This window comes from Radiomyces spectabilis, assembly GCF_025331425.1.
Source record: "Radiomyces spectabilis strain NRRL 2753 chromosome Unknown BYT42scaffold_2, whole genome shotgun sequence".
In the NCBI taxonomy this organism is placed as follows: Eukaryota; Fungi; Mucoromycota; class Mucoromycetes; order Mucorales; family Radiomycetaceae; genus Radiomyces; species Radiomyces spectabilis.
In genome coordinates, this window is record NW_026251927.1 from 1 (window position 1) to 253,065 (window position 253,065).

At 43.4% G+C, this 253,065-nt stretch overlaps 100 protein-coding genes across 100 annotated transcripts; 53 read left to right on the forward strand and 47 right to left on the reverse strand.

The window, feature by feature from the left end:
• Window positions 1–5,992: 5,992 nt before the first annotated feature.
• BYT42DRAFT_610082 (uncharacterized protein) lies at window positions 5,993–6,497 on the forward strand (the record flags this gene model as incomplete). Its single annotated transcript, XM_051571358.1, has 3 exons — window positions 5,993–6,172; window positions 6,234–6,323; window positions 6,396–6,497. The coding sequence occupies 3 exons, from the start codon at window positions 5,993–5,995 to the stop codon at window positions 6,495–6,497; spliced, it is 372 nt and encodes a 123-aa protein (XP_051426743.1).
• A 154-nt stretch (window positions 6,498–6,651) lies between these two features.
• Window positions 6,652–7,644, reverse strand: BYT42DRAFT_610083 (uncharacterized protein; the record flags this gene model as incomplete). The annotated part of the gene is made up of 2 exons (XM_051571359.1): window positions 6,652–7,340; window positions 7,407–7,644. The coding sequence occupies 2 exons, from the start codon at window positions 7,642–7,644 to the stop codon at window positions 6,652–6,654; spliced, it is 927 nt and encodes a 308-aa protein (XP_051426744.1).
• Window positions 7,645–8,805: 1,161 nt separating this feature from the next.
• Window positions 8,806–12,485, reverse strand: BYT42DRAFT_170601 (dipeptidyl peptidase IV N-terminal region-domain-containing protein). Its single transcript, XM_051562362.1, has 12 exons — window positions 12,007–12,485; window positions 11,838–11,943; window positions 11,668–11,772; window positions 11,508–11,614; window positions 11,363–11,449; window positions 11,171–11,311; window positions 10,992–11,103; window positions 10,775–10,935; window positions 10,177–10,676; window positions 9,760–10,088; window positions 8,984–9,695; window positions 8,806–8,926 (listed from the first exon to the last, which is right to left on the reverse strand). Exons 1-12 carry the CDS (start codon window positions 12,379–12,381, stop codon window positions 8,842–8,844), a joined length of 2,820 nt encoding a protein of 939 aa, XP_051426745.1. The 5' UTR covers window positions 12,382–12,485; the 3' UTR covers window positions 8,806–8,841.
• A 161-nt stretch (window positions 12,486–12,646) lies between these two features.
• BYT42DRAFT_554406 (uncharacterized protein) lies at window positions 12,647–13,489 on the reverse strand (the record flags this gene model as incomplete). Its single annotated transcript, XM_051566574.1, has 1 exon — window positions 12,647–13,489. A coding segment is annotated over exon 1 (523 nt), but the record flags the coding sequence as incomplete, so codon positions are not given.
• A 221-nt stretch (window positions 13,490–13,710) lies between these two features.
• Window positions 13,711–15,660, reverse strand: BYT42DRAFT_554408 (ergosterol biosynthesis ERG4/ERG24). The gene is made up of 6 exons (XM_051566575.1): window positions 15,474–15,660; window positions 15,099–15,409; window positions 14,803–15,020; window positions 14,523–14,729; window positions 14,416–14,449; window positions 13,711–14,351 (listed from the first exon to the last, which is right to left on the reverse strand). Exons 1-6 carry the CDS (start codon window positions 15,638–15,640, stop codon window positions 13,852–13,854), a joined length of 1,437 nt encoding a protein of 478 aa, XP_051426747.1. The 5' UTR covers window positions 15,641–15,660; the 3' UTR covers window positions 13,711–13,851.
• A 110-nt stretch (window positions 15,661–15,770) lies between these two features.
• BYT42DRAFT_554409 (beta subunit of phenylalanyl-tRNA synthetase) lies at window positions 15,771–18,361 on the reverse strand. The gene is made up of 9 exons (XM_051566576.1): window positions 18,256–18,361; window positions 18,120–18,175; window positions 17,965–18,059; window positions 17,758–17,887; window positions 17,580–17,695; window positions 17,362–17,512; window positions 17,040–17,281; window positions 16,193–16,974; window positions 15,771–16,119 (listed from the first exon to the last, which is right to left on the reverse strand). The coding sequence occupies exons 1-9, from the start codon at window positions 18,311–18,313 to the stop codon at window positions 15,938–15,940; spliced, it is 1,812 nt and encodes a 603-aa protein (XP_051426748.1). The 5' UTR covers window positions 18,314–18,361; the 3' UTR covers window positions 15,771–15,937.
• Window positions 18,362–18,516: 155 nt separating this feature from the next.
• Window positions 18,517–21,407, forward strand: BYT42DRAFT_641388 (SH3-binding, glutamic acid-rich protein-domain-containing protein). Its single transcript, XM_051572552.1, has 6 exons — window positions 18,517–19,048; window positions 19,147–19,569; window positions 19,759–19,902; window positions 19,977–20,600; window positions 20,667–20,840; window positions 20,933–21,407. Exons 1-6 carry the CDS (start codon window positions 18,605–18,607, stop codon window positions 21,236–21,238), a joined length of 2,115 nt encoding a protein of 704 aa, XP_051426749.1. The 5' UTR covers window positions 18,517–18,604; the 3' UTR covers window positions 21,239–21,407.
• A 142-nt stretch (window positions 21,408–21,549) lies between these two features.
• Window positions 21,550–22,420, reverse strand: BYT42DRAFT_610088 (uncharacterized protein; the record flags this gene model as incomplete). The annotated part of the gene is made up of 4 exons (XM_051571360.1): window positions 21,550–21,726; window positions 21,788–21,833; window positions 21,911–21,981; window positions 22,100–22,420. The coding sequence occupies 4 exons, from the start codon at window positions 22,418–22,420 to the stop codon at window positions 21,550–21,552; spliced, it is 615 nt and encodes a 204-aa protein (XP_051426750.1).
• Window positions 22,421–22,658: 238 nt separating this feature from the next.
• BYT42DRAFT_170798 (uncharacterized protein) lies at window positions 22,659–25,748 on the reverse strand. The gene is made up of 2 exons (XM_051562364.1): window positions 22,772–25,748; window positions 22,659–22,696 (listed from the first exon to the last, which is right to left on the reverse strand). Exon 1 carries the CDS (start codon window positions 25,713–25,715, stop codon window positions 22,992–22,994), a length of 2,724 nt encoding a protein of 907 aa, XP_051426751.1. The 5' UTR covers window positions 25,716–25,748; the 3' UTR covers window positions 22,659–22,696; window positions 22,772–22,991.
• A 10-nt stretch (window positions 25,749–25,758) lies between these two features.
• On the reverse strand, window positions 25,759–27,423 carry BYT42DRAFT_554419 (uncharacterized protein). Its single transcript, XM_051566577.1, has 6 exons — window positions 27,204–27,423; window positions 26,933–27,144; window positions 26,747–26,858; window positions 26,494–26,687; window positions 26,065–26,401; window positions 25,759–25,992 (listed from the first exon to the last, which is right to left on the reverse strand). Exons 1-6 carry the CDS (start codon window positions 27,341–27,343, stop codon window positions 25,920–25,922), a joined length of 1,068 nt encoding a protein of 355 aa, XP_051426752.1. The 5' UTR covers window positions 27,344–27,423; the 3' UTR covers window positions 25,759–25,919.
• A 6,032-nt stretch (window positions 27,424–33,455) lies between these two features.
• Window positions 33,456–34,141, forward strand: BYT42DRAFT_610090 (uncharacterized protein; the record flags this gene model as incomplete). Its single annotated transcript, XM_051571361.1, has 4 exons — window positions 33,456–33,643; window positions 33,716–33,844; window positions 33,918–33,946; window positions 34,011–34,141. 4 exons carry the CDS (start codon window positions 33,456–33,458, stop codon window positions 34,139–34,141), a joined length of 477 nt encoding a protein of 158 aa, XP_051426753.1.
• Window positions 34,142–35,262: 1,121 nt separating this feature from the next.
• BYT42DRAFT_554434 (uncharacterized protein) lies at window positions 35,263–37,426 on the forward strand. Its single transcript, XM_051566578.1, has one exon. It carries the CDS (start codon window positions 35,525–35,527, stop codon window positions 37,265–37,267), a length of 1,743 nt encoding a protein of 580 aa, XP_051426754.1. The 5' UTR covers window positions 35,263–35,524; the 3' UTR covers window positions 37,268–37,426.
• Window positions 37,427–37,971: 545 nt separating this feature from the next.
• BYT42DRAFT_610092 (FAD binding domain-containing protein) lies at window positions 37,972–39,990 on the forward strand (the record flags this gene model as incomplete). Its single annotated transcript, XM_051571362.1, has 5 exons — window positions 37,972–38,086; window positions 38,152–38,347; window positions 38,418–38,744; window positions 38,828–39,179; window positions 39,247–39,990. The coding sequence occupies 5 exons, from the start codon at window positions 37,972–37,974 to the stop codon at window positions 39,988–39,990; spliced, it is 1,734 nt and encodes a 577-aa protein (XP_051426755.1).
• Window positions 39,991–42,052: 2,062 nt separating this feature from the next.
• Window positions 42,053–43,408, forward strand: BYT42DRAFT_641394 (uncharacterized protein). The gene is made up of 2 exons (XM_051572553.1): window positions 42,053–42,893; window positions 42,979–43,408. Exons 1-2 carry the CDS (start codon window positions 42,177–42,179, stop codon window positions 43,267–43,269), a joined length of 1,008 nt encoding a protein of 335 aa, XP_051426756.1. The 5' UTR covers window positions 42,053–42,176; the 3' UTR covers window positions 43,270–43,408.
• A 162-nt stretch (window positions 43,409–43,570) lies between these two features.
• On the forward strand, window positions 43,571–44,256 carry BYT42DRAFT_171090 (uncharacterized protein). The gene has a single exon (XM_051562365.1). The coding sequence runs from the start codon at window positions 43,592–43,594 to the stop codon at window positions 43,865–43,867; it is 276 nt and encodes a 91-aa protein (XP_051426757.1). The 5' UTR covers window positions 43,571–43,591; the 3' UTR covers window positions 43,868–44,256.
• Window positions 44,257–45,057: 801 nt separating this feature from the next.
• Window positions 45,058–47,560, forward strand: BYT42DRAFT_554442 (uncharacterized protein). The gene is made up of 3 exons (XM_051566579.1): window positions 45,058–45,747; window positions 45,859–46,169; window positions 46,220–47,560. Exons 1-3 carry the CDS (start codon window positions 45,186–45,188, stop codon window positions 47,264–47,266), a joined length of 1,920 nt encoding a protein of 639 aa, XP_051426758.1. The 5' UTR covers window positions 45,058–45,185; the 3' UTR covers window positions 47,267–47,560.
• Window positions 47,561–47,739: 179 nt separating this feature from the next.
• Window positions 47,740–49,905, reverse strand: BYT42DRAFT_554444 (PXA domain-containing protein). The gene is made up of 6 exons (XM_051566580.1): window positions 49,863–49,905; window positions 49,459–49,789; window positions 49,040–49,393; window positions 48,322–48,947; window positions 48,080–48,261; window positions 47,740–48,022 (listed from the first exon to the last, which is right to left on the reverse strand). Exons 2-6 carry the CDS (start codon window positions 49,744–49,746, stop codon window positions 47,844–47,846), a joined length of 1,629 nt encoding a protein of 542 aa, XP_051426759.1. The 5' UTR covers window positions 49,747–49,789; window positions 49,863–49,905; the 3' UTR covers window positions 47,740–47,843.
• Window positions 49,906–50,268: 363 nt separating this feature from the next.
• On the forward strand, window positions 50,269–51,987 carry BYT42DRAFT_171215 (uncharacterized protein). The gene is made up of 4 exons (XM_051562367.1): window positions 50,269–50,378; window positions 50,470–50,539; window positions 50,693–51,603; window positions 51,695–51,987. The coding sequence occupies exons 2-4, from the start codon at window positions 50,526–50,528 to the stop codon at window positions 51,862–51,864; spliced, it is 1,095 nt and encodes a 364-aa protein (XP_051426760.1). The 5' UTR covers window positions 50,269–50,378; window positions 50,470–50,525; the 3' UTR covers window positions 51,865–51,987.
• On the forward strand, window positions 51,849–52,940 carry BYT42DRAFT_171251 (uncharacterized protein). The gene is made up of 2 exons (XM_051562368.1): window positions 51,849–52,107; window positions 52,169–52,940. Exon 2 carries the CDS (start codon window positions 52,171–52,173, stop codon window positions 52,801–52,803), a length of 633 nt encoding a protein of 210 aa, XP_051426761.1. The 5' UTR covers window positions 51,849–52,107; window positions 52,169–52,170; the 3' UTR covers window positions 52,804–52,940.
• BYT42DRAFT_171125 (uncharacterized protein) lies at window positions 52,815–53,841 on the reverse strand. The gene is made up of 5 exons (XM_051562366.1): window positions 53,753–53,841; window positions 53,377–53,686; window positions 53,228–53,308; window positions 53,118–53,160; window positions 52,815–53,048 (listed from the first exon to the last, which is right to left on the reverse strand). The coding sequence occupies exons 1-5, from the start codon at window positions 53,753–53,755 to the stop codon at window positions 52,958–52,960; spliced, it is 528 nt and encodes a 175-aa protein (XP_051426762.1). The 5' UTR covers window positions 53,756–53,841; the 3' UTR covers window positions 52,815–52,957.
• Window positions 53,842–53,917: 76 nt separating this feature from the next.
• BYT42DRAFT_610099 (RNA12 protein-domain-containing protein) lies at window positions 53,918–57,109 on the reverse strand (the record flags this gene model as incomplete). Its single annotated transcript, XM_051571363.1, has 11 exons — window positions 53,918–54,240; window positions 54,318–54,420; window positions 54,488–54,630; window positions 54,697–54,807; window positions 54,865–54,948; window positions 55,023–55,579; window positions 55,643–55,718; window positions 55,785–56,082; window positions 56,148–56,595; window positions 56,659–56,855; window positions 56,924–57,109. The coding sequence occupies 11 exons, from the start codon at window positions 57,107–57,109 to the stop codon at window positions 53,918–53,920; spliced, it is 2,526 nt and encodes an 841-aa protein (XP_051426763.1).
• Window positions 57,110–61,205: 4,096 nt separating this feature from the next.
• Window positions 61,206–63,098, forward strand: BYT42DRAFT_554461 (mitochondrial carrier domain-containing protein). The gene is made up of 6 exons (XM_051566581.1): window positions 61,206–61,443; window positions 61,518–61,713; window positions 61,779–61,852; window positions 61,930–62,065; window positions 62,144–62,269; window positions 62,339–63,098. Exons 1-6 carry the CDS (start codon window positions 61,285–61,287, stop codon window positions 62,620–62,622), a joined length of 975 nt encoding a protein of 324 aa, XP_051426764.1. The 5' UTR covers window positions 61,206–61,284; the 3' UTR covers window positions 62,623–63,098.
• A 693-nt stretch (window positions 63,099–63,791) lies between these two features.
• BYT42DRAFT_554464 (uncharacterized protein) lies at window positions 63,792–65,426 on the forward strand. Its single transcript, XM_051566582.1, has 3 exons — window positions 63,792–63,965; window positions 64,046–64,691; window positions 64,755–65,426. Exons 1-3 carry the CDS (start codon window positions 63,876–63,878, stop codon window positions 65,225–65,227), a joined length of 1,209 nt encoding a protein of 402 aa, XP_051426765.1. The 5' UTR covers window positions 63,792–63,875; the 3' UTR covers window positions 65,228–65,426.
• Window positions 65,427–65,547: 121 nt separating this feature from the next.
• Window positions 65,548–66,451, reverse strand: BYT42DRAFT_627936 (uncharacterized protein; the record flags this gene model as incomplete). The annotated part of the gene is made up of 2 exons (XM_051572418.1): window positions 66,267–66,451; window positions 65,548–66,203 (listed from the first exon to the last, which is right to left on the reverse strand). Exons 1-2 carry the CDS (start codon window positions 66,415–66,417, stop codon window positions 65,548–65,550), a joined length of 807 nt encoding a protein of 268 aa, XP_051426766.1. The 5' UTR covers window positions 66,418–66,451.
• Window positions 66,452–67,177: 726 nt separating this feature from the next.
• On the reverse strand, window positions 67,178–68,601 carry BYT42DRAFT_489311 (DNA glycosylase; the record flags this gene model as incomplete). The annotated part of the gene is made up of 6 exons (XM_051563930.1): window positions 67,178–67,525; window positions 67,581–67,677; window positions 67,745–67,776; window positions 67,859–67,869; window positions 67,939–68,221; window positions 68,323–68,601. 6 exons carry the CDS (start codon window positions 68,599–68,601, stop codon window positions 67,178–67,180), a joined length of 1,050 nt encoding a protein of 349 aa, XP_051426767.1.
• Window positions 68,602–69,053: 452 nt separating this feature from the next.
• BYT42DRAFT_591666 (phosphatase phospho-type) lies at window positions 69,054–70,221 on the forward strand (the record flags this gene model as incomplete). The annotated part of the gene is made up of 7 exons (XM_051570558.1): window positions 69,054–69,091; window positions 69,153–69,257; window positions 69,322–69,400; window positions 69,468–69,569; window positions 69,671–69,818; window positions 69,885–69,955; window positions 70,042–70,221. The coding sequence occupies 7 exons, from the start codon at window positions 69,054–69,056 to the stop codon at window positions 70,219–70,221; spliced, it is 723 nt and encodes a 240-aa protein (XP_051426768.1).
• Window positions 70,222–70,316: 95 nt separating this feature from the next.
• On the reverse strand, window positions 70,317–71,668 carry BYT42DRAFT_554479 (diacylglycerol acyltransferase type 2B). The gene is made up of 4 exons (XM_051566583.1): window positions 71,298–71,668; window positions 70,717–71,239; window positions 70,606–70,650; window positions 70,317–70,533 (listed from the first exon to the last, which is right to left on the reverse strand). The coding sequence occupies exons 1-4, from the start codon at window positions 71,625–71,627 to the stop codon at window positions 70,370–70,372; spliced, it is 1,062 nt and encodes a 353-aa protein (XP_051426769.1). The 5' UTR covers window positions 71,628–71,668; the 3' UTR covers window positions 70,317–70,369.
• A 370-nt stretch (window positions 71,669–72,038) lies between these two features.
• BYT42DRAFT_489150 (uncharacterized protein) lies at window positions 72,039–73,196 on the forward strand (the record flags this gene model as incomplete). Its single annotated transcript, XM_051563915.1, has 1 exon — window positions 72,039–73,196. The coding sequence occupies one exon, from the start codon at window positions 72,039–72,041 to the stop codon at window positions 73,194–73,196; it is 1,158 nt and encodes a 385-aa protein (XP_051426770.1).
• A 97-nt stretch (window positions 73,197–73,293) lies between these two features.
• On the reverse strand, window positions 73,294–74,149 carry BYT42DRAFT_171482 (DnaJ domain-containing protein). Its single transcript, XM_051562369.1, has one exon. It carries the CDS (start codon window positions 74,063–74,065, stop codon window positions 73,391–73,393), a length of 675 nt encoding a protein of 224 aa, XP_051426771.1. The 5' UTR covers window positions 74,066–74,149; the 3' UTR covers window positions 73,294–73,390.
• Window positions 74,150–74,163: 14 nt separating this feature from the next.
• On the reverse strand, window positions 74,164–75,182 carry BYT42DRAFT_554484 (glycolipid transfer protein domain-containing protein). The gene is made up of 5 exons (XM_051566584.1): window positions 75,003–75,182; window positions 74,879–74,937; window positions 74,695–74,813; window positions 74,484–74,619; window positions 74,164–74,422 (listed from the first exon to the last, which is right to left on the reverse strand). Exons 1-5 carry the CDS (start codon window positions 75,109–75,111, stop codon window positions 74,255–74,257), a joined length of 591 nt encoding a protein of 196 aa, XP_051426772.1. The 5' UTR covers window positions 75,112–75,182; the 3' UTR covers window positions 74,164–74,254.
• Window positions 75,183–75,931: 749 nt separating this feature from the next.
• Window positions 75,932–77,308, forward strand: BYT42DRAFT_591670 (uncharacterized protein; the record flags this gene model as incomplete). Its single annotated transcript, XM_051570559.1, has 5 exons — window positions 75,932–76,187; window positions 76,264–76,537; window positions 76,623–76,782; window positions 76,856–77,092; window positions 77,288–77,308. 5 exons carry the CDS (start codon window positions 75,932–75,934, stop codon window positions 77,306–77,308), a joined length of 948 nt encoding a protein of 315 aa, XP_051426773.1.
• A 1,417-nt stretch (window positions 77,309–78,725) lies between these two features.
• Window positions 78,726–80,746, forward strand: BYT42DRAFT_171536 (uncharacterized protein). Its single transcript, XM_051562370.1, has 4 exons — window positions 78,726–78,811; window positions 78,906–79,150; window positions 79,255–79,912; window positions 79,990–80,746. The coding sequence occupies exons 2-4, from the start codon at window positions 78,931–78,933 to the stop codon at window positions 80,600–80,602; spliced, it is 1,491 nt and encodes a 496-aa protein (XP_051426774.1). The 5' UTR covers window positions 78,726–78,811; window positions 78,906–78,930; the 3' UTR covers window positions 80,603–80,746.
• BYT42DRAFT_554493 (uncharacterized protein) lies at window positions 80,411–81,850 on the forward strand. The gene is made up of 2 exons (XM_051566585.1): window positions 80,411–80,877; window positions 80,950–81,850. The coding sequence occupies exons 1-2, from the start codon at window positions 80,584–80,586 to the stop codon at window positions 81,679–81,681; spliced, it is 1,026 nt and encodes a 341-aa protein (XP_051426775.1). The 5' UTR covers window positions 80,411–80,583; the 3' UTR covers window positions 81,682–81,850.
• Window positions 81,851–84,361: 2,511 nt separating this feature from the next.
• BYT42DRAFT_525964 (uncharacterized protein) lies at window positions 84,362–87,801 on the forward strand. Its single transcript, XM_051565341.1, has 3 exons — window positions 84,362–85,080; window positions 85,178–87,467; window positions 87,540–87,801. Exons 1-3 carry the CDS (start codon window positions 84,498–84,500, stop codon window positions 87,655–87,657), a joined length of 2,991 nt encoding a protein of 996 aa, XP_051426776.1. The 5' UTR covers window positions 84,362–84,497; the 3' UTR covers window positions 87,658–87,801.
• A 1-nt stretch (window position 87,802) lies between these two features.
• Window positions 87,803–88,654, reverse strand: BYT42DRAFT_554500 (cytochrome c oxidase subunit VIb). Its single transcript, XM_051566586.1, has 5 exons — window positions 88,554–88,654; window positions 88,475–88,490; window positions 88,347–88,373; window positions 88,138–88,249; window positions 87,803–88,027 (listed from the first exon to the last, which is right to left on the reverse strand). The coding sequence occupies exons 1-5, from the start codon at window positions 88,591–88,593 to the stop codon at window positions 87,968–87,970; spliced, it is 255 nt and encodes an 84-aa protein (XP_051426777.1). The 5' UTR covers window positions 88,594–88,654; the 3' UTR covers window positions 87,803–87,967.
• Window positions 88,655–89,018: 364 nt separating this feature from the next.
• Window positions 89,019–90,067, reverse strand: BYT42DRAFT_554504 (COPI associated protein-domain-containing protein). The gene is made up of 5 exons (XM_051566587.1): window positions 89,924–90,067; window positions 89,728–89,859; window positions 89,658–89,667; window positions 89,527–89,581; window positions 89,019–89,416 (listed from the first exon to the last, which is right to left on the reverse strand). Exons 1-5 carry the CDS (start codon window positions 90,015–90,017, stop codon window positions 89,180–89,182), a joined length of 528 nt encoding a protein of 175 aa, XP_051426778.1. The 5' UTR covers window positions 90,018–90,067; the 3' UTR covers window positions 89,019–89,179.
• Window positions 90,068–92,155, reverse strand: BYT42DRAFT_554507 (uncharacterized protein). Its single transcript, XM_051566588.1, has 5 exons — window positions 91,675–92,155; window positions 91,339–91,602; window positions 90,709–91,239; window positions 90,232–90,638; window positions 90,068–90,155 (listed from the first exon to the last, which is right to left on the reverse strand). The coding sequence occupies exons 1-5, from the start codon at window positions 91,853–91,855 to the stop codon at window positions 90,141–90,143; spliced, it is 1,398 nt and encodes a 465-aa protein (XP_051426779.1). The 5' UTR covers window positions 91,856–92,155; the 3' UTR covers window positions 90,068–90,140.
• Window positions 92,156–92,886: 731 nt separating this feature from the next.
• Window positions 92,887–93,912, forward strand: BYT42DRAFT_489088 (uncharacterized protein; the record flags this gene model as incomplete). The annotated part of the gene is made up of 2 exons (XM_051563913.1): window positions 92,887–93,114; window positions 93,211–93,912. 2 exons carry the CDS (start codon window positions 92,887–92,889, stop codon window positions 93,910–93,912), a joined length of 930 nt encoding a protein of 309 aa, XP_051426780.1.
• Window positions 93,913–94,181: 269 nt separating this feature from the next.
• BYT42DRAFT_489848 (Alpha/Beta hydrolase protein) lies at window positions 94,182–95,549 on the reverse strand (the record flags this gene model as incomplete). The annotated part of the gene is made up of 5 exons (XM_051563962.1): window positions 94,182–94,261; window positions 94,356–94,708; window positions 94,809–95,002; window positions 95,187–95,400; window positions 95,482–95,549. Coding segments are annotated over 5 exons (909 nt in total), but the record flags the coding sequence as incomplete, so codon positions are not given.
• A 696-nt stretch (window positions 95,550–96,245) lies between these two features.
• Window positions 96,246–98,953, forward strand: BYT42DRAFT_554517 (uncharacterized protein). Its single transcript, XM_051566589.1, has 9 exons — window positions 96,246–96,563; window positions 96,628–96,711; window positions 96,806–96,899; window positions 96,956–97,278; window positions 97,338–97,617; window positions 97,690–97,974; window positions 98,030–98,125; window positions 98,215–98,426; window positions 98,485–98,953. The coding sequence occupies exons 1-9, from the start codon at window positions 96,305–96,307 to the stop codon at window positions 98,646–98,648; spliced, it is 1,797 nt and encodes a 598-aa protein (XP_051426782.1). The 5' UTR covers window positions 96,246–96,304; the 3' UTR covers window positions 98,649–98,953.
• Window positions 98,954–101,063: 2,110 nt separating this feature from the next.
• On the reverse strand, window positions 101,064–102,413 carry BYT42DRAFT_610119 (uncharacterized protein; the record flags this gene model as incomplete). Its single annotated transcript, XM_051571364.1, has 4 exons — window positions 101,064–101,492; window positions 101,555–101,602; window positions 101,782–101,905; window positions 102,088–102,413. 4 exons carry the CDS (start codon window positions 102,411–102,413, stop codon window positions 101,064–101,066), a joined length of 927 nt encoding a protein of 308 aa, XP_051426783.1.
• Window positions 102,414–103,173: 760 nt separating this feature from the next.
• BYT42DRAFT_610120 (uncharacterized protein) lies at window positions 103,174–106,451 on the reverse strand (the record flags this gene model as incomplete). The annotated part of the gene is made up of 8 exons (XM_051571365.1): window positions 103,174–103,839; window positions 103,901–104,122; window positions 104,202–104,368; window positions 104,429–104,608; window positions 104,667–105,137; window positions 105,206–105,554; window positions 105,620–106,301; window positions 106,369–106,451. 8 exons carry the CDS (start codon window positions 106,449–106,451, stop codon window positions 103,174–103,176), a joined length of 2,820 nt encoding a protein of 939 aa, XP_051426784.1.
• Window positions 106,452–107,465: 1,014 nt separating this feature from the next.
• Window positions 107,466–108,559, reverse strand: BYT42DRAFT_554524 (uncharacterized protein). The gene is made up of 2 exons (XM_051566590.1): window positions 108,104–108,559; window positions 107,466–108,023 (listed from the first exon to the last, which is right to left on the reverse strand). Exons 1-2 carry the CDS (start codon window positions 108,553–108,555, stop codon window positions 107,639–107,641), a joined length of 837 nt encoding a protein of 278 aa, XP_051426785.1. The 5' UTR covers window positions 108,556–108,559; the 3' UTR covers window positions 107,466–107,638.
• A 1,371-nt stretch (window positions 108,560–109,930) lies between these two features.
• BYT42DRAFT_554527 (sulfate adenylyltransferase) lies at window positions 109,931–111,972 on the forward strand. Its single transcript, XM_051566591.1, has 3 exons — window positions 109,931–110,183; window positions 110,241–110,572; window positions 110,641–111,972. The coding sequence occupies exons 1-3, from the start codon at window positions 109,987–109,989 to the stop codon at window positions 111,834–111,836; spliced, it is 1,725 nt and encodes a 574-aa protein (XP_051426786.1). The 5' UTR covers window positions 109,931–109,986; the 3' UTR covers window positions 111,837–111,972.
• BYT42DRAFT_554533 (uncharacterized protein) lies at window positions 111,973–113,893 on the reverse strand. The gene is made up of 5 exons (XM_051566592.1): window positions 113,636–113,893; window positions 113,478–113,567; window positions 113,210–113,401; window positions 112,333–113,118; window positions 111,973–112,273 (listed from the first exon to the last, which is right to left on the reverse strand). The coding sequence occupies exons 1-5, from the start codon at window positions 113,642–113,644 to the stop codon at window positions 112,088–112,090; spliced, it is 1,263 nt and encodes a 420-aa protein (XP_051426787.1). The 5' UTR covers window positions 113,645–113,893; the 3' UTR covers window positions 111,973–112,087.
• Window positions 113,894–114,766: 873 nt separating this feature from the next.
• BYT42DRAFT_525991 (acyl-CoA dehydrogenase/oxidase) lies at window positions 114,767–116,749 on the reverse strand. Its single transcript, XM_051565342.1, has 5 exons — window positions 116,667–116,749; window positions 116,533–116,591; window positions 116,224–116,461; window positions 115,855–116,134; window positions 114,767–115,771 (listed from the first exon to the last, which is right to left on the reverse strand). Exons 1-5 carry the CDS (start codon window positions 116,720–116,722, stop codon window positions 114,830–114,832), a joined length of 1,575 nt encoding a protein of 524 aa, XP_051426788.1. The 5' UTR covers window positions 116,723–116,749; the 3' UTR covers window positions 114,767–114,829.
• A 1,596-nt stretch (window positions 116,750–118,345) lies between these two features.
• Window positions 118,346–119,845, forward strand: BYT42DRAFT_554539 (ClpP/crotonase-like domain-containing protein). The gene is made up of 8 exons (XM_051566593.1): window positions 118,346–118,686; window positions 118,754–118,820; window positions 118,882–118,956; window positions 119,015–119,105; window positions 119,163–119,214; window positions 119,271–119,374; window positions 119,452–119,584; window positions 119,655–119,845. The coding sequence occupies exons 1-8, from the start codon at window positions 118,439–118,441 to the stop codon at window positions 119,770–119,772; spliced, it is 888 nt and encodes a 295-aa protein (XP_051426789.1). The 5' UTR covers window positions 118,346–118,438; the 3' UTR covers window positions 119,773–119,845.
• Window positions 119,846–124,605: 4,760 nt separating this feature from the next.
• BYT42DRAFT_601838 (uncharacterized protein) lies at window positions 124,606–126,779 on the reverse strand. Its single transcript, XM_051571035.1, has 3 exons — window positions 126,098–126,779; window positions 125,583–126,026; window positions 124,606–125,504 (listed from the first exon to the last, which is right to left on the reverse strand). The coding sequence occupies exons 1-3, from the start codon at window positions 126,714–126,716 to the stop codon at window positions 124,732–124,734; spliced, it is 1,836 nt and encodes a 611-aa protein (XP_051426790.1). The 5' UTR covers window positions 126,717–126,779; the 3' UTR covers window positions 124,606–124,731.
• Window positions 126,780–126,782: 3 nt separating this feature from the next.
• BYT42DRAFT_554546 (uncharacterized protein) lies at window positions 126,783–128,851 on the reverse strand. The gene is made up of 4 exons (XM_051566594.1): window positions 128,416–128,851; window positions 128,069–128,313; window positions 127,588–127,992; window positions 126,783–127,514 (listed from the first exon to the last, which is right to left on the reverse strand). Exons 1-4 carry the CDS (start codon window positions 128,795–128,797, stop codon window positions 126,882–126,884), a joined length of 1,665 nt encoding a protein of 554 aa, XP_051426791.1. The 5' UTR covers window positions 128,798–128,851; the 3' UTR covers window positions 126,783–126,881.
• On the reverse strand, window positions 128,852–129,797 carry BYT42DRAFT_554548 (uncharacterized protein). Its single transcript, XM_051566595.1, has one exon. It carries the CDS (start codon window positions 129,671–129,673, stop codon window positions 129,185–129,187), a length of 489 nt encoding a protein of 162 aa, XP_051426792.1. The 5' UTR covers window positions 129,674–129,797; the 3' UTR covers window positions 128,852–129,184.
• Window positions 129,798–131,105, reverse strand: BYT42DRAFT_641428 (uncharacterized protein). The gene is made up of 4 exons (XM_051572554.1): window positions 130,808–131,105; window positions 130,598–130,722; window positions 130,255–130,533; window positions 129,798–130,171 (listed from the first exon to the last, which is right to left on the reverse strand). The coding sequence occupies exons 1-4, from the start codon at window positions 131,072–131,074 to the stop codon at window positions 129,931–129,933; spliced, it is 912 nt and encodes a 303-aa protein (XP_051426793.1). The 5' UTR covers window positions 131,075–131,105; the 3' UTR covers window positions 129,798–129,930.
• A 38-nt stretch (window positions 131,106–131,143) lies between these two features.
• On the reverse strand, window positions 131,144–134,427 carry BYT42DRAFT_172308 (Metallo-dependent phosphatase-like protein). Its single transcript, XM_051562372.1, has 7 exons — window positions 133,950–134,427; window positions 133,793–133,881; window positions 133,395–133,700; window positions 133,194–133,305; window positions 133,016–133,136; window positions 132,338–132,954; window positions 131,144–132,250 (listed from the first exon to the last, which is right to left on the reverse strand). The coding sequence occupies exons 1-7, from the start codon at window positions 134,175–134,177 to the stop codon at window positions 131,279–131,281; spliced, it is 2,445 nt and encodes an 814-aa protein (XP_051426794.1). The 5' UTR covers window positions 134,178–134,427; the 3' UTR covers window positions 131,144–131,278.
• A 121-nt stretch (window positions 134,428–134,548) lies between these two features.
• On the reverse strand, window positions 134,549–135,047 carry BYT42DRAFT_489224 (uncharacterized protein; the record flags this gene model as incomplete). Its single annotated transcript, XM_051563920.1, has 3 exons — window positions 134,549–134,664; window positions 134,750–134,813; window positions 134,874–135,047. 3 exons carry the CDS (start codon window positions 135,045–135,047, stop codon window positions 134,549–134,551), a joined length of 354 nt encoding a protein of 117 aa, XP_051426795.1.
• A 651-nt stretch (window positions 135,048–135,698) lies between these two features.
• Window positions 135,699–137,486, reverse strand: BYT42DRAFT_610130 (cytochrome P450; the record flags this gene model as incomplete). Its single annotated transcript, XM_051571366.1, has 3 exons — window positions 135,699–136,637; window positions 136,715–136,963; window positions 137,031–137,486. The coding sequence occupies 3 exons, from the start codon at window positions 137,484–137,486 to the stop codon at window positions 135,699–135,701; spliced, it is 1,644 nt and encodes a 547-aa protein (XP_051426796.1).
• A 2,012-nt stretch (window positions 137,487–139,498) lies between these two features.
• BYT42DRAFT_542509 (uncharacterized protein) lies at window positions 139,499–140,378 on the reverse strand (the record flags this gene model as incomplete). The annotated part of the gene is made up of 5 exons (XM_051565618.1): window positions 139,499–139,570; window positions 139,712–139,785; window positions 139,902–139,962; window positions 140,037–140,120; window positions 140,283–140,378. 5 exons carry the CDS (start codon window positions 140,376–140,378, stop codon window positions 139,499–139,501), a joined length of 387 nt encoding a protein of 128 aa, XP_051426797.1.
• A 658-nt stretch (window positions 140,379–141,036) lies between these two features.
• BYT42DRAFT_172645 (uncharacterized protein) lies at window positions 141,037–142,215 on the reverse strand. The gene is made up of 3 exons (XM_051562373.1): window positions 142,043–142,215; window positions 141,302–141,959; window positions 141,037–141,232 (listed from the first exon to the last, which is right to left on the reverse strand). Coding segments are annotated over exons 2-3 (462 nt in total). The 5' UTR covers window positions 141,762–141,959; window positions 142,043–142,215; the 3' UTR covers window positions 141,037–141,230.
• Window positions 142,216–144,058: 1,843 nt separating this feature from the next.
• Window positions 144,059–145,226, forward strand: BYT42DRAFT_610131 (uncharacterized protein; the record flags this gene model as incomplete). Its single annotated transcript, XM_051571367.1, has 2 exons — window positions 144,059–144,599; window positions 144,682–145,226. 2 exons carry the CDS (start codon window positions 144,059–144,061, stop codon window positions 145,224–145,226), a joined length of 1,086 nt encoding a protein of 361 aa, XP_051426799.1.
• A 4,133-nt stretch (window positions 145,227–149,359) lies between these two features.
• On the forward strand, window positions 149,360–150,494 carry BYT42DRAFT_172730 (uncharacterized protein). Its single transcript, XM_051562374.1, has 2 exons — window positions 149,360–150,310; window positions 150,424–150,494. The coding sequence occupies exon 1, from the start codon at window positions 149,558–149,560 to the stop codon at window positions 150,212–150,214; it is 657 nt and encodes a 218-aa protein (XP_051426800.1). The 5' UTR covers window positions 149,360–149,557; the 3' UTR covers window positions 150,215–150,310; window positions 150,424–150,494.
• Window positions 150,495–151,495: 1,001 nt separating this feature from the next.
• On the forward strand, window positions 151,496–151,666 carry BYT42DRAFT_477507 (uncharacterized protein; the record flags this gene model as incomplete). The annotated part of the gene is made up of 1 exon (XM_051563641.1): window positions 151,496–151,666. A coding segment is annotated over one exon (171 nt), but the record flags the coding sequence as incomplete, so codon positions are not given.
• An 830-nt stretch (window positions 151,667–152,496) lies between these two features.
• On the forward strand, window positions 152,497–154,135 carry BYT42DRAFT_172754 (HAD-like domain-containing protein). Its single transcript, XM_051562375.1, has 9 exons — window positions 152,497–152,625; window positions 152,698–152,766; window positions 152,836–152,927; window positions 153,003–153,149; window positions 153,216–153,263; window positions 153,337–153,484; window positions 153,550–153,652; window positions 153,714–153,803; window positions 153,886–154,135. The coding sequence occupies exons 1-9, from the start codon at window positions 152,547–152,549 to the stop codon at window positions 153,947–153,949; spliced, it is 840 nt and encodes a 279-aa protein (XP_051426802.1). The 5' UTR covers window positions 152,497–152,546; the 3' UTR covers window positions 153,950–154,135.
• Window positions 154,136–154,309: 174 nt separating this feature from the next.
• BYT42DRAFT_610135 (uncharacterized protein) lies at window positions 154,310–155,679 on the forward strand (the record flags this gene model as incomplete). The annotated part of the gene is made up of 5 exons (XM_051571368.1): window positions 154,310–154,367; window positions 154,493–154,564; window positions 154,641–154,834; window positions 154,903–155,415; window positions 155,503–155,679. 5 exons carry the CDS (start codon window positions 154,310–154,312, stop codon window positions 155,677–155,679), a joined length of 1,014 nt encoding a protein of 337 aa, XP_051426803.1.
• Window positions 155,680–156,293: 614 nt separating this feature from the next.
• Window positions 156,294–157,725, forward strand: BYT42DRAFT_554625 (uncharacterized protein). Its single transcript, XM_051566596.1, has 6 exons — window positions 156,294–156,339; window positions 156,444–156,471; window positions 156,541–156,693; window positions 156,762–156,911; window positions 157,028–157,123; window positions 157,200–157,725. Exons 1-6 carry the CDS (start codon window positions 156,328–156,330, stop codon window positions 157,226–157,228), a joined length of 468 nt encoding a protein of 155 aa, XP_051426804.1. The 5' UTR covers window positions 156,294–156,327; the 3' UTR covers window positions 157,229–157,725.
• Window positions 157,726–157,772: 47 nt separating this feature from the next.
• Window positions 157,773–158,276, reverse strand: BYT42DRAFT_610137 (50S ribosomal protein L30e-like protein; the record flags this gene model as incomplete). The annotated part of the gene is made up of 2 exons (XM_051571369.1): window positions 157,773–157,789; window positions 157,862–158,276. 2 exons carry the CDS (start codon window positions 158,274–158,276, stop codon window positions 157,773–157,775), a joined length of 432 nt encoding a protein of 143 aa, XP_051426805.1.
• Window positions 158,277–159,414: 1,138 nt separating this feature from the next.
• Window positions 159,415–160,552, forward strand: BYT42DRAFT_554631 (anticodon-binding domain-containing protein). Its single transcript, XM_051566597.1, has 4 exons — window positions 159,415–159,699; window positions 159,811–160,108; window positions 160,178–160,307; window positions 160,366–160,552. Exons 1-4 carry the CDS (start codon window positions 159,516–159,518, stop codon window positions 160,405–160,407), a joined length of 654 nt encoding a protein of 217 aa, XP_051426806.1. The 5' UTR covers window positions 159,415–159,515; the 3' UTR covers window positions 160,408–160,552.
• Window positions 160,553–160,783: 231 nt separating this feature from the next.
• BYT42DRAFT_554632 (Centromere/kinetochore Zw10-domain-containing protein) lies at window positions 160,784–163,835 on the forward strand (the record flags this gene model as incomplete). The annotated part of the gene is made up of 1 exon (XM_051566598.1): window positions 160,784–163,835. A coding segment is annotated over one exon (2,948 nt), but the record flags the coding sequence as incomplete, so codon positions are not given.
• A 721-nt stretch (window positions 163,836–164,556) lies between these two features.
• On the reverse strand, window positions 164,557–166,222 carry BYT42DRAFT_554633 (uncharacterized protein). The gene is made up of 2 exons (XM_051566599.1): window positions 165,247–166,222; window positions 164,557–164,846 (listed from the first exon to the last, which is right to left on the reverse strand). Exons 1-2 carry the CDS (start codon window positions 166,011–166,013, stop codon window positions 164,705–164,707), a joined length of 909 nt encoding a protein of 302 aa, XP_051426808.1. The 5' UTR covers window positions 166,014–166,222; the 3' UTR covers window positions 164,557–164,704.
• Window positions 166,223–166,272: 50 nt separating this feature from the next.
• BYT42DRAFT_554635 (uncharacterized protein) lies at window positions 166,273–166,768 on the forward strand. Its single transcript, XM_051566600.1, has one exon. The coding sequence runs from the start codon at window positions 166,292–166,294 to the stop codon at window positions 166,622–166,624; it is 333 nt and encodes a 110-aa protein (XP_051426809.1). The 5' UTR covers window positions 166,273–166,291; the 3' UTR covers window positions 166,625–166,768.
• Window positions 166,769–167,131: 363 nt separating this feature from the next.
• On the forward strand, window positions 167,132–167,434 carry BYT42DRAFT_479870 (uncharacterized protein; the record flags this gene model as incomplete). Its single annotated transcript, XM_051563674.1, has 1 exon — window positions 167,132–167,434. A coding segment is annotated over one exon (303 nt), but the record flags the coding sequence as incomplete, so codon positions are not given.
• A 304-nt stretch (window positions 167,435–167,738) lies between these two features.
• On the forward strand, window positions 167,739–168,339 carry BYT42DRAFT_542518 (uncharacterized protein; the record flags this gene model as incomplete). Its single annotated transcript, XM_051565619.1, has 2 exons — window positions 167,739–167,897; window positions 168,001–168,339. 2 exons carry the CDS (start codon window positions 167,739–167,741, stop codon window positions 168,337–168,339), a joined length of 498 nt encoding a protein of 165 aa, XP_051426811.1.
• Window positions 168,340–168,951: 612 nt separating this feature from the next.
• BYT42DRAFT_554641 (Up-regulated during septation-domain-containing protein) lies at window positions 168,952–172,076 on the forward strand. The gene is made up of 5 exons (XM_051566601.1): window positions 168,952–169,057; window positions 169,124–169,442; window positions 169,523–169,839; window positions 169,940–170,748; window positions 170,838–172,076. Exons 1-5 carry the CDS (start codon window positions 169,049–169,051, stop codon window positions 171,874–171,876), a joined length of 2,493 nt encoding a protein of 830 aa, XP_051426812.1. The 5' UTR covers window positions 168,952–169,048; the 3' UTR covers window positions 171,877–172,076.
• A 184-nt stretch (window positions 172,077–172,260) lies between these two features.
• On the forward strand, window positions 172,261–173,192 carry BYT42DRAFT_554643 (mitochondrial ribosomal protein S25). The gene is made up of 2 exons (XM_051566602.1): window positions 172,261–172,729; window positions 172,815–173,192. Exons 1-2 carry the CDS (start codon window positions 172,302–172,304, stop codon window positions 173,044–173,046), a joined length of 660 nt encoding a protein of 219 aa, XP_051426813.1. The 5' UTR covers window positions 172,261–172,301; the 3' UTR covers window positions 173,047–173,192.
• On the reverse strand, window positions 173,179–174,717 carry BYT42DRAFT_554645 (uncharacterized protein). The gene is made up of 5 exons (XM_051566603.1): window positions 174,418–174,717; window positions 174,290–174,344; window positions 174,096–174,223; window positions 173,954–174,032; window positions 173,179–173,875 (listed from the first exon to the last, which is right to left on the reverse strand). Exons 1-5 carry the CDS (start codon window positions 174,616–174,618, stop codon window positions 173,463–173,465), a joined length of 876 nt encoding a protein of 291 aa, XP_051426814.1. The 5' UTR covers window positions 174,619–174,717; the 3' UTR covers window positions 173,179–173,462.
• A 648-nt stretch (window positions 174,718–175,365) lies between these two features.
• BYT42DRAFT_489237 (Poly(A) polymerase central domain-containing protein) lies at window positions 175,366–177,448 on the forward strand (the record flags this gene model as incomplete). Its single annotated transcript, XM_051563922.1, has 8 exons — window positions 175,366–175,511; window positions 175,603–175,751; window positions 175,832–175,941; window positions 176,012–176,065; window positions 176,128–176,550; window positions 176,619–176,866; window positions 176,936–177,171; window positions 177,303–177,448. The coding sequence occupies 8 exons, from the start codon at window positions 175,366–175,368 to the stop codon at window positions 177,446–177,448; spliced, it is 1,512 nt and encodes a 503-aa protein (XP_051426815.1).
• Window positions 177,449–178,427: 979 nt separating this feature from the next.
• BYT42DRAFT_542523 (Fms-interacting protein-domain-containing protein) lies at window positions 178,428–179,411 on the forward strand (the record flags this gene model as incomplete). Its single annotated transcript, XM_051565620.1, has 5 exons — window positions 178,428–178,523; window positions 178,582–178,808; window positions 178,879–179,016; window positions 179,080–179,194; window positions 179,268–179,411. 5 exons carry the CDS (start codon window positions 178,428–178,430, stop codon window positions 179,409–179,411), a joined length of 720 nt encoding a protein of 239 aa, XP_051426816.1.
• A 257-nt stretch (window positions 179,412–179,668) lies between these two features.
• Window positions 179,669–181,324, reverse strand: BYT42DRAFT_490706 (P-loop containing nucleoside triphosphate hydrolase protein; the record flags this gene model as incomplete). The annotated part of the gene is made up of 6 exons (XM_051564022.1): window positions 179,669–179,799; window positions 179,864–180,036; window positions 180,109–180,709; window positions 180,778–180,863; window positions 180,937–181,060; window positions 181,126–181,324. The coding sequence occupies 6 exons, from the start codon at window positions 181,322–181,324 to the stop codon at window positions 179,669–179,671; spliced, it is 1,314 nt and encodes a 437-aa protein (XP_051426817.1).
• A 199-nt stretch (window positions 181,325–181,523) lies between these two features.
• On the forward strand, window positions 181,524–183,145 carry BYT42DRAFT_554656 (peptidase M24, structural domain-containing protein). Its single transcript, XM_051566604.1, has 4 exons — window positions 181,524–181,661; window positions 181,743–181,868; window positions 182,000–182,111; window positions 182,193–183,145. The coding sequence occupies exons 1-4, from the start codon at window positions 181,571–181,573 to the stop codon at window positions 183,016–183,018; spliced, it is 1,155 nt and encodes a 384-aa protein (XP_051426818.1). The 5' UTR covers window positions 181,524–181,570; the 3' UTR covers window positions 183,019–183,145.
• Window positions 183,146–183,663: 518 nt separating this feature from the next.
• Window positions 183,664–185,915, reverse strand: BYT42DRAFT_554658 (uncharacterized protein). Its single transcript, XM_051566605.1, has 7 exons — window positions 185,755–185,915; window positions 185,624–185,687; window positions 185,350–185,541; window positions 185,082–185,267; window positions 184,118–184,999; window positions 183,972–184,038; window positions 183,664–183,871 (listed from the first exon to the last, which is right to left on the reverse strand). Exons 1-7 carry the CDS (start codon window positions 185,833–185,835, stop codon window positions 183,838–183,840), a joined length of 1,506 nt encoding a protein of 501 aa, XP_051426819.1. The 5' UTR covers window positions 185,836–185,915; the 3' UTR covers window positions 183,664–183,837.
• Window positions 185,916–186,039: 124 nt separating this feature from the next.
• Window positions 186,040–188,356, reverse strand: BYT42DRAFT_554661 (citrate synthase). The gene is made up of 4 exons (XM_051566606.1): window positions 188,270–188,356; window positions 188,069–188,146; window positions 187,231–187,958; window positions 186,040–186,984 (listed from the first exon to the last, which is right to left on the reverse strand). Exons 1-4 carry the CDS (start codon window positions 188,303–188,305, stop codon window positions 186,411–186,413), a joined length of 1,416 nt encoding a protein of 471 aa, XP_051426820.1. The 5' UTR covers window positions 188,306–188,356; the 3' UTR covers window positions 186,040–186,410.
• A 1,264-nt stretch (window positions 188,357–189,620) lies between these two features.
• Window positions 189,621–190,238, forward strand: BYT42DRAFT_542528 (Oxo-4-hydroxy-4-carboxy-5-ureidoimidazoline decarboxylase; the record flags this gene model as incomplete). The annotated part of the gene is made up of 2 exons (XM_051565621.1): window positions 189,621–189,968; window positions 190,047–190,238. 2 exons carry the CDS (start codon window positions 189,621–189,623, stop codon window positions 190,236–190,238), a joined length of 540 nt encoding a protein of 179 aa, XP_051426821.1.
• Window positions 190,239–190,733: 495 nt separating this feature from the next.
• Window positions 190,734–191,821, reverse strand: BYT42DRAFT_610151 (uncharacterized protein; the record flags this gene model as incomplete). Its single annotated transcript, XM_051571370.1, has 5 exons — window positions 190,734–190,876; window positions 190,933–191,299; window positions 191,371–191,493; window positions 191,550–191,699; window positions 191,768–191,821. 5 exons carry the CDS (start codon window positions 191,819–191,821, stop codon window positions 190,734–190,736), a joined length of 837 nt encoding a protein of 278 aa, XP_051426822.1.
• A 1,105-nt stretch (window positions 191,822–192,926) lies between these two features.
• On the reverse strand, window positions 192,927–196,541 carry BYT42DRAFT_508535 (WD40 repeat-like protein). Its single transcript, XM_051565121.1, has 8 exons — window positions 196,123–196,541; window positions 195,953–196,065; window positions 195,792–195,886; window positions 195,440–195,683; window positions 195,240–195,375; window positions 194,862–195,148; window positions 193,182–194,792; window positions 192,927–193,119 (listed from the first exon to the last, which is right to left on the reverse strand). Exons 1-8 carry the CDS (start codon window positions 196,138–196,140, stop codon window positions 193,035–193,037), a joined length of 2,589 nt encoding a protein of 862 aa, XP_051426823.1. The 5' UTR covers window positions 196,141–196,541; the 3' UTR covers window positions 192,927–193,034.
• Window positions 196,526–198,354, forward strand: BYT42DRAFT_554671 (S-adenosyl-L-methionine-dependent methyltransferase). The gene is made up of 9 exons (XM_051566607.1): window positions 196,526–196,660; window positions 196,771–196,926; window positions 196,993–197,007; window positions 197,077–197,136; window positions 197,191–197,215; window positions 197,269–197,333; window positions 197,433–197,614; window positions 197,676–197,735; window positions 197,832–198,354. Exons 1-9 carry the CDS (start codon window positions 196,596–196,598, stop codon window positions 198,197–198,199), a joined length of 996 nt encoding a protein of 331 aa, XP_051426824.1. The 5' UTR covers window positions 196,526–196,595; the 3' UTR covers window positions 198,200–198,354.
• Window positions 198,355–198,805: 451 nt separating this feature from the next.
• BYT42DRAFT_610154 (uncharacterized protein) lies at window positions 198,806–199,726 on the forward strand (the record flags this gene model as incomplete). The annotated part of the gene is made up of 6 exons (XM_051571371.1): window positions 198,806–198,851; window positions 198,933–199,018; window positions 199,077–199,187; window positions 199,253–199,399; window positions 199,461–199,571; window positions 199,637–199,726. The coding sequence occupies 6 exons, from the start codon at window positions 198,806–198,808 to the stop codon at window positions 199,724–199,726; spliced, it is 591 nt and encodes a 196-aa protein (XP_051426825.1).
• Window positions 199,693–201,941, reverse strand: BYT42DRAFT_554678 (ATPase V1 complex subunit H). Its single transcript, XM_051566608.1, has 10 exons — window positions 201,747–201,941; window positions 201,438–201,639; window positions 201,279–201,354; window positions 201,143–201,208; window positions 200,901–201,074; window positions 200,730–200,837; window positions 200,569–200,656; window positions 200,211–200,500; window positions 200,039–200,143; window positions 199,693–199,958 (listed from the first exon to the last, which is right to left on the reverse strand). Exons 1-10 carry the CDS (start codon window positions 201,843–201,845, stop codon window positions 199,841–199,843), a joined length of 1,326 nt encoding a protein of 441 aa, XP_051426826.1. The 5' UTR covers window positions 201,846–201,941; the 3' UTR covers window positions 199,693–199,840.
• A 357-nt stretch (window positions 201,942–202,298) lies between these two features.
• BYT42DRAFT_554679 (cytosol aminopeptidase family, catalytic domain-containing protein) lies at window positions 202,299–204,311 on the forward strand. Its single transcript, XM_051566609.1, has 4 exons — window positions 202,299–202,686; window positions 202,870–203,622; window positions 203,699–204,146; window positions 204,215–204,311. Exons 1-4 carry the CDS (start codon window positions 202,333–202,335, stop codon window positions 204,262–204,264), a joined length of 1,605 nt encoding a protein of 534 aa, XP_051426827.1. The 5' UTR covers window positions 202,299–202,332; the 3' UTR covers window positions 204,265–204,311.
• A 667-nt stretch (window positions 204,312–204,978) lies between these two features.
• On the forward strand, window positions 204,979–207,152 carry BYT42DRAFT_173414 (cyclin-domain-containing protein). The gene is made up of 2 exons (XM_051562376.1): window positions 204,979–205,587; window positions 205,766–207,152. Exons 1-2 carry the CDS (start codon window positions 205,123–205,125, stop codon window positions 206,891–206,893), a joined length of 1,593 nt encoding a protein of 530 aa, XP_051426828.1. The 5' UTR covers window positions 204,979–205,122; the 3' UTR covers window positions 206,894–207,152.
• A 363-nt stretch (window positions 207,153–207,515) lies between these two features.
• On the forward strand, window positions 207,516–208,814 carry BYT42DRAFT_488971 (Septin-domain-containing protein; the record flags this gene model as incomplete). The annotated part of the gene is made up of 3 exons (XM_051563905.1): window positions 207,516–207,872; window positions 208,026–208,370; window positions 208,431–208,814. The coding sequence occupies 3 exons, from the start codon at window positions 207,516–207,518 to the stop codon at window positions 208,812–208,814; spliced, it is 1,086 nt and encodes a 361-aa protein (XP_051426829.1).
• A 2,462-nt stretch (window positions 208,815–211,276) lies between these two features.
• BYT42DRAFT_554685 (20S proteasome subunit alpha 6) lies at window positions 211,277–212,802 on the forward strand. The gene is made up of 7 exons (XM_051566610.1): window positions 211,277–211,377; window positions 211,494–211,640; window positions 211,722–211,825; window positions 211,913–212,001; window positions 212,063–212,133; window positions 212,197–212,326; window positions 212,402–212,802. Exons 1-7 carry the CDS (start codon window positions 211,375–211,377, stop codon window positions 212,704–212,706), a joined length of 849 nt encoding a protein of 282 aa, XP_051426830.1. The 5' UTR covers window positions 211,277–211,374; the 3' UTR covers window positions 212,707–212,802.
• Window positions 212,803–213,055: 253 nt separating this feature from the next.
• BYT42DRAFT_554687 (uncharacterized protein) lies at window positions 213,056–213,726 on the forward strand. The gene is made up of 3 exons (XM_051566611.1): window positions 213,056–213,076; window positions 213,162–213,340; window positions 213,407–213,726. The coding sequence occupies exons 1-3, from the start codon at window positions 213,074–213,076 to the stop codon at window positions 213,549–213,551; spliced, it is 327 nt and encodes a 108-aa protein (XP_051426831.1). The 5' UTR covers window positions 213,056–213,073; the 3' UTR covers window positions 213,552–213,726.
• On the forward strand, window positions 213,717–216,269 carry BYT42DRAFT_173473 (uncharacterized protein). The gene is made up of 4 exons (XM_051562377.1): window positions 213,717–214,171; window positions 214,234–214,490; window positions 214,569–215,894; window positions 215,972–216,269. Exons 1-4 carry the CDS (start codon window positions 214,027–214,029, stop codon window positions 216,125–216,127), a joined length of 1,884 nt encoding a protein of 627 aa, XP_051426832.1. The 5' UTR covers window positions 213,717–214,026; the 3' UTR covers window positions 216,128–216,269.
• Window positions 216,270–216,393: 124 nt separating this feature from the next.
• On the reverse strand, window positions 216,394–217,470 carry BYT42DRAFT_610162 (Translin; the record flags this gene model as incomplete). The annotated part of the gene is made up of 7 exons (XM_051571372.1): window positions 216,394–216,496; window positions 216,559–216,686; window positions 216,751–216,839; window positions 216,917–217,032; window positions 217,102–217,180; window positions 217,246–217,336; window positions 217,399–217,470. 7 exons carry the CDS (start codon window positions 217,468–217,470, stop codon window positions 216,394–216,396), a joined length of 678 nt encoding a protein of 225 aa, XP_051426833.1.
• A 217-nt stretch (window positions 217,471–217,687) lies between these two features.
• On the forward strand, window positions 217,688–218,773 carry BYT42DRAFT_489919 (prohibitin-2; the record flags this gene model as incomplete). Its single annotated transcript, XM_051563970.1, has 3 exons — window positions 217,688–217,829; window positions 217,918–218,079; window positions 218,187–218,773. 3 exons carry the CDS (start codon window positions 217,688–217,690, stop codon window positions 218,771–218,773), a joined length of 891 nt encoding a protein of 296 aa, XP_051426834.1.
• A 1,231-nt stretch (window positions 218,774–220,004) lies between these two features.
• On the forward strand, window positions 220,005–220,582 carry BYT42DRAFT_488967 (fork head domain-containing protein; the record flags this gene model as incomplete). Its single annotated transcript, XM_051563904.1, has 2 exons — window positions 220,005–220,388; window positions 220,466–220,582. Coding segments are annotated over 2 exons (501 nt in total), but the record flags the coding sequence as incomplete, so codon positions are not given.
• A 1,691-nt stretch (window positions 220,583–222,273) lies between these two features.
• On the reverse strand, window positions 222,274–223,921 carry BYT42DRAFT_173676 (uncharacterized protein). The gene is made up of 4 exons (XM_051562378.1): window positions 223,754–223,921; window positions 223,302–223,643; window positions 223,076–223,236; window positions 222,274–222,998 (listed from the first exon to the last, which is right to left on the reverse strand). Exons 1-4 carry the CDS (start codon window positions 223,821–223,823, stop codon window positions 222,537–222,539), a joined length of 1,035 nt encoding a protein of 344 aa, XP_051426836.1. The 5' UTR covers window positions 223,824–223,921; the 3' UTR covers window positions 222,274–222,536.
• Window positions 223,922–224,862: 941 nt separating this feature from the next.
• On the reverse strand, window positions 224,863–226,056 carry BYT42DRAFT_526075 (uncharacterized protein). The gene is made up of 3 exons (XM_051565343.1): window positions 225,737–226,056; window positions 225,370–225,672; window positions 224,863–225,291 (listed from the first exon to the last, which is right to left on the reverse strand). The coding sequence occupies exons 1-3, from the start codon at window positions 225,879–225,881 to the stop codon at window positions 224,957–224,959; spliced, it is 783 nt and encodes a 260-aa protein (XP_051426837.1). The 5' UTR covers window positions 225,882–226,056; the 3' UTR covers window positions 224,863–224,956.
• On the forward strand, window positions 225,847–230,019 carry BYT42DRAFT_591699 (Per1-like-domain-containing protein; the record flags this gene model as incomplete). Its single annotated transcript, XM_051570560.1, has 6 exons — window positions 225,847–225,849; window positions 226,687–226,905; window positions 227,102–227,564; window positions 227,643–228,508; window positions 229,075–229,159; window positions 229,184–230,019. The coding sequence occupies 6 exons, from the start codon at window positions 225,847–225,849 to the stop codon at window positions 230,017–230,019; spliced, it is 2,472 nt and encodes an 823-aa protein (XP_051426838.1).
• A 717-nt stretch (window positions 230,020–230,736) lies between these two features.
• Window positions 230,737–234,502, forward strand: BYT42DRAFT_554714 (uncharacterized protein). Its single transcript, XM_051566612.1, has 8 exons — window positions 230,737–231,725; window positions 231,826–232,066; window positions 232,140–232,155; window positions 232,258–233,272; window positions 233,328–233,468; window positions 233,569–233,654; window positions 233,716–233,813; window positions 233,900–234,502. The coding sequence occupies exons 1-8, from the start codon at window positions 230,991–230,993 to the stop codon at window positions 234,406–234,408; spliced, it is 2,841 nt and encodes a 946-aa protein (XP_051426839.1). The 5' UTR covers window positions 230,737–230,990; the 3' UTR covers window positions 234,409–234,502.
• On the forward strand, window positions 234,503–236,190 carry BYT42DRAFT_554719 (uncharacterized protein). Its single transcript, XM_051566613.1, has 3 exons — window positions 234,503–235,420; window positions 235,499–235,551; window positions 235,637–236,190. The coding sequence occupies exons 1-3, from the start codon at window positions 234,825–234,827 to the stop codon at window positions 235,894–235,896; spliced, it is 909 nt and encodes a 302-aa protein (XP_051426840.1). The 5' UTR covers window positions 234,503–234,824; the 3' UTR covers window positions 235,897–236,190.
• A 558-nt stretch (window positions 236,191–236,748) lies between these two features.
• BYT42DRAFT_554722 (uncharacterized protein) lies at window positions 236,749–237,079 on the forward strand. Its single transcript, XM_051566614.1, has one exon. It carries the CDS (start codon window positions 236,796–236,798, stop codon window positions 236,988–236,990), a length of 195 nt encoding a protein of 64 aa, XP_051426841.1. The 5' UTR covers window positions 236,749–236,795; the 3' UTR covers window positions 236,991–237,079.
• Window positions 237,080–237,286: 207 nt separating this feature from the next.
• On the reverse strand, window positions 237,287–239,142 carry BYT42DRAFT_554723 (senescence-associated protein-domain-containing protein). The gene is made up of 4 exons (XM_051566615.1): window positions 238,784–239,142; window positions 238,298–238,705; window positions 238,070–238,185; window positions 237,287–237,992 (listed from the first exon to the last, which is right to left on the reverse strand). The coding sequence occupies exons 1-4, from the start codon at window positions 239,101–239,103 to the stop codon at window positions 237,445–237,447; spliced, it is 1,392 nt and encodes a 463-aa protein (XP_051426842.1). The 5' UTR covers window positions 239,104–239,142; the 3' UTR covers window positions 237,287–237,444.
• Window positions 239,143–253,065: the final 13,923 nt, after the last annotated feature.

The following is a 253,065-nucleotide window of genomic DNA, read 5'->3' on the forward strand; positions in this document are numbered from 1 at the left end:
CAGACAAAAGCCTAACGCAATACGGCATAACCTGGGTGAGACTCTTGATGGAACTTTGGTATATTAATGTCAATACTCTGGCATACTGTACAGTCATGATTTCCAAACATGTGTGCAGCAACACTTATTGACTCCCTCAGTCCTGTCCCGCCCAAGGTTATTGGGTATTTTTTTTAAAAAAAGAGTTAATAAGCTCTTTGATTGATTCAAATGCCATCAAGATATTTTACCTTTGTTATGTGAGGCAGCAGATATCCAGAGCTTCCCGACCGAAATACAATAGGTGCATCTGTAAAAACCCTCTAAAAACCCTGTGGGAAAAAAAAGGAGGAAAAGACTGCAACAAGGCCTATCGAATAAAATACAAAGTACATACTACAAACTACAAAAATAAAATGGTCGGGAAGAAGATCAAAGACAATACCACGGGAAGTAACGCAGGTGAAGCCAAGCTGAGGAGGACGCGTAAGCACTTCCCGATGAAAAAAAGAGTCACACCGCTGACGATGCCCTTTGACGACAAAAACCGGATTGGCTATATTTGATGCGCGAACAAAGTTGAAAGACTTGGAGGGATGGATGGCTTGCCAGAACGAAAAGAAAACCTGAGAGAAATCCAAAAGCTAAAGAAAGGATAGAGAAAAAAGAACAGGTAAGTTTTTTCTTGTCGAAAACGGATGAGTCACATCACACAAAACGTATCCTTTTTGATATTTAATCGACTTGACCGGTTACAGATACTGTACATGCGAAATACACCATAGTCTGGATGATGGATGATGGATGCGAGGGGATGCAATGATAGTGAGGGTTATTCAATAAACAGAAGATAGAGGAGAAAACCAAAGAAAAAAGAAAAAAAAAAACGAAGACAAAACATATGTGGATTTCCCATGAATGAAACAATAGTCACCCAGCGATGCATGAATTCATAGATCGAAGCGTATCTGCTCCATGTATCACTCGATCATTGAAAACTGAAGAGAATGAAAGGGCATAAAAAGTATAATTAACAGAAAAACCAAACTAAATGATGCTACAGAACACCCAGATCGACATTGACAACAGCCTTTCTTCAAAAAGGAGCTCTACCCACATTTTATTTGGACAACGAAGGATGCTCTGTTTGACCACAACTGGCGCAAACCGCATCTTGCTGCTGATTGTTTCGCCTATTACCGTGGAAGGTGGGTAGCGAGGCATGGTTGAAAGATAAAAAAAAAAAGGTTTAACAGGTCCTGATAACTTGGTGTAGATCATGTGATTATTGTAGTGCGCTCAGTTTTACTTCTCTTGGTGTAAATTTAGACGAAAGTGTAATGAATGACAGACGGGGCGCTTACTGCTTCCGTATTCATGGAAGTGATTACCACTTGATGGGATCGCTACTTCCTGCTAAGGGCCAACGACCTGCATTTGCACAAATATACGTCCATGATACTGACAACGAAATATCAAATCGACATGCAACTGCAAGCCATCTCGCGCGGGACACCTTGGAAGTACTTCAGCAATTACTGCATGAAACCAATCCTTTCGTCCATCTTTTCAAGACAATGGCCCAATACATAGAGGATAATGGTGGTGCTTCCAACATCAGAATGATTATTCGAGCTGACGATGTCCCAGATCCACGACGCTATAACGCATCAACAAAGATGAACAAAAAAAAGGCACCAACCAAAAGAATTTAAATTCTGATGACTTGGTGTATTGCAAAACGATATTAGGAAGTTCTGATAGCTTAGTGTAGTTGAAGAAGAAAAGAAGGCACAAAAAAAAGAAAGAATAATAAGAGGTTCTGAAGAGAGAAGGCACAAAAAAGGTTCCGATAGCTTAGTGTGGAAGTCATGTGATTTACAAATTGCTAATTTTCCAAAGATTTTAGTTATATAGACTAGTTGCGCGTGTGATCTTGAAGATCGCAAAGTTTGGTTCTTTGGATGTGTAGTAGGGATGTTGCTCTGAGGGAAGTGGGAATAGTAGCTGATTAAAGATGTGTTTGGGAATGGGATATTCCATTTGCAATATTCAAAACTCCGCACTCGAATTTGTGTATCCAAAGGTCCCGCTTTGATGTGTGTTCTCTTAACTCTATCTTTTGTCAATAAGCCTCCATTCGGTTGATTTTTCGGTGAGATTTAGTTGATGTGCTCATAAATCTTTCACATTCAATGAAGCTCAGTCTCTTTTCCTTTTTTCCGGGGAGCTTGCCCTCCCTGACCCACCGCCACATAACGATCATTTTCTTCATCCACGACAGACGAGGAACAACAATATCTATTGACCGTAAGGACCACTGTACGCTCAATTTACTGTGACGTTAGTTTTCTTTTCTGGTAATGAACATGGATTTTAGAAGAATCTGCAGTCTTAGAGGCCGAATTGATATTTGATTGTTATGAATTATCCATAACCCGGTAACATTCAAAAATGAAAACATTGACTGGAAACCAGAGCCTTCACACCGAACACCCAAATATTAAACCACCGACACCCAACCATAGCCTTCGCGTTAACAATTTTACTTGTTATCGATAACACTACTTCCTTTGTTGCCGATAACATTCAAACACAAACCAGGAGTCTCGCTCTCGCTCCTCTGTTTGTGCGTCCCGCACATTCCAGTGATTCAATGCTAGCACTTTTAATTTATTTTACAATGTCTCTTTACTCCACCTTCCCTCATTCCATTATTTTTTGTTTTTATATGTTAACCTATCTTCCTCAAATATCAATCATGGGTATACTGTAAATATTCAGTAAGCCCGATTGTTTATAATCCCGTTATTGTTCCCAGTTCCGCTGATCTACGCTCTTCCTGCGTTTAATATGTCCAGAAACACGTACTACGTTCTGGGGCAGAAGATTCCAGTCTGTATCTTACTGGTCATGAAGATGAAGTCAATACTGGACTCGTTTTTGCTCTTGAACTGGAGCTCGATGAGCAGCTTGAATAATCTGATAATGAAGCTGCTCAATTGGCTCAGAAAAACTTGATTCATTGAAAGTGGAGATGAAGTTGCTGAGAATCGGTTACCCATGGTTTTAATTCTTTCAGACGTTATCGCTGCAACGAGTCAATGTATAATATGCATGATTTGTAAAATGGGTTGTAGAACTGATCACACAGAGCAAGGCAACGAGACGGCAAGCTTCGAAGAAGAAACCGATCCTAATAATATGGGCATCTTGGTGACCGGAGATCGCGTTTACAAAAATCACAGAACAGCTTGCCATGAAGACGGAGAAGCTTGCTAAGGAATTAGTCTGTTGAAATGGACAAAAAAAATCAGAAAAGTACAGAGTCAGAAATATTGTGAAACTGTTGATTGGGTTCCTTTATTCATTCATCCGATTCATATTCATATTATATCGTCAAAATGGGTATTAATTAAACAGAGAGCCCTGTCAAATTTAGTGGAGACAATGAGATGTTGACAGTGATTCTGTGCTGGATATAAAGAATCGACATGTCACAACCCGTCAGAGACCACGGCATAATCTCCCCAGCTGAAACTACTAGTACTGCTAGTGATGCTGGTGATATGCTTTGTACAAAAATTGAAGTGGTAGCAGCGGCGTGAGTGGTGGTAATCCATTGCGTAAGCATCGGCGCTTGTCCGTTCGGGGGTACAGTCAACAATTGCTGCAAGTAATCACTAGTCCGCTTTTGACTGCTGTCATCGCCATTATCGTTATCGAGCAACTCGATGACCGTATGGAGCTAATGGTTCTACGTCCTCATACGTAACAGGTGGTTTCCTGTCAACTCCTCCGTCGTCTCCGGGGCTTGGATAAACTTGGTTGTAATAGCATATAGTCGTTGGATAGTTAGGTCGTGTTGGTGAGGATGATCGACCAATGATTGCTTTTGTTCGATAGAAAGCACCAAGACCAACAATCGGATGCGTTGGGTGTTTATCCAGATATGAAGCGATGGATTCTTTCCTGATGATATAACAGTCGTCTGCCCATGGATATGATGGTAATTGGAAAAGGCTTGGACCTTTTGGAAGAATTTATTCGAGATTCGCCGCGTGCATCCACATATGCCGAAGACTAATACAACAGGTGGTACGCGATACTCGGCGCTAACTTCCTCTCAATATCGCACGATCCGGTGTAAAAACTCGTCACTCACGTAATACTGCACTTCAACCAGGATAGGTGGCATCGTAGTCGAATGAGCAGAAGCGTAGACGGTGCCTGATTTCAACCCGCTTGCCCATTCGGTTGGCCTTGGCCAATAATGATGAACTGCATGTTGTCCAATCCAGATCATAAGAATAAAGAAGCATACAATTATCGCTATTCTAACTGATAAGGACATCCCGATTAGGGCTCTATAATGTTTTTTACTTTGTCCTTGTTTGCGCATGGCGTCGGTTCTTGGGCGGTTATTGTAAGGGAGGGAGGTAAGCAGCACATTAGCTTCGCCGCCCGCCGACATGCTGGTTAAAAGTGTGTTACCGAAATAACCAAACAGCAATACTGACGACAACAAACCAACATGGACAAAGCGCGCTTCTGGATTGATTTGCCCTTAATAAAACGCTGGCCAGAAGCTTCTTTGCCCTCGACGGCTTTATCGCCGGCAACACCCCGTATTCTGCATCCTTCGTAATGTTTGCATGCGAACCAGGTGACACGGTCGCTGAATCGTTTGTCACTGAGTACGATATTGAACTTCCGTTGGTATTCGGCGACAGCGTCGGGAACGTCGCAGTTGAATGATATTCGCGTAGGGCAAATACACCGTTTTTCATTGCACAAGACTGTTGAAAACTTCGACAGCAGCAGTGATGATTCAGTCGATGGTAATCAAAAAGAAAAGAAAGATCTCTCTCAATTGACGCGTCAGCACTTCCAAGTTGTTTTAGCGTAACGTCACGGTAATTGATCTTGGAGTGCACCTGGAGTGCGCTGAGTGCTGGCCCTTTTCATTGGTTGGCGAGGCCATTGATGCGCGTTATGGAAATTCAACCAGTTCAGAACGACATTGATCTCCGGCTTTTAACGAAAGCCGTAGGTCTAACGCCTATCCTCATTACTCGAGAGAATGGATCAACTGGTTGTCACACCCATCCTCTTCCCTCACTACAGCGCCCTGACAAAATTATGCATACTAATTTTTTTCATCTTTCGATTCATTTTACTGGGGAATTGAAGAGATGATAATAAAATAAATTGCAGGGAAACAAAAATATTTTATTTGGTGCTTCATTGGCAGGAGTGCGTTAGTCTTCCTCATATTGTCTGGCCTTATATAATACCTGCGTAATCTGATAGGGAAATCCGCTGAAACTGATGACTTTGTTCATCAAAGAGAAGTGAAAAACCGCCATCTTCTTGAGGATGACTTTAATATGAGAATACGAGTTGAAAAGCCAGTTTAATGTGCCATTCATCATTTCTGTACCAAAGTCAATGTGCATTTGTGTACCCCACCAGCCAATATAAGAACATTTGAATAAAGACATCTCAATCGATGGATCTCTGACCTATCTGAGACCTACTTCAAGCAGCTGCTTCATGCGATAATGCCACGTTTCGCCTATGATATCAATGAATAACATGCATATGAGATAAGAAAAAGACACACGGCATCTTTTCCTGCTTCCTTATTGGATAATAAAAGTTTTAAGCTACAGTATGAGGAATAGTTCAGGTATTACTGTAATATCGCCTCTTTTCCATAGACGATGTAACGCATCCTCAACAATAAATTATTGGAACTTATCAAAAAATAATAATAAGTTTCCAGTGATCTCGATATCTAGAACCGACAAAGGACGGGAGTTGACTCTGGGCCTTTAAGCAGATTGTTCTTGTCGCCTTTTTCGGTTTATTGGAGAACACTGCCTACAAGGGACCGAAATCTGCGAATGACGGTGAAAGGGTGGCTTAGCCGATTTTTCACTCTGGGAAATTCCTGTTCATCATTTTCTGAACGCTTTTCATTTCTTGCTCAGTATACGCCTTTTTCACCATGAGACTTATTACCCATAACATGCTGCAATGCCACGTTAAGAATTGCAATACAAACAATTTTCCCCTTCGTTTTGAAGACGCACAAGTAGAACTCATCGAAGCTGACTATAATCCTGAATTTCTGGCAAACATGCTCGACAAGATCGAATGGGATGCTTTGCTTCAAACTGCTGTGCAGGTATGCTTGAAAACGTTCGTTATTCGCTGATTACATATTCATCTGAAATTTACCGTATTAGCTTGGTATCGCAACATTGCCTGCTCAGATTCCCGAAAACGCTTTAGAAAACGAAGAATTCCTCAAGGCATTGCATAGTGTACTTTTAGAGGTAGGATGACATGCTTTGGCAATGGGTCAAGAGAGTACAATCAATTCCTAATATTTATTTTACGTGTACTAGACCCACGTGCAACAAGGACGCATGGTATGCCCCAACTGCCAACATGTATACAATATCAAAGACGGTATCCCCAACATGCTTTTAGCCGAACACGAAATTTAAAAAAGAGCACATCCTCATATACGCCAAAACCAAATGTACATCATAAAAAAACAATGCATCCGATACAGTGGAGAAAAGAGATGTATTTATTTTTATTTATATCCTTTTTGGGGGGTTGCTTTTTGGTGTAATTGGTCAGTGGGGTGGAAGGCGATTATGATGTGTCTCGTGGGGGACGCCAGTTTTCGAAATCACTATCAAAGCGTGCTTGTTTTCCGTCCACGTCTTCGGGAACATCGTTCTCAGATTGACCATGGTGCTTCTTATGATCTACGACATGGTACTTCTTACGCATAATGGCTTCTTCCTCCGATGGATTTGATGGTGGCAGATTTGTGTCAGTCGAGAAGCGGTTGCTGTTGTCAGAGTTACTGGTATAATTTGCTTTTGGCATGTCGTGAGTGGCATCGGAAATCGGTGGTTCCGCTTGCACCTTGAATGCTTGATATTCTTCCTTGGTGGGAACTCGGCTTTGCACAGCATCGTAACCGGCATCCGAACCAAACGGGCTGACTTCCATCACCGCATCGGATGCCTTTGCAGATTTAGGCGGTAAGCTGCGAGAACCAACAGGACTCATCATGGCCTTGTCTTGTTTCGTCATTTCTTCTTGTACTTGGTCATAGCGTCCTTCAGAAGGTTCATATTCGGGACACTTTTGTACATCGACGCTTTGAGCCTCAGCTGCCTTTTTCTCTTCTTCTTGATGGCGCTCGGCAGCTTCACGGTCTCGTTTTTGCTTTGTTTCTTCATCCTCCGGTTGCATCATCGTATTGAGCTTGGTGGCGAGCTTATCAAGTGCTTTATCCGCATCGCTTACGATAGCCGATCCTTGACGAACCGCTGGAGAAAGCGTTACCAACCATCATTTAGATGCGTAAAAACCATCACATCAACAGTAACACATACCAGTTTTAGCCATACTGGAGATGGTTTCGGACCAAGTGGCAGGCTCCTTATTTGAATGCTCGTCTCTGAATGGGTTACCGCCCAATACATCGCCAGCAACGTTGGCGTCGCTGCCTTGTTCTTGGTTATCCGAGATAGACCGAACTGGCATCTGGCGAAACTCATCTGTGGGGCTGGAGTTGGACTGCGTGCGATCAGCCACAATGTCATATGTATCGTTGGTGCTAGAATAATTCATGACTGTATTATGGATAAAATAACAGAATAGAAAGACGTGTAAAACAAGGTTGGAAAAAGCTGGTATCATTTTTAATGCATAAAGATTATGTCATGACAACGAAATAAAATTTTTAGTGGCCAACAAGTGAAACCGACCCAAACAAAAACGATCGACGATGCATTTTTCCCATTTTGGGTTTTCTCTACCACCATATTTCTCGTGGCAGCACTCACCTTGCTTTCTCTCTGCTTGACGCTGCTCATGCTCTACATTGCGCTCCTCTATGCAGATTGCTCTGGCAGATATTATTGAAAAATATTTTCCGTGCCATTCTTAGGGTCAACTCAGAAAAGGGGGCTGACGACGCTCCCTTGATCAGCGACGACACCCGCTTTTTTCAAGGAGATCAGTTTGCGCGGTATTGAAGCTTGCAAAGCACAGCACCCCAAATGTGGAATAGTCTACTGTGGATGACATTGCCTCTTGAAATAATTTTTTTGACTATGTGAATGTGATAAATCAGAGCTAGCCCAGTACGACACTTGTTCAAGCATTCGTCAGAATCAACAGCCCTTCGAATCACTCAGCCTCGAGCTATTAGAAGCCTCACCGATTCTTGTCATCAGTATCACAGTTTGCAGTACAGTAGCTCGCTTCGTTTGAATTGACTCCTAACGACTGACAAAAACTGCTCAGTTGGATTAAGCTCAGAAGAATAAGACGACAAATAGACACAGCGGCAATCACCTCTTTTTCCAATTACATCGCCCCTACTTTTTCTCACTTTTCCAGAGGCATTCGAGCTAATACTCTGTGCGAGAGTTCAATGTTTTGTATCTCCTAAATCAGTGATTTGAAGCAATTGCGAATAAGAAGTAAAGCAAAGGCGAGCATTTAGTGGGTTCTGTTTTTTTATTCGAACCTGCCAGGCCTTGTTCTGCGAGACGTCCTTGACGTCTGATCTGTCAGCGAAAACGAAACTCGTTTTATATAACACCAAGCTAGTCCTTGTCATTAGGTGAGCTGATTTTTCCACCGGGGGTTGAACGTTTTATTTTCATACAACATGACCTGTATTGTCACCAGTGGACGTTTACTTTCCGAAAAAGTGTATTTTTTCTTCGCACACATGGTAAATGACTGAAAACTATTTTTAATCGAAGAGCAAATTAAAGACGGCCTTTATTTCTGGAGCCTTGAAAGACAATATGTTTCTCAGTGATGACCATCACCAGCGATCGGACCGGAAAATCGTCCATGAGATTCTAAACGGATGTGCATATACTCTTTTCCACCGAAACTACATCAGATTCGTCAGTTTTCACATAAAACAAGGGGAAAAGAAAAGGGATGTTACCTTTCCCAGAGATACTCGGTCAATAGATGATATAGATTAGCATTAGCGTTGTGGTATTTGATAGCGTGATTGTTATCGGGGTAAAATTGTACTCGATAGTTGTATACGGAGGCCATGGTCAACTTATCGACAAGCATGATAGAATGTTGAAAATGAACATTATCGTCGCCTGTACCGTGCACAAGCAGATAATGGCTGTTTTGGAAGCCAGTCATATTGTTCACGGCGCTCATTTCATAGCCTTGAGGGTTGAGTTCGGGTGTCAGCATATAACGTTCGGTATACACAGAATCATACAGTCGCCAATCCGTCACCGGTGCAACCGCTAATCCGGCAGCGAATACACCCGAGTTGGCTTCGATCACTTTACTCGTCAAATAACCACCGTAGGACCAGCCCCAAATGGCAATGCGCGACGGGTCTACATAATCCAGGTTGGCCCAATGTCTGGCGGCGTTGATCTGATCGATGGTTTCCAATTCGCCTAACCGTTTTCGGACTGCTACACGATACCCGCGACCTCTAAAACCTGTGCCGCGACCGTCGACAGTGACAATAATATATTGTAGCTTGCTGGCAAGGAAAGTATGCCAACTCAAGTCGAACTGATAAGTTGCTGTTTGCGATCCAGGGCCACCATAAACAAAAAATAACACAGGGTATTTCTGCGTAATATCAAAATAAGGAGGGATTGTCTCGCACGCCGTCATTTCTAGGTAATGGTTCAGTTGTGAATATAAAATGGAGATCATTTTCTTCAAAGAAGCAGCACTTACCAACCCCACCACTTTTGACAGTGGAGAAACGCTTTTTCGGAAGTTCGTAGTGACTCAACAACTTCTTCAGTTCAGCATTATCTTCTAGGACGCTTTCGAACGTGGCGTTGTCCACCTTTCGAATAACAGTGAAGGGAACTTCCGGACCTTCGTATCGAAGCACAAAGTACCCTGAAGAAGGCGAAAATGAAACATCATAATAGGCATGCTGTTCTGGATCGTCTGGGCATGTTCTACATGCTTTTGTGTCGCTTGGGGCTTGATCGGATCTCAATGAGACGGTGTATAAGTGACGTTCCAAAGGAGAGCGTTCCGTCGACAAATAATGGCTAGAAATATGAATAGTATGTTACTGTCAATCATTGGACAATGGATGCCAAAAAAGTAAAAGAAATAGGATAAATAATATATACTTACACGAGCTGCCTTTGCTTGTCAACGACTACTGAGCCTGCAATAACTTCCCAGGCACCATTGGTCAACCAAGTCGGCTTCGAATCGCGACCAACGTCAATAATCGCCAGATGCGTATACCCTTTTGGATCGTCCATAAGATCAAGATATTGAATAATGTTGTTGCCTTTTTCATTATTGCCACGAATATACACCATGGTTTGAGCAATATCCAACCATCCTTCGTCGGCCGGTTTCTCATCGCGAATAACTTTGACTGTTGTCTCATTCAGTTTGGTGGAAATGGATACTAAGCTTGTTATCTGATGATCTTGGACGCGATTGATTTGCTTGAAAATCAGATGGGAATGGTCTTCCGTCGCCCATATCACGTCCGCAATCAATCGATCCTTGTCTTCAAAGAGCCCATTCTTTGCGGCTGTGTTATTTGTTGTTAGGGAGACCGATGCATTGCTTAATAGGGAATGCACATGAAGTGATACAACAGGGTTTGGCGCACCAGCCTAAACAATGGTATTAGGAATCAACGCCTTCCTCCAATCAACCCTTATCTTTGTTTATTTTTTTTTGTGACCCCTTATTGCATTTTTATAGCACTGACCTTGGGATATCTGAGAGTACTGTCGCTGGGATAAGTACTGTTTTCGAGTGTGTAGAACGACAGTCGCATTTCCGGCACTTCGGTTTCATTGAATTTCAGATAGGCTATGTGAGTTGCATCGGGCGACCACCACAATGTCGGATGCTGACCGAATACTTCCTCTGAATCCTCAAAAATTAATACGTGTTTGGGGACTGTGATGATGTATTGAACTTACCTTCGTATACCCAATCAGGGACACCATTGAAAACAGTAGCTGATCCATCGTAGGTGAGACGTCGTTGCTCCTTAAGATCACTGACATACAAGTCGTTGTCCATTACATACGCCTGGAGACATAGCAATGAGCGGATCCGTTTGTGGTTTTTACCTTTACTTTGGCTACTGGCTACTTACTACTTGATGACCTTTTGGGCTCCAGGCGGCATAGGATATCCGAGGATTACCGTTGATGGTGGAATTATTATCTAAAGGCACGATGGTCTTGTCTTTCAAATTATAGATATAAACGTTTGTTTTGGATGAATAGCGCCATTGCTATGCAAGGTGAGCGAGGAGTAGGTAAATTACGTTGATGGCCATATTTACATTTGTGTGATTGGTAAAAAGCATCAGAAAACCGGCATCTGACGAAATTTGGAAGGAATCAAACTCGAGCAAACCATTTCCAACGTGCTACAGCATTAAATATAAGCCAGAGAGTCACAAGGACATACACCATTGATCAACTAACCATGTCCTTTGCTTGTACATAGACTTGTGGCTTTCCGTCATCGACAGATTGTAACATGATATCATTCGTCTCCGTATGTCGATAGGTAAACATACCGTCCCTTGGACCTACAGATCATTTAATAGCTCATCTTAAGCAGGAACGATAATGTTACACGGACCGTTTTCAACCCAAACCACGGATGGCCGTTTTGGTATGAAGGAATCATTGTATAAATCAGGGAAATCAATGTGTTTTGGCAAATTGTCATCCGAGGATTCAGATACTAGAGATTGAAGAGAAGCCTTTTACGTCAGTAAAGTTTACGATTAAGTGATGAACCAACCCTACCGGGACTCAAAGTACTCGCGATAACAGTCCAAATGAACCATAAAAGCAAAATCAATGCGAAAAAACCAATACATAGAAACTTTCGTTTTGACGATGATTGTTCTGGCTAATCATGGTTTAAATAAAGCATTATTAATCAGAGTATACAATCATTCCAACTCGTATTTACCTTTGATAAATTCTCTTCAAAATCCATATGACCCACATCAGATACCAAACGCTCATGAGCTTCATCTTCCTGAAACGGTTGACTGTGCATCATGTCATAATCATCGCTGCCTTCACGATATACCCCGTCGTCTATGTTGTTCATATGGTGATCTCGATCGAATAAAACACGTTGTGGTTGTTGTGAATGAAGGGCGTAATCAACGCTGTCGTCGGATATACTGCTTTCGTCGCCGCTAGTTTCTGATGAAGAGATGGTATGCACGCTATTACGACTATCAAGCGAAGCGATGTATGCGTCGATATCCACTACTTGTGTCATTTCCGTGTCACCATGGTGGTTAGCTGCATTGCTTGACCTGAAAGTGAATGTCATTGAAAAGAAAAAGCAGAAAGAGAAAGTTTACCACCAATAATAAAACGGGAAAAAGTGGAGTTGCTTTGCGCCGCACCAATTTTTATTCAGGTTGATTTATAGTGCGGATTTCCTTCTATTTTTTTGGGTTTGTTATTAAAGGATGGAAAGAAAAAGCAGAATATTTGAGATGAGAAATGAACCAATGATGAAAGATAAAAGAGAAGGTTTATATGGACCTGTGAACTTTAACTTGAACACAGCTGATTAAACCTCGACCCTGATCGGTGGTGAATGTTTCCACCTCTTTTGAGGAGGCAAGGACAACCAGGAGAAAGGGATAATGATGCGACCGTATCGGAATGGTTAGTCAGTCAAATTTTTTACGCATGTTTATCGCGTTTCCCGTTTTCCGTGCCTTTTCGTGTCACTCACCTTCAAGATCGCCTATGCCGCGGTGTTGCAAAATAGTAATTAAGGATACCACATCGACCACGGCTTGATCCATCCCCACCACAGTCATCACCTCAAAGGCCGCCAATGAACGTTGTATCTGTATATAATTTCTTGGCATGAGTTTCTTTTTTCCATATCGTTTCCATAGCGAGGGAATTTCCTACTTACACAGTCGATATATCGCTCATATCCGTGAACTACCTCGGTTTCTTCTCCATCGACAATCATAACAGGATCGATGGGTTCCTCAATCGCCAAGAATTTGACTGGTTCCATAAGATCTGGCTGCGATGAGGATGCTTGCACCTCTTTGGACGGTGCTTTTGCTGATTTACGTTTGCGATTGGAATGCGCATCACGTGGCTTCTGCTTACTGCTGGAAGCATCGCTCGCAACTGTGTCCTGCGCCGATTTACCTTTTCCTTTTTTCCCTGATTTCACCGGTTTCGGGATACCGGTGGCATCTTTTCGTTGTGATTTCTTATTCTGGTGCTTCTTGTCTTTGAGAGAGTTGGGTGCGGGGTTTGCTGGCCTTGACGATGATGCTGATGAAGGTGCTGGCGGTTTGAACTCGGACGCGTGTGGATTGAGCATGATTGTTCGCTTTCGTTGGACGATCGATGATCTTGATGTTACTGGACTTGTCGCAAAATGGATTAGACGTTCATGATCCTGCCAAAAAAGAAGAAACAAAAAAAAGCGATTCCGCTGATGGTTTAGATTGCAGGAAATGAAGGCGGAATTCGGGGTTTTGATCAACTCTGTAATCGCTCCACTCACCGGAACACATTGGACTAACTGTAAATGATGGGCAGAAAAAGCCATTCGGCATTTGATGAAGCTGCGTATCATGGGTACGCCAAGACAATCAGTATGATATCGTAAATGTATGAACTGTAAAGCCTAAAATTTTATTGGTGACCTGCTTCATTAAGCATCAAAATGTTATGGCAAGATTGGTAAAAATACAAGTTATAAGGACAGATAAAAATAGAACAAGTAACCATCATTCATTTCCATTAGGAGTGAGAAAGATTAATAAACACCAGGGATAATCCTGTATTTCACTTTGTTACAGTAAGTCTCCCAATCCTCGCCATACTTCTTTCGACATTTCTCGTCATCGCGACGTTCGCGATGAATCAAAAGGATGGCAAAATAGATACAGTAAAAGTACGGAATAATGGACTTGAACCCACAAGGAAGACACCAAGCCACGGACATGAGCCAATCGCCCAAATAATTGATGTGCCTTGCTTTGCCCCACCATCCCGAAGTGAGCAAGCGTGTGCCAGCTTGTGTTTCGATGTAAGACAAATGACGCACTCGTTCATCCTCTGGATTCTTGCGGAAAACGTCTTTCTGCTTGTTGGCTGAGCGGAAAATGTAGTACCCACCCAGTTGCAAAGCGATGATGACTGCCATTTGGATATAGGTCAGATCGACAGGGAAATCCGACAAATAACGTGTTTGAAGACTGTACATCATGGGAACCCAGCACAAGTTACCGAAAGCCAGCATAAAGCCGAAACCATCTATCGTTTCCATGCAAATGAATTTCACCATCATCAAAGTCACCGATAATGCACTGTTGCTTACCAGTCGTAATGTCCATGGTAGTCAAAATAGAAGACTATTGGCAAGGAGGATCAGTAACGGATATGCTCCCGGCTTTTTCTGTCACCGTTTGGTAGCTACGACTTTACCTCGTTCCATAAAGCATCTAAAACGTACCACGCCTGGAATACCAAGACCAAAACCATACTGTTGGTGATCCGTCCCAGAGACACCCACTGTTTCACTGCCATACATCCATCCAGGAAAAGCCATCCAATCAAACCCGGGCGTAATTCCGTGAAAAATTTCAAATCAAAATCGCCAATGCGTGGATTCAGTTCGCGACCAATCATGAACTATTCACATTTGCAGTATTTGTTAAGATCCCATATGTGGGATGCTCTTCACAGAAAATGAGCGTTGACTTACATCGTAGATCATATTGCCTGTATTGCCACCCAGTGCAAGCAATCGTGGAGCGCCGAGGAAACTGCAAATATACATTGTGATCGAAATGAAAAATGAAAAGATCACGGAAGCCACGGCCAACTGAGCAAAATTAGCTTGGACCCACAGAGGCATACTCCAACCGTGTCCACGATTCGACATGATCAACATGGTCGTCGTCGTTTGTAAGGTTTGAAGTGCTGTTGAAAAATTACAAAAGATGAGCAGATGTGTCAATTATATTTTGTTTCATGAAAAAAAAAAAAATCAAAACCTACCATTGATACGATAGGAAAGACGCGTGCCGTCACGCAATTGGGTGCCCTCAACGTTGGTACCGGGCATGGCGATAGTAAAGGTCACAAGCTGCGCGATGAAGCAAAAATACCACAGCAGTGACATAGGTTTCCAAGCTTTGACATATTCCACCAAGTTACCAAAGCTCAGTTGGCCAGATGCCACAGCACCTAAACCAGCATAAAAACGTTCGAAAGGCATATAACCGGTTTGGTCACAACCAAAAGCGAATAACAGCACTAATGCAGGCAGAAAGATGACCATGGCTGCTGCACCAATGGGACCTCCAAATCTATAAATTGGTTTGCAAGTTAGAGATGAGAAAGCATTGTGGCCCTTGAATTTCAGTACTGTACTCGTAATGTGAAGTTTTTGGGTTCATGGCAGCCCAATCGATAATGCGAGGTGGAGGCGGGGCATTCTTTTTTTCCTTTTTTTCTTTGTGGAAATTGGCAAGCGAAGTATCACCTTCAGCTACTGCTTTACGCTCTCTTCGCGAGAGATGCTTCTTGGGTTGCGGCATCGCGATAAACGAAGATTTTAATCGCGCTTGCAAAAAGCTAATTAAGTTTTTGTCGTCGCTTTAAATTCCCTCTAATGCGGAGATTCGCAAACCTTATCATACAATGGATGCACGATCCATTTAACTTGTGCTTCTCTGCAAGGATGTAACTTTTTTCTGCTTTTATTACATTTATCCTTGTCAATTTTTTACCGAAATAATATCATATATTTGGGATATTATCCGTAGGATTCTTTTCTTTTCTAGTAGATTTGAGATACTAAATGGATGAGTGATAAAAATGCATATTTTTTTACATTACACAAAAGGTTCCAAGTTGAATTCCAATGCTGTAGTGGGATACGGTAATTCAAAATTGGCCAACACAGTAGGATGAAGAACGCCAAACGATCCGATCATTGCTTGCTTACGTTCGTTAGTCTCGGGGTCAATGTATCTCAGATGAATATTAGCAGAGCGACCGGGGAAATATGTAGCATCTAATTGAATAGGTTAGGTTCGGACACGCTCCTAAAGACTGCTAGTAATCGAAAATCACGCTCATCAACTTACTGTCTGATTCTTGAATCCAGTAACCAAGATCATTGCTATCCTTGCGTACCAAGGATGTGCTGAACATGGTCATTAAACGATCGAGCAAACCGTGAATCACCTCGAAACCTGAAGTCTTGGAGGTATAGGTGGCGCAAACATGTCGTTCGTTTCTTGCTCTACGTTCACGAGATTCATCCTTGAAACCAACATCGGAAACTTCGAACACCTTGATGGGCAAAGCCAGCTTCTTATTCCAGCTCACTGTTTTCAACACACCAGGAAGAAGCGACGTACGCACCACTTGGTACTCAACCGTCTTGGGGTTGGCCAACTTGATCGCGGTCTTGTTATCGTCGACACGGTTCAAGAATTTGAAGTTTTCGTCATGCGAACAAAGAATGAGGGGTGCAACTTCGGTAAATCCAGCCAAAGCAATTTCCCGGCGAGCATGATCGCTCAGTTTGCTGACAGGCAACGCCGAAGCAACCGTGTTGACACCGGGCATCTTACGCGGCAAATTATCGTAACCATAAGCGATAGCGACATCCTCCATGATATCACAAGCGTGCAAAATATCCCAGCGAGTAGGTGGTACCTTGACCAATACTTCGTTGTTGTCATCGGGATTGACCTTGGCGTCCAGTGTCATCTTTTTCAATAAATCGCACACCTCATCACCCGACAATTCCAAAGCAGTACATGCGTTAATATAATCCACCTTGGCGCTGGCGTCACGGGGTTGAATAGGAGGCGTAATTCTAGAAGTGCCGTCAGGATAGACGATCTCCATGGGTTCAACACTACAGAAACGAATATAAGTAACGAAAAAGACAAATCCACTATACTGCCTCAAAAATCGACATACGTGAAAGGTTCAGCACAGTATTCGGAGAACATGGCAACTAAAGTATTCAAAGCAATGTTGGCCTTATGCTCATCGGTGGCAGTGATTTCGATCATCACATTCTTGGTGTTCAATGAGATCTTGGAGTGATCAGAGTTGATAATAGGAGGCAAAGAGCAAACGACGCGGTTCGCATCAAAGACCACAGGATAGACAGGCGAGTCGCGAATAATATGCAAAAATTTACCCAAGTTCTTGTCAGGCTAATATTTTACCAAGCAAGAAAAACGAAATAGACGTGCATGAGCATCAGACAATATATATCGTAGTCCTTTCGACATACCGTATAATGCTCCATCAATTGGTTGCCATCCATCATCTCGGTCTTATTCAAAGGAATGAATTTGATATCCTGAGGAGGCAGAGCTTCATAGGTGAAAGGACCTTGAATGGTGTCGAGATCGTGAGTACCCATGGAAGCAAGGGTTCTCTTACTACATGTGTCTCATATCAGCCAGTCCATCCCTTTTTTTTTTCTCGGAGAAGCGAGCCATGTCATACCGGCAAATATTGTTGTGAAGTTTGTCTTGGAGATCGATGAAGCTGTCGTAACGCTCTTGGGTGAAGGTAATGTTGCGAAGAATGGCACCGACAATGTAGGGACGGATATTCGCGGTCTATAGTATGACAAGTTAAGGATACTTGGATTTGAACAGTCATCTCATATTGATTTCCATACCTCTGGAGTAAGCACAATGCGCTGTAACTTGCCATCTGCAGGCTTCACAACCTTGTACACGGGAGGCTGGTCCTTGCCTTCAAACACGCGCAAGGCACGCTTCAAACCTTCCTCGCAAAGCAAATCGTATCTAGTACAACGAACACCCCATTTGAGTCCAACAGTCCTAAAAAAAAAGTTCACCTTAACAGACAATGATGACCTTACCTGTTGGCAGGAATATCGATTTTAAGCAAAGGTCTTTCGGGCAAAGTTTCGGTGGACTTGGCATTTCCACGTTCCGCCATTTCGCGTTCAGAAGTCTATACAAATACTGTGAGTTGCCTCATATGTTTGTTTAATATTCACAGTCTGCATCTTACGTCCTCTTCAAGTTCAATACCGAAACGGAAACAGAGTTCATTGAATTCCTCAGAGGCTAACGGCACAATTACTTAATTCAGTCTGCGCAGAAAAATGACGGAAAAGCAAAAGACAAAAAGCAAAGGGACACTTTACTATATTCTCTCTCGAGCGCTTCGAAAAGTCGTTGCTTATCAATGTTAATGGTCGGCATGGCGAATGGATATGTTCAAGTTGGAAGCGGGAAAAAAAAAAAAAAAAAGATACCGGGCCAGTCAAAAGTTCAGAGATGTTGTTTTCGGCTGTGTGGCTTGGAGATGTGCGGAGTATCAATATATTCCATAAATGGTGTTCCCTCCTTTTGTCACCATGCTGTGTCAATCCCCAAAAGGAAGCCAGTTTATGTTTGTTACATTGGTTAATTGGTTTCTTATTTTAATTTTCAGGTTATTTCTCACTTTCCTCATTTTATTATTCTTTTACTTTCTTTTCCTCCTTGTTATTCATGAACATGGTTTGCCTTGGACCACGGAAAAAAGAGAAGAAGGCAGCATTTCTTAGTCCGGAGGAAACACCTGTCTCCAGAACATTAACCGATCCTTTGCGGAACTCCAAACGAGGTTCAAAACTGAAATCGGCCAAAACATCGCCTACGCCTACTGCTGGAACGATAGCATCGAGAAGAACGACTCCTTCGCCACGTTCCTCCTTCGAAACCGCCAGTTTATCTAAACAAGGGAAAACAACCCCTCGGAATTCCTTCGCTAATCGGGCTAATAGCCCTGTCAGCCGACCCACTTCCCCTCACCCTTCTAGACCAACCAGTATTGCTGCGTCAGTTCGCAGCACCACCAAGCTCACTACCCATTCTCGGAATGCCAGCGCAGCATCGACCAGAAAGTCCCCCATTGCGCAGATGAGGGAGGAATTTGATGAACTTAAAATCAAGGTAAGTTTAAAAAGTTTGCAATTTCGTCTTTTCAACTTAGAGGTTGGGATGGCAACCTTTTTAATAACGAAACAAAAAAAAACCAATTCTATTTTCAGAACGACGAAAACCTACAGTTAATAGCTCAACAGAAGGCGGAGCTAGAACAGTTGAAACTGCAACTTGCCCAGCAACCGACGGTGGTTGAAGCAGGACCTACGCCACCGATTTCCCAATCAACGACCTATACAGACTTCAGCGATCTTCAGGAAGAGAAAGAACACCTGCTTCAAGAAAAAGAAGAGAAATTAAGAGAGCAGGAAAAGGAGTTGGAAAATCTAAGGAAACGATTAGAAAATGTACCGAGTATCACAGTTCAAACGGACGAAGAAGGTAGACGTCAATCTCTTGAAGAAAAAGAACGCATGTTGTTAGAAAAAGAGCGCGAATTGGAAGAACAAAGAAAAGAACTTGAAACAGTCAAAGGAAAAGGACCTGCATTGGAAGAAGTGGCGGCTCAGCTGGAGCAACTCAAATCTCAGGTAAAAATTCCGCCAATGATTCCTCCACCCCTCCTTTGGTCCCCCTGATTTCCCATATTTATATTGGCCCATATCTTTTCGCTCATTCAACGGCCCTCATTGTTACATTTCGCTTCAAGCGTGTCTTTTTTTTTCTCATGAATGACTACCACCAACGGGAGATATGAACTGACATGACTTGTTTTCCAGAATGAAGAAGCGATGAATCAATTGGCTTCGAAAGAGAACGAACTGGAGGTGTTACGCTCCAAGATACAGAGCGGCGCTGAAGGGCCCGACATTGATGGTAGCTTATCTCTACAGAAAATCAATGATCTGAATCAGCAACTGGAGGTAAAATTTGCGAAATTTTAGAAGCTGAAAAAAAAAGACAACTCGTTTTTAAGCAAACTTGGCATTATTATTAGGCACAGAAAAAGGCTACCGAGGAGATGCTACGTCGGCATGAAGAAGCTTTGGCAGAGAAGGATCGACTACTGAAAGAACAGCAAGATGCGCTAGAACAGCTGCAGGATACGCATACAGAGGAGATGCGCAAACTTAAAACGTCTCAGACAAGCAGTATATTGACGTTGAAGCAGAGGCACAAACGGGACATGGATGAGCTTCAGCAACGCTTGAGCGAGACTGAGAAAAAGATGCAGAACGAACCTGGCGTACGATTGGATGATGAAATTGAACGTATTTTGCATGAATTCGAGCAAGCCGAGCATGATCACACTGTACAAATTGAAAACCTTCAGCAGTCGCATGAGAACGAACTGTCTGATCTGCAAGAAAACCACGTGGCGCAAATTTCCCAACTGAAAAAAGCCCAGGACCAAAAACGCCAAGGATGGACATCGCGCTATTTGCCTACAGAAGCTGTGTCATGGCCTGCCCCTCAGCCGTTATCCCGTCTTCGCAAAACACAAACTGCAACCCAGCCAAAGAAAGCTTTGAAAATGACGGACGAATATGCACCGATTCTTATTCCTCTTGATAACAAGAAAGTGCAAGTTTACTTTTCCAGCGTCAGTGGCAACCCTGTTGTAAGTTCATCGACGTTAAGCCATCCCGATTTTATGCTATTGATAATTTTAATGTGCATCCTTTAGACCAAAAAGAATCAGGAACATATCAAGCAACTGCTGAACTCGCGTCAGATCAATTACGACATGATTGATGTGGCTGCCAGTGAAGCGGCGTTGCAATACATGAGAAAATGCAATGGCTCGGAGGACGGAATCAAAGAAGTACCGCAGATCTTCGTCGGCGGTGAATACAGAGGCGTAAGTAGTTTATTTTTACAGTCAACGTGACACACTGCAAGAGTACTGATGGGTTTCACCTTCGGGTCTCTATATATTTGGTTGCGCCACAGCAATATGAGGACTTTGTTCGCCACGTGGATGATGAAAAGTTGATTGACTTTCTTCGGCCCGCCGCTGAGCGAGTGTTAACAGAGGAAGAGAAGGCAGCCATCGAAAAGAGTAAAGCTGCCATGTCCGATGAAATGGCACCTGTGCGAGTATTGCCAGCTGGACCGGTTGTCTTGCCAACATTACGAAAAACGAGCCCAGGCCCTGTTAAACCACTTCGAGACGATGATGATGAAGCTTTGCTTCAGGCCCTTGAAGAAGAATTGAGTCAAGGCAAGGTGAACGATACTGATTTAGCGTCTCTCTAAATGCGATCATCATTTTGAAAATTCTGTTATTTCTTTTAAATAACTGTCCTCCTCTTTTACGAGATATCCCTCCATTTCCACCCATACCATTATAAACTGTACCATTCATGCTAAACCATATACTTCAATAAATAACTCTACAAATGTCACAAAATATATAAATATCAAGAGCAGCAACCATATCGGCTTTTTATTTTTGATGACAAGCTGAATTTTGATTTAGTTTTTCTTTACGACTGTTTGAAGTCGATGCACAGAGAGAGGGCGATCAGATAGCAGGAATAAGGGACTTGGATCAGAAGATTACGTTATCAATGTTGCTGTTCATCCGTAATGGGTGGCACAGTTTCAGGAGCAGATACATCGACTGGTTTGGATGACCTCATATTCATCGACACCGTCTGGTTATTGAACATATGTAGGATTAACGTCAATCGATCAATGACATCATTGGCTGATGTTTGCTTATTTTGAAGAAGAGGATCGGTCTGTGAATTAAACATGATTAAAAGACTCAGCAACCAGCGACTAAGCGATCCATCAACGTACCGCTAATATCCGATCCAAAGCTAGCAAGCCGTAATTACGGGCGGTTCTGAGTACCCAAGAAAAAGAGAACGGCGTCAGTTATTCATAATTATTGATGACGACTACGAAAGAATGAATGCATACGTGGATAATTCATCGACCAAACGATTGACAGGTGGTTCATTTTCAACGGCGGTTGTAAGATGGGTCCCCAGCTTGATGCATACGATCACATACAAAAATGAACAAAGAAAAAAGGGCCAATGAGCGGAGTGAACTGATACACCAAAATAGAAAACAAGAGACGGTTTGAATATCAACAACGTCGTTTACCTGTGACACGGGACAGCGTTCCTTTTCCTCGTCATTCTGCATTTTCATCGGTAGGTTTAATCCTTGTAAAGGTGTATCCTTTACCCACTGATTGCTTAATATGTATGCCAACGTATCCGGTGTCAGAATAGGTGGTGAGCCCCAGTGATCTTGAATGTTGTTGAAAATCTCGATCAGACGAGTTTCGCTAATGCTACCATTTGTGCCTAAATCTTCTGAGGGTAACTGAATTGTCAGCGGGGTTTGCTTGTCCAGATGGTTCTCGATGGATAATGGTTTGGTATGACGACGTTCTTGACATGACGGTAGCGAAAAGTACATGGTCCAACAAATAACAATAAATAAAAGTAGACTGGATTATATATTATGTTAACAGGCTGGATTATAAATAAACCAGCAAGAAACTCAATCCAGAAGGAAGTAAGAAAAAGAAAAAGAAATTCAGTCAAGTCCAAGTACAAATAAATGGAACAGATAGAAAAAAAAGGAAAATAAAAACGAGAAAACAATGAGTGAAAGAGGCGCAAGCACATTCGCATTCACATTCAATATTTCATCAAAGAGGTCCAGAACTTCGATGGCAGCATGCCATCGAATCTAACCAGAAATGAACATCGCGGATTTTAAGCTAATTTTTTTTTTCTTTTTTATATATATTTCATTTTGACTTACTTGAAAAATCGAGACTTGCCGTGACTAGACGGTTCACATTTTGTCTTTTCAATAGATCGCGATATATTCATAAACTTTCATCCTCTTTCTGCGGATATTTAATTTTGAAAAAAAGGTAGTTACAAATGGGAAAGGGCAGAGTCTATGATATTTATCTCATAACAATACTATAACAGGTAAGTTCCAAAAACGCATTGGTGTTTTAGAGTTCGGCTCAACCTTATTTATTAGCAAGCGGTATTGCTTGGCCTGACCGTGGTGGTAAAGGTGGTTTTTCTGTGGATGCTGGGATAGCAGAAGGAACAGGGAGCGGAGTCGTAGATTCTGGTTGTAGTACACCAGGATATTCAGATGAAAGAATCGGTCGAGCCGTGCTAGGCACCGGTGGTGGTCGTGGTGGTGGCGATCTTTCCCGTCGCGGAGGAATTGCCGGTGGTTCCGTGACTATGGTTTGCTGTGCGCCTTCTTGTTTTTTATCCACCAGCAACGGATTTTCCATGGAATCTCTAGGCGGTAGAGGGGGTAACGGGGAATGGGTATCATGGCCGGGTTCAATTTCTTCCATCGATCGTACAGGTTCCTTGCGTGGCGGTTTCGCAGGTGCTATCGGAGGGGGTAAAGAAGAAAGAGAGAACGGTGTCGGAGACGAATGCGTGGAATCCAATTGATCTTCCAAAGGATCCAGATCAAGCATGGATCCGCCTCTCTTCAGCTCCGATGCTCGTTGAATGATATCGCGATACTCGGTTGCTGGGGTTTTCGGTTCGTCTTGTTGCTGACTCCGTCGTTTCATTTCCGCAATACGATAGGCAAACTGATCGGACCGTTGTTCCTGGGATGCTCGTATCGCCCGATCCTCTTCATCTTCGTCCCTGTTTTTATGCAACAAGTTTTCAGCCATCTTCGTGAGATTCCTCTTGAAAGGCATAGATTTGCTGCCAAATAAAGCTGGTTCACTTTGAGTTCCGTCGCGTATGTCGCCTTTGTTACTATTGACACTGATCTTTGATAGGAAACTTCGTTTGCCGGAAGTCGTCGATTTGGCATCGTCACCATCATCTTGACTCGATCGTCGTTCCAACGTCTCGTCCGACAAGTTATCCGAATCGCCGCTGCTCCATCTCGCCTTCTTACGTAAAATGGACATGCCCAGTTTTAATGGATTGCTTTGACCTGAAGTCGTAGTATGCATCGAGGCTGTCTCTCCTGATCGTTGACTGTCATTTGACCGAATGGAAGCTGTTTCCATATGTCCTCCTTCAAGATGTGCAGGCGCTGTCGATGTGGAAGTCGGTCCTCGCAGATTAGGGGTCGATTTTGATTTATCCGCATCCAATACATAGGCTGAATTAGGTGTCTGCTTGAGATCCTCTAATCCGCTGTCGGAGCCGGAGTGACGATGATTCACGCCATTCTCCTCTGAATCGTCTTCTTCCGAGGATGGCACCGCCGGATTCTGTTTGATGTCAATGGATGAGACTGGCGAAAATTTCTTGTCTACTTCGGCGGCTGGACTATCCTCTTTGCCCATCGACGGCGGCACAACCACGCTGTCACCGAAAATGCCTCCCAACCCTTCCGATGGCCAAAAAGGAAAATCATCCATGTTCGGCAGCACGATGTTCTCCGAAATGACTTCACGGATTTTGGATTCGATAGCGTTAGTGACCATATTCAGTTTGATCTCCTTGTCAGAGACAATTGGCGTGATTTCCCATTCCATGTATGGCATTTCGTAGAATCCGATCCAGCAACGATTGGTAGGTGGCGGTTTAATCTTGATCATAAACTTGCCTCGTAATTTCTTCAGCATTACCGAGAGTACAAGATTGACCCGAATAGGTTTGAGTCGCGATGAGTAACTCCAATGGAAGCCGGTCTCAATCACCACGGCTAGACCTCCTGCATATTCAATGTTCGCTTCCAGAATCAGATCGCCTTGAAGGGACAAAGATAACAGCTTCGGCTGGGTGATGTAAGGAATCGCCTGACCGACATCGACAGTCTGAATATGGATTTCATCCAGAACATTGGGTCGCTTCACCTTTTGCACTTTGCGAATAATCTTATTCTCCCAATATTTTTGCATCCAGGCCGTTTTATATGTCCCCAAAAACAACCGGCCCACCAGCGCATTCAGCCATTGCATTTCCCGTTGAGCTGGATCGCGTTGTATTGTCGTAATAAGTTCATGCATCGCCACCATATCGAATTGCGTGGAATCCGGCACATCTTTCGCGTCACCAGGAGAATCCATCATCGTCGACGCGAGTCGCAAGCTTAGGTACCAATCTTCCTTATCAATCGCACGTGCGCAATAAAGATAGATCATTTTATCCAAAGAAAATTCCTTTTCCTTCACCTCTATAGCTGGTTCTGTTTTGCTTTTGTACAGATCAGGCATGGATTCTGATTTTTTCTCCGGACTGGCCATGTGTAAGGACTGGGCTCGTTGGTTTTTTGGACGTAGGACAATGGCTGAGCTCCGACTGAATAAATCACCTTCCTGACATCCTTCGGGATACAAGGAGACGGTGTAGTTGTGAACAGGGATAACCAACTGACAATCCTGCTGTTCCGACGAATCGTAACAAAATAGTGTACCGTGCTTCAATGCACCATACAACAGTGTTTTCTGTTTCTTGGGTCCTCCTGTTCTGTTATTCATGTACAGTTGAATCCCTGAAATAAGGCCATTCTCTTTGTCTTTCTCCATGGAACATTTCGCTTGATAGTGATTGGTGATTCGGATCCATCCTCTTTTGCCGTCGTCATCGTCAATAGCATCGTAAGGTTCCTTGGAGTAATTTTTGAGTGAGCGAACGATTGGTTGTTTCCTGGTGACGAGTGTGCCAGATAAATATAAATAACCCAGCAACAAAGCGGGAATCAGCGTCAGTCCACCGGTGAGATATATGTACAGAAATTCCTTGAACGTAACCATATAAACAATAAAAACAAAAACAAATTGAAGACAACCAAAAAAAGGGGGGAAACTGCTTTTTTGCACATTTTTATTGGTAAATCCCAACAAAACCGATTATGGTCTTTTTGATTGTGGATACGTCATTCTTGCGCTCATTCGATTTTTTTATGTTTGACTTTTTTCCCTGTCGGACTTTTTTTTGGCATGAGGAGTGAGGTGGTCTTACAACTTGTGAAGCTGAGGGCTGGCGCTGCCATTGATTTCAATCACCACTTTGCCGAATTGTTGATGGTTTCTATAACAAAAAGTGATGAATAGTTATGTTCATACCAATTAATCACCCTCATCACGAAAAATAGTGACTTACTTCATCATTTCAATGGCTTCAGCCACGTTCTCATTGGTAAGTCCTTGCCATACACGGGACACAACAGGCTTGATTTTGTGCTTATCCACAAAAGCCACCATTTCCTGGAATTCACGGCGAGACCCCATCGTGGAACCACACAAATCGATATTTTTAATCACATGGCCCATAGTGAAGGAAACACCTTCAACACCGGCTGTTTGACCATAATTCACAATGATACCACCGGTCCGCATCACCTTGGGATATTGCGTGTATAATGGTCCACCCGCACCATCGATGATAGCAGAAATCTGATTACCGTTCAACATCTTCTTCAATTCCGCAATACATTTGGCTACCAAATAAGTAAGAATTCTGTAACGTCATGATTTTTTTTCTGGAAAATTCGTGCTTTCCCACATGGACGATTTTTTTTTCTTTACTCACGATCTTTGTAATTAATGCCACCTTCAGCACCCAACGCTTTGGCTTGCTCGATTTTTTCTTGGCTTCCAGAGCTCACATAAACGTGAGCACCGACAGCCACAGCAAATTGCATCGCAAATAAGGCCACACCGCCGCCAATTCCAGTAATAAGAACATAGTCTCCCTTCTTCACTTTACCCTTGGTAAATAAAGCTCTATAAAATGCAACGTAAGCCATGCGTATTATCACTTGAACCCTTTCCTGTCTACGAACCTGTAAGCAGTTAAACCAGCCAATGGCAGAGCAGCAGCTTCAGCAGTAGAAAGATGCTCAGGACATGGCACCAACTCCCTGGATTCTGTGACCAAACTTTCCGAAAATGTGCCTTTTGCGACCCATAAAAAAAGCGAACTCTATGTGAGCTATTGTAAAAATAAAACGTATCTGTATGGAACCTACCGATGGCAGGCAAGAGACCGAGGATCTTGAAGTCGCCTTCCGGGCCTCTTTCGTCGGATTCCCAATTGACGCCTGGATTAATCAGCACGCGCTGACCGACTTCAAAGGACGATGACTGACTACCGTTCTTCACCACAATGCCAACGCCATCGGAACCCAAAGTCGATCCCATGACAATTCCGGGATACATGTTACGAAGGATCCATAAATCACTGTTCAATATTTATCTTAGTTGCCAATAAGTTTGGGTGAATAACTATTCGCATATTACCGATGATTGAAAGCAGCTGCTTGAACTTTAACCAACGTTTGAGAGGCGGTTGGTTCAGCAATCGGAAGCTCCTTGGCTTCAAAACCGAACTTGAAGTCCGAATGATGCTTGGGCTGATCAATAAGAGTAAGGGAAACCATATTTGTTATAATTGAAGAAGAGAAGGATTGGTATTCAGCTCCCACACGCCGCTTTGTAAAACCCTCAATTAGTAATCACTTGCGGGGATTTCACTGACATAACGGATCTATCCAGTTAGACAATCGTGCTGTTACGTCAACTGGTATTGCATGAACATAATTTTCTTCTTTTCTTTGAGAATCTTTATAGATATTATATGGCATAATTTTAAGAGTGACAAAAATATATCGTGAAAAGATCCAAAAAAACTATGTGTGATAACTTGAAAGGGCAATAATCGTGTATTTTCTGCACCCTAAAAAGGGCAGGCCAGTCTTTTTCATGCATGTCTCAGTTTCATCTGTGCTGGTGTCGAAAACTGGACACCGATGATAATGAAGCAGGAATAACATATCTCCCACCTTGTTAAAATGTTTGGGAGTTACGAGCAGTGGATCGTTGAGACGGATGTCATTCGCGCACTGTGCTATGTTATATTTGTTTTCTCATTTGTATATTTTATGTATTTACCCTTATGCTGTTGGTTTTATTATTCCTTTATATCTAACTGTTTGTATTTTGTCTTATGCTCCTTTGCTTTCATCCTTTGCTATGATTTTTCAAGCTATTCTTCACCTTTATGTTTTACTGTATGCTTTTTGTCCTTCTGTTCCTTTTGATTTTATCCTTATGCTATGTTTTCCCAAGTATGATCTTTTCTGCTATCTATTTTTGTCTCTCCATTTAATATTATACGATGTCTGACTATTTCTGTTCCTAACTTTGTGTACATATTGTTGTTCCGCTGTCGTGGATGAAGAAAATGATCGCTATGTGGCGGTAGGTCAGGGGGCAAGACCCCCGGGAAAAAAAGAAAAAGAGACTGTGCTACTCTGTTGTCCATTGAATACGCAAAGATTTATGCGCACATCAACTAAATCTTAGCGAAAAATCAACCGCTTATGGACAAAAGATTAGAGTTAAGAGAACACCATGACCTTTGGATACACAAATTCGAGTGCGAGTTCTGAATATTGGAAATGGAGCATCCCATTTCAAACACATCTTTAATCAGCTACTATTCCCACTAGCCTCAGAGTAGCAACAAACTACAGACCGAAAGAGCATAACTTTATGATCTTTAAAAGATCAACACGTGCTACTATTAAAATTCTTGCCAAACTAAAAACCAGTCGCCGCACGCCTAAATTTGCGAGCTAAAAAACAGCTACATGGTGTTCCTTTTCATCATATGGATTTGGCAGCTACTTCGCTTGGTGTTATTTATTCATTCAAAGATGTTGGAAAAGTTCAATGGAAGGGGAGAGCTTTCTGTAAAGGGCTATTGTCAATGTCGATGTCGCGTCTTTGTAGACTTATTTAATAAGTTGTCTTTGTCAGTAAATGTGTGTCCTTTTGATTTTTTTCTTCAGTTTTCGGTGATTTAAAGGTGCATGAGCAGAAATGCTTTACCAATGTAGCTGATCTGGCGACATTGCTCATTGTTCATTCATTGGTGTGTGTCAAGGTGATCATTCATATTTTAGAGCTCTATTTTTATGCAGTTTCTTTTTGCTTTTATCAGATTTTATTTTTGGAGCTTTTTTTCATTTAGAAGGTGTTCATTCATACTTCTTTTGGAGCTTTAATTTTTATACAGCTTCTTTCTGCTTTTTATCTTTACAGTCTTTACCTTCAGTTTTTATTTTGGACTTTTTCCTGAAAAGGGTGAAGCTTTTTCTTTTTCGCTTTTATATTTGAAGCTTTTATTTTTGGAGCTCTTTTCTTCTTTTTGCCTTCGTTTTCTCTCACTTCGGTTCACCTAAGAAGCCTGGTACTATTTTATTTCATCAAGTTCCTAGCTGCGTCCATCGCCCCGACTATGGCTTTCCCGTGTAGCTGACTCGGTTAAATCGACCATCACAATCAGAAGGGACCATCAAATGGTTTTTTATCAGTTCTTCAACAAGGAAAAACTTACCTGTTCTTTTTTCTATTCTTCCTTAGCTTTTGTTTTTCTCTCCGGTTTTCTTTTTTGCCTGGCAAGTCATCCATCCCTCCAAATCTTTCGACTTTGTTTCGCGCACCAAATGTTGCCAATCCGGTTTTTGTCGTCAAAAGGGCATCGTCGGTGGTGTGACTCTCTTTTTCATCGGCAACGCTTACGCTTGGCTTCACCTGGATTACTTCCCGTGGTATCGCCTTCGATATTTCTTTCCGACCATTTTATTTCGTAGTTTGTAGTATGTACTTTGTAGTTTATTCGATAGACCTTGTTCCAGTATTTTCCTCCTTTTTTTTCCCACAGGGTTTTTAGGGGGTCTTTACAGACGCACCTATTGATTTACTTTTTTTTATATTTGTATCGTTTCTTTTTTTCCGGCCGGGAAGCTCTCGATATCTGCTGCATCGAATAACAGAGGTAAAATATCTTGACGACATTTGAATCAATCGAAGAGCGTACTAACTCATTTTTTTAATACCCAACATTCCTAACATCATTCTAGATCTATCATAACCTTGGGCGGGACGGGACTGAGGTGGCCAATAAGTGCTGCTGCACACATATTTGGAAATCATGACTGTACGGTATGCCAGAGTATTGACATTAATATACCAAAGTTCCATCAAGAGTCTCGCCCAGGTTATGCCGTATTGTGTTAGGCTTTTGTCTGACGAATGTCGCTCAATGTAAAGGGGCGACGTCCAGTAGCAGGTGGCATCCATTGCACAGCGGGTGTACGGCTTGTTAGATCCTGTGAATACTGGCTATTTTTGTCCAAACTTCATGAATAGCTTTAATCGAATCTACAGCTAATATTATTTAAATACGTACAGTTCAAACTATTTTTACCCTTGGTATTTTTTCATTCAGTGGAAGTGTACTGCAACGGTATGAATGAATATTGCATATGATGTATTGGTCATTTTTGTTTCCTCGCCTCTTCAGTGTCTAGAACAGTCCTATTATATTGCTGCACTATTTTAAAACGTATTCAGCTTGAAATCCTCCTTCGATAATGTCTCTCGATAGAAACTTGGCTTGACCTTGACTCTTGGTATCACTATTCGCCGCTGTTGTGTTGCAGTTCTTTGTTGCCGATATAAAGAAAAGCCGCATGCATGACGATTATCCAGCGGTTTGTGGATATCCTCATCGCTGGAATCAGCGGGCTCACAAATGGTCCCGCCGACCATTTCCTGAAGCGCCCGAATTATCGAGGCGCTTGATGGTCGATCTGCTGGTTATCGTAAGCGAACGCATGTGGTAAAATGGGAACAGCCGGGTTTGACGTTATTTGATGTAGGACCTCTCAAATTTACAATATGGCTCCCATCGATGCTTGCATGTCCTTCGCCAAAGTCAAGGACATGCAAGGAATTAGACAAATATGATTTTTCTGTCCAATCCATAGAATGTAAGCAAAAAAACTGGTCAAAAAATACGAAAGGATGTCAATAATATTTGCTGCTTTCATAGATTTCTCATATTGCCGGTCGAACACACCATGGAGCCGTCAAACGAATCGGAATTATGCACCCGGTATCTGCTGCAATATCTGCATTCCAGTGTTTGTTTGACGATGATCAATGATCCGTAAAGATGAGATGGTAAACATATCTCGTTTTCTGTGTATCATATTTAAATACAAACACTTTCCCACTAGGACAAACACGGCCACGGTCGACGTAGACAGCTCCTGACTGCTTGGCCAGCGTCATATCCAATAATTACGTGGCATACGACATTGGCTTTGGGAGACACAAGCAAAAAAATCATTGCATAATCAATCTCGACCCGATATGCCTCGGCCTTTTCACAAAAAATGCCATCGACAACGATTCTTTGGCGAGTTCCCTTGCGATTCATGTTGTTGGTAAAATCATTAATTACAAGTCAAAGCGCACTATGCAAAATACTGATTCGCCCTTTCAAGGCATGTGTGCATGCTTTTATTTAGTCCAGTTGAAGGCGGACGGATTGTATACAATGATCGAACTTGGAGGCCTAAAAATACCGCTTTCTATCGCTGAAATGCGTGGCTACTTATCATACATGTCAGACCTGAAAGCCATTTTTACTGCGTTCGAAAACCAGTTCCTCATCAAAAATAAACTGCTTCTAGCATTACTTTATTAGATATGCAAGTATCACATTGGATTTGGGCTGTTTGCCTTTCTTGACTGGATAAAGTTAAAAGAGTTGCATTCTTATATGGGTAGAAGTGAACTTTTGATCCTCTGAATTATAGCATATGCGCATAAAAGATATGTGTACTGTATGGCAATGAACAACAGGGCGGCGGAAGAAAAATAAATCTTCAGAGATCGGGATCAACTTGCCCTCCATACTCTACAATAATGCACATCTATTATACCGGTCAGCAATCTGTCGTTGATATCAGAGGCCTTGTTAGGTGGGAGTTACCGAAGCAAATGCTTTTCTTCTGCCTACAAGTACTTTGCAGCCGAAACCAAGACATTTTGCATGGTACAGTTCGCTGGAAATTGAAACCGCCAAAAACGTACCAGCCACTGGTAAAGCTAGGAATATGATACCGATGATGAGCAGCATGAAATGAAGTCCAGTAAGACGACGGCTTAATCACGCAATAAGAAAAATAAGACAAAAGAATAATCCGTTCAGCTGGATCGAGACTTAAGAACGACCCTTCAACAACCTGAAAGCCGCTGTGACTACCAGTATTATACTGGCCGTTCCTCAGCCGACCAAACCTTACATTATACACGGAGGCTTCGGACCTAGTCATAGGAACGGTACTTGATTAAAACAAAATAATGAAAACGAAGAACGACCCATTTGGTTTTTTTTCTATAGAGAGAAAACTACAACCGGCAGAAGTAAATCATCTGGCCATGGACGATTTCAAAGAATTATTTTGATTCATCATCACCAATCATGTTTGAAGCTTCAAAATGTGTTAGACCACACACGACACACATACTTTGAGGCTCAACGGACCGAAGTTTGATCATTCTTTTAGTTGCAGTGCTCCCTTTTCGCAGCAGTGTTGTAGTCCTGAACGAGTTTACTAGATATAACAAACGCTTGCTTCACAAAGAAGATAATTTCATTGTTGGGGTAGGCAACAAGTTCTCGTTCCGACAGTACAGCACACCTGCGATCAGTACAATAGTCTCGGGCCTCCTCTTGTGATGTCGCTGTGCATGCTTTGCGTTCATCGTCCCTACAATCTTCAGGGGACAAACGGGTGGAATTATGGTTGTCCATCGAGCACTCGATAGGGTGGAGGTAGCAAGTAAAGTCAAGCAAAGAAGGAGTAGATACTTCGCCATGATTTTGACGCTGTCCTGATTTTCCTCTTGGGGTTTCAATAAGTCATCAAGAATTGTGCATTATTCTTAATGCCGAATAACGAACCACTACGTATTAAAGTCGGCACTGATGACAAAGGTTCCCGTGCCAGGATACCGCACCTGTGGTATTTCAATATGCAGATTCATTGACGTGGATGCATTTGCAATGATGCGTATGCTAGCACCATGGAAATATTCTTGTGTCGAACTTTTATTTCCCGTTGATAGTTGTAGCCCTTTTTGGTTTCTCGGTCAATAATTTTTTTGTTCAAATAGGTGAGCAGCGTCGCGAAAATAAAAATGGGAGCCATTGTACACTTGTGTGCAAAAGTGCTACCGAGGCTGACTTCGTTAAAGTTGGCGGAACCTTTTTTTTTTTTTTCAATCCATTCATTTTCGCCTTTTGCCATAATAAACTTTGACGTGATTTTTCTTTTTAGACGGATATACAAACACAAACAACCACAGCATCTCGGTGACTGGATACACGAGCGAATGAAAGTGTTCGCTGGAAATCCATTGGAGATGCGACGAGGTACGCCATGAGCTTGATCAACAACGTACTTGCGAGCCTGCTTTGCAGATGGCAAGTAATTGCAATGATCAAAAAAAAAAGGGGGGGGGGTTCCCCTTTCTTTCGTCGGTCATTAACCTTTATGTTGCGAGATTGTTCAAGGGCCCATCCACGTTTCCAAAAATCAACATTCCTTTCTTCATTGTTGTTATTACTGCAAAATACGCGACCAGAGTTTTCTTCTTCTTTATCGAAAAAATGGTAAATGAAGACAACAAATGAGTTTACGCTGTCAAACTGCTCACTCACGATTTATACCTCCTAGAGACCGACTGCGCCAGACACCTTTTGTGCCGGAACCATCAGGCGATTATTACAATATTAAAGGTGCTATCAATGAGCTGCAACGAGATAGTACCATGAACATGCTAATCCAGCGTGAATACGAGACACGATATCGATTTTCGTAACTAAGCAATTGAGCCTGCTCATTCCGCTGGACAATTTAGTCACTCGCAGTTATGAACTGGATCTATAGACAACAGCTACGCCAACAAGACGTTCTTGAGAATGTACTGCGGCTACTTCGTATCGGTGTGCGAAACCAGAACCGATCACATTTGAACAAAGGCAAGCCGTATGATAATTATCTGTTAATTGGAAGCAGGTAATAGGAACAACAGTGAAGGGTTGATTGTACGCAGATCTTCGCAATAGTCATTCAGCGTACCTGATGGTAGTGATACTCTTTGTCGGAATCGCAATGTCAGTAAATACAGATATAGTAGATGTGAATACGGCTTGCTGTTATTGATCTTGCATTCATTGCGCAGCTCATATGGTTGGGTCGCCGGTTCCTCCTGTTGGCAAGAACAATCATCTGAGATTGAGTCGTAGCGACATTGATATGCTGAACGTGTTCGGGGATCGCGGGATCGTTGAGGCCAGATCTAAAACAGAATAGGCGAAAGAGGGGAGAAATGGACCTTGAGAAATTTGGATCTTGAAAATAAAAAAGTTACCGCATCAATTTATTCAGCGAAACGGGGAGCAAAATAACGAGACAATTGTTTCGAATGATGTGTTGCACGGTTAACTTGCATGCAAAGATACGCACAGAGGGTGCATTTCTTTCGGCAGATCTGCACGAAAACAAATTGGAAGCAAAACTGATGCAATGCGTGTTGGCTTCCACTTTCCGGCAACACGCGTTTCCAGGTGATCATCATTTCTATTGCGTTCGGAGGCGCCTCCAAAGGTCCTTAAACTTTGATTTTTTTCAATGAAGACTGCGGACAATCCGGCCCTCACAGATTGTCAATTTACCCCCAAATTTCTTTTGACGAAAACTGAGGAATACCTGCCTTGAAATTAGCTGACACTCGCCTCTTGCATGCTCCTATTATTGGATAAAAATTCATATTGCTACAGTTAACAAAGTGGCAAAGGGATTTCTTTTTGATACAGCGGCTGGATCGTTGTTGAGCTATGAGCGAGCTCTTACGAGTTCACATTCATGAATGAAATTTTTCAAAAGGATGATTGGATTGGTCAGTACACTGACACTTGTTTGCGGCGGCATCGTCTGACTTGAAAACTTTTAGTTATTAAAAAATTGACATTCAACGGTTGATACACCAAGCAGCTTTCATGTAACGAGTTGTGTTTTTCCCAGAGTTGTCTGAAAAAGCTGAAATATCTTGGTTAAGAATCCAAAGAGCCCCCGTTGCTCCATGTCACCAAAGGTGTGCGGACCGGTAAATAGAGCGGCAGCTTTTTGTCCTACAGGGTCCGCGTTTTCGGAAACTCACGCGAGAGCTTGTACAGAAATGTGCAGACATACAATGGATTGGAGGATCGACGGGATTTTCCCTTACCACTCCTGAATATCCTTTTTTAATGTAGTCATGTTGAATTGCATAAAGTATCATATAATCAAGGGATAGAGTTACTTTGGGTCGTCATGAGAACACCTTTTTTTTTTTTTTGCCAAGTTTCACAAACATAAGCGAAAAGAAAATAATGGTCGGTACTTTTTCGGCAGGCCAAGGAGATTCTCACCTCCACTAATATTACGTTATCACTTTAAATCGTTCTGAGTACATCAGCTTACCATACATGTATACAAAATAAATATACAGGCATATGTGGAAAATAAAGGCTTGAAGTTCTTACACTTTTTTACTTTATAATTTTTTTTTTTGTGTTCATTTCTTGTTGATTGCGAAATAATTGATTGCCAGAGCGGAAGAGCCGTACTTTTTTTCCCCTCTTTTCTTTTTTATTTTATTTTTTTATTCCCTGTTTTCCTTGAATTTATAAAACCCATTGGTTGTCATCGGTGGTCATGAGCATCGAGCCAATGCTGCATGCACCTGTCATAGTGGATCAACCTGTACCAGAATTATCATTGAGTGAGCATGACGAATTAAGAGCATATATCCAGCCACCGTCCTCACCGTCACCGGTATCTCCTTCTAAACAAATTGAGAACCAGCAGCAAGGTGAAAACACGGGCGAATTCGACCACCACCAACTATTTATTACACACAATAACACACCGTCCCTGGAACAAATTCAAGAAGAGGACGATTTCTTTTTCCTTCATCCTAGTGCAGGCGCGACTCATGAGGGCGATCCTCACAACACTGTTTCAGCATTGTATGGCGACACCAGAAATCAGCCGGCTGTCTTTATGTTTACCTCTTCAGAGGAATCTCCGCTCCACGACGAAGTAGCGGAACTGGAAGAAGACGATGACTATGACCATACCCTCGTGGATGCTACCTTTGATTTAGCCAGTCGAACGTTTTACGCCACTTGTCACAAATTTGCTCGTCAAAACTACCCAGAGTATCGCCGACGATCGGCTTACTCCTTTTTGGAAAACTGGCTTTTGCACAGTATGTACAGCAAATCACAGCAGATCTTACTCGGTATTCCTCAGGTGAAACCTACCGTATTACTAACTGGCGACGACTTTATGTTCACTCCACCGTTGATGCATCATCGACAGTTGGAGGGGGATGCTATTCAGCTGGATTGGGACGATCAAGAGGACGACGGACACTACGATGTCGATACCGAGCATGCCCATTTAATGGCTTTGGAGAACAACGATGTGAAGGTGATGGCAACGCCATCGCCCGAGGACGATGAAGCAATGGATATGTCATATACCCTTAATCCGGTGATGATGGATGAGAATACGTGGATGGGAATCAATCGCAATCAACAAAAGCTCGTATTGCATGTGGTGAACGCTGATATACCCGAAGATGAATATACCCAGCCTATTCAGGCGAAAGAGTTACCATCCGTTCCTGATGGTTCATCATGTCCTGTGGCAACAGAACACAGTAGTTCTCGCGATGGTTCAATCGTAGAAAAATGTATGGAAGAGAACCCAGAGAACGACGATTCAGGCCACACTGCTAGCTTGAATGTTGGCATCACCATGTCACCCGAACTTGTCGACTGGTATCGATCGGCGAATCCACGGAAACCTCTACATGTATCGGAATCGGCGACATGCGACGAAGCGATATCCAGATCACCACCTGCTGTATTGTCTCCACCGGTGGGGAGCGATAAGGGTAAATGCATGCCGACTCCGAACGTTACTTTGCCATCGAGTGCCGAAGTGGCATCGAATTCGGCCGTCGATATGGTGGAAAAGTCGCTTTCTACACAATGTAACGGTACGTATCAATCGTTGAGCGAAATGGTGACGGATGAATCGCCGTCGGCAACCCTTCGTGGCTGTGGAGCGATGGACGGTGACTCCAGTACGTGTACAATGGAATCTACACGATTTGTTCGAATGTCATGGCAAGACCATTGGCAAGGCCGACTCGCATCATTTTCCGGGACATTGGTGGATACAGCCAAATACGCTTTGGAACTGGCAGAGGCGTATGCGGATAGCCAGGATGCGGAGCTTCACGATAACCATGAAACCGAGGATCTTCATTTCAGAAAATCCAAACCAAAGCCTCGTCTCGTCACTTGTATCTTTCGTGTTTGGACTACCTTGTTCGTAGGGGCCGAAACCATGCTGGTTTGGATGACCATACCACAGCGACACTGAAAAAGTGGCTGGCGATGCATTCTATTACCTGCATGGATTGTCGATGATCCATTGATTTGGGGATATTCCTGATACCCTTGCTTCCGTTACAAACCGTTCTTTGATGACCGTTGACAACCGGGTCGACATATTTATACACACGCACACACACACACACACACACAGAGAGAGAAAGAGAGAGAGAGAAGTTTTACATATACCAGTAGCGTATTTCGTTCAGCCATTATCATATTTTGCTTCTCGACTTGTTTTTTTTTTTATTTCTTTCTCTTACTCTATCGCCGTCGCTATTTTTTTTTCTATCTATCTCTCACTCTCAGTGACTGTGTACCACGGTCATGCTTTAGTTTAATTATTTTCATAACCTCATGTTTTTTATTTCATAGTATGAGCATGTTTTTATTTATTGATTTATGAGTTATGTTTTATGATTTCCCCCCTCCCCCATCGGAATACACCAAAAAAGAAAAAAAGTTTTGTAAAGCGCTTCATCGTTTGTTCAACACTGCGTGTTATTATTCATTTTGATACTCCGGCGGCAAGTTAAAAAAAAGATCATGCCATTTTTTCAATTCATAACGATCACTCATGAACGACAGTCATGGAATTACCCAATCCGATACAGAAACTAATACTTATTTAAAGCGAGAACAGGAAGCACCCATTCATCTTTTATTTCTCCGTTATTTATAATTTCTTCTTCAATGCCATCCTCCGTTGAGTCAAGCCAGGTCGATTTCCTTATTGTTGGCGCCGGTCCCGTCGGGTTGCTAGCTGCCAATCTCATTGTTCAAGCCGGATTTACCGTGCGTATCCTTGGTAATTAAGAAACTATCTGTCGATACGGTGTTGATTTTTTGTAGTTTGCTGATTTACAAGGTTAGACATCGAATATGAACCCAACCACTGGGGTCGTGGTGACTGGATCCATGGACGTACCTTGGAATTGCTCGAAAAGGCAGATCTTGCCTCCGAATTATTAAATACCGGTGTGAAAGTGGAAAAGATGTCGTCCTATATGAATGGACAGTTGAAATCCTCGTTACCGTTTGTACCGGATGAAGTAGAGTCCAAGCACCAGTAAGTAAAGCATGTGAGTGGATCACGATTTCTGACAAAAAGGTGAGTAACATGGCATGATTTTCAACAGATACCTCCTGTGTGTCGGACAACACATCACCGAATCTAGTCTTCAAAGTCAACTATCACGCACCGATGTGCAGGTGGAACGGCCAGCCACAGTGGTTCAGATGAAACAGAGCAGTAATACCGACTATCCGGTACGAGCAACAGTGATGCATATGCAAGATGCTGTGACGGAGGAAGTGGAATGTCGATATATTCTGGGATGCGATGGAGCGCACAGTGATATCAGGAGTCAGTTGGGAATTGTGAACGAAGGCGAGACCACCGAAACCCATGCCGGGGTGGTAGATGCGTTAGTGCGAACGAATTTCGGTGGACGCAGGGATGTATGGTAAGACAAGGAATTCTCGCTGACGTTACACAACGGTAACTAACCCGATGCTTTTCAACCCTTGCCCCATGTGCACCCAAAAGTATTCTGCAGAGTGAAATGGCCAAAACAATTAGCCTGTTTCCAAGAGAAAATGGCTTGACCCGTATTTTTGTCCATTTCAACGAAAACGAGCACGATCTGCGCAAGGAACAACACAACCGAAACAAGATTCAGCTGGAGGATATACAGCGTGAAGCGAAGCGGGCATTGTTACCCCACCGACTTGAGTTCCTAGGTATCTTGTATTGGTCTGTGTACGTCGTCGGTCAGCGTGCGGCAGCTGAAATGGATGCTTTTGACGGCCGTGTATTCCTCTGCGGTGATGCTGCTCATTGTCAAAGCCCTACACTTGGTCAAGGCATCAACACAGGTTTTGGTGATATTTTCAACTTGGTAAGTACCGGAAGAAGTGGAACGATCGGTACAAACATGAATGTGTATCTAATATGATATGACACAGATATGGAAGCTTTGCATGATTGAACGTGGCGTTTTGAAACGCGAGGTGACGGCCACCTATGCTTCGGAACGACGACCCGTAGCTTTACAGGTATTGTCGATTGACAAAACCGCCGCCAAGGCCGCAGCAGGCAATCAATCGGAAGATTACTGCAATACAGTGGAAGCCAATCGTGCATTTACAACGGGGTTCGGTATTCAGTACAAGGACGAGACCGGCAAGAACCCGTTACTATGGTCGCCGCCTTCAACAGAAAAAGAACTCAAACTCCAAGCTGGTATGCGAGCTCCCGATTACAAGGTGATCCATTATGCCACAGGGCAGAAAGTACGACTGTCACAGTACCAATCACAAACGGATGTGCCCAGCTGGTTATCGTTCTCATTTATCATCTTGGCCGGTCAACTAACAGCCACTGCAAGTGAAGTGGAAAAGGTGTTGACGTGGATCAACACAGCGTCGATGCCCCCATGGAATGTGTATGTAGTAACAACCACACCATCCGACGCCATCGCCAGTTGCAAAGGAGCGATATCCGAAGAAAGCATCATGTTGGATAAACTCAATCGGTCGCAATGTCATCAAGGATACAGTCATGGTCAAGCTTCGGAAAAGAATTTAACCTTTGTTATTATTCGGCCAGATGGCTATATCGGCAGTATTCATCGTCAGGGCACAGGTGACAGCGGTATCCAGCATATCCAGGAGTACTTTGACAGAATAATGCCTGTAACTATTCGCTAAAGCGGTTCAGAACTGCTCCTTCTTCCAGTTGCATTACATTGTTTCCCCTTTTTTTTGCTGGATTTGTATACGATTTCCTTCAAATAGATTCCCTTCATTACCACCATGCTCCAAAAAAATATCATATGATACCTTTGTTTACAAATGGCGTTTATTTTTTGTTGATGGTCTTTGACCGCTGTTACAGTATGGATCAAGATTTTATGCCGGATGGATTTATTTTATTTCATAGCTTGAGGAAGGTGGAGCAATAAATCTGGATTCTGGGGGTTGACCATGGATTTTGCTCGAGCTCGGATGAAGAAGGTAATGGAATGATCTGGGTGATTTTGGTCGGGTTACAGCGACATGCAACTGTCCATGTGAGAATACGGGAGAAGGAAGATAAACGCCGACCGAATCCAGTGTCTGCCCTTGAGATTTATTGATGGTCATGGCAAATGCTGAGCGAATCGGGAACTGGTACCGATGAAAAGGTATTGGGGATTGGTACCCCATTTCAACCGTGAGCTTGGTCCGTGGTATGAGAATTGGTTTTGCCACTATCCGGTCCTGCGGCTATTTCTGCCAGAATGACACCCCTTCGGAAGCCTTTACAGATTAGTTTTGTGCCATTTGCATAAGCCACGCTTATGGTTTAAATTTCGCAACAGCATAATGGGACAACCAACTTTGAGTGTCAACTTGTGCGGTGGCAGAGATCCAGGCTTGATTGAATTCACGAATTCGGGCGGGTATAGAAATCGACTTTGTTCGTCATCATCATCATACACGTCTCGGCTCAGGAGGTCTACCGACTCACCAGGAAAAGATCTGATAAAGTGGTCATTTACTCCAGCGACGCCGACATTTTTGGGGGTAAGAATAGCCCTGGATGTCAAGAAGTCGGACGGACTGGCACGGAAACTTTCGCTGTTGAAATCATGGTAAATGACCGATTTCAGTGTGTCAATATTATACCCAGGAAGAACCATTGATGACGGCAATTGCAGGAGACTGGTGTCTGTTAGCGTAGGCTTGCGCCATCGCCAATTCGTAATAAGAACTCTGAGAATTCTCCAAGTCCAGCGGCAAGATGCGGGTTGTTGTTTGTCAAGGCCTGTTGTACTTTTGTATTTGTTGACAGGCGACGTATTTGAACATGCTGCCACAGAAAAGAACGATTGATGCACTGATCAACAATATATGCCCGAGATTTTCCTGGAATGACAGGCAAGGTTTGTCTGAAATTACCACCAAAGGCAACACAGAGTCCTCCAAAAGGTGTGGATTCTAACGCAGGGATCAACGGTCTTCATTACGTCTTTAAACGTCCTGTCGACTGCTTCAAAAACATCTCTGCTAACCATGGAGCCTTCACCCCACACGATCAGCTTTGTCTGCTGTAGCAGCTTGGCAAATTCGGATCTTGGAGTTATACCGCACATTGAATGCTGGTGAACTTTTAAAGTTATCTTGAACCTTGAGTGGGCTGTAACTCCACCTTTCAATAGCTGGGCACCAGTACCACGCGATACAACAGCTAGTGCGACGCCGCCATGCACACTATTTCCTCGTACTGCATCAAGAATTGCGTTGAATAGATAAGTCTTCCTAGATCCGCCTGGTCCATCAACAAAAACAACTCTTCCTCTAGTTGATAGGGGCTGGAAGGCTAAATCGGTGACATGATCAAATATCTGTTGCTGATCGTCGTTGAATATTGGCGCCTGTAATGCAGACGACTGAACCCGTGGCACTCAACATGAGCTGATCTCAAAGAACGGTTAGACTGTATTCATCTTCTGATGTTCCATATCTCGTATCGTTTAACGGTATGTATCGTTTAACGGTATTTCAAAATCTTGCAAGGCAAAAAGTGAAAGCCCAGAATCGACCAAAAGATAATTGATATCTTAAAGAAAGAGATGCCATACATCTCTTCGTTTGCTTCAACACGCGGTTCGTATATATTATATGTATAAAAGGTTGCAAATAACGGCTTGGGGAACGTATGCTTTGTTTTTATGAACAAATATGGGTAGAAGAAGGGCGTCGCGCGACCTCTCACCTGTTTGTTTGTGCCTTTTGAGAACGTATGAATTACAACTCCGCGAAACAGATTTTTCTGGGCCCGGGTCAGGCACACAGTTGCGACTGACGACGACGTTATTCAATCTGCTGTGCAAGATCTATTACGGATCACCATGGGCACAGCTTCCGCCATCTTCACTCTTGGGCTGCTGTGGATGATCCTTGTTAGCAAAACTAGGGTCTCTTGTGTCCATGCTCAATCAGCTATTCCGTCGAACAGTGACTCGCCACAATACAGTATTCCTGCATCGTGGGCCATCGCTGGTAACGGTGTGGATATTTTCAGAGCCACCAATGCTTGTACGATGCTGACGTCTCCTGCTGTGGGGGCGGTATATCAAACAACGAGTAGTCTGGCGTTTCGGTGGCTTTATGATAAAGCTGCCATTGACGCCTTTCTGGAAATAAACAGCGGTGTTACTTTCAGCTTATCGCTTTCTTGGATTGATAATGCGGCCAACGAAACCCACGTCATTGCGTCAAATATTGATCCAGGCAGCGGCGTGTATCTTTGGGATGTACCGACCAATATGACCTTTAATAAGCGCATTTATGCCGTACTGACATCCGAATGGATCGGATTATCGGAAGAACAGCAAACTACTTTGGCCACCGATGCCGTGTTGTTTTCTGAGCTGTATGGTTTGAGTTGCTACAGCCGGGATCAAATTGCCGGGCCATTTACTATACTTCCCGAGCTCAGTCGGTTCTTCTTTATGACGGGACCAGACCCAGGGATTTGTCACAGCCAAGATATGACCATGAATACCGCTGGGCGAGGGTTTGGCTATTTAGAGAATGTGCCCATGGGACGTTTATTTTTCAACGTGGTAAGCATCAAAAGATCAGATATGCGCGCGCGTCCCTGCATTTGTATGACTGTAGTATACTGATATATGTTTTTGTCGGTTACAGCCTATTCCGATTACGTGGTATTCCGCGATACCGACGATTTCCAGTGTGGACCTATATCTTGTGCCTACTGATTCAGAGAGTGAAGCTGATTGGATTACTGTCGCCAAAAATCTGAGCGCAGTAAGTGCACGCTTCTATTACGGTGTGCCTGACAATCTGGACATCTCCACCACACAGCAGTATCGGATCATGCTTTATGCATTTTCATCGAGCAAGCAGGGTCCCCCGCATTTGGTGTCTTGGGCAGCCGATGGTCCTTACACTATTACTCACCTTTATCGCCCTGCATAGCCCACTTGTATTCATTGCGAGGTCGTTATCCCAACTCTTAGTCTACCATATATTTTTTTATATCGTTGGACTTGGCGAATTCCCATAAGCTATTATACCCTTTATTTTCTCTATTTCATAAAATCCTAACTTTTTACTCAAATTGTAAAATGTATAACTAACGGCTCCATCGACTGGTGAAAGATGATAACCAAAAAGCACTGGACAACGATGGTCTTGGTCGAAGCACGTCACTTGAACACGTGACGTTCCCAAGAGGTTTATCGGTAAAAACGATCCCCGCAAATTCGGAAAGGGTAATTTTTCTTTTATTGTTTTCATCATGCCCCGGATAAGACCTGTGTTGTTTGGTGTGATAGTTGCGTCAGCCATTACATACAAGTGTCGAGATGATTTGTTGCGCGATACCCAGTCGATTAGTCACCGCTTAAATGAAGCCAAATCACGGTTGGACCAGGCCGCCAGTCGCTCCTATTTGGAAGCCAAACGTGCACGATCTTCGTATATGGACAATGTTCCCATTCTCGCTGATTCTCAGCGTTATGTATCGAAAGAGCTTGTTCCTTCCGGTAAAGTGGTGCTTCTTGTGCTGATATAATTGTGACTCTGTTCATTCACTGTGAATTGAATTGTTCGTTTTCTAGTTAAACATTCCTGGAATGAGCAAATTAAAGACGCCGCTCACACCATCTCCACGACCGACTACAGTGCGCAAGCAAAATCTTTGTGGAATAAGATCATCGAAAGCATCAAATAGACAACAATATAATCAATATAACCATTGTTTCGTTTGAAACGTTGCATGACAGATATTCACCATATCATTTTTGCCAATCTCAAGGCATTAGCATAATATGACACGCTTTTGGCCGTTTTCGTATTCACTCTCACTCGCACACAATGCATGAGTATCGGTTTTTCTTTGGGTTTAAAAAATTCAAAGTAAGGAGGACCTCCCACACAATGGACAAACATTAAGGACAGGTGTGTATTTTTGGGACGATGCAGTTCCATATTTATTGGCTCTTTGTAACTTTCTTTTAGCTGCTCACAAAAAATGAAGCGATCGCCTTGCTCAATCCTGAAAATAGCGTTTGACTGTCGCTCTGGGATCGGTACCTGATTTTTTTACTATTGATGTGCACGTAATTTGCTTCATTGTTTATATCAACGATCGATCTGACTTTCTTTTCGAACATTTTGCATCGTGTGCAGCTCGTCGGGCCACCGTGCCTCATTTTGTGTGGCAAACTTTCGGGCCCCGAAATTAAGATGATCGTTTGACATCTGAGCCCATTTGATGGCCCGTTGACAGCTCCATATTGTTTAATGTATGCTGAACATGTGCCTTTACTTTGTACTGGAAAACAAAGCTACCTTCACTGAGGTGTTATTCCAATCAGCTTATGGGGAACAAAGAGATTCAATGACAAAGAGGACATGTATACAATGAATGATTCGAACTTGCCTTTCATTGTTACTGAATACATATATGCCTATATGCAGAACGGAGGAATGCATGCAAGTAGTTTGATCATTTGACGGATGACGTGAAATACATCAATCCCATGCTATGGAAACATGGCTTGGTTTCAACTTGTATTAGTTTGTTGCTTTAGAAAAAAAAAGCGATCGAGTATTATAGTATAAAATGAGTGTATTCAGTGCTGTATCATTATGGTCCATCCCTGCCCCTTGATTCTAATGGTCCGCGTGATGCATTTGGGGAATCATGTGATCCATTTAAACAAAGAACCCAGCCTTTTTTGCGCTCTTTTTTCCGCATCTCCCATTTGACCCCTTTATTCCTTTATCTTTCACTTTACTTCATTCTCCTCCTGCGAAAATATAACGGCATAAAGAGAGAGAAAAAAAGACTCCAAAAAAAAAATAAACCTCTACGTACTATTACGTTAATGACCAAAGCCCATTTACGTCATTCAAAAGAAAGTCCTGGTCGAACAAGTCCTCCATCCTCATTGCAAGATAATTCCAAATTACTCAACAGAGCAACATCGCCACCAGTCAATTATGGAGTCAAAAGCATGGGCAGCAGTAGCGACGACCTACACGACTTTCCAACAGGGTTTGTCCCTGTACCTACTTCTTCAAAGCACCCTTCACCAAGCGGGTTTTCTCGTTCAAAATTCACTTCATCCTCTTCTGCTCAAAATCCCTCGATCCGTCGTTCGTGGGACCAACATCGAAATTATGCAGCCCCAACCTCCGATGGATTAAGCAGCCGAACGCTGTCACCTATCAATTCGCCTTCCATGACCTCCAGCGCCACCACTTGGTCGGTTTGTGATCATGAAACAAGGCAAACCAATATGGATTTCATCGTTCCTACCATCAAAATGGACGAACGTCAAGCGAAGCAATCCAATAGTCGGGCCGAACCGTCCACTGCATCGTCTGTCCGACACGATCCGTCGCAGCCTATAGGCTTCTTTCGGGTGATTGTATGTGGCGATTCTCGTAAGTGCAAATTGCAATACGCTTCTTACTTTTTTCAATGTCCTTTTCGCATTTTTTCCACGAACCCCTCATCAGGTCAACTGACTTTTTTTTTTGTCGGCAAAAATCTAGGGATTGGAAAATCTTCGTTCATCGCAGCGCTCGCCCAAGCACTTGGATCCAAGGGAAAAGAAGGTTCGGGTAGCGGCGAACAGTCTCCGCAAACGGCCATACCACCTGCATGCCACTTGTCGGGTAACCTTGGCCAGACTTCCGGTAGTCAGGTGGAACCTTGTCTGATACAGGAACGGTTCATCAGTACCATGCCATCTGTGACAACCTTAGCGGCTTCCAATCGGAGCGACGATCGCTCAACCAAACAACGAAACGATGCGAAGAATATTTGTCTTGTGGATACCACTGGTTACGGCGCTTATCTAAGTGTAAGCACAGACCCTTTATTCATCACCAGTCTCATGAACTCGTTGTGTAGGCTCAAGACGTGATCGATCCTATTGCGAAATACATTGAAAAGCAATTCCACGCTACACGCACCGTCTTTCGTTCCGTTCCCCATGATTCCGCCACGCTTCTATCTTGGGTTCATAATCCCTACGGTGCACATACACACATCGATGCCTGTCTCTATCTTACCCTGGGACGATTGAAAAAGGTCGACATTGAATACCTCCGAGTGATCCACGGTCTTTGCAACATCATTCCAATCATCGTGAAACCGGATTCGCAGTCAGCCGAACAAGAGTTGCAAATGAGACTCGATATGTTGCGTGAACTGCGCGAGAACAATATCAGTTTCTTCGATTTCGGTCTTCCACTAGATACCCTGAGTCGCCGATGTTCCGAATCCGATCCGAACGTACCTCCGTTTGTCATTTCTCGCATGGAATCGTCTTATCCAGTGGAAGATGCATCATGGATGATGGAAAAACCGTCGGTGGCAGAGAATATTGCGCACTTGAAAGATATCGTTTTTCACCATCACATTGAAGACTTGCGCCGATCAACCGCTTTAAAATTCGTTCAATGGCGTGCAGCAACCTACAAATCTGCCGCTTCCATGGCAGATCGTGCTCCTGATAGGTCTCGGATGCGGTCCACGAGTATGGCGAGTATGCATGGAACGTATGAGGATCGGGATGCCCGGCGAAAAAGAGAGGCGTCGATGGATCATGGCGATCGAGAACGGAGATCGGAACATGCGAATGAAAGTGTGCCATTGGAACAACGTGCAAGCTCCTTATCACCTGCTCACAAGAAGGCTGATCAAGAAGTGCAGACCAACTATGTGGATAGTAACCATAAACATTCTATCCCGACACCGCCCTATACCCCAGATTCATCTGTCACTACTGTCACCAAAAAGGGATGTGACCGATCTTTCTCTAGGACCGTTCATGTTGGCGTCCCATCCCGACGAAAGACCAGTGAAAAAGTACTGCAGTGCTTTCTAATTATTTTCGCTTTCTACGGTTTGTTTCACGTCGTATCCCTCAATATTCTTCCTTATTTTGGCATATAAAACAATGTCAAACACAACACCCTTTCCCTACCCCAACCCCCCGGCATGATGAATCATCAAAGATGGGAGCACTGTAAGTAAATTCAATTTGTACATATGGCACACTTGGTAGAGCAATTCCCATTCTTTTCAATCCTGCAGTGTTGTATATATCATACTCTACAGCTTGATTTTCTTTTCCCTTGTTTGTTTCTTTTTCGTGTATCATATGTTAGGTTGAAGCACGGACGACTGTTATTTTTTTTTCTTTTTGGCAATAAAACTGGTAAAACAAAAAGAAATTACTACAAGTGCCTTATCGACTTGCGATCTTGTAGATTAACTCCAAGCAGATTTGAACAGTGATAACTCTGGCACCAGACTCAATACCGTAGTATTATAATTTTTTTTTCAAGTAACGGTCGTAACGGTCCAAGGGAGTTAAAGATGAATCATAACAGTCTTTTGCAAGATAGAGACACAGGAGATATGAACCACATACCATGAGGGTAATGAAAACATATTTACTAGTCAAGATAAATTAAGTATGTAGGTGATATGATCTTAAAATACTATAAGGAAGGTGATGATGTAAAGGCTACGGATAAAAGTCTGACTGTACAAGTTCAGGAATGATTTTGGACGCTACGAGATCGACTAAAAGGTATAAGAGATGCTTGTTAATGTACTTGTTTTGGAGAGGTTCGATAGTGGCATGGATGTGCGATTGTATTTCATTGAGATCGGTGGTATCGAAGAGAACTTTTACCAGAGATACTGTGCCAAAATGGAATTAGTGGTATGATCCGTGATTGGCTCGGCAAATACACTTACGTGGTAGTGAAGCCGTCAGCAAACGTTCAGCACGAACACGCATATATTCACGTTGCAGCGGTGTGGATGGATCCGCTTTGCGTAGAAAAACCCCGTCGGGCCATAAAAGATCTCGTCCGCACCGAAGGTAATAAGCAATGTGGTCCTCACTGAGAACGTGCAGAATCGATAATTCCAAAAATCTATCGTCAAAGGATGAGTGAACATGGTGGAAAGAGCAAATCGAGATCAGATAACCTTACTTATCGACTAGGACGCCCCCACCAAATACCCGTACCAACGGCCACACAAACATGGCAATCATTTGCCAGGCCCATTGAAGTATCGGTCGATCTTCCAAAAGGAAAGCAATACGCATGAATTGCATCGAAGGTTCGACTAGACGCATGTGACGTGTCCGCTTCTTATGCTGGTGGATCTTTTGATATCGTTCTTGTGAATTGGTGAACAGGACGGTGAGAGAAAGCCAAAGCGATCGTATCGGTGCAAGGAGGAGTTGCAAAGTAATGTAACCGAAAGAAAAAGGGCGGCGCTTATGTGTCCTTTCCTCATTCGTGACATCCTCCAATGCCTCTTCCTCTGGAAGTTCATTCTGCCTTTCCTTTAATCGGCGAAGCCGTGTCGATAGTCCTTCGCCTTCCTTTTTAGTGGTAGTGCGTTCATCGATCGGCGGTGTGTTATCCATCAACTGTTGATTTTGTGCGTCGATCAAGGCGGCTTGGATGCTTGTGACCGAATCATCGGGGGCAGGAGAGGATGTCTGTTGCGATGAAGATTCCGTTTCGTTGGTAACTGCGCTAAAGTAGGTTTCGGCCATTTGCCCTGTTGATTCGAGATTGTCCAATTTGTCGGCATAGTTTTCACACAGCTGCCAAAAGAAAAAGGTCAACGTTAATGTACCAGACACACATTTGCAAGAAAATCGACATGGGAAAACAGGATGATTTTTGATTGTGCTACCTTGCAAATAATCATGTGTATTGTATATGGATCCGCCAGACTTTCAATGAGGTTGGCCAGTACAACGTTTGATAGGATTTCGCGCATCAAATGCCGTACCGCATCACTCTCATAATCTTTCGGGTCAAGCAATACTTTCAGTATGGAAGCCGTCAGTAAGCGCAAATATTCCGCCTCTTGATTTGGCACAGGCTGGAGTGCAAAATGAGGTTGCATGCCATGAAAGAGTTCACCCAGAGATGCAGAGCCACTCGCATGATCCATGTGGAGTCGAGATTTGGCTTGTCGATAGTCTTGGTAATGAAGTGTAAGAAGTTTCGGTACGCTAATGAGCAGTAACTCGGTCCAGTCAATCTAAAAAGAGTTGTCATTGAGTTTTTTTTTCCGGGTTCTACTTCAGTGATGAATACAAGCCATACATCGTCGCACATTCTTTTTTGAATTCGTTGCACTACAAGGGTCAACAGGGACACAATTTCTGTGCATAAATCCTGATCGTTGGTGACCAGACGATACCATGGATTAATAAAATCACGAATCAAGAGGGCAAAGTATGTGTAAAGTTCCAAGTCAATGGCGGGAGAACCGGTGATACTCGGTGGAGGGCTTGAACGTCGAGGATCGGACTTTGGAAGGGTTAAAAGATAAGGGGACAGAACACGGATATGCAACAGTCGCAAGGAAGTCGTGACATTGGAATCACTCATTATGCAACGAACATGTCTTTTTCCTTGGTCACTCTAATTTTTGCTGATATCCCAAAATTGAAAAAGGCCAATCAGTGAATAGCGCCTTTTCAAAATACGGTCATCACTAAACTTACTTGGCATATACAGCAGAGTTTGAGAGACGAGTGTGGATTGGATAACGCCAATTAGCTTATAACGCTCGTTTCCTAGAACAAGTCAATAACAATGAGTAGAAAGATAGCCGCGATAATGAAATGATCGGTGATTCGTTCGTGTGATTGACGAAAAAATGCCGATAGCCACTTCTCCGTGTAAAGTCGAGCATTTATCCTAGCTCAAAACTGAACCTTTTTGTAGTCTTTTAATATCCACTTTGGTGCCTTATAACAAACCAAACATTATTTGAATTCACATCTCATCTGTCAAGGAGTCATATTCACTGATTGGCTTTCAGATTTGTGGCAATCGCAAATGAAAGACCGCCAATCAATGGAACTTCGTGTCAAAAATTATCTATGCAGACACACTACGACGAACAAATCATCATGGCTAAGAGGTACACCGAGAATCCATGCAATACTGCAGATACGCTGTCCTGGTTATTGGCATGACATTAGATAGTATGTCGTCAGCCAATCGATGCTCATCAAGTATGAACACCCATAAAAAAGAGAAGCAATCAGGCTGAAAGACACAATGTACTCATCGCACTCATAAACGCGATATGCAATATGTAACAAGGGAGATGGAGGAGAGATTGCAAGCTAGTGGGCCTTTGACTTAAATGATGCGGTTATATGATCGTCGGTAGGTGAATTTACGTTCCCGTTTTTGAATCATTTTCATTTTTCTTTCTTTGTATTCTTCAATGCATACGTTTATTATTCATGGTTAAACGAGTGTTGAAGAAAAAATTCACTGAAAAAGAAGTCGATTTATACAAACGGCATTTGCTGCAAATTAGGCTCGACGGAAAGTCAAGTGTGGAATTGGACGAAAATGGACTCAACGCCTGGAAGAAAACCGAACAAGGCGCCATGTTCCTGGAAAACTACGATTTTATGCTCGATGAACCCGATCGTCGACGATCGGGACGTGCCACGCACCATGCCTGTGGTGAACCGTCCATTAAACTGCTCAAAGAACAATTCTCGGTAGCCGCCATGAAAAGATCCAGTTCCAATGAATCCGCTTCTGCGGACTCGGACGCTTCCCCCACGCGACACCACGCTCAAGAAACCACCACCGAGGGAATCAACCCCAAGATAAAAATGAGCCGAACCGATCGCGAGAAAGCGCGTAAGAAACTGTCCTTATCTTCAGCAGACAAATGGACCGTCGAGTCCAACTCGTCCATTGTGACGCGATCCGATCAAACCGCTTCACCGAGTTCCCGCGCAACAACCGATAATACTTCATCAGCAGCAACACTGACCACTTTGCCACATACCGCGACTAAAAAGAAAAAGGTGACAAAGAAGGAATTATTACCAGAAGATGTATTCCCGTTACGGCTAGATAAGAAAGATCTCGTATTTATGCAATCGTCCTTGGGAGAAGGCGAGCACGGGCAAGTGGCAGTGGCCAAGTATGGCGGCCTTCTTGTAGCTTGCAAGTGTCGAAGGTCTAATCAATCTCAGCTTGTCTATAACCGTAACATCCTCCACGAACTCAGATATGCTGCGAAACTATCCATGGGACGCTTTATCAACCCTTATATCGGCGTGTTCAAGGCCGAACTTTCGGAAATCCTTTGCAGCGACGTAGAACACAATCAAAGATCTCCTACCGAAAAGCAAACCAACACCATTGACTATTTCATCGTGCAACGTTACTATGAAAATGGTGATCTACGTGACTATCTCCACAAACTTGGTAATGCTGCGAAAAAAAACTAAAAGAAGGGGGGAGGGGAGGGGAGCTTTCACTGTTTGAATGAGTTGACCAGCATATTAACATGATATAGGTAGACCACTTCATCCTTGTGAAGTTCTTACTATGGCCATTTCTCTTTTTTCCGCCGTTACAGATGCGCATCATCTCAATATTGGTATTGTCGATTTGAAAATGGAAAATATGCTGGAAAGTCTTTTGTATTCCTTTTCCCCGATTTCGTTTGTTGCAACCATGTATTAATCCGTCATATCATTCACAACAATAGGTTGACGGTATTGGAGCTGTTTGGTTGACGGATTTTGGGTAACCATAGCAACCACGATTGATACATGGCTCTTGGGTGGTCGAGATACATATATCCATATTGATGCTTTCCATCTTTTTCTTTTCTTTGACACAGATCTTGTGCTGAAATCAACGATCGTAAGCCACTGTTCCTTGATAGAGCCAAAGTAAATTGGACGGAAGAAGTAGCATCACCAGGTAAAAAGAGTGGATTGTAGAATGGATCCTTGTCTCATGGACTGACATCGTCGTTGGATAGAGATGATCGCTAAGCGGATATTCATGAAGAGCTCCGACGTGTTTATGGCCACGTTGATGCTTGCTGAAATTTTAACACATGGCATGGACGATCAGGAATTTGAACAGCGCGTGTTACGGAGACAATACAATGGAAATATTGACCTTCAGTTAGACATATTCCTTCCTTGCTACGCACCGTATCAACCGATTCTTAGCAACGGTCTCAAAAACAATCCCATTGAAAGGCCAACCGCATCCAGCATCCTGTTCTATCTCCACAATATGCAACGCCAATCATTTGGCGATCCCGCCACAAACCCTGCCATGGCGCCACTGTCATCCGCAATATCGCAGCCATCAGAAACCTGCGCAAGCCGCTCCCCCTCTTTATCAGACATCTGCTCCGACGTAACGGAATGTGACCGGTGGAGCAAATCTTCTTCTGATCACGAAAGTAACGAGGAACCATTGTACAGTAAACTGCCTGAAAGGTTACCTAGTGAACAAACATCGCCACTTCATACCTCTTCCGATGGTTTTGACTCTTCGGATCACAACGATGAAGACTATGAGTCTTGCATCAGACGAAGCAGGAAAAAAGCCCGAGCCGTAACCCGTTTGGAAATTGAAAACAACAATTTAGTCCATTCCTGATTTATTACATATCAATCAGATCGCCTTGCATATTACATTACACAGCGTGAATCATGTCATGACAATGCCATGTCACACCACATCACAGCACATCACACCATAAAAATGTTTGCTATCATTATTATCACAACATGATGTTATCTGCCATTCCTCTTTAAAAGGCTCGCTTGCCGCTCAACACTTCAGACCATAGTTTGAAATCACAAATAAAGGACCAAATGGGGTATCGAAAAGTGGCAGGTTTGCTGAGCCGGAAGAAAAACATACGTTAGTATGGCCCTATCACTCCAATTTTTTCAACAATTCTGTCTTACTTTTTCTCAAAAACAAAGTGTCCAATCCATGCAAAGCCGTAACCTAGTCGACAGAATACACCGTCAGGAACAAAAAAGTTTCTATGAGACAGTAGAATCAAAACTCTCACCCTGCACCAACGCAACCCAGAGTAATGATGGTTGTTTCTGAATGGCGGCCCACAAAAGAATGGCTAAAGAAATCGTAGAACCTAATAGTTCGGGGTAGGATTTAAGAATGGCGCACGGCCGCTGAATACAGTTGATCAAGAGAGCATACCGATAATGTGCAAACGACGATTTGTTCGATCGCAATGTTCTCCTAAATAGAATGGATAAAACGCTTCCAAGCTCTGAAATCCGCCAGCAGGTTCCGAGCGACGCGAATAGTTTGGATTGACAACCTTGATACTCATGATGCTTTGGAAAAGACAATAACGCTGTGTCTCCGCGCCAGAATAATTAAAATGGTGACAAGTTGCCGTAAACTGACAATCAAGCTTTGTCAGCCCGTATCTCCGCGAAAAACATATGACTTCCAGGTACACCCGCTTATGTGCCTTTAACTTTTTCCGTCTCCCTCGATCATCCTTGTATTTATAAAAAAAAAAAAATCAATGTCGTTTCATCTTGTCTCTTTTCATCGCTTCACCAACCATGCCTTGTCTTCCATTTATCTCTGCTTCAATGACAAATACAACTCGGCGTTTTTGATATTAGCTGCAGCAATGCCATCATCTCAAGGGAACATGACATCCAATTGCATACCCAGGGCACACTTGCATGTTTTGCTGTTTTGTTTATTCAATCTACTGACGTCTCTACTCATCTTGCCATGCTTTGGAAATGATCTCCTTGCCATTGGCAATAGCTTTCTCATATCCTTCCAACTGTTTTTGAGTAGTTTTCACTTTCTGCAGCAAGAATTTGATGCGCTGATCGATCTCTTGCGGTGGCCGACCGTTGTAAATCTTGGAAAGATGTTCGATAGTATCCTCGAATTTGGCGATGCTGTCTTCAGCCGTCTTCTTGAGTTGCTGGTTCGTTTCAATTTCCATGGAAGCAGCAAATACAGAATCCATCACTAAGCGATGGAATACCGTGTAAAAGATCGGCTTCCCAGGTCGAATCGAATTCGGTCGTCCTATGCGTCATGAAGAATAATTCAGGAGGGGTGTAAATTTTACACACAAGTCGTTTCTGAGGTTATATTTGCATTACCATCGGTTTGCATGACGGTGATAAGCTCAGCTCGTTCCATTGCTTTCAGAGCTTTGTCCGAGCCATTAAATAGAGCACTCCATTTCAGTTCATCGTAATTGATCTGCGCTCACAAAAACGTCAATTCAAATGACAAACGGATGGGTCAAAGCCGGCTTGTGTACACTTACACTTTTCGCTTTTGTTAATCGTTTCACAATATCCCAAAACTGAATTGGTGACCATTCCATACGGTTGTCATCCACACCCGATTCGCCAAAACCATATTTTCGGATTTCAATCACATTTCGTTGGACAATATCATCAAAAGCAGCTAAGTAACAAAACGAAATCAAAATTAATCACGGTCCAGCCCAAGCTTCTGTTTCTCTTGACCTACATTGAGCATCCATATTCATTTTCATTTTCTGTACCAACAGTTCAAGTTCGGTCAAGCGTCCACCTAACGCAGCGACGATATCATGCAGATTCTCGTCCACCTTTTCAAGACCTTGTTCATCCACGTCAGCATACCGTGACACTTATATAGAGAGTAAAGGCTACTTACCGAGCTGCTTTGAAATAAACGATATGGCTACTTCGGGTGGTGCATCTGACAGGACAATATTGGAGAATGTCTTGTTTGGCAGAGCTGCAATGACGCCAAAAAACAAATAAGTAAAACGCAACGATTGACCACTTTCGACTCGCCTTTTTATGCCTTACCTTTGGTAAGCACCTTTGAAATGCTTACATTGGAACTGACAAACACGACGTGAGCGATTTCATTTTCCACCAATAACGAGGCCCATTCCGCCAATTCATCCCACAGTTGAGCATTTTTCCCTGTTTCTCGGTGCATGTAATTCTCAAGCACCACAATCGGTATAGCGTCTCGTACATCATCCACATCCTCATCGTAATTTTCTTCTTTTTTTTCATGATGTTCCTTCGACACATGTTCCAAGACCCAATGCTGAAGTCGCGTCAGGACACTTTCTTGTTTCTTGAGATCACTGTGTCTCGACGCCTTCTCTTTGGGTACAATGTCACGCAATGCAATGGCGACGGTTTCCAGGATACCTTTCATTTGTGAGTCCGGGGACGAAGACAACCCTGTTTTTTGACCCGTGGCAGCCGTCACGACCGTTTCCATTAAGCTGCTCGTTGAAGCCACCCACGTAAATATAGGGAAATAGCCCACTTGTTTCGCCAGTAATTTCGTCATTTCCGATTTATTTCGTGTGCTCACCAGTTGTTCACAATCGATGAAGAGTTTGTTGCTTGGTACATAGTAGTGTTGGTGAGAAAACATCAATCCTAGTCGTGTTGTCCGCCATACTTACTGTCGGTCATCAATGGCTGCTTTTATGAGGGCCGATTTACCACTACCCTTTGGTCCGGTGACGACAATAAATGATTCTACCCGCGCCTGCTGTCAGTATAACGTCAAACGCTCTCCGCTGCTTGATTGAAACCGAAACATACCTGGTGTTTCCCGAAGCCATGTTTTAACTTTCTCCATATGTTCCTTATCATCCGCCCATACAGCGTGCCGGTTGACCGTGGTCCGATCGGTGGGTAATAAGCGGGCCCACGTTTCTGTACGGACCCAGCGATACAGGGCATATTCTTCCGGATTGAAACGTTGGGTGACTTTGGATGTAATGAAAAAGACACGAATAGGATCAAACACAGCGTAAGTGACACCGGCTATCAAAGCGGCAATAACTGGAATCGTAATACGCGGATGACTGACAAGCCATTCTTTCACCACATTGGTTCGCTACACAAGCAAAAACAAATCCAAATCAGCGTCCGCGTTCACCCACAAATATTGAGAATGTTTACCAGCTGTCGTTCATACAAGATATTGAGCCTTGTATTGTGGATGATGTGACCGTGGAGACAATTCTTGGCACTTGTGGCTGCTCGAACACGGGTGAATTGTACAATAGCGTATCGTGCCGGGTCCTTGGCAACGTGCGGATTTGGATACAGGGAAATGTCATAGACACGGCCATATTGTCGTAGATGCTTGTACAGTTTCTCTACACTGCAAGGTTCTCCTTGAAACTCGAGGCGTAATCGAGGCGTGGGATACCGGGAAAGAATATCTTCCAGGAACGGTTCCCCCTTGACCAAGAAAGCACGCAACGGCTGCAAATTGAAGGGCGCCACTATCTTTTGTTTTGACAGATGTTCGGAAATCCGGGAAACAATCTCCTTGGCTGCTGTTTTGTATTCCTCGTCGGTGCTCTGAAAGGTGAACTTCACAATAGCACCCCCATCTTTTGTTCTAACGCATGGGGTTCTTAGGAATCCATAGTTTCGGAGCCTAAACAGACTAGTTCATCCATACCTCGCTTGAATATCCTTGATGGCAAAATCAAAAGGTAAATCCTTGCTGGGAACAGCTTTGCTCGTCCGGGTTTCAAGAAAACGACGCGTATCACGGAAGAAGAATTGTCGGATATCGATCACATTCATTCTCAAGGGAAAAACATTGTCGAGAAACAGCATGGCGGTTTGTTCTTTTGGAACAGACGTCAGTTTAACCTGTGTATGAATCGTCATTAGAGATGCAAAAATGACATAAAATGGCCGATCGAGAATATTTTTCTTACAGACGTGCTGGTGGCCCTCTCGCCTAGTTCTTCAGCAGCCCGTCGACTTGTGGTTCCAAAGTATCTGTTCACATGAGACTGGGTCACTGCACGAGTATGTGAAATGGAGTGTAACGTAGACGGACGAAAGGTTGTCGCAATGGCACGGGGACCTGCCCGTGAACAAGTCAATGCTCCTAACAACATTGCTTCTTTTTCCTTTTTTTGCAGTTACAAAAAAGTCGAAATATGCAAAGGAACAATCAAGGTGACGGAAATTCAATGACGATCGGAATTCCTGTGACGGTCAGGTTGCACGAGCCAGGAAAGAAAAAACACCATAATGATGCAATGTCCAAAAACACAGCGACATTTTAATCTGCGCAGACTCTCTACTATTTCCAAATATGATCCTTTACCAACGTCTCCTCTGCACCAGCCTAATAGAGGCCACATTGAATTTTAGCATCTATTGTCAATGTGCTTGACAAAAAGCCTCATTGGATCCATTCTTTTCGTTTAACGATTAGCCCTGTATTTGGGTGTCAAGGTACCCTATCTTTAATTTAAGATACAATTCTCATCGACACGCATTCTCTACCTGCTATAAACAGTCATTCAATGACAGTGGTTGATTTAAATACTCATTTAATGGTATACAAATGGTCATTCTTCTTCAAGTTGCTATAAACAAGATGTATAGAGACGATCCTTCGATCCGGAGGTAAAGTTCGGCAACACTTTTGAGATTCCGGTCCTATCTTGCCCGTCTGAGTGATGCTCCGACTTGGTTCCGCCGTCAGACGCATTAATCGAATAGTTGAACATGAACTTCATCTTCGCCACCACTTTCGTATGCTGTAGCAGCTCAACATATGGCTGCTTTCCAAGAAATGCATTGATGTTTTACTCATTTTGACGACGGAAACTTGCTCTTGGTCAAAATGGTCAGATACGCACGGGTATAAAAAAATTAAAAGTCAACGCGCGAACAGGAACTGATCTCCACCGTCATTTAACAGTGGAAAATCCATGAAGAAACTGGTGGTTACCCACTCAAATCGAAATTGAACATTGGAACAAGCGAAGTGATCGTTTTGGGGTCACCAATTCTTTGATGGTTATAGGAAAGGAATTTTTTGTCTGCCCCGAAACACCAATCAAGTTGCATGATTCGGCAATGGGCGGTTTTATATGGTCAGAGCAAGGTGGATCAAGTTTTTGACATTTGTCAAACAGGAGAAATTCAAAGCCTGCAGAACATGCATGTACCCAATGTTTTGTACATCAAATGCACTCATATGTAATTAGACGAATAAGAACAACCGAGCAACTTTTTCTAAAAATATGCACCAACTTCTTGAACTTGCGACTGAGTTCAGGCACATCTATCAATGGCAGATCAAAAAAGACTACAATTAGCTTCGCTTCGTAATGCAGCATTCGCACAATGATGCTTGTTATTGCTGCATCAATCAATTTCTTATAATTCCATAATCTGTTTTTAGCTTGAATGTACTCTAGTCGCTCTTTATCGTCGGTGTTTTGCATAAAACAACACCTTCCCGATCCGTCTTTGTCAGAAGCTGAAGAGCTAACTGTCTCGCCAATACTGTGTCACCCACGCTGTTGAGAAGCGATATCTATGTAGGCTAAAAATCTTAAAAAATCGCTCAATTTCCTTCCGTTTTGGTACACGCCTTTGCTGTTCCTAATTCTGGGAAGTATGCCGAGAATAGATTGTATATCAGATTGATGATTTCTCTAACGCATCGTTTATCCTGCGACAACATTTTAAATTAGGCTTAGTGCTTCAGCACAGGATCTCTGTAAGCATTCTTGTCATGCGGCTGACCGCTTCCCTGATGTTTTTGTCAGCGACCATTGGTTGACGACATTTTCTTTGTTCAACATGCATAAAATTGATGCCATTTTACTCGTTCAAGATGAATTCCAGTACTCTTTTCATCTATAATGGTTGCATACACCCGATCAAAATCCAAGCTATATTTCATCGACCATCATCCAGAAGACTGGGATTTCACTCGCTTTGCCCTAAAGTTTCCTGCCATGCGCGCTGATGCGCAATTATGTCAGTACCTGGACGCACTAGATTAGATAATGTGTCAAAAAGTCCCTGCTGACGAATGGGACCTTGCGGAGAAATTCTACAAGAAGTGGTGTAAAGTTAGTATATAGGACGAAGCTGAGCCAAAAGTTCAAAATGCTAAATTGATAAGAAATGCTATCATCAGTCTACCGCAACCACCGCCGTTACCCACTCCGGTCACCACAATCCCTGAGTCTACCCCTGTGGACAACGAGTAAGGACGTAACTTTTAAAAAAGCTTGTATTCGTTATCTGATGATGTGGATATTTAGTGCCCTGTCGGTGGTGGAGAATGCCGAGCCGGTGGTGGAGAATAACGAGCCAGTGGTGAGGGAGAATACCAAGCCTGTGGTGGACAATACCAAGCCAGTGATGGAGAGTGCTGCGCCTGTGGTGGAGCAATCCACCAGGAAGGTATTTAAGACGTTCGCAATTGAAGTACTTCCAGATTGACTAACCATATTTAAATTGATAGCGGACATTGGAAGATTGAGAAGAGGAAGACGAAGAACGCGGCAGACTCCTCCAAAGGAGCCGGCCCAATCCTGCTGACACATCAAAGTCCCCATTGTGGCGTAATTGGCTGAACTTCTTGAATATGTAGTCATATTCCTTTTCCAAAAGCCACATATGCAGCCATATGTGTCGATGGAACAGTGTACATAATAAAACGCCAAAAAATACGACGAAGCATTTGTCGTACTTTTGTGTATGGAGCATATACTGCTCCAGGTATTTTTCATTGCTTTTTCGGAAAACTCGGATACATTCATCGTTGTCAATCATCCTGGATTGCGGTTCGTCCAATCAATTCATAGATCTCTACTCCTCAAAGGTCCAGTCGACCTTTTCTCTGCGCCGTTTCAGGCGGTTTGCCTTTTGCTTGTCAGTGAGAGCAGGCTTCCTAGCTGGAAAATAAGAAGCAAAGCCATATTTCTTCGGTTGAATGTGGACCTTGACATCGCCGTCCCCTCCCCCAGCAACGAAACGTTGATGCTGAATCGAAATTGATGCAAAGGGCGCACCATCACACCTTTTTTTACGCTCATTTTCGATGCCGACGGTGCTTAGCAAAAAGGGGCATGAGTTGTCTAACGTTTCTGCGATCCTGATGGGATTTATTGGTAAGGCAGTCGTCCTCATTTATCAAGCTATTGTCTTATTGAGGATTATTATGTCGGATCGGTTGACGGAAACCGTGGCTGGTATACAAGGACCACGCCCTGGAATAGGCCGGACGAATGGTCTGTCAAGATGATCCCCAAAAGCAAATGTTCAGTTCCATTGTCAACCCAAACGTTCCTTAAAACTATAGAATAAAAACGGGCAAAGCTTAGGCCAGACTGCAGGCAATACATTTTTATTAACTTGGTCGTTTTTTAGTGAGCGACTTGGGATAAATAAATTGAAAGATTGATGACATTTTGAATTACGCTTAATTTTTGCCACAGTGGTGGCTGGAACTGAATGTAGAAAATAGTACTGCAAAGATGTAACCGTTTCGTTATTTATTACTATTGCTTTGTTCTTGTTTAAACGATACCGAAAGATTAAATTGAGGTGCACTGGCAGGCTGATTATCACAAACTGACGGAATTACTAGGCCGGATTGTGCAAAGGGACTGAATACGTTAATTACCAGAATATGTAAACCTTATTTTGAACCGCGTCAGTGGCCTAAGAAGTCACCTTTATGTAAAAAGAGAATGTACTGGCAATATACCTGTCGTCAATGCAGCCAATTTGCATCTAGACAGAAATAAATTAGGCATGACGTTTTGATGTGGATGTCGATCGACAGACAGTGAGTGACTGTCATCCACCCTCAATCACGTCTGCCAAGAAAAAGAAAGCGCATATTCTGCAGCCGGATTCGCCAATAATGGCAATCAATATCATGCAATCTTTTGCATGCTCTCTCCGTTGGTGATGACTTTTACTGTAATCCTTCCGCAGATACAAATCCGATGGGTTGCCTGGGAAAGATTCGCCTTACTGCAGATAGTCGATTGAAAAAAGCTGGGTAAAGCAACCATGGGTCCCCCTTGTTTGAGTTTTACGACGATTGCAGGCGTATAAAGCGCTACATTCTCGGCAACATGCATTTTGACATACCAAATCCAGGCCAAAGCAATTGTCAGGGGTCGACAGAAAGCCAAGGCTTTTTTTTTACCCCTAAACCGAATGATGCAATATAAATACCAGAATCATGATTTAGAGGCGGATTACAGGTCCCTTGTTTCTCTTTTTATTTCAAAATCCATCACTTCATATGAATCGCAATAACAAAACCAGTGGAAAAAAGACGCCCTTGTTGACGCATTTGGTGGCCGGAGGCTGTGCCGGCCTGATGGAAGCTTGCGCCTGTCACCCTTTGGATACGATCAAAGTGCGCATGCAGTTGTCTAAATCTGCCACCAGAAATGCGGCCGTAAGTGGATCAAAGCAAAAACGGACACCATCGCCTTGTCTCAGGACCAGATCAATCTTATATTTGCAACGTAGGGCCAACGACTTGGATTTTTCGGTGTAGGCATGAAAATTGCGCAGAATGAATCTTTTTGGGCACTGTATAAAGGATTGGGAGCCGTGGTCTCTGGTATTGTTCCCAAAATGGCGATCCGGTTCAGTTCATTTGAATTGTATAAATCATGGATGGCCGATATTCATGGTAACGTTAGCACCTCGGCGGTATTTTTTGGTAAGTGGGAAAGATGAGAATATGGGAATGCATAAAAACTCAAAACTCAACTGTCAATGAATAAGCCGGATTGGCCGCGGGTACAACTGAAGCGGTACTTGTGGTTACGCCCATGGACCTTATCAAGATTCGTTTGCAGGTAATGTATAAAAATGGTAGCAAAAGGAAAAATGCCGGCCCGCTTGAGGGAATAGGATACTGACAGTGTTTATAAAGGCGCAACGGCATTCAATGGCAGATCCGCTAGATATTCCGAAATATCGGAATGCGCCACATGCTGCATTTACTATTATCCGGGAGGAAGGCATACGCGCGCTGTACAAGGGCGTTACGCTTACAGCACTGCGACAAGGTACAGAAAAAAAAGGAACTCAAAATGGTTGTGTTGTTCACTGTGACTCATCTTTATTGACCATTGCTTCGTCTACAGCCACTAATCAAGCTGCCAACTTTACGGCGTACCAAGAATTTAAATCCAAAGCCAAAAAGATGCAGAATTTGGATGAACTTCCTTCTTACCAACACTTGATCTTGGGTGGTATTTCCGGAGCCATGGGTAGGATAGCGCCCGCTAAATGGACGATTGAATGAATGATGAACTGATGGATCTTGTATGTAACCCTAGGCCCGCTTTCCAATGCTCCTATTGACACCATCAAAACGCGTATCCAAAAATCAAGTGCACCAGGTTCTGGATACGAACGGTTCAAAGTAGTGACCTCGGACATCATTCAAAAAGAAGGCTTCCGCGCTTTCTACAAAGGCTTGACACCTCGCTTGCTTCGTGTAGCCCCCGGCCAAGCAGTCACATTCATGGTGTATGAGAAAGTGAAGGGATTAATAGATATGTTCTCCGAGAAGATGCAGGAGAGTGAACCAGTGACGAATCTCGTTACAGTTCGGAAATAGCTTCAAGATCGTCTCTGCAATAGTATATAGATCATTTTTATCGCCCTGTGTTCTCTCCACAGGATTTCCTATAATGAGTTTGCTATTTTTTTCCTCGATCATCCTCACCACACTTGTTCATTTCCATGGTATTTATTAAAATAATGATGTGTCGCTCAAAATGAGGAGCTGTATCATTATATTCCCATAAAAGATCGTATGGATGTTCCTAAGCTATGTTGACAGGAGCTGTATATCGGAAATAACAGGAAATAGGGACGCGCATGTCAGCCAAACCCCAGTTTGATTGTGAAAATAACATTCGCGTTAGATCAGCGGATGGTGATCTTTTTTTTTTCTATCTATCTACAGAATGAAACAGATGAAAAATAACGCAACCGCGTTGATCGACCATGGAAACTTCTAGGCGCAAGCCATGGTAAAAATAGGCATCCATTTTGCAACGCGCTTGGATGTCAAGTACGGGAGACCTTCCATATCACTGTGTTTTTTATTGAATCCATCCATGGTCACAATATCTGATACCAATACCGTGAAAACCTTTTGTTCAAACTTGGTCCTATATGTATCAAGCTGTGCCAAGTTTTTTCACTCAAACTCGTTTGAAGCGGCTGTCCAAAGGCACGAAAAAGATTTTTTCGGTATTTGAAACTCCACTTGTTCACCTCGCACAGCCAGTGCACAAAAGCTGCGGCTTTTTACTTAAATGAAATAGTGGCACAGTAGTCAGTTCATGGGCTTAGATGCAAAATTTACCCAAGCTATTGCAAAGATTGTGACTTTTACAGATCATAAACGGGTTGGACGGTTGTTATTATCATTACCATCATTAGCGTGGCAAAAAAAGGTCTCTGATCATGGAAGTCAGTCGATGGAAAAACCCGGTCGATCCAGACTCCGACGATGGGTCCATTGACTTGCCAACATGGGCAATACCATTTTAGCGCCAATGAGTGATGATAATGATGGTGGGCGAAACTGTTCTCCTTGCAGTTTTCAGCTAGACTCATTGACAATTATCCCATTTACGGCCTTTTTTCCTTCTCAGCGTGGGTCTGTTCGCTTGAACTCCGAAGCAAGCTTGGCTATTTTTGTTATCGCGCATGCAGAACTTTTTTTTTTCCTTCTTTTTTCCTGCTCCGTCTCCCTTCCCTGTTTCTTTCTTTTTTTTTTTTTTTCTCGACCTCGACTTTTTTTTTTGTGCTTTTCTCCTCTTCTTTATTCGTCTTTATTTATTTCTTGTTATATAATCAATGGATAAACCCGAGTCACCTACACCCTCTCCATCGGATAACGAGAAATCGACCCCGACCGCTGATGGCAAACCAACATCCGAAGAAAAGGTAAACTGTCAAAATCCCCTTTCTTTTGTCACTGAAATTTCTGCATGTCATCTTATTGTTTTTCTATCTGCTGGTTTTAGCCGATAGTAACAGATGAACCTGTTAATTCAAAGGATGATCAGCCGACAGTGGCTACCCCTTCTGATAGTCCCGAGTCAGAACAGCCGGAACCGACGTCCGCATCTAAATCCGAATCACCCACTGAACCCACTTCGACCTCTTCCGAGGAACCCCAACCAACCACGACGAGTACTACCGACCAACCACCACCTACAACCACGGCAGATCCAACAACCCCCGCTCCAGATCCCACCACTACCAATCCACAAACTTCAGAGTCGCCGCATACACCTGAACCGACACCGGAGCCTACCCCTGATCCCACCACGACACCATCACCTCCACCACCAGACCCAACGACAGAACCTTCTTCACACACTGCAATTCCACCCTCGTCTTCGGATGACCCTGTACCTCCTCCTCCATCATCGAGTTCGGAGAACGCACATTCGTCTGACGTAGGTCCTGTCGTGACGATCACATCTTCCGGAACCAATGTACACACGTTCACTCAAACATCCTACTCATATTATCCGAGCAATGGCGGAAGCAGCAGTCATGCGTTGCCTTCAGGAACCAACTTACCCAACGATCCATCACCGTCTACCAATAAAAATGCCATCATTGGCGGAGTGGTAGGTGGTGTTGTTGGTGCCGCTCTTTTAGGTAAGGTCTATTTGTGAATGATGGATAAATCGATCGAGTTTTCCCTAATCTCAAAATGGATAGGTGCCCTGTTATTCTTTCTTATCCGTCGTAAACGACGACCGACACCGAAAGAGTACGAGCACGATCCTAACGATCCTTTTACAATACCTTATAATCATTCGGGGTACAGCCAACCTATGGCGGGCATCGGATCACCTGCTGGTTCAGGAGCCGCTGCTCGCCATTTCGGTGGTGCACCGTATGCAGAAAATGATCCTGGAACGAAACATGCTTACTATGCTCCTGGCGAGGTCAATGACGGTTATTACGAAGACGCTCCTCATTACCCTCCTGCATCCCATCCTTACCCGCCTTATTCTGGCTCGGATTACGGAGGTCCGAATACCTACGTGGACAATTATCCACCGCCATTGTACGCCAGTCCTCGTCATGTCCCCGATGAAGTGACAGAACCTTACCATAGCCCAACCTCTCCTCAAGAGCGCCATGTGCCCAATCTTGTCGAGAGCGATGCTGATCGTGCTCACCATTAAAATCAAAAACGAAGGGTTACTCCAGGGATTACTATCTTTCTTTTTTATTCCTTTATAGACAATGTATAAACACAAAATGTATTCCACTCTAGCAACATTGCATTGACCGTAAGAACTCGTCGCAAGTCTTGCTGACTGTGGTAGTTTAGTCAGTTTCTGTAAACCATGTAAACAAAATGCATTTTTTTCCATTTTAAGACTCTTATCTGTTTTTTTTCTGCTCTGCAATGAAACACATTGCTTTACTGTTACACATGGGAGGCTGAAAGAAGGGGATTCGGAAGGGGAAAGCGGATAAATGGCGCATGCTTGGAATGGATTTATCGCTGAGCATGTATGAATGCGATCGCCATAACAATAAAACATAGTAAAACATGCCATGATTGTGTATGATGTGTTGTGGCCGGACTCGTCATCATTTCCATGCTTCCAAATCCACCCAAGGCAAACCAACGCGGTTCTCCCTGTTCCAGCAATGCGATGGTGGTAGTGGTCGTTACTGTTGCTGTTGCTGTTGCTGTAACAAAAGACGTCTTTTCCAACGTGCGAAACTCCGACACTGTGGCGAATTGAGTGGCTGTGGTGGAAACCACGACGCTGTCCGCGTTCATAATTTCCCGAACAGTTGGTGTAACGATTTCTTCCATGCTGGACGATGCCGTTTCAGGTTCATAGGCAGAAGTCAACAATGGCTCCGTACTTTGATGAATCTTTGTATTAGGACTAGACGATGTTGTTGTCACCGGCCATGGGTACTCGTCATAAGAAAACGTGTCACTCTCTTGAGGAATCGTGTCCCTCATAGGTGGCCGCCTTGGGTCACTGGATACTTCCTGACCAACGGCAGCACTCGACGTATGGATCTCCATTGACGTAATCTCTGCTGCCGCCAATGAACTTGACGTAGGAGAAGCCACATTTGGATGGTTCGAAAGAGTTTCTTTTTGCACTGATGTAGTACTGGCCAGCGCTGTTTCTATCAAGGATAACATCCAACATGACTAGACTGAATTTCATGAAGCTATGGCAAAAATATTACCTGATTGATCACCATAAAAATCCGGTGGAGCTCGAGGTCGAGTGGATGTCTTTTGTGTCGCTACGTATCTTGCATCGTTCCATGGACTGTAATCCCAAAGCGGATGGGTAGACTCGGAGGCTTGATATTTTCGGTAGGATTCGCTCATCATAAATGAAAAGACCAATGGAAGTTGCAACCATCTGTGAACATTGCAATTTCAATCCTAGGGAAAAGAATGCTTCGTCTTAAAAATTTTGTAATCTTTATTTTATCATCAAGTTTAAAGGGCGTGGTTCAATACATGTTCTTCCCTCAGGGTCTACCATACTGTGATCATGATACATACAAGATAACCCCGATATCTTTTGCGTACAAACGACAAAAGGGACAGAAAGTGATAGAAAATAACATAAATTATTACTGTTCCACTGTGCTGGCCATGGTATTTCTTACAGATCGAGAGTGTTTGACCACTATCATAGGCTAGGATAGCTCATGCGGAGCAACGTCTTGGTTTGATGATTTCGCAAATTAGATTGCAAGTTGGTGTCCTTATGCATTCTATAATTATACGATGCTCATGCGATTTTTGACCATTCGACCAAAATGAAATTCTTTACTGCGGTATGATAGCTTGCTTTTAATTTATTTTATTTTACTTTTGGAGAGGGAAGAATAAACCTTACAATGATCCGCGTGATTTTTAAATCGACCTTTGAAATCGAGGGTATTCTTGGACAATTTTTGTTTGCTCAATGAATCCTGATAATAAATATACATTGCAGAAGAACTGAAAAAAGAAAAATCATGCATGTAATGAGAACATCGCCTTGGGTAGTATAACCGATCATGTCGAGAACATCGGTCATCGGTAAAAAGCCCTAGCAGATACACGAACGTGCGAGTTCTTATCGGGAGTAAACCGAGGGTTACCAATCCAGGGACGGTTTATCTTCGTTTTTCAGGGGTACTTTGTCCACCACTGGATCATGATCAGCAAAGAATTCGGAAGTAAGTCCTGTTGTAACTTGTTCTTCTTTCTTTACAACGATGTGTTTCTCCTCCTCCAAGTCATCGCCAAAAGGAACCCATTGCTCTTCTGCTTTTGCCACGACTTTCTTTTGCTTCACCTTCTTTATCTCCACCGACGGACAATATTGATTGACCGGGCATTCGGCACAACGCGGTCCTCGTGGTAAACAAGTGATTTGACCAAACCCCACTAAAAGCGGATTGATCGGTTGCCAGTATTCTTTCGGTAACCATTTTTCAAGGCTCTACATCGGAAAAATTCAGCTACACGCATCAGCCAAGGGTATCAATTTTACTCACCTTGCGTGTATCTTCCGGTTGTCCATCGGCCGTTTTACACCATCCTAATCGATTAGTAATACGATGCACATGGATATCGACGCCAATGCCATCGTTTCTGAGAAGAGAATGGACATGAGTAACCCAGCTTTGGGCGCATATTGACTTGTCGGTTTTTTCCTTACTTTTTCCATGCTTGCTGCAAGGCCAAGTAACCCTGTAAACAGCATCATGATTCATGATGATGAAGATTAGTGCATGATAAAGAGGAGACTCGTTTATATTGTTCGACAACCAACCATTTTTGGGCCTACAATGTCAAGACTGTAAGTTTCAAGACACACACTATGTGATCCGATCTTTCGTATCAAGCACTCACCTACACCTGGTAAGCTCATCAAGCCTTCAATGCTGTCGGGAATGTCGCCATTAAATTGATCGCGTAAAATAACTGCCGTTCTCTTGATATAGTTTGCTTTTTTAGAATGATAGCCTACAGATTTGATGTACTGGTCGAGGGCTTGTTCATCAACAGCGAGAATGCCTTCAAGATTGAGCCCTCCTGGTAGATCTCTTTGCAACGTCTTTACGGCTGCACTTGTGACAGTGTCTTTTGTCTGCGAAGACAGCATCAGAGATACCAGTGTTTGAAACCGGGCTACCTAAAGACCATTATATCACTCAATGTCAGATGGATCAGGACTCATCATGGATCGATTTTCCCCCAATCTCCAAACTCCGAGAAAATAACTTAATTTATTACCTTGTCACTGACATTGGTGGCTGCAAGCTTTGCACAACCCATGGTATCGACGGGGGCTTCATGTGTATCACGGTAGTCACGGATACTGTCATAGACGATTTTCCAATTTGGTGGAGCTGAATGAAAGTGTGATTCATTCGATTCTGCCTTGATCACAGGACTCGATTTCTGTTTGATCCTCTTCGCTTTTTTAGCCGGTGGTGGTGGCGGAGAGCCATCGGAATCATCTTCTTTTAGAGAGGGCACTGGTGTTTTTGAAAGACGAGCACTGCGACGCATGAGTAATGGGGTTGGTATCAATGACAATTCACGTAATAGTTTGACAGATTGATTCTGGCAGAACAACATTTGCTGGGACAAAATTCTGCAAGAGGACTTTTCTATTTTGATGCATCCAATCAAAATTCGACCATCACGGTTGCCCTCAGCGTGGAAAGCATACAATTTTTTCGTGCAAATGACGAAAGGATACTTTACATGGAAAAGCGTAATTTATCGTAACGGTTTTATCATACCATCAGCAGCAGAGAAATGACGGTCATACAGCAAAATATAAAGTTCGATCGACCCCGTGGTCGGTCACTCAGTTCACTTTGGTATATCAGGGTTCCAGCAGCTGCAACTGTAGTGCAGAGATGCGTGTCGGGGCTTGAAGGTTAGAATAAAGGAAGGGTCCATTCTCACGGCAACGGCTGAATCTTGGTTCCTCTCTTTCCGTTTCACCACTTGACATGTCGCACCAGAATCTCGCTGTATTTGATTTCGACTGGTAGTGCCGATATATGGACAATGGGTCCCTGGAATCGGATGTTCTGACAAAAAAAGAGAAGGTCGCTTATAGAGGAAGACAGCGATTACTGGACGATTCAGAATCTGTCACCGGTGCAGTGGGAGAAAGTCAAAACCCTGGCGGGTATGCAGTGGACCGATTTGATGTAGGTTAAAAACAAAACGGAGAGTCGTGTCGCGGCAAACCGAAACTCACTTTCAACTTGAAAGGGATCTATCGGTGAAAGAAATCCAAGATCAGGGCGTAACAAAGGACCAGTTTATGGCTGTTCTGGAAAAGATCCCGTTTGTATGGCTATTTGATACATGGTTCCACCTCGAGACGAAACACGACACATTGAAACTCTTTTCAATAGACAACCGCGATGCTCAACACACTCAAAGTGCTGCATTCTCATCACACGCGTGTTTTGATTCTATCGGATGCCAACACCTTTTATATCGATACCATTCTCCGCGTAAGAAAAACAGACTTGAACAATGTTTATACATTTTCACATGTCAGCCGAATTTCTCATCAGAGTACAATCCTTGGCTATACTTTCAACCTTTTTTATAGGCCTACGGTGTACGAGACTTAGTATCGGATATCATTACCAATCCAGCCTATACGGATGAAAAGCATCGTTTCCGTATTCAGCGACATATTCCCGCCAGCGATCCTCCGCATCAATGCCCCAATTCGTGCGCAGTGAACATCTGTAAAGGTGATACATATGGAGATTTACTGCGAAATGTCAAGATCGTCGCGTAACACAGGAATTATTTTCTAGGGCAGGAGTTGGACAAGTACATTGCCACACATGGCCCTTTTGAGCGAGTGATGTACGTCGGTGATGGAAAGGTAATTAATTATTCAATTGTTGACCCTTGGGAGAAATCAATGTGAGGCGAGCTGACCCCGTATTGGAAATCATTTTCCTCCGGCAGAACGATTATTGTCCATCCACACGTTTACGCGAAACCGACCGTCTCTTTGCCCGTTCCGGCAAATCGCTCAGTGCCATGTTAAAGAACGATCCGGAAGCAGCAGCCAAAATCAAATCAAACATCACATTTTGGGAGACTTCGGAAGTCGTTTTGAAGGCTGTGGAAGATGAGCACTTATAATGCCGATGCCAGTTCACTGTCTGTCGACTATTTTATGCCACTCCTTGATAGATTATCATGTTAAAAGATTTCAGAGACTATAAAAAAAAGGTGGTATGTAGAAAAAGATTTTATATATCCATAAATAAGTAAAAAAGAGTGTGAGAGATTATTCGACAAATTCTAAGTCTTTGATTCTATCTTTAAAGTACACGTCTTTGTATTTCTCGTAAATATCCTTGAGGCTTTGAATATATTTGGCATGCAATTCTTGAACGACCTTGTCAATGTTGCTTTCATCAAAATCTTTGGGCGGTTCGATCGGTTCTCCAACTAGTTCGGGGACGCTATTAGTCATCCTAATCCACAACGCTATTTAATTTTTTCAAGAGATAGATTACTTACTGACAATGTTCATCGGTCGACGGTGAGGCATCAAGCCCATATCATCTAAAGAATGCTGTCAATGAGCGTAGCCGCTTGAATTTTGGGATGGATACCATGATTCTGACTTACAGTTGAATACACCACGACCATGGAATAAGGGCATGGTAAACCCAAACACTTGCTGGAGTCGTTTTTGGAATAAGCGCAATCGCGATCCTTTTTCGTTTTTCACTTGATCATAAATTTCGTTTTCACCAAAACTTAATACGGGGACCAAATTGGCGCCTGTTTGGACGGCAATTTTGACAAAGCCGAACCGCTTCTTCAAGGTCAGATCCATGACGCCTGGACGAGCATTTAAAGATTCCGTAGCACCACCGACGACAATGGCAATAGATCGTCCGGGACCGGATTTCAAAATATATTTGCACGAATCCTTGGATACTGAGCACAGACCACATGCTAATAAATAGTCGCGATGCAAAGGTAAATTAAAGTTGGACGCCAATGTCAACAATGAAGCATGGATGCCAGGATATAACTTTGAAAATCCTGTGCCTTCCGATGAAAAGGTGGCAATAGCACCAATGGCAATAATACCATGGGGATGATAGCCAAAAATATAGTTCTTTGAAGGATCAAGATCGCTCGTCTGCAAGTAACGTGAGTAACCATGTGCGCATCGTCATGAGGTCCTCAAGATTCCGTACCTTCACAATCTCGACAGGGAAATACTCGACGAAATATTTCCACAAGCGCCAGTTTCGAATCCAGACTGAGCGACGACCTCCTCGAGAAGGGGCCTTATCAGTGAGCATCCATATCAAGTAGATGATTAGGATGGGCCACAACACAGGCATAGTACACAGGCATAAAAAGAAGCCCACCGCCACCGCCGGTTCAATGCCCCACCAGAAAAGAGCCAACGTTTGAAGACGTCGACGAAGCGGAACACGAAGAGGTGCCATGCGAGGCAAAGCCTCCCATGCATTAGTCGCATGCGACTTGTCGTCTTCTGGGGTCACGGCTCCTGTGGTCATGGCACACACGCAGTTAAAGTTGAACCAAAAAAAAAAAAAAAGCGAAAAAGCGGGCCGGACTCTCTGCTCAAACCGGCATTACCAAAAGGAAAGATCTCCGCCACGAGTCACGTGGCTGCCTGCAGCGCTGGAAATGAAACGGGGGTCTCGGACATGCCGACCTTCATCTACACATATTCATTTTTGGGTTGCGTGTTTATTTTCTTCCTTTTTTACCCTTCTCGTTTTTTTATTGTTTTATGAATCTTTAAAATAATGGACACTCCGGAGACAAAAGTACATGAGGTTGAGCCGACGCTCACTGGCGACTCGTCAAGTCAGGCCACCGAGACAACGGATGCTGACAGTATGGATTTCGAAATGAGGGAAACTTGGACAACCACGGATTTGGTGGCGGAGAACGACTTTGATATGATTCACAGGTTGTCCTCGATGCTCGACGAGGTGACGTCTCAACTGCACGAGAAAAGGAGAGAACTTGGCCAAAAATCCGCCAGTTGGACCATGAAAACCAAGAGCCGGATCAACCATCAGACGAACAAACTGGAAGAACGACGCGCCGCGATTCAGAACGAGCTGTTGCGGCATTATCAAACTATCAATGATCGCATTCATCAACATATCAAACTACGCGACAAAATCTCGTTTGTGGTGGGGGTGGCTAATGCCTGTGTGACCCCCGTGGTGGCTTCAAGGATCCCCGAGTGGATCCCTGTTTATTACACCGCCCAATGCGCGTATCTGCTCACTTTGCGGTTCTTTCTCTACAAGCTGCGTCACTGGCATTACTTTATTTTCGATTTATGTTATTTTGTCAATGTCATGGTGCTTGCTTTCCTTTGGATATGGCCATCATCGCCTTCTTTGTTTGTCGCCGCTTTCAGCCTGACCAATGGTCCCGTAGCCTGGGCGATCGTCACATGGCGTAATTCTCTCGTATTCCATTCGCTCGATAAGGTTACCTCGGTTTTTATCCACATTTTCCCCCCTTTGGTAATGTACACCATCCGATGGATGCCCGAACTTCACCGAGACCGAATCGCCACCACACTATATAGGAATCAACACTTTCTCGACTTGAACGAGTTGAAAGTCACTTTTGGCAGCATCATCTACTGGTCGACGGCTGCGTACTTGATCTGGCAAGCGCTTTATTTTGTTTTTATTATTGTTAGACGCAAGGAAAAGGTGGAATCGGGAGCTCGTATCACTTCCTATTCATGGTTACTCAAGGAAACGCAAAAGCGCAAATCGCTGATTCAACGAGCCGCATTCGCGTTTGGTCCAAAGTACAAGATATACATGTTTATGTTGCTCCAGTTGGCGTACAACCTTGTGACAGTGATTCCCACCTATTTTCTATACAAGAGCTTTTGGCTGCACACTGTGTTCCTTATCTCCATGTTCGCAGCCAGTGTTTGGAACGGAGCCAACTACTACATCGAAATCTTTTCCCGGCGGTACATTGCTGAACTCGAAAAAGTCGTAAACAAGTCCCAGAACATGGACCCTGCCGAAAAGACAACAGATCGTCCCTTGTCATCAGAAACCGCGAAAAAAGTGGCGTGAACCCGTGTACAGTAATAGTAGCAATAATAATAAATGAGGGGGGAGGAGGAAACAGTGATTCCATTGGGAAGTGTGTATGTGGAACGGATATCATTCAGTGTCGTGGTATGGGTGATTGCTGAGCGGTCAGAAATGCACCGAAGGGCATACAGACTCGGGAAATGAAGGATGCGTATTGTCTTTGGATATTCGGTCTAGGATGACTCTTTGTCTTCTTGCGGTGTTTGTCCATATTTCATTCGTTTATACTTCATGCGTTCCACGGCTTGTTCTCTTCCCAATTTTGAAGCGTCACGGCGAGCCTGCGCCAAGTCTTTGGAAGCGCGCCAATGATGCCGATTGGCTGCTTCCAGTAAGATGGATTCGTTGTTGTGGAAATAGAAAAAGTTGAATATCCCCAAGGTAACGGAGACACCGGCAAGGATGGTCAAAAAGGTATTATTGCTCATATACTTGGGGTTGTCGTGCGATGACCAAGGCCCGTCACGGTAAGTCGTGTCATCGTGAGCCCAGTAAGCGTTGGTGTAGGAGGCTGGACGATGTCCAGGGGCCGGAGTGGGACCCCACGGCGACGGGGAGGTCAACGGCATATCCCATCCAAGCCCACTTTTCAAGTACATTTCCCGACGGCTAGGATTGGAAAGGAATTCGTAGGCACGTACAACTTCTCGAAAACGGTCGACATTGCCCGTCATGGTGTTGTCGGGATGCAGGGATTTCGCCAGTTCATAATATCGTTTTTTGATTTCCGCAGCGGGCGCACTCGGTGGCAGTGACAAAATCTCAAATGGCGACTTGGTCGGTTTGGAAACAAATGAACGACGCTGATAACTAATGGATGTTCGAGCAATGGTTTGCCGCCATAACATTGTCTACTATGTATGTTCAAAAAGTTGGTTGAACCGGCAACAGCAGAAAAGAAGCAAATGAGAAACAAAAAAAATAAAATGTCAGGTAGGCTCAAAATGGTTGAGATAAATTTGGAGAGTTGTTCATTTGCAATAAAACGTCATTGGATGGGTTTTGCTTATTATGGTAAATCGGTTATTTTCTTTATTTTACATGCCCTTGATGTATTCGGGATGGTTAGTGAAGAGCGTATTAATGGTGGTAATGATTTTCTCCAAAGCACAAAGCCATTCCTCCATCTCCTTCTTGTCCGCATCGGTAGCAACACCAATCTTTTCGTAAAAGTCCTTGCGGTAAGGGCAAGCTTTCATGGCAAGCTGGGAAAAATAAGTCAGCCAAACTCTCTTTGAGATATACAGGTTGACATGGGTGACTTACAGTGAACACAGGACGCACAACAAAACTATGATGTTTCTTCAAGGTTTCTTCATATGATTTGGTGAAGGAGATATTCAATTCCTCGGCAGGGTTATCGATATTGCGACGAAGCGCGCGTGCGGTGAAATCCAGACCACTGGGGGGAAAACGCTCGTTACACACAATGGCCAATACTTTTAAGAACCCAGCATTGGGCTCTTTCCAAACTTACCGTGTCAACCACAACAATCCCTCGGTTGCCACACGCTTCTTTTCAGGTGCTTCGGTGGCGGTCAAGTTTTCCAAGGTATCGTTGGCCGTGGGGTTGGACAAGAAGCGTTCTCTGATTTTCTGCGTTCCTCGGTGTCAAAATCTCATCATCTTGTACTCATCCAAGTCACCAATGCAACGCTTACCTTGATGTTGCCATTCATATCGTTTTGCACTACGGAGAACGCGGCGGAACCAAAAGCATCTGGACAAACCATCGTCAGACACGAGAAAAGGCGCATCGCGTCTTTCTCATATAGTAGGACTTACCGAAAAGCTTGACAACACCCTCGGTGGCTTCAAGAAATTGAGTGGTGTCGATACCCTTGGAGGTGTCAACCTTGGTATATGAACGAGTAACAGTCTGGAAATAAGCCATGATGAAGATGTGAATGCCAAGAAAGGAGGATAACCCATTTGGGTGGGCCCATCCCAGCCCAATATAATTCACGAGCAGAATCTCCAATGTCCGACCATTCGTCCAATTTTTTTAATTTTTCAGAGCCAGTCCTTTTTGACGCATCTGTCAAAAAAAAGTTCCCCATTTTTTTGTGTGCAAACGGTGTCATATCGTCTGATTCAGTGTGATATGCACACTGGGTAGTACAAAAAAACTGCATTTATCAATGTCGTGGCTATGCCCTGCGGAAAACGTAAACCATCTATCAGTTCGCATAACTGTGATCATCGCCAAGGAAACTGCCCGATTTTTGGGTTTCTCAAAGACGGCCGCATAAGACGGCGATCGTCCTTTTTACAACCATCTCTTGGTTCCCATTAATTGGAAAGAGAAAAAAAAATACAGTTTTTTTTTCTTTTTAATTCAATGGAAACATTGCTTATCAAGATGCTGTTGAATTGTAGAGCGACTAATGAACAACCTCCTTTCAAGGATACACGTGATGCGCCTCATGAGATGAACAAATAATCATGATAACGTGAGGAGGTCCACACGATCGTGGATCGATTTATTTCGCCTCGCTTGATTTCACCACTTGTAAGCAAATAGCTTCAATCCATTTCTCCTTTCCTGCTTTTCTCCTTCTTATGCCATCACGATGTTGACCGAATCCACACGGATTGATCGTTTTCTCATCTCGGGTCTCAACCCCGACCATGGCGATGATGAGGCCGACGAACAAGCTTTCTGGATCGGCTTGATGGTGTCATTGGTAACCAACTTTGTTCAAGCATTTGCCATGGCATTCCAACGGAAATCACATATTATAAACGACCAACTGTCTCCTGTGGAGCTTCAAAAACCTTCATATCGTCGTCCAATGTGGGTGGCCGCAGCTACCACGTATCTTGTAGCCAATATCATTGGTTCTGTATTTTCGATCGGATATTTGCCGATTGTCACTCTTGCTCCGATTAGCGCTTTGGGGCTCGTTTTTAATGCGTTCGCAGCCTGGGGCGTGCTTGGAGATCCGCTTACCAGACGTAGCGTCCTTGGTAAGTCATCGACGAGTTTTTCATTGGTTAATGTCATACATCCATTGAAAATGTTCGTTGTTTTGTCATTCTCTAGGCACTGGTAGTATTGTCATTGGCACGTTATTGGTTGGCCTGTTTGGTGTGATCATCGAACCCGATCACGATATCGACGATTTGATTCAACTATACCACAAGACGACCTTCATTATCTATTTCAGCATCCTAGAATTTGTGATTGTTACCGCCTTGATTTTCACACATTACTTTGAGCAACTGTATTTCAAGCTTCAGAAGCAGAATTTCATGCCAGACCAACCACGACTGAAATGGCTCGCCTCGGCTGATTTCAGAATGTACCTTGGTATCAGGCAAGTCACAGGATCATTGTTCCATTCATAAAGAAAAGAAAAAATCCGGATCAGCCCCTTGGTAATATGATGCAATCATTTTTAGTTATGGTATGATCGCAGGCAATATCAGCAGCCAAAGCATGCTATTCGCGAAAAGTGGGTTTGAACTATTCATTTTGACCATCGTTTTCAACATGGATCAGCTCCACTATCCGCTCACCTGGGTTTTGGTGTCCATGGTCATCGTCACAGCTATTTTGCAAGTAAGTCCAGAAGTCAAATCAAGACCATCTTCAGTGGCTCATCAATGATGGTTCCTCCCCCGCGCCTTGGAAGCTTTATTACCTCAACAAGGGTTTACGGCTCTGTGACACGGTGATTCTAGTGCCATTGTCATCATGCGCTTTCAATGTGTCCTGCCTGTTTAACGGCTTGGTATACTATGATCAGTGGAGCCGGTTGCGATGGGAGCAAATTATAATGGTCACGTTGGGCGTCTCTCTGATTATCTGTGGCGTTCTGATCCTGTCGTGGCGAGGAGGAACGAGTACCGCCCATTTACAGGAAAATACGGTAACAGAGGCCGCCCTGGTTCACAGCGACAGTTTTATTGATGAAGCGGTTCCTGCGGAAGATATGCATGAAGGATCTTCATCGGGTCGCATGCGCCATACCTCGTCAGAGCCTAATGAGAAGACCCGACTATTAAAGAAGAGATGATAAGCAGAACGAACTGCATGGCACTTCACTTGACGCACAGTGCTGTAGGCTACTGAAATGGGTGCATAAAACAATATGCAGTTTATGCTGACGTTCTTATGTATCTCACGCCGAGCAATCACCATTTGTGTATTACGTAACAAAACACTCTTGTCTGATCCTACCTATTGATGAACCATGTATTATAACATATTTTGATTACTTTCATATTCTTCGATGTGGCATCGTTCACATTTCTGTGTATTGGGATAATGAATAAACGGATTATCCAGACTGATGTTGGGATATTTTAATGGGTATTAAGTGGCTTCACAGATAGAGCTACACGGTTAAGAGGAGGATTATCGACCCATCGAGCATATGCATTCGACTCGACCAAGTCGATGCTACGAACTCAGAAGGTTGAAAAATCTGACTTAGGGAACCGGATGTTACTAACCAATCGTAGTGGTATACTAGATTGCATTTTTATTTTCGTTTGATTTCAGCCTCATAAGGTCCATTAATCAATGATATTTTTCATGGACTCCTTTGCACACCAACTGCCATTGGGACATATCAGAAGGATTTGCAATGAAAGCATGGGGTCACAATGTCATGAAAATGATAATAACAGGGAAAATGATGAACACATAAAGATGCTCCGAATGACCGACTCAGCTGAGTCGATCAACAAAGGTAATCAAATCAAGCAGCTCCAATGATAACTCTCCAAGCCACTCTACCTTGATTTTTCTTATCAATGGGTTCATTTCTCTTTGTAATATGTATATAATGCTTTCATTTGAAACTGTCTTCCGGTCACCAACTGCATTTATGATAGGAAAAATCCATACAAAGCAATCGACTCAATTGAGTCGATTGCCCTATTCAGTACTTGCTATTAACGATCATAATGGTTGAATAAGTCATCTTACCCTTATTTGCCTATCCAAACCAATCTTTTTCAACTGCCCGCAAGTACTATATACCAAGTCTTCAGAAAATCGATAACTGGCATTAAGGTACAATTTTTACATCGCAGTATCGTCTTAAAGGTCTCTTTGCTTCACGAACTAATATAATCCCTCAAATGCTATGGATTTCAAATTATATCGCAAGTGTATAATTAGCCTGTGAGAAAGTAAAAAATCATGAATATACGGTACAGTATAAGATATGGATTCCGCTAAAACCAAAGAATATTGTTATTGATATTTCAAAGGACAAAACAGAAAAAAATAAATATGCTTCGGCCTTGTTTTACGAAGAATACAGATGATGCTGAGCCAAAGATTCTTCCTAATGTATTTATTAAGGTAATGAGAATCGGTAGTTGGTATACGAAACTGTTAGTGCTATGTGAATGATTGAAAACCCGTGTGATTACAGAAAGAGGAACATGGCATTGAATGTTTTGGTACGCAGGACCTTCCAAATAGAGTAATGACCGAATTGAGCGGGATGGTGTGGAGACATGACGGATGTTCAAAAATCACATTTCGTGCTTTTTTCCCTTTTTATATCTTCAACCTTTTCAAAAAAAAAAAAGTTCCTACACGCACAGCCAAAGAGAGAGAAAGAGAGAGCACGGTAGGGTTCTATTTGAAATGGCATGATAATGAATAGCCTTTTTTTATTTATTTCTGCGTACGAACTCTTTTGTCCGCTGAATACACACGCTTAGACGCCCCAACATCATCTTGCAAATCATGACTTCCTATGACACACGTTCAACCTATTCTTCAGGAGCCCCTCGCCCTTCCGCTTCCACCACGGAATCCAATGATATAAAGAAACTAAAATCCAAATATGGCTCAAGTCTGGCTACTCTCAAAGAACTATTTCATACCTGGTCCGACGAGGATCTACTATTTGCCATTCAAGATGCTGAAGGCGACCTCGAGCTTACCATTGACCGCATTACTGAAGGTACCGCCTAATCTCACTTTTTTTCATTTTAGTTCTTCGCCGACGGTCGTGCAATTATCACTCATGTATATTTTCTCATTGCTTATCATTCATTTCACTGTTAGGTCACGCCAATCAGTGGGATCAAGTCAAAACAAAAAAGTCAAAAAAGGAGACGAACCGCTCCAAAGCAGCGGCAGCAGTCAACACATCTCCCACGTCGTCTTCGTCATCGTCGTATCAACGGGATAAAGTCAATGATCGATCCTACACAACAACAACAAGAAATCCCAGTGACAGAGCCGGCGTAAAGTCGCGCTCTGCGAATTCCAATGTAACAAGCCGTGGCAGTGCTGGTCAGCGCGGCGCACAAGGAACCATCCAATCATTTTCTCACCAACCCACTTCCTGGAAATCAGCAAATCACTCTACGACTCACCCTGCCACCACCACCACTTCCAACAATGACACCTTATCACATGCATCCAAACCATCCTCTAGCAATACGTGGGCCTCCATTGCTTCTATTCCAAAACACGAGACGGAAACCTCCGCTTCTTTCTCTGAACTGAATAATGGAGATGGCTGGGAAACAGGTCACGACCGATGGCCCTCTTATACTTTAGCATCTTCCGAAACTCCCATGCCGCAATCCAAGTCAATGCATGATATTTCCGCCGCTTTCACCTCCCCAACAATGTCATCTTCTCAGTCATTATCTACCATCACCGCTACGCCTGCCACCACCAAGAACGCTGCCAAATCATGGGCCAGTTTACTAAAGTAAGTGGAGGATAGTCGCCCGCTGGTGTATGATAATTGTTTCACAAAGAACTCACTTTGTCGTGCTGTTGTTGTAGGACAAAACCTGCCACCGAACCTCTTCAAATCACTCCGGAATCATCTCAAACCAACAAGCAGACCTCATCCAATCACCAGGAGAATGCACCGGCGCAGGACGCATGGACAGGAGAAGCCCCGGAAGAATCCCAAACTACATCTACCGAGGATGCATGGTCAGCTCCCGTGGATGTGAATGCAGCTTGGAAATCACAGGATACCGTTTCATGGGGGGAAGAAAAGAAGGACGAGTCAACTGATAATGTAGCACCAGCAACTCATGATTCAGAACCGTCCTTCGTTTCTGAAAAAGATCCATTGTCCGCAGGATTGACACAGTCGTTTGCACATGAGGGAGTACCTGCTGTAGTACCCAAAGACAAATCGACAGTGGACGGCGTGAATATCAAGTTCGGTAGCTTATCGCTTGACGAATCAACGAGTGCATCCCAACCGCCATCAAGGTACGCGGTACTTTTAGATAGCCGAAATTGTATGAGTAAATCTGATAACCATTGGTGGTTAGTGCTTCTGCGCTCACTCATCCATCCACTTTGGAAACGTCGGGTCAAGAATCCAGTTCATCTGATCAGCGCGAAGCGATATCTTCCAAGATGGGTGAGGACATTCTAGCTAGTCAAGAGAATGCTTCTGTGAATACGGCAGCAGCAGATGATGCCACGCAACCTCCTGCTCAACAGACATCACAACAAGAACAACAAGCATACCACCAGCAGCAGCAGCAGCATCAACCGGCCCATGATGCAGCCATGGATCCACTATCTTCTGTTTACAATTCGTATGCGTCATATCAACGAATGCACCCCGAATTCAACATGAATCCAATGGCGTTATCATCCAATTACGGTCTCTATGGTTCGGACACTCAGCGGCCACTTGGATCCATGGTACGCGTTTTTTTTTTCCTTTGACTTTATGGGTTGTATTGACAATGTGCTTAATGTAACTTGGATGGATAGGGCTACTATGACTTTAATGCATCTGCTCACTCACTATCTGGCATGCCAATGGGAGGTTATCAAGCAAGAGACAAAGCTGGTCAAGAAAACCCGCTGATTGCCGGTGCCTCGGACCCATCTCAGGCGTTAGCACAGCAACACATGTTTGCCCATCCTTACTATCAGCAGTATTATTACATGGGAAATCAGTACGCAGATATGTATGGGCAGCCATTGTTCAATAAGAACATGTATCCAATGTATGCAGCAGCCCAACAGCAGACAGCGACCAAACCGTCCATGGGATCATCTTATACCACAGGTACATCTCCCTATACAACGCAGGCATTGTACGGGCAAGGAAGTACGACTGCGAATGCCAGTTATGAAGATCTGTTACAGCAGCGTTTGCATGGATTGGATGATTATCAGCGCGGCAATTACAACGGGGGTGTGTCTATGCAAAATCTTTTGAACAGCATGTCCAGCACCCCGCGCACCCCATCTTCGCATCCATCGCTCCCGAAATCCTTGTCGCAACAGCCACCGTCAATGCAAACAAGCAGTGAACAGAGGTTGAACTCATCCGCCAATGATTCATCCTCCTTTGTGGGCTCCATTCCTCAAGCCTATCCAAACTATTTCCAACAGCAAATGTTTTCCTATCAGCAGCAACAACAACAGCAACAGCATTCTCAGCCGCAGCATCCGCAGCAACAGACTTATCGTCATCCGCAATACTGGAACCAATAAAGAAACAATGACCGATATTGAAACATTTTAGAATGAAATGGCAATCAGAGATAAAAATAAAAAAAAGAACCAATGTTGCAGTTGCAGGAAAAAAAAACGTTGCATTGATAGATGAAAAAATATGCATCTTGCCATTGGATAAGAGAGATGATGCGGGAAAAGGTTTGTCTTCCGTTGATTCCGAAAAATGTAAGATGACTCAAAATAAGCTGTGGGAAGTGAGACAACGGAATTTTCTGGATTGTGATTGGCTTAGAACATTTGTCATCCTTTCATGTCCGTTTCCACGCTCTGCATGTTTCACAGCGGGCAGAAGGAAACATCGATGGTCTAGCTGCTACTGCAGGTGGCTAAAAACAAAAAGGAGGACAATCAAAGTGTGAAACGCGATTGGTTTCTTTTAGCGACTTTCTTTGGAAAGGAGAAGCCTGAGAATTTTGGGAGTTTTGTATCACAGGCGAGATCTACTCAAAAAATCATTTATTTGCGCACAATGAAATACTGCACAGATCAATCCACATGCGGTAAGTCGCGCTCCCTCCGGTCATTCATACTCCATAGAAAAATGTCGGCCTCTTGGCCGACCAAAATCGCATGCAAAAGGATCAATTTGGTAAAATTTGGGGGGAGGCGTTTTTTCGCGTGACGGACATATCTGGGTTGAAAATGCTTCTCTGTGTCCTTGTTAAATAAGGCAAAAAAGCTATTACGTAAAATCACCAATGCACACCGTCTGGAAGCTCTGGAAGAAGAGGAGCCCAAATAAACATTGAAAAATTACGCCATAATAGAACTTTTTTTTATTATCCATGCCAACAAACTTTTCAGTGACTCATCAATTCAACGGTAGCTCGTGCAAAGCTTTTTCAATTGATACCAGCGGGGCCAGTGATTTCATTGCCAGCCATCCAGCGGATCAGATCATTCATGGCGACCCCGACGGATACTCGAATAACACGATTTTGAACATTGCATTCGAGAAACAATGTCACTCCCGTTTTTGCTGCAGAACGATGGGACCTTATCGTTGACAAGTGCCACGGAGCGTGTGCAATGGTATTTTTTTTACCGCGTCCAAAGTCAGCAAACGATGGACATGAACGTATGACAATAACGTGTAACGCATGACAACAGCTTGCAGAAGCATGAAAATTTCCTAAATCAAAGAGGGCTTGATAGTACAGATGATCTTCACCAGCGGGATAAGTTTCAACCCCAAATAAAAGATGCAGCATGATCTCCGTGGTGTCTTTGATGTGCATGTGCGATGATTTCTATAGCTGCACCAAGATCTCCATCACGCTAAGTATCGTTTACAATAACCAAGTCATGCATAAAGCTGCACATTATGAAAGCGCTTTCGATGTCTCATAAAGTTTTTCACGTATGAATTTCATCGCTCTAGCGCAAGATCTTCAAACAATTTCATCAACAGATCTACGTCTCGTGCATTGGACCACGAATTATGAAGATGAGGTGGGTGGGATGATATCTCTAAGCATTCATGCAAACTGTCGATACGCAGAGAAAAAGGGGGCAGAGGTCCCCGTCAACAATCGATTATGTGTGAACCAAAAATCAATTCGGATTTCGAGGGGTAAGTGAGTGTCTTGTTTGCCAAGATGCATTTCCAAAATTCTCTGTTCATTGATCTTCCGTGCAATTGAACCATTTTATGGTAAAACTTCCATTGCCATGGCAGGTTTTCTTGTTCATCTTCTGTATGTGCGTCCTGATAATGAGCGAGCATTTTCTGCTTCCTTTTGACGATGAAAAATAAAATAAAAACAAGTCGTTTCTAGAAATTAAAGTTGGGCAATGTTTGATACCTTGCTTTTGAGCTGCAGACTAACTTTTTCTTTTTCTGTAAATACAACAAAAAAGATATAAACATTCCATCACAACCGAACAAAAAAAAGAGCTTTGGCGCAAAGGAGATCTTTTAGTCCATTTGATTCCTTTGCCGTAAAAGCGCGATTCATTTCCATCATTCTCCGTCCAAAGGACAAAGGACAAAGCAAACAAAGATCCCTGATGAATTACTGACTGAGGAAATCACTGGATCAAATCAATTATTTAGTAAATAGATGACACCGTTGCCAAACAACTTTTCGATTTCTGGGTTTAATTGATGATGAACAGGGTAAAGTCTGCAATGTGCGCCGCATGGTACAATCCCAAGGTTTCACAAATGGTTTCTTTTTGGCGAAATCGAGAGTTCACCAAGTTTACAACCAGTTCAGAATATTGTTCTTTCCAGCGGATTGTACGCCGAAGCATCGCTGGCGGCGCATCAAAAAGAAATGACCTTGAAGTCGTTCTCCACTATTTTTCTAGATCAATATCAGTTAATCGGCTAAAGCATAAATACACCAAAGTGGTTGATCATTCGCCCCCTTGTTATTCTTTATATCCTTTACAAACGAGGGATTCTAAAGAATAGTGCTTTGTCATCTGTCATTATATCATTATGTTTGTATGGAGAGGAATGAGAGAAGAGGATAGAAATGCAGCAGGTTTTAGGAATCTAACAATCTAGCCAATCGCGTCCGATTTTATAATTCAAGTTTTTTTTTTTTTTGGATCAGAAAAATGAGACTTTCTTTTACGTTATACAACCAAAAAAAAAAAATATAACCCCCCTCTCTCGTTGGATTTCCGCTAATTTGAGCTCCGGATGAGACAGAATTATATATAAATTCCAACACTTTTTTTTTTCTTTTGCAATCCAAAAAATTGTAAACCCAGTTAAACTTTTTTTTTTTTTTGGTTTATTCCAAGGGGATCTTTTTTTTTGGTATTCCTTTTCCCTTCCGATGGTGCAAAAAGACCCGCCGAACGACCAGCTTCGTCGTGACTGGCATACCCTGGCCATTGATGTGGTGGCCAAGGAATTAAATACCTCATTAACCGACGGTCTTTCCAGCTCGGAAGCAGCTGAACGACAACATAAGTATGGATTCAACGAACTCGCAGCCGACGGTGGAGCGACCTGGTTCAAGATCTTGTTACGTCAATTTGCCGATGCGATGAATTGGATTTTTATCGCTATGGGTGCGGTATCCTACGGTCTGGCCGATTATATCACTGGTTCTCTCTTGATGTTTATTGCCATTCTCAATCTGGGTCTCTCCTTTTCACAAGAATACGCCGCCGAACAAACTTTGGCCGCCCTGCGCAACTTGTCGTCTCCCAATGCCGAAGTTATCCGTGATGGAAAAGAACAACAAATCGCTAGTCGAGAAATCGTTCCTGGCGACCTGCTACTCATCAAAGAAGGCGACTCTATTGCTGCCGACGCCCGCTTATTCTACGTCTCCAACCTCGAAGCTGACGAAGCCCTGCTCACCGGTGAATCGGTTCCTGTTACTAAGCAACTCGTTCAACTGGAATCTCCAGGTAAAGATCTTGCTCAAACAGAGCCCACATAATGGACCTATGAATGCTCACTGATTGACGGAATGACTGACCCGACCTATTTTTTTTATGCCAACAGATGAACCTTTGGGCGATCGTATTAATATGGCGTACAGTTCAACCATTGTCTCCAAAGGCCGTGGCAAAGCGCTTGTGACGGCCACCGGTATGAACACCGAAATTGGCAAGGTGGCCGCCAAACTGAACGAAGCCGGTGACGGCGATACCACTCGTCTTCAGAAGAGTCTCAACCGCATGTACTTTTACCTTCTCGTTGCCGCAGCTCTTTGCGCGATTATTGTTCTGGCCACCGTAAAATTCAGACCCAACTATGACGTGGGCATGTATGCCATCACCGCTGCTTTATCCGTCCTTCCTGCCGGTCTGACCACCGTCATGACCGTCACTCTCGTTTTGGGCGGCAAAGAAATGGCTCAGCAAAAAGCCGTCGTGCGCAAACTGAAATGTCTCGAGACTCTCGGTTCAATTACAAATATTTTTTCAGACAAGACAGGTACCTTGACCATGGCCAAGATGGTCGTCGTGCGTTTCTGGACTCCGGAGAAAGGTTTCTTCTATGTCACTCCCAATGGTTTGGCCCCCGAAGGCGACATTTACCGTACGTCAGAATTATCCGAAAAATCCGTCGATGCAACCAGCGACGAAGTCCTCGAAGTCGTAGAGAAGCATTCTTTATCCCCGGAACTGAACAAACTGGTGGAATGTGCCGCCTTGTGCAACATGTCCAGCATTCATCGACGTGTGACAGATACCAAAGAAGCCATCATCAATGCCTCACCGGATTTGGACGAGAAACCAAAGGAAGACGAAACCGAATCGGATGACTGGATCGCCAGCGGTGCACCGACCGAAGTCGCACTTCAAGTCTTTGCGCACAAATTTGATCTTGGCAAACCTACTTTGGAAGCCATGGGTTGGCACTTGAAGGCTGAATATCAATTCGATTCCACGATCAAGCGAATGTCGACCCTTTGCAGCAACCAAGAGACCGGTGAAACGGTACTTTTCACCAAAGGTGCGGCCGAACGAATCATTCCTCTGTGCAAAACTGTGGGTGCCGAAAAGGGAGAAGACGAAATCATGGACGTCGTTCATCGTCTGGCCGCCAAAGGTTTGCGTGTGATGGCGTTGGCTTACCGACCGTTCCCTGACGACATCAAGATCGACACTGAATCGCGTGAAGACATGGAAACCGAACTGCAATTCCTTGGTTTGACCGGTATTTATGATCCTCCTCGTGCCGAATCCTGTGAAGCCGTCCGCCAAGCGCATCAAGCCGGTATTTCCGTTCACATGCTGACAGGCGATCATGAAATTACCGCGACAGCGATTGCCAAGGAAATCAATATCTTGAACGAGCGAACCATGAGCCCTGAATTGATTCGTAGCTTGGTGATGACCGGTACTCGCTTTGATGCTTTGTCCGACGACGAAATTGACGCTCTGGAACGCTTACCTTTGGTGGTTGCTCGCTGTTCTCCTGAAACCAAAGTGAAAATGATCCAAGCTTCCGAACGACGTGGTAACATTTCCGCCATGACGGGTGACGGTGTCAACGATTCGCCTTCCCTTCGTATTGCCGATGTCGGTATTGCCATGGGCAAAAACGGTAGCGATGTAGCGAAGCAGGCTTCCGATATTATCTTGACAGATGATAATTTTGCCACCATCATTCGAGCCATTGCCGAAGGTCGTCGTATCTATCAGAATATGCAGCGTTTCTTGCTGTACTACTGGATTTGTCTTCTCGGTGTTGCCCTGGTGGTCCTGGTATGTCTGTCTATCCGTGATCCTTCGGGAAAGACGGCCGCTCCTCTGTCTACGCTGCAAATCATTTTCTTGTACATTGCTATTACTCCTCCTGCCGGTGCTTTGAGTGTCCAACCAGCATCCAAGACCGTGATGCAAGAACCGCCTCGTCCTCCTACCGAAAGTATCTTTAACAAGGAAATTTTGCTCGACACTGCCGTCTATGGTCTCGGTATGACCATCATTTCCATTATCGCTTTCTTTGTGCCTCTTTACACCACGGGCAACGGCGTCACTGGCGTGTCTTGCGATTCCCAATACCATGAGAACCCAGCCGGAGCTTGCGATGCCTTCTTCCGAGCTCGTTCCTCGCTCCTTGTTACCGTCACCTTTGCCTGTATGGTAGTCATGATCCACTGTCGCAGCTACCGAGAAGTGGAGTGGGGCTGGCGAGGCCTGAAGGAGACCCTACGATCGCGTACGTTTATGGGTACCTTGATCTTTGATATTGTGTGTCTGGTCATCTTTTTGTACATTCGTGTGGTAGCCATCGACGGTTTCCGAATGATTGGTATTACTTGGGAATGGGGTCTTGACATGTAAGTTGCTTTTCATCTCAATTAGTATTGACTGCCCAGAATACTTACAATTTTTTTTATTTTATTCTATAGTGGTTTGAACATCTTTTACACCGCCTATGGTGAATTCTACAAGTGGATCAAACGAAAAACCATGCGTCCTTTGAACAAGCAGCCCATCCATAAAGAACTGGCCGGCACCCTCGAGTAAAGTTCTAACCATTTTTTGTCTCCTTTGATTATTTAAGTATTTATCCCCTACACTATTTATCACGATTTTTGATATTATCATCACCATTTTTTGTTTTTTGATCCGTTCATCAAAATCATCCCACAAATTGTTAGAATATGATATAATGTTAATTGAAAGAAAATGAAATGAAATTTTCCATCAGTGTTCATAATGTCCATAAATATTACACATTGCAAGTTTTTCTCTTCTCTTGGTTTTTTCTGGTCCGTTTAGTCACAAAAAAAATGCACCTCTACATACAGGAAGAAAAAAAGCTTTGCCCATCGTTTTAAACCTTGAAGTTGGAGGGGTTGGTGCCTTCTTCTCTCTGAGCGTCCCACTTCTCGATCTATTGCAAATCGTACACGTCATTAGTTCGACCCGTTCGTTTTCACTGTGCCTGCCTAAAAAGAAGCGAAGGGAAAAATAGATTATCTAGTTTCCCGGTTGGTGGCTTACCCAGGAGTTGGGGCACAAGCTGTGGTAGGCGCGGTAGAATTGCTTGCAGGGAGCGAAGTCTTCACCACGAGCGTCAATGCACTTGAAGTAATCAACGTAGTTTTGCCAGCAGCTATGAAAAACAAAACCAAAAAAAAAAAAAAGACACCACCCGTGATTAGCTCATTTTTCGACAGACTCGATTTGAATCTCATTCTTCAAAGACGTACTGCTTGGTCTGGTTGGTGTTGGGGAAACTATACAAGAGAAATAAAAATAAACAGAGCATGTTAGTTCATGTGCTTGTTGCCATGCCACTGAGGCGCGTCAAGAAAAAAGCGCCATGACGAGAAATTACCGAGCATCAAAGCCAGCTATTAAAAATAAGGGTGAATAAGGCGGTTCTCATATCGAGAAGAAAAATGTGATGAACGTACCAGTGGCCAACTTGACGTTTTGCTGTTCGACTTCGGACATGACTATTGAAGAATAAAAGAAGGGGGGGAGAAATGTGTAAACAAAAAATGGAGCGGGGATATAAAAGATCCAAAAAAAGTGGCCCCAGGAAAAACAGCTTTCCATGTGCGACGTCATCATCCGAAAGTGGGTTTTTTTTTTTTGGCTTTTTCAGCTTCTTTCTGGAAACACTCGTATTGCCCATTCACCCTTCAACAAGAAAGAACAATTGAAGTATGTCACTTGTAGCCGTAATAATACCTAAAATTCAGCCTATTTATATTATGATATATGATATCGTGTGCACATTAAAAAGTAATCAAAAAAATTTTCGAGGCATTGACTCGAACGTTATTGTTGTCATGTCATTTATCTCCACCGTTTTCGTTATGTGAACACTGAAATAGTTTGCAATAAAAAGAGAAGTGCCAAGTTGCGGCTGGGATATGAACGGCTACGGCCAAGCTCGAGCGAGTTTATTACAAAAATCCGAGGCACATTTTTATTGTACCGTTTCGGTAAAGATGAATTTGTATACTTTGTGATAAAGGCGATTCTGCAGAAAATTAAAAAAATGTACAATGATCGAATATAAAATGATGTCCATTTACACGGCGCCAGCTCCCTGATGGGAAGAGAAACCGGTGTCTGCCGCACTACGTCCATAGCCCACATTATCCTGACCGTAGGAAGGTTGGGTGGTGGTGTTATTGGCCCACGCCGAAGTTCGGCCGCCGTGCATACCGCTCAATGATTCGTCCAAGGCTTCTCGACGCATATTGGATGGTGCTTCAATGGACGGAATAAATTCTAAAATCACAAATGCAATACCGCATAGAACAACCTGCAAATCAATGAAACGTTACAAAACAAAAAGAAAACAAAAAAAAAAAAAAAAAAAAAAAAAACAATCAGCGGACGTCGGATATTGCATTGCATGATATCCCAACTTACAATAACACCAGAGGCAATAGCCAATGCTAAATAATTTAGAATAATGCAGCCGATGCTAGGAAACAAATCAAGAAAACGTTAGAAATTTGCTTTGAGTGTCGCTATTTGCCAACCCTTTTGTCTCGACTTACAAGATGTAGACTAGAGAAAATCGAGAATGTCAGTTCGGTGATTCAATTTCTCAGATGGCAGAACACTTACAGATACCACGGCCCAAGAAAGAGAACATGTACGAAACATATTGCGTTACAATGGGAGGAAGACGGAATTCAAAGACAAACACCATGACACCGAATATGATACAGAATATACCACGAATAAACTGCGGAAATCCTAATAGTTGTAAGGTTCGTGAGCCCGCAACTCCAACATGGAAAACCAAGGCAATGAACATTACCTCCTGTCATGATGGTGGCTACACCACCAATCACCATAAAACAGGCCACCACAATATTGATAATACGAAAAATTAGGCTGTGATTTAGTTGCATAATGGAAAGGTCAAGTTGGATAAAAAGCAAAAAAGAATCACACCACAAGAGGTGTCTATAAAAAAAACTTTATTTCTATTTTACATCATTGTCTTTGGATGCATATTCACCGAGGGCCCTTTCTTAGCGCATAGTCACCTGAGAAAAAAAAAAGTCATTAGACCGTTGCCAAGCTTGGGGGTTTCTGGATTTTTTTTGGCTCAAAATATCTTACCAATTCCTCAGCGGCGGTCGGATGAATGGCAACGCAGTTATCAAAGTCAGCTTTGGTGGCTCCCATGCGCACTGCTACACCGAATCCTTGGAGGATTTCATCGGAACCTCTGCCCAGCAGATGAACACCCACCACCTTTTCTTCGGGTCCCGTCACCACCAGCTTATAAGCCGTAGGCTCTTTGTGCTCGAGCATAGCAAAGTACATATTGGTGAACTTTGAAACATAGGTCTTGACATTTTCAGTTCCGTACTTCTCACGTGCCTGGTCTTCCGTCAAACCAATGGTGCCAGCGGTCGGGTGAGAAAACACAACAGTAGGAATATTCTCATAATCCAATCGGGCTTGGCTGAATTGAGCGCCACCAAATAATCGATCCGACAATCTGCGACCAGCCGCAATGGCCACTGGAAAAAGGACCCCATTAAAAAATCGGGACCCATGAATTGGTCCTACTTTGGCATACTGAAAGCTTACCTGGTGTCAATTCATAGTTACCACAAGCATCGCCCAAAGCATACACTCCCGAAGTAGACGTGTTTTGGAAATGATCCACCACAATGTAACCCTTTTCATCGGTCTTGATCTTGGCAGCTTCCAGGTTCAATCCCTTCACGTTGGGAACACGTCCAGTAGCCCACAACACGCAATCTACTTCGAGCGTTTCAGGCGTGCCGTTGGATTCATATTCAATAGAGATGGGACCGTCCGAAGTCTCACGCTTCAAAGCATTGATCTTGGTGTGGAAGGCAAAGTTGACGCCAGTCGATTGCATCTCTTTCAACAGGGTGTCGCGGATAATAGGGTCAAAATGACGAAGGATGTGCTCTGTACGCGAGAAAATAGTGGTTTCGGTTCCAAGGGTATGGAAGATACCGGCCAGCTCAACGCCAATGTAGCCAGTACCAACCACGGCCACTCTCTTCGGCTGTTGTTCCAAGTCGAAGAATCCGTCCGAATTGATGGCATGTTCTGCGCCGGGAATAGAAGGAGCCACAGGATGGCTGCCTAATCGAATTCCGACCATTCGTCTGTATTAGTCATCCATCCTTTTCCCCTTGATATCTCTTTTTTCTTTTTCTTTTTTTCAAGTTGCATAATTATTACCTGTGGCAATAAGAATGTTCTTAGCTTGCACTTCAATGGCCTCGGTTTCGGATTTCTGAACTCGGACAGTGTTTTCGTTCACAAAGCTTGCCCATCCTTGGAAGTGCTCCACTTTGTCGTTGCCAAGATTTCTTTCGTAAATACCATTCAAGCGCTTCACATAAGCATCACGCTTTTCCTTGATCATATGCCAGTCAAATCGAGGGGTTTCCTGCACAGCATAACCATAGCTCTTGGCATCTCGGAGTGCTTCGGCAACGGAAGCTGTAAAACGAAATCGTCATTAGTCTTACTGGTTCTAAGAATGGGTCCCGAGCTTTTTTTTTTGGACGTTACCAGCATTCCACATGACTTTCTTGGGCACACAACCAACATTAACGCAGGTACCGCCGAGACGATGCTGAGCCTCTACGAGAGCGACCGAGGCTCCGTGAATACCGCTCGCACGACGAGCCGAGGCCAAACCGCCGGAACCACCGCCAATGACCAGATAATCGTATACTTTCTTGGAAGACATGGAAGCTGCAGACCAAGCGGTAGAAGAAAGATGAAATGCGCGTCGGGTGATGTAAGCCAGCTTGGATAACTAATCTATAGAAAAGAAAAGCTAAAGGAACCTTTGCTGTTTGGACGAAATGGTGCCTTTTTTCTGCTCATGATGGGAAATTTGTGACCAGTCAATTGCCCATCTCTGATTGGTCAGATCAAAGTCAAAGGCAAAATCTAGGGGATGATGGATCCACTAAAGACCCACCTCGTCCTGGGATAGTCATCATCATTATTCTTCACACCTTTTTAGCGGATGATTTTGGGAAGGTTTTTTTTTTTTTTTTTTTTTTTTTTTTGACAGAATGTCAATCCTATTGGATCATCAAGCATTTTTCTCCCATAAAACTTCGAGATCAAAAACTCTCCAACGATTTAATCAACGAAGACAGAAGTCGACAAAGTATGATCCTGAAATATACCTTTTGAAAGCCATACAGACCAAGAATATTTTTACTGTAGTATATATTCATGGGTAGATTAATTAATCATTGTTGCAACAGAATCTTTGTCTGCCCTAACAGCCTCAACAGTAACTGACAGCTATTCCGGCAGAAGTAAATGCAACGACATATAGAACCATCCGGTATTACACAGCATATCCAAAATACTTGCTGAAATAAATGTTCAGCAGTGTCGATTTTCTGTTGATTCAGGCAGACAGACCCCTGGCGGAAAATAGTATTGGGGTCTCCGTCATTTGACGTACTATACACGGCCGTCTTTTGCGCCAAGTAGATTCGATTCACATTACTGGTATAAAAAATAAGCACACAAAGTAAATTCAGCTATCAAAAACAGATACCCATTCATCAATGACATTGTGAGAATCTTATGAGCAGGAAAAACAACTTGCCATTAGTGAAGGTGGGGGGATTGTGATTTCCTAAATGGGGAAGATCTTGAACCCCCGATAATTTATCCACGGCAAAGCCACAACAGTAATGCAGGATCCCTTACCCTCGTTTTTTTTTTTCCTTTCTATTGTTCCCGTTGAGTAACATGTTCCGTACACTGCATTCCAGAGTGCGATTGAATCTCGCTTCTTCCTTATCTCTGCGACATTATCGACCTTCCTGCACCAACTACGCGGAATGGACCCTCTCTCATATGCGCAAAATGAGAAAACCCGCTTTGGTCAAAGTAGCCCAAGACTATGATTTGGATACCTCTGGCACCAAGAATGAACTCATTGAACGTATTCTGGCGTATAATCGTGGCGATCGAAATGTCACCCCATCCATACAGATCAACGTGACCGCAGAGGCCAAACCCGGCACGGCGGACGAAAAATTGCAAAATGTTATTCTGGAGGAGCCCACCAAGATGGACAATGTGGATGGACCCGAGCATGTCCTTGCCGAACAGTGGGTCAAGGCATTTGATACAAAGGTTGCGCAACGCGGAAGTCGTACAAAGGCGAGTGCCTGGCGTGATACACGAACTAGCGCACCGCGGGTCGCTCAACGTCATCCTCATCATATTACGGAAAAAGAGGCGGTCACACCAGCTTCACCGTCATATGATGCCGAAGAAGAGATCATTTTTGAACATGCGTTATCTGATAAGGCTATGCCCGAAGATAGCGATATTGATCTGGAATGGGTACAGGCGTTTGATAAAAAAGTGGGCAATCGTGGAGCACGGCAAAATTTGGAACCCGACACATTGACGCCGTTTACACCCGATGCTGCCAAGACGGTATCGTCTGCTATGGATGTCGAAGGCCTGGATTTCATTCGCGTCGATGAAAAGGACGAGGATCCGCGCCAAAAATTAAAAGAAGTTCTTACCGACCCCATCCCGAAGCAAGTCAAACAAGATCAAGAACAAGCTCAATCTCAAGCCCCAGCTCACGATCACCATCAATCCACCCACAAGTCACAACACGAAAGCAAAACCGACGAACAGCAAAGTGAAGGGAGCGCACGGAATTGGATAATTAATACCGCCATTGGATCTGGTATCCTCATTTGGGTCACATCGGGTGCAGAGGGATTCAAGAAGATTGCCACCTTTTTGTCATAGCATGCATTCCATTATTAAAAATTTCACCCGCATCCATCATAATCATATGTGTCATTGTTCTCTAAAAATGTATTGCGTAATAGATGAAAATTATACAAAATGGTTTTACATAAATACGATAGGCTTGACTTCCATCTTTCCTTTTGTTTTGCTTATCGTGGGGATGGTCGAAAAAGGGAAGATTGGATGTCCGTTGGGAAATCGGCAAAACAATACATGGGTCATGCAAACGAAAAGGATATCTTGACCTCAGCAGTGATTTTTGGCAATCAATAATCCATGAATTCTTGGAAATCACGTATTAATGATTTTCGTAACCGAGATGCAGGAAGAATACTGGGCATCAAGTCTATTAAAAAAAAAGGAATGATCATGTAAGTCCGTATTTCCAATAAATAAAGCAAGTGATCAAAAAGGGGGGAGGGGAAGAGAAGGTTTCTTACCGAGAATACATTGAGCGTGACCCAGCCGTTTGTATAATCGCATTCGTACATCCACTTCGTCACGACGTTCAGGTGGCAAAACATCGCCCAGCATGTTATACATGTCAATGGATTGCTCTTTGGGTACGACGGTATCTCTTTCTCCGTGAACAAAGAGAATACGAGGGGCGAAATCTAGAATATCGTCATTAAAGGCAAACAATTCACCGTTACGTTTCACCAGATCCAGCGGTGAATTTGAACAATAGCCTTCTACGGTAGATCCCATCACACGGGCCATGGCCGAAATTTTCTCAACACCGCGACTCGTTTCATACAATAGATGCTGATCAACCGCATAAACACCGGCCATTCTAATCCAAAACAGGTTAGTGATTCCCTTTGCATTCACATCTCCCAATCACGAAAACAAGCAAATAGAGGCAGACTAGCTGAACCGAAAAAAATACATACAAAATTAGACCTTCCACTTGTGGCAAAAAATCTTTCTGAAGTGGTGCTGACAGATCGGTCAACGTGTACGAAGCTGATTTGGTGGAAGGATCACGCTTTTCACTTGGCCCATTTTTGGCTTTAAGGAAATTAGCCTTTTCAATAGCGTCACCAAGAACCACCTGGGAAGCCAAATGGGCACCTGCACTGTGGCCCTATACGCACACACACAGAGAGAGAGGGGGGAAAGGTTATTCACCTGAAACACTTGTATTCTTCATGGCTAGAACTACTTACCATGACGTAGAGCATTTCTACATCGCCATCGATTTCGCCGGCATGTTTGTAGGTCCATTTAATGACTTGACGGACATCATCGTACATGCCGTCAATTTTGACTTTGGGATACTTTCGATAGTCGGGCACCACCACAACATAACCCAACTCTCGTAACGTATTGGCAAACGGTGTGTAGAGATATTTAGCCCCTGACGACCATGAACCACCATAGATAAAAACAACAATAGGAGACGCTCGTTGATTGTTTTTCTTTTCGGGATGGTAAACGTCGAGTTTGCACAAGGTATCGGCATCGGAGTAAGTGATGTCTCGGCTAAAGGAAAAAAAGTTGAGCAACAAGAACAATAGAGGAAGAGCCCCAGTTTCATTGCAGCAATAAAAACTGGTCACTTACGTTACAATGTGTCTAAATTTCTCGGTACCGATATGCCAGTATCGCCATTGAAGATATGCGATAATAATGGGAATGTCGTAGACCCAACCTAAGATCAAGTCGAGGACGGCCAAGTTGACTTTAATTATCCTAGCCGGGTTATAAGGCAGACTGAAATGAGCGTCACTTTGCGCATAGAAAAGATAAGTAATCCATGCAACGAGGTAAAGAGTAACTATGGGGTTGTCGCATTAAAAGTTTTAGTCATTATCGGCTTGCAAGCCCATGTAAGAGCTGGCGTGGGTTGAATGGTAGGACTTACTAATGACAAAGATAAGCAAAGGCAAACATAACACAGCACAAAGAACCAAAAGCGGTAGAAAGAATAGTGAAGCAGAGAGGAAAACCGTGCGCGAATCGAACCACGCCATGATTGTCGTCGTGCTTTATGTTATTCTGGAACAGCCAAGAAAAAAAAAATAGGAAAGACCGCTTGGGCCGCAGGAATTTTACCTTTTTTTTTGTGTGCGCCCTAACCGTGTTTGTGACGTGCAATGTAAAAGAAGCCGATGTGCCGTCAATAAACCAGTATGAGTTCTAGCTATTATTCTATTGTTATGGGTGTACAAAAATAAGAGGAGGGATTTGTGGGATAGATGGTTGGTATCTGACATGTTACAGATGATTGTTTATATGTATCAGAAAGTTGAAAACAACAATAACTTATCTTACATAAGAACGGGATGGTCAAAAAAGGCAAAAAATTTCAAATCCCTCAATACACTTTTTGTTTCTTCTTGCTTGGTCGCCAGTCCACCGTTCGCTAATAGACTTTGAAAAAACCATGTTTAAAAAACCATTGACCAATCTCAAATCATTCAGTCCACTGCGTTCCTCTGATCGACGACGATTCCAGAATGAAGTCTACGATGCTTATCCTTCCATCAAAGAAGAATGTACAAAAGAAGGTGCTACGCCCTTGATGCCCGACACGCTTCAGTCAGCAAAGTTTGTCACGCATATCAAAGTGGGAGGCACCATGTATGTCGTCGATAAAAATCCACTGTGGCTCAAAGTAGATAACCTTAAACCTGTACCGACCGGTAGAATATCAAGGCTTGGTTTTTTTTTTCTGACAGCCCATACTAACATAACCATGTTGTCTAGTCTACACCATGTGGCGCTGGCCCGATATTCTGCCAAAGTTGTACACGTGGGGTCCAGTGATTCATAAACTTATGGAAGGCGCAGGTATGTTGTTTGCTCGATTATTGTTTTTCTGTGGATTGCAGAATTCCCGTTGAAACACCGGTCTTACACCCTGCGGTCACGATCGTTTGGTTAGATCTCATGATTCCCGGTCTTGTGTATGGCCCCGAAGGCACATTGCCAAACTTGGATACAGGTGATTTAGTCGCCATTACCATCAAGGATTATCCGTACGTTTGCATCTTTACGTATTTTCCACGCCGCAGAAAACTAAAACCGATGCTAGGTTCCCGCTCGCGGTGGGCACCATGGCATTGCCTAGCAAAGATATCAAGGTTCGCTCAGGCATGAAAGGCAAAGCGGTTCACATTATTCATGTTTTCCACGACTACCTGTGGTCCATGGGTGATAAATCAGAACCACCGGAACTGCAAGTGGGATCCGAAAGTGACACCGACGAAGAGGAAGAGGACGGTCAAGAGAACCCTTCCTCTGCACAAGATGACATGGAATCCGCCCCAGTTCCCGCTCCCGTTGCCGCAGTACAAGAAAATGAGGATGCACAAGAAGAAAGCACAGAATCATCGACTGTGCAACTTACAACAAATGGTGAGCGATAACACAACATTATATACAACGGACTACCTCCTCATCATATTTTGTTGCAGAAATCGATGACCTGTTGAAGGTTGCGCTTTATCAAGCACTGTGCTTCAAAGTGACATCGGAACAAGCGGCGACCCTCCTTCCTATATCTGCATCTACTCTTTATGCCTCTTATATTTTGCCAAGTCGGCCTTTTGATGTAGGCAGTGAGGTCGATGTGAAAAAATCAAGCTGGAAAAAAGTACAAAAATTCTTGAAAGTTATGGAGAAGAATGGTTTACTGAAATTGAAAGAACAACGAGGAGAAACCATGGTCACTTCCATCAATTTTTCTCATCCAAGGTATGCATTGAAATTAAGGGCATTTTAAAGCCGGGTTTTGGCACTGACATAGTTTGTTATTCTTTCTTTCAGTCTACAGAATGTAGAGCCTATTAGGACAATAGGCGATGGATCCAAAGGCACTCAATCCAGCAGCAATGGAAAATTATCAGAAGCTGCCACATCGTCTACAACTGCACCCCAAAAAATGGAATCCGCTACCATTGAAGAACTGTATAAACCGCTAGGCAATTCCATCCTTGTCTTCTTTGATGCGGCCAAACATGATAAAAATGCGATGTACACGGCAGCTGAAGTACGAAAAGTTTTGACGGACTACGTAAAAGGCAACAATCTTGCAGATCCTCGGAACCAAAAGTAAGAGCCCCTCGTGATGTTCCTACCGTGATCGACCTAACTAATTGGAATGCAGAATGGTGAAAATTGACGCCATTCTCTGTGACGCCTTGTTGACCAAGCCAGAGTATAACACCGTAGAAAAACTTGCGCGCGACCAATTGGGTCAAAGGTAAGACACTCGGAATTTTAGACTGTGTTAGGACAGTTCTGCACAAGACCCCTTTTTACTCAACCGCGCGAATCCTGTTGTATTCATAGATTATTGAGCAAAATGCAGCATTTCCACGTACTGACGCTTCCTGGAAAGGAGCCTGTCTTGCGCAAAGGCGAACCCAAGCCTGTCAACATCACCCAAGAAATTCGACAGGGACGCAAGACCATTACCAAGGTGACAGGCGTGGAGGCATTTGAATTAGATATCGACGACCTGTGCAAGGACCTGACCAAATTATGCGCGAGCAGCGCCACCTGTGAGTGACAACCTTGGCATCATCACATGGATTATGGCTTATATTTCCACATTCTTAGACAATCCTATTCACGGCGTGAGTCCCAAAAATCCTTTGTACGAGATCATGGTGCAAGGCCCTCAGATTAAAAACGTCTCTGAGCTGTTACTGCGAAAAGGTGTACCAAAAAAGCTAATTGAAGTGAACGATAAGACTTCCAAAAAGGGTAAAGGCAAAAAATAAAAAACACCAATCTCTAATGTTGCAGTGAATTCGTGAGCAACAAGACCACTGTACCCAACTGATTTGACGAGTTAGCATTTTTCTCTGCCGTGCAATACAGTTCTCCTTGATTTAGGAATCCCAGAAAACAGTGAATCCGTGTATCTAGAAAATGATCTTAATCGAGCGGTGGCTGTAACTGCCAGCGATAAGTGATGCGATTTTAACATCCCGAATAACAATATCCGTAACCATTTTCTTTTTGAGATCTCTCGGAGAAGCACAAAACGTGAAGCCTAAATCGAATTACTCCAAATCGGATTTGGCTTAGCATTCAGCATATAAAAAAAGATGCCTGAAAATTTCATAAAGTGGTTCCAAAGTCGAACGGTGACTTAGCGGAGAAGGAGAACTTAGTTTTGAAGAGGAGACAACACGGGTCCTGCAAATCAATCAGTTTATGCGAAACTATAGCACATTGTAAACGGAGGAACCAAGGTACAGGTGCTGTTACTGCGCTGATGCGTGTTTCGACGTTTACATATCTGTAACGTTTTTGACGTAGCCCTCAAGAACATTTTTTTAGGCACGCTCACATGCTTTCGCTGCGCGCTTGGTCATTGCGCTATCTATGTTCCATCGCCATTGCAACACAACACCTTGGGAATGGCTTCCTGGCAAGGTGCAGTAGTATGTGAGCTTTTGATATCATAGCAATACTGAATACACGGGTTTTAGACGAAACAAAATTGATACAAAGGGGTAGGGCAAAGATAGAGAAACTTCCTAACATACAACACAATAAAAGAATGTGCACAAAGGCTGAAGCACGTCGCAATCAGGAGTCCACCATAGATTATACTGCACCTTATAGAGTAATTGTAGTGGACATTGGTTGCTCATGGCAGCAACAATGACATGGCGCAGTCCCTCTTTGCATGGCTTTACGCGAAAGAGAAGAAAAGGCGGCGGAGTATGTGAGTTTTGTTGCGAGAACCCATCCAATGAGGTGCTTTCGCAGTCAACAACAGGGTCACAAATCGAAGGTCAGCAAAAGATATAAAAAGAGGGCGTTTCTTCTCATCTCTTTTTTTCTTTTATGCGCCAGTTCGGAATCAGGGGCTGCTAGGCTGGTGGTTACTGGTAATGATGAACGCTCCGGTTTTTGGTAAAGCATTCGGGGTATGGCGAAAAATCCGAAAACCATCTTCTAATGATAGGATTGGCCATCCTTTGAAGAGATTGTTTTCGTTCCCGTCGGCTCTTCCCTTTGGGCGCCTGACTAGCCATCAGCGCACTCACTGTGGAAGGGATGTCGGTGGGTTTGCTTTTTAATCGCAACAAAGGTAAATGAAAAATAAAAAATAAAAAAGGCTTTTGCCTTTATTATTCTTTTTCTCAACTCTTGTGGGTTGAATAATAATAAAATAAAGAAAAAGATAAATGAAAAACACTTTGCTTTTCCTTTGCAGTACGGTCATTTTCACTTGATGTTAAGCGATTTTAAAAAGTGGTCGTTATGCCAAAGAAAATAAGCCTTTGCGTTTCAAACGGTTTTCCCACAATCATTGCTGGCTGATATGGGCTAACAATCCAGAAACTATTTTACCAAGCTTCGCGATATGTTTTCTGGCTGCATCATTTCATTATTTGCCTGATGCCACAAGCCATTGCTAGATGCCAATTCGCTATCTTCCCTGTTTGATTCTAGCTTATTTTTTTTCCCATGCTTCAAACATTTATTTTGGGAAGTGTTAAGTACTGCTGTTGAATGATGTAATGATTTGAAGGAAAGTAAATGTCAGCAGCGGTTACTTTTCACAGAAGGCTTTTGCGCAATTTGATAGCGTTCCCTTTTATTTTTCTGTAGGGGAGTGATGCCGCGCACATTATATTGAACGGTGGAGGCAAGATCATAATGAAAGAGCTAAGGTGACCCTATGAGGAAGGGACGGGTCGGGGGGGGGGGGCGCGCGTCTAATGAAGCATATAACTTTGGCTACAGTCTGGTCAGTGGAGCCTACTGGCAGGCGATTTTCAGTGCGCCGGCAGAAGATTTTAACTTCATCAGCAGTTGGCATCACCTGTTTGCAACGGAGAAAAATGTAGTTGATTTGGACAGACCTTGTCTAGATCAAAAATCGTTTCCCATAAATTTTCCCTAAACTGTTGAGTCTTGTACAATCTAATTACAGCGCCAGAGACAATTATTGACAAGTTTTATGGTCGTCAACACAGTTGGAGGGGACGGCAGAAATTCCAGCCGAAAACAGCGCTTTAGAGGACTGTTTTGCTGTCCATGTCAACATATCGCCATGAAGTCGGTTCAAGTGAATTCAGGCGATGTAAAGATGGCAGTTTTCGGCCATGAAATGAAATCGAATCAGACAAAAATACTACTTGACAAGGTGCCTGCAGTCATTCATACAGATCACTTCAATTGCTATCCGCTTTATTCGTGCTGATTTCCCCCAAAACTGCGATGTAACGTTCAAAAGTGAACAACCAAAAAGCGTAGATCGGGCAAAAATCCATCATAGTTTCCTTTAAATGGCCGCGCAAATGCAGGTTCGCCAGTAGCTTTTGCCGACGTTCCATGACCTTGGTTGCTTCGATCGACCTAGTATTCGCGTCGATCGCCATGGCTTGTTCATCGTCGTCATGATTACGTTTATTTCTGTTGTCCTGATTCCGAGCCGTTACGCCAGATTCGTTGATGGCGTAGATATCTTGGATTACATGGAGAGGTTTTTCAGGTGAGTAGTTGGCCGCCGTGCCTGGCTTTACTGGTGGCCTTGCCGAAAACCCGCCTGGTTCTTTGTATTTCGGCGCTTTAATCGTTATCTTGCCAGAGCTTTCTTCCGCCTGTGACAAATACGTTGATCAGTTCACTTGATGTTTGTTGTTCCTTGACATAACATCGGAACCGGAGCTTCGTGAACCGGCGGTCGTAAAAGGGCAAAAGTCGTTCCCTGCTAGCAAGCAGACTGGTAATGAATAAGCGAGCTGACAGTAAGTTTGTGGCCTTCGACGTAGCAACGTTCTGCTCCACACTCGCAAGCTGTCAACACTCCTTAACAATTGGCTATGCACATGGTCGGATGGTTGCAATGCGCCTTTGTATATAGAATTCGACCGTGGAAAACTGTCTAACCTCACTCGGTCGAGACCGTTGGAGGGCGTTTTCTTCGTGGGGAAGAAACTCACCGCCACCGGAAGCTACAAAGACGTCTGTCACCCCTGGATCGGCTCTCATAGGCGAAGATAGGGAAGTTCCCCTATCGCAAAGTCATTAGCCTCGAGGTCGGATAACGCCTCTTCGAATCGGCTCGAACGAAAAAGCGCACATTGCATCTGTATCCATCAGTGGTCACCAATTCGGCAAAATTGGCACCACTACAGACGATGGTATCCAACGAATCATAAAGCAATAGAGAACAACAACAATTTGTGAACTTACCGTCCACCCCGAACCTTTGACAAATTGAATGCGTACTCAAAACAGTCGGGTTTTGCTCTTGTGAATTCCTCGATGAACTTTAGCATTTGTCGGAAGTGATCGTGATAGCCACGCGGAAACGGCAATGTAGATTTGGGTAGCTTAGGACCGGTGCGTTTTGGAAAGCTGATTTGATATTGTTGAATGCAGTAGTGTGTTGTTGGGCCCACATCGGTGTAAGGTTGCCTCTGTTTCGTAACAAACAGTTGAGAGAAGTGAAGTTCGAAAAAGCTTCGGTTAAAAAGCAACGGTTTCAAACGTGTGAACAAAGGACCACAAACGCCCATTAGGGTTCCACAAACAACACCACGTCATTTCAAGCAGCTGATGTGATTTTTAAACTTGAGAAGACATGATACCACCTGGGAAACAAACATCGAGCTCTTCCAGACAAAGCGCCCTTACTCGGTCACTCTGGCTCTGATCAGCCGTAAACACGCTACATACTGACGGCATTCGTTGGACAAATATCCAAAATAATGCTCTGAATACGGTTGACAAGGGCATATACTATGCATATCAACGGTTCAACATACAAGGGTAGCTATCACGTTCCTCAAAAAGACTGCCGCCGATCAAACAGGAGACCGCCAGGATATCGATCTGGCCACAATGTACCATCTCCACTTCCGACAATAACTACATCTTGTCATCCTTGATACTTTTCTCACACTTCTGTATTTTACGTGCGATCCCAGAAAAGTGCTCTCTCACAATTGCCAAACAATTGATCAAAATCTTTTGTGATTTTATATTTTCCAAAATCGATCATTTCCAAATCGAGCGGTGACTGTAATCCGAGCTACGTGTATTTTTCGTGTGTAAAAAAAAAATGAAACGGAAGAGGGAACAAGATACGTCACAGTTTAGATATTAAAGAAAGGAATAAAAATCAAACAGAACAAGTATGTACATTTAAGAAGGGAAGGCAGGAATGGGCTACTGCGATTCCATTGCCGGTAAAAAAGAATGGCCGGAATTGCGCTTCTACTCTATAAATATGTAAAACAGGAATAATAAAGCAAATTAAAAAAAAGTTATTAGAGATTATTTCTTTTCCGGTTCCTGGTTATCTTTCTTGGTGTTTATCAAGTTTTTCATGAGCTGCTCCAGCTGAGACAAATCAGGAGTGACGCCGGAAGGTTGTTGGATATTCGCAGCCGCAGCCGCTGTCATGGCCGCAGCGTACATATTGGCCATCATGGCCACCGTTTGGGGATTTTGAAGCCATGGCGTCTCGTCGGTCGACTCAGAGTCTTTTGCTTCGTTTGATGACGCGTGCACAGTGTCCAACTCATCCAGCAGCTTTTTGTAACCGGAATGGTGCTCCACCTTGAGACGGGTCAATGATTCCATCACCTTGGATGCCAGTTTGGATCGATCGTCCGCCACGGTCAATATTCTCTGAATCAGGGATACACCGTAAACCTGGTCTTTTAATATGTCATCCAAGACACCAGGATCATTGAAGATCGCGTTTTGTAACAGGTTGCTTGCGTCTGGTTCTTCATTTTGCTGAATGATTTTGTAGATCACCATGGATCCAAACTTGTGAATCGCCAATTTGCTCAAATAGGGTAACAAGCGGGGGCATAAAACACGGAAACGGCCAGACAGTTCCGACACATCCAAAAGCCACGTCAACAAGAGCGAACCGTTTGCGTTGGTCGCTAAAAGAACAGCATTTTGTACAATAGCAGCCGCAACATATATCTAAAAAATGTTCCATATGAGTACAAAATCCCAGGAAAAAGCCGCGAAAAAAAGACATTACCTTCTGTTCCTTGAGTACGGCTGTGTTCTCAAGAATAGCGCGGACAGCACGTGCACCAAAGCGCCCTTGTCCAATTTCCCAGCATTTATCCACGATGGCATCAAAAATGTACTGATTTCGCTTGTGGTCCATCTGTAAGCAGCACTGCACAACATAGTTGCCAAATTGGTCCAACAACAGTAATGGCACGTAGGGCGCGACGTGCGTACAGACCAAATCAGCCTAAAAAATTTACAGGATATAAGCGGTTGAACATGTGTGGTGTAATCCCTAAAACCAACCAATTGAAAGAGAAACGTACCTGAACTGAAGTATTGGCATAGTCAATGATTTTTTGGGCAGCCCATGTACCATTTTTGTGGATACCAATGGCAGCGAGGAAAGGAGCAATCTTTTTCAGCATGGTTTCCTTTGTGGATTCGCTGCAGAATTCAAACAACTTTTGTACCACGGTATTGCCAATATAATCTGTAAGCTTAAAGTTAGGATCGCCGTCTATTTCTATGAACTTGCTTGTAAGCAATTTACCACTGCACAGCTCGATGATATCATCCATGCATTCTGCCGCAATGTCCTCGACACGATCCAGTCCTTGATTGTTATCCAACGCCCTTCTTATTTCACGTAACCGCAATACTTCCACTTTCCGATCAGCGCCCAACTCGGGAAGCAATGGAATAGAAGAAGCGTACGCGAGAGGCACACGATCTAGATTATATACATGTCAATAGGCGAGACCCAAGGAATTAAGCATCTGTATTCGTACCTTTGACGCTTTCCGGACCATCATAACCTAATTGGTTCATGATGTAAAGGCGTTCAGACGCGATGGCTGTATGAAGGTTGGTAGGCTGAAAACCGGAAGCCGACGGGGATTGACCAGGGGTATCCATCAACATACTGGTCATCATCATGGCCGTCGCCCACTGTGTAGCTTGGTAAGTATCAGGACTCGCCGTAGTAATGGATGAAGGAGAGATGCCCGACACATCGTCTTGATCCTCTGTTGAAGCAGTCGGAACTTTGGCAAATCCAATACGGACCGTGCCCGTTCCCGGACCCAGCACTTCCTTGTTTTGCAATGCCTTGCGAGCTCTTACGGCATCTTCCTGATTGTAAAAGTTGACAAAACCACAGTTCTTGTGAGACAAGACTCGCACCGATTCAATCGATCCAAAAGGTTGAAACAAAGAACGAAGCGCCAAAGGACTGATATTGGCAGGAATGTTACCGATCCCTAAAGACGTCCATTAGCTTGCCAAAGAAAATAAAAAAGCCTGGGATGACAGAAAAAGAAACACTTACAGAGAGCGCGAGTAGGACCTTGCGCATTAGGTCCCGCTTCATTGGTCAATGCCATGGCCACATTGACATCGGCTTTGCCAAAACCAACTCGCACCACGGTGCCGTTGAGACGACTGCCTAGTCGTGTTTCGAAATCATTCTTGGCCGCCACTGCCGATTCCACGGTAAGAAAGTTGACAAATGCGCATTCCTTGTCAGACAAGATACGCGCGCTTTCGACGTGACCGTAACAGGAGAACAACTTTATAAGATCCGGTACACTCACGGAAGGGTTGACGTTGCCAAGCCATAAAGCGCGTGAAGGCACCTGCGCAGGTGATGAGGAAGGGGACTCCTCGGTGGTTTGAGGCTAAAGAAAAAAAAAATGTAAGCAACGACATCATTCAAACATACGAGGCAATTTTTTTTTATTACCTTGACGGTTTGCTCTGCAAAGTCGTCCAGCTGCTCGTGTAAACGGCTCATGGTACGAGGTTGGTAAAGCTCCTTTCCTAAATCGAACAAATTGCTGCTACTACGCGATGCGCGTAACATGCTACTTGTTTCTGCGGGATGTGACAACTTGGACATGATGGGTTCAAATGGCATGAATTGCGCATTGTCGGCCATGCCAACGCTAATGGCGCGCGGTCGATGTTGCACAGCGCTTCGAGTCTGGGGAGAAAAAGGGCTGAAGCCCAACAAATGATTGAGATCGGGACGATCGAGCGGATTGCGACCTGCAAATGTGTAGGAGCGATGACGCGTGGGTTCGTCAGAGGGGAAATAGGATGCGGTGGCCGCGGTGGTAACGGCGGGGGTATCGTGAGTGCCGTGGTCATCGGTGTCTTCGTTCAAACCTAAAGACGCGAGGGTACTTGCGATGGTATTGGACGCATTTTCATCCATGGGACTCGTCACTTCGTCCGTTCCAGGTGTTGAAAACAGCCCCACCTCGGCCGGGAAAGTAACGGAACCCGAACGATGACGGACACCAGTGCTCAATCCACTAGGAGACGGGGAATAGCCGTAGTTTAAGCATGGTTGCGACGGCATGGTATCCGCCCGATGGCGTCGTAAACTCTGAGCGGGTGCAAATCGATGGGTTGCTTCCGTACTACCGTAAAATTTTGCATCAATCATCCATGCCAAGCAAGGATCACACCATGTGATACGATAGATACCTTTGCGTAGCCGGAGTCACATTATCCGACGTGTAAGATAATGGCTTCCGGGGATTGGTCCCGTTTACCCATGCAAAGTCCATTGCAAACAATCAAGTGTAGATGAAAAAATGTATTCAAAGGAAAAAAAGGGTGAAAAGAAACAAATTCTTGAAAAAAAATTATCAGAAGAGAGAAAAGAAAAAAGGAAAGCAGGACGGCTGCAAGTGAACTGTCGTAGTTTGAAAATCATGTATGACGTAGTTCAGATTGAAAGGTGTGTTTTTCATCAATTCATAAAGAATTTCATACATTATTTCTGTATATATTATGCTAACCTTTTTCTCTAATTAATAAAAACGGAACATACATTTATAAAGGCAATGTATTTGTATCGAATTGATACAGGTGAATAAAGCAAGTATGGATGGGGGAGTGAAAAATCTGCAAAAAAAGTCCCACCAGATCGGAGCCGGCGACGGAGCTTGAAAAATGATCATTCGCCGGCTCCATTGTTCGTCTGTCATCATGTTTCCATGTCTGAGCGGTTCCCGTAACTTGGGTAGATGCTATGCAGACGATGACTGAAATAGCAACTTTCGAGATTCAACGTAAGCTGGTTGCATACTACATGCATGTCTTTAATGCAGCAAATGACCAAAATACTCTTATACATCAGAAACATCAGTCTGTACAACCATGTTTTGTTTTGCTTTCTTTCTCTTGGTCGGTATTTTCCCAATGCAACACCGTCGCCCAACAAACGCGTTTAAACAAAAATGGAAAAAAAGTAGTCCAGCCAAACCTTTGCACAGCCAATGAAATCGTGTTGCTTAATTATTCGCGCTTGTCCCATGAATCGACCGTTGACGTCTGTGACATTCGTCTAGCCATTTATGAGCATAATTTCAACAGCACGCGTCCTTAGTCGCTTATGCATAGCCGATTTCGTATATTACCTTGACACCCATCTATTTTGGACCCTTGATCAACTCTTGGCAACACAGTGATACCGAGTCCTTGAGTACTACCAACGTTCACACGTCCAAGACAATATACTCAAGGATCCAGTATTGTACCAAAAAGGACTGTCGCCCCCGCTATTACATTCTTTCTGATGAGAAGTTATATTCAGCTGTGAATCTGTGAATAATATACATCATATTTAAACGTAAAATAATCCAAGAAAGACTTCGGGTGAAATGGGTGACCAGAAACTTCGAACGATGAGAAAGCGATCCTAGTCTCAGTGAGATGTATTCGAAAATAAAAAGGTAAATGGGGAGTACTGCTATTTGATGTCAAGGAATTGGGTGGCAGTCAGTTTGAATGTTTCCCAGAATTCGCGAGAGTCCAAACGCGGTCGTACTCCTCCTCGCTGTACCACCTCTTCCAACGTGCCTTCACCCAACGCTTCTCGACATTGCGCATCGTTTCGTGCTAGATCTCGTGCCAACGCTATTTGTTCATCCGAGCCCCACGCCAAGAACAAGCGAATCCAGTCATAGCATCCGCCGTCAGTAATGATCCATCGCTCACCGCGTTGAAATTTTTCATGGACAGCCACAATGGCGCGCGCCACATCCTGACCGTGAATAAGATGTAATGGACGGTTGAGCAGTTTGGTGCGAAGAGCCGACTCGGTAGCAAATCGCGGCACCCAATTACGCGGTTGCCTTGGATATCAAACAATCTTGCATTACAATCCCATCCCTTCTATATGACGCTCAAAATTTTCATCCATGGAGAATAGTACCTTTGCGCGCCCCATAGACCGCCAAGGTGCAAGACGGTTCCGCCGTGTTGTATAATCACTGTTTCTGCTCCCATACGGCCAGTATCCTTGGATGGATCAAGAGGACTGTGTCGGTCGCTGGGAATTTCCGTAAACGGACGCGTTGAAGACAATAATATCCACTGGGACGCACCGTGCAACTTTTCATATTCACGAATCAGCGACCTCACACATTCCGGATTCATCACTGGAAACGTGATCAACACTGTTCTTGCTGCTGGAAGCGACGATGCATCAACGTCTGAGCAGGAATCCAGTGGCATCTCCCACTTTATTGTGTCGTTGCGACCGTCGCGCGTTGTCGCCGCATAGTTCAGATGCAACTCCGTCAATAACTGGACGAGAAACTGTCCGGTCCAGCCAAGGCCAAGAATGAGCATAGGAAGAGCAGCCGTCATGACTTGCTGTTCCATAGTAATAATGACAGGACTTTGTCTGCGTCCCCTTTTATCCGCCCTCTTATTTTTCGGGTTATTTTTTTTTGCACGTCACGATGACAAAACTGAAGAAGGCAGTTTCCGACTGCCAAGCATGAAACCAAAGATTCCCCAGTGTAATCTACAGTGGATAAGTAATGATACTAGATATTACTATGAGTCCTATAAAATTAATACTATCATTATTGGATAAAAACATCCAACGCGATAAATTTTTTCACCTAAATACTCCCACTTCCTTATCCGGAGCTTCGGTACTTGGAGACTCTGACTGGGACACTACGGGAACTGTAGGTTTGTCTGATCCGCCTGGATACGATATAAAAGAGCGGCGAAGGAAGAGTGACAAAATTCAATGTCTTTGATGTGCCAACAGTGTAATTTCGCCTGTTTTTCTGCGACCCATCAATAAATCTTTGGTTTGTGACCCGTCGACCACATGGTTTTTATTTTGTTTGCTTTCGAACCATCAATCCCGTGGTATACAATGGTTGAAGAGCTGTGATAATTCAAGGTATCATCAGAGAAATCCATAATTTAGCGCTCTGAAGGGACCACTAGTAAAAAGACGAACCAGCAAGGAGAGATATCCCCCAATGCTGAGCACCAACCCAGAGATTACCAATCTGTAGTTGACTCATAAAGAAACTAAAATATTCGGCAATATGGCAAAAAACTGGCGATTCTTCATGTGTGCAAAGTCATAACAAGCCCAATCGCTTTCATAAAAATTGCTAACGAGTCCTGACCGATTTCAAGCCTTTTGTCGGTCGCAAATATGAGGGGTTTGGTTTTACCTCATCTATGCTTAAACGGCGTTTTGAAGAAAATCTTCTCGATTTTCTAAGATGGGATATAGGGATAACTTTAAATAATCAGATGGAATTTTTCTTCAATGAAATGGCGCAAGATGGATATTACATGGCGAAAACTAAAAGTGGCACGCATCATCCAGTTTTCCCAAACGAGCTATTTAGTAACCAAGCTTTTTTTTTGTCCCACCTACTTATCCTTGGATCACAACGCAAAAAGGACGTAGGGTGGTGATCTAAAGCATCTTTTCAAGACACATTTGCAGCTTTGGAACATAGTAACGAATGCGATGACGACCTGATGACCGACTATTAGAATTTATATACCAAGTAAAGGTTCTGATGAAGTTCTGGGGAACAATAAATTGGAAGAATCACCCATTTCCATCATGGACACTAGGGAATACAAGCCTCAAAACGGCTCATGTCCTTCGAGAAGCATAACGCTTCAGTACACCAAAATTGCATCATCCTATAACAAACTCGCTTCATCATCTACCATTTCCCTAGATGCGAGTTGGAGGACCAATATATAAAGTGCCAAATTTACATGGATTCCGTTGTTTGTTAACTATAACTATTTCCCTGATCACGAATGGCAAACATCCCTCACGGCGGTATTTTGAAGGATTTGCATCTTCGAGATGCTTCAAAGCAGGCCGAATTGAAAGCAGAAGCAGCTTCCTTGCCGACCCTGGTTTTAACGGATCGACAACTATGCGATATTGAATTACTACTCAACGGTGGATTTTCGCCTTTGGAAGGCTTCTTGAATCAAAAAGATTACAACAGGTATGAGTGACTCTGGATGGCGGCAAGATTGGTCCATTGAAATAACCCCTTTGGTAGTGTCGTAGAAAAGATGCGGTTGTCATCCGGTCTGTTGTGGCCTGTTCCTGTTACGCTGGACGTCAACCAGGAAGAGATTGATACATTATCGATCAAGCATCAACAGCGTATTGCTTTACTTGATCCTAGGAACTATGATATTTTGGCCATCCTGACCGTGGAAGATGTGTACCGGCCCGACAAGGTTAAAGAAGCTACCTCTGTGTTTGGCAGCAATGACACAGCGCATCCTGCCATCCATTATCTTCATAACATCGCCAAGGAATACTATGTCGGAGGATCTCTACAAGCCATCCAAGCACCAGCTCATTATGACTATGTGGCTAACCGATGTAAGTGGAATGCGGCGGTTATACAGTAGCTGAAAGGAAACCAGGTTTCACTGACTGGGGCTCATTAGTTTCACCGAGCGAACTGCGAGCTCACTTCAAGAAACTTCAGTGGACACGGGTGGTGGCTTTTCAAACACGCAATCCAATGCACCGTGCGCATCGTGAACTGACGGTTCGAGCTGCTCGTCAACGCAAAGCGCATCTGTTGATCCATCCGGTGGTCGGTTTAACCAAGCCTGGCGATATCGATCATTACACGCGTGTGCGCGTCTATAAAGCGTTGATGCCTAAATACCCCAATGGAATGGCAGAGCTAAGCTTGCTTCCTTTAGCTATGCGCATGGGCGGTCCTCGCGAAGCGGTATGGCATGCTCTGATTCGCAAGAATCACGGTGTAACACATTTCATTGTCGGTCGTGATCACGCTGGTCCCGGAAAGAACTCTCAAGGCGTTGACTTTTACGGTCCTTACGATGCTCAGGTTTTGGTGGAGCAGTACAAAGATGAAATTGGCATCGATATTGTTCCTTTCCAAATGGTGACTTACTGTCCTGATTCAGATGAATATCTGCCAGCTGATGAAGTGCCCAAAGGCATCACCACATTGAATATCAGCGGCACTGAACTCCGCCGCCGTCTTAAAGTGGGCTTGCCCATTCCCGAATGGTTTTCCTATCCTGAAGTGGTCCAGGTGCTGCGCCAATCGCATCCTCCGCGTCACGCGCAGGGATTTACCATCTTCCTTACCGGTCTTCATGCTTCAGGGAAAAATGCCATTGCTCGAGCGCTGCAAGTGTCTCTCAATCAGGAAGGTACTCGGTCGGTTTCCCTGTTGCTCCGAGAAAATGTGCGTGCGGAACTGTCCTCCGAGTTGGGTTATTCCAAGCATGATCGCGATCTGAATATTGCCCGTCAGGCGTTTGTGGCAGGTGAACTCACAAGAGCTGGTGCCGCCGCGATTTTAGCCCCCATTGCTCCCTATGACGAAGCCCGCCAACGGGCACGTCAGCTTATTGGAAAATATGGTGGATTCTATCTTGTGCATGTGGCGACCCCCTTGGAAGAGTGCCAGAGAAGAGACCGGGACGGAATGTACGAACGAGCCCGCAACGGCGAAATTGAAGGATTCACAGGCATCGACGATCCCTTTGAAAACCCCACCGACGCTGACTTGACCGTCGATATCACCATCCAATCCGTGTCACAAGCTGTTCATGAAATCATTTTACTGTTGGAAAAAGATGGTTATATTGGTTCTTCCTAAATAAAAAAAGATTTTACATTTTATTCTGCTTTTACAGTATGGACCAAACCGTTACATTTGAATTTACCCGATGAAGCCCTTTTTCATATGAACTTTTTTCTTTTTGAGAACACATAAAATCAGCGACACGCCCACCAAGATAAAAGTTGTCAAAAAATAATGCGTTGGATTTATTATATGAGAAAGAACATACAAGCAATGATGAGGAGAAGGGATAAAAAAAAGGGACATGCGAATGAATGGCGAATGGGTTAATAGAGAATTCCGGATTGAATGTTGGCATGAGAGGTACTGATAGCGTTGTACAAGTGTTGCAAGGAATCTTGGGACACTTGCGTAATATCCATAAGACTCGCCGTCGCCTTTTCTTCTGAAGGGTCCGCCGAACATTGCTTCTCTGCTTGATCATGCTGCTGGCCAATAGAACCGTTGTCAAGCTGAGGTTTCATAATTTTAGGATGGCAGAATGATGCATATTTGTTTATAAAGAACGCACCCTGACTACACCTGGAATGTTTGGATGAACCTGTAGTAAGCGCACCACGTCTTTGGGTTGTTCTTGAATGGAACACAAGTGCATTTCCGGAAAGTTGACAGCACCTCGCGTGCTGCCTTGGCTGATGTAGCGGATTAAGGTGTGTGATACTTCTTGGCCAATCAGACGTTGGGCCTCTTCGGTGGACCCGCCTATGTGCGGGGTCAGGATCAAATTGGGGCAATCGAGGAGATCGGGGTAGTCTGAAAAGTGGGGCCCGTTGGATGCCGGTTCTTTGGGGTATACGTCAATGGCTGCACCGGCAAGGTGACCTGTCTTTAGGCCTTTGACGAGGGCCGGTATCTGGACGACAGTACCTCGAGAATTATTCAGGAGATAAGCACCTTTCTTCATACAGTGCAAAATTTCGCGTTCGCCCATCATGCCTTTGGTGTCTTCCAGCTCTGGCACGTGAAGTGACACAAAATCTGAAACCGATAATAGATCTTCCAATGTCTCGAGCTGCTTGGCTTGCCCCAGCGGCATGAGTTGTAACACATCGTAATAGTACACCGTCAAACCCATCGCTTCTGCTAGCACCGACAATTGCGACCCAATGTGGCCATAGCCTACAATGCCAAGCACTTTACCCCGGATTTCAAAGCATCCTTTCGATACCTTGTTCCATATGCCTTGGTGCATTTCGTTGTTACGGTCACCGAGCTGTCGTGCCAACGAAATGATCTCCCCAATCACCAGTTCCGCCACCGATCGAGAATTGCTGAAGGGAGAATTAAACACTGGAATCTATTAATAGGTATTTTTGTCAGTCTACCATATTGGATGATGAAAAAAAAGACCCTGTTCAGTGGAGTTTTTTTTTTTTTTCTGTACTTGCCCCCTTCTTTGCGGCTGTCTGAAGATCTACTTGGTTGGTACCAATACAGAAGCATCCAATGGCTATCAAATGATGGGCTTCATCCAACACCTGTTTGGTTAACTTGGTTTTTGAGCGGATACCGATAATGTGAACAGAGCGAATTTTCTGGATCAACTCATCTCCTACAAGCGCTTTGCTGCATGTCTCCACCTATCATTCGCTTTCAGGTCAGCCCAGTGCCACCATTGTATCGTTTAAGGATTTCGTAAACAGGATGAAGCCTTACCTGATAACCTTGCTTTCTAAATGCTGTCACGGCCGTTTCATTGATGTTTTCCAAGAGCAAGATCTTGATATCAGCTGCGTTAAAGGCGCCCTGCGATTTTGATTTGCTGATTCCATTAGCTGTGCGCTGCATTGGCTGTGATTCCAAAACCACAGTACCGTTGCCATTGGCGACTGCGCCCGTCAGTGTAGCAATAGTTTTAGCGTTGACCATATGAGTTTATTGTTTAGTATTGTATTTTGTTTGCTTTTTTTTTTGGTTTTTGGTCCCTCTTTACACAAAAGAAGAATCAGATTGGCGAGAGAAATAATTTGAAAAAAAAAAGAATTTTTTTCAGTAATCGAGAAAGAAGCAGAAAGACAAGGAAAAATGAGAAAGAAAAAAAGGGCTTCAAAAATAATGCAAGTCGGAATACTTGGATGGCTGGGGAGAACGGTAGAGGCAATACCTTTATAATTCTTTTTTTGGGGCCATTCAATGAGCGACATCACTTTAGATGATCATTGCGCTACCATCTCTAGCTGAAAAAGGCAACCCGGGGTTGCAAACAGACCTTTCAAAAATCGGCCATTGCCTTAGGATTTGCAGGAAAAAATTAAGCTACGGATCGGAAGATGGAAAACACATTTTTGACTGGTGAATTAGAGAACCGTGTTGTAGTTGATTGTTATTTTTTTACTCTAATCTTTCCCTTATCCATTCACTTCTTTAGGTGGCGGCAAATGACATCATGGACCGGATGCAACGTGTGGGCGGAGATGGGAGATGGGGCAACCAAGATATGCAAAAGGTAACTTGGCTTTTTGTGCCTGAATTCCCTGAATTTTCCCGTCTTGTTATTATTTGTTGAAGGTCGTGCTTTCGCATGCATTTCTTTTTTCCTAGCAGCTAATGTGATGAAACTGCGGATTTCCGTTTTGTTACAGTGAACATTGAGGATGACAGGTTTTGAGAATATCAGATAAGAACATGCATGCAATAATCCGTATCTATTACCTGAGCTTAAGCTGGGAGAAAAAGGAAAGAGATAACCATCAGTTTTTTCTTCTTCTGTTCCAAAGAAATCAGATGAAAATAAAAAAAAGGAAATATACTTCTTGGTAGTGGAAGAATATAGCCTCAGCTATTATGCACTTGGTGTTTCGGTATCCAAGCTGTCACTTTTGGTAAAGTCTATGTTGCTCTATCAGCTTGAGAAACGCATGCTCCTGATGCTTCTCTTTTTTAATTTTGTCACACGTTGATAAAAAAAGGTCACGGATTTTTTTGGGTTGACTGGTCCGACCATGATGAAAAAGAAGACATTATGCAATGCATGTCTTTGATTTTTTATATGATTTTGTTTTTCCTTGTTACATTTTAGCCCCCATAAAAGCACCCACTTTAACAGCTTGACGTACACCCAAATCCAACATGATTTCTTCGGAACCTCCTGGAATTGCGTAAGCTCTTACTTCACGATATAATCGTTCAATCTTTTCGCCTTGTCCACCCCGTGTATAGGCTAGTCCACCAAATATTTGTGCAGCCTCACGTGCACAGAATTCAAAGGTGCGTGTTGCCTGCGCTTTGCATAGTGCAATCGGTCCACCCAAACGAAGCGGTTGCAAATCAGGAGGCATATTCATGGCTTGAAATGTAAGAATTTCCAGCCAAGCATGGGTCGCTTCGACTTTGCGGATCATGTTGGCAAACTTGTTGCGAATGACGGGATGGTCAACGAGTCTCTTGCCAAAAGTTTGACGCTTGTGAGCATACTTGAGCGATTCTTCGATACAAACACGAGCAAACCGGTTGGCTTGGATGACGATACCCATGCGCTCACTGTTAAAGTTGTACATGATGTATTTGAATCCCTTATTTTCCTTGCCAATAAGGTTGGCTTTGGGCACCTTGACGTCTTCAAAAGTCACATACGCCGTACCGGACGGCCACACGCCTGAACATTTCATCTGGCGTGTCGTTACACCGGGCATGGTACGTTCCACCAGCAAAAACGAGATCCCGCCAAATCCTTCGCCACCGGTACGACAAGCCACCGTAAAGTAGTCAGCAAATGTACCATTGGTAATCCATTTCTTTTCGCCGTTGAGGATGTAATGATCACCAGCATCGCGGGCTTCCGTTTGAAGATTGGCCACATCCGACCCGCCGGAAGGTTCAGTGATCGCCAAACAAATGTTCTTCTTGCCGGCTAAGCAGTCTTTTACCACTCTTTGTTTCAATTCCTCTGAGCCAAAATGAAGAATAGGCGGCAATCCAATACCCAGTCCGCCAATCATACCCCAGGTCACCTAATGTTGTTTTCAAAGTTAAAATCCCATTCCATCGGTGAACAAGGGTAGCACAACGCCATCCAAAAAAAAAAAAAAATTACCCCGCCCGAAGCACAACGTGATAATTCGTCCACGACAATCACATGGTGGAAAGGGTCGAATTCTTCGGGCTTTAAACCACCGGGCAACGGGTACGGCATCAATTCCGGAGGAACATGGCCAACGCAAGCTGCCAAGATTCCGGCTTCGGCAGCTTTGGTGAAAATAGAACGCGGGAGTTCCTTGGCTTCATCCCATTCGTGACAGAAGGGCATGATTTCTTTTTCAACGAATTCACGAACCACTTTGCGAACCGTGCGATGCGATTCCTTGTAATAGGGACTATTACCATAATAAATAGATTTTTCAGCATAATTTTATATGTGGACAAGGTCGACTGCAAAAAGTCAAGCAGAAAGAAAAAATATTACCTGTGCCAATCCTGGTACCACATTGGATCTCCAAAAGGCACCATGTCGCCAAAGCCGTCACCCATCATGAGTGGGTTGGTATCTTTTAGTTCTTCTTCTTGCTCTTCTTCTTCCGGTTGACCGATCTGGCCAATAAGTAAATCAGCGCCGTATTTCTCCAATACGGCAGCGTTGTGGAAGGCTTCAAACTGCTTGGTTGCATCGGCACCCGACGCCTTTAAGAGGACCTTCTTTCCACCTAAGTATTGTATAAAGGATTAATAATGAATGAAACCTCCAAGCAAAAAGAAAGAATGGTCTCTTTCTTACCAGGGTGATCGTTGAGAAATTTAGTCAAGTCATAGACTTTATCATGGATGATAACCCAGCTAATGCCAATTGAATAAGTGCCTCTTTCTCAAGAGCAAGCGAACATATAGAAAATCATGGAATCACTTGCTCACCAATCATCCGGCTGTCTATGCTTGGTGACTTCTTCGATGGTGAAGCTTTTAGACATGGTAATGGAAGAATAAAGAAAGAATGAGTGACTCTCCCCCTCGGTGGTAATTCAGTTGTTAAATCGATCTAAAAAGTTCTCACTTGAAGCATTTCACGTGCAAATCAAAATACCATTTTTCATCTGATGATTCCTTTCCATTTGCACATGAAAAACCCATCCAAAGTACCCGTGACCTGCAGCAGAAATACCTTTGCCGAACAGCGTAAATGCGCGGTACATAGCGCAGACGGATCCTACAAATAGCTATTGTGCATATATCTTACAGTGTTGCATGTGTCCACAGTATTTTCAGCGAATGCAAACGTATCACCCTGTAAAAAGGGAGGTCTCTGTTAAAACAATACTAGTAAAATGACAGTGATATAAAAAGAGCCGCCTTCAAAATATTTTGATTGTATCATGACCCAAGCAACCCCTGGCATCAGCAGTTGATGCTGGCTTCAAAGGAGCGTTGATGGGTGTGAAAATTCTAAGCGTATCATATGATTACTGTCAATAGGAGCTGTACGCTGACATGTTTGTATATTTGTAGCCGTGTTGTTGAGTAAAATACAAAGCCAGTCAAGGATCTGCAGAAACTTCTGGTTCGCCAATCACTCATGCTTCTACTGGTTATTTATCAAAAGTATGTCCCGTTGAACGCAAACGTTTTTTGGAGAAACTTCAAATGAGTTGCAAACTGTGTTGAAACTAGAAGCAGCTTCGTAACATATCACCGCGTTCTTGTGCGCTCTTTTTGCTTAATATCTTACATTGAACTCAAGCTTATTATTCCTGCAAACGTTATCTTGAGGCATATGGTCTGACACATAAACTAACACTGCCTGACTGGCGCGTATCCACGGCCTTCCATAAGGCTGGTCACCTCAGGACTTTGATGGATCGGCTCAATTCATTATGTACAGGCTGGCCATTTTCACGACGATCTAATTCGTCCAGCAACACCAGAACGAGAGCAGAATCGGTACATTGTCGTTACCAACACATAGGACTGTTCATGTAAGAGTTTCGGATACGCTGTGGTACAAGCAAGGTGTATTTGAGGTGAAGGAGGTATTTTCGATTTGCTGCAATCAGCATATCGCCTGGTCCACATCAGAGAAGGCTACTCGGGGTGTATCACGGGAGTCAGGGATGCATCATCAGTCACTACATGGAGTATATGCTGAACAGAATATCAATCATAAGGAATGCCAAAGTAAAATGTTATGGGTGTGAGAAAAAAGTCTATTAAATGATGCGGCTGTGTGGAAAAGAAGAAAGAGAAGCTTAAAAAATAGGATTTCTCCGTTTATCGGCACTCCTCTGGCCATGATTCCCTTTCGAAAGACTTAAAAAAATGGGACCCAATCGTCTTGGACTTGCGGTGCACATTGCTTCATTTCCTTTCTCTCGCGTACTATGATATGTAAATTTTCGTACAGCTTCTCTCTCAACGTACCAAGACACGGTGTCGCTTACGGGTATGTGTCCCTTTTTTGACGTTAGTTTGATGGATTCTCTCCAGGAGACACAGGTGAAGAACTCGTCAATAGACTGATGAGTTATGTGGAATTATACTGCAGTGTCGGTAACCATCGTCAGAGTGACCGTGAAGTCGCATTGTTGGCGCTGCCTGAAATTGGTGCTACGATGGACCTGTCTTATTTTCAAAATTGATGCCCGTTTTGATGGGAGATTCCCACGCTCCTTTTTGTCTCATTTGACTCCATTATGCTTGCGGCTACGCGTATTGTCCATCGTCCCGTTTTCTTCACCGGCGCTAAACGCTTGTTCAACCTGCGCACACTGCAAACGACCTCCGAGTCAGGAGTTGCCAAGGAAGCCTATGTGGAATATTTGGATGGCAACCTGAAGGGTATTGCCGTGTTGAACTTGGACCGTCCCAAAGCCAAGAATGCCTTGTCTACCAAATTGCTCGGTGAATTCAGACAAGCTTTGTCCGAATTACGTTTCTCATCGTAAGCTACTGTCAAGGCGAATGAAAACCACCAGCTGCTTTATTCACCCTTGGTTTGTGATGTCTAGCGATGCTCGCGTGTTGATCGTGCAAAGTAAGGTGCCAAAGGTGTTCTGTGCTGGCGCTGATCTCAAGGTAAAACAAACGCGTGGATAAAACTTGGTGTTTCCAGCTATGCTAATGTGGAGAACACTAGGAACGTGCTACCATGTCTCCTTCGCAAGTGACCGAGTTTCTTTATTCCCTTCGTCAAGCCTATCGCGAATTGGAGGTGAGTTATTTCCGTGTTGGTTTTCTTCAAGCAGAAAGTAACGGCAAGATGGTGTTAGACTTTGCCCATTCCTACCATTGCGGCAATTGACGGTGCCGCATTAGGCGGTGGTCTGGAAATGGCTCTTGCGTGTGATCTCCGCGTTGCAGGTAAGTTTGCAAAATTGCCTTTCTGAAAAAAGTTGGTCTACTCACCTCTATATCCAGGCCCGAAAGCCAGGATCGGATTGCCTGAAACCAAGCTTGCCATTATTCCAGGGTAAGAGCACACTTGTTCCCGAAAGGGATTCACGGTTGTTGATTGACATGATGTAGTGCTGGCGGTACTCAGCGTTTGCCTCGTTTGATCGGTGTAGCCAAGGCAAAGGAATTGATTTACACTGCATCCGAGCTCAACTCGGAAAAGGCACAGCATTACGGTGAGTCTGATTTACCTTTTTTTCTTTTTCAGAACGGCAGATGAACAAATAACTGATGTTGATTTTTGTAAATGCAGGTATCGTCAATTATATTGATGAAGAGGACGCTTTTGCTACAGCGGTGGCAGTAGCTGAGAAAATCCTTCCTCAAGGCCCCGTTGCGTTGCGTATGGCGAAACTGGCAATTGACAAGGGTTATTCATTGGATATGTAAGTGAAAAAAACGACGGTGATATCGGAGCGATGGTTTATTTATGACTTTTTCTTTATTGCTTTGTAGTGATGCCGGCTTGGAAGTTGAACAGGCCTATTATGCTCAAGTGATTCCAACAGAAGACCGTATTGAAGGTTTGACGGCGTTCCGTGAAAAACGCGCTCCTGTGTATAAAGGACGTTAAGTCATTAATGTATCATACAATAAATTATATAATAAAGAGGTGGCTTGCCTTTTGTATCGTTTGTCATAACACACATCATTGTCTCTCTCTCTCTATTCGAAAAAAAAAGACCAGGGCACTGCATCATAAAAGTTTCGCGAATGACGGAGTTTCATTTAAAAACGCAATAGATAATTGAGGGAAAAAAAGAAAAAAAAAATCTTGGAAAAAAAATATGGAGCGCAAAGAGAATATCTCATAATAAATAAATATATCGAGTCAGCTTATAATGAGTATTATTATATGTATTTGGCTCGACTGTTCCAATAAAGAGTACTTTTTGTCATTGAATAAATATCTTTTTGGGGCGGGAAAGAGGAAATGTCGGACTTTTGGAGGTCACGCTTTTTTCGTGACGTGGTTATGGTGAATTGTGTGGTTGTCTGATGTTTTAAGTCGATTTTTTGTTCCTTTGCGTTCTTCACCCTTGATCAACTGAATAATGAGGTATATTTTATTTTGCATACAATGGCGTGTTGTGTGATGAATACTCGTTTTACTCACATTTTCTGATTGTTATTTCTGTGTATTCAATCTTTGGACAATGGGGTTGGTTCTCTTTTTTTTTGTTGGTCTTTTTTTTTCCGGACATTAGCGACCAGCCACCTCCGGGAACTCCACCTGCCAATAGGCCGATCAAAACTCCCAAGCGACGTTTAAATAAAGCAGCATCGACTGGCGCGCCCATGCCAAATACATCGGCTCCATTTAACTTTGGTGGACAACAGGGCAATTTCGCGTTTACCTTCTCGGCACCTCGCACCCAATCTCCCAATATCGGTAATACGCCGGCCTTCTCAACAGCAACCACTCCTAGTTTCAACTTCTCCGCCGCACCACCTAACCCAAATGCATCGACAACGCCCATGTTCAATTTCGGTCAACCCATGACGCCATCCATGCCAGCCAATGCTCCCAGTTTCGGCGCGTCTGGATCGTCGTCATTCTCCGCACCCACTTTTGGTGGCATGGCAAATACAACATCATCCAATGGTATGTGTCGATTCTTCTTGTACCTAATATCTTGATGCGTTGTTATACTATCTGCGGTAAACTGGGTGCTTACTTCTTTTTTTTTTGGTCATGACAGACGAGGATATGGACGCTGAGCCGTCGAATACATCAGATAATAATATGAATGGTATTTGTGTGACCGTGGCCTTCATCATGTTTGATTAAAACTGACAGGTAAAAATAAGTAGCATCTGCGGCACCAACAGGCTTTGGAAGTGGTAATATCATGGCAGAAAAACCTGCCACTGGTTTTGCTTTTGGTGGTGCATCGTCTTCCGGATTCGGTGCAACACCATTTGGCGGGACATCCAATGCTTTCTCTTTCGGGACTTCACCTGCACAACAAACTTCCTCAGCAGCTGAAAATACATCGTCGACTCCGGCTTTCACATTTGGCGTCCCCGCTGCCACCAGTAATACCGCAACTTCCGCTCCTTCCACTTTTGCATTTGGTAACTCGGCACCCAAAGACACCACATCAGCACCTGCATTTTCTTTCGGATCATCCGCGGCAAAGGACACTAGTGCAACACCGGCATTTTCATTTGGTACATCGGCTACGCAAGAGAAACCAGCTGCACCGGCCTTTTCCTTTGGTGCTGCCTCGGCGAGTCAAGAACCATCCACGGCACCGGCATTTTCATTTGGAGCTACCAATGCCGCAAAGGAACCAGTCACAACACCGTCATTCTCATTTGGTGCGTCGAATGCCTCTCAGGGGACATCGTCTTCATCGGCTTTCTCATTCGGCACCTCGTCGAGTACCGAATCTTCGGCCGCCCCTGCTTTCTCATTTGGTACATCAGCTGCAACATCTACTTCAGCTGCACCTGCATTTTCTTTTGGCAAACCTGCAGCACAAGATACCACCAGTACCAAAGACGAGTCAACCGACAAACCTACCGTTCCTGTAGTGTTGGAGCCAGAGTCTCCCAGTACCGAAGCTGCGGAGAAGGAAGTGGCCATCGTACCAAAACCTCCGCTTTCAACGCTGTCCACCAAAACAGATACTGAGGCTTCGACTGAGGATCAGGAGAAAAAGAAATCGACGGTTGATATTGCGTCGATCAAAAAAGATACTCAGTCAGAGGCAACGGAAGGAACCGGCTCAGATAATAGGAAGGATCAGGATACTGAAAAGGAGAAAGCTTCGTCAGCACCCAAAAATGTAGAGATCGAAACAATATCCAATGATGAGAAAGAACCTGCCCAATCGTCTACGGGTGCCGAGCCCACCGAAGCTGAAGAGACGACGAAGCATCAGCCTTCTATTACCGAAATTTCAGATACTGAAGGTGCCAAAGAAGCAAACCAACCTTCATCGACATCAAAACCCACTACTAGCACCGAAGAAAGCACGAGCACCAAAGACACCGCTGCCACACCTTCCTTTACCTTTGGTACACCAACCAATAAAGAGAGTACGACGACCAAGCCTTCGACTGCACCTACGTTCACGTTTGGCACGAGTAGCCAAGAAACCTCATCGAAGCCTGCTTTCTCATTCTCTGCGCCTGCTTCTGACAAAGATGCGTCTGTGAAACCGCCCACTTTCACGTTTGGTACACCTGTATCCAAGGATACAGCAACCACAACAGCCGTCTCGGCTGACAAAGATGCCATTACCACCACCAGTAGTCATCTTACTTCGGCTCCCGTATTTTCTGGTGGGCAAACTGCGGCCAAAGAGACAAAGACCCCGGCGTTTTCCTTTGGATCAAAGGAGGCGATAAAGACTCCCAAGTTTAGCTTTGGCACCCCAACCACTCAGTCTGAAGAAACCAAGTCATCCTCCACAGCCCCAACATTCTCATTTGGTACACCTGCAGCGAAAAACGACGAAAAGGAAGCCACATCCTCCGCACCGAAATTCACATTTGGTACGCCTGTGGCGAAGCCCGAGGATAAGAAAGCGACTTCTGCAGCACCAACTTTTACGTTTGGTGCAGCGGCTGGTAAAGAAGGAGAAAGCAAAGAAGGATCATCTGCACCTAAATTCTCGTTTGGCATGCCGGCTGCAAAGGGACCATCCACCAGCACACCAACGTTCACGTTTGGCAAGTCGACAACGAAAGAGGAACCAAGCAGCAAGGATAAAACCTCCACACCACCTACCTTCACATTTGCTACTCCGGCGGCCAAAGCAACATCTACCGAAAAACCGGCCATGCCAGCCTTTAGTTTCGGTGCCTCGGGTTCAACTGAAACCGAACAAAAGACTTCCACACCCGTGTTTTCGTTTGGCACGACACCATCAAAAGATACATCATCCAGCGTACCGGGTGCGAAGGGAGCATCTGCAGGTAGGGCCCCTACTTCGTCATTTTCCTTTGGCTCCCCCAATATCAATAAGCCAAACAAGGATGAAGAAGAGGTCCCACCTTCGAATAAACGTAAAGCCGAGGACTGGAGCGCGGCCCCACCGGCCAAGGGATCGTCTTTCAACTTTGGAGCTCAAGGAACCACGGAACGATCAGCAAAGCGTCCTTCCATCTCCGGACCGTCCTCCGGCATGCCATTACCTCAAGGCAAGTCGCCGTTCGCTCAATTTACATTTGGATCGGATACCGCCAGTAGCAAGGCTTCTTCCGCGGACGAAAGTACAGGACGTAAGGGTTCTCTGGCAAGGAAGCGAAGCGATTCAACCGAAGGCGACGCAGCCAAAACGCCCTCGTTCAAAAAGACTATGTCCGAGACGGATTTATCCAAAGATCAGGCCAACAAAGACGAAAAGCCAGCGACTGCAGACAAGGAAAACAAGCCGTTGCCTACTAAAGCCGAAGACACCACCGCGCCGAGTCCTTTCAAACTTCCTGAACAAAGCACTGCTACTAGCACTGCCGATTCAACTAAATCCAAGTCTGAAAAACTTGGTGATCCATTCAAACCTCTGGACGAAGGCAAAACAATCACTGTCAAAGCCCCCTCAATCAGCAAATCGTCCACAGAAGAAAAAAAGGATGTCTTGTAAGTGTTACCCTTGGAATTGATACGATTAATTGTAGTAGATCGACCTAACCATGGCTTCTTGTTGTTAGTGGTCCTTTGGCAAAATCCAACGCTGTACAGACAACGGTGGAAACTTCAAAGATTACCAAACCGGAAGAAATCTTAGCGAGTACTCGTGTATGGGAATTACCGGAAGTGGCTCAAGGGTTCCTTGCGGAAACCATGCAACTGATCAACTCACAATCGCAAATTGGACGTGAGAATCAGACACGATTGGAAGCGTTTGGAGGCGAACTAATTGACGATGTGACGGGTCGCGTGAACTATCTTCGTAACGAAGCGTCGATTCTCAAATCGCAACTTCAAGCCCAGTCGGAAAAGATTGAAGAATTGGGCAATGATACGGATTATCAACTTCGTAATGCGGCTGTATCTCGTTACGTGATTGAATCTAAAGGATCGACACGCAAACGCGTGGCCGGCGCGCAGATGCACGGTGCTTACTATGAAGAATTAGCCAAGAAATTGCAGCAACGATTGAATACCTACTTGGCGACGGTCAATGACATTGAAGCAGCGCTGGGAAGAATGAAGGATGAAGCGTTTTCAAGAGACCCTTATCATCTCGGTAAAGTCGTGAAAGAACAAGTCCACTGTTTCCTCTCCCTGGCTACCAAAGCCGCCGCACTGCATCAACAACTGGAATTGATTCAGGAAAGCAAGCGACAAAAGCTCTGGAATCAAAATCGCATTTAGCATTTTTTTTTAATTTCAAGAAAACTTGACTGTGTATTAAAAGCTGTATGAAGCAAGTAAGAATAAATAAGGCATTATAGTAAAAGACCGTTTTAAGAACATTATTAAGGTGGAGGATATTGAAGGGGAGAAGGACGGAGTGAGATGATTTTGGTTTATGATCGCCATAGCACCGTGGCGGAGGGGTCGAACGATCGAGGTTTATGAGGATGATAGTGATGAGGATGTATCGACAATAGACTCGACAGGACGCTCTTGGGCCAGTTTTTGGATTTCATCGAGGGACAAACTTCTTTCCCAGATACGAATATCGTCATAGCATGCTTCTAAACTGAGATCGGTGTCCCATGGATCTTGATAGTTGCTCTTTTCTGGTTCTGAAGAACCGAACCAGACTCCGTGAACGATGGAACCAGCTTCAGGCGGCCACTCCCAACGATTATTGCTTGCAATAACGTGACCGTCCATGTACAAGATAATGGGAGGCGTCGATCGGTTGAAGTGATCAATGACCAGAGTGTAATGATGGAACCGAAGGTCCATATTGATAGGGAAAGGGGAGGCCTGGACTTGATCGTTTTCTTGTGTTCTCCAAATCCAGTCGTCTCGTATCAAAGTGGAAAGTCCAAGCGATATGGGAACCGTTCCATTGTGTGCCAATGCGTTGTCCAGTTTTTCGGTGCGTACATAAAGTTTTGCATGCTCGGTTTGGATCACCATGGCGGTGCCGCCGTGCTTGTCGCTCGATGTCTGCATCCACCAACTCACTGTGAACCTATCAATGGAGGTTTCGGTGGGCACGGATAAAAACAGGTAACTGTCTTCTCCATTGACGTGAACGGCGCGCTTGGCCTTGTCCGGGCAATGATGAGTGACATGGCGTGCAATCCCGTTGACATTATTTCCCGAATCATCCTCCAGAGGGAGGAAGTTCGCTTCACCCTCCTTTATCGGCGGAGCTTGCCAATGGCCCACTAGAAGAAGAAAAAGAAAAGAGGTTGATATCAATCCAAGGTGACATTCAAACATTCAAAGCGGCGTTGAAAAATTACCCAACTGATCTGATCGGGTAGTGTGAGGCAAGATGCGACAAGCATCTGGGCGTGGATCGGGTTGACCGTCTAGTAAAAATCGTCGCATTTGACAAAAGAGACTGTTGTCGATATTCATAATATCGTCCTCTGTGATGCCTTTCATGAGATGCTTATTGGCGGCCGATTCCCAAATGTGGGTGCCGAAATTGTTGGCGAAATCATAGGATTTCTCGAGATACAACGTGCGCAAACCGGGACCGTCCCATAGAGGCCAGAAGAAGGCAGTGTAATTGAGAACGGTGATTTCGTTGGGAAAGTGAGGAGCCAATTTGCCTGGTAATACCACGGAATGATAGTTCCAATCAGAGCTGTCAAAGGAACGATAGGTGGCATACCAACGTTGCAAAAATCGCGCGTTAGGTCGAGCCATAACCATCGCATTGCAAAGTCCGACTGAACCACCTACAGATGAACCATTCCATGTCGTTAGGCTTTTTTTTTTTTTTTGAAAGCTAGAGAAAAAAGTAACTTGCCTATGCCTTCTTGTGCCATGACAAATTCATGCTGTAATAAGTGATCGATGGGTTGAAGTGATATTAGATCCAAATCAAGGTAGATGCCGCCAAATTGTTGCAAGGCCGTCAGTCGTACAACATCGGCTTGATGAGCGTAATGAGAGACGGGTTGACCAAACACTTCGGTTACAAGTGGTACGGGGCGCAAGGTTAACATGGATTTGGCCTTTTCAAACATCTCCCCAACAGGCATGTAATGGTAGTGAAAGATGATTTTTTCAGGTGACAGCACATCGTGAGCTGATTTGATGGCGAGGTAGTGAACCAAGTCCAAGGTCGGTTCAGGACCGCGTAAACCGTACACAAAATGGACAATCTTGGGAATGACGGTATCTGTCGGCGAATCGATACGTGCAGTTCGGGCTATGGCGAGTTCTTTGAATTGCGTGTCAAGCGGGGGGGCCGCCGTGTCTTCCGAAAGGGTGGCGATGGAGCGGATCCATTGCCGAAGTAACCAACAACCCGCAACGATGAAGAAGAGGTAACGAAACTTCCAACGTCGGTGCGTGCCTCTTACATGCCCCATTCTTGCCCCGGATGAACGGTACATGGGTAAGCGTTGGGCAGTGGAAGGCATGAGTCGATGAGCTCCTTGAAGCAAAAAGAGTGGGGAAACGAAAAAAAAAGAGCTTAAAAAGGGATTGTTGCATTAAAACGTCACTATTTATTTCCCACTTTTTTTTCTGCGATTTTTTTATTTTTCTGTTTTTCTGTTTTTCTGTTGATCGTCCTCCTTTTCGCATTACACAAGGTGAGGGAAACGCTGGAAAACACTAATGAGAGTGGATCCTGCCAGACCATTGGCCCAGCTGAACCAAGGACGCGTGAATCGCGCCGGCTGGTCCTTATGGAATGATTCACACATCAACCCCGTTTTCGAAGACAACCGTTTTAGTGTCTCCAGCAACAGTCGAATTTCATTTTCCGAAGTAGACGTCTGAATTTGCATCAGCAGGCTCATAGGCCAAATCATATCGCGACCCGTGTGAGGACTACCAACGCCCTGAGCAAAAGCTCCTTCGAAATACCAAGGATTATTTTGTGATAGGACAAACGCACGGGTGTTTTGGTAAACAGTATCCTGGGTATCGACGAATCCGAGGATCGGTAAACTTAGCAACGAAGGGGTATTGGCATCGTCCATCAGCAGCTGCGAGCCGTAGCAATCCACTTCATAGGCAAAAATCTTCCCAAATCGAGGGTGCTCCACCACCGCATGCTCATAGATGGCTTTTCGAATTGTGTCGCTCAGGGTTTCTGCTTCGCGTGCAATGTCTTTCAGCTCGGGGGCGAGGTCATTGAATTTTTTGAAAGCGTCCTGAAGATGCTTCGCCAGACGTCCAAGGTTGACGGTCAGCTGCGCATTGGCGGGAATCTACCGGTGGCCAATAAAGACCTGCGTTAGGATCACGACCACCATTTTTTGAAAGTAATGAACAAGAGATTACCAGATAAGGAAAAGTCGTGGCGTCGTCGCTCGGACGGAACGCGCTCCGAACCAATCCGCATTGACGTGATATTCCGCCTATTCCATTTTCGCCCAGCGTTTCCGTAGGGCGATCGGTAAATCGTTTGAATCGGTAACCATTGTTTACAGGCAACGGTTCAGGGGTTTCGATATAGGAACGATTTCCGCCAAGGTATGTCACGGGCGGTCGATGATGAAGTGGCCATTCAACGGATGACAGCACCGGTTCCTCCCAACTGCCCCGCATTTGATGTCGAATCACCTGGAACACGCGTGGAAGCGCTTTTACCCAATCTTCAGAACGAACCACCCGCTCAATATCACCTGTCACCGTCATGTATTCATTGGCCAATTCAAGAAAATGGGCCAAGGAATCCAACTCATACTATGAACGAACACATGCCACCATATATTGTTTGGATTAGTTGTGACGAAGAGGCGCCTTGGCATGAACCACTTACCTTGGATTCCCACACCAGGTTTGGATCGTAGTGAGGAACCACCTGATCAGTACGACCATCGCGGAAGCGAAAATTAGGAGCATACCAGGGACGTAAAAAGGCATTTGCATAAGGATCATAGTGAAGGTAGGAAGCTTGCACTACCAGAACGCCCAATATTAGATCCTGAAGCCGTCGATCCAACGATGCCATGGATAAATAGGGTAAAATTTGGTTAGTCGAATCACGTATCCACATGGCAGGAACTATTGACAAAAAAGAAAAGAAAAAAAAAAGAGACGAGTATCGGTAACAAGAATAATTAATACAGTGACCGCCAAAAGGGTAGACGACCGATGAAAACTTACTGTCACCGGTGATCAGGAATGTGCGAGGATCATCTCGCAGACGATACCATTCGATGGTGGTATCTAGTGTATTGGGCAGACAGTTTTGCAAAAGAATGGCTAAATCGGGATCTTGGAAAGCCATTGAAACGTTTTTGATAAAATCGTCAACGGCGGTACTGACGAATTTTCGTTCATGTTGTGGTGGTCGAACGAGCGGAATACCGTAATGTTTGGGTGGTTCAAGAGGAGGAGGGGCAGGACGGGGCGGTGGAGGTAAGGGTTGGGTGGATGGGAACTCGTTAAAGGTTGGGTGAAAATGATATATAAGAATGAGGTTGACGAGAGCGATAAACGATCCTATTAAGCCAATAGTAATGGTCCGTCGGTTACATTGAGTCATGGTATAATATAAAAGGGCATAGCAACCGTGAAGGAGAACTTGGGAAAAATCGCAACGCTGTTTTCTTAATTTCGTCATGTGATGAGCCCTCTGGGATGTGTCACAGAATTTCAATGCATTTCATTCATTCAATGCATGTTATTCAATGCAGAATTTTGGCATCCTAAATCTGTATGTACCGTAACAAAAAGAGCTAATATGAAAAACGGCCAGTGACATTTTGATCCGTTTTATTGCGGTTATTGCTCTTAACTGGTGACGCATACATTTGCTTTCAGATAACCGACTGATACTATTGCATATCCCTTTTGTTTCTTTCATCGAAAAGATCCAGCGAGCACGAGTGTGAAAAAATAAGGCACAGAGGTTAGCACGTATCGATAGTCCTCATATGCCTCGTGCAATTATCATGTTGTTCGCGCCAACTATTACCAGTCTGTCAAATTTTTGTTGCAATTTTTGCTGTATACAATGTCTGCCCGCCCTTGAATGGACGCTGCCAGTCAGGTTTGTCAGTAAAAAGGTTTCTTTTTTTTTATAAATCCGGAAATTGGTGGGACAAAGCGCAGTATGATAGCAAAAAATTTGGTACAGCTGGCAGCTCAAGGAAGTGCGCGCAATAACCATTCGAAGATACCGTTGCGGTCTGTATATCAGCACAAAAGAGTGTAACCGCCAACGCTGGCTAACATAAGAACGAATCGGATCGCGACTCCAAAAATGGATCACAGGATACTGTAACAGCGGAAGCGCTTGATTTTCCCAGAGTTTGCGGAAAGGATAGCTTAGGGGAATAAGCGGGTGAAAATGACGTTGAGGAAAAAAGTTTACATGAATGTGTGAAGCGAAAAGGCATAATAGACAAATGTTCTCCATGGCAAAGAAGCTCTTTTTGTCAAATGTGTCACTTGTCACCAGGCAATTGTCATGAGATAAAAAAAATCAAATTTAAATGCAATCAATGCTTATTTCATCCGCATTGCACAAATTGACGAAAAATGACCAGTCTGGAAAAAAGAGAAGAAAAAGCATGAATAATACATCCAAGATTTAAGAAATACATATGATAATAATAAAAGTACAAAGGCTGCATTATAAGTAGTACAATTGAAATAAATAGGGCAATGGTAGATCTAGTAAGAGAAAGACTCCTCGTTGCGCTGTGCCATTTCTTGTCGATTTTGCTGGGCAAACTCAATGGCTTCGGGTGAATATTCGGCGCGTCCTAATTTCCGGGCAATACGGTTTCGGATCCAGTGGAAGAGCATTTGCAAAAAGAAGAACACCACGACAATCACGCCCACCACGATATACCATACGGCAGCCATACCGCCTTGACTCCAATCCAAGAATGGATACACCCAAAAGTGATCGCTGTGATATGAAAAAGAAAATGGAGTTCCATTTAGAGTTAGTTGCCAAGCATTCGCGGGGTTTCACAAGAAAAAAAAACTTACACCGCAAAGATAATGAAGGTCAGGAACATGTAAAGCACAACGGTGAAAAAGACAAACAAGATCATGTTGATGTACACTTGCATACGACTAAAGATGACTTCACTCATCATCATGAAGAACGAGGCGGCGTGAACCGAACATTCCATCCACCAACTAATCGTTGTCATATGCTGCGGCACGACGCTGTTGGATGTTTCACTGGCACTTTGGAGAGAGCTGGATTGTCCGCTCGTCAAAGGTTTGGCAAGCACGGCCCAAAATACCACCGGAGTCAGAATACTGCATCAATGTGTATAAGTGGACAAGAAAAGGGTCAAAGAAAACCCGGATAGGTTCCACTTACTTGTACACAATTACTGTATGGTATAGATAGACGTAAAGATAATTAAGAATCGTAGGTTGGTCAAGAAACGACGAAGGGCGTCTTGGGTTAGACATGAGATATCGCACGTGATGGTATGTCGCCGTCTAACGCCGTAAACGATCAATTGCAGATTTAATACGACTATTTCGCAAGTTGACCCAGATCGACCATCAGTTGGAAAATACATACCACTAAATAGGCATGTAAGCCTACATACGTAAGGTTGGTAAAGAAGGCAAAAAAGTGACTGAAGCCTCCTTCGCCCATGGCCGTTGTGGCGATATCTGCCCAGATGACAATGGTCGAATAAAGAGTAACTACAAGACGAATAGCCAAGAAGGTCTTGCTCGACACCCAGTATGAAGTCACCGCCTTTTCAGGCTTGAAACGATCAAATCCAAACCATCGGATCACCCGATACCGTGATGGTTCGAGACGTTCGTCTCGATAATCCATGAATTAAATAAAAACTAAAAGAAAAAAAAAGGGAACGGAAAAGTAAAAAAAAAAAAAAAAAAAAAAAGATTTAGGTTAATTCAACGACCGGGCAATTAGGTACTTTTTTTTATTGTTTCTTAGGTGAACACAAAGTCGTTGTTTTTTTCCTTATCCAATTTTCGAAAATTAGCTTTTGAGAGGCCGAAAAAAAAACTATCATAGTTACAGCGCACTCTTGGGATTCTTCTTTTTTCGGCTCTTGGCTTTTGGACTCACATACGTCGAAGAAGCCGAACTGCCACTGGTGGATTCTTCGGATAATAGAATGTTCACACGACACCGATCCTCATCTGACATGAGCATCGAGAATTGGTCTGATTTGGAATCGTAAGTTTCGGAATGTCGATGCTGTTGGCAAATTTCACAGTCTTGCATTCGGAGTCGACGGGAAGCCGCAGAGGAAAAAAGTCCGCCCGTTCCCCATCCCAGAATCGCACCGACGTAGATCAGCCACGGGACCAGCATGTTTTGGATCAATGTTGGCCACACACCGCCATAGAATGACGCTAGCGCCACAACTTCGGACAATCGCCACAACCAATAAATGACCTCCAGTCCCTTGAACCACGCATATTCATTCAATTGGCGTCTCGGTTTCCCAGTATGCGCCTTTGGTGAGCCGTAACAATAGATATCATGCGATGTCGTCGATCGCCACACAAACAGCATGAAAAAGGAGGCACCGTTCAGCAGAATCTGTTCGCAAGCATACATCCACGAATCGGCAATAGGTACCCATTCGTTCTCAAACACCAGTCCATACATGTAAAAGGTTCCGTAACGTTCTCCTGCAGTGGCGCCTGAAGGAATAAACTCGGCACGGAACCATGGCAATGTCATCATGGCTAGAAGAAGAATAAAAGTAGTAAACCAGACGTAGGGTTGAGTCTCTGGGAAACGAAGGAATCGCAATGCCCATATAAAGATCCATCGTCGTAAGCGATTATAGAGTGTCGGCAACGTTTGCTGATCAATGTCATGGATTTGAGACAAAATTCTGCGACTGCGGCTGAGAGGCGTCGTTTTTTCCGAGACTTGGGTTGCTTGACGTTGTGCATGGAAATGCATGTAAAACTTGGGGATCAGTAATAAACTGAGCATGGCCGTGATGGTGAGAAATGAAACACATTGAAACTATAACATGCATCAATGTTGATTCGGTTTCTTTTTTCTTTCTATTGTCTGATCCCTCCCCCATGCTGGCAAACTCCGACTACTTACATATGTCGTCATGTGTGTCGAAATAATCCATTCGCTGACACCACCGCCAATATTACTTCTCATGCCGTCCACCCGGAACACAATGGATGAAGATCCTGATACACCTTGGCTTGTCCTGACCTGAATTTTCAATACGTGCTGTTGACGAGGAGCGAGACGGTCCGGTTCCCATGGCAAGGTCCACAGAGGTAACGTATCGTTGCCAACAAAAGAGAGGAATGAGGTTTCCAAGAGTACGCCGTCCAGGGTCACAGAAATCGTCAAATCTTGAGGTGAAACGTCTGTAAAGACAAGAAACCGGATATGGGTGCTGTCTTTGATTCGATGGATGGGCTCTTTATGTTTAATGGTGTATCGAGCATCTTTGGGATTGGTGATCAGGACAGCAGGTGGTATCTGAACTTTGGGTGGCCAGAGGATTTGATGATCAGCTGTCAACGGTGTGATGGAGCCACCACTCTTTCTCATCTGCTTAACAGGAAGTCGGACATCTGTAAACGAGATCAAATCATGATCCACTGCAACAATACGATAAACACCATGATCTTTCATGTCAATGACTTCCAACTCTAAAGTGTCGGTCGTCGTGTCATATCCCTGCAACATGTCACCCAAACCTGCTTGACAAGATGGATCGGTTAGATCATGGCCAGTAATCCATTTTATTGCAAATCTTACCAGCCGCAAGTCGATGAAAATGACCACAGAAGTACACACTGTAATGTCGAGCCAAATCACGAAGTCGGTATCCTTGACTTGATACCCCAAAGACCATGGTCGTCGTCGGATAATGTGAAAACTTTTGTCAATCATGTCAGTTGAATTGAAGAGGGCCTAAAAAGCAGCATCCACTTACCACAAAGGTATGGTTATACCATGAGGATAGTAAAGCGTGGGCGAACCGGTCCATGGTGGCGGAGGTCAGGTAACCAAAAAAATTCAAGGGACGGGACGGACCTCGTTTCGGACTAAATGAAACTCAGTCATTCAATTTGTCCCATTGTTTTTTTTCTCGGAGATTTTTTGTCGCGTTTTAGCAATCGCTCTCACACTTTACCATGCGTCAATGGCGACAAATTGATATTGACCGTAATGTTCATTCACCTGCCATGTGTACAGCCCCTGACCCTCTTCAGTTAATAAACCACTTTGGCCGTATTCCCGGTACATGTTGACCCGTGATTCCCATGAAGGCAGGTCGAAACAGTCATGGTTGCCTCGCATATCGTACCACTGGGTATTGTTGGCTCCCTGATCAATGGCGTTTCTGTAGACCAACCATTCTTCTATGTATTGGTGTGATGTAATGCGCTTCTGGTCTTTTGCATCCGTCAAATCTCCCGTGACAACCACAAAACGAGGTCTAACCAAGTTGAGAACCCAGAAAGAAAAGTTCAAAATTCATGCATGGGAACCAAGTAAAAAAAAAAAAAGATCCATCAGTTTCCAACGTACTTGACAACAGGTAATACGGACTGAATGAAATGTAGAAAATGCAGAGTATGCCCTTTGGCTCGAAACTTTGACAAATGAAGATCAGAGATCTAAAAAACAGATGACTTGTCGTTAATGAGTATGATCTTGTAACAGGGCTATAATATTCGATCTTTGCCTGTATGAAATAGAATAAATGATCGGGCTCCGATCCAATCGTGAGGGAATCGTTCCTCTTCATGGTAGATGACATGTATGTGGGTTGTGTGGTTAGCCTCTGTGGCCAAAATAAACCAGGAGCGGCTCCTCTCAGTTCATGTGTCGACGACCAGTATAAATAACACGCCCGTAAGGAACATAGCAGAACAGCGATAAGGTATACCCAAGAAATAACAGGAAATTTCATTTAATATAATAGGAACAAAAAAAAAAAGACTCGGGAAAAAAAAGAGAAGACAGGAAAATAAGACGGCTAGGGGGAAAAACGAAGTTCACGGTAGGGCGGTAAAGGATGATTCAACAAAACGAAAAAGAGAAAGGAATAAAATAGAAGCAAGGAATATAATAAAGCTTTTTTTGACAATTTACAAAGCACTGCATGTGAACTTGGAGTCAGGTTTCATACCTCTTTCCTCGGTTAACCAATTTGGACAAAAAGGAGAACCCGAAGTGTTTGTGTTTGTAAAATGATCGTTTTTTTTCTCCTTTCCCTTTGAGTACATTTGCGTTTGCGTTTCGTTTTTTTTTTTTTTTTCGATAGGAATGTCACCAGGAGATTCATGATAGTATGGATTTCACCAAGATCATCAGTTTCTTTTCGACAAACGCATTCAAAAGATCATCTTTATCGCCAATATCCAAACTGACATAGAACTGTTGTTCATATTTCAAAGCTATCATCCCAACATTAGGAAAAAAAAGAAACCAAGTGATAACCACCTTCGGTTTTACCGGACCCTGCCAACTTACCAAGGCGACGTGCTATATTTCGGCTCACTTCACTCACATCGTTGCCGAGAACGGTGGTGGCCGAAGGTATCGACTATCACAGATTCAAATTTAGCATTGTGCATACTTGCTGTGAACATGTCCATCCACCTACTTGATTTCTCAAACTGGGCACAGCTACAGACAAGTCACTGAGTTTGGCCTGATTTCGACCAACCCACACAAAAGAAGCATTGTTCATTTGAATGACTTGAAAATAGACAGGTTCCGTAAGAAACAAATGAGTCGCCTGATGAATCAGGAAACGAGGTTCTGTGTCGTCCGCCATGGTCCGCTGTCAAAAAGAGAATCCAAACGATCGTCGTCCAACAGAAAAACTGAGATTATCAAAGCGCTGCACCAACTTGTCTAAATTCGGTCACTGCCTAATTTCCACAGTCGGAACATGATAAAGATAGTCCCAATGACCTGCAGTCAGGAAATCCCAGTCAAACCTTCAAAAATAAAAAATCCCTTGTCATCTTTATAGCTACCATTGGGTGCCTGAATTCCCTGTTCAAGTGGGATGTCATACTGAAATTGTATGGCATACATCATAGGCTATATTATTTTTTTATTCACGTGAAAATGCTTTGCTATTGACCATTTATTCGTTTTGTTAAAATCGCCATGTCACAAGCAGCAGAAGTAAGGTTTTTTTCAGACCCGCGGTCATTTGGTCCTGTGATACGACCCTTGGAACATTGTGGAAACGTTCCATGGCAGATTCGAGCACCATTCCGGAACAGATCAGGAGAAAATTGGGTTTTCTTCATGCGTTTAATGAATTGTTTCAACCTTTTTTTTTCCTTTCTCTATTACGAACACATAAACGGTTACAAGATGAAAGATGGCATAGATCGTACAAAAAAAAAAGATAATAATCGTCATAAAAAGTCTAGATGAGTGAAAAGAACACTGGTATTATCGTCTGTTGCAATTACTCTCTTTCCGTCAAGTGAACCCAAACACCGTGGCGTGGTTTTGTTGTCAATACGATTTTGGTGTCGATCACGTTGCCTTTCTGCAACGACAAAGTAAATTGATTGACCGTGCATGCAATCACAGTACGTAGTTCAAGGATGGCCAGATTTTTACCGAGGCACGCGTGGTTTCCGAGTGTAAAAGAGAGATCCGGGAAATTGTATTGTTGGTCGGGTGTCACAGCGGCTTGGTTGGTGTGGCTATCGTGCGTCAGATTATCAAAACTGTTTTCCTTATCAAGATCGTCGGGACGTAACCAGCGCGTAGGATCAAACTTGTTAGGATCAGGAAACATGGCTGGATTCATTTGTAAACCACGCACATTGCACCAAATTTCAGCCCCAGCAGGAACCATCACACCATCCACCACCGTGTCATGGTTCACGTGGGCCGGGATCAGTGCCACCGCAGGGTATTTACGCAATGTTTCCCGATACACAGCGGTTACCAAAGGCATTTTGGCCAGCTTCTCTGCTGTAATCGACGATGGTTCAACGGGAGGCGGACCAAGCACTTGTCTCACTTGTTCGAATAAAGAGGCTTGTAATTCCGGATGTCGCGCCAATTCTGACATGCAAAACGCAAGCGTATGAGCCGTCGTATCGTATCCTGCAAACGTCAACGACAGCAGATCGTTCACCAAATCCTCCCTGTCCGCATCGTATCGACCGCTGGCCACGGCCGCCGCCGCAACCGAATGAAAGGTACGTCTAGTGTCTTGCTCACTGTCCTCCTGCTGCTTCTCCAATGCTTTAGCAAGTGAGTCTCGAATAAATTCCTTCAACAGTTCCCGTGATTTTCGATAAGATCTTTGAGCCCACTTTGTTTCGTTCAATCCGAACGGAAGCCACGCCAAAGGTGATTGGAACCCTAAACCCAGGTGATGATGCTCATTCTGTGCAAAACAATACCGCAATAGTTGAGTGATCAGCGATTGCCCAGAAAAATTATAAAAAGCGCGACTATGCTTACCTTGAGATTGGATCGTCCGCCCACCATATCATAGTTCAAATCACTTCGTCCGTACAAATAATAATTAATGACATCCATTGTCATGTCCATGAATACTTCATCCAGTTCGATGGCTGTCCTTTGGTGAGCGCTTTTTTGAAAGGTAAGCATCAACTGGCCTGCTCGCTTGGCAACATAAGGCAACAGATTCGGGACCAGTTGGCGTGGCTGAAAAGGTGGCAAGAGGATGTGTCGTCTCCAGCGCCACTCCTATGATCGAAAATCGTGTAAGCGGTCATAGCGATGAGCAAATATAAATCAAAAGTTGGTATCGTACCTCGCCTACAGTGTTATTGATACTTTTTCCTCCAAACACAAGATTTTGAATTTTGCGAATCAGATCACCACGTTGGACATTGGGGGTGGCTCCTTTTGCCTTTGGTTTGGTTTGACCGTCAACCAGGACGTCCTTGATTCCTTTGAGTGTGTTTACAAATACAAGTGGTGTACCGGTAACGGACCAGCATACGCTGACAGGCGATTGACGGGGATCTTGACCGATTTGGATCAACATACGCGATAAATGATCTATTTCTTCTGTATCACTTGGTGGTGGGACAAGCCCGAGATAGGACGTCCAGAAATTATCCGCAGAAGCGATTGGCGCGTGAGCCATCGGTGATGTAAAGCGTCGATAAATGTAACGTAAAAACAAGGCCAACGACAGCAAACCAGTGCTGCTAGCAATGAATCCCGTGGAATTGTCAAAGGAAGGTAATACGGCGGATTGCATCGATGAAAAAAAAAGTGGGAAGAACGATGTGACAATAATAGTGAAAAAAAGGCTTCGTAATTTCTCGCACAAAGATTTTATAGGGAACCCTTCATTTTGCATTTTTTTCTGTCGTTAGAAAAAGCTATGCATGGATACAGTGTGAGGGTCGAACGCGTTTTGCTCGCCATGATTGTGAACAGGAGAAAGTGTCAATCGTCTGTATTCAGGAAATTAGCCAATCAGAACGCCGCATCATTCTCAGCCAACGATTTCGTCAATGGAACAATAAAGCTCCAGGGGCAAACCGACAATTCATGCGCGGCAAAATAGTTTGACAGGGAGTTTACAACGCTCTATCTTATGCTTTCATTCGGATAAATACCATATTTAAACACCACCAACCTTTATCGACATTAGCCAGCCACTTTGCACCAAGATGTATCCGCAAATAAAGTATCGCTACAGCATTACTAGGGATTTATGAATCGATCGTTCCTTGATACTGAAAACGATGGAGTTCATACGACGAAAACCTATTAGACTTGGAGAGTTGCCGATGTCACGGAAATTGGGTCAAAATAAATCGAACTATGTGTGCCTGAACTGCTGCATATCTGTTACTGTAATACAGCATGTTGCGCAAAAGAAGTGCGTACAGTGGCTTTAAGAATGCGGTTGCTTCAACACTCATCCACTTGTCATCATATTTCTGTATAGACAAAGAAAAATTGGGCAACCCTATCTGAAAGCCAAAGTTCATTCCGTTGACTACTGGAAATCAATATGTGGTGCCATTGAAAATAACCAGGACATTATTCCGCTTCTCTTATCTGTTATAGGAAGTAGATGATGCAATGTTATATTCAGTAAAATTGCTTAACAAGCCAGAAACAGCTGCATCAGCGACTGCCAATCAACCAACTTACATAGAATCCGCTGCACTATGGATTACCGATTATGCCGTTTACATAACTAAGCGTGCCTTGTGTCCGTTTTTCGCCTGCTTCTAATTTCCATATTGGAAATGTAAAAAAGAATGATACATCAAACAATGACTGTCAATGGTAATTCCAGATGGCTTCTTGCATTGTCGCCCTAATTGTTTTTTCTCTACTATGCATTGCAGTTGTCTCTTTTGAGGCTTGCTCACATCTTCTTTTCTTCCGAGATTGTCATTTTTTTTTTTTGTGCTGAATTGAAAGTGGGCTCATGGCCGTTGATACTCAAAAATAAAACTCGTATAACTAATGACCCTCATACAATAGTTCATCAACCACCGACCATCCACTCTTCTGGAGTGTGCTCTACACCGTTGAACATGCGATGCGTAGTCCGTCCTGCACAGTTGCTTGGTTCCTCCGGGCAACTGGCAGGTACGTTTATAATCCCAAATTTTGCTATGCTGTTCCGTTTGACTGCATAATTTAACCACGCGTTATTTTCCAATATTTTTTGATCTATCTGACTTGTCAGGGCACGCACTACATAAATTTTGGGATCGAATTTCCCAACATTTCTTTAACTGGGTACAAGACAAATTCTTTCGACTATCTCGACCGCTGGACCTATCGGAGTGGCCCACCCCGCGTTGTACGGCGACAAAGCACCTTAGTTATTCATTTACTCAGGACATCGCCACAGAAAATCAGCCGCCGTAGGATCGAGTTGTTGTCCAGCGGCGGTGGTAAATGGGGCCATGATATTAGCATCGTGTAGCCAACCATGCAAACAGAGACATGTAGGTCATTAATGCGTAAGTATACATCTAAGAAACAAACAAGAATATCGCCCACTGTTATTAAATGTCAAACGACATAATCAAGCTTGCTATTCTTGTCTGTCCAATACTAGACGCCACTTCTTCAGGTGAGTTCATAACATAATATACTATGTGCGAAAGTAACGCAGATACATATTGCTGTCATCACGTTGGGCTTAATACACATGAAAAAAAAAAAAACTTTTATCTTTTTTAGATTTTACTTGAACACGCTAATTAATGATCCAATAAAAGATAGCTCTCAGTATCTTTAAAAGATTTTGCGCGGGTTTTCTGTATCGTAATCCGTCAAACGAATGGCGCTCGTAAATAGCGAGGATAGCTGTATGTTGCGAATAGGTTCATCCACATTGCAACAAGTCCATTACAGGTCAAGTGCATCTTCCAGTAAATAAACATGCGCTGGATAATATTACTTGGTCTCAAAAAACATGCACACCCGGTCAGATAAAGAGCGAATTACCTTTGTACGATCCACTGCGGATGGGATCATTGTAATAAAATAATGAAACAACTGAACGGCTTGCTCTTCGAAATCTGTAAAAGAAAAAGAGAGAATCAGCCTGAATCACGATTGAGGAATAAGAATCCCAATGTACAGCAGTGATCTTTGTAAACATGACAAATAAGAGCTTACTAGAATAGAGACTCACTTTGACCGCACTCCCACAATGGCATCAGCAACTGGATGATTTTCGAAGCGTAGAGTATTGTCTGTGAGGATTGTACGTCATTAAACTTTGTCCTGTTACGCAACCTTTAAAAAGAGAAAAAGAGGTTTGGCTCACCTCACGGCCGGCACGATCCCTGACGATAGTGATAGTGAGATCGGAACCAAGCTTCATCACAGTGTCCGATTCTCCCACCAACGGCTAAAACACGGAGCAGTCCATCCATGATACGATCCAAATATTGGTGACAAAAGACTAATGTCAAAGTCCTCAATCATCAAGGGCCATTTAAAGGTTTGCGCCGATGTTATGTGCACAACAAATTCTTCACCCTCTCCCATCATCTGCAAAAGAGCCTCGTACATAGACAACCATTCGACCATCAGCATCAGTGTCTTCCGTGAGCCACTTGCTCAACACCCAGGCAATTCTTCGACGAAGAATCTTGAAACTGGTCATATATGAATTTTGTTGTCAGAATTTGCCGTAAGCATTAAGAAGCCAATTTTCAGGGACTTACGTTGGAGATTTTTGTTTATGGGAATCGGTCGGTTCATGTCAGAGTTTTCAAAGTCCAGACGACCGTACAGTGATTGTACACCAAGATCAACGACTGCATATACAGTATACACCATCATTCGAAAGCAAGGCATGATATATCGTTATTCGATCTTTTTTTTTTTTTATGCCAAGGCGAACTCACAGTAAGTAAGCTGATATACCTTTTGCTAGCGATGATACCATCGAGTTTTCTTTCTAAGGAACGAGGTTCTGTACCCACCGGCGCGATCACAGTGAACATCATTTATGGCCATCTGAAGGATGTCATCGCGGATTTCGGATGTGTCTACGCTTTTTGGCTTCTTAGCTTTGAAATATATAAAGGCGATCCTGGAAACATCGCTACTAACAAGAAGGGTTTGATTGAAATGACTGTCGTGAAGAGACTCATCGAGCAAGCGCAAGTCAGCGATCCTGTGCGTCAACAGTCGCTCTATCTTCGGAATACAGAGCAAACAGACTTTTGGCGAGCTTATACAAAATGCTGGATCCCCAACAACAGCGGAACGACTATCGACCATAGATGCATTCGATGTCGAGGAATTTATCCAGACATCTGAGCTCATTTATCATGCAAATGGAAAGGGTTGTGAACCGCTTCCTCCCAGCGCCATACCTAACAAGTCCACACCGGTAACCATGTGCCAGGATCATTTTCGACTGCTTCTCAATTTTTTAAATGGTTGCATACGATCAGCAGTTCCCACTTCATCATTATCTTAGGACAAGGCATGGATTCGCGGCCATCAGTCCTGTTATTCAAAGTTTGTATCTCTGGCGAAAGGAAAGAGTGGAAGAAAAAAGATTAAAGGGAAACGTACAGTACAGAGACGGAAGAAATGGAAAGGCGACGGGGGTGTTAGCCTCAGTCGAAGGTGTCTGGATCAAGCAGAACGAGTAACAAGATCGGTTTGGAAAGGAACAGCATCGAAAATGAAGGCACAGTAGGCGCGCCAAATAGCCAGAAAAGTGCAGTGGATAGTCGTAGTGTATTTGTGTTAGGAGTATGATGGAAAGTAAATTCCAGTCGAGTGACGTGAGAAAAGCAACCACGACCGTGGCTTCCGGATCACACTGAAAAAGGGGTTCCAAGTACGAGTCTAGACTGACCAGAGGACTGGACAGGTGACCAAGGAATGGGCTAAGGTATCCACTGAATTGTGACATAATTAACAGATAGCGCTGGGGAAAGGATCGGGAAGAATGCCATGCGGAGTGGCCGTCGCAGGTAGCTTGGTGTGGATGGCGCGGAATCATAAAATTATGTACCGAAGGATCCATCGACGTGGACCAGAAGTGGTTCCAATTAATGGGCGAAATAGGCGAATGGACAAGAGGCTAAAGGAGCTAATAGGCGTCAGAACTCACTGCGAAAGTTGCGAGAATAGAGCAACTCTGGGGACAGCAGATGGGCGAAAGCGGAAAGCAGGGAGGTGCCATGATGCAGCCTGCTGCGAGAGAGGTAAAAACATCGTGAATCTGCAAAAGCTTAATCAGTGCTTCTGATGACCGCATTGCGCCACTCGAAGGTGGAATCAAACCCAGTTGGCTAGGTAGGATACATTTTTTAGACCTCGCCTGATGCAGCGTCTACGCACGCGTCGTAAGGGTTGTCGTTCTCAGACCAGACGCGAACTCCAAGGCTTACTCCGAAACTCAAGAGCTTGAACCAAAGAAAAGCGCTAAAGGATTCAGCAAACATGATCTCTGGAGGCTAGTCGTGAATCTTGATATCTGACCTTTCAAGCAATTAAACGGAAAAGATTTGCCATTTTATGTAACCCAGCAAACAGATATTGTGGGAGTGGGTATTACCCAAGTAAGATGTTTCCGGGTCGCAAAAGAGGCCTGCAGTAGAAGATTAAGGTTCTGGATATCCGGTACCTAACACCCTCGCTCCGATTGACAAAAGGTATTCCTATAGGCCACTGCATTCTGATTGACCAAGAGACATGCTATCAAACGGCCAGGGCGAGCACTGTATATCATACACTTCGAGTCAAGATGCCAATACGCGGAAAAACTACAGAATCATTTAAAGAGCCTCTCGTCAATCGATTTTAATACGTTTGCTTACGCTTCATCTCGGATTCACGGCTATAAACTATGGAATCGGGACTTGACTGTGATGTTCAATTTTCATCAAACCCGTTTGATCACTGAAAAATAACGAATGACCAGTAAAATGCAAAAAGAAACTGACCCAAGAACAGGCGCCAATCGGGAAAACTCGAGAGTTACTTTATCATGATCAACTATCGCTGATCCCATATCATGTTTGCCCTCAGGGTAAGTTAATGATGTATGCTACTCCCAGAATTTGTCCACTGTGCTATTCAAGTCTCAACTTTCTTTCATAATCCATTAATGGAAGTTACTAGTGTTCGATATGATATGCTTCTTTAGAAATTTATCGTCATCGTTTGAAACTAGGCAATTGTATTGTGACTGCTGACGACGAATGACACCTAATTCATGCATTATGTACGGAAAAGGTCCATTAGAACATACAAAAACAATCCTTGTATCTCGATATGAATAAGAAAAAGGAAACTTCGAAAATGAAATCAAGGATAAAAGGTTAAAAGGTAAAAAGGCAACGAACGTCATGTTGCCTTTCGAATTCCAAAATTACAGAATACATGCGAATTCTTTTACCCAGTTTTTGTTGATATGATTTTTTGCGCCATTGAGCATTATTTTCTGGTTAAAAAAAATACTAAGCAGCTTGGTATGGTCTTAATTCAGTTGATGCTAACGTGAAAGTATTACGCAAATGTAAAAAATTTGTCAATTTTAACGTATTGGGAGATCGATGTTTCAGAGTGGCTACTTGAACCATGTGCCCATTGTTTCAGACTTGTCCCGCGGGGGTCGAGAACACAAATTCGCAAGAAGCAAGTGACTGTCATACGTCTTGATTGGCTGACAGGATAACAGTAAAGGAATCTCCGCAACATTACTAATCCACAGGGCTGCTGTTGTTGTGTCCCCCAGTGAGGGGCGATTCGGTCGTTTTCCATGGATCATTTTCGATTTTACCCAGGCTGCCCATTTGGCGATGCGGTTTTAAATGAAGATTTTCGTGCATGGTTTATGATCACATAATTTGATTCAATATGTCTCAAGTATAATAAGAAGTAGAAAGGTAGGCAGGGCAAAAAGAGGGGGGAAGAAGTGATAAGAAGGATGGTATTAGTAAGACTTTGGACTGCTTATCAGATGAAAAAGCTATATTTGGGGCGATTTGGGCCTAATAAAGCAGTGCTGCGCATTATGCAAAAGGTAAATAAAGGGAATCCAAGTGCAATGAAATCATAAGAGGATTGATCGGAAATCTTTTTTTTGCAAACCGGCGGTACAAATTTTTTTTTTGCCCCATGGAGCTTCCGATTGAGTCAAATTCTTTTCTTGTTGCTGACGGTTACGCGGCTACAGATGCAGTCCAAAAAAGGAAACTCCGCCATCAGCGTGGCGTCGTTCGAAAAAGCAATAAAAATGGACAGTGGGATTTTCCATTTTAATTTTCTGCCTTCTTTACATTTTTTTTCTGGTCTCAAAAAACTTATCAATTAAGAATGTCTGCTTCTTCTCTTTTACAATCACCTAGCTTTTCGTCTTTGCCGTCTTCATCAACTCACAGCGAAAAAAGCCCGACGACGGTCACGCCTGACGCCGAATTCAATGATTTTTTCGTCTACTCTTTCGATCATGGTTTGGACATGCAGTGTCAGGACGCCGACAGCTGGAGATACGCTCTTTCCAAAGTACGACAGCAAATGTATAACTCGACGAGTGTTTTTGTCCCATCGCCAGCGGCCTATCTGCATGGACATCAGAGCTTTGCTATAAAGTCGATGCCACAGTATGAAGAAGTGTTCAATTATAATGCGAATTCTCACTTGGTCAAGGACCTCTCGACCTATCGGCAAATGCGATCTGAGAATCTCTTGATGCGCATGATCCATTGCAGTGATATCTTGTCCATCGATATCGCCACTATAATGCGTCTTAAGAAAGGCGTATTTGTTCATCAAAAATCCAACTACATCACCCCGCAACCATCACCCACATCCTCCACCATTGAAGAATTCAACAAGCAGATGTTTCCTCAAGATGGTAAATAACCTTTGAGCGTTTTCAATAATTTAATTTTTTACAGCGTAGATCACTCACGATTCATTACTTTCTTTTTCTGCAGCTGAAGCATCGATTGAAACATTCTATACTGATAATGTGAAGAGCATGATCTCTACGACCGGTCTCGAATCGTCCAGTTATGCCATGGATACCTTTGTACCTTACAGTTATACCTTTGGTGCTCGATATACCAACCCCTACGGTGGTGCACAAGATATTTTGATCCGTGGTCAAATCCCACTGTGGTGTCAAATTCTGTTTTTATCCAGCTGCGTTAATCAGATGCCCATTCGGCCCCACGAGACTCGAAGTGGTTTGTTCCCATTTGCGCCCAATATTTCTGTGACTTTCGGTCGTCTCGCCGAAGCTGCTGTGCCTGAAAACGAGATTAGTCCTGATCTCGGTTTCATGTACGAACGATTTGCCATGGATATCAGCGAACCGGAAATGCTTCTGAACGACGATGACGGTTGTGGCCATACCTGGGCTGAGCGCAAGCAAGAGATACTGCAACAGACCTTGTATTGCAATATTCCGGATCATTTAGCGGCCATCATCACTGGTGAAGCTGCGATATGGGCCGCGCAACAATCGCTCATCGTATAAACCTCGTGAATCCAGCTTTTTTATTTTGGTTCCCGTTTCATTCCGTCCCTTAAAATTGTTCTACCCTATTCTCCCTGTTGTCATGATTATTTTTTTATTCGCTTCTTGTACATTCTTTACTTGTTTTCTACATTTCGTTGTTTCCTTGTGTTTTACTGTACGTATTGCTTGCATTTTCCTTTGTAATGAACTTTAATGATAATCCAAGTTGATCCATTTTATCAGCCTTCACAAGTTCACTTTTGGAAACGAAAATTTTTTCTGCGCCTCTTCGGCGACCTCTCCGCATGTTACACGAGGTCAAAATATGTGATTGATCTGCCACACATGATGTGCATGGAGGTGTTTTAGAATAAAAAGTTGGCCCTTGTCGCGCCGTACCACAAAAAATATGCACACATGGACCACCCATGTCATTACCGTAAATAGATAGATATTACAAGACATGCCAGTCATTCAGAAATATAACCCATGAAATAATCAGGGACAACTGCGAGAAAGACAAATCCTGATACCAACAAATACTTTTTTGTTCATAAACTCTATGAAAACCTGCAGGGCATATATTATGCGGTTCGAGAAGTCATTTGGAGTTGCTATTAGCATTTCGGGGAAAAAACAACTGATCGCCCGAGTTTCAGCGACAGCATTATTCTTGGGGTCGCACCAAGTCATCACATTCAGCCTGATCAAATCTTTTTAGATCAATATCAACGCGTAAGAGATACTCCAGTCATATTGGGTTGCAAAAAGCGGACACAGTGCCGTTTACCCTTCACCAAAAATCACCTGGTCACCGAGAAACGTAGATGTTTTTTGTAGATAGCTGACATTAGAAAAGAATTTTTGCGAGGAGAAGGTTGAATTCATGAATCAGGAAGACCTATCAGATCTGTCAAGCTGTGCCACGAAACAAGGATTTCTGGATCTTTGGGTCGACATACATCATTCAACATAATTACTATGTATGCCCTAAAACCATCGCGGATTCTTGGTTTTTACTACTGCAAAGAGTATGGGGGGAGGGGGACATACCAGGTTTCGTGGTGGCTGATTCCGATCCAATAGGGATGTATTTCCCTGCAGGATAATGTTATTCCCGGCCCCTCCTATTGTATCGGCACCAAATGCGATCCAAGGCGACGCGCAAGCTGATAATTCCATTAACATATGCTCGATCAACCCGCATTAATCGGGAGAAACTCAGGTTCGGCCAGAGTGACCATTAACTTCTGTCCTTTTTTTTGATATACAGTATCATACTATAAATTTAAGTCACAGGGATTGAATGTGAATATAGTAGAAAAAATACTCTTTATTGGATACTGTGGTTTAAAGAAAAAATCACACTTGAGATCGTGCGGGTTCCGGTGTCGACTGGTCCGAACATCTGGTAAATGGCCACTCTATCGATTGCCAGAGGATGTACAGCGCTAGGCGTCACCTGTGGGCAGATGTCTTGTGAAAATCAAAAAGAAAAACAAAAGATTACACGTTCGAGCTGAAAGGGAAGGTCGGTACAGTATGAGGACATTAATTTTGCGTAACCCGCCGAATAGAGGATGGAAATTGGCCAGCACAAAACAAACGGAAGTTTGGCAGAAATAGAAGCAGTATTTCCTTCGGAAGGAACGAAAGGGCGCAATGTTCGGAATACAAGCAGCATAGTCTGCAGTTCCTTGCTAGCGAGAGGATCGGTATCCCAGCGCTCCATGATCGCTTCTTCCTTTACAGCGTCTGAAAGGAGCAGCTGGGTTAAGGCTTCTGTAAATTTGTCTGTGCAGAGTTAACGTAGCAAATTTTGGATGGTCAGACCAACAAGGTTATGTGAGGGTATCAAAATCGTAGAATTCAAAGAGAAGCTGGTAAGGGTCGCGATTCATTTACTGGGTCTGAGTTTGGCTGAGATAGCATTATATCGAACGGCTTCACAGCCTCTCGCATGACGAACTGTTTCGGGCTTGCATGGGTTCTTCGATATTGGAGGCATTACCTGAAGCCAGACGTTCTGCGGCGGTCAACGTTCCGGTATTTCGGGCGATGCTAGGAGGAAACAGGTCTGGACCTTGCCCTGTTAGAGCTGCGATGTACTGATGAAGCCCATCGATGTCTGGCTGGCTTCCAAATTGAAGCTGGCTTGGTGGAAGCTTGAGATATTGTCCAGTATATCCAATCTGTAGTTTTGTGTGCAAGCGACCTTATCAGTGTCTTGGGGAAGCAACGTACAACCTTCCTCGTCCGGCAACAAAGTGAAGTCTTCTTTCAACTCGTCAAGAGTTTGGGAAATATAACTGCGGTCCCAAAGGCCGCAAGCACCAAGTTCAAGAACCTTAGCAACACTGTTGCTCCTGTCCCTGTTGTAAAAACCAGATGGTGCGGCACAAGGAACGCTTGCATGAATTGAGCCATCACAGGCATGGGGTCTACAACAATAGTTTTTAGTAGAATCAACATAGAGCGAAGACAAATCCTCGAGTTCTCACCAATGACCATAGTGTCATCTTCTTCCATCATCAAACACGACTCCTTTGACATCAGAAGAGTCAACATTGGTACGGATGATTTCATTTTCTTGGTATTGATTGGGAAACCCAGGAATTCTTGCGAATTTGTTGGGGCCACAGTTCCTACTCTTTGCTTCAAATATTGAGAACTCCTTAACACCCATTATTGATATGATGCGTCGAATAGCCACTTCCCCTCCACCAGAAGAACGCTCAGAGAAGACGCCGATATGTCCGTCGACACTCTTCCAAGAAGGAGAGGGTAGGATGACCCACTTGTTCGTGAGTACAAGCTGGCTACTTTGCTGCGCCCTAGGTTCCGGCATTGGGGATAAGTCCTTCTATAGCAACTACACAGAAAAAAAAAGAACCTTGATCTAATGAACTCCAAGTCTCGTATTTGTTCCATGGCCGAGACCTTTGCCGTTGCTCGCCAGGATGCTCTCAACCTGGCTAATCTGTATTCTCCCCGATGGGTAGAAGGTCATTTTCAGAATGCCCTCCGATACACCGTCAAAATTATTGGTGCCATGCGTTGAAAATGGTAATGACCAATGTTCACAGAGCAAGAAGTCGACCTGTGAGTACAATGGGCAATACAGACATGTACGACTCGTGAATAACGGTTGTATTCTACCGATATAACCAAGTGAGGTCTGGTACAGTAATTTGAACGCAACGTATATCCATAATTTAGACCGGCACCTGTCGGCTCTGCTTCTCTGAAGGTCAGTGACAGGTTCTGTTCTTATCGTATTCTTTACTGGATACCTGTATTTTAGATCTGTATGAGCGACCTGAACTGACATCTGCATTCATTCATATCGCTGACTCCTACGGCCAAAAAGCTGTTGAGAGTAAGCGAATCAATTTCTCAAGTCAACCAGAGAACCGACAGTAACCATGGTCATTTTTCAAGATGTTGTTGAGCATATCCATGAACTTACGGGATAGAATGGTGCATATGTGGTCGGCTTTTTTTCATCGGATTATGCAATGCCGGTCATAACCTTCCAGCAGGACCGAAGAAACTCGGTATGTTTTCAGTACATGGTATATTGGATCATTCCTCTGATTACATTCGGGAAATTTTAGCAAATTCAATAGTGAAGATTCAACAACGGCAACATGTTGACGCAGTCGACTTCTCCAATTTTTAATGGCTACAGCGCCCGAAGTCCAGCTTATGTATACGTATGAGAATATATGCAGTTCATGAGTATGTAGTTTCTGACATAAATGTTAGAACGCACTTTGCTGCATATTGCCTGCAGCTTGGTACCCAGGGCAAAGTCGATACGGAAGAAGATTCGCCATTCGATCCTGCTCCATCTTTACGATTTTCGGCGTGGCTTCACCATGGTGTGAATACACTTAAGTTGGTGGAAGGCCATGGTGCTACTTCCCATTGCATCTCATCAAATCGGTAACATCTATTTCATTGATCCTGGGTACGAACGTTACGGCCCTCGTCCGCAACAACTCAATCCATCTGATGGGACTCACATGGTCCATGACTTTCATCATCGCTGAGATTGTCCTCACTTGTATCCTGCAAGTAGGAGGCTTGCGAAGGCAGATTAGTTAACGCATCTGGCCTTCCATCATCGATGGGCCGTTGCTGGACCCTCGTCTACAAAGGCTGTACCGTGACATCGAACAACTCAAAGCCACATCATTAGTGAACGTGTCCAAAATTTGCGACGGCAATCACGTAATGTTGCCGAGAGTCGAAGCGAGCTTTGGAGAGACATTGTTCGTCGGGGTGTTGCAGAAGGTGCTCCTGGCAGTTTGGAACGTCGACATCAAGTGGAACGACTTTGGCGTATGAACATGCCATCGTTGCATATACACTTAGACCGAAGCGACAAGCAGTCGTGGGTTGACTGGACAACAACACGAAACGAAGGCACCAGCTACTTTGCCAGCGCCATGCGGTATGTTGGTGCGTCGCGAACCCACCCCTGCTACAATGCACTTCGCCAATTTGCCCCCGAAGGTGCCGCCGACGATGGATCGTCGCTGTACGATGAGGAATTGATGACTCAGGCAGCTTCACAGTGGGGTGCATGGATGAAACAGTTCCTTCCCGCTGATCACTTTAGCTCCCAAAACCAAAGATGCTGTGTCAGCCATTGGTTAAGCCAGCAGTCCGAAGAGTACGATTATACACCAACCATGGAGGGTCGGCTCATCTATGTTCCTGCGACCTGGGCTGCCCGACTACGTTGGCTCGACGGCTCCGAACGCACCTTGCAGCTTAGGTTTCCGAATTCGACAAAGGCTATTTACAACCAGCAACCACGATGCAATGCCTATCGTCAAGTGAACTTCGTGGAGCCATGTTGGCAAACGTGGGAATATCGCAGAATGTTTCAGGAAACATATCACCGACCAGTCGAAGATGACTTGACAGATTTCTTCGATGATGAAATCTTCCAAGAGTATGAGCACTCATGTCCCCGATCATGGAATCACATTTGAAGTACGAACGTGCGACGAGCTCATAAACAATGAAGAACTGCTGTACCTGTATGACCATCGTCATCTTTTGGTGTTGTACCTACCTAGATCGGAAAGGTAATGAAAGCTTTGAAATAATTTTTATTGACGATGACGGTTTCTTCATCAAGATATGAACTACAGCTTGAATTTAGAATTTACAGTAATTTTCTGATGGTTTTTGAAAATAGGTATCCTTCGATCAACATCATAGTATATGCATACCATTGTATTGCTCGATCAGATCGAGGATTTCCGCGATGAAAGAAATCCGCCTGAACTCTCCGAAGCAGCAAGAAGAGCCCAGGCAAAGCTGCAGCAATTTTATGCCAAAACAGACCGAAGCCCTGTGTATGCGACGGCGACAGCATTGGATCGACGATTAAAGTACGCGTACTGAACCGAACAGAACTGGGAGCCAAAGTTTATTACCGATGCGAAGTGCAAAGCTCAGTCAGCTTGGGCGGAATGGAAGGGCCCCGATCAAGTTGAGGAAAAACAGAAGTGACGACGTGCGCGATGTGTACCGACCGAAAAAGACGCCGGTTGCTTGACCAGTTGCAAGCATATGTGGAGGCTCCTTTGCTGATTAAGGCCGGACCCAGCAATGACGATGAAGACAGCTGCGAGCTTTTGTTTTGGCAAAGTGTGGGGCCCTCAATTGGCGAAGATGGCACGCAAGTATTTTGCCATTCCAGCACATCGACGCCATGCGAGCGGTTTTTTTCTCGTGCCAAGCATTTCATTCCTGCTGTGGGCAATCGGTTGCAACCTGAGCCGTTGAAGCAGAGTATCCTTCTGAACTCGTGGCTTTAAGCTCCTCCTCCCATCTCCCTTTGCATTTTCTTTTCTCTCCTTTGTTCTCCGTTTTTTCCCCCTTCCATTCTCTTTCTTTTTTCACTTACGTTCTCTTTTCTTTATTTCTTTTTATGTTTTCCGTTCTCTTTATTTTTCCTCCCCCGCAAACCAAAGGATGTACACTCTTTCCTTGCACCATGGATGAAAGAGCCAAGACAGCTCTCAATTGATGGCATGGTACTGCGAATTGCAAACAAGCCTGATATCCAATTGCATGTCCACTTAATTCTCGCGTTTGGTGATATTCGTGGTGTGGCTGATTTAATCAATCACAGCGACCACAACTCATTACATGGATGTCGCTGCCCACAAAGAGTGTGGGTTTTCAGCCCACAACAGCACTCATGCTTGCTACAAGTGCAACAGACAATCTTGTGCCATTCCAGGAACCAGCGAACTGGATTTTTCAGCGGTGTTGACATGTCGGCATGGATCCCAACTACGAAGCATCAAAACTATCTAGATGCATTGCGCTGGAAATCGCAGAGAAACCAGGCTGAACGGGCCAATGCAGTGCGCGAAACGGGTAATCGCTGGTCCGCCCTTCATGAATTGCGGTACTTTGATGTGATTTGATGCACTATCATCGATCCTATGCACAAGCTCTTTGGCTCCGCCGGCCCAAATACACCGAGCCGAGAGGCACACGATGCTTTTTCTCTGTTGCCGATATACTCTGTACAGAAACGGCATATTCTCCTGGAACCGCAGGCACTCGCTTGGCAGCCAGTCGATGTGCATTAGTTTCTTGAACAAAGCCACATTTGGGGAGTGGACCCGGACTTGACGGATATCTTCGTTGCTTCCGATGGCTCTTCAAGTGAGGCACACAGGATACCACATGGCCTCCATGAACATCCGGGACGTCTCTTTGCACATGCAGCAAAATAACAGCGACAAACCGCCTTCCTTTTGCGAAGCAATGAAAGAATGTACCACACTGCACGTCCTCTGGCTTGCCGACTGGCAGTACAAATTCCACTCGGTGCATTTTGCTGAACCCAAAATCACGTCGCTAGCCCTCCAAAGACTTGCCGCCCTAATGGGGATTTGATCCCTCTTTTCACGAATGTTTATAGAATAATTTTGTTTTCTGGGATCCGTCCCTCACTGAGACACATGACGCGCTGTTTTCTCTCAATAAATACGCATTTATACAAAAAAAAAGAGGATTCTGAGCGATTCAGTTAACTTGTTATACAACGCAGTGTACTGTGTATGGTTGGTGACAAATAAGAGCGTAATAATCTATACTGCACACGTTAACTGGACTCGCAAATCGGCGACACAAATGATTTTTTTTTTTTTTCGGCATGAAGGCGTTATCGCTGGCCTTATCGCTTGATCAAAAATCAAAAGATCAAAACGTCACAATTTTTTTTGAATGGGAATATTTTCCTTTTTGGGAAAATTCACCCGCCTTGGCTTTTTTCTTCTTGCTTTTCCCACTGTCACCATGCCAGAAAAGATTACCACTGCTGAACAGCGTGCTCAGTTCCTTGACAAATTCGACAACTTCCTCTTTGATTGCGATGGTAAGTGTTAGGCGTTTTTGGGTATGGAGTCGGTGTAAAAGAGCTGGCTTATGTCTAAAAATGAAACCGTAGGCGTCCTTTGGGTAGGCAAAGAGGTTGTACCGGGAATCAACAGTGCCATGGCCGAAATTCGCAAACGAGGTAATTAAAAATTATGTAATACGCTGTAAAAAGAATGTGAGTATTCATTGCTATGCTGCATAAAAAAAGGCAAAAGAGCCTTCTTTGTCACCAACAACAGCACGAAATCTCGAGACTCTTTTGTGGAAAAGTTTGCAGGATTCGGCATTGACGCTAAAGTGGTAAGTTGGGGACTATGTGGTTTTCATGGATTATCCCCTGTATGGTTTATTCATTCGAGAAAACCTCTTTTGAAGGAGGAGTTCTTTACCTCGGCATTCGCTACGGCCACCTATTTGAAGAATGTGGTGAAATTTCCTGCAGACAAGAAAGTTTACATTGTCGGCATGTCAGGTATCAAGGAAGAACTGGCGGCCGTAGGAATTCGAAGCTTTGGTGCTGGTGTAAGTAAAGTGGAGATGTATTCGGGAATTGATGCAGACCATTCTGATTGAGAGTTCCTCTTTTAGGAAGACAGCGGATTATTAGATGACGAGCCTGTTCCAGATGATCCAGAGGTAACGTCTTGAGAGCGGATGGAGGTGTGCATGAATTGCAACTGCAGCTTTTTAGTTGACATTCGGATCGTAGGTCGGCGCAGTGGTTTTCGGTCTGGATACGCAGATCAACTTCAAGAAATATCAGAAGGCGTTTGCTTACCTTTACCGTAATCCTGATTGCCATTTCATTCTGACCAACAGTGACACCACCTTCCCCAACCACGGCACCATCATGCCAGGTAATAAGAAGGACATTTCTTTTTTTTTTGTATTAGGTCGGAAGAACTCAATTTTATTGGCATAGGTTGCGGTTCCATGGTCATGCCCTTGATTACTGCCCTGAATAGACAACCTGATGTCATTTTGGGTAAACCGGCTCAGAATATGATGCAAGCTATTTTTGCTCAGTAAGTTTTTGGACCTGTACGATGAATTGAGAGCTTTTGAGACTCACTTTGTTATCATCAGGTATGATTTGGATCCCAAGAGAACTTGCATGATTGGTGATCGTTTGGACACGGATATTGATTTTGGTCGCCAGGGAGGTCTTGAAACATTGTGTGTGTTGACAGGTGGGTATCGTGCAATGCTGAATATTTTCTTGGTTGGAACTATCGTTCTCATTCGTTCGTATTAATAGGCGTCACAAGCGAAGAAGAGCTGTTATCGCCCGAAAACAAGATTCAGCCCACCTATTACGTTAACAGTTTTGGCGATTTCGCACAATAGAAAGCATTTTTATTTCGTTTTTTTCCATTCACTTGTATAGAGAAGATAATAGACTTTCTTCCATTTCCATTGAGCTTTTACAGCCTCCAACCAACTTAATCGATGGATATATTTAAGGATGCCAGATCGAAAAAAAGAAAAAAAAAACCCCCCAGGCAATGTCAGTGTCTGATTTTCTCGATCGCTGAGGAATGAAGTAGCATGTGACGAGCAATACAGCGCCTGTATTCAGGCGCCAAAGTAGAGCCAGCCGGTCAAGGATGCACGTCACACTGTTGAAAGGGTGGGTTCTCGATGCTCAGAACGGCTGCTTTTCAGTACGCGACTTCAGCATCATGGCAAATCTTCACGGCCCGGTGGATATCGGTGATTACCTTCAAGAGTTTCTCTCCTGTAAGTTAAAGTCCCATCTTATGCACCACCTCATTGCATCACCAAACAATGATGAGTCAACCAAAAAGAAAAAAAAAGGACACTGCCGAGAGCAAAAAAATAAAACTCATATAATACTGTTGCAGCTATTGATGATCTTCCCGGTGAAATCTGTTTCCTACTCACTGAGCTTCAGAGCAAAGACCATGAATTTCAGAGTAAGCCTAGCTTTTTCGTAGGATTTCTCAATGGTAGGCCAATGCAAACTCATGTGCCTTGAATTGACCCATGAAGAAGTACTGCGAAATATACACAATCGGCAAGTGAAGATGTTTAGCATTCAACGCAAGACGGCCGATAAACCGGATGCAAGTTTTATACCGATAGAGGAGGAAACGTCTTTGAAACGTGAGGTGCAACGATACCTGAATCGAGCCGAGCAGTTGGTGGAAGAAAAGGGAGAACTGGCCGATCGGGCTAAACAACTAGTAAGCTAGCAAATAACCCCTCATGGAAAGGCCGTGTATACTGAATGACAAGAAAAAATTGAACACAGATAGAAAAACATTTGAACCACTTGGATCAAGATCTTGAGGCCTTATATCCGCATCACAATATCCGAAAAGCAAGTGAACGAGAAGCGGCGGCATGGATTGCCAGAATCAGTGCGGCTTCGTCCAACTCGCTCATGCAATGCAACGACTTCGTAACTCCGACTTCCCATTCCCATACCACGTTTTTGCCATTGGATAATTACGATCGCGGCCGATCGCAAGCGGCCCGACGAAAACGAACCATGCCTCCATCAACGATCCCAAACTCCTATGCACGAACGCACGATACCATGAATGATTGGTATGCATTTCCCCACGAAAAAGCGACATTTGAATATCAAAGACAACCCATCCATCGCCCTCCGTACCAAAATGGCGCCTTGCGATATAATCAGGGCACTTACGAATCGTATCACGTACCCACCGAATATGAACATGTGTCACCCGACGATGATGAGAAATATTGTATATGTCAAACCAGTAGTAACGGACTGATGATCGCCTGTGACAACGAGGTGAGCCGACTGGCTGTTGTTGTTGTTGGTTAGATGATTCTTTGAAAGTTTACTAATGAACGTTGGCGGAAAAAAAATTGCTACTAGCACTGCTCTACAGAGTGGTTCCATCTTGAATGTGTAGGTCTTACTGTACCGCCTGAAGGAGTGTGGTATTGCCCTGCATGTCATCTTCGTGCTTCGTTTGGCATGATGGATTACCTATCGGACGACCGACAAGAAAGAGATTCACAGCTGGGTGCCGAGATCAAGGGTGAAATCTAGGCCAAACTATCACGTAGGATCCATGATAACTGTGAATCAAAAACAACCAAATACTGTACAATAGGAAAGAACGAAACTTTTTTGCATGAGCTTTAACTATGCTTGCTTGATCTGCTTGTGACAGGACTCTTATCAATCATCGCCCCGTTCCATCATGACATATGTAACCATCCACTCGGACCGCTGTCGCATCTTTTTTTAAGCTTTATTCCCTTGCGAGTAAACAGAAATAAAAAAATAAAATCTGATTCAACTACGCCATCCTGTAGAAAATACTCTATTTGTTGCATTCTTGAGTTTCATAACACTGTAGCTCTTTGTTGGACGCAACCACTGACGGAGTATGTATCGAGAGACAGGGAAAGATACAATGATAAAGTTTACAGAGATCAACGTTATAGTATGCACAAAATGTAAACTGCAAGTTGGCGGTAATAAAAAGTAATGGGTGCGAATGCATGGAGTTAGTGCAGCCAAGTGAAAGCGGAACAATCTATTGGGTGGATAGGTGGGTGCCACATATCATCAGCTTTGCTATTCCGTGACTCCGCCGTTTCAAATTCCGCGAGAATAAACAACATCCAGTTTCGGCTGGTCTCTTCTTCTTCCCACCCCGTTTTTTTTATTCTTCATCCACCGCCCTACACAATGAGCCCAAACGTAAGTGCCAAACTGTTCATTTTATGCACATCTGTTATTTTTCATGGTGATAATAATACTCCCTCTTTTTGTAAACGGGGTGTTTTTATTTTCGTCGTTCACAGAATCAACCTACTCAGGAACAGCTTGATGGTACTTGTTCATGGAATTGTCGTGTGGAAAAAAACGGGTGGTAGGCTTACATATTATTGTTTGGCTTAGAATGGAAGGAAGCTTTCTCTTTGTATGACAAGAAGGGTAACAGCACCGTGTCTTCCAACAACCTTGGTGATCTTTTGAGAGGATTGGGACAAAACCCTACCCAAGCGGAAGTTCGTGAACTTATCAAATCTGTCGGCGGTTCCGAAACCAAAGGTACAGTGTGACGTGCCCGTCATACCTGAAACGCAAAGCTCGCTGACCCATTTACTGGATCCTTGTAGAGGTGGATATCGACTTTGGTACCTTTTTAACCATCTTTACTCGACCCGACGGCAACAAAGCAGCAGGGTTGTCTCAGGAGTTTATTCAGGGATTCCAAGTTTTTGATAAGGAAGGTGATGGCTATATTTCCGCCGGAGAGTTGCGCTACGGTAAGTCATTCGTGCTGGTTTCCAAAACCACGCGTGGCAGATGGGATGTCTAAAAAAGTGTTACGCGTGTATATGATGATTGACCTTGGTTCGTTTTTTTTTTACCCGTCATGCAGTCTTGACCAATCTTGGCGAAAAATTGACGGATGAAGAAGTGGACGAGTTGTTGAAGGAAGTGGAAATCGGCAAAGATGGACGTATCAACTATGTCGGTAAGTTTCATCACATGACCACCCATCATTTTTTGCTTGATACAGAATGATTTCCGTCTCACACGTCTTCCAACAGATTTTGTTACTTTGATCCTGTCCAACTAAATCCGAGTTCACCGGATGGAGGGAAAAACCACCAAATCATCTCAATGAGAGAAAAAGAAATAAGTTTACTTAGTTTATACCATGGAATGAAAGCTCCATTTTTTGTTTTAGTGCTGAATATCATTATGATAAAGCGATCTGGGAACCCGATTTTGCGAAAACGAGAGGCACTTTATGGAGTGATCACAGTAACAATAACAACTTCCATGGCTTGATTGAACCATCAAGAAAAGGAGCACAGATAAAATGAAATGAGAAAAAACAAGTGGATGACGAGTCTCAATTTCATACGATCAGTATCAAGAGAACCGTAATCATTCAACAATAGATCGACAACTAGCGAACGTATCAGGAAGCTCCATGACAACGAATACAATCTTCGAGTCTTTTGGCACTGTGAGCCATGAACTCGCGACTCCCTTTTTCCAACGATCACGATCAAATAGGACACCAGTTCCGCAAGCATTGCACGTTACTGATTTTGATACAAGAGAGTTCACAGGCAAAACTGAGTAGCTTTTATTTTTTACAGAATAGGATTCTTTTAACGGGTCTTGAAGTCTGTCAAGGAAAAAATCGAGATTAGCCCATGAGCCCACTATTGTTTGTATAATTCATCATTTCTATACTTACAGTCCAAAAGAACGTTCATGGCCTCGGATTCCTCACCGAAATCGGTGACGGCGACACAAGAGCAACCAACGACCTTGCGGGCATTGCCGTCACGGTCAATCTTGCAAAGACCGGCCCATTCACCGAGCTTCTTGGCGTCAGAGACCTTGATCAAGTTAATGTTGTGTTCGGCGCAAAGAGCTTCGACCAACTTGACGTATTCGCCCTCAGTGCAGGATTCGCAGAGAACGGCCAAATGAGCCTGGCGTCTGTCCAAAGCCTTGACGGCTTCCTTCAAACCACGAGCAAGACCATCGTGAACCAAGGCACGACGCAAAACTTCCTGGAGAGCTTCTTCAACGGACATTTGTCCCTTGGTGGCCTCGGCAACAACCTCAACTTCCTGGGTGTCGATGATTTCTTCGTGGTCAGACATACTATACAATCACATGGAAACAAATGCAAATGAGTTTGATGAGTTTCCGATTTACGGTTCTATCCATCCGCCCCCATTTCATCGATCCATCCATGGATCCATCCGTCTATATATTCAATCTATGTAATCCTCGTTTCCATTTCCTCCCATCTCCCATCATGATTTTCACATTGGATGTATAAGCCTACCTTGCGTTGGATGCAAAAAAGAGAAGGTCCGTTCATTCTGCCAATCTGGTCCTTTGAGTGATTCCCCCGCGCTCGAAGAACGGGCCTGCCCCGCCGTTGATTTAACAGTCACACTCAGCCATTTCAATGCGGTTGGAAGGCATGCCTCGCTCATTGGATCATTAGCAGCTCATATAACCAGTCTAGAAAATAGCTGCAAGTATCCAATTATGGATAGTATCAATATTGTGTTCTGGTAAGCAATTCCAAGACTGAGTATAAGTATTAAATGCAGTGACATGATTCGTTTCCAAGCCAATCGAAAACATGCATCCATAATTAACTGTTCTTTCCTGTAGACAGCATGATGCCTCCAAGAGCCATCAATGCTCCAGAACCAGATATTTCATTGAATCACACAGCAAAGACATATAGCAATTTTCCTCTTTTTTTTTCGTTGATCAGTTGACAACCTGTTGTCCATGATACTCTCTCGGACAACAGGCGATACACAGGAACAATGATTCATCCAACCTTTATCTTAAAAAGATATCCTTGAGTCATTATCGTAATCGGGAGACTGCCACGAATGTTTTTTTTGGCAATGAACAATTTCGATATGTTGCTGTTCCTTTTTGCAGTTGCAATAGGAATTACTCAACGGGTGCACCCTGCGAATGGCAAAGGTTTCTCGTCATGTACGAGGGACCCTTCACTGCAGTTATTAAATGTTTGTAAATTAACGCGATAATATACCAAAGGAACAAAAAACTTCGAAAATGTATATCGACAAAATATGAAGGAAAGGCAAAGATCGCCTATTTTCCCAAAATGACCAAAAAGTGGGCATCACCGGGCCGAGCCGATGTTTAGGTCACGTGCAGGCACCACTTACCGGTACTTTGGTGAGAGGGACTGCTTTCGTGGGCTGCGAACGATGGGGAGCGGGGAAACGGTGGTGTCCAAGAACAGTTTCCAGTGGGAGGTGATATTTCTTTGGACTAGGCTACGGACTTTACGACAAGTGGAATTTAGTTTGAAAAGCGTACTAGAGCTGTATCTTGGGAACCAGATGGAAAGCAGTACACAGTCATCCCACCGAAAATCGCCTGTAAGACAAGGGTCGTCCCCTATACCACCGAAACGATCGTTAGAATGGCTCGTTGGACGTCGTGTCAAGATCAAGACCACCACCAACGAGGAAATTGACGGTTTAATTTACACATTTGACCGCATCACCAACTGCCTTGCTTTAGATATCCTTTTTATTTTCAATAATGGCTTGTCATGGTGGTGACAGTACTTATTGTCGTCCCTAGTTTATTGAGGTTCCCTTTGAAACATATATTACCTTAACCTATGCATACATTGTTCTACAGGTCCTCGTCACTCGCGCAAAGGTCTTTCGTTCCGCATTGTTAAAATTCCACAAATCAAAGAAATCCTTTCCGTCACATCGGATGAAAACTCCACGCCTTTGCAAGATCCCGCTATTGAAACCAATATTAACAAGCTGTCAAGCTATTTGCCCGTGAATGCCGTGAATCTCGACCGTCTACGTGGACGTGAATCCGACGCCATGAAAGGTCATTTACAACAAGCAGCGAAAATCGGGGTCGGTGTGACAAAGGAAGCTCAAGACATTTTTGATGCTCTTGCAAAAACGTAAGCGACAAATAGAAAGAAAAAGCCATCGATATATCCTCAAAAGGTAGGGCCTCTTCTTTCCTTTAGATTACCATGCCGCTGGTCCAATGACACGATCATTGTATTGGATGAAGTGCTTATTTCACCTCCGTATGAAGTGGAGAATTGTAAAGCAAATGCATCCGCTGCTGCATCACTGGCGAGAGTAAAGAAAGTGGTAAGTAACCCCGTGACTAATTAAATCGAGGTCAATTGTAATTAACGGCGTTGACTAGTTGGAGGGAGAACGACGACGTCTTGCGAGTGCGAAAAACTGAGATGGATAAGGGGACATTATTGTTTAGCTGATAATGTTGATCGTTGAAGTAAAATACATTATCAAAAGTTTTGCGTGCAACCTCGCTTTCACTATGCAGCAAGCGTATTTTTCTGTATACTGCATATACAAGAATATGATGCTCGTCCTTATGAGTTCGGCGCGAAATTAGGATTGGCTGGTTTTTGTGATGGATCAAGAAGAATAGCGTAGACGTCATGCGTTAAGTGGTCTTCTTTAATAATTTCCTGTTATAATATGCGCCTTTTTTCTTGTATTTTTATATTTTACTACATCCTATACGACGAATAGTCGATGGATTAAATTATCTCGACTGCTTGGGCACTTTGCACTGGCGCAGCGGAACGAAAAAAACGTCATGAGATACACACCAGCCAATCAAATTCGCAACTGCAGCGTTGTAGACAGAAATCCAGCCATCCTTTTTTCTGCCGATCGTCTGGACGTGATTCAGTTTTCGTTACTTATGGCGTCCGTTGGTTCTCTTGCGGCTTCATTCAAAGAGAAAATATTAAACGACAATGACTCTAATCCAGATATATCGCTGTTGAAGAGTCAATTGTGCGATGCCCCGTCTCTTTCCGCCGTGTTGGATACCCTCAATGAGTCTTTCGACGACCTCAGCAGGCAGTTGTTTCGCGAAATTCTAGAGAATTTCGACGTTTTCGAGTCATCGTACCAAAAAGACATGGAACTTCATGCTCGTATTGTGGATGCTGTAAAAGACGTCAATAGCATTCACGCCACAGTGAGTGATCCCGCTCAAGGCGTCAATACCACGGCGGCCAACGCACTGCAAGAGTATCAGTCCGTGCTGGATCAGTCGTCAGAAAATCAGCAAATCATCGATATGCTTCAAACATTAACCACGATTCTCCAAGATATCGATCGCGTCAAAGACCAACTTGGCAAGCACTCGTTGTTGGACGCCACGCTCCTCTTTCTGCGTATTCAAAGCACCGTCCACGATCTATGCGAATCTCAGCAACCGTGCGATTGGCGTCAGGTCGACGCCTTTCAATTTATTCAGCAAGAACTAGATCGGCTGAAAATGCAATTATTGCAAACACTAGAAGATGGCATGAATCAAGCCATCGTATTTCACATAAAAGACAACATCAACTCCATGGTCGTCTATCCGTCGGTTCAATTGGGGTCGACCGCCGATCCCGTTGTCCTCATCCAGATTTTCCAATGTTTCAGCGAACTACAACAACTATCCGTTCAGATGGCTCATCTCAAACGTTCCATATTTAAACATATCGTTTCGCCATTTTACGAGAATTTACGCCATGCCACCATCGAAACGCGTCCGTACAAAGGGAACACAGCGGAAGGAGGTCAACTTGAACTGACCATTGGTTCAGCCTCTTCGCCCGACGACATTGAACAAGGACCCAGCGTCATTGATCAATCGATCGATGTATTACACCAAACGGAATCCATGCTCCAATTCTTCTACACTTACATCTTCAACAACAGCTCCGAAACGCCGCAGCTGACCCATCTCTTTGGCAACCTTATATTACCGGAAATATTCGAAACCTACATCCAGAAATGTCTGGCGCCCTCGGTTCCCTCGTCCGCTCGCGACCTGGAAAAATTTGGCAAAATAGCTCAAGCTGTCACCCAATTTGAAGAAAAATGCGATCACGCGTTCCACCTCTATACAGCAGAGAGTGACGAGACCAGCAAGGCATCACTCACAGCCTATGTCGCTCACATTGATCGCCATTTTGCTGTCAAACGTCGACACAAGGTACTGCAACAAGGACGACAAGTCATGATGCGAAAATTGTACGACACGGAAAAAGCGCAAGAACGTCATAACGATCAGTGCCAAACGTATTGCATTACACAGACACCGCATTTGCTGTCCATGTTACTTGCCGACACCGTGACGGAAGCTGCGTCACTTCAATCGTCTCATCCAATTTCAGCAACCAAGCTCATTGAAGTCACCCAAGAACTGACGGACTTATACCGTGCCATCACACCGAGCTTTCATCGATCCTATTTCCTGTCCAATCCGGCCCATGCGCTTGTCTTCCGCAACGATTGTTTTTGGCTCGCCCATCAGATCGTGGAAAAGCTAGCTGTCCAAAAGGAAACGCGGCAATTTGAAGGATTGACGACCATGTTTGCGAACACAGCTCGTGCATTGCGAGATCTTGGCAACTCTTGGTACCAAGTGGCGATCACTCAACGTATGCAAGTGATTCACGCGTTTCTGGATAAATTGGAAGGATTTACAACAATTGGTGAGGGACGTCAACAAGAACAAACGTGTCATCAAGCGATCATGGGAGCTGTGGAGCAAGCGCAATCGTACGCTCATGCCACTCGATCGGTGCTTGATCCGTCACTTTTCTTGAATATGATGGGATTCATTGTCGATGGTATTCTTGAACGCATGATCAAGGAACTGGAGGATCTCACCGATATTGGCGCTCAAGAGTCGCATCTTATTGCAAGTTTGCTGAACAGCTTGGCTCAATTGGTCAACGGATTTGATCTTCCTGGAAGGGATGCTTCGGAGCCAACGGTTATAGGCCTGGTCCCGCATTGGAAAAAGTTTTGGCTATTAAAGGATATGCTGGAAATGAACTTGCGCGATATCATGGATCATTTCCGTCGAGGCGACTTGGAGCTCTTTGACAAACAGGAATTGGTGCGACTGATTTGCGCCTTGTTTGCAGATACACAGGTACGAGAGGCGAGTATCCAAGAAATCGAATCAGGCCACCCTGTACCTACCGCGCCATCTCTACAAATGTCCCCCGAACCGCGATCCTCCACTCTGTTTCCCCACACACCTGTCCAGCATCAACCGTCGCCCCCCATCACACACACGCCCTCTGGTACGCGATCCATGGTCAACTCGCCATCGACCACCAGTCTCAATAGCGATTATGCAAAACCGAAATCGATCTCCTTGGAGTACAATGTCGATGATACCGCGGAGATGGACAACGGTTGGGATGATGCAGATGAAGACATCTTTATCGACAATATCGAGCCCGCGCCAACAGGACCACCGGAGGTCAAGCCAATGGCCAAGGCTTCGGCGCCGGGATCAGCAACGGAAGCATCATCAAAAGCAGCACTGGATTCCACGTCGACATCATCCTCAAAATCTACTGCTACGCAGCTGGCCATGGGTGAAATGGATATTGATGAATCCGGATGGGATGACGAAGACATAGATACCTCGGCATGGGATAATATAGAAGACGAAGGCAACGGTTGGGATGAAGCGGAGGAAGATCTATTCCAAGATAATACCAAATCCAGCTCTACTTGAAATGGCGACGTTTCTTCGTATTATTTACTTTATTGTATAAGAGCTTTACGAATTGTTCATCACAGTTTTGCTTCCGATCCTGTTTGAATAAAAAAATTAATGATATGATATTTGATTTTGTCTCGTGTTACCTAGGATTTATGTTTCATGCACTGTCAACGAACAACGGACCACTGAATACCCGATGATATGATATGAATGTAAAAGAACCATACCAAAAGATGCTAACAATGCGAAGCGATGCATCACCGATAGGGTAATGAATGAAGCATAGGATTACATGTACCCCATGTATAGGCAAGGGCTATTTTGAGAAAACTAATGATTGCAATCTCTATAACGGCTGCTTGGATATGGCGTTTTGCGTCAATGTAAGCGTCCATAAGACCGTCATATGGAACAGTAGTTGCATTTATCAAAGTGACAACGTTCCTCAGTGATGACTTGCTGTGTGTGCTGCAACAAGTCATCCCGTCCACTCATATGAGGCTATTTGACGACGGTAATGGGATAGTGTTGTTCAGTGTTTTGAACGCATTGGCGCTGTTTTGCAGCACCATATGATTCTTACCAAAATAAAAATAGTGCAAAACAGAACAAAAACAATGCCAATGGAACAATGGCATCCTTTTTTTTTTTGAGAAAAAAACAAATATGGGCCGTATCGAGAACAATGAGGCGGAGAAAGATGGAGTGATTAGAGCGTGCAAATACTCTTGGTTGTGTCACAAGATCGGATCCATTCTGCAGGGACAAGTCCATAGGATCCAATGGTAAGCAATTGTTAAAACTTAAACCAGCACAGCTACGGAAAGAGTTGGTTTTCCTGGATATAATGATACAATGTTTTAATATTAAAAAAACAATCATGAACATATTTACGAAGCCAAAATAATACAGTAAACAAAAGGAAAAAGAAAAAAAGAACGATGCACAGATTGTGAAATGGAATCACATATGAAGAAGAAAGATGCTAACGTGAATGTATTTTCTCATGTCTTTTCATGTCATATTTTCGGGCAAAAGGTCGTTCACAATGACGACAGATATATTTCCTTGGTCGGTTAGGATCATGCGTCTGCATATGCTCCAGTAGATTATGTCGTCGCCGTGATCTGGGCAAACATCAATTTAGTTATGCTTCGGACAAAACTTAAATTCGCATACACATAAACAACCCAAGCAAAAAAAAGTTCTTTTCAACATCTTTTTTTTTTCCTGTTCTATACATCTTCCCGCTGGGGTCCTTGACCGTCTCCCCAACCGCGCTCCAAACACGCCCCCCCCCCCAAAAACCCCCAAAAAAAGAGAGATGAGATCTCCACACATACACATCAACACATAAATATGATATACACACACACACACACACACATACACACATACATACACACAAATACGTATATGCAGTAAGATGTAGTTGTGTAATATATATGTATATACAATGTGTGAATATCCCAGACGTACATCCACCTCCATTTGGGGATATAAAAAAAAAAAAACCAGAATCCGTACCTGTGAAAACATATTGGGCACACGTGTCGTTTTTCTCTGGTGGATCTGGACTTTTTTTCAGGCACCGTGTCGGACATGGGCGTGTATAGGTGTTGAAACAGACTAGGATCTGTATGCGGTGAAGTGGGTGGGACTGGAAATGGGAATGGCGACGAATAGGAGGAGGAGGAAGCGGAGGAGGTGGAGGAGGACGTGTTCCAGAGGATGGGACTGTTACTATCATAATCGGTTGCTACAGAGTCGGCCGATGATGGTGATACATAACTCAGGAGATCAGGAGTGTTTGCTTGATATGAATAAAACTTGTTTGTTTCTGGATTGGCAGTGTCTGGTTCCGCTGGCATGGTGAATGGATGGTTATTTTCCTGAAATAAATGATCTAGGACATCCGTGCAAGGATAATTCACAGGAACGTAATTGTAGTCTTGTGGCCCACTTGATGCTGTTGTATGGGTGGCCAGGCGGCAACACTCCAACCCTACCGGGGGAGATCTGTGACTACTCACAGGTGGCATTGTCGGGTACGGGGAAAAGAAACAGGGTTCCTCCACAGGCATGGTAGAAGTATGGAGCGGCGGAAACATGGCGTTTGTAGGTTGCGGGGAAGGCGCCGCATAACCATAAGTACAGGACATGGATCCGTATTGGCAAATTGATTTCACAGGAACCGGTGGCTGGGCGGGCCACCACAACGGTACTGATGCGTTATCTATGATGGAATTATCCATGGGATCAAAGCAACATGGTGGTGACGAAAATGTCGTCATGCTGTGTGTAGTAGAGAGAAAAGAAAAAAAAAATTGAAACGAGCAACAGGGAAAAAGATCCAAGAAAATATAGATGGAACGAATTTATAGGTGAAAGAAAATAAAATAAAGATTAATGGTTTGGGTAAAGTGGTGTGTGCTTGGGGTATTTATATCACCGCAGCATGAAAAAAACAAAAAGTATTTCTAAGCAACCAAGTCTGGAGAAGAACAACCCTCTTGCTATATTTAACTTTTTTAGACTTCTCTTGAGCTCTAAAAAAGCTTTTTTTTTCTTCATGATCAGGCGCAAGGGCATATGGATGCATAATGCTTGGTTTGCTTCGAATGGTTTTCTTTTTTTTTTATTTTATTTTTCTTTTTGTCATGCAGCTTTATTTTACGGGGAATCGTTTAATACCAAAAGTAGCACAATCACAAGTGGGTTCCACAGGGGCGTTTTCTATAATGCATGGGCATTCAAAAAAATAAGAAGTGAGAACGGTATATTACAGAAGCAAAGCAACAAGCAAGTAAGCATAAGTCGAACCATTTTCCTTTTCACGTCCATGTCTGGTCGGAAAAAAGCGCTTTTCAATGAGTTTGGCCTGTGTTCTGTTTGTATATGTTAACTTGCAAGGACGATCGGGATTTGAGCCATGTTTACAGTATGTTGGTAAAAAAATAAAAAGAGTCATCAACAAAGACCAAGATTCATTGCAACACAACATGCCGCCACAGGCAACCTGTCCCTGTCAGAAGTTCCACCCTAGACGTAAAATGGTGAACTCGTTGCATTTGGCTTTGTTTTCTATTTTAACCATTCACCCTTTTTTTTCCAGGCCACCTTTTTGCATTTTGGCAGTGACTGCCGTCGTCAAGAAACCAAGCACAGACGTCTCAAATAAAAAATTAATGGAGCATTTTTATTTATCAAACCACAGCGTTATTCGTTCTGGCCTATTGATCAAAAAATGAAACTGTGGAGATTGTTGGGCGGTGGCAGAGACATCCTTCCACACACAGCTTCACTGCCTTGGAAACCTAGCGTTGTTGGTCTGAAACAGCGGTCGCTTCCCCTTGCCTATTTGTTAGCACGAGACTTCCATTCTAGCATTCCTTCGTATGCATTTCGTCCTGTTGCGTTTTACACCATTGCTCCTATCGAGAAGGAGACGATTAGATCCCTACGTGATACGATTGAAAACCGTTTGAAAACTCTGGGCATTGTAGGCCGCATCTACCTAGCGCCCAAAGACGGCATTGGTGGCATCAACTGCCAAATGGCGGTCCCGGTCGATCAACTGGAAGCGGTGAAATCGTTCTTTTCCTCGCTCGAAGTGTTTCAACAAAAGGACAAATCTATTCAATACACCGAAGGACTTCAAGATACGGAGACGGCGAGCTTCCGAAATTTGCGAGTGGTTATCAAAAGAAACGTGAGTTGAAATCTGGTCCATGCATATCTTATCCTAACCTTAATTGTAGCTCGTGGCCACCCAAAAGGCGATCCAAACAGAGGATCTCAAGCTCCAGCCTGAATATTTAGATCCCGCCACCTGGCACAAGGAACTGACGGAAAAAGGTTCCAATGCATTTTTACTCGATATGAGAAATCACTATGAATAGTAAGTGGAGCGTTGAAAAATAGAAACAACCTGCAGCCATAAAAAAAAACTGGGAAACGCTTACACGACGCTCTTCATAAAAATAAGCGATATTGGTCACTTTGAACATGCGAAAAAAATGGATGTGGATACGTTTCGAGAAGGCATGGATGTCATGGAAGATCTGATAGGCTCACGATCGAAGGAACAGGATATCTACATGTACTGTACGGGCGGCATTAGGTGTTCTGTTGCTGGCTCTTATTTGCGAAACAAGGGATACCAACGTGTAAAAATGGTAAGTAAGCATTGGTTGGCATGGTGCAGCGACTGTTGGCTTGAAAAAACAAAAAAAAAATTGGCAGCTGATGGAAGTGTCTGTTGTTGGTCGATAAATATAGCTCAAGGGTGGTGTCACTGCGTACGGTCATTACGTTCAATTGCAAAATAAGCCATCTTTATTTCGAGGCAAAAACTTTACATTTGATGGTCGACGCGGCGAACGAGTGACGGATGATGTATTATCGTTTTGCCACCAATGTGGTGCACCCTGCGATTCTATGACCAACTGCATAAATACTCGCTGCCACCTTTTGTTTATCCTCTGTGAACAATGTCGGGCCAAAACAAGAACTTGCAGCCAGATGTGCCAGGATACGGTAGACGGCAAAGTCCAGTGGACGGCCGAATACGATTACCACCGCCAAATTCGCCCCCCTCCTTTGAAACAGGCCGTCTAGTGCTCATTAAACTCCATCCTACCCATTTTTTTTTCTGCTGCTCTTTCACCTTTTTTCAAAACGAATCAGGAGAGATGTGCAAAAGAAAAAAATATTTCATTGATTTTCCATTCACTTAATGCAATTACAATTCGATACACAGCATCCCTATCAACACTCTTGGAAAAAATACATTTTATAGCTCATCATCATAATAAAAACGTAAAAGTAGAAGAACCAAAAAAACCAAAAAAAACAGGCCTGCATACAAGAAAAATTATTGTATTTCTGTACCTTTGAGAAACAGAGGGAAAGTTTTTCGATGGAAGAAGGGATGCCTAAAAATGGGTTATATTTTACTACAGTAACAAAGACAATAACAAAAAGCAAAACAAAAGCACGAGCAGAAAAAAAAATCCGATTTGGTCATCCTCCTTCCCAAATAAAAAAAAAAAAAGGGTCAATGTGTGGCATCCCTTGTGTTTCGGCGATCTACGTGGATGATGCAACGTCGAGGAGGTCGATTGACTGGCAGCATATTAATTGTTGTGCAGTGATATCCAGGCATCTGCACTAGCTGGACGACACGGTCGTACCAAGTCTAATTTGCCACACCGATGCAATTACCGTCTCACTTATATTTTGTATTCTCTTTTTTGCATTTTGTATTCTCTTTTTATTTTTTCCCAATAACGAGCTACAAACCATATCGACTTTTTCATTGTCGTCCATGAATATGGTAAGCGTAGACTGCCTATCTAACCAAATACCTCAAGAACAACTGACTCATTGATCACCACCCAAGATTCCGCTGGCTCGGCAATCCTCTGATGACGATAGACCGGCAGGTCTCAAACTGGCCAGAAATCAAGGCAACATGGCGCAGGGATCTTTGTTTGCCAGAGACATGTTTGGACGACGACCTTCCGCTGCGACCACCAGCACACCTACTGATCAAAAACCTAAAATGTCCTTTGACAGCGATACCTCAGGCTCCAGAAACCTGTTTCAGGCACGAACATCCATCGACAGCCATTCTCCTTCTGTACCGGCGCGATCGCCATTCCGTATTAGAGATTCACAAGCGTCATTATCCAGAAAAAAATCAACAACTGACTCCATAGGTATTTATCGCGTGTGGGTCAGCAAAAGGGAGAAAAAGCCGACATAGGACAGTATCGCTCACTCCTTGTATGTCACGTAGCATCACACACGAGTCATCATAAGCTATCCAACGCTGGACCGTTAGATAGTGCCTATCATTCCCACAGTACAAAGCACGCTCCGTCGATCCATACAGATACAATTCAAAAGAACGAGACTGACGACCTGACGGCTGAATTAGTCCATTTATGGAAGGTGAATCCTCCACCGACGCTTGACGCTGGAGTTTCGACCAAGTTACCCACCGTGACGGAATCGACTGACGATCTCTTGATACAACTACTGGTGTCGCAGGCGATGCTGGATGCCCATACGTTTGACATTCTGTCATTCGATGAAGTGGAAAAAATAAAAAAGGTACAAACACAGAACAATCGCACGGACGGGTATTCAATAGGCGGTGTCATTCCATTTCTTTTAATTCTCATGACGGCATTGGTCTTTCTGTTTTTTTTAGCAATACCATGCGGTCCAGGAGCGACTCTCTGTGTTGCGACCACGGATTGCTCTGGAAACAAGGATCAAGGACATCTCAAAGTCCTTGTTGCATCTCAACGTGTCGAGTCGCGACTCGATTATCGCTTTGGAAGATCAGGCTCAGGCGGCTGAGAAAAAGAGACATGGATTGACGGCTGAGTTTGAGAAATTGACGGATCAAGCCTACCACTTGCAATGCAAGCTTTTAAGACATACGGCTGGGGCTCTAAACCGAGGGTTAAAACGGATAGAAGAGAGAATGGCGATGATGAAACCCACCGACGATGCCTCCCAAGTAAATATTGATCTGGAACGACAAGTGACGGAAATCCAAGACCTTGTAGCGTCCAAGAATAATCAATTGCAAAAGCTGCAAGACCAAATGGATGTCGACCACCGTCGTGGTCATGCAGGTTCCCACACAGACATGAATGAGTGGTTCAGTAAGCTGGATACCATACTTCATCAGCACCAAACAGAAACCGACGCAAACCGACCGTCTTCGACCAACCAGAATGAAAAAGATCGTTCTGCGACACTTGTGGATAGCATTGATCATCAATTCCAGACATATAAATCCAAGATTGCGGAACTGGAACGCCAAGTCGTCACGTTGCAGGAACGTTATCAAGTCGAATCCGCCTCTGACAAGAGGTTGGAAATCCAGTTACGTGCCATGGAAGAGAAGAAGAACGCCGTCGAACTTCGGTATCAGGCATTGCTCGATAAATCCCAACGAAGATCCTTGGATGAATCCGACATTGTCGGTCTCGGAATCGGTCGATCCGCGTAAGTTGTTGACTCGCCCTATTCCGTGGGTTCATTCAGACTTTTTAACTTTTACTTTAATTTTTTTTTATTTTCCTCCTATTCCACAGCCGTGACAGCCATCACGTCGATCAAACGGTTGAACGTCTGGAGAAAAAGGTGGCCAATGCAGAACAGGAGTTGAAATCGCGTGAAAAGGAATTTGAGGCGCAAAAAGAGGAATTGTTCAACTTGAAATCGCGACTCACGGATTTGGAAGTACGTAACAGCAAGTTGGAATCACAAGCGTCCATTTCTGCCAGTCGCGAAAAAGCATTGCAAATGGAACTGAAACAATACAAGGATGAAGTGTTCACGCTTCGCACTGAAAAGGAACGAGGGGAACGCCAGTTCAAGCGTGAGTCGGTCCTCCAAATGCTGGACGGTCATGACAGTGTCAAGATTCAATATGAGCAGCAAATGGAAGAACAGGCTCAAGAATACGAAGCACAACTAAAGGAACAACAAGCCTTGCTGGAAAAGACGATGCGTCGATGCGAGCAGCTGGAAGTGGAACATGAGAAATCGACCATGATATGCAAGGATCTTGAGGATCTGGTCAAGGATAAATCTCGTATGTTGGATCGACGCGACGTGCATATCACCAAGCTCGAAAGTGAATTACAAGAGTTGCGACATCGGCCGCACAAGCCCGATCAGGCGTTGGTCCAATTGCAAGCGGCATTTACGGCGCGTGAGGAAGACTGGATCGCTCAAAATGCAAAAATGGAAGCCAACTTTGAAGGCATTCTCAAAGAATTTGATCGCTTGACAGGGACCGCCATGACATTTGAGACGAGTCGCATGAAATACGAACGACGCATTGAACAGTTGATGCAGGAGAAGCAGCAGATGGATAAGGAGCTAATTGAAGCTCGCATTAACAAGCTGGGCTATGTTACAACCGATACACCGACCACCGCTTCCCTTCGTAAAGAGTTCCGTGCCCTGATGAACGATATCAAGCTGGAGCATCAACGCTCGTTGGAGAAGGAATACGAAGAACAGCGACGACTAGAAAAACTACTCAAAGATATTCAGCACGACAAAGAAGTCTCCAATTACCAGCGCATGAACAAAGGAGTTCAAACCAACTTTATTGTAGTATAATGCATCATATATTCCATTATCGCCTTTTATCATATAAGTTACCAACCCGCTCGTTTAAAATTTTTTATATTCCTTTATTATACTCCAAAAATCAGCAGCAATAATAAATAGTCAAATATTAAGTCTTTAATATTTTCCATTTATAACCTCCGTAAAAGATGCTTCTTGCTTCAAGACACAAGTTAGCTGATAAAAACAAGGCCATCCATGAATCCACTGTTTCGTGATCTGTGCCGTCCTGCATGCAGCAGACCCGGTATGGCAGCTCGGTATAGTACGGTCACAAGTGCGATCCGAAATGAGACTGTCATTTACCCGGTAGCGGTGTTGGCCCAGCTCCCCCTTTTTCCAAGGGCGGATTTTTTTTTATTATTTTTCTGGACTCCCCAAACAAAAAAATCTAAAGGGAAATACACTAAGGCATCATGGCGATGAAACCTGCACCGAACAAGTTGGCTCGACATGTGTCCAACCTTTTGAAGGGAGGATTGCTGAAAGAAGCTCCGGTCTGGTTGCCGGTCATGCAAACCATTCCTCCTGGACCTTCTATTATTCGTTCGCAGAGCCCCAAAGTCGATGTGTTCACGTCGACCGCTTCTTCTTCCACCGACCATGCCGCCCACGAATCCTTCCGTTCCACTCGTCACAAGCAAAAACATTTGCGTTCTCGTCCTCCGAAACCTCAAGCCATCGTGTATCCCGAAGATAGATTGAGACGTCAGTTCTTTAAAGACCATCCCTACGAACTGGCACGACCCAAAGTCTTGGTCGAAAACGAATCAGGCATCAACCGAACTGATTTCAGTCAATTAATGTTGCCCGGCATGCATCCCTCCGAAGTGGATGGTGAAGCGTAAGATCCATTCGACAGTGTTTTTTTCATTTGACTTGCAGAAACACTAATGAATATGAATCGTTTTTGTTTTTTGTTTTTTTAGTGTGATCAAGTACCAACTTCACCTCATGACACACGAACAGATGCCCGAGAGAAAAGCGTATGCGCAAGCATGCAGTGAATTCTACGACATTCGTGCTCAACAGGAAGAGGAAGAAAGACAGTTACGAGAAAAGATGAGCACCGCACTCCGAAGCTTGAACAACAGAAAATGGTCCAAGCATGCTTTGTTTGTCGAAGAACAGGCTTTAAGGAACGGTCAACAGTTGATCTAAAGAAAAAACAACCATAGAGAAAGCGAAAATAAATCAACCTCATTGATATGTATAGTCTGTCGATTGATCTTGTATGTGGGCATGAAAAAAAAAAGTAAAAAATAGACACTCGATGTCAACATCATATAAAAATAAGAGTTTAAGCGATTTTTGTATATTTGCATTTTGCAGCTGTTCCAATTGGAGAAAAAAAAAAAAGAGAAAATACGCAAGCTAGCTGGTGACAGGATCCTTACCCGCTTCTTACCATGCAATACAGTAATGTAAAGGCAACAGGATATTTTTTTTTCTTATTGTGTGCTAGCAGTTCCGTGCTGTAACGTTGTTGTTTTTGATGGTAAATAAAAGATAAAAGATGAAAAAGCGAAAGTGGAAGGGAAAAAAAGAAGAAAGGAAATCATAAAAAATCATTCCATTTAGTAACGATCTCTGCGACCTCCTCTGTCTCTAGAGCGATCTCGACCACGACCACCGTATCTGTCTCGCTCTCTATCTCTATTATAACTACGGGGACTCCTGCTCCTGGAAATCCGCGAGCGTTTGCGATCGTCGCGATCTCGTCGATCATATCCGTAGCCGCCACCACCGCCGTAACCGCCGTAACCACGACTTGAAGAACGGCCACCGTAGCCACGATCACGGTCACTGTATGATGAGTGTCGTTCACGGCTTCTCTGTCTGCCACTGTCATTTGATCGGCCATCGCGTGTACCACCTAATCCACCGCCTAATCGACGAGGTCTCCAGCCTTTGACGGTTCGTCCACGCTCAACATCCACAAGGACACGACGACCAAAAATTTTTAAACCATCCGCGTCCTTGTATGCAGCTGTAAACATGGAGCAAAACGATACACATGCATTAGTTTTAACAGACTCTTTTTTTCCCCTAAAGTCACCAAGCGCACCTCGCATATCTTTTTCTCTTTCGTATTCAATGAATGCATATCCTCGAGATTTGCCTTCGGGCGTTCGTACAAGCCGTAACTGTAGAAAGATTGGGAGTAAGAACACCGGCTGTCATCATGGTTCAAGGCATTTTGTACTTACATTTTTAATAGGACCGTATAATTCAAACTCTTCTTTGAGTTCCTTGTCTGTCAAATCGTAACTGAGATGAGCTACAAAAAGAGTGTTGAAAGGATTGCCTTCGGCTTTTTCGTTTTGCTCAGGATTGTCTACAGATCACCAGTCAATAATCACGTCGTTTTTGCAAGATCATTTGCGGGCTATAATAAACTCACATTCGCTGATGGCTTTGGCAAGATCTTCTTCCGCTTTCTTTCTCTTGGCTGCAATCTAGAAAAGAAAAAAAAAATTAATATTCAATATTACCAAATTTTATCCAAGTGGTAGTGGTCGAATACTTTACTCTTTCTCTACGTTTCTCTTCAATGGTTTTCCATGGGACATAATCGGGATCGTAATTCTTCAACATGGGCACAAGACTGGCAACGCCTGTGACCACGGCGCCTACACGCTTTTCTGGATTCTTATCAAGCGGCGGCGCATATGGTAAAGGCGGTCGAGGAGCAAAGAGTTTTAACAAATTAGGAGGTAACTTGTCCGTCATTGAAACCGTCTTCTTTTTTTTCGCTTTGGTCAAGAACAGAACAAAAGGCACCACCAGAAAAAAAAGCAGCCAAAAGCCAAGCAACCCAAATGAATTGATGACGTCACAACACACTCTTTATCGAACGGGGTTTTCGAGAGCGAGATTCCCGTATTCAAGTTTGATAAATCGATGTAAAACATCGTTATGTATGCTTGGATCTAATGCTTTATCTTACGAAGAAGCATTCATAGCTCCAAGAAATACACAGCATTGGCTTTTCAGAAAGCTGCCATGTTTTTCTAAATAGGAAATTTGCTTTACCAAGGAATAATAGTCATAAATGATGATCAGATCTCGTTTGCATACTTTTTTCTTCTTGGAAATGACCCTATTTGATGGAGCTGTGACAGAGTGAGTACTGAACATACAACAGTATCTACAATACCCTTAAACAATCTCAAGAGAAATGTCAGGTCGCTATTCTTCTATGTGAGCCCCATACAATCACAAATACTACAGCGTTTCAATACTGATTTGTAAGAACCCTCATCAGAGCGGTTTGTTAATAATCTGCTGCACAAAAGGGCAGATATTCGATATATCTGTTCAGTTTGTCGAGGGACAATGAATGCTAAAAGGGAGGACTGGTTGTAATCTCCGATGATGGGTCCTGACGAACCAGATGCAAAATAAAATTTCAACCCCAATTTTTTTTTGTTAGTTTTTTGTCAACAGTTTGCTCTCCCATTTATATTGAAATCAACGATGGCAGCTTCCAAAATCCAGTTTGGTGTCTCCCCTCCACTTTCTACGGCACAGCCATCTGCCGGGGAACTTCGTCGTTTGGAAGAATTGGAAGAAACTCTCAGAAAATACAACTTGTATGAAAGTCAAGAATTGTCATCACTAAGGTAGATATAACTATACAACATGGCGCCAAGCCCTACTATTGCACCTTCTTTGTTTGACCGAATTTCTCACCATCTTTGTTTTTTTTTTTAGAGAGAAGGTACTTTCAGAACTTGAGCAGATGACCAAAGCATTTGTCTACACTGTCAGCATTCGTAAAGGTTTATCTCCAGAACTTGCCCAAAAAGCGGGTGGAAAAGTTCTCACCTTTGGAAGTTATCGACTTGGCGTACATGCTGCAGGTGAGTTGATTGTTTTGCCATAAAAGAAAATAATGATGAAAATAATACTAATTTATGATGTTTTCTCCTTCTGTTTTTAGATGCTGATATTGATACCCTTTGTGTATTTCCTCAACACGTGACTCGCGATGATTTTTTCAACGACATGTATTCCATGCTGCATGCTCGCTCCGAAGTCACTGATCTCACGGTAGGCTCTCAATGATTTTTTTATAACTCTGTTGCATTGAATGATTGATATTGATAAAACGTTATTTTAGGCTGTGACCGAATCCTTTGTGCCTGTGATAAAATTTAAATTTTTTGGCATCGCCGTAAGTCGTGTGATGGTTTGTTTACTTTGATTTGCAACTTGTTTAAAATCCTGGATGATTAGATCGACTTTTTGTGCGCGCGCATGTATCTAAGCGCTATTCCCGACCATCTTGATGTCAGTGATGTATATCTGTTGACGTACCTTGATGAACGATGTATTCGTAGTTTGAACGGAACACGTGTGGCCGATGAAATTCTGTCGCTTGTACCCAATGTGGTCACCTTTCGAACCGCCTTGCGATGTATCAAGTTATGGGCAACAAGACGAGGCGTTTATTCCAATGCGCTGGGTTTCCTTGGTGGCGTCGCATGGGCCTTGCTGGTAGCACGAATATGCCAGTTATATCCAAATTCATGTGCAAGTACCATTGTTAGCAAATTCTTTCGTGTTTTCCTGGAATGGAACTGGAAACAACCTGTCGTCCTCAAAGAAATCGAAACATTGCCCTACCTCAACCTGTCTGTCAAACCGTGGAGTCTCAAGGTACAACCGAAAAAGAAGACAAAAAAAAATGACACACCGTGGAAAGTATATTAACAATTCACGGTTAGAAAAATGCTCACCGTATGCCCATCATCACACCAGCGTACCCAAGCATGTGTGCCACCCACAATGTGACGGACTCGACCCTGAAAATAGTCCTTGGAGAGTTTAAAAAGGCGGACGGCATCATGAACCAGATCATGTTTGGCAAGCTACCGTGGAACGCTTTATTTGACAGCGAGATTTATTTTTCAAAGTATCAACATTACATACAGATTGTGGCCGCCACAGACGATGCTGAATTCCAACTGCAATGGTAAAAAAAAAAGATTGTCATTGGTGATTCACATTTTTTATTGGCTACTTCTGATCATTTCAAACCTAGGCAAGGTCTTATTGAAGCACGATTAAGACGACTGATGCAGTATCTCGAAAATATCCGCGGTGTAGCGCTGGTTCATCCGCTTGTGACCAGTTTTGATTATGAAGGAACTTGCATTAATGAACAGGAAATCCTTGATTTAGCTTCTGGGAAACTGACCGATCAACCTGTCAGAAAAAGAGGCCGTCATATTTTCTGTCGTTCCTTTTACCTCGGTCTCTATCTCAAAACCGGATCAGGTAAATATACATGGCTGCTAACCAGATCTCAAATTCCCTTTTTCTCTCTCTCTTCACTTTTCCCGCTTGCTTGCGTTGAGATGAAGCAGAGGAATGGATCATTTATTTTCTCTTTTCTTTTGCCGTGGTAGTGAAAACATCGGTGGATGTGGGTTGGCCAGTGAATACATTTCAGCAAGAATTACGAAACGATCCATTGTTTGACGAGCACCGGATGGGAATTTATGTGCGGCACATGGAAAGGTCAGTCTTGAATTTGAAGATGAGAAGCAGCTAGGAACCTCATTTATGGGATGTGTTTTGTTTTTGCATTGACTGCACTTAGATCGACGATTCCGCCTCAAGTTTGGGATAAGACGGCGAACAGTGAGAAACTTGCTGAGGTTCGGGCCATTTGACCATACGAATTTATGGGGTGGACGCCATCGTGTGGGCTGGACAAGCAGCGTTGACCATGTTTGTTTTGTAGGCAACTTCGGAAACCAGCGCCAAACGACGACGCACCAACTTGTCATTGGCAGAGGAGTTTTCCGACGTAATATCACCTTCAGAACACACAGTGCGACAATCTCAACCACAACAAGTCTAACACGATATACCAAAATGCCATTCACATTCATTTCATCCAACGCGCCAATTCAAGAAAAAAGAAGGAAGGAAAAGAGTATGTAGACAGCTCGATGATTCGCGGTGTCACCAATTTGTTTTTTCCAGCAAACAGATTGTGTTTTTCCTGACAGTTCATGTATGGGTAAGAAACAACTCCAAAATAGCTCAAGGATGTTCCTTTTTTTGAGGCACATCTGGTTATCTATCATGGAGAAGTTCATTATGCAGAAAAATGAACTAAAAAAAAAAAAGAAAGAATGAAAGGAAACAAAGTAAAAAAGTAGGAGCACAGAAAAGGAAAAAAGGGAAAAAAAAAGAGAGAAAAAAAAAATAGTGGTCCAATCCATTTTGATATTGCAATAGGATCCGTCAAGTCGTTTTTTTTCATACTTTTTCTTTCTTTTCTTCGTCTTGTCGCATAATAAAGCCAAATATTCGTTCAGAAATTCTTACTGTTTAACTTTGGATTCATATCAAAGAACCTCGACAACTTTTTATTTCAGCTGCAACGGCGCTGCAATAAGACACTGTCAAGTGAGACAGATCACGTGCGCTGAAAGAGAGAAAGAGCGGAGAGTCTTTTAATTTTTGTTATTTTGGCAGACAAAGAGAGAGTGTGTGTGTGGACTCACCAATTAGATTACTGAATGGCCAACGTAGATGTAGAAGGATCTCTATCCTTCTCTGCAGCGTCGGATGAACTTCGCGCTGTGTTAGCAGATTACATGAAACGACGCATAGAGGTAAAGGAGGGACGGTGAATCTTGCATCTTGTATCATTTACCAAAAGGGAAAATGTAGGGCACTCTGACAGAAGATTTTCGAAGCAGCGTGGAAGCGGAAGCGATGGGGGATGTGGCAGATAAAATCAAGGACATGCATGCCTACGCATTTGGGAGAATGCGCGACAGTAAACAACAGACCGCCGAAGCCAAAGCGGCCATGGACGAAGCCCAACTCGGCCTGCAAAACGTCTTGTACGAGAAACGTCACATTCTAGAAGAAATTGTAAAGTGTCGAGACTTTCGGTAAGCTAATGATTTTAGTAGACTCGGTATCAATTTCATCATGATTCTTTTAACTAAAATACCATGATAGATCCGTGTATCAGGATATAGAACTTGTTTCGTTGGACGATTTTCGTGCACGAGCCCCTGCGGAATATCTTGATCAGCAAGACAATCCTCACGCATTGATGATCAATCGATTGAAATTCGAACAAGACGAACGAACAACGTAAGCGGATAAGAAAATTGTCGATTTTGGGGAATCGTGGGACTGACGATTCATTCCACATAGATTGAAAGAACAAGAAGAGAAACTGCAAGCGGAACGACAATTGCTTATCAAAGAAAATCGCAAGGCGCAAGAAAAACTCGATCGCTTTGACAAGTTATTAGACGATTTCGTACAGGTACGCTCTTTCTAAGGCATTACGCTTTGAGCGAATTTGGCAGGATGACTAAAAATTTCAATGCGACCACTAGGCATCCTTACCGGTGGAACGCGCCTTGGAAGAAGAAAAGAAGGCATCAACTCATATGGAAGTGGTGGGCGACAATGAAAATACCGAGACCACAACAGCGCCTAAAGAGCCAACCACAGAAACCATGGACGTCGATACAGCATGAACCACCCTCACTCACATCAAGAAAATAAAAAAGAAGACAACACCAACATGAATATACAGATAGTCAATCATTTTCCTGTAGAAAAACACATATGTACATCTTTTTTTTTTTGTTTATTATTTGAATCTCTATAGTTCTATTTTATTTTTTTACTTCATTGTTAATCTTGTTGCAGAGCCAATTTCTTCTTCTTGCGCACTTGCTTCTTTTCGCCAAATTTGGAATCGTGCAATGCCTACCGATTGACAATGAAGATATTAGTTACAGAGATACCAGCGACCGTTTGTTGAAAGACTTACCATGCTTGCTACTCGTTTCGCTGTAGACACTTCGGACAATTCTTTCAAAATTTCATCTTCGTTCACCTTGTACTCTTCCATCTTTTTGTCTGTAATTTTTTAAATGGGTGAATACTGTGTTGGTTCAAAAGCAAGTAATTCGAAATGACTTACTCATTCGGGCTTCAATGTTTTGCACCAATTGAACGTCCTTTTCAGTGACGATCGACAGCGCTTGACCGCCGCGACCCGCACGAGCCGTACGACCTACACGATGGATGTAATCGGTAGGATCGCGAGGTATATCGTAGTTCAACACTAATTCAACTGAAGGGATATCCAGACCACTAAAAAGGGGATACAAGCATGTTAAAATCACATCATCCATCCCACAGGTTTGCGGCCGGGCTGCCACTTACCGACTGCCTACATCCGTGGACACCAGGACCTTGATAACTTCGGCTTTGAATTTACCAAGGGAGTCCAAGCGTTGTTGCTGAGACATTTCCGAATGCAGGGCTGTGCATCGAATGCCGAGTTCCTTGAGCATGATGGTGATCATTTCGGCCGTCGAACAACGACCGCAAAAGATAATGACGGACTTTTCTTTAAAATCATCGGATCGAAGAAGATGGGTGAGGTACGTGGTTCGGACGTGGGAAGGGACAAAGATATAAAATTGATCGAGGGTGGCGACAGTCGAGACACTCATATCGCAAACGTGAACGAAGGGGCGCTTTTTTGGATCATCTTCAGCGTCTTTGAGGGCTAAAATGGATTCGGTCATGGTGGCTGTGAACAATAAAGTTTGTCGTTTCTTGGGTAACTGCGGCAAGATGGCTTCCAATTCGGATACAAAGGTGGGCGACAGTAACCGATCGGCTTCATCCATCACCAGAAATCTCGCTCGCGACAAGTGCACCGCCCCTGAACTGCTGCGAATGTGATCCCGCAATCGGCCGGGCGTAGCAATAATGACATGCGGTCGACGAGAAAGTTCCAATGCCTGGGTCATCATATCTGTCAAACGAAAATAAATAAGAAAACCCTATGCACTCAAAATTCCACACATGACATATTTGACATACCTAAACCTCCCACAACGACGGATTCTTTCAAGCCAATACTTTTGCCCAAAACTCGAAATTGTTCAGCAATCTGAAACGCTAGTTCTCTATGTTAAAGGAATCAAACAGATCAGTCCCTCGATCGAGAATTCTTGCCATGCCTAGGTCATGGCGACATACCTTGTAGGTGTCAGTACAAGAGCAAATACGCCATAAGGCTCCTCCGACAGTTTTTGCAGAATGGGAAGAGCAAATGCGGCGGTTTTACCGGAACCTGTTTTGGCACCACCAATGACATCCTTTCCTGTAGAGTAGCAACCAGGTAAGTCCAGTGATTTTTAGTATGTTCCGAAAGAATGAGATGCTTACCAGCAAGAATGGGCGGTATACAGGCTCGTTGAATTTCGGTAGGTTTCTTGATCTGCATGGATTTGAGGGTCTCACACAGCCATTCGTCAATGCCAAGTTCGGCAAATGTGGTAGTAGGTGGAAGAACAGAAGGTTGAGCTGCCTTTTTCTGAGCCGCCGCCACTCGGCTCACAGTCTTGAAGGAAGTCTCGGAAGCCATGAGACAAAAGAATAAAGGAGTAGGAAATGAACTGAGTTGACAAGATCAAGGAACCTGCTGGACTAAACTTTTTTTTTCTACACTCAATTCATGCCAAATGGCGATTGGTGGGTTGTGGCTTATCGAAAGAGCGCCCCGATGAGAGAGGAGTCTGGAAAATCGAAAAATTTTTTGTCACTACGGGTGCGTAACGGGCAAGCCCAGTCAAGACTCCTCTCTTTTTCTTCGCCCCACACTTACAGAACCATGGCAGACAAAGCTCCCGAAGTCGACAACACCACCATTGCGAACCCTGAGGTGATTACCAAGTACAAGGACGCTGCCGAAATCGCCAACAGTAAGTGACCATTGCTCAATGGCGTCTGCCACGCTTGCCATGATTCTTATTCAATCCTTAACCGATGCGTGTCATGAACAGCCGTCCTCGCCAAGGTCATCAAGCTCTGCGTTGTCGATGCCAAGATCATGGATATCTGCGTTGAAGGTGACAAGCTCATCAACGAAGCCACCAGCCGTATCTACAACAAGGGCAAGCTCTCCAAGGGTAAGGCACCACGCTCACACGCCCACCACGCGCCCCTCCCCCTCCATTCACAACAACCAAGGGGGGCGGGCTCTGTTTTTCTTTCTTTCATACATGAGACTGACGTTGGACGATTTTCCAATTTCTTTTAGGTGTTGGTTTCCCTACCTCCATCTCTGTCAACAACTGTGTTGCTCACTTCTCGCCTCTTCCCAGCGACCCCGAAGCCGCTCAGACCCTCAAGGAAGGCGATGTTGCCAAGATGTACGTATTTGGAAAAAAAATTAGAAGCACGCCAAAAAATGGATAAAGAGATTAAGTTGACTAACGCATTTTTCTATCTAGTCAATTGGATGCTCAGATCGATGGTTACTGTTCGACCGTCGCCCACACTGTGATTGTGGGTGCTTCCGCTGACAAGCCTGCTACTGGCGTCAAGGCCGATGTTGTGCAAGCTGCTCATGAAGCTTTGGAAGCTGCCGTTCGTTTGATCCGTCCCGGTAACAAGAACATGGAAGTCACCAAGGTCGTTGACCAAATCACCGAAGCTTACGGTACCAAGGCCGTCGAAGGCATGCTTTCTCATCAACAGTTGAAGAACGTCACTGACGGCAAGAAGCAAATCATCTTGAACCCCAGCGAAGCCCATCTCCGCGATTTCGCCCGTATTGAATTTGCTGAAAACGAAGTCTACTGTGTCGACATTCTTGTCTCCTCCGGTGAAGGCAAGGTCCGTCAGTTGAACTCGCGTACCACCATCTACAAGAAGACCGATATCCGTTATCAGCTCAAGTTGGCCGCTTCCCGTCAAGTGTTGTCCGATATCCAGGCCAAGGCCGGTAGCTTCCCCTTCTCTCTTCGTGACCTTCCCGATGAACGCAAAGCTCGCATGGGTATTGTCGAATGTGCCAAGCACCAAACCGTGCTGCCCTACGATATCATGTTTGAACGTGAAGGTGCCGTTGTCGCTCAATTCTTGACCACTTTGTTGGTCACCAAGAACGGTAACATCATGGTCACCAACCCCAGCTTCGACCAATCCCTTGTCAAGTCCGACAAATCCATCAAGGATGAAGAGATCAGCAAACTGTTGGCCTCGCCTTTCCCTGCTGTCCCCAAGAAGAACAAGAAGAAGAAAGCCGCTGCCCCCGCCGAAGCTGCCAAGCAATAAACAATTTTAAAGGAAAAAAAAAAAAGAAAATTTGGCGCATGTATTGAACAGTCTCAAGTAATAAAAACAAAACCTTCCAGCATAATTTACTGTATGAATAGTAAAAATACGCTGGATTTTGTACAAAGTAACATGATGTGCATTGTTTATCGAATTGGGGCTCTTGGAACCCCAAGTGTGGGCCTATGCGCTCGCAGATGGCCTTCGACATGTTATTTTTGCCGATTCTTTGGGATATCATATTCAGATGACAAGCATGTTTGGACTTGATTTTCATTAAACCATAGCTGTCGATCTCTATTTAGAGAATCATCTTGGCTGTGGACCATGTTTGATTTCCAGAATCGGTAGCCCGGAAAGGCGAATGATGCATACCGTATGTATATTAAATACATTGATGCACCTTGAGTATCGTTTGCACTTTCCGCGACTATACTTATAATGTTCCACTGCACTTTTCAGAACCTTCTTTTGATCATACAAGTTCGCTCTCGTTCATCATGGAAACGGTTGACATCCAAGTTCAGCTTGCGGATTATTATTACTGTTGCTCTGGTTACTGGAAGCCAGTGTGTCAAAAAAGGAAAGCATAAAATTATTTGCCTACTATATGGCACATCGAACATTTGCAAGTATTTTTTTGTGCAACAATGGATTCAGTCATGGCACGGTGCCATTGTGACAGCATGCTCTGTTTTATTGTAAGGAAAATGAGCGGAGTATACAGAGATGGGTGGGTTTGGAAAGAGTGGGGTAGGATGATGTTGCGTGTGTGATGAGATTATCTGATTGATTTGTCGAATAAGGAGAAAAATGAATCTAGGAATATTTACGAGAAAAGGCCAACATGGACCTAAATACAGAACAGTTAGAAAAATCTCATGGTGGCACAAAATCAAAAAAGAAAACAACTATGACGCCTCATCTATCGATTATGTCTCTGAACTACTTACATTTTGGATCCATTGTTGAATTTAGACATGTACGCATCCTCCAGCGCAGATTGAGTAATAGAAGTATCTGGCATATGGAAGCGAAAAAGTAAAAAAAAAGGATAAGCCGATGTGACAAGTGAGAAAAAATTGTGTCCTCTTCTCACCAGACAGATCGCTAAATGAGGACCCTACTGAATTCAGGGCGCTTGTATTTTCCTTGCCGGAATCGTCAGAAATAGTGCCGGTCGGAGGCGTTTGACCCATGAACGGTGGAGTAGAAGCAGTAGAGGTACGAGTCATGCTGGGACCAAATACTTTATCGGTGGTTTGTTTCGATTTTTGACGCGGAGGACCCGCCCTTGACCCCCCAGCTTGCATGCCTAAACTATCCTCCCTAGGCTCCTCTTCCAGCGCTCTCTCTTGCCGCAAATCATGAGACCCACGCATCGTCGTCGAGGGCCGAGCCGACCCTGAAACCGAACTTGCAGAAATGTCATTGCGAGATCGAATCAGATTTTGCATCGAATACGATGTTTTACGTGCTGGCAAAAACGCCGGCTCTTCCAATTGAAGTCGCATCTTTTCAAAATGGCTGCTAAAATCTTCATTTTCACGCTGCTCGTCATCTTCATCATCTTCTTCGTTATCACCATCTTCCTCATCATCATCATCATCGTCGTCCTCGTCGTCATCGCTATCGCCCTGATTTTCTTCTTCGTCATACGGTATATTCCGTCGATCGGTCCGCCGATCGGTTCGTCGATCATGATCTGATTTTGGTGCTGTGCTAGTGCTGCGGCCCAAGGATACGGAATGGATGGAGGACCGTGAGAGGGCACCAGGTGTTTCGGATGATTGAAACGCTCGACTGTGATGGGAACTAGCAAAGCTTTTGTAGATGGATTCGCCCACACTGGCCGAATCGCTGCTCGATAATTGCGATTGGTCATTGCCAGTGATAGTTCTCGATGAGGTAGGTTTCCCACTTGAAGGTTGACGCGGTGTAATACTGGAAATGGTTGACAACATCATGGAATCATCCCGAACTACACCCCAGCCAGTCAATTTTTTTTTCTTAGTAAGAAATCATTCAAAATCCTGGTAGCCCCGATTTTTTTTTTTGCTTACTGTTCAGTGGCTGCAGCGAGGTGGGTGTGGATGATCCCAGATCATGACGGGTAGGCATACTTTGGGTAGGTGTGAGTTGACTCGATCGTTCCTGGCCGTCACTTTCGGTTGCAGTCATAGAAACACCTTCGCCGGGTTCTTTCCAAATGGACGACGTTTGTAAGGTCGCACGAGAAGGTGGCGTGCCTGTCACCAGTTCTTATCAATACCATCTAATGGATTCGGTTTTTCTTCTCCCCTCAGGACAACCCTGCCTGCTTATTTTTACCTTGCCATGTATTTGTACTGGAGGGTCGGCTTTGAGTGCTTCGATGACTTGGCGGAGGTGTATAAGTTGCTTTGCCTACCTCACTGAGTCGCAACTGTTGGTGAAGCCCACGTAGCTGAGTCTCGTGAATAAAAGCGGCATGACGAACAACATACGACGTCGGCATGCCCAATTGCTCGGCAATAGCATTCCCTACGAACAAAAACAAGAAAGTCAAAACAACAGCATCCGGCGAGGATACGGGGAGGAATTATGCAAACTAGTTTTGACTTACAGTCGGTTTGTTTCTGACTCATGTACCGCCACAAGCGGTGTTCCATATCGTCTGTCCAGACAATCTAAAATCGGCGTCCCCGTTGGTCAGTCCAACATCAAAGTTTGGCCACAAGATACCTCGGAACTTACGGGAGGTGGTTCTACAAATCCAGCTGGACGTTTGAATGGTAAGCGTATAACGACATGAAGTGTGTCTTTCTCTAAACCCATTTGGAGTGAGTTGGAGTAATATCAAGTGCTGCGCTACTCAGGGGGTGGGCGGACTTTGTTGGGTTTGGCACGACTCATGCACCACCCCAAAATATTGCCTGTCACATTTTTGAGTTAGGTGGCACCCGCGCTTGAATTGCCTTTCCCGTTCGGGAGCCCACTGAAAAAAAATAAAAATACAAACACAGCAACATCCCATGCACCCAAACAAAAAAATTCAAATGAAGCACAATATAATATAACACACAGCATCGTCTTTGAAAAGATAGACTATATTTCACAAAATGAGGGGGAATGTCAACATGAAAAAGAAAAGGAAAAAAAAACGTATCTGTGAATCTAACGTGAAAAAGAGGGAAATGCAGATAGGTTTCCTTTTTCTTTTTGGGCCATGCGACACCAAAAAAAAAACAATATACAAGAGATAGGGATAAAGCGAAGGAGGATACAATAATCTACTTTTTTTCGGTTTTGGTTCTTTTCTTTTTTTTCGCATTGTTTAATGCATGCAATCAACGTTCAAAGGATGTTTGAGGTTGATATATGTGTGTAGTTGTTTGAGAGAAGGGCGCTTTTTAGTTCTTGGCGAACATCTTCTTGAGATGGGCGGTGCTGTAGGACTTGGGGCGTTCCAAGGGCATGCCAAGGGCACGATCCCAGATCAACTGAGAAGTGACACCGAGGGCACGGGAGACACCAAAGAGGACAGTGTAGTAGTCTTGTTCGGTGAAACCGTAGTATTGGAGAAGGACACCAGAGTGGGCATCCACGTTGGGCCAGGGGTTCTTGGTCTTGCCGTGTTCAGTAAGCACACCGGGGATGATGTGGTACAACTTGGAAACCAAACCGAACAAGGGGTCATCGGGCAAGTGCTTGAGAGCAAATTCACGCTGAGCAGTGTAGCGAGGATCGGTCTTGCGAAGCACAGCGTGGCCGTAACCAGGCACCACTTGACCACCGTTCAAAGTATCCCACAAGTACTTCTTGATTTCTTCTTCGGAAGCATCAACACCAATGTTGTCCTTCAACTTCAAGGTCCAACGCAACACTTCCTGGTTAGCAAGACCGTGAAGAGGACCGGCCAAACCGTTCAAACCAGCAGCGAACGAAAGATAAGGATCAGAAAGGGCAGAACCGACCAAGTGAGTACTATCATATAAATAAGGTATTGATCAGTCTTATTGTCCCATTTTTACCCCAATCTCCCCAACCCGCATCGCGTCTTCATTGGCCCCGATGATTTTGCTGTCATGCCCTCAATTTTTTTTTATGTTTTCCCTCTTTTTGCTTTCTCGTGTACCTCTCCTCCTGTTGCGTTGTCCCATCCCATCATGACACCAAAATATCGTAGCCCATCATGAAGGCAACACGCCAAGAAAGTTGAGAAACACTTACGTATGAGCAGAGACGTTGCCACCTTCGTGGTCCGAGTGAATGGTGAGGTAGAGACGCATCAACTCAACAAAGTCGGAGTTGGATTCATAACCCAAAAGTTTAGAGAAGTTGTACGAATAATCCTTATCAGATTCAATCTCAGGAAGCTTGCCATCCTTGTAAACATTGCGGTAGATGCGGGCAGCGACCTTGGGGAGCTTGGCAATCAAGTCCATGGTATCCTCAAAGGTGGGGTCCCAGTAGTTGGCCTTGTTCAAACCCTTGGCGTATTCCTTGGCAAACAAGGATTCGTGTTGAAGCGCATTGACAGCGAGAGAGAATTGAGACATGGGGTGAAGAGTCTTGGGGCAACGATCGATGATTTCCTCAACGAATTCAGGAATGTCAGAACGAGCAGCCCATTCAGCAGAAAGGGACTTGACCTGTTCTTGGGTAGGCACTTCACCAGTGACCAACAACCAGAACAAAGATTCGGGAAGAGGTTCCTGGCCACCTTCAGCAGCAGGCAACACCTTTTGGCAATCGGGGATGGTCAAACCACGGAAACGGATACCTTCCTCAGCGTCCAAGACGGAACCTTCCCAGATGAGACCCTTGATACCACGCATACCACCATAGGCCTGATCAACAGTGACCTCACCGAGGACCTTGCTACCGTATTCCGCCTTGAAAGCCTTGACCTCTTCCTTCTTTTGGGGAATAAGTTCGGCAAGACGTTCCTTCAAGGTCTACAAAGAAAAAAGTCCAACGTAAACATCGTTTGGTAAGTTTTCATCGGTTGGGATAAACGCAAAGAAAAAAAGAGAAGCAAGATGGTTTGCTGTTTCTTTTACGTTACCTGGGTCTTGGAAGAATAAGCGCGGCTAGCCCCAACGGCGGTGGCGGGAGCAAAGCGGAAAGCGGTGTGACGGACAGCCTAATCCAACCCCATTTGGGAATATTGAGCTTCAAAGATAAACGCGTCGTAATGGGGTGACCATATATTTTTTTTTCTTCTATTGTTATGACGGGACAATAAGTAAAGGAAGTGTCTACATACCTTGGTGGCGGAAGTGAAGGTGCGAAGAGCAGACATCGAAAGAGGGATTGTGAGATGAAACAACAACGAATAAAGAAGAGAAAAAATCCGCAGAAAAACGGGAAACAGAGCTTATATAAGAAAAAAAACACAATTAGCTTACCGCTTAAAAGATTTCTGTCTTTCAAATGATGATGATTGATGGATAATACAAGGGGTTGCAAGGGTGGGGTGCGTGGGTGGTCACAAGCCACGGAAAGATGCCTAAACAAGAAAGTGCTGTCACGCGAAAAAAAAAAATCGATGGCGGAAAACCACTCGCAAAATCCCAGCTTGATGATTAGACAAGCCTAAATGTTTGCCCGATAAGAACCTGACACATTCTATCCAGTCCAAACTGAGGTTAGTCTTATCAAATGGACCTGCTTCTTCCCAAATTAAGCTTCCCATATCCACCATTTTCCAGGCATTTTTTTTGGTGATCCGATCACCGTCGATAATCCCATTTGGTTCTTGGTCAGCAAAATAGGACAAAGAGTTCTTGACAAACAATCAATGACAACTTGTCGTGAATTACTTCATTTCAATTCCCAGGTTTCATAATAGTATATAAAACCATGCAACAAAATGACACATTCATCGTCAATATCATTTGACAATGTTGATTGTTAGATAATGTAGAAAGGAAGAAGGGTAATCGTCGGCAGTAAAAAATGGTTTTGGTTCCTTTTGAAAAAAAATTTATTACGTGAGTGAAGTCCCACCACTACATCATACCGAAGAATAATGCTTACTTTCTTTTCTTGGATAATCAAGTATCGTCACAGGTTTGCCGCCCAAAGTTCGATTTCCACCAACAGTGCCACAAGGGAAAAGAAAAAAAAAAAACTTTCTGTTGGGAAGAAGCGGAGTAGAATGATTGCCTTGGTTTCAGGTGATTCCAGGATTCCCAGGTAACGTAAATAGAGAATGATCCCATTGTTCATCTATTAGGGTTAGGCAGTGTGTCCCCATGATGAGCAAACAAAAAGGGTGGACTCCCAAAAAACCAACAGGCGAATTAAAACAGATTTGACGGAATGCATCGAATAACCCCATTATGAAATTCCATGTTTCATAATAACTGGCTCTTCCCCCACTCGTCCCCCCCACCATATTTTTGGAGCTTCATTGCTGTGGTTGTTTTTTTTGAGAACGCGATTGTCGGGGATTGAAAACGCACCGTCTCACTCGTCCATCCACTGCCTAAAAAAATGCTGACTGTCAATGGTTTTCGATATTTAATGATTTCGGATCGTTATTGTGGGGGATCCCCTTTTCTTCTTCTTCTTCTTCCTTTTCTTTCATTTAGGAAACAGAATCATTCACAACCATGGCCACACTTCCGTCGATCCAGCAACTGAACCACGAAACGTCGGAAAACTTTATCGAAGTCGTCAACACTTTATTCGAGACCGCTCCTCCCTTGGCCGATCGTCTCTTGGCCGCTCGTCCTTTCCAATCGTACTTCCAACTCATCGATTACGCTCAAAAGATCTGTCTCAGCAACGAACTTAGCTACAATGATAAACTCGACATCATTAACGCCCATCCCCGTATTGGTGCCGGTAAAGCCAACTTGTCCGCCGCTTCCCTCAAGGAACAGGGCTACAACACCCGCCAAGGTGCTCTTTCCAAGGAAGACGAAGCCATCAACGAAAAGCTCGCTCAAGTGAACAAGGTAAAACACCACCATAGCATCTCTGGATAATGGACATCATTTAACGTGGATGATCTTTTGTTCTTTCCTTTTTTTCAGCAATACGAGGATAAATATGGCCATAAATTCGTCGTGTTTGTTGCTGGTCGTCCCCGCGCTGCCATCATTCCTCTTATTGAGGAACGTATTGCTGCCAACAACCCTGAGCAGGAGATGAAGACGGGCATGGTCGACATGATGCGTATTGCTCGCGACCGTTTGATCAAGGCTTCCGTAAACAGCAAATTGTAAAAAAATGAAACCCATCTCACCCAATCATTGCCCACAGATACCTACCGGAGTAACAAAATGACGGTATATTTTCCTGGCCTTGAATAAATCAGGAAACTATTAATGCTTTGTTCGAAAGAAAATCCAAAAAGCAATACAGAAATAAAAAGAATTCATATATTCTTGCTGTGCAAGACTGACCGGAAACAAGCTCTGCACGGACGATGAAAGGATATTTTGAAGCTCATCGATTAATAATTTTGTGAAGTTCGTCCGTCCATGTCTTGCTGCCACGCACGCGTCCCAAAGTTCGTGCCAACTTGTCATGCAACGCGACATATGAAATAATCTGTACGTTATTGTTTGATCAATTTCATAAAATTGATGAGCTGATGATGAAAGAGTTATTATTATTCTTGAAAAAAAAATCAATGATATGAAAAGATACTTTGTCAATGAATGGATGGTGGAAAGGAAAACAATAAATGCGGCTACAGGGGGATCACGATGAGGTTTTCAGCTCACATAATTGCTTGGAATCATGCCGACGGTGCCGTCGGCTTTTCGTGCTTGCCACCAGCTTCCTTCTTTTTTGTGAACGTGCAGCGTCTCGCCTCGGCTAAATGATAATTCGTTCGGATCTTCCGGGTTCGCTTCATCTATACCATGGTTCATTATTTTTGCACCTATTCTATCGATTGAGAATAACACTTACATGGATGTATTGCCACCACTGGAATATTATATTCTGCATGCGGCGAAACAATCACTGTGTTGGTAATATTGTTATTGTTGCTTGCTATTCTTTCCATCGGGCTGTCGTGAAGGTTGAAAACCGGAGGGTTGGAAACAAACATAGGAGGACTATTGTGTTCCTGACGAGGCGAAACGGGTCTGATAGAGGATCCGTAGTCGTATTCTTTGTAAAGATTCAAGGCATTGTTGCCGGTACCCGTGTGATTTCCAAGAGGAGGATGGGTCGTCGTCTGTGGGTAAGTGCTGTTGTAATGCCGGTACAGATCTTTCATCGAGGGAAAGAAAGCCGCATCGTAAGTGACCCCAAAAAAGAAGAGCCAAAAGAACTGGGTATTCACGCAAGTCAGTATGGCTGACGGGTCGATATTTTTTTTTTTTTTTTTTTTTTTTTTTTTACCTGAGCAATAATTGTCATGATCTGACCGACGGCGGTGATTGTCAAGGAAGTTCGGCCAAAATACAGGTACGAGGTCACTTCACCAGTCGCATACGGGACATTAATAGCAATAAGGGCCAAAATCTGACGGCAGCGTAGTTTAGTATAGAGGAGTGCAAAATGCGTGGGAGTTGTTTTACCAGGCCATGGTATGATTCGACGGAATTGATCCATAATACGCAGCACACGAGCAATAGGATAGCTAACTGGTAAATGATGATCCACCAGGATGCCGGATTTACCCACGCACTGGACGCGCATAAACCGGCAAATGAAAGTAGCCATCCAATCTGTCACACCAATTTAAACAATCCTTTAGACCCATAGACAATTGATATCATGTATCACAGTGACTTACGGTGGCCACAACACATGTGAGTAACACAATAGCGTTGGCTATAGAAACATTCATTCTTTGGCGAACAAGGAAATGCAAAGACCAATAGGTTGGGTAAATATATATTGATAATGGGCAAGGGAAAAAATACTGGGTTGATCAAAGAGCCGTACAAGTGGATGAATAATATTCATACGCTTATAAACAAAAAAGTGAGCGATCGAATTGATTGATTTCTAGGATTGGAAAAGTTAAATACAATCAATCACTAACCGATCTTTGTTCCCTTTTTTGTAGAATTGAAGGGGGTGGGATTTGATCGCTCATCCTCAATCATCATCCGGGATTTAATAAATAGATTTTTTTAATCAACAGGATCCAAGGGAAACGTATGTGCGCTTGAACCAAGGACCAAGTTCTTCCTCGGTGACCAATGAAGACGCCAACGCTTCCATTGCATGATTTGCAACCAGGTATTTGTCCATATAAAATAGAAATCTCAAACCACGATTTATTTGATACTCGTTTTAACAATGCTCCCGTAGTTATGACTACTTTTTCCGGTACATCCGTGATAGCATCACATTTAGTTCCGATAGTAAGATAATACACTGGTGCTCCCTAACTTTTTTTTTTGAGTTTCTTTGTTGATCGATCTTTTTTCCGGGCGGAAAAAGAAATGGCAGAGAAAAGAATGAATCCGGCAACTTGACCACAAATTGGCTAAATGACATCACGTCCTGATGGGAGCTACTTTGTTATTGTATCATAGAATTACGGTACTTTAAAGTAGAGCCATATACCGTTATGCGTTATGCAGTATTTGACGAAATAATAATTGGAATCATCCTTTTTGCATTACAGTATCACTGACAAATGTACCAGCCATGCTTTTGCACACAATAATAATATGCATGGTATATCTGAACTTCCACTGCTGCAAACAAAAAGAAAGCATTTTACAAAAATACCATGTCTGTTGACGGGCAATATTTTTAAAATATAATGATACTTGCCTGAAGCAAATGATTTAAACCATTACCCCACAAAATGTCCATTTGTACAGTAAACATTCGGTTGTTTAACACTCCAATCTTTGGTAATTAAGATGACTAAGAGTGAAAATCAAGCGTGCTTGCAAGAGACGTATGATGGATTTTCATAACATTGATATTTAACAGCAATCTATTTTTTCAACCTCGGTGATATTGGGGTTGTTCGTGCAAATGAGATGAACCTTCTTTTTTTTTGTTTTTCTATAAAAAATGAATGCATGCAAATGATTTATTTAAGCTTCAATGTCTCTATTGTTGTTGGAAGCCAAGGACTGTTGGCTTAAGAGGTACTTTAATGTATAGGTATTGGCATCGCATCTAAGAAAAGTAGAGAGGTCAGCATTTGCTCACAAAAAAAATAGGGACCAAGTGGTACTTACAAGTTGGCGATATCATCTCGAACACGGAGGACGCCTTTGCGTAACGATCGGAAAACGGTTTGAAATTCGCCGCGATGGTCTTTCAAGTACCGTCCGTGGGCTGTCATGACACTAATGACCCACATCATGTGAAACTCAACGTGCGGACTTGTTTCCATGTGAACACCCAAAAAGTGCAGTAATTTTTCCAAGTATTTCTCGGGCATCCCACGCGCTACCAAATCCACCGACGCGGGAGGAATACGTTCAAACACCGTGTGCAACACTGGCTTTTCATTCAGCCGGAAGGCCATGCACAGCGCCTTGAGATACTCTCCTTCCTCTAATGTCTCCATCACCGTTTCAGGGGTAATGTCGATTTCAAGATCAAATGGATCGAACAAAATCGCGTCGTCCAACGAATACATCAGTAAACCGTCGGTCGTAGCCGCCGCCCACGCGCGACCCGTCGGTGAAAATCGTACACATTTTGATCGCGCTTCAGGTCGAGTGCGCCTTGCTGATAAGTCGCCCTTTTGTGTTCCCGGTAAACTGTTATCTAATCGATCTTCAATGTCGGACGCCTCGTCGGCTTCCATTTCCTCGAGACTGCCAAATTCAGTCATTTTTTTGGAATTCAGCATTTCCTGCGTACCGTCCAACGACAGGTTTTCAGAGATCTGGAACTTTTTGACCAACACGCTCGTTTCGATGTCGTAGATGCAAATGTATTTGGAGCTTCCACCGCCAATGATGCTCGAACCGTCCGCGGTGTAGCATAGCGAGTTGAAACATTTGCCAGATGCGGCATTCTCGGCCGATGTGCGATCGTTCAGTTTGCGTCCACCCATGATGTCTTTTCGTCCTTCAATGACGGCCGTCTGCTTGCCCAGTTCCACATCCCAGAAAGAAATCATACCGTCCAACGTCGCCGTCGCTACTTGTTTACCGTCCGGTCGATACGCGACGGCCAGCACTTCTGTTTGATGTTGCAACGCTTCAATATGTTTGCTTCGTCCAAAGACGTCCCATGTTCGTGCCGTTTGATCCCAACTGCCACTGGCCAGCATCATGCCCGTTGGTGAAAACGACAGTGAACTAATCGGGCCTTCGTGACCGGCCAAGATATCCAGCAATTTCCCCGTCTGTACACTCCACACAAAAATTTCAAACGTATCCATTGTGCCAGCACATACAATTTCACCACTGGGGTCGACGGCCAACGACGTAAATTGGACAGGGTTAGGACTGGTGAATGTTCGGAAATTACGGTAACGGACCAGATCAAACGCGCGTACGGTGCCATCCAAACTGGCGGAAAACAGCACTTGGCCCTGTTTTGCGAATTCGACCGCGCTCACACCACTCTTGTGTTCGTTGAAAGTGACAAAACAGAATCCAGACGTGGTATTCCACACTTTCACTTTGCCATCGTCACCTCCCGTAGCCAACGTCTGACCATCCGCCGAATAGGATAATGTGTTCATATCGTAGTAATGGCCCTGCTGCTTGAGTACGTATGTCTCTGACTGCCATTCCCAAACAAGCAATTGGCCCAGTTTGCTGGAACCAAAGGCAAGCCATTCGCCTGTTCGGTTGATCGCGACAGTGTTGATCGACATTTGTGAGATACTGACAGAGAGAAAAAAAATGGATTGAGTGGGGCGGAACAGTGCGCCTATATCCATCTTTTGGATTTACCTTAAAGTGTGAATATTGTTAAACGAGGGCGTTTCGTACAGACCAAAGAGACCGTTGGAGAAACCGATGACAAGTAAATTGCCCTTTGAAAAGTATTCGCACGATTTAACTTTGGCGTAGTTTTGTTTGAAGGGGTGCTTTGCACGAACACGCCAGCGCGCCTTATCCACTCGCACAGGAGTTTCCTCATCGACGTCCATTTCATCCTCGGACTCTTTGCCGCGAAGCTCCGCCAAAGTACCATATTTCCACAAGTAAACAGCACTGTCTTTGCTCACCGTGTAAATCTGTCATCATCACGCTGTGTGAGTATGGATTTGCCTCATCACACCGGACCCGATCCAAAATCCCAGTAGATAAGAAAAAAAAACTACTTACACTTTGCATATCATCCGAGAACCAAGCTCCCAGTACTGTATCGCGATGGCCTGATAATGTGGGAGGAATAAATCCTTCGACAGGATGCAATGAAAAGATGCGTGCCGTCAAATCCTTGGACGCCGTGACAAAATATCTAATCCATTCGTAAATGATCGTGTTCGTTGTGCATATACCGATGAGATAAAATGCGGACTCACTTGGAATCGGAACTCCACTGAATGCTCAATACATCGTCGTAATGACCATTGTAAGTGTTATGAAGAAGGAAAGGAGCGTATTCACGAGTGAAGCCGGGCGATTTCCAAACTTGAACTTGCTTGCCGTGAGTCACTGCAATATATCGACCGTCCGGACTGAACTGAATCGCTCGCACTTCCGCCTTGAAGTTGAAATGGTGAAGAATTACTCGTCGAGGAAAATTGATCAACAATGCTCGGCCGTCTACAGATCGCAAATAACCCGAAAAAAAAGAAAAGAAAGAACACAAATAAGAAAGAGTTAGTTTCTAGAGTATTGAGCAATCAGAAAGGAGCATTGAGCGTCACCCACCTTCGTCGACGGTGATCAAAAGAGTGGCTTTGGGAGATAATGCCATGCAACGGATATTTTTGCGCATTTCCACGGGAAGTGTATACGATTTATTGCTACAAGAGTAATAATTAGTATCGTACAATGACGCTAGCATGGATCGCAATGGAAAGACGTTTTACTTGACAAGGTCAAAGACGGACACCCGATTCCCGACTGGACTAAGGATGGAGTTGCCATCAGGGGTAAAAACGAGGTTTCCCGCAGTGTAGACGGTGCCACAGAGATTGGAAAACTAGACAAGCAAGATCAGCAATTACATTTGATTATCACGGATCGGATCTTGGGTTACCTTGAATGAGGATTTCATAAGGTGAGTGACAAAATGAAGAGCTCAGCTCGCAGGCATGACCGAGATAGCAAGACATTTTTTTGAGATTGTGGCTTGTAGAAAAGGTAAAGCAGTCTGTCTTTGACGGAACATAATTATTTCAATGCCCGTTTCTCCCACCGTGAATGTGGTTGAAATTGCCTTTTCCTATTGGAGAAATACCCCAAAAAAATAAGAAGTCGAGTTTAATAGACGAAAGAATGCCGTATGGATGATCGTCATATAGTATATCTTATATATCTATATTGGAATTCATTTGCTTATAAAGGATTGTTTACTACGGCCGCATAGAGTGGGTGGGTCAGCGTTTTGAATTTGGTCAAGTGTGTGTAACGTTGGCGAGAGGCAGGCTGCGACGGTTCGTCTGCAAGTTCTTTCTCTAACCCGAATACAGGTTTTGGAAATACAAAGTGATATTAGCACCGAGTGTGGGAATGCCTTTCTCTGTCCTGAGTAAAGGAAGCATGACCGGTCGCAGTGCTACCAGTCGAGTGAAACGGTACGTCGCGAAACTTGCCCGTCATTCTTCATCATTTTAAAAAGGGCTCTTGTCACCTCACACTTGTTTAACCATGGTTCAACGATCGTGACAAAAATAAAAATAAAAAGGTACGAAGAAGGTTACGAAGAACCGAAATTTCCCATTCGACGTTTTGATTATGTAGATGGACGCAACTATCATCATTCGAATAACAAGAAGAAGCACTTTTTACCCTGTGACGATGAGGAACTTGAACGACTGGAAGTCAATACGCTTCTTTTTCGGTAGATCACCTTTGATTGAATCAAGCGAGATACCTCCTTCTCATATACATGTTTATGCTGACACAGGTTACTTTTCCCAAAGTAAAATATGCAAATCAAATTTTCTGCTACGATTCATCGATACTGATCAACACAATCGATTTCAAAAAGACGCATATTTGCCCCGGTAGAAGAAGATCTCAAAAGGGGCATTCGCGTTTTAAGCGTATGGTAAGTGCCGAAGCATTGATGAGGAAGACGTTTGATTTGACATGATGGATACAGTGCCGGGCCGGGATTCTGGCTTAGAGTAAGTGGTGACGGCGAGACTTTCCCGATAAATTGGCTTATCAAGGAATGCAGGACATGGCAGAGTTGTATCCGAATTCCCATTTTACAGGCACCGATACCGTGATATACCCAGTGAGGTGGGAAAAACATGGGCTATCAAAGATTGTCTATGTCACATATAAACTCTTTTCCTTTTTTTTTTTTTTTTTTTTTTTTTTTTTTTTTTTTTTGCACAGCAATTCTCGCAGCAATTGCCATTTCCGTATTGCTGATCCGACGATTGAACTTCCTTTTGCGGACAACAGTTTTGACTATGTGGTTCAACATGATGCTATTTACCACTATACAAGAGCCGAGTGGGACAAAGTCATTCAGGAAATGATTCGAGTGACTAAACCTGGCGGTTTCCTCGATTACAGTACGTCTGGATAAAGAAAAAAAAAGATTACGATAACTGTGAGTACTCAATTACCTTTCAGTGGAAACCAGTGACACATTGCAAGATCTCGGGCCCAATTTTTCAGTATGGTTAATGCGACGTAAGCGTTTTGTTTCTCTGTTGAGCTGTGCGAAGAATGGATTACTGTGGGAAGAGATTAATGGAAAGAGAGATTTTGATATGGAGTTATGAATAGTGACAGTTTCGATGCAAACACGAGATATTCACTTCAAGTTGGCGACTCAGCTGGAGACGGCATTGATGGAGACGGGACTTGTGCGTGTATTGGAAGCTTCGCATCGATCGGCACCCATAGGTTGGTTAGGTAAACTCGGGGATGTTGCCCTGGAATCGGTCCAGCGATTGTTTGATTCCATGAAACCTCGATTGTGTGAAGACTGGTCCATGAATCCTCACAAATATGATAAAATTGTCCAAACCGCAGCACAAGAGTGCCGAGAATTCAAAAGTTGGATGAACGTCTACTACGTTAGCTGTCAAAAATTGGATAACCACCCATCTCTGCATGCCACAGCCTCTGCCTCGTCTCGTTCACATGCGTGACTCCCGTGAACTGATAACCCGACATCCATTGGCTTCCAATTTTTTCTCCAGCCTCCGAAAACCAAAAATCCCCTTTTTCCACATCTACGAAATATTCCACACCCCTCTCTATACGTGAAACGCGTTCTTTTAGTCATACAGAATAAATAATAAACATATCAAATGTAAAAAGAACGTATTCCAGAGGATATAAGGCGGATCACGCAAAAGCGGAATTGTCAGTTACTGCGCATAAATAGCACGTATCTTTCTCCGCTTGTTTCTTGTTGGCATGGCACAAGACCGAATCTATTCCACTGATTGACAATTGTCAGGTGGAGAAGTATGTACTTAAAAAAGGAGAAGGCACGGTACTGGGACATGGAAGTGTCGTGAGCAGTAAGTAGCTCAGCAAGAGCCCTAGTTCTTTGGTGAAGCTCAACCTGAAAGCCATTAGTCCACTATCGTGTGTACCTTGATGAGAACGACCAATGCAATGAAGATTTCTAAAGAGAAATGCGCCTCTCACTAAAACAAATAAAAATAGAGTCCCTGAAATTCTAGCTTCATAGACAGTTTGATTTCACAGGACAGTGCATTGCAGTTTGGGAACAGCTTTTGCACACAATGCAGTTGGGTGAAGTGAGCGAATGGCGATGTAGCAAGGATTATGGTAAGCAGTGGCTTGCTGAAAACCAATTTTTATTGCACATATAGCTTACAAAGAGTTCCTTTTCTTTTACTTTCTTGAAAGCTTTTGGTAAGCATGGCCTATCGTCCATCATGATACCTTCGAATACATCTCTGCGCTGCGTGATTGAGTTGCTAGATACTTGGCCGGTAAGTCTACAGCATGACGATTATAATATTTTAGTATTCATTTTTGAGCTTATCCAAGTCGAATTTGTCGACTTGGTTCCCAATCAACCTGGCTCGCGAACATAAAGAGCAAGGCAATACACTGTACAAGACTGAATCTTTTGAACAAGCAGTGACAGAATATGAAAAAGTTAAGTCATCTGTCTCTCTATCCTCCATTCCGCAGACAAGATATTTAGCAAAAGGATCATACAGGCGTACTATGCTCACAAGGATTGTCCAACACAATCATTGGAAGAGCAACAAGCATGCAATGATATATGTGTGACTGTGCTGACGAATATGGGCGCCTGCCATCTCAAGAAGGGAGAATGGGGACGCGCCATTGATGCGTGCAAAAATGTAGGTAGAAAGTGATGAATCCATACGGTGCAACGCAGTGACCCAAGTTTCCAAATGATAGGCTCTTTCCATCGATTCAAGCAATGTGAAAGCATATTATCGTATTGCAGAAGCATGCTTACAAACGGGCGATTATGAACAAGGAATACAGTATGTGAATGCCGGGCTCAAGGTAGGCGGGACGGAGTGGGGAAGGAGCCAAGTCGTCTGTGACCGAAAAGCTCATGTCATCATCAGGAGTCATCTGAAGAACCGAACATGAAGGCCATTTCATCGAAATTGCAAACAAAAAGAATGGATACGAAGCAGAAAAACTGCTTATGGTAAAATGTTTTCGTGATTTTTATTCAACTCGTCGTTACTTTAGAATTCCCTAAGATCCATTCAACACGGTTTACGTTAGTTCAGTGAGGCATGGTTATATAGAATCAAACGAGATTCTTACCATGCTTGATGCATGTATTTTTGCACTGCCGACAGAGCTTGGTATCGGACATCTTGATCTTCATGTGTCATGAGCTCCATAACGCGTTGCTTTGCACCGATATCTTGCAAGACTCTGAAAGAGAAAAAAGAAAAAAAGAAAATCAATAAACAGAAAAAAAGAGCCAAGGCAGCCGTTGGTAAGTATTCCCGTACCTTTTGCCAACTTTCGACGAGTATTTGGTATATTGTCCAATATCGTTACAAGCGATAGCAAGCACCGTAGGATTGGTGGATGTACTCAAGATACGAGCAAGCGCTCTAATTTTGATGATTTGATTAGTTTTGACTAGTCGCCATGAACCACTTGTTGGGTACAAAAAAGTACCTGAGTAAACTGTAGTTGTTTTCGTCGAGTCGGCTGCTGTTTTCTTTCCAGAACGCTTCTGATTTGTGAGGAGGGGACCATTCGAGTTTGCCTGTTTCCACTTCGGAAGCGTATTGTTCAAAGGTGGTCAGGCTTTGGAAACTTTCTTGCAGTCGTTCCTTGACGTATTCCACATCTTCCACGATGTCGGCATCCGACCATTTACGCGCCGCCAGATTCTCGGTGAATGGAAGTAATTTGGCCACAAGCATCGCCGCCAGGTTCTCGGCAGGAGCCAGTTCAACCAAATTCTGAGCAAATAAAAAACCCTCAACATCAATCACTACTTCATCATGCCACTATTTTTTTATATATTTACCTTGAGTGTAGCGATTGCCACGCGAATGACTTTTTCTTTGACGGCGGCCTTGGCGATATCGATCAACAAGGGAACTACGTCATATTGTCTACAGTCCCAACAGCGTTAAAACATGTTTAAAAAAGTATAAAGTATGGATAAAGATATCCACAGAAACTTACTCGTTCAATTTCGATGCAATTTCGGGTTCAAATGTGAGTAACCACAGACAGAAAATGACTTGGTATTGCATCTGAGGGGAAGCGGATTTTTCCAATCGACGAACGAGCCTACAGATGGTCCAAAATCATTATTATACACATCTACAGATAAGCAAAAAGAAGACAGTGTACTCTTTGATAGCCCCGTGGGTCTTCCAGAATGGAAGTCTAAATTGTCGTACACGCAGCAACGAAGCGACTTCCTGGACGGCAATATCGACTATATCCATACGTTCACTTGCCAGTTGCAATGTGATCCATTTGTACAAGTCCGAAAGATCTAAAGAGGATGGTATAGGGGCCGAGCTATAAAAAACGGGCGTCAAAATCACCATGCCATCTGTGTCGAGGCTCTTGTCTCCGAGCAACCATACCAGGATAAAATGGTCAATACTTTGCTAGCTTCGAGAGAAGTGACTTCATCGTCCATATGCATCGCTCTACAGACAATAAAAAAAAATCATTCAATCTTGTGTGTTTGCGACCACAAAAGCTGAGTGATTCGGTTACCTGAAAAATGGCTTGAAAGGATAATCCGAGTTTTGAGCAGCTGTCGCGTGAAAGTAGCGTGCATTGTCTTCATGGCCTGTTTGGTGTATGCGTTTTGGTATTGTTCAGCAATGCGCAGAGGTAGAGACACTTTGGGGGAGGGGCATTCGTAGTGCTTACCAGAGAGGATATCGTCGGCCAGGATGCAAACGTATTGTACAGTATCGGGACGAGAAATGTTTTGCAGCAAATGCAGAATGAGTAAAGCACACTGTTCGCCGTTTTGTTGAACTGTGGATTGGACTTGGTCGGCTGGTTTCTTATCGAGTGCTTTGATAAGCTCGACTTGGCTGTGGTTAATGACGTTGGCCCGTTCATAACCCTGTTATTCCAAGTTCATAACCAAGATGAAACGACAGGTTGGTCAGTCTTGCGTTTCGGTTGCCAGGTGAATACCACGGCCCCCCACGGCCCCTCTCCCACACTCACCTCCCAGAGAATGGACTTTTGTCGGTGCTGAGCTATCTTCTTCTCGAGGTAAGCATTGGAAATGAATGCAAGCGGAACTTCTGGCACTTGGTCTTCCATGATGTTCAAACAGAAAATTGCTGCCTACTGAGCAAATACGAAAAAGATGAAAGGGAAGGCCTAAAAAGTCACAGACGCCGCGCTGGTGCAACGTCGTATTATCCCTCGACCGAGATGACAATGATTCGCCGCCGCTCCACCGTCCGTCATTCTCCGACAGCCGACAACCTTTCGTCCCCTTGATTCAACGCCAATAATGCCAATGTATGCCTCTTTTTTTTCCCTCCCCAATAATCTCATTCTTCCTTTATACAGCAGCATGCATTGTATCACCGATATATATTACTAGTTTTCTATGGGAGACCGGAAAGGCGGGGACAGGCGCATCATGCTTGCAAAACCGTGAATGGTGGGGGCGAATGGCCGAAATTTTTCTGGCTGTCACATCGGGCCCCCACCACCAACCCAAAAGGGTCCCCTGGACAAAAAATAACCCGTACGCTTTTCTCTTTTTTTTTTTTCTCTTTTTCTTTCCTCGAGAATCGACATGACTCGTTTGCTTGCTGCACGCTTGTTGAAAGGAACAAGCTTCCGTGCCGTCCGACCTTTGCGAGCCACCTCTTTCCAGACTCGCTTATTTACAAACACTCAGCAGTATGACGCTATCGTGTTGGGCGCCTACACCGACGGTCCTAAAGTGGCATTGGCCGCATCCGAAGGCATCACATCCGCCACGCGTCAGACCATTCTTGACCAGTTGGCCGTAGCCAATTTTAAAAAGGCCGGTGACGTTCGTGTCTTGTACAATGTTGGCGGCGTCAAACAAGTCGCCGTTGTCTCTTTGGGCAAATCTCTACCTGCCGACCAAGAAGCCAAAGCCATGGAAAGCGCACGCACCGCCGTAAGTATCATGCTTTTGCAACCCGCAGTGGAACGCAACCACAAACAACAAGAAAGGGCTGCCAAGGTCATGGGCATGACCTTTTTTTTGTACAGTTGATGTCGGTTGCTTGTTCTCTCTTATTTGTTGCACGGAGGCTAATGGCCGTCTTTTTTTTTCCTTTTTTGTTTCTATAATTGACAGGCCGCTCTTGGTATTCAAGCATTGCATCGTGAGGCGGTGGAGCGAGTCGGTGTGGATGTATCGGTGGATGCGCATGGTGCGGCAGAAGGCGCGGTGTTGGCTCAATTCTCCTTTGATAAACTCAAGAATCCCAAGTCGCAACGCAAGGAACTGTTTGTCGGTCCCTTTTCGACCCCCGCCAAAACGCAATCTGGCTTGACATGGGAATCTGGCCAAGTCTACGGTACTTCGCAAAACTTGGCACGTATGCTGATGACTTCGCCGGCCAACTTGATGACTCCCAAGTTATTCACAGAAGAGGTTGCGTACCTATTGGCCGGATTGGAGAATGTGGAAGTAACGGTGCATGACGAGGAATGGGCCAGACGCAATAACATGAACGCGCTATTGTCGGTGGCCAAAGGCAGCCAGGAACCGCTCCGATTCCTTGAAATTCACTACAAGGGAGGCAAAGAAAACGAAGCGCCTTTTGGTCTTGTTGGCAAGGGCGTGACCTTCGATTCAGGTGGCATTTCCTTGAAACCTTCCAACAACATGGCCTTGATGAAGGGTGATATGGGCGGAGCTGCCACCGTCGCCGGCGCTTTGTACGGTATCTCGAAAATGAAGCTTCCCGTTAACGTGGTAGCCGTCACTCCTCTTTGCGAAAATATGCCTTCCGGTAAGGCCACCAAGCCAGGCGATGTGATCAAGGCCATGAACGGCAAATCCATTGAAGTCATCGATACCGATGCGGAGGGTCGTTTGATTTTGGTAGATATTTTTTTTTGACGTGTGGATGGAATGGGAGAAGAGAAAAAAGTGCTGATCGCCGAATTGACTTTTGTAGGCCGACGCTCTTTATTATCTTAGCTCCAAGTTTGGACCCAAGAGTGTGATCGATTTGGCAACACTGACGGGCGCAATGGATGTGGCCCTTGGCAATGTGTTTGCCGGTGTGTTTACGAATTCGGACGATTTGTGGAAACGACTTGAGCGAGCGGGTGAAATGACATCGGATCCTTTCTGGCGCATGCCTCTTGACGATGGTTACTTGAAGGAGATGAAGGAGTCGCTTGTGGCGGATTTGAACAATCTGGGTAAAGGTCGTTCGGGTGGCGCGTGTTCGGCTGCGGCTTTCTTGAAGGAATTCGTAGCAGGACTCGATTCCCCCGCCGAGGGTGAGGAACCAAAAGAGACGAACGACAAGAATGGTGAAATTGCTTGGGCACACATCGATATCGCCGGTGTCATGGACAGCCAAAGCACCCACGGCTATCACATCAAGGGAATGAGTGGTAAGTTTTCGGAATAAGCGAGTCGGTGGCGCGGCTAGCATCTTTTACTTACCTTTTTTTTCATGCAGGTCGACCCACTCGTTCTCTGATAGAATATGCAAGAAGTTTCAATAAATAAATCATCATGATTTGAAACATTCTATTCTCGATGAAGTTTGTTTACTGCACAGTACAGTTTAACGCAGGATCTATTGCACTTTATTGACTTTTTTGCTACAAACTGGCGGTGTTCATGTACGGTAAAAAAGAAAAAAAAGGCAACGAGGATGGTTGAATACCTCTGTTCCCTAGCTTCCAGCATGGACACATTTGGGGCTTCTTTCTAGAGTAGAGCGGATAATAATTATGTGTATGCGTATGCGGGATGGCCCGATAACATCACTGTCAATACGGAGGAGGTTTCGGCAGTGGCTGCATAACACAAAACTTTATCTGTGCCCGCATTCCAACTGGCTGTCTTTTTTTGCATGTCGGCTGCAGTGTCGTATCTGTTTCGCATCAACGCGACCAATTATTTGCAATCCGCTTGAGTGGAAAACAACATTATATTGGACATGCTTTTCTAACTGCAAAACTATCCAAGAAGAAAATAAAAGCAAGCCGGAAAAGCCTGTGTTGCATGTATCCCATATGTATCACATGATGAGCAGGTCACGTGGTTCAGTGAAGCATGGTTTGGCTGGTTGAACCCTCATCTGATGCCGTCCTGTATTCTGCTATTTCTTTCTTCTTTCTTCATATATTCTTTTTTTCTCTTTTCCTCTGGTGCTTTTTCTCTTCGTGAATCGTTTCTTGTTTTTTTTTCTTCTCGTTTTCTTCTTACTTGTGTTAAAAAAAAAAGGCTCATTCTTTTTACAGTTCTTGTCGTCTCAACGAATACGTACACTTGAACAGCGCTGTTCCTAGCCTTCATTACTTGCTTACGTTCCCTGATTGAACGGTCAAGGGAGGAAGAAAAAGAAAAGCGAAAACAAAAATGTTGCAAGCTACGTTTGATTTATCCAATCATCCCACAATGGAGACGATTCAACTTTTGTCTTCGCTTTTGGACCGGATGACGACGGCAAATGACCAATTGGCTAAAGCCGCTAGGTCCACTCGCTGCATGTCGCTGCCGGCTTCCAGTGGTGGCAGCGGCGGCGTATCGGCTTCGTCCTGTTCACCTGGTGTGGGCTCGTATACCCGTTTTCACGCCCGTTCTATTCCATCCATCGATATCCTTTCGTATCTGTCCCGTATTCTGAAATATTGTCCTTGCTCCAACGAATGTTTTTTGAGTCTCCTGATCTATTTTGATCGGATGGCCAAAAATGCACTGGCGCTCACCGGCCAACCATTTACCATCGATTCGTACAATATTCATCGCCTGATTATTACGGGGGTCATGGTCGCCAGTAAATTCTTTAGCGATGTTTTCTACACCAACACACGTTATGCCAAGGTACGGGAAAATCAAACACTCACACGGTCCCCACCACCCCCAAAATGATCTTCACTGCTTTCTTTTTTCTTCGCTTGCATAATGCCTCTTTTTGTTTTTAATATCATCTCCCCCATTGGTTCTTATTCTTCAGGTTCATTTTTTTCAGCCTTTTTTAACTCTTATTCTCTTTCTATAGGTGGGCGGTTTGTTGGTGACAGAATTGAATGCTTTGGAACTGGAATTCCTCAAGCTCAACCGGTTCAATCTATGGATTTCGGTGGCCGAGTTGCAGAGATACGGCGATCAGTTGCTCAAGATCGGACTCATGGAACAAGAAATGCGAAAAAATATATTATGCGATGCCACCTCGTTGCGACATGCTCGATCGACGTCGTTGGGATCCAACGTGGTGCTACGTAGTGGTTCCGACGCATTGACGGGTCAGCATCATCGACGAAGTTCAGATCAGTCGGCGGATCGATTAAGTGATATGATGGGTCGAGTTTCTCTGGACGAGAACGACGCTTCTATGGGAGGAGGAGCCATGGGTCGTACTATGCCATTTTATTCGCATGGAGCGTATGGTCAGCAAGCCTCGACTTATCACCCATTGTCACAACATGGTTCGGATAAAAAGACGAGAAGGATGTCCAGTATCAGTAACCTTAACCAGTTATATTCGCCTCATCGGTTCCCATCGCCTAAAGAAATGCGGCACAGTCCGGTTGCGCTGGTAGCAGAGGATGGCTGTAACAAAAGGGCCCCTTCCAATGGACAAGACGATGGGCCACCTCGACCTCAAGATTCGAAACAAACATCGCGGCCTCGCCACGGCAGTGTGGGCGGCATGACGCCCGGACACGCCAACGTCTCGTATGCGTGTCCGCCTCGACAATCACGTTCGAGTGCCAATCTTCACCAACAATTTACCATGTGGAAACCGATTCATCCAAGCCAGAATATGATGATGAGTGACAAGGCCAAACCAACGAGCCACCCGCCATCTTTGTCCCACGCTTCCATGCGGTGTGCACCCCCTGAAAGACGATTATCGGTTTCATCCATTCAGGCACCGCCCTTTATACCCCATCACGCTGGTGGCGTCGGTGCAACAGCCACAGCAGCAGCAGCAACAGCCGCTATTGATGACCCACTCAATTTCCATGGTCCTTTTGTCTATAATCATTTTACTTTAGCACCTCCGCCCCATCCACCTTTGGGCATCCCTACTCCGCCATCATCTTCTTCTCCTGTGGATCAGAAATCATCGATGCCTTCGTCCCATTACACTCCCAATCAACTGTATCCGGTCATGTATCTATAGCCGTCTCTTATTATTATTATTATTTTTCTTCCCCTCTTATTCTTTTTCCCTACTTATCATTTATATATCGCGTATGGAGTATTTTATTTTCACCGTTGTATACATTTTATATCCCGCATCCAACTTATCCACCGAAGCATCCCTTTTATATATACGCACAAAGTTTACACAGAAATACACCTCATCATTTTGTCCGTTTTTGGCATATTGGTGTCACCGAACCAAGTGTGGCACAGACAGCGTACCCCGACCGGGAGCCGTGTGATCAAATTTTAAATTTTTTGGAAAATAAGCTTGAAGCGTGGTGGTAGATAAAACCGGATTATTGACAATGATGGTAGGCTGTAACCTACTTTAGTGTATTGGGTAACGGAGTGTCAAAGACAAAGATGAACGTGGCCTTTTAGGTAGTTCATGCCATGGCATTGTGTGCGGCAGAAAAAAGACAAGCCATCGAGTAGAATCGAACCATGCCGGCGTTGATTAGAATTGTGATTATGATGTGCGACACAAACCGAAAATCAGACAAACGAGCACGCGACATGAAGAAGACTATGTTATATTGGCTTTTTTATTAGCCTTTTTTCCTTCTTCTTGTTCATTTTTATTTTGTTTCATCACCATGTCACCTCGATCGAGGAAAAATGCCGTGAGCCATTTCAATATCATGGTGGTCGGGTTCTCGGGCGCTGGCAAAACGTCGTTTATACGCACTCTGTTGGAATCGTTAAAGATGAGCATGCCACATGACAAACGGAATTCGTTCTTTCATCAGCCCGAACTGCCTAGTGAAGCCCACGGACCTTTACAAAAGACCGCATCACCTTACACGATATCGATGAATATCGAGGTGGACGGGGAAAAGGTGGCCCTGACCCTTATTGACACACCGGGATTCCAAACCGAATACATGGTCGATAAACAGTTGCAAGATATTGTAGGCTACATGGAACATCAGTTTGATCTTGCCCTCAACGAGGTAATTTTTTCTCTTTCGATAGCAATATTCTCTGTCTCTCTTTACTTGCACACAATCACACGCGCACTGTAGTCATGACACCTTTCCTTCTCTTTTTTCTTTTTCTTTTTTTTGGACTCACTGGTTGGAATGGGAATTTGATATTGACCCTAGGAAACAAAAGTGAAACGTAATCCAAAAGCCGTTGATACCCAGGTCCATGCTTGTCTGTACTTCTTGGACCCTTCAAAACGTACATTGGGTGAATATGATATCCGTATTCTTAACCGATTAGCGCAACGAGCCAATGTGATTCCCGTGGTTGGCAAAGCAGACACGTTAACCGCCGCTCAACGTCGTCGTCTGCGACCGGCCATTATGGAAAGCATCTACAATGTACACAAGATACCTATCTATGGAATGCCCGAAGACGATGAGGAGGACGACGAAGATGAAGACGAAGACGAGAATGAGAACGCTAACATTGAGGAGAAACGTGACGAGGCCGATGCCGCCCCGGTGGCAGCCGAACCGACGCCGGCCAATTCTACGACCACGAGCAAGAAAAAATCAAGACAGCCATTGGATGAATTTTTGCAGCAGTTTGATTACAACGAGGAGGATGAGGAAACACAGGCATTTATTGACTATTTACGTATGATTCCTTATTCGGTAATTGCGTATGAGGATGAACCTGAGACGGGCCGCCCGATTGAGATTGAGGGTGTAGCACTTGGCCGGGATTACGGATGGGTGACCATTGACTGTCTGAGTGACAAATACAGTCATTTCATCAGTCTAAAAGATATGCTGCTCGGCACCCATCGACGTATTCTGCAAAGTGAAACCGTGGAACGATACTACGAACGATATCGTACCGAACGATTACTGATCAAACGAGCCACCAAGCTGAAAAGTATGGACGTTGGACAGAAAATCCTCGAGGACTTGAACCATCTTTAATGAATCCCCAGTGCGTCGTATACTGTATACTCTTTGCTTTATTATTATTACTATCCGTCCATCGTGCGGCTAAAAAACTAGACCTCCTTTTTTCTTTATGATTTGAATCATCGACATAAACTTTCATACTTGAATCCAACATTGTCACATACCTTGACCTGCTAGTAATGAATAATCATCGATTGATCTACTGTAACAAACTAACAGAGCCATATATAACAAGTGATGCCTCTTGAGTCGAATTTTTTTTTTCTTAGCAGACAATGTATAAAATTGATTATTGGGAGTTTCAAAAAGTGAATTCTGTATGATAAGCTTCATATCTAAATCGAGCGGTGGCTGTTTCGTGTATGATGAATTTGGATGCTCTTAATGAATGCTTCAAGGCAAAACAAACTTTGACGAAGTCACAAAAGCGATCTTTATTGCAGGTCTCTACTTTGCGCTGGGAGTATGGAAGCAATCCTCCTATGCGAAATCACAAATGACGCTATAACACATACGATGACAACGTTTACTGCCTAAAAATAAAAGCGGAAAAGCATTGTTTTTCTTCATCTATTTGATATCTGGTCTTTATAAGAAAAAAGAAACAGTGTTACTGTATGATTCAGCTATGAGTTATGACGGGTGACCCCCAACCAACAACTTGGCGCGCCAAGTTGTTGTAACTTGTTCCCCTATCCCGCCCCCCGTCCAACTTATAGCTAAGTCATGGGCTCGGGAGCCGGCTCGTCTGGTCGGAAGCCTATAAAATGTCAGTACCACTGCCCTACAAAATGTTAGTACAGCCAAAACTTGCTGAAACATCAATCAGCGGGCACCAAGTCGTCACCGAAAGAGCAGAACAGAGCAGAGCGGGTTGAAGCCTACAAAATGTTAGTATCTTCCAACTGCCCTACAGAATGTTAAGTACTATCGGGGGTCGTTCGGCAGTGATGGTCAAAAGGTGCCTTTGGGAAGAGAAGAAGGGAAAAAGGAAACGGGAAGAGGAGGAAAAAATTCTTTGCCGCAGCACTCTTTTTCTCCTTGTTTTTTTTTTTTTTTTTTTTTTTGGTTCAATGCAATAGACGGTTGAAAGGCAGCCATCAAATGAAAAGTCGAAAAAGGCTAACTTGGCGAGAAATGGGTGTAGAGAGACGTGCCGCATTGTATGCGTAAAATTAATTCATTGGTATCCCGGCAACAATAGGGAAGAAACAAGAAGAGTTTCTCACTATGAAAAGTTTCACACACGTTTTTTAAAAAAAAAAGAAAAAGGACGGTGCATTGAAGAAGTCCAAGCGGACTTTTCTGATGACTTAAAGGTCGAAAGCCATCGAACATCGATGACTCTCATTAGTTTATCTTGGCCCAAGGTGCTGACATTCTTTCCTTTTATTCACATCGTTATGGATCTGAAACAACCTTTTTATGACGAACCCATAGAAACTCGAAGCATCGCGTTAGAGGCGTACCGAGCCGAGTTACGTTCTTTCTCTGCCTTTTTATACGCCATTCCATCATCCTACACCTCACTCATCGGCAGCACTAAGTCATACATCTATGAGAACATATGTGTTCTTCTTTTGTTTTTTTTGGTTTTTTTTGCCCTTATGATCTAAAATATTGGTTGAGGATAGAGAATGAATTAAGCATAAGCACGCTAGATGCACTTCGGGAAGCCTCCAGGTTGGAAACTTTCTAATATGAAGTATGTGATCATACTGATTTGGATACAACGCCGTACTGTCAACTGCATAGATGTTATGATTCAACATAAGAATATATTGCACTGTGGTTCTCGTTTTACTGGATACTCGGTTCTTTTTTTCTCTTTGAAAAAAGTGGGAGCCGGTTGAATTGTTAGAACATGACGATCAATGAGACGGGAGTTTTGTACCGTGCGATTTTTTTTACTGTATGCAGTAGTTAAATGAAACAATTTTTTGCATTTGGACAGCGTCGGTTCTATGCGTATCAATATTTATTCTTTTATAAATTATTATCACTTGAATTTGAACCATTTGTAGTATCGCCAACAGTTAGTATGATAGCATATACCTTGTTTGAACGCCATAAAGATCATCGGCGGTCTTCAGGTGATCAGTCTAGCATCTTACTGACCTAATGTAAGGAGCATATATACTAGCATTGGTTTTTCGCTTCCTTCCTCTTTATCCTTTTTTATGACTGACCAACAACAGCTGCGTCTCATTGTGAGCCTTTATCAGCGCAAGCGTCTGTTGTTGTAGGTTTCCAATTTTTTCAGGCATAGTTGGGTCACCAAAGTAATCATATCATATAACCCAAAGAATGAAAGCGTTTAATGCTTAGCAAGGATGATGTATCAACAAAGCCAGAAGTTGGCATTTTCAGGAACAAGTTTTTTTTTGTTGGCAGACAGAAGCTGACTCAAAACACGTGAGAGACGGGCACGACGGCGTTTAAATTCAAAAACGTCATCAGGAAAAAAAATGGTCGGGCGGGCCACGCGTCCCAAAAGGCTGCCATAATTTCTCTGGTTGCTCTTTTTCGCAGGAGATCTAGAAATTACGAACAAGCTTGAATTATCAATACAATGGTAATGAATAACGCCCCTTCTCTTTCATGAATTCCTTGGAGGAGTGTCTTCCTTAGACTGTAGCTTGTTGAACTGGTTTGTCTACACGTCACCATTAACTGTTCTTTGGTAACTAGTTCCGTAATCAATACGATAACGACGTTTCCACTTGGTCACCTCAAGGCCGTATCCATCAAATTGAATATGCCGTCGAAGCCGTCAAACAGGGCTCAGCAGCTATTGGTCTGAGGAGCAGTAAATACGCCATTCTCTTGGCTCTCAAGGTACACAAAATTACCTTTTTATCTTCTTCCTTAATTCAAAATGACTCTTGACAAGCTCAATTGTTGTTTTCTCTGCATTAGCGTTCTTCGGGTGAATTAGCTTCCTATCAGAAAAAGCTCATCAAGATTGACGATCACATGGGCATCGGTATTGCCGGATTAACATCAGATGCTCGGGTATTGAGGTACGACAAGAGATTCCGAAGTGTTGTTGGCCATGCCCTCGGCACCGAGAAAAAAAAAACAGAGAAACTGACACGAATGGTCCATAGTAATTTTATGCGTACCGAAGCCATGCGCTCCAAAATGCTTTACGACCGACCACTTCCCGTGCAACGCATTGTGTCCGCCATTGCCGACAGTAAGTCAACCACAGCAGCAGCGGCAGCAGGAGAGTAGAAATACTGATGCAAAAAGTGTAGAGGCGCAGGTGAACACGCAACAATACGGTCGTAGACCTTATGGTGTGGGATTGCTTGTGGTTGGTCACGATGTAAGTAAAAAGGATAAAGTCGTCAGAGAAGGCAGAAATGCTTATTGAGTGGCCTCGGCATAGGAAACTGGGCCCCATTTATTTGAATGCTCTCCTGCGGGTACCTGCTTTGAATACTACGCCATGTCCATTGGTGCACGATCGCAATCCGCCAAAACATACCTTGAAAAACATCATGAAGCTTTTGCTGAAGGTAAGATGACGTTGTTGATGGGTGAAGAAGCTAGGAAAAAAAAGAAGGGGTTGGTTAACACTCTTTAATTTGTAGCATCCCTGGACGAGCTGATCCGTCACGGTCTTCAGGCGCTTCGTGACACCCTACAGCAGGATAAGGAGCTCAATATTCATAACACTTCGCTGGGTGTAGTAGGCGTGGATCGCGATTTTGAGATCATTGAAGGCGACGCATTACAACAGTATCTCGATTTGTTAGGAGAAGAGACGGGCAGAACACGTCGTACGGGAGGAGGAGTGACCGCTTCAGAATCGGTGGCTGCCGAAAGTGCAAGAGAAGATAGTAACACCGAAGTGGATCACGGTGATGTCGCCCCCATGGATACCGACGAAGCTTAAATTTATTTCAAATAAAAACCAAAAAGAACAATTGTGTGTTGAAAAATAATAGTACTCACGGTTGCTCTTTTGACGTGTCGTGTACCGCACTGTCCGCTAGTTCATTCAAATGTTGTAAACTATATGCATTTTAGCTTTGCTTGTTGTACCTTGGATATACGGCCAATTGCTTTCTAGCATCATCCATATTACAATAGGTCTTTCTTTCGACTTGCATGCTGACACTAAATGCATCCATTCGAACAGCTTGGAAGCCTAAGGCGAATCACTGTCACATTGGATCTCCGATTACGGGCCTCAACAAAACCAACATTTTTTTGCCGTTCCACAGTTTTGTTTGCTAATTGAACCTCGTCACTGTTCTTTCATGGTACGTTTGGTCGATCCGTGACCACCGTCTCCGTAATTGAACTTATTTTCTTCAAGTCAAATGCTAACCTGTTATTTTGCAATAGTCTACTCCGGTTATCATTGGATTTGCAGTTGCAGGTGCTGCTACCGCTGGTCGTCTTGGTCTTAAAGCTTTCCAGGAATGGCAAAAGATGCCCAAAGCACCTCGTCTTTCCAAGTTCTACAAAGGTGGTTTTGATGCCAAAATGAACAAGCGTGAAGCTGCCTTGATTTTGGGCTTGAGGTAGGTGGCGGACTGCGGATGCAACAAAGGAAATGAACGTTGTTCTGATGGGGTTGGAATTATTAGGGAGGCCCAGATCAGCAAACAGAAAGTCAAGGAAGCGCATCGTCGTATTATGCTGCTGAACCATCCCGATCGTGGCGGTTCACCGTACATGGCGACAAAAATCAATGAAGCAAAGGAATTTTTAGAAGGAAAGGCCAAAAAATAAGCCGTCTTCTCTTTGTGGATCATTGTAGATTTCTTTGTATTTTAGATATTTTTTCTTCTTTTTTTTTCTCGCCTTTCAAATGTATTCCCTTCTTCATCAACCTTTAACGCTCTCAATAATTCGGTTCGTCTTCCCACAGTTTATAACTCTGCGTGTTTTATGTGAAAAGTCATGGTAGCAGGAGAATCTCCTCGATATGATCTATTCAATTAGAGCCAGCTCCACATTACTTTCTGCTTACCCGATTCGCTGATATAGATGCTCTGGAGTCTACCGAGATCGTTTCAATCGATGAGAAAGTTGATCTGTTGTTGGTACAAATGATTCAATCAGCTGGCCAAATCAAGTCCACAGGAATGGCGGGCCGTTGACGGAAAGCCGAGGCGTGACTGGCTTTCTCAAATCCTGCTTGCTGCGCGATCAGATAAAATAAAAAACCTCAAAGTTTTCGACAACCCAGATCACCTTTTTCAGCATGGCCAACAGCGACAGATTACGAGTGCTTTTGGAATGGTTCGAAAGTAATGGAGTTCAATGGGACAAGGAGGCTCTTGAGATCCGGGATGTCGACGGATCATTGGGAGTTTATGCTCTCAATGACATTGCCGAGAAAAAACGAAGTAAGTGGGATAGACAAGATCGATGGAACAGACGATCGGTGGACTTACTCAACGTTTTGCAGTTGTAAAGATCCCCAAGGAGTCTATTCTTTCCGCCAAAAATACGGGCATTGCCAATATCTTTGAGGACGAAAGTATCGAAGGAGGATGTTCTCTGTCGTTGACTGTCATGTACGAAATGTCGCAGGGCCAAGAATCACCGTGGTACGGCTATCTGCAATCGCTTCCAGAGTGCGCAGATCTTCCTATCCTTTGGAGCGACGCCGAGAAAAAGTTACTCCAAGGCACGGAAATGGAAGATGCCGTTTACAACGATCTGGTAGGGATAGTCTGCATGATTTTGCCGCAGTCGTAGGTGACTAACCTATAATATTTGATTTCTTTTTGGGTCAATTAGCGCGACCTTGAAGATGATTACAAGGACATTGTAGAAAACCTTCTCGAGAAATATCCTTACATCTTCTCGCCTGAAAAGAAGAGTCAGTATTTCTCATTTGAGAAATTCCGACACGTGTCTACGCTGGTGTCGTCTCGCTCGTTTGAAGTGGATGCTTACCATGAAAATGCTTTGGTTCCGTTTGCCGATCTTTTCAATCACCGTAGTGGCAACGAACATGTCCACTTTGAAACTGACTTCGACGTGTGTGACGCTTGCGGTGCTTTGGAGTATTGCGAACACCAATATCTCGAGTTTCTGGAGAACGGTAGCAGTGATGAACATGAAGGCGATGACGACGAGAATTGGTCTGATGTAGACGAAGAAGTTGATTTGGAGCAAGAAAGTGGAGATGACGAAGACGACGAAGACGAAGCGCCCGATGCCGAAGACATGGGCGACAGCGACGAAGAAGAGGAAGGTCCTTTGAAGGATCTTGAGGAATTGGAAGGCCAAGGTGTCAATTTCTGGCAGAATGAAGAAGAAGAGCAGGAAAAGGACACGTGTGATATTGTAGTCGACAAGGCCGTGAAAAAGGGTGAAGAAGTATTCAATACGTACGGTGATCATCCAAACGTGCTGCTCCTTGGGAAATACGGGTTCTGCCACGATGACAATAAGAATGACTATGTATCTGTGAGCGAGGATTCGGTGATTGACGCCTGCCTTGCTGTTACCAAAGAAGCTATTGTTGCCGAAGGTCAAAATCTCTCGTCGGAAGCTTTGGAAGAAGCCGCCGTGGAACGCACACGACCGCGATGGGAATTTTTCCTCATGAATGAAGCCGTTTTATGTCCCTCCGAAGACTCAGATGATGAAGAGGAAGAGGATGATTTTGACGAAAGTATGATGGATGATGAAAAATTGGACGAGGAGGACAATGAGGAGGATGAAGAGCACGGTTGCTGCGGTGATGACCACGACCACGACCACGACCACGACCACGATGAACATGAACACTCTGGCGGCTGCTGCGATGACGATGGTTGTATGGATGGGGATCAAAAGTCTCGACCTTACTTTATGAATTCGGAAGGATTGTACGAAGACGGTTTAATGTGCTTGCTTCACGTTATGTTTGTGAATGAAGGCATCTTTGCCGAATGGGTCGATGACGTGTCAAAGGCTGTCAATTACTTCAGCGATCTGGAAGGTAGCCAAAAGCCGAAACGAAGCAAAGATTTGAACGTGACCAAGAAGCACGTGTACTCCGTATGTCGATTACTTTCGGAAGAGCGTGGATCTGAATTGGCACCGATCGAGAAAGAAATGGCCGCACGAGATAAGGTTTGTACATGGAGTGGCTTGTTTGTTTGTTAATCTAATCATGTCACTCAACTCTTTTTTTTTCTTTTACAAATTAGACAAAGAACAAGCGAGAATACTACGCACTTACATGCCGTATTAACGAAAAACGAATCACTGAAAAATCAATTGCGTATTATCAATCCATGATGGAATCCGGTGACGCTGAAAAGAAGGCATCTTCCGGCAAAGCGAACAAAAAGATGAAAATGTAAATAGTCCCTTCGCATCGCCCACTCATAATAGACAACGCTAGATGATGTAGAGATACCATGCCTTGTTTTACACGCTCATACAGTAATTTCATCCAATGAACTTTTTTAAAATCTTCAAGTTTACATGCAATAACAAAAGGAGATAATGGAAACATAGCCCATGTCAATGTCTGGACCCTTTGAACCTCTTTGTTTCTACAACGATGAAACCATTACCACTGTTACACGGTATGAGCATAGATGGGGTACGAATGAAAAGCTTTATTTTATTGCGTCGTTTGGGTTGCTGGAGGCTTGTGCAATCCGCGTAAAGTGATATCATAGACAATTTCTTCAATCTTTTTTACATCATACTTGATGCCATCCATTCTACGGAAACCGGGTCAAAGGTTCGCTTACAATCAGAATATAATCGGATCAAAAAAAAATACCTCTTTCGAAGCATGTCGTTTTTTAGGTTGAGCAGAGAAAATCCCGCGCTGACATTCTTGACGAATTTGGAAATGCGAATAGGTCGGTCATAATCACCCATGGTAACAGCATTCACCGCCAACCGTGACTATTCAAGCTCGAGTTAATATGAAAACGAGTCATAGGAATCAATTCCGCCAGCATCGACGCACCAATTCGTTCACCAACGTAATGTATGAATGTAGCATGTCTTCCACAGGCACGTGGAAATTGTTCAAATCATTATTCAAATTCACTTTAACTAGCCGCGAAAAGGGCAAATAGAAATCATCTATGAGAAATCCCAAGTCTGCATGATGTCTTCTCTTTACTTTATACCTCCAATGCGTTGCTCCAACTCTTGCACACCCAATAATGTTTCGGTGTCGAGATAATGCTTGTAAGCAATAATAAAAACCGCTTGTTGCAAGGTGCGTTGCCACAGATTTTCATATCTATGCAGAAGATCGAAACATAAGCCATCTAACTGAGAATACGTTTTCCATTATTTTTGGTTGGCCTACTTGTAATATTCATTGACTGGAATCAAGGCGGCCAGCTGCTGTACACGAGTTTGCAACTCCTGCAGGGGAATATCCGGTACTTTTTATATATTAAATTTCCAGTCATAAACCGAACATTGCAACAACTCAAGGTTTGTGCCGTACCTTTGCCGGTTGGGTCGGAATGGATTTGATTCAGCACTGCATAAAAAGATCGTGCTGTACGGTCGAGTTCTCTGACGACTTGACGAATTTCCTATGGTTTGAAGCAAATCAGATATCGCGCCCAGGCAACATGATAATCCAATCGTGCCGTACGTCCTTTCGCTCCGATTCCTTCTCAAACGTCTGTTGCAGGTCGTTGAAAAACTTCAAGTCAATGCTGGCCATGGTGATATCGGGTGTGCTTGACCGCGTTTTCGGAGGTGGTTGGTCCGCTCTTCTTTTTTGCAGGAAGACCCTTTGGGTGGCGGAGATTGAAATTGGCCCGGGATTGCTGACGCAGAATTGACAGTCATAATTTTTTTTTCGAAAATTAGTGTTTTTATTTCACCAGGCTTTTGTCGGCTGCGAAAAAAGGTCAAACAAAACATCGACACTAGATCGCATGGCTCAACAAGCGAAGCAAGCAGCTCAGAAATTGGGCGGAATGTTCCCTAAGGGTGCTGGTAAGGGTGCTGGTTCTGCCGCCGGTGCTCTTATCGTTTTGGGTGCTTTGGGTTACGGAGTCAACGCATCTCTCTTTAACGGTAAACTATCATTATTTTTTCCTTGCCAGCGAATGGATCCGCAGCCCCCTTTTACACATTCTCATTTATTTTCTTTTTTACTTTGCAGTGGATGGTGGTCACAGAGCTATCAAGTACACTCGTTTATTTGGTGTCCAAAACACCGTCTACAATGAAGGTACTCACATCATGATTCCCTGGTTCGAGACCCCTATTATCTACGACGTCCGTGCCAAACCTCGCAACGTGGCTTCCTTGACCGGTACCAAGGGTAAGCATTCGCTATGCGACAAAAAAACAACGCAAAACCCTCATTCATGGAAGAAATTGAATTGAGATTGGATGTCGATTACGAACTTATTTCTGGGGTCTAATTAGATTTGCAAATGGTCAACATCACTTGCCGTGTTCTTTCCAAGCCTCGTGTGGATCAGCTCGCCACCGTTTACCGTACGCTCGGTCAGGACTACGACGAACGTATTCTTCCTTCCATTGTCAACGAAGTGTTGAAGTCGGTGGTGGCTCAATTCACTGCTTCTCAGCTTATCACTCAGCGTGAGCGTGTGTCCCGTCTCGTCCGTGACAACCTTGTCCGTCGTGCTTTGCGCTTCAACATTATCCTTGACGATGTTTCTATCACTCACGTCGGTTTCTCTCCCGTTTTCGAAACTGCGGTTGAAGCCAAGCAGATCGCACAGCAGGATGCTCAGCGTGCTGCTTTCGTTGTCGATAAGGCTCGTCAGGAGAAGCAGTCCGTCATTGTCAAGGCTCAGGGTGAAGCCAAATCCGCTGAATTGATTGGTGAGGCTATCAAGAACAAGCCTGGTTTCTTGGCCCTTAAGCGTATCGAAGCTGCTCGTGAAATCGCTACTGTTATCTCGCGATCAGGCAACAGAGTCATGCTCGACTCTGATACTTTGTTGTTGAACGTCAATGCCAAGAGCGGCAATGTAGAAAAGGAGTAGACTCGCTTTCTCTCTTTTTTTTGAATTTGGTGTACACTCGATACAATAAAACAAGGATAAACAAACTCCACTTAATTGAAAAAAAAAAACCTTGTTCCTTTTCCACATGAATCATTCATGGTTCACAAATCAAGCCGCCGTCAGAAAATCATAGACCACCACAAGGAAGAAAAAGGCAATTGTCACAGATAAGAAAAAAAAACGGCTTCACGGCTACATTTTTTTTGTATCACGACGACTTCAAGCAAGTTTGATGGTCACACCAGGTTTACTTGCGTGCCTATACTTGCCATGGCGCCAAAACTTGAACCCGCAAATAAGAGGCCTTTTTGACCGTATCAGATTGCAAAACGAAAAAAGGACCATCAATTTCTGTATTAAAGTTTCCGTTATCGGGTGGTCACGGAAACAATCAATTGAAGGTTATACATACAGCATCGCCACAAACCTTTTTTTTTCATTATCCTCAGACATATCACGGTGCACAGGACAGCATCACTCAGTAACATGCGTACAAAACTTGATGGCTTTTCAGTCATACAAGAAAAACTGGTGGTGGACAGACAGATATCCCAGATTCTCGGCTTGATTTCTGATACCGTAACGCCATCCAATCTGTAGATGCACTCATCTTTGAACACAAAAGATCTACCGAGGGTAATTAACAAAGGTTCCAATGCCATGGATGGAGTATTGCGTAATGACGTGTCTACCCGCCATGTGATTACTGATATCATGTGACGAGCGCGCTAAGCAGTGTGTGCGTGTGTGTGTGAGAGAGGCAATTGGAGACAACAAAGGAGCGGCCCGCGCATTTTCAGAATTTTGGAAAAAAAAAAAGTAGAGAGAATCGATCACCGCTGATACTTACTGTTACGTGTTGCACAATTGTCAGGAAACGACAGATGTTTCAATAAGTTACTGAGTAATGAAAGGGGTTTCGGGGTTATTCCGATGGCAACAAGAACGTTTCAATGAGTGATGGTCGCTTGGAAGGAAACCAAAAGTACGCCCAGCCCAATGTTGTGTAACACACACGCTTTTTTGGTTCTCCGTGTCGCGCAATCTAAAATCACCCGTCGGACAGATCATGCCCACACTTCCACCGTGGGTGGCGATGGAATAAAAAGCCTCTTAAATAGCCACAGATATGGCGTTTACTTTCTTCCATTTGTTCATTTACTTCTTACAACTTATGGTCCCAGATCCTTCAACCCCTTCTTCACATTTGATGGCCGCATCCTGTCCTATACTGCCTTCTTTTACCTTTGTCATTGATGGCGGGATCCGACGTAAACGAATCGGCAAAAAGTCCACATCATCCACCGTTCCATCGAGGACGTCAGCAAAGAAGCCCGATCCGTCGCCAGTAAAAGAGAAAAGTGGGCAGGGTCCATTGGATTCAGCGTCACCGAATCGTTCCAAGCATAATCAACTGAATATTGTTCCTTCATGGTTGCCCACCCATCGCTGTGAGAAACCGCCTTATTCTTATGCAACCATGATCGCCCATGCTATTCTTTCAAGCACCGATAAACGATTAACCCTAGGCGAGATCTACCACTGGATAGCCGATCGCTATCCCTTCTACAAATTGGGCGAACAAGGATGGCAGGTAAAAATTTCTGATGCCAAAACTTCGAAAAAGCATTTAGGCATGGAGCTAACCTTTTTTCTTATCATCATCAAAAGAATTCCATTCGCCACAATTTATCGTTGCATAAAGCGTTTGTAAAGTTGCATCGCCCCGCTGCTCCAACCAGCGTCGCTGGGAAAGGCAATTTCTGGACTCTCCGAGAAGAATTCGAGCAAACCTTTATTGATAACTTGATCCGATGCCGAAATCCTACTCGTCGTTCTTCTATCCAGCGATCGAACGTTGCGCTTCGGCGGAAATCATGCAACGAATCCTCCCGTGCCGCTAGCCAGAATGCTCCCTTATTTACCACCTTTCGCATGGACTCACCTTCCACATTCTCATGTCCGAAACGGAAATCCAGTGCGACCAGCTGCTGTGGGAGTTTAGAAAGCGATCGTGATTCGGATTGCGATAGTGGCGTTGATGTGGGAAATGAGTTGGACGAGTCGATCCAATCGATAAGAATGATCAGCAGCAGCAAGAAAAGGAAGCACAACTCCGAAAATGTTTCTGATTTGGCGCAACAAACATTGGACATGAAACCCGCCATGTCACCTTGTTCTTTCTCCTCGTCGCTGCCTTCAAGTCAATCTTCCGTCATCTCGGTTTCGCAAGGTCTGGTGGCTGGCACTCCCTTGACTTTCCCCTCCTTCGTCGGGCCTTGGGAACCACCCACCCTTCCGCTCAATGAATTGACCATGTACTCGCCTCAGTTTCTCGATTTCAATCCTATGCCTTTATTTGACCCCTTTTCTATGCCGTCCATGGCAAACAATGATGTGAACCCAGCCTGTTCTTTGCTGGATCATTTCTCAGTAAATGATACGGCACGCCACCTGGCCGCACCTGATATGCAATCACAGCCTAGCTCATGCATTTATGCAGATCTTATGCAAGGTCTAGGTTCCGGTACGCTTGATCTGATAGGCGCTCTTGGCTGGCCAGATGCGTAAAATTTCCCTTTTGTAGCATTTCCTTTCCACCTCAAATGTTTGTAGATAACCCATTCAAGCAGTCGACCATTTGTATGATACCATCTTGTCCTTTTTTTTTCTCGTATTTTTTTTAGTAGGCTCTATGATTATGTTATGACTATGGTTTTTTTTTGTATAATATAAAAGACATTGATTGTATGATTCATTTAAAGGTTTGGAACAGAGGCAGCTGTTGTAAGATCCTCAGAACCTGTTCAATGTGTCACCGATTTTGTTGAATATGGATATCATGCTCGATCAAGAAACGTTGTTCAGGTATTTCTTTGAAATTTTTTAAATTTGCTGATATGCATACGCACTACAATTAGATCCTATAGGTTTATAGCTTTTCGCGATCGTTCTGTGATATGGTAAAGGCTTCAATTATGAACCGACTTCGAACTTCACATTTCTCTCTTTGCGTGGGCTCCACATTCCACTGGTCTAATATTAGTATTGCTACGCGTTTATTTTATTTTACTTCATTTCGCTTATACATTATCCTTTCCTCTTTATTCTTCATTCATTATATTATATCGTATAATGATATTTGAAAATGACTTCCAGTCATCAACTTCAGCCATGGTTGAAAAAGGTAGCGACTCAACTGAGCCGATTGCTCTCATCGGTGCTTGTGAATCATTCTAAATTTTTACTGCACTCATCTTACCTGTTTTCTATTGTAACATATTATTTTTAGAGATTTCACACACAATGCCGTTCAAGTTATTCAGTGTCGGGAAGGTACTGAAAAACCAATGATGCCAATAAAAGCTGAATATCTACCGTGGTGATGAATATTGAACTTTTTTTATGCTTGCCAATGCATGATGCTTAAGCACCAGTTGATACCCCGTTTTATTGACGACCAAGATTGAGACTGATCATGCGTTGAAATTTCTATTCACTGTTCCATCTTGCAATCTGCAATAGCAATAAGAACGAGATCGATGACGGTATGTAAGACGGAAATCGGCAGTGCAGTGCCATAACTTTTCCTTGGGAAAACACCGATGTCAGTGACATGGCTTTGACGTAATACCACGATGGATTGGCGTCATAACATCGGTTGGTCTCGTCGCACACTTGTGTTTAGAAAACGCAATCTTTTCGACAAACGGTAGATAACGTGAGTGATGGTTTTACTACATTAAAGGAGCGGTGAAGGCGGAAGAAACAATTCCGGCAAAATGACACTCCAGTGAGGAACGTCGTAGTAGGGTTCTTCCCGCGTATTCAAAGGTTGTGGAAAGGTCACATGACGATGATCGGCTGCCGATGAATACGTCTGATCGTCGCGAGAAACATTCTTTTTTGAAGAGGCGGTTTCCCCATAAGGAGGCGACGATGAAATAAGGTAGTGAGCGTCCTCAGCACTGGATTCCGACCAAATAGAGGACCCCAGTGTTGGCGACGTCAACGAAGGTGCTTGTCCACTACGGTCAGCCGACGACGAACCCGTGGAGGAGCTTGTAGACGAACTCGGTTTCCAGGAAAAAGCATCGGAATTCGTTCGAAGAGATGGAAAAGTGTAAAAATCGAGCGGGCATGCAGAACGATAGATAGAGAGCACGCTGTCAAATTCGGCCACAGAAATGGTAAGGTTAAAACCCTGCCAGTAAAAAGAAATTTCAATCGTTAGGGCTCTATCAATATGAATACCGTTTTAGGCTACAGTGCTGAGCTTACAAGAAGTTCGAGCAGCTGCCATTCCATGGCATTGATTTCTTGTATAGAAAATATTTCGGCGTGAACCATCCAGAGCGCATTTTTTAGTGGAATGTCGTGAATATATTTTGATAACACAATGAGAATGGCCAGGAAAAGCCGTTGATTCGTTGACGGCATCGCTAAAAAGTGACATGCGTGAGTCACTCCAGCCAAGGAAAGGCTAGATTCTTTTTTTGTCGCTTACTTTTGTAGGGTTCCGATAAAATATGCTTTAAGCGACGAGCGTAAATGACCGTACTAAGCAGCGTGCCAATATCGAGAAGGGAGGATTTTGCTACATGATCAATGAACCAGCGCAGATCCGGCACATCCCCTGAATATGATGGGAGATCCCATTGGTATGTGTCCGGATAAGGATCATCCTTGCACGACAACGGTGGTGACGGGAAACTTTCGTGAATGAATTTTCTAGCCTGTTTGACAATGGTGGAAAATCGATGGGCATACTGATTCATCTTTCTGTTGGAGCCCTTTGATTGAATACATGCATTTTGAAGGATGGACTCGAATTCGTGAGTGATTATATCTGCAAAAACATCCAATAACACGCTTAGCTCTCCATTGGCTGAAATTTTTATCGTCTCCCTTTTTTTTTTTTTTTTTCTTTGGTGATCAATTAGGCTAGTTGAACATTACCTAATAACTGTTCATAGTGCGTGGATGTACATGCGATTTCCGCAAGACAGTGTGTTAACAGAGAGTCCATATTTTGGTATATAATCGGTGAAACTGTAAAGGAAAAGAAATACAAAAAGTAAAGGCTATGCAGACATCATCGGATTTAAGCAAAACAAAAGGGAACGAAATAAAAAAAAAACAAATGTGAGAAATGATGAGAGCATGATGATAAAAGGAGCTAATCTTTTCCATGTACGTTTTCGCATTCTAGATGACACCATGATATGTTTGGAAAAAATGCTATTTTTTTCCCTTATCGCCACATCTTCATTGACCTTGAGATGATGACACAGTGTTCTCAGTGGAAAATACTAGAGCATATTGGTCTCCGACCCAACTCCGAGGATCGCAAGTGATCGACATACCATCTAGCTCGGTCTCCTGTTGTGCTAAGGAAATGCACTATTCACCAGTGCTGCTATTTTTACAGGTTCAGCATAAAAGTGGATGACTATAAAAACGATTTTGACAACCGAAAGAAAATTGCATCGTCATTTGTTTTGGCTTGTATCGTGCATGATTTCTCCAGGATGTTGAGAAACCCAAAATTCTCACGCACGAAGCATGTTCGCAACTCGTTTAGCCGCAAATTATTTTCTACAACAATAAACATTCGTGGACATCAAGCTATTACCAGTTCTTTTGCCTTTACTTTCGTGATGTCGCGAACCTGTAGTCACCATGATTATCGTATTTCTCCTCCAGTTTTATTTATATTATTCGTCACTAACCAATCATGCTACTTTGGAAAAAAATAAAGTAATAGATCATACCAACGCTCGCAAAAAAAAGGAATTGATGTTGAGTCTGTCATTTTATTTAAAAGGAGATGTTTCATTGTTCTAGGATACTAGTTATTCAGCATGTCCTTTGAAAATACAGTCAAGTGTTAGATTACAAAAAAATGCATTACTGGTAGTTATGGCACAGGTAATTATGGTAAGTTGCATGTGCATGAGTGTTGCGTTATCTAAATCGTTGTTTATCTCATGCGGAGATTCGAGATAATCCCATGAGCCTTGTATTTAACCACGACATGTCAAAATGTATGGGTCATGGCCAAGATAATGTGAGTGTAACGCATTTACAATGTGAGTTTATTGGAGAAAAGAGAGAGGTGTATAAGTGATATGGGGAGAATACTGGATGCTGTCAGCCAGATCATACTATGGCGCCTCCACGTCCTTGAGGACATTTATTGGCATAGTGACCTTGCTGTCCGCATTTATAGCATGTGACATCTTCTAACCGTCGATAGAAACCGTTGGCGGGACGATTGATATGGGTTCGGCCGGTTTCGTCGCCACCGGTTTGTTGGGGATGATGGGGTTGCTGGTGAGATTGTGATGTGGTTTGTCGGTCATCTTCTGTGGAATGCATTACAGGCAACTCGTATTTTGGATGACCATTAGGACAATTGAGACCATCCGGACAGAAACCGGTCAGGTAGTTCTGACACACCATCCTTCGGACGTGCTTATGATGACAAAACGGTCCTATTATTTATATGTGATGTTTCGTTTAGTCGATCTGCTCGGGGCAACATTTGCATAAAATTTAGATTGATATCTTACCATGCTTGCAGAACCCTCGCGCATACCAAGGACATTCTTTCTGTTTGCTTTCAGGATCAATGTGGAGATACATGCATTCGTCGCCGTTGCAACATTCGCCGTATTTGGAGTAGAACCAGCATTCCGGCATCTTCTTCATGTTGAATACGTGTAAAAATTCGCAGCTGTCTCCCTTTTTACACAGTCCACGAAGCCAATGCTTGCATACGACGGACTTGTCTCTTTCGTGGCTTTTATGTTTGAATGGGCAATTGGCGCCCTTGGAACAGGCTCCTTTCAGAAAGTATTTACAAATGGGTTCATCTATAGAGCTAGAGTGAGTGAATCTAACCATGGTGTCACCACCAAACGAAATTGTAAACTGTACCTTCTCTTCTAACTTGATTGTCAAGATCCAAGCCAAGTTCACTCTTGATGAACTCTTCGAAATCAAAAGTCAGCCCTTTATAATGATCGGCGCTGAAAACGGTGGCAACCATGGCATACAGAGGCGCTGTCGAGTGCCTTGCCATGGCGGCGGTAATGAGTAGTCTTTTTAACAGTCACGTGGGCAATTGAAAAAAAAATCCCCCGGATCATCCCACATTGGTCGACTCCACACTGTGCCGTCGCAAATAAACTCTCTAGAACTTATTTCAGCGAAGATACAGCAGATGCTTCTTGTAGAGCGAATAGGAGCAATTTTTTTGCGGGATAGGTGCTTATCAATACGAATTTAGTCATGTCAAATACCGCATTGGCTGCGACTTGTGCAACGAACTGAAAAGAAAAAATAGCAGTATCCTTCATTTTTTGTTCTCCAACCATCACTTTTCATGCTCTTTGCTAAATGAAACATATGAATGGATTATGTTTGTGGTTTGTTATTGATGGCATTGTACTTCGTCTAAATAAGGTATTTGCCAGATGATGTCCATATCGTCTGTAAAGCCTTTTCTCTCCCATTGTTTATCAAATTACGCCCACAGATTCGCAATAGCCCTATTTTGATCAATGTTTGGATGGACCTTTCTGGCAAGTGTATCTTGGCCGCAGTCTATTTTTTATTTTTATCAACTGTGACCTCCTGAGTTTAACTTGCCATTTCGGTCACGGTCACAGCAAACAGGGGAAATATATGTGTTGATCCGAAAAATTGCAACGGCGGTCATCCAATTTAAACTCTTTCCTTTTTTTTCTTTTCTTTTTTTTTTTTCTTCAGAACTTTGAAAGCCCTTTTTGCGTTGTTTGCTTTCACTTATTGAAATTGTCCATTTCCTTCATTTTGAACCGCATACGACCTGTTGTATACCATTTTACTACGTGTGCGCTTATTAGCTAATGAAGGATACTCGAAGAACCGTCAAAGTGGCCGTGGTGGGATCAGGGTTGGCCGGCCTGACCACAGCTTATCTATTGTCGACAGGCACCACAGTTGCCCTGGATGCCAAAGACGAACCCACCAAATTCGAAGTACATCTTTTTGAGAGAAACGAAGCGTTGGGAATGGATGCCGCTTCGATCTCGGTTGGGGGAGAAAATGAATTCCGAATAGATGTGAGGACACACCCGAACTTTGCGTGCCGATCCTTTTGCAGGCACTCATCTTTTTTTTTAAATATCATTACCTAGGTTCCCATGCGATCATTCATGTCTGGTATTGCATTAATCATGGATAAGTGATATAGTCATTCTTATTTGCTCCCCCTATCCCAATCTAGGTTACTATTCCCATCTATTTCGACTCTATCAGCATCTTCAAATCCCCATCAAAGCCGCCAAATTCAGCTTTGGCTGGTACCGTATCGAGTCCTCAAAAGAACCAATGACCATGTCAGCCCATGAAGTCGCTTCGCACTCACACCATCAATCGTACCTCACTTACAGCGGCGCTCGTGCCGTCGGTCATATTAGCAGTCCTATTTGTATGGATGCTTCTTGGACCACCTTTTTCGCTAATGTGCTGCTGTGGTTCTGGCGTCTACTCATTGTCGCCTTCTCGTATACCAAGCTGATGACGATGGCGTTATGGTCTCACTATCGAGGACATCTTTACGATTCGGACCACCCTGTGGCGTCATTAACCTTGCAGGAATGGCTTGAACAGCATCACATTCATCCATTTTTCGTTCACGAAATATTTGTTCCTCTTTTTGCCGCAGTTTGCACGAATTCATGGCAATCCATGATGGAGTATCCTGCCACTTATATATTAGGCAAGTTTTGCCGGAATTGACTCTCTGGTCAGTCCTTATGCAATTTGAGATCCGATACTGACGATGATGACTGTGTAGAGTACATGGCCAGGGGACTATTTCAGGAATCATATGTGGTAGATTGTGGTGTGAAGCAAGTGGTAGCTGCCTTGTCGAGGCCTCTGAAACATGTGCATCTCGGTACTCAGATCACATGTATCACCCCCAATGAAACGCCGGGTCAGGGACGGCTCGTTTTGCATGAACAAAATGGCAATCGGTCGGATTTTGATCATATTGTATTTGCAACACAAGGAAACCAAGCTCTGAAAATTCTCAGCAATTGTCAAAAATACCTTTCCTCTCCCACCCCCCGCGACGATGGTTATGATCAATGGAAAAAACAGCACCAGCTCGTTCAGGACTTGAGTGTTCAAATAGACATGCTTCAACGTTTCAAATATGATCCGTCCTTGGTCATCAATCATACCGACACACGGCTTTTACCCCATGACCAGTCGCAGTGGAAAGTTCTCAACTTTGCAACTTTGGATGCTTCTATCCAACCCCATCCGTCCGATATGATCGTCCCCTATCCTCATAATACCACCATGACCACCCACATTCTCAATGCCACCCACCGCACCATTGCCGACAACGAGACCTTGTATCTGCAAACCACCAATCCCTGCATCGCTCCTGATCCAGCTAGCGTACTGTCGGTATCGTGGTTCGAACGCGCCACCGTCACGGTCAAGTCGAAACAGACGATTGAAAAATGCCTGTTCGAACCTCTAAAAGGATCCGATGGCAAGGTCAAGTTGGGAAATTGTCAAGGCAAAGGCGGCATTTGGTTCGTCGGATCCTATTGCTGGAGAGGCATCCCTTTATTGGAAGGCTGTGTTGCCAGTGCAGAAACAGTGGTAGCCAATGGTATCGCTGTCCAGGAAAATTGTACCATCAAAGTACCATGGTAAATCCCTCTACGTTAAATTCCGCTATTACCCATTGCACGTACTGTAGCACAGGGTATCTATAGGAAAATATTTGTTTGCCACCGTCCAATATATCAAGTCATACTTTTACGTATTTTCACGAGCCATAAATTCCTATTGGATAACAGGGACAGCCTGCTTAATGGCTTGAAACCTGCATACCGCTTTTTATCTTAGTCATTCGACAGAACTGTATTCATTCCAGCAGACGGCTATCCGAAAAAGAAAATTAAGCACTGCGTCGCAATATCAATAACGTCACCAGTTGTAGTTGGCCTAACGGAAAAACTCGCCAAAATGGTTTCGTGTCATCCATGTTTGCTCAAAAAAAAAAAGGGGAAACAAATATCTTTTTTTTTTCTCTCTGAGCTGATTGATGAGCGTGTCGGCAGTCCGCAGGCGTGTAAAATTTCACCCTCAAAAGAGTTCAATGTGTCTTCGATGACAGATGGATAAAGTTCCAACCGGGAAATTTCAAGTCACTCTTTCCCTCCCCCGCCCCACGTTTGACGATGCCACGTTTATTGGGACTCAAGCTGGGCGCCGTCTTGCTTTTACTGGCAGGCGTGTTTGCTTCCACAGGCGATCGGTTGCCGGAATATCGACAATGTGTGCAAACATGTATTTCACAAAACGAACATCAAGTCCTGGATCTTCCCTTACGATTACTGAAATGGAGCATTCCCGATGATTGTCGGTATCAGTGTATGCAAACCCTGACCACGCGCGCAAAATTGCAAGGTGACCGTATTCATCAGTTCCACGGAAAATGGCCATTTTTACGTTTGTATGGCATGCAAGAACCGGCGTCGGTGCTATTCTCCATTCTGAATGGTCTATTTCACGCGCGTTATTACAGCAAGATGAAGCATCAATTGTCACCGCAATTCGATCTCAAACGTCATTACTTGGGCATGTCCGTCATTGCCATGAACGCTTGGATTTGGAGTACGGTCTTCCATATGCGAGACAACAGCATTACCGAGAAATTGGATTATTTTAGTGCCGGTCTCTACATCATGTACGGACTTTACCTGGGAGTCCTTCGTATATTTTATGTCCGCGGATGGCCCGCTTTGGCATGGTCGATACTTTGTGCAGCGCTGTTCATGGTCCACGTCGCTTACTTGACGTTGAAACCACGATTTGATTACGGCTACAACATGACAGCTTGCATCACTATTGGTAGCTTACAAACCAGTCTCTGGCTCGGGTGGTCCATCCTTCAGTACACATCCTGGGGCCAAGTATGGCGTCGACCGTTTGCTTGGCTCGCCGGCTTATCGGTGGTCCTTGTGAGCTGTGCCATGGCTCTGGAAGTATTTGATTTCCCGCCTTGGTACGATGTCGTTGATGCTCATGCCCTGTGGCATGCCGCCACCATCCCCTTGATACCCCTCTTTTACCAATTTTTGCTGCGGGATGCCCAAGCCGAAATGAATCATCCTCACCCTTCTAACCTCTCCAAAAAGTATACTTAGAATCTGCAAAAAGCGAATCCCTTTTTGGTAACCTTCCACAAAAAAGAATATTAGTCTCTCACTTTTTTTACAAAACAAGCAATTAGTCTCAATCCGAGATCCAGGGTGATGATGTTTCTGTTTGTTGCACATAAATTTCCATGTGTTACCTGCCTGAGGTGACCATCATCGCGATCGTCCACTCAGATAAAACCCGGGTCCAGATTTTTCTGCACTTTGGGGACAATTCCTTAACACCGTACTGTACCTTTAGTCTCTTCACTCGGCTCTGCCGCATATCGTTTTTTAGGTTCGAGACGATCCTGGAACCCATGGACCGGACCTGCGACAAATCGAACAGTAAGCAGTACTGAAAACGAGTCCAATCGCCGGTCGAATTGGGAGGCCTTAAAAAAAGTTGAGGTTGAAATGATTCAGAAAGTAAATCATCAATTTTGAGCTGGCTTTAATGCGCCTATGACGCAAATGTGAGACAATTCTGCTTAAAAGGGTTAATACCAAGGTCCGAAGCTCTTGCGAGAATGGCCCTTTTTTATCGCAAACAATGAGCGGCGATCTTTGGGAGCAAGTAAAAATAAAGTTTCAGGCGATTGCCTTTTCAGGCGACGCAGGTACTTTCTTTTTAGTATGACTTTTTTTTCATGACTACTTTGATTTAGTTTTTTTGGGTGAATTTCCTTGGTTGCTGCAACAGAAAAAAAAAAACCTTCTTTTTTGTTGCATTTCATTTTTCGAGTATGACAGACCCGGCGTCGCTTGAGTACCGCAGTGAGTGCACAATTACCCTTTTCTGCCTCTGTATATAATCGGGTATTAACCATCTTTGTGTTACGAACTTGGCTCTTTCTCAATTTTTTTCCATCTATTTTTTTCATTTCAAACAATAACCTTTTTTCTTCCCATCTTGTTTTTCTCTTCTTTCAGGTCGTAGATACTCCAGCGACGGTTTCGCAGGTGACACTGACAGCATAATGAATATGGGGTCCGAAAACCATCGTAAACAAGAACACGACCCTCCACCATCGCATCCGGCCGTCGTCGATGACGAGCCTTCAACACCCACTACGTACTCCACACCTCAAAGTACACCTCAACCGGAAAACAATACACAGATCATCACGACTCCACCCACGCCAGTCACCCCTTCACCTTCCCCTTCGGCGCCTGAACGAGGTGCAACCCAATCAGCCCATACAACTGATGATGAACACGATCCCACCCTGTCGGATCACCATATTCCCACTCACATCCCTCTTGAAGCGCTTGCTGGACCTGCGCTTGTCACTGCTCCCGATCTGGATGGCCGTACCTTGGCGGAAGAGTTTGATTGGGGCGGTCGTGATGACGACGAAGACGACGAAATTGATCAGGGCGCCAAAGAAGGGCGCAAGAAACGACGGGCGCTTGCTCAAAATAATCTCATCATTTGCATTTCCCGCAATTCATCTTTCATTGCTTGGGGTTGTATTGTGTTGTTTGCTCTTATTTTGATCGCGGTCGATGTCGCTATTTTTGTTGTTTACAACAAGCGCGATGTGGTCACAACGGTGTCCTACAATCTGGAATTATGGTTCACTTTTCTTGCTTTCATGTGGTGTATCGGATTTCTGTGTCAAGTCGCAGTGGAACTGGTTCCCTGGGCTATCAAGACCACCGTCGGTTACGTTCGTCCTCACTCTAGTGAAGTCTTGAGAATGCGTTTATCGGTAAGTATTCGATTTGTGTAACCGTAGAAACCAACAAAAAGAAAAATTCTTCCTAATGGCGCGATTTGGATATTTCTGTAAATTGTGTCCACCACTACAGTATTACATGGCGTTGCGGCCATACATCAAGCTTGTGGTGATAGCTGCGTGGGCTTGGGGTAGTTGGGCGTTTATCAGAGACCACGTTGATCAACCAACCGTGACTGACCATTCGAAAAACCCGCCCGTCCAAGTGAGAGCACCCCAGCCGTCGTATGTGGGAACTTTTTTCAGCATCTGGGAAGCCTGCTTTTTCGCCGCTCTGCTTTTGTTCATTGAAAAATTTATTCTGCAACTCATCGGTAAGTCCGCACTGTCCCTTGCTTTTTTTCTTTTTTCCCGCATCGGCTCATGCAACTCGTTTCTTTCGTACAGTCACCTCTTTCCACAAGTAAGTTACTTACTGGCAATGACGTAAAGAGGCATCCTATTTGGGGTGATGCCCCTGCATAACAGAAGACTGAATCTTGGTTTTTGGGATTTCCTTATTTAGAAAAGCATACGGGGACCGAATTAAAAGCAACGATAAAGCGTTGAAAACATTAGATAAGCTCAAACGAGTCAAGCGCAAGAACCCGCAAGAGTTTTTGTTGAAACGCATCCGACGCAAGCAAAAGAATCCTACGGGATCTGCGGCCACGAGCCGGTCGCCTTCAGTGGATGAAATGCATCCGGATCTCGGTCACCAGCGTCTTGGCAACAATCGATCGATAATGAATACACTCCGCCCTGACGACCAATCAAAAGCGAATGTGCGTTTTCCCAGTCAGAATATGGACACGTTGATTGCCATTCCCCCTTTGGAAGATCGTATTCGATCGGACGATGAAAAATATGACTTGGAGAAAACCGACACCGATCCTCATTCTCAATCCGTCAAAGAGAAAGAGAAAGAGCCGGCCAAGAAAAAGGTGCCGTTTTTCAAACGTTGGCGCGCCGAGCATCACAACAATGCGCAGGCCAATCCCCCCGAGGAATCGAAAACGCGAACGGCCGTGGATGCTTACGGCAACCGGACGACGTCGCCTCCTTTGATTTCACGCAACAGCACGGCTTTTTCGCGGTCCAGTTCGGATGAGAAATCATTTTTGGGTGCGACCAAGGATTTTGGATTGGGCGCTGGCGCTATTCCGGGCAAGTTGCTCAAAGGCGGCTATAGAAAGATTTTGAATGCCGGGTCGACTCACGCGTCCATGCCGCAATCGTCATCGGCTCAAGCGAAAGCGTTGGCCAAACGGATCTATCACAACCTGGTGGGACCCGAACCTACGCGAAATTCCATTGTTGAGTCCGATTTATACCCTTTCTTCCGAACTCATGAAGAAGCCGCTGACGCTTTTGCCTTGTTCGACTTGGACGGCAACGGCGACATCAGCAAACGCGAACTCCGTTCAGGCTGTATCCGCATCTACCGTGAACGCAAGAACCTCGCCACATCCATGCGCGATTTATCACAAGCCACGGGCAAATTGGACATCATTCTTATTGTGATCTTTGTTGTCATTTGGGTAAGCAAACTGATTTCAGCTATCGTTGCACGAGATACTGATGCGGGAAAACTAGGTGATTATTGTCCTGGCTGCCTTTGGTGTAAACGTGGGAACGGAACTGATGCCCTTGTGGAGTGCTTTCATTGCGGCCAGTTTCATTTTCGGCAACAGTGCCAAGGATGCATTTGAAGCCATTATTTTCGTCTTTGTCACGGTAAGTTGGTGCTGTGGTACAACAAGAAAGGAAGAACAAACAGACTGACGATTTATTTGTGTTTCCAATATTTGTTCATTTTAAACTAAAAAAAAATTAGCATCCCTTTGATGCTGGCGATCGTGTCATGATTGGTCTTGAGAACTGGGTGGTCGACAACGTCGGTCTGCTGGTCACCACTTTTATGTAAGTTAATGAGAAAAAGGTGTTAATTTATTTGTAAATAACCTTGGATTTCCTTGCACAGTAAATGGGATGGTTCGGTGGTTTATGCCAAGAACTCGGTGTTGGCGACACAGTACATTATTAACTGTCGCCGCACAGGACGTACCGGTGAATGTGTCGGTAAGTTCACAGCCGATCCGCTTTTGATTAGAGAATACGCTGAATCGTTATGTCTGAATTAACTGACCTTGGTTTTCTTGGTCTAGATTTGCATGTTCATTTTTCGACACCGAGTGAGAAGATTCGACAGCTTATTAGCCACATGACGGAATGGTCCAATCAGTTTCCCAAACTTTACACTACCAATGCCACTTCAGCCAACGTTATCTCGTTTGAAAATCAAAATCGAATTACCCTCACCTTTTATTTCGAACATACACAAAACTGGCAAGATCCTGGCGGTCGATGGCTTCGTCACAATAACTTTATGTGGGAATTGAAGGAAGAAAGCGAACGACTTGGTATCAACTACTCGTTGCCTCCCCAACCGCTTACAGGAAAACCCAATGATGCTCCTCCGGAACTGTATAACATGGGCAACCGGTCAGATTATGGTCTAAATGGAATGCAACGACGTCGACCCTACGAGTATGAAGATGGCGTTCGAGGTCCCGATGTGCACGGTGATGCTGGTGGCCATGCCGCCGGTAGCAGTAATGATGTGGATCCCGGTGCTGCGGCAACCCTCATGTTTGCTGCGTCATCGCTGTCATAAAACAAGTGGATGCAGTGAAAATGAAAGAAAAAAAATACTGATCAAAGGAAGAAAAAAAAAGAAATTCGTTTGGTTATAAATAAAAAAAAAAAGAATAATGTAATCTACCCAGATGAATAAGAAAGAAAAAAGATAAAAATAATAAAACAAGAAAACAAGAAAACAAGAAAAAACATACCAAAATACACCAACTCATTGGGCGTTATTGCAATCTCGACCACCTAGACGTTTCATGTCTCCCCACCCATCTTATCCTAGCTTGGCCTTTTTTCCCTGTACTTTAGCTTTTTTTCTTCTTGATTTTTGCTTTGTTTCTTTTTCCTCTTCCACTACCTTTACTTTTTCAGCAACCTTTTTTTTTCTCTTCAGAATCTTTATTGTTCCCTCTTCTTACGTTGAATTTGACGTTTTGGAGAATGAATAGTTCGACCCATTTAATGCGTAACGAAACCGGAGACGAAAACAGTAACGATCCGTACCCTCCGAACGAAACCAAACAGCTGTCGCCTGGACAAAGCGAATGTTGTTATGTGCGCCGTCATGGCAATGGTAGTGATGTCAATGCGACGGTGGATCATTTGGCAGTCGCCATGTCGTCTTCGACATTCTCTCCTTCGAATGCTGGCTACGGCAGCAGTAACAATCCTCCTCACCCGGGCTATTACGAGAACAAATTAACCACTCTGGCCCCTTCGGCCTTCTTTTCGCCACTTCACCCGTATCCGAACGAGATCCATCCAGGAGATACCCTGGTTTGGTTGCAAGTCGATAATGCCAACCGTCGTCGAAACTCCAACACATCGTCTCCCTCCGCTTCCGGGGCTTCGCTTCCTACTGGTGCTGCGGTTGAAACGTTGATAAATCACCATGCAATCGCTTGTCCACCGCTTCCCTCCACACCCTCCTCTTCAATCAATCATAAGCAGAAACGACGACTTTCCGACGAATCTGCTTCTGTTAAAACATGTACTGACTCGCACACCACTGAGGATTCAACAGACGACCAATGGAGGTAAAAAAAAAATTCGATTCATCCTTTGCCGAAACGGGGAATTGACGGTATTTGAAAATAAAATAAAAATAACGATAGGGCACAAATTCTAATGGAGAAAAGAAGGCATCGTCGTGAAAGCCATAATGCAGGTAGGAGTTGTCGTTCTCGAATCACCAGACAGACAATAATGCTTAAATAATCTGGCTCACTGACTATGGCTTTTTCTTAACCTAGTGGAACGAAGGCGTCGAAATACGATCAATGAGAATATTCAACATCTGGGTCGGCTGTTACCGGAGCATATGTTGGCGCATGGCAAAATTAGCAAAGGGACGATTCTAAAAGGCTCAGTTGCTTACATTCATTCCTTGCACAATCAACTTTCGGATTGTAAAGCACGCTTGGCTAGCTTGCAGCAAGAAATTGGCTACCTCAATCTCCCTATCACCTCCACTGCCTTAGGGCATACCTTACCGCCCTCCCCAACCGTGTAATACTTGTACTAATCTGCTCCAAACCAATGTATGCTTCTTGTTTTCTTCATTCAGCATGAGACAATGACATAACTGTTTATCTACTCCTTTTTATGCCCTTTTTTTTTATTTCTTCCCTTTCCTCTTTTTTCATTGTTCTCTATCTACTCTATTGTGTTCCGGTATTTTTTTATCCCTAGTTTCTTCTTCCTCCCCCATTGAAAACTATTTTTTTCGAGCTACTTTCTTTGTGTATCTGCTTGACATGTTTCGATTATAAATGAATTGAATTGTAGTGATCGCGTTGATGTCATTGATCCTCTTGCTTTTATTCACTATCATGGATCCAATGTTTCATGTAAAGGCAGTCTACATCTGCATGAAAAAAAAAAAAAAGAATCGGCTCTTTCAACATAAAAGGAATTGTAAGCAAACATAGAAAAGCACAGAAAACGTCGATGCTGCCCGGATGTATTCATTATTCAATGCGAACCAACGAAATTCATGGAAGTTTCCCAAACATAAAATCAGGGATTAACATGAGTCATTACTTTCCAACTTGATGTCGAATGCTAAGCTTCTAGCATACTTTCATGACTGATGATATACGGTCATAAATTTGATTCGCAAGCCAATATTAACAAGCTACTGGCACCTTTGTTATTAAAGCATATCCTGCCTTTGATTTTTGGCAAAATGTGGCATCTTGTCATTTGACAGGTCCGAGTGAACAAAAAGTGCAACTTCTATTTACCCGAGGCTCGTGATCTGTGCCAGCAGGTATTCATAATGAACTGATTGTGCGCCGTTTTTGTCAACTACCAAGGACCCTTTTCGTTTTACCCGGAAATTGAATTGTACTGTAATAGATTAATTTCCACAATACAACCACTGTTTCCTCTTTGTTCAGTATATCCCAAATGGGCTTCTATAATTCAACACAAAGCGGTCCCTTTGGAAAAGCTGATTGCTATGTTATTGGTTCAAAACTTCCGTTCAATATGCCGAACCGCATCTGCAACTTGATTCTGACTTGCACTGCATCCAAAAGCATCTTTCGTAGTCAAACCCTTCGATTTTTTGATAATATACTAGGTTCTGTCGCCCTCATGTAGCAATGGACTCCACTGTGTGAAAGCAATGTTCACCCATTATATCGAAAGTCCAGACGAAAAGACCGGATTAGATTTGACTTCTAGGGAAGGATACGGTGTTATTGGGATTTATTCTATAATGAACCCCTTGTTTTATGAATTACTATGTTGCGGTTCCTCGTGTTGCCGAGACAGCCTGCGGTGCATTTTGAAACTTTCATGCAATTGGATCTGGCCCCACTGGATCTCGCTCAATCTCCATATTGAAATCGCCGCCAAAAAAAGCTATTCTCACGATACAAGGAAAAACGAGTTTACGGAACATAAAGAGATGGGAATAATCTTATTCGATTGTATATATTAGATGAAGTGTATCACAATTCAATAGGTTTAAATAACTATCTACAGAGAAGATAGGAATCTACATATGATATACAATACAGTAGACAGGGCACTGTAACAAAAATGTGAGTTTTTAAGCCTTGGGACGAGGCGGCAAGTGAGGCGTTTCCTCGTCGTCTTGGTCTTGACTTTTCTTGTCTTGTAGACCGGCTATGGATGCACCATCTGACTCGGATAAGCCGGTGTTTTCAAAAACGACTTGTCTTGGATAACCGGCGGTAGCTGTACCTTGGCTATTGATCGTGTTCTTGGCTTGTCCGAATTTCTGCACACCATTCACCACCACGCGTCTCGAAATCCCACGAGCGTCAAAGTAAACCAACATATCGACCATGTTGCTTGTGGAACCCAGCGTTTTCTCAGCAAGATACCGTGCATCATCGCCATACTTCTTTTGAATGATCTGGATCAGACTGTCTCGCGATGACCCCAACACGGCACCTGCGGCGGTCACTACGCCTCCAACCACCTTGGCGGCTGACTGAAGGGCCGAAGACCCGAAATTACGAGATGCATCCATCACTGGGTCTTGCTGTTGCTCGCTTCGTGGTTCGTCTTCCCGCAAGGCACGGATACCCGAGATAGTCGCTGAGATAGCCTTGTCAAGGAAATTGCTCGTCGCTGGGAACAAATAACAAAATAAGATGGTAAGCCTTTGGGTTTTGAAATGATTACAGTTCGGTGGAAAAGAGGCCTACCTTGACGCATGCTACTTGTCACATTATGAACCCTGTCAAGCATCTCTCGTTCCTCCACTGAAAGTCGCATAGGAGAGGAGGAAGGTTGAATTTGAGCTTCCAAATTACGTGTCCCACTATCGAGCCGCTGCATGAGTACATAGTCCAATTATGCTCGTGTGTTACACGAACCCGCCCTCGGGCCGGGTCGTTGTTACTTCACTCTTTTTTTTTCTTTTTGAACTTTACTTTTGGATATTGCGTGCCAAAACTTGCGCTGAAAAGACTAGGGAATTAGCAATGCGGTCGGATCCTTGTACCAAGGCGTTGCTGGATTGATTCAGTAACTGGACTTTGCGAATGCTCGAAGGATCACTCGCGGTGCGGTCATCCCCATTGACCATGACAGGCAACTTTTGTCCAACCTTGTCGTCCTCCGTACGCATAAAGTCATCTTCATCCAAATCGGAGGTGTCCTTGCTGATGTGCTCCGTGACTTCGCCATCTAGATGCACATCGTGAGCCACCACTTGAGTGACTTGACACGAAGCAGGATCGATGAAAGCTAAAGTATTGTGCATATGGTGCCGATTCTCGTACTTTATAAAATACGTCAGGATATCCTGAAAAGTATCCATATTAGACCGCTCAGTTTCCCTAGAAAACAAATTCAAAGCATAAATTCGGTCAGATGAGCGCCATTGCAATGGTAGACGACGATTCACCGAAACTTACGTGAAGTCCAGCTTCCACAGCCCACCGTCCGATCTTGGAAATGCAATAACATGATTTTGTTCCAGCCACCCTTTCGAGGTTGAAGTAAGAACAATTGATATCAACTCTTCAGTATCGTCGGCCATGTAAAAGCGTACAATGATCGCTTGTTGCGGTAAAAAAGCTTGAGAGGTGATAGATACGGTGATGTGCCCGCTGCCCAGTGTCTCGACGTCTTCGTTGATGCACGATAAAAGCGACACATCGTCTGCCGTACACAGTTGCGATAATGTATTTGTAGGAACCTCCTCAGCAGAAGGTGCATGTGAAATGACTGTCATGGTTTTTGGCAAAGACACAACAAGGCAGAAAAAAAAAGAAACAAAGCAGTAATTCGAAAATGCTGTAACAGGCAACCCTTACTTGAGCGGGGATCGAATATGACGATATTCACTGCATTACGCAATTTATAGGGTTCCTTGACGAGTCGCCGGGTCAGTGACCCAAACCGCCTCGAACTGATAAAAACCGGGTCGGGTCGATTATTTTTGAACTGGTAGACAGTTCGGGTCAAGCTCTGACCGAACCGACGACCCGATGATGACCCCACCTCTGATTCGCGAAATGCGTCTTGAAGTATGAGAAACGACATGCGAAACTGGAACGTGTAATAAGAAATGAAATAAAGCGAAGCAAAATACGTTCAGGTGAAGTGACAGCCATCATAAGAAGAAGCAAATATTTTCGCGTTATTTGAGCACCATTTTTAATGACGATCACATTTGGAGTTGGCAATGGAAGGAATTGGAGTAAGATACCCGGGACTTCGGGACAGTTGCAGCACTATGAAAGACGTGCTAAAAAAAGGATGCAGTGTGATGGCGGCCTTCAGATCTGTCCATTATGCACCGAATGCAACATGGATCTAACGGAGCTCATGAGTTGCACGATCCTGTGCGAAAGGCTTTGCGTATATTTTTTAGAGGATGTTGCCATTAAATATATTTTTATATCGTCAGCCGATATGTTTCTTATTTTCGGATTTATTGAAAAAATGGTCCAAACTGACCACTCATGTTGAAATGATGAATGCAATGGGATGAATTGCAATGCAATCACCAGGATTTCGCGATAATGTAGAGAAGGGAATTTACTTTTCTTATAAAAAGAAGTTCATATGGAAAATATAGTGAAAGCCTTGGAAACTTATGCTGGTATTGCAAGAAGGCTGAGTACACCTGGGACCACAGGTGCCAAGAATACCGGGATGCCAAGAGTAAGAAGTTCGTAGCCAACAGGGCAGCCAAGGCTTTGAGTCTGGTTGACCCAGACACCGAGATGCTTCAAGTCAACCTGGAAAAACTAGATCTTCAGACACAAGGTAAACACCTACAGTGGGGGAAAAAATGGTCCAAACCTATGCCCTTTTTTTACGTTTTTATTCATACGGCGGCTTTCACTATATGTACCGTCCGAATTTTTTTTTATATGAAAGGTACATTCTCTTCTCTACATTGTCGCGAAATTCCAGTGATTGCATTGCAATTCATCCCATTGCATTCACCATTTCAAGATGAGCGGTCAGTTTGGACCATTTTTTCCAATAAAACCAAAAATAAGAAAAATCGCGTTTTTCTTCCTTGCCGATATAATAAACACTGGCGAAATAAAAATATCTTTATGGCAATATCCTCTAAAAAATATACACGAAGCATTCCGCGTGAAATCGTGAAATTCATTAGCTCCATTAGCTCCATGTTGCATCCGACGCATAATGGGCGGGTCTGGCGACCGCCATCACGTTGCATCATTTTTTTTGAACACATTTTTCATAGCACCGCGACTTTTTCTTATTCATGGAAAAAGAGAATTTTTTTCTCTATACTGTACCGAAATCCTGAGCATTTTACTCCAATTCACCCTAATGCTATTGCCAATTCCGCATGTGATCTACATTAAGAATGGTGCTCAAATGACCTGAAAAAAAGCAGCCGAAAAAGCCTGAGAAAAAATGTTGCGGTGATCAAAAACCGTGCTGGCGTGCATTTTACAGCCTTTCAGATCATATTCAAGCTGACGAAAGCACTGGAAGAATAAAATCTGCTTACACCATGTGGTCAGATTAACCTCATGCTTGTTATAAGTGCATCCTCTGCATTTCACTCATTATAGCAGATCATTTACCGGGAAATAGCCTCAAGGCAGCAGTAACGACTTTCTTAAGGCTCTCACTATGCAAAAAAAGACACCCAGAGGTTGTTAAGCTTATCAGGAGTACGTTGATCTGCTATAATGAGTGAAATGCAGAGGATGCACTTATAACAAGCATGAGGTGAATCTGACCACATGGTGTAAGCAGATTTTATTCTTCCAGTATTTTCATCAGCTTGAATATGATCCGAAAGGCTGTAAAATGCATGCCAGCACGGTTTTTGATCACTGCAACATTTTTTCTCAGGCTTTTTCGGCTGCTTTTTTTCAGGTCATTTGAGCACCATTCTTAATGTAGATCACATGCGGAATTGGCAATAGCATTATGGTGAATTGGAGTAAAATGCTCAGGATTTTGGTACAGTATAGAGAAAAAAATTCTCTTTTTCCATGAATAAGAAAAAGTCGTGGTGCTATGAAAAATGTGTTCAAAAAAAATGATGCAACGTGATGGCGGTCTCCAGACCTGCCCATTATGCGTCGGATGCAACATGGAGCTAATGAATTTCACGATTTCACGCGGAATGCTTCATGTATATTTTTTAAAGGATATTGCTATAAAGATATTTTTATTTCGCCAGTGTTTATTATATCGGCAAGGAAGAAAAACGCGATTTTTCTTATTTTTAGTTTTATTGGAAAAAATGATCCAAACCGACCCTCATCTTGAAATGGTGAATACAATGGAATGAATTGCAATGCAATCACTGGGATTTCGTGACAATGTAGAGAAGAGAATGTACCTTTCATATAAAAAAAAATTCGGACGGTACATATAGTGAAAGCCGCCGTATGAATAAAAACGTAAAAAAAGGGCATAGGTTTGGACCATTTTTTCCCCCACTGTATGAACCCTATCTATACAACATTATCTCCCTCCAGGTTGAAGCAGGCTCTGTTACGTGGTCATGTCGGTAAAAACCTCTAAAAAACCCTGTGGGAAAAAATACATGAGGAAAAGACTAGCTTATAAATTACAGAGACTTACTGTATGTGCTTAGTACAGTATGGAATTATCTTTTGAGAACCACCACTTATTGTCTATTACACTTACTATGTCTGAGGTTGATGTTTTGTATTTTACCCTTGCGTTTCACAGACTTATCTTCAGGCAGATTCATTTCTATCTCGTTTGATCCACGTCTGTTCAATATTCCATAATGAATGCAGGGTCGGTAAATTTATCAGCAGTGAGCCATTGAGGAACGACCTCTACCTCCAAAACATATTATGAATGTTGATGACCTCACAACATCATGATACCCCACCCATAGACAAGTAGCAACACTTCATTTATGCTACCCACATCAGTGCCTTCTCTGACCTTTTTGGTTATTTAGCGATACAAACACATCTTTAATAATACAATGCTTTATTTTTAATTTAGATCTTATATTTATTAAAAAAATAAAAAAGATTGTATTTAATGATACTGTAATACAGTATATACAGTGACTCAGGAAATTGATTCAATGTTTGCTGATTTTTTACTTTATTGCAATTATCTTCACAACCACCATATCTATCCACCCCAAATAAAAAATATATTGTAGCTATAACTTCTAGCTTTAAAATAAAAAAAAGATGAAGATTCTAGCATAAGTAGATGATGAGTAATCAAGGTTTCCACACGACTGCTCATTGGATTAATTTTCTGAGTTGCACTTACTTACTGTATTAAATCAATAATCAATCTGTCTACCTTTGGTCTTAATGACCGCCTCCAAACGTTGAGGCATGATGGTAATATACTTCTGGTATGCCTCCTTTGTCACCTTGTTATACCAGATATAATGGACCCACCTCCATAGCTCTTCCATTGATATGAGTGCTTCATCATAATCAGCAAGCTGACACTTCAGATAATACCACATATTTTCAATAGAATTCAGATCAGGAGAGTAAGGGGGCCATTGGAGTACTTCAATATCCTTGGATTCAAACCATACTTTTGCTTTTTTGAATGTATGCTTAGGGTCATTGTCTTGTTGAAAAATGATATCGTCAATCTGCATATCATATTCTCAAAGGCTACCAAGCATATCATCCTCCAAAATATTATAGTATAAAGCTACGTCCAATTCTCCTTCAATTTTAGTAATCAAACCAGAGCCATTGGCAGTAATGTAACTCCAAAGAAAAAGACTGCTGCCTCCATGCTTGGTAACATGATTGACATTGTGATCTCTAAGTGGTTGCCCCTTCTGTGTCCATATCCACTGCTTACCATCTGATCCCAAGTGATTGATTTTTGTTTCATCAGAAAATACCACTCTGTTCCAGTCTTCAACAATCCAAGAATGGTATCTTTTTGTAAAGGCAAGGTGAGCTTTCTTCCTGAAGAGAATCAAGGGCAAGGTGTCAGGTTTATGTATAGATATATAATTATTGGCCTGTAAAAAGTTCTGAATTGTCTGCGGAGCAATAGGTGTGGTAAAGAAGAGTTGTTTGCTGGTGTCTACATCTGTTTTATACTCCCCAGTATTGAAGTGTCGAAGGATCAGGTGTCACAATTGTATGATAATCAGTGATAATGTTCAGCGAAATTAGTGGCAGGAATGCCTAATTGCTTGCAAATTCATTCAACTGTGGAAATATTGATACTGAAATGTGAAGCAATAACTCTGTAAGAAACGTTCTTACGAAGTTGTTGTTCAATGTTATTGATTTTATCTTGTGAAATTGGATGCATCTACAGATGATCATGTTAATTAGGTCAATTAGGAATCGGATGAAGAAATTGAGTGAAATGGATGCGGATTTCATCTTAAATCGGAATAAATAACTGAAAGAAGTGAGAAGGAGAAAAAATTTGGCGATTCTATTTACTTATTGTAACTGTCTGCAAGAAAAGTAAGCAACTCAGGAAATTGATCTAATAAGTACTTGTGCGGAAAAAACGATTACTCATCATCTATTTATGCTAAAGACTTCATCTTTTTTTTTGTTTTAAAGCTATAAATTAGGACTACAACATATTTTTTTAATGGAAATGATACATATGATAGTTGTGGAGATAATTGCAATAAAGTAAAAAACTAACAAATATTGGATTAATTTTCTAAGTCACTGTAATTATTATATATTAAATAAATTAGTTTATTAATATAATCAGGTCTTTTTAAATAGAAGAATGAATATTAAAAATACATTTCATATTTATAAGCTTAATAATATTCATTAATATATTTGAAGTTATTTTTTTAATAATATATAAATTCAATTTTTTTTATAATTTAATCTTTTAAAATTTTTTTTATATATTATATCTTTTTTATTTTTATTTCATGGTATTATACTTTATTTTAAATCATTCCATATACTTTTAATTGTATTTGTATAAACATCTGTTATTGGATTTTTAAAATTTTTTGAATGATTTATTATCATATATAGTGACTCAAATTATTTTTCAATATTGTGCAGATAGTCGGTTTTTCGCGATTTGTAACTCGGTTTTCCAAATAAAGTATAGCATATTTTATATCATCTGAAAGCTGAAGTTTCAAGCTTTCTAACGAGCTAAGCCACATATTTTTAGCATGAATATGGGCGGAGATATAAGCCAAAACGTAAATTTCACCATTGAAAAAATTATTTGACTTGCTGTCAAAGATGGAATTTTTCACCAATTAGCAGTCATACATTATTTGTTTTGCCGTAAACAGCCAAAAGCTTCGCTCTTTTTATTTTTCCTCTTCCTCTCATTCTGAAATCTGACGATTGATTCTGTAATTTCACCCATTCTGTAATTAGCATTCTAATTACTGATCACTATTACAGTGACTCAAAGAATTGATCCAATGATCGCCGATTTTTTACTTTATTGCAATTATCTCTACAACCACCATATATATCGCCATCGTTAAAAAAATATGTTGTAGCTCTAATTCATAGCTCTGTAACAAAAAAAAGATGAAGTCTCTAGCATAAGTAGATGATGAGTAATTATATTTTCCGCACAAGTACTCATTGGATCAATTTATTGGGTGGTCAGTTTTCATTAAAAACCGCCACAGTAAGTAAACAGCAAGCTGTGAAAATTATTTCTTCCCACTCCTTCCACCGATTTATTTGAATTCAAGGTGAAATCTGCAACCAGATCTCTCAATTGGCACATCTGATTCACAATTGACCTAATTAGCAACATTCTGTGTAGATGCAACCCATTTCCCAAGATCAGATCAACAACATTGAGCAACAACTTCGTCAAAACATTCCTCACCGCACTATTGCCTCACGTTTTAACGTCAGTGTCAGTACTGTTGGCCGCATTCGTCAGCAATTAGCCATTCCTGCTGGTAATTCCTCCGGACGATCATCAGTAATCACCACCAACTTGGGTCGCCTCATTCTCCGGAAATTCAACACTGGTGAATATAAGGATGCTACAGACGCCAGCAGAAAACTTTCTGCTACAGTGTCTATCCACCCCCAGACGATCCGAAACTTTCTGAAAAAGAATAAGTTCAAGTCAATGATCATGCCTAATGCATTACCATTAACTGCTGCTAGAAAAAAGGCTCGCCTGGCATTTGCTAAAAGGTATCGTTCCTGGACAGTTGAAGACTGGCAAAGGGTTGTGTTCTCTGATGAGACAAAAATCAACCGTTTGGGCTCTGATGGTAAGCAATGAACATGGAGAGAAGAGGGAAAGCCGCTTGGAGATCATAATGTCAATCATGTTGTCAAGCATGGTGGTGGCAGTCTTGTTCTCTGGAGTTGTATCACTGCAAACAGTCCTGGTCTTATAACCAAAATTGAAGGAGGATTGGATTCAGAATTATATTGCTATATTTTGGAGGATGACATGCTTGGTAGTCTGAGAAGTTATGGTATAGATCTTCATGATATCATTTTTCAACAGGACAATGATCCTAAGCATACATCCAAAAGAGCAAAAGAATGGTTTGAAGCAAAGGATGTTGAAGTACTTCAATGGCCTCCCTACTCTCCTGATCTCAATCCAATTGAGAATATGTGGTATTATCTGAAATGTCAGCTTGCTGACTATGATGAAGCACCCAAGTCTATAAAAGAGCTGTGGGATCGTGTTGCTTATGTTTGGTATCATAAAGTTACCAAAGAAGCATGCCAAAAGGTTATTGCTACTATGTCTGACCGCCTGGAAGCAGTTATTAGAACCAAAGGTGGTGCTATCAACTATTAATTTAATAAGTAAGTGTCACCCAATAAATTGATCCAATGAGTGGTCGCATGCAAATACTGGTTACTCACCATCTACTTATGCTAGAGACTTCATCTTTTTTTTGTTACAGAGCTATGAATAAGGGCTACAACATATTTTTTTAACGATGGCGATATATATGATGATTGTAGAGATATTTGCAATAAAGTAAAAAATCGGCGATCATTGGATCAATTCTTTGAGTCACTGTAACAATCTGTAGATTCTGTAACATGAAAGCCATTTCCAATGATATCTGCAATACTGTTGAAGCATGTCTTATTACTGGCGACACTTATCAAGCAGTTTCACGCACAACTAGTGTCTCAATTGCAACGATTTCATGAATTATCAAGAATCGAAATGTGGAAATGCATCAGAAACGTGGCCATAAACCCAAGATTAGTGACCATCATGCATGTCTTATCTTTAGAAGATTTTTGATTGGAGCGTACACTACTGCTGTGGAGGCTGCTAAGCAGTTGGCTGCTGAGGGTACACTTGTTCACCCTTAAATGATCTGAAATCTTTTGCATGCAGCCAATTTAAGGCTATAATTAAAAAGCCAGCATTGCCATTGACTTTTACCCGCAAGAAAGCTTGTTTGGCCTTTGCCAAAAAGTATAAGGACTGGACAGTTGCTGACTGGAAAAGGGTTATCTTTAATAATGAAACAAAGATAAATAGATTGAATTCAGATGGATTGCTTTGGTTATAAAGAAATAGTGATATGTCTCTTCAAGATCATAATGTCAATTATACATACAAACATGGTAGTGGATCTTTGGTTCTTTGGAGCTGTATCACAGCTGAAGGCCCTGGCTATATTACTTAGATTCAGGGGACTATAGATTTTACACTTTATTGTAAAATCCTAAAGGATGACTTGCAAAAGACCTTAGATGATTATCATTTGTCTTTACAGGATATTATCTTTCAATATGATAATAATTCTAAGCACACCTTAAAAATGACTCGCCAGTGGTTAAAGGATCATGAGGTGAATGTTTTGGATTGGCCTGCATATTCTCCAGACTTGAATCCAATTAAAAACCTATAGTTTTACTTAAAGTGTCAGCTTGCCAAGTATAATAAACCTCCTGCTGGTATTAATGATTTTTGAGAGAGAATCTGTGTGCTCTGGTATAAGAAAGTTACCAAAGAAATGTGCTTGAAGCATATAAAAAGTATGTCTAAGCGTTTACAGACAGTTATTCATACTAAAGGTGGTGAAACCAAGTGGTAAATAAAAAAATTCACAAAGCTAAATAATTTTTTCAATGGCGGAATTTACGTTTTGGCTTATATCTCCGCCCATATTCATGCTAAAAATATGTGGCTTAGCTCGTTAGAAAGCTTGAAACTTCAGCTTTCAGATGATATAAAATATGTTATACTTTATTTGGAAAACCGAGTCACAAATCGCGAAAAACCGACCATCTACACAACATTGAAAGGAAAAATAATTTGAGTTACTACAGTATATATCTAAGAGAATTGAATAATATATTATGAATGTGATTAAATATAAAACCAAAAATAAAAAATAAAAAAAAATTGAAAAATATAATATATAAAAAAATGAATGAAAATATATAATATAATTATACTGTAAATAATAAAATAAGTATAATATTAAACAAAGTATATTTATTAAAGATATGAAAAAATATGATTTAGTAGGATATAAAATTAAACAAAAAGATAGGTACTATGAAATTTACATAAAAAAAATGGTTCTAATAGATAATTAAAAAAAGTATATAAATTTAAAACATACAGTATAACGGAGATCCAGGCAAGATCGTTTGCTAGTTTTATTGCCATATGTATCTTTCTTGTCAGTCAAAGTCAATGGACTGTTCCAGGACGAATTCACAGCAGCATGGACAATAATTCCATCATCTAACTAACCTTGAACAGCCTTATCAATAACTGGTCTTATAGTGAACAGTAAAGGATACTGTCTTTGATATGCAGTAACTCCTTCAAGCATTGATAGATAAATAATCGATTTAGGTAAAGTATAAAAACTTCCCTTAGGTATACTGTAGCAGTATTGGCCTTAATAAACAGCTGAACAGATTGTATGAAGTGAACATGTTCTGTTTCTGTACAGTGACTCAAAAAAACGGTGCACAATATACAATTTTTTGCCGTTTATACATTTTCTCAAGATCTGTTGATGGGAAAAATCTGAAATTTAGCCTGAATAAACTTTGGATAGTTTTTTAAATACATGCCAAATTTTATGCAAATCCAACTATTGGTTCCTGAGTTACATGCGCTTGAAGTCAGCCGGTCGGTGTGCTGTTTTTTGACTTTGTTAAAAAATTGCTAAAACAATTAGCGACCACAAAACGTATTAAATAGTAGCTCAACATCTGATGACGGAAACGATGTCAAACTTTAATAGAATATACTAGAAATAGTTGTGAATAACTATGAGAAAAATGGTGTCATTTCATTGGAAAATGACTGTGATATAGGCAAAACAAAACGATTGGTCAATTTCTGGACAATAAAAAGATACCATTTTGCTGTACCTCTTGTATTGTTTTCTCGACAACTGCTAATTTAATTTACTCCAAATTTTTTTTGAATGCTTGTAGTTGTGATGGTAACATTCATGTAAAGTTTCAGATTTTTAGATGCAGTAGATCATTATAAAGCAATCATAGAAGAAAAATTACATATGAATTTTTCACTTTTGTAAGGTGAGTACTGATTATTTTTTCCCACCAGTGTCACTTTATTCATGCACTCTGACTTTAGTACAAAAAAAGAGCGTTGTTAGACGACCTTTTATCCTTTCTACTGCATCCTGATTTTGCAATTACCCTCATCTGCACTCTAATTAACACTCATTACAATTTTGAATTGAATTACCAACATGACAGCAATCTCTTCTACCACCTGCCAGAATATTCAGGCTCATTTGAACTTTGGGAAGTCTATTCAGTCTATTTTAAGACAACTGGAGATCTTTCGACACTCAATTACTGTAGTTGTATTGCTAAGCAATTTTGCATCAGCACTGATGCTCCACATGGGCAGCCATCAGTAATTATCACTAATCTCGGCTGCATCATACTATGCAAGTTCAGTTCTGGTGAATACAGTACCACTGCTCATGCTTCTAAGGAGCTACAGGCGGATGGTTATCATATACAGTGGCTGAAAAAATTGTCTAAACCTATGCTGTTTTTTTAAGTTTTTATTCATACCGCAGCTTTTGCCATATATATCATCTGAAATTTTTTTTATATGAAAAGTACATTCTCTTCTCTATCTTGTCGCAAAATCTCAAAGATCGCATTGCAATTCATTGCATTGCATTCACCATTTCAACATGATTGGTCGGTTTGGACAATTTTTTCAATAAATCTGAAAATAAGAAAAAGTGTTTTTTCAGCCGTTTTTCTTTCTTGCTGGTACGAAAAATGCTGGCGAAATAAAAATATACACGAAGCATTCCAGGCAGAATCGTGTAATTTATAAACGCCATTAGCTCCAGGTTGAATTTGGTGCATAATGGGTGGATCTGGGGACCGCCATCACACTGCATCTTTTTTTTGAGCACGTTTTTCATAGTACTGCAACTTTTTTTTATTCATAGAAAAAGAGAATTCTTTTCTCTATGCTGTGTTAAAATCCCAAGCATTTTACTCCAATTTATCCTAATGCCATTGCCAATCCTGCATGTGATCTACATTAAGAATAATGCTCAAATGACATAAAAAAAAGCAGCCGAAAAAGCCTGGGAAATAATGTTGCGGTGAACAAAAACCGTGTTGGTATGCATTTTATAATCTTTCGGATCATATTCAAGCTAATAAAAATGCTGGAAGAATAAAATCTGCTTACATCATGTGGTCAGATTAACCTCATGCTTGTCATAAGCGCATCCTCTGCATTTCACTTATCATGTCAGATCATTTACCGGGAAATAGCCACAAGCTAGCAGTAATAACTTTCTTAAAACTCTCACTATACAAAAAAAGGCGTTGTTAAGCTTATCAGGAGTACTGTACGTTGATCTGCTATAATGAGTGAAATGCAGAGGGTGCACTTATGACAAGCATGAGGTTAATCTAACCACATACTATAGCTAAGCAGATTTTATTTTTCTCAGCATTTTTGTCAGCTTGAATATTATTCGAAAGGTTGTAAAATGCACGGCAGCCACTTTTTGATCACTGCAACATTATTTCTCAGGCTTTTTCGGCTGCTTTTTTTTCATGTCATTTGAGTGCCATTCTTAATGAAGAGCACATGCAGGATTGGCAATGGCATTAGGATGAATTGGAGTAAAATGCTCGGGATTTCAACACAGCATAGAGAAAAGAATTCTCTTTTTCTATGAATAAAAAAAAGTCGCAGTACTATGAAAAACGTGCTCAAAAAAAAGATGCAGTGTGATGGCGGTCCCCAGATCCACCCATTATGTACCAAATTCAACCTGGAGCTAATGGCATTCATGAATTACACGATTTTGCCTGGAATGCTTCGTGTATATTTTTAGAGGACGTTGCCATTAAGATATTTTTATTTCGCCAGCGTTTTTCATATCAGCAAGAAAGAAAAACGGCTGAAAAAACACTTTTTCTTATTTTCAGATTTATTGAAAAAATTGTCCAAACCGACCGATCATGTTGAAATGGTGAATGCAATGCAATGAATTGCAATGTGATCTTTGAGATTTTGTGACAAGATAGAGAAGAGAATGTACTTTTTATATAAAAAAAAATTCGGATGATACATATAGCAAAAGCTGCGGTATAAATAAAAACTTAAAAAACTGGCATACAGTAGGTTTAGACAATTTTTTCAGCCACTGTATATGATTGATATTATGATTGTATAAAGGTTCTTCACCCGGATTACTTGTATTATATGTACAGTGACTTAGGAAATTGATCCAATGTTTGCCAATTTTTTACTTTATTGCAATTATCTCCACAATCATCATATCTATCTACCTCAAATAACAAATATGTTGTAGCCATAACTCCTAGCTTTAAAATAAAAAAAGATGAAGATTCTAGCATAAGTAAATGATGAGTAATCAAGGTTTCCACACGATCGCTCATTGGATCAATTTTCTGAGTTGCACTTACTTATTAAATCAATAATCAATCTGTCCACCTTTGGCCTTGATAACCATCTCTAAATGTTGAGGCATGGTGGCAATATACTTCTGGCATACCTACTTTGTCACCTTGTTGTACTAGATATAATAGACTCACCTCCATAGCTCTTCCATTGATGTGGATACTTCATCATAATCAGCAAGCTGACACTTCAGATAATACCACATATTTTCGATGGAATTCAGATCAGAAGACTAAGGGAGCCACTGAAGTACTTTAATACCCTTGGATTCAAACCATGCTTTTGCTTTTTTAGATGGGTGCTTAGGGTCATTGTCTTGTTGAAAAATGATATTGTCAATCTGCATATCATATTCTAAAGGCTACCAAGCATACTGTATCATCCTCCAAAATATCATAGTATACTGTAAAGCTGCGTCTAATCCTCCTTCAATTTTGATAATCAAACCAGAGCTATTAGCAGTAATATAACTCCAGAAAAAGAGACTGCCGCCTCTATGCTTAGTAACATGATTAATATTGTGATCTCTACAGTAAGTAGTTCCCCTTCTGTGTCTATATCCACTGCTTACCATCTGATCCCAAGCGATTAGTTTTTGTTTCATCAGAAAATATCACTCTGTTCCAGTCTTCAATGGTCCAAGAATGGTATCTTTTTACAAAGGTAAGGCGAGCTTTCTTCGGAGAGGGTCAAGGGCAAGGCGTCAGGTTTATGCATGGACATATAATTATTGGCCTGCAAAAAGTCCTGAATCGTCTGGGGAGCAATAGATGTGGTGAAGGAGAGTTGTCTGCTGGTGTCCACATCCATTTTATACTTCCCAGTGTTGAAGGGTTGAAGGATCAGGTGTCACAATTGTGTGATAATCAGTGATGATTGTCCAGTGGAATTAGTGGCAGGAATGTCTAATTACTTGTGAATTCATCTGACTGTGGAAATACTGATGCTGAAATGTGAAGCAATAACTCTATGAGAAACGTTCTTACGAAGTTGTTGTTTAATATTGTTGATTTTGTCTTGTAAAATTAAATGCATCTATAGATGATCATATTAATTAGGTCAATTAGGAATCAGATGAAGGAATTGAGTGAAATGGATGTACTGTAGATTTCACCTTGAATCAGAATAAATAACTGAAAGAAGTGAGAAGAAAAAAAAATTTGACGATTCTATTTACTTATTGTGACTGTCCGCAAGAAAAGTAGGCAACTCAGGAAATTGATCCAATAAGTACTTGTGCAGAAAAAACGATTACTCATCATCTACTTATGCTAGAGACTTCATCTTCTCTTTGTTTTAAAGCTATGAATTAGGGCTACAACATATTTTTTTAACGGAGACGATATATATGATAGTTGTAGAGATAATTGCAATAAAGTAAAAAATCGACAAACATTGAATCAATTTCCTGAGTCACTGTACTCATATAATTTACTTTGGCACTGCATATAATTAGTGATATCCACTGGAGGAAATGAGGTGGAAACTGTCAGTATCCACTAAAGTGGTGGAGGAAACTTGCAGTATCTTCTCTTTTTTCACTGAAAGATTCGGCCAGTTTTCATCCCAGTCTGGGGGTGGATACCGTTAAACTCTATTACTGACATCCAATTAAAATAATGCATTAAAAAATCTTTAGTCCATTCATAGACAAGTATTTTTTTACTTTGTGTACATGGTCTTCTAATTAAAATGATGTGTTTATAATTTTTGGTCTATTTATAAACGAGTATTCTTTTCTTAAATAGTATGGTCTTCTAATCAAAATGGTGGTATTTTTTGCTTTAAA

Coding starts and splice junctions, on each gene's coding strand:
- BYT42DRAFT_170601 (XM_051562362.1), bottom strand. CDS start 12,381: ATGACATTCACTTTCAGGTCAAGCAATGCAGCTAACCACCATGGTGAC. Junction 11,773..11,837: donor CGCGAGTACTTTGAGTCCCG/GTAGGGTTGGTT, acceptor TTCAATCTCTAG/TATCTGAATCCTCGGATGAC. Junction 11,615..11,667: donor CGTGGTTTGGGTTGAAAACG/GTCCGTGTAACA, acceptor AATGATCTGTAG/GTCCAAGGGACGGTATGTTT.
- BYT42DRAFT_554408 (XM_051566575.1), bottom strand. CDS start 15,640: ATGCCGCAACCCAAGAAGCATCTCTCGCGAAGAGAGCGTAAAGCAGTA. Junction 15,021..15,098: donor TCTTTCCTATCGTATCAATG/GTAGGTTTTGAT, acceptor ATTTTTCAACAG/CACTTCAAACCTTACAAACG. Junction 14,352..14,415: donor TACCATGGACATTACGACTG/GTAAGCAACAGT, acceptor TGGAAACGATAG/ATGGTTTCGGCTTTATGCTG.
- BYT42DRAFT_554409 (XM_051566576.1), bottom strand. CDS start 18,313: ATGCCGACCATTAACATTGATAAGCAACGACTTTTCGAAGCGCTCGAG. Junction 17,888..17,964: donor ATCGATATTCCTGCCAACAG/GTAAGGTCATCA, acceptor TCGTTGTACTAG/ATACGATTTGCTTTGCGAGG. Junction 17,282..17,361: donor AATTGATGGAGCATTATACG/GTATGTCGAAAG, acceptor GTAAAATATTAG/CCTGACAAGAACTTGGGTAA.
- BYT42DRAFT_641388 (XM_051572552.1), top strand. CDS start 18,605: ATGAACATGGTTTGCCTTGGACCACGGAAAAAAGAGAAGAAGGCAGCA. Junction 19,903..19,976: donor ATCTGAATCAGCAACTGGAG/GTAAAATTTGCG, acceptor CATTATTATTAG/GCACAGAAAAAGGCTACCGA. Junction 20,601..20,666: donor GCGTCAGTGGCAACCCTGTT/GTAAGTTCATCG, acceptor TGCATCCTTTAG/ACCAAAAAGAATCAGGAACA.
- BYT42DRAFT_170798 (XM_051562364.1), bottom strand. CDS start 25,715: ATGGTTACGTTCAAGGAATTTCTGTACATATATCTCACCGGTGGACTG.
- BYT42DRAFT_554419 (XM_051566577.1), bottom strand. CDS start 27,343: ATGGTTTCCCTTACTCTTATTGATCAGCCCAAGCATCATTCGGACTTC. Junction 27,145..27,203: donor GCAGCTGCTTTCAATCATCG/GTAATATGCGAA, acceptor AATATTGAACAG/TGATTTATGGATCCTTCGTA. Junction 26,402..26,493: donor TGGCATTAATTACAAAGATC/GTGAGTAAAGAA, acceptor CTTATTTGGTAG/CCAAATGTATTGCGGAATTG.
- BYT42DRAFT_554434 (XM_051566578.1), top strand. CDS start 35,525: ATGAGCATCGAGCCAATGCTGCATGCACCTGTCATAGTGGATCAACCT.
- BYT42DRAFT_641394 (XM_051572553.1), top strand. CDS start 42,177: ATGGGCACAGCTTCCGCCATCTTCACTCTTGGGCTGCTGTGGATGATC. Junction 42,894..42,978: donor GACGTTTATTTTTCAACGTG/GTAAGCATCAAA, acceptor TGTCGGTTACAG/CCTATTCCGATTACGTGGTA.
- BYT42DRAFT_171090 (XM_051562365.1), top strand. CDS start 43,592: ATGCCCCGGATAAGACCTGTGTTGTTTGGTGTGATAGTTGCGTCAGCC.
- BYT42DRAFT_554442 (XM_051566579.1), top strand. CDS start 45,186: ATGACCAAAGCCCATTTACGTCATTCAAAAGAAAGTCCTGGTCGAACA. Junction 45,748..45,858: donor GATTGTATGTGGCGATTCTC/GTAAGTGCAAAT, acceptor GCAAAAATCTAG/GGATTGGAAAATCTTCGTTC. Junction 46,170..46,219: donor GTTACGGCGCTTATCTAAGT/GTAAGCACAGAC, acceptor CTCGTTGTGTAG/GCTCAAGACGTGATCGATCC.
- BYT42DRAFT_554444 (XM_051566580.1), bottom strand. CDS start 49,746: ATGAGTGATTCCAATGTCACGACTTCCTTGCGACTGTTGCATATCCGT. Junction 49,394..49,458: donor AAAAAAGAATGTGCGACGAT/GTATGGCTTGTA, acceptor AACTCTTTTTAG/ATTGACTGGACCGAGTTACT. Junction 48,023..48,079: donor GCTGACGGCTTCACTACCAC/GTAAGTGTATTT, acceptor ATTTTGGCACAG/TATCTCTGGTAAAAGTTCTC.
- BYT42DRAFT_171215 (XM_051562367.1), top strand. Junction 51,604..51,694: donor TGACTATCTCCACAAACTTG/GTAATGCTGCGA, acceptor AACATGATATAG/GTAGACCACTTCATCCTTGT.
- BYT42DRAFT_171251 (XM_051562368.1), top strand. CDS start 52,171: ATGATCGCTAAGCGGATATTCATGAAGAGCTCCGACGTGTTTATGGCC.
- BYT42DRAFT_171125 (XM_051562366.1), bottom strand. Junction 53,309..53,376: donor TCGTCGTTTGCACATTATCG/GTATGCTCTCTT, acceptor CCGAACTATTAG/GTTCTACGATTTCTTTAGCC. Junction 53,161..53,227: donor CTGGGTTGCGTTGGTGCAGG/GTGAGAGTTTTG, acceptor TCTGTCGACTAG/GTTACGGCTTTGCATGGATT.
- BYT42DRAFT_554461 (XM_051566581.1), top strand. CDS start 61,285: ATGAATCGCAATAACAAAACCAGTGGAAAAAAGACGCCCTTGTTGACG. Junction 61,714..61,778: donor CACCTCGGCGGTATTTTTTG/GTAAGTGGGAAA, acceptor TCAATGAATAAG/CCGGATTGGCCGCGGGTACA. Junction 61,853..61,929: donor TTATCAAGATTCGTTTGCAG/GTAATGTATAAA, acceptor GTGTTTATAAAG/GCGCAACGGCATTCAATGGC.
- BYT42DRAFT_554464 (XM_051566582.1), top strand. CDS start 63,876: ATGGATAAACCCGAGTCACCTACACCCTCTCCATCGGATAACGAGAAA. Junction 63,966..64,045: donor AACCAACATCCGAAGAAAAG/GTAAACTGTCAA, acceptor TGCTGGTTTTAG/CCGATAGTAACAGATGAACC. Junction 64,692..64,754: donor TGTTGGTGCCGCTCTTTTAG/GTAAGGTCTATT, acceptor CAAAATGGATAG/GTGCCCTGTTATTCTTTCTT.
- BYT42DRAFT_554479 (XM_051566583.1), bottom strand. CDS start 71,627: ATGACCACAGGAGCCGTGACCCCAGAAGACGACAAGTCGCATGCGACT. Junction 71,240..71,297: donor TCCCTGTCGAGATTGTGAAG/GTACGGAATCTT, acceptor CGTTACTTGCAG/ACGAGCGATCTTGATCCTTC. Junction 70,651..70,716: donor TGGTCGTGGTGTATTCAACT/GTAAGTCAGAAT, acceptor AGCATTCTTTAG/ATGATATGGGCTTGATGCCT.
- BYT42DRAFT_171482 (XM_051562369.1), bottom strand. CDS start 74,065: ATGTTATGGCGGCAAACCATTGCTCGAACATCCATTAGTTATCAGCGT.
- BYT42DRAFT_554484 (XM_051566584.1), bottom strand. CDS start 75,111: ATGGCTTATTTCCAGACTGTTACTCGTTCATATACCAAGGTTGACACC. Junction 74,814..74,878: donor ATATGAATGGCAACATCAAG/GTAAGCGTTGCA, acceptor CGAGGAACGCAG/AAAATCAGAGAACGCTTCTT. Junction 74,423..74,483: donor TTGTGCGTCCTGTGTTCACT/GTAAGTCACCCA, acceptor TATTTTTCCCAG/CTTGCCATGAAAGCTTGCCC.
- BYT42DRAFT_171536 (XM_051562370.1), top strand. CDS start 78,931: ATGACTTCCTATGACACACGTTCAACCTATTCTTCAGGAGCCCCTCGC. Junction 79,151..79,254: donor CATTGACCGCATTACTGAAG/GTACCGCCTAAT, acceptor TTTCACTGTTAG/GTCACGCCAATCAGTGGGAT. Junction 79,913..79,989: donor TCATGGGCCAGTTTACTAAA/GTAAGTGGAGGA, acceptor CTGTTGTTGTAG/GACAAAACCTGCCACCGAAC.
- BYT42DRAFT_554493 (XM_051566585.1), top strand. CDS start 80,584: ATGGGTGAGGACATTCTAGCTAGTCAAGAGAATGCTTCTGTGAATACG. Junction 80,878..80,949: donor AGCGGCCACTTGGATCCATG/GTACGCGTTTTT, acceptor TTGGATGGATAG/GGCTACTATGACTTTAATGC.
- BYT42DRAFT_525964 (XM_051565341.1), top strand. CDS start 84,498: ATGGTGCAAAAAGACCCGCCGAACGACCAGCTTCGTCGTGACTGGCAT. Junction 85,081..85,177: donor CGTTCAACTGGAATCTCCAG/GTAAAGATCTTG, acceptor TTATGCCAACAG/ATGAACCTTTGGGCGATCGT. Junction 87,468..87,539: donor TGGGAATGGGGTCTTGACAT/GTAAGTTGCTTT, acceptor TTTATTCTATAG/TGGTTTGAACATCTTTTACA.
- BYT42DRAFT_554500 (XM_051566586.1), bottom strand. CDS start 88,593: ATGTCCGAAGTCGAACAGCAAAACGTCAAGTTGGCCACTG. Junction 88,250..88,346: donor AACACCAACCAGACCAAGCA/GTACGTCTTTGA, acceptor TGTTTTTCATAG/CTGCTGGCAAAACTACGTTG. Junction 88,028..88,137: donor GCTTGTGCCCCAACTCCTGG/GTAAGCCACCAA, acceptor GATTTGCAATAG/ATCGAGAAGTGGGACGCTCA.
- BYT42DRAFT_554504 (XM_051566587.1), bottom strand. CDS start 90,017: ATGCAACTAAATCACAGCCTAATTTTTCGTATTATCAATATTGTGGTG. Junction 89,860..89,923: donor AGCCACCATCATGACAGGAG/GTAATGTTCATT, acceptor TACAACTATTAG/GATTTCCGCAGTTTATTCGT. Junction 89,417..89,526: donor CTATTGCCTCTGGTGTTATT/GTAAGTTGGGAT, acceptor ATTGATTTGCAG/GTTGTTCTATGCGGTATTGC.
- BYT42DRAFT_554507 (XM_051566588.1), bottom strand. CDS start 91,855: ATGTCTTCCAAGAAAGTATACGATTATCTGGTCATTGGCGGTGGTTCC. Junction 91,603..91,674: donor GAAAGTCATGTGGAATGCTG/GTAACGTCCAAA, acceptor TTCGTTTTACAG/CTTCCGTTGCCGAAGCACTC. Junction 90,639..90,708: donor TAACTATGAATTGACACCAG/GTAAGCTTTCAG, acceptor TCCTTTTTCCAG/TGGCCATTGCGGCTGGTCGC.
- BYT42DRAFT_554517 (XM_051566589.1), top strand. CDS start 96,305: ATGTTTAAAAAACCATTGACCAATCTCAAATCATTCAGTCCACTGCGT. Junction 97,618..97,689: donor ATCAATTTTTCTCATCCAAG/GTATGCATTGAA, acceptor TCTTTCTTTCAG/TCTACAGAATGTAGAGCCTA. Junction 97,975..98,029: donor GCAGATCCTCGGAACCAAAA/GTAAGAGCCCCT, acceptor ATTGGAATGCAG/AATGGTGAAAATTGACGCCA.
- BYT42DRAFT_554524 (XM_051566590.1), bottom strand. CDS start 108,555: ATGGAACAGCAAGTCATGACGGCTGCTCTTCCTATGCTCATTCTTGGC. Junction 108,024..108,103: donor GGTCTATGGGGCGCGCAAAG/GTACTATTCTCC, acceptor TTGATATCCAAG/GCAACCGCGTAATTGGGTGC.
- BYT42DRAFT_554527 (XM_051566591.1), top strand. CDS start 109,987: ATGGCAAACATCCCTCACGGCGGTATTTTGAAGGATTTGCATCTTCGA. Junction 110,184..110,240: donor AATCAAAAAGATTACAACAG/GTATGAGTGACT, acceptor CCCCTTTGGTAG/TGTCGTAGAAAAGATGCGGT. Junction 110,573..110,640: donor TGACTATGTGGCTAACCGAT/GTAAGTGGAATG, acceptor GGGGCTCATTAG/TTTCACCGAGCGAACTGCGA.
- BYT42DRAFT_554533 (XM_051566592.1), bottom strand. Junction 113,119..113,209: donor AGACAGCCGCAAAGAAGGGG/GCAAGTACAGAA, acceptor ACCTATTAATAG/ATTCCAGTGTTTAATTCTCC. Junction 112,274..112,332: donor ACATTCCAGGTGTAGTCAGG/GTGCGTTCTTTA, acceptor ATGAAACCTCAG/CTTGACAACGGTTCTATTGG.
- BYT42DRAFT_525991 (XM_051565342.1), bottom strand. CDS start 116,722: ATGTCTAAAAGCTTCACCATCGAAGAAGTCACCAAGCATAGACAGCCG. Junction 116,592..116,666: donor CATAGACAGCCGGATGATTG/GTGAGCAAGTGA, acceptor AATTGGCATTAG/CTGGGTTATCATCCATGATA. Junction 115,772..115,854: donor CACGTTGTGCTTCGGGCGGG/GTAATTTTTTTT, acceptor AAACAACATTAG/GTGACCTGGGGTATGATTGG.
- BYT42DRAFT_554539 (XM_051566593.1), top strand. CDS start 118,439: ATGCTTGCGGCTACGCGTATTGTCCATCGTCCCGTTTTCTTCACCGGC. Junction 118,687..118,753: donor TCCGAATTACGTTTCTCATC/GTAAGCTACTGT, acceptor TGTGATGTCTAG/CGATGCTCGCGTGTTGATCG. Junction 119,375..119,451: donor GGAAAAGGCACAGCATTACG/GTGAGTCTGATT, acceptor TTGTAAATGCAG/GTATCGTCAATTATATTGAT.
- BYT42DRAFT_601838 (XM_051571035.1), bottom strand. CDS start 126,716: ATGCCTTCCACTGCCCAACGCTTACCCATGTACCGTTCATCCGGGGCA. Junction 126,027..126,097: donor CATGGCACAAGAAGGCATAG/GCAAGTTACTTT, acceptor GTTCATCTGTAG/GTGGTTCAGTCGGACTTTGC. Junction 125,505..125,582: donor TACCCGATCAGATCAGTTGG/GTAATTTTTCAA, acceptor TTCTTCTTCTAG/TGGGCCATTGGCAAGCTCCG.
- BYT42DRAFT_554546 (XM_051566594.1), bottom strand. CDS start 128,797: ATGACTCAATGTAACCGACGGACCATTACTATTGGCTTAATAGGATCG. Junction 128,314..128,415: donor ATTCCTGATCACCGGTGACA/GTAAGTTTTCAT, acceptor TTTTGTCAATAG/TTCCTGCCATGTGGATACGT. Junction 127,993..128,068: donor ACCTGGTGTGGGAATCCAAG/GTAAGTGGTTCA, acceptor GTTCGTTCATAG/TATGAGTTGGATTCCTTGGC.
- BYT42DRAFT_554548 (XM_051566595.1), bottom strand. CDS start 129,673: ATGGAGAACATTTGTCTATTATGCCTTTTCGCTTCACACATTCATGTA.
- BYT42DRAFT_641428 (XM_051572554.1), bottom strand. CDS start 131,074: ATGGATTATCGAGACGAACGTCTCGAACCATCACGGTATCGGGTGATC. Junction 130,723..130,807: donor GCTTACATGCCTATTTAGTG/GTATGTATTTTC, acceptor TTACGGCGTTAG/ACGGCGACATACCATCACGT. Junction 130,172..130,254: donor ACCTTCATTATCTTTGCGGT/GTAAGTTTTTTT, acceptor TTCATATCACAG/CGATCACTTTTGGGTGTATC.
- BYT42DRAFT_172308 (XM_051562372.1), bottom strand. CDS start 134,177: ATGAAATTTCCTGTTATTTCTTGGGTATACCTTATCGCTGTTCTGCTA. Junction 133,306..133,394: donor TTTGTCGCCATTGACGCATG/GTAAAGTGTGAG, acceptor AGTTTCATTTAG/TCCGAAACGAGGTCCGTCCC. Junction 132,955..133,015: donor TTTTCATCGACTTGCGGCTG/GTAAGATTTGCA, acceptor CTTGTCAAGCAG/GTTTGGGTGACATGTTGCAG.
- BYT42DRAFT_172645 (XM_051562373.1), bottom strand. CDS start 141,761: ATGGATCCTTCGGTACATAATTTTATGATTCCGCGCCATCCACACCAA.
- BYT42DRAFT_172730 (XM_051562374.1), top strand. CDS start 149,558: ATGAACATGCCATCGTTGCATATACACTTAGACCGAAGCGACAAGCAG.
- BYT42DRAFT_172754 (XM_051562375.1), top strand. CDS start 152,547: ATGCCAGAAAAGATTACCACTGCTGAACAGCGTGCTCAGTTCCTTGAC. Junction 152,626..152,697: donor CTTCCTCTTTGATTGCGATG/GTAAGTGTTAGG, acceptor ATGAAACCGTAG/GCGTCCTTTGGGTAGGCAAA. Junction 153,653..153,713: donor ATGCAAGCTATTTTTGCTCA/GTAAGTTTTTGG, acceptor TGTTATCATCAG/GTATGATTTGGATCCCAAGA.
- BYT42DRAFT_554625 (XM_051566596.1), top strand. Junction 156,472..156,540: donor TACTCAGGAACAGCTTGATG/GTACTTGTTCAT, acceptor TGTTTGGCTTAG/AATGGAAGGAAGCTTTCTCT. Junction 156,912..157,027: donor CGCCGGAGAGTTGCGCTACG/GTAAGTCATTCG, acceptor CCCGTCATGCAG/TCTTGACCAATCTTGGCGAA.
- BYT42DRAFT_554631 (XM_051566597.1), top strand. CDS start 159,516: ATGGAAAGCAGTACACAGTCATCCCACCGAAAATCGCCTGTAAGACAA. Junction 159,700..159,810: donor CACCAACTGCCTTGCTTTAG/ATATCCTTTTTA, acceptor ACCTATGCATAC/ATTGTTCTACAGGTCCTCGT. Junction 160,308..160,365: donor TGGCGAGAGTAAAGAAAGTG/GTAAGTAACCCC, acceptor GGCGTTGACTAG/TTGGAGGGAGAACGACGACG.
- BYT42DRAFT_554633 (XM_051566599.1), bottom strand. CDS start 166,013: ATGACGACATTTTCGTCACCACCATGTTGCTTTGATCCCATGGATAAT. Junction 164,847..165,246: donor TGCCCAATATGTTTTCACAG/GTACGGATTCTG, acceptor ATGTTTGCCCAG/ATCACGGCGACGACATAATC.
- BYT42DRAFT_554635 (XM_051566600.1), top strand. CDS start 166,292: ATGATCAGGCGCAAGGGCATATGGATGCATAATGCTTGGTTTGCTTCG.
- BYT42DRAFT_554641 (XM_051566601.1), top strand. Junction 169,443..169,522: donor ATCAACAACTGACTCCATAG/GTATTTATCGCG, acceptor TATGTCACGTAG/CATCACACACGAGTCATCAT. Junction 170,749..170,837: donor CTCGGAATCGGTCGATCCGC/GTAAGTTGTTGA, acceptor CCTATTCCACAG/CCGTGACAGCCATCACGTCG.
- BYT42DRAFT_554643 (XM_051566602.1), top strand. CDS start 172,302: ATGGCGATGAAACCTGCACCGAACAAGTTGGCTCGACATGTGTCCAAC. Junction 172,730..172,814: donor TCCGAAGTGGATGGTGAAGC/GTAAGATCCATT, acceptor TTGTTTTTTTAG/TGTGATCAAGTACCAACTTC.
- BYT42DRAFT_554645 (XM_051566603.1), bottom strand. CDS start 174,618: ATGACGGACAAGTTACCTCCTAATTTGTTAAAACTCTTTGCTCCTCGA. Junction 174,033..174,095: donor TATACGGTCCTATTAAAAAT/GTAAGTACAAAA, acceptor ATCTTTCTACAG/TTACGGCTTGTACGAACGCC. Junction 173,876..173,953: donor AAGAGAAAAAGATATGCGAG/GTGCGCTTGGTG, acceptor CCATGTTTACAG/CTGCATACAAGGACGCGGAT.
- BYT42DRAFT_554656 (XM_051566604.1), top strand. CDS start 181,571: ATGGCAGACAAAGCTCCCGAAGTCGACAACACCACCATTGCGAACCCT. Junction 181,662..181,742: donor CGCTGCCGAAATCGCCAACA/GTAAGTGACCAT, acceptor TGTCATGAACAG/CCGTCCTCGCCAAGGTCATC. Junction 181,869..181,999: donor CAAGGGCAAGCTCTCCAAGG/GTAAGGCACCAC, acceptor AATTTCTTTTAG/GTGTTGGTTTCCCTACCTCC.
- BYT42DRAFT_554658 (XM_051566605.1), bottom strand. CDS start 185,835: ATGGGTTTAGAGAAAGACACACTTCATGTCGTTATACGCTTACCATTC. Junction 185,000..185,081: donor CTCGCTGCAGCCACTGAACA/GTAAGCAAAAAA, acceptor GCTGGGGTGTAG/TTCGGGATGATTCCATGATG. Junction 184,039..184,117: donor CTCATTTAGCGATCTGTCTG/GTGAGAAGAGGA, acceptor TCCATATGCCAG/ATACTTCTATTACTCAATCT.
- BYT42DRAFT_554661 (XM_051566606.1), bottom strand. CDS start 188,305: ATGTCTGCTCTTCGCACCTTCACTTCCGCCACCAAG. Junction 188,147..188,269: donor CCTTCACTTCCGCCACCAAG/GTATGTAGACAC, acceptor GGGTTGGATTAG/GCTGTCCGTCACACCGCTTT. Junction 187,959..188,068: donor CTTATTCTTCCAAGACCCAG/GTAACGTAAAAG, acceptor TTTTCTTTGTAG/ACCTTGAAGGAACGTCTTGC.
- BYT42DRAFT_508535 (XM_051565121.1), bottom strand. Junction 195,684..195,791: donor TTTGATCACCGTCGACGAAG/GTGGGTGACGCT, acceptor TGCGATCTGTAG/ACGGCCGAGCATTGTTGATC. Junction 194,793..194,861: donor AACAATATTCACACTTTAAG/GTAAATCCAAAA, acceptor TCTCTCTGTCAG/TATCTCACAAATGTCGATCA.
- BYT42DRAFT_554671 (XM_051566607.1), top strand. CDS start 196,596: ATGCCTTTCTCTGTCCTGAGTAAAGGAAGCATGACCGGTCGCAGTGCT. Junction 197,137..197,190: donor ATTCGCGTTTTAAGCGTATG/GTAAGTGCCGAA, acceptor TGATGGATACAG/TGCCGGGCCGGGATTCTGGC. Junction 197,736..197,831: donor TTCAGTATGGTTAATGCGAC/GTAAGCGTTTTG, acceptor AGTTATGAATAG/TGACAGTTTCGATGCAAACA.
- BYT42DRAFT_554678 (XM_051566608.1), bottom strand. CDS start 201,845: ATGGAAGACCAAGTGCCAGAAGTTCCGCTTGCATTCATTTCCAATGCT. Junction 200,657..200,729: donor ATTGCATCGAAATTGAACGA/GTAAGTTTCTGT, acceptor TTGGGACTGTAG/ACAATATGACGTAGTTCCCT. Junction 200,144..200,210: donor AACAACTACAGTTTACTCAG/GTACTTTTTTGT, acceptor CATCAAAATTAG/AGCGCTTGCTCGTATCTTGA.
- BYT42DRAFT_554679 (XM_051566609.1), top strand. CDS start 202,333: ATGACTCGTTTGCTTGCTGCACGCTTGTTGAAAGGAACAAGCTTCCGT. Junction 203,623..203,698: donor CGGAGGGTCGTTTGATTTTG/GTAGATATTTTT, acceptor TGACTTTTGTAG/GCCGACGCTCTTTATTATCT. Junction 204,147..204,214: donor TCACATCAAGGGAATGAGTG/GTAAGTTTTCGG, acceptor TTTTTCATGCAG/GTCGACCCACTCGTTCTCTG.
- BYT42DRAFT_173414 (XM_051562376.1), top strand. CDS start 205,123: ATGTTGCAAGCTACGTTTGATTTATCCAATCATCCCACAATGGAGACG. Junction 205,588..205,765: donor CCAACACACGTTATGCCAAG/GTACGGGAAAAT, acceptor CTCTTTCTATAG/GTGGGCGGTTTGTTGGTGAC.
- BYT42DRAFT_554685 (XM_051566610.1), top strand. Junction 211,641..211,721: donor CCATTCTCTTGGCTCTCAAG/GTACACAAAATT, acceptor TCTCTGCATTAG/CGTTCTTCGGGTGAATTAGC. Junction 212,002..212,062: donor TGTGTCCGCCATTGCCGACA/GTAAGTCAACCA, acceptor CAAAAAGTGTAG/AGGCGCAGGTGAACACGCAA.
- BYT42DRAFT_554687 (XM_051566611.1), top strand. Junction 213,341..213,406: donor GCCTTGATTTTGGGCTTGAG/GTAGGTGGCGGA, acceptor TGGAATTATTAG/GGAGGCCCAGATCAGCAAAC.
- BYT42DRAFT_173473 (XM_051562377.1), top strand. CDS start 214,027: ATGGCCAACAGCGACAGATTACGAGTGCTTTTGGAATGGTTCGAAAGT. Junction 214,172..214,233: donor CATTGCCGAGAAAAAACGAA/GTAAGTGGGATA, acceptor AACGTTTTGCAG/TTGTAAAGATCCCCAAGGAG. Junction 215,895..215,971: donor AAATGGCCGCACGAGATAAG/GTTTGTACATGG, acceptor TTTACAAATTAG/ACAAAGAACAAGCGAGAATA.
- BYT42DRAFT_173676 (XM_051562378.1), bottom strand. CDS start 223,823: ATGGACTCTCTGTTAACACACTGTCTTGCGGAAATCGCATGTACATCC. Junction 223,644..223,753: donor GCACTATGAACAGTTATTAG/GTAATGTTCAAC, acceptor ATGTTTTTGCAG/ATATAATCACTCACGAATTC. Junction 222,999..223,075: donor GGCAGCTGCTCGAACTTCTT/GTAAGCTCAGCA, acceptor TTTTACTGGCAG/GGTTTTAACCTTACCATTTC.
- BYT42DRAFT_526075 (XM_051565343.1), bottom strand. CDS start 225,881: ATGGCAAGGCACTCGACAGCGCCTCTGTATGCCATGGTTGCCACCGTT. Junction 225,673..225,736: donor CAATCAAGTTAGAAGAGAAG/GTACAGTTTACA, acceptor CTAGCTCTATAG/ATGAACCCATTTGTAAATAC. Junction 225,292..225,369: donor GCGAGGGTTCTGCAAGCATG/GTAAGATATCAA, acceptor TATAAATAATAG/GACCGTTTTGTCATCATAAG.
- BYT42DRAFT_554714 (XM_051566612.1), top strand. CDS start 230,991: ATGAATATGGGGTCCGAAAACCATCGTAAACAAGAACACGACCCTCCA. Junction 231,726..231,825: donor TCTTGAGAATGCGTTTATCG/GTAAGTATTCGA, acceptor CCACCACTACAG/TATTACATGGCGTTGCGGCC. Junction 233,469..233,568: donor TTATTTTCGTCTTTGTCACG/GTAAGTTGGTGC, acceptor AAAAAAAATTAG/CATCCCTTTGATGCTGGCGA.
- BYT42DRAFT_554719 (XM_051566613.1), top strand. CDS start 234,825: ATGAATAGTTCGACCCATTTAATGCGTAACGAAACCGGAGACGAAAAC. Junction 235,421..235,498: donor TCAACAGACGACCAATGGAG/GTAAAAAAAAAA, acceptor AAATAACGATAG/GGCACAAATTCTAATGGAGA. Junction 235,552..235,636: donor TCGTGAAAGCCATAATGCAG/GTAGGAGTTGTC, acceptor TTCTTAACCTAG/TGGAACGAAGGCGTCGAAAT.
- BYT42DRAFT_554722 (XM_051566614.1), top strand. CDS start 236,796: ATGGGCTTCTATAATTCAACACAAAGCGGTCCCTTTGGAAAAGCTGAT.
- BYT42DRAFT_554723 (XM_051566615.1), bottom strand. CDS start 239,103: ATGACAGTCATTTCACATGCACCTTCTGCTGAGGAGGTTCCTACAAAT. Junction 238,706..238,783: donor CTGTGGAAGCTGGACTTCAC/GTAAGTTTCGGT, acceptor TTTGTTTTCTAG/GGAAACTGAGCGGTCTAATA. Junction 237,993..238,069: donor GACAAGTAGCATGCGTCAAG/GTAGGCCTCTTT, acceptor ATTTGTTCCCAG/CGACGAGCAATTTCCTTGAC.